Source organism: Diplotaxodon limnothrissa, linkage group LG10, assembly GCF_057381915.1.
Source record: "Diplotaxodon limnothrissa isolate DT_005_m linkage group LG10, D_limnothrissa_male_GT1.1, whole genome shotgun sequence".
Taxonomy (NCBI): Eukaryota; Metazoa; Chordata; class Actinopteri; order Cichliformes; family Cichlidae; genus Diplotaxodon; species Diplotaxodon limnothrissa.
Window position 1 is genome coordinate 30,032,460 of NC_140605.1, and position 255,763 is coordinate 30,288,222.

Here is a 255,763-nt window from a genome sequence, read left to right on the forward strand (position 1 = left end):
ACCCACAAGGACCAATGCATGTCTTCATCATCTTCTATTGAATATGAGGCTCACAAACCCAGTGATTAATAAAGTGCTGGGCAGCTTTACCCCTCTCCAACAGACAAAGGCAAATTTTGCTTTGACAGGAATCTCCGTGATCCAGAGATGTTTTTAAATGCACAAAATATACTGAGGCTATGAGCTCAAAACATCTATATCTGACAGAAATCCCATTTTATCCCATTTAGCTTAAAAACCTTATCTGTAAGTACGTTTTAGGCCATACATATACATATACAACTTTGGTATAAGTGTTTGGAATTAAAATCATTTCATTTTAGCTTTGGTTTATCTGTCTAAGAGTTTGGTTTCTTTAACAGTGAGAATTAAAGTCTCATAAAAGGCCAGTGTAGCTGTAGATTCACACAAACATTTACTGGAAATTATATAAAGAATCTTTGGTCACTATGCGATTAAAAGAAGTGAATTTGCTGACTGACCACCTCTACACAGACCACAAGCCAGCTGACGTTTGTGTCTTGGACTTATAATTTACCTGACTTACTGCAACTTGCAATGACCTCATGAAAAACTTGCACAAGCATAATTTCAGCACAACAACAGTGGAGACAAAGTCTTAAAAGCAAGTTGTGCCACTGAGCTGAGTCTTGATAATGATCTGAGTAGCTATTTTCCAAGAAATCCTCAGTCATATCTGATTTAAACACTTAAAATGTTTGGCTACTGCCTAAAAACAGATTTGGAAAAGCTTTTTCTCCCCCACACACGCAGAGCTCAGTGCCCTCAGGGTCAACGTGTCTGACTCATCCCACCAGAGCACTGGGCAAATGCCATGCTAATTCATATTATGGATGCAGCATGAAATGGACCAGCTTTTATTGTTTAGCACTTTTCTAATCTTATTTGACCACTCAGAGTGCTCTTCACTATAAGCCACATTTACCTTTTTCACACATAATCATACATCACGGTACTGCACTTAAGCACTTTGCAGCCTCACCTACGGCAAAATTCCAATCATCAGTTAACCAAACATACATGTGTTTGGACAGTAGGAGGACGTCAAAGAACCCGGAGAGACCTCACACAGCCTGGAACATGCACACTCCACACAGGAAGGCTCCAGCCAACCAGGAGGTTTGATCTTGCTGTGAAGAAACAGTACTAACTGCTGCTCTAACCAATCTCCGAGGAAATATGCACATAGTCAAACTGTTGTGAACTTGAGATTTGCACTTGTTTGAGCGCTCATATATTTCAGATTTGTCTGTTGATAAGCCCATCTGGGCAGGGGCGTTACAGAAAAATCCCACCTACATTTCTATTTGTATTTTGATTCTTTTTGACTGCCTCGTTTCTGCATCATCATGTGCCTTGTTGAGGTAAATGGCATATAGAAGTGACAGATTATTAACAACTCAGTGTTCCTCATCAAATTTTGTTAAGAGGACACTTTTGAAAACCACTAGTCAGATCTGACCACATCTGCCTCTTGACATTCAGATCATCGCATTTAAACTGTTCTCAGATGGTAACAGATGTTAGAGACAAAAGTGTGCCCCAAAGATTTTACAACAAATGGAAAACGGTGCAGTAGGAAAAACAACACACACAACGCTCCTCTGATAATCACATTCTTTACACACCAGCTACTGAAAGCTCACACTTCATATTGGCTGAAAGGTGTGAATAATGACAAGAGAATAACAGAAAGGCTCTCAGAGGGAACAGCAGGATTTCCTCCTGGCATTAAATGAGCTGTCAACTGTCACTTTGACTTGCAGGGTGTTTTGCAGAGCGAGAACATTAGAATGATGTGCACTGAAGGCTTTTCTTGTGCCCGGGCTGGCAACACACCTAATCAATGACTTACTTCAGTCTTTGACATTGTTCCATCTAGATCAGCAGCACAGATTTACTGTGCTACTCCCGACTGTGGGGGTGATCTCTGAATATTCAGCCTTCATTACTCACATTCTGTGTGCCTGCAAGGAACTTCACAGGGAGCCTTTAAATGAGTTTATGCTGTCAACCACTGCACTGCAAATGTGTTTGTAAAAACTCAGGGCACATATTAATGGAATTACGCTGATATATGATCTGCATAAAGTCATACATCATTTTATTTAGGAGTTGGAGAGGAATTGAAAGAATGTACAGAATAAGAGTTTAAATAAGGAGAATATCTCCATATCTTTACATCACCAATGTTCATATTTAGGGCTGGTTATTGACCGAATCGATGTCAGTGGCACTAGAAGTCAGAATCAAACATCTAATCTGGATCTAAGGTTTGTTTAGTCTTTGACAAGATATTTCCTTTTTTCTTAACTTAAGACAGTGGCTTCACTTACATTACAGAGTATATATAAAAGGTGGATGCAGCTACAGAGATGTCAAACCAGACGTGTATTTCCTACACAATTAGTCTGTATTTGTGGTGAAAACTGACACACGGGACTGGGGTGCATGAAACAAGACATGCCGATAAATTTAATATTTTCCACTCTAATAATAATAATAATAATAATGAACTCTCTACATAATGGAGGAACTATCAGTTAGTGAGCTCAAACTTCAAGGTCTTGAAGTCCAGTGAGAGACAGCAGTCCTGTTCCGCAGCCTTGGTGAGCTCATCGTATTGACACATGAACCACTTCTCCATCTGCTGCAGGTTCTGGTTAGAATGACCCTCCAGCACTCGCAGCCATCGTCACACCAGAACAAACATGCAAGCTGGAGTCCAAGACTGTGGAGTTGGAGTCTGCCCAGGCACAAGATTAGGGTGTCTGGGGATTGACTCAACAGTGATCTGAATAGCCCACCCAGAGGAAACATGAGTCAGAACAGGCCAGAGATGGCTAATTAGCAGTGACTGAACTTTGAAAATCTGAACGAGGGGATTGTTTCATGTAAAAACAGATAGCTTCTGTGATGAAAATAAAAAAATACATGGCTTGGGTGGCTGGAAATATATCTGGGTGTCGGCGTGTATCTGGAATACAGTTCACTTTGTCTCAGTATCTTTTGAGGTGCTTACAAAGCACAATGAGGTCACCAATTTCATGCATTTTGTGGCTTAAATAGAGTGACACACTGGCCTTCCACATATTTGTAAGCTACTAAAAGCAACTTTGATGAAGATCTGTGCTGGGGGTGTGTATGCCCGAGTCCTTAAAATGCAGGGATCAAACATGCTTGTTCACGGTATGAATCGCCCAGTGTTAAGCCACCCTATGTGTGAGAAACACTGGACTCTGCAAAAGGTAAGTCCGCCCTCCTTTATCATCCCAATTTGGCTATCTCCATCCAATCTGAACCAGGGCCATAATATACAGCATAAGCATCATGGTGTATTCGGTAAGAGTGGGAAGTAGTTATTGAGACCATAAACTCATCAGGAAAGAGTTTACTGAGGTCATGAATCAAGGGAAAGTGTTGTCTTCTAGTAGACTTCTATACAGGTGGAGTTCTTTCTGCAATCGATCTGCTGACCAGAAGAAAGAATGAATAATTAATGCACTTCTGCCTTGGTTCTACTCTTCCATCTTTTATATACAGTCTGTGGTTTATAGATATTTTAAAAATTTTATTGAACTCCTACCAATTGAAGACTTCAGGTGAAACATTTGCCAGGGATGGGAACGGTGTGATAAGCATTCGTCCTTTTCACCAGCTATTTTTTTTTTTTATTATGTTTGTTTAGCTCAGTGTTTGCAATCATTATATTCCTCTTCATTCAAAGGCAGGCTGTCAAATTTAGAAAGAGAAGCCGCCAATATCCCTACACATTTACATTCAGCTGGAACGCGAGCCCAGAAAGAATTATTTAACATGGTAAAATTATTCTTCCGGCTGCTTCATGAAGGGGTTGCATCTCCTTGTACCATCTCCTTATTCTGTCAGTGTCGTCTGATTGGAGTGTTCATAAGAAGCATTTTTAATCCTGCCTAAAACTAGAAAGACAGTATTGGCTCCATATAAACACAGAGACACTATATCCAAAGACATGGCAGTCTATGAATCCTGCATAGAAATCTGTTGTAGAATAATGAAATGCTAAAGATGACAGCTGCCTTCCTCCTGCCTTTAAGAGCCAATCAACAGCTGAACCAAGAAACATATTAAGCGATCAAGTTGAGTACACAGTAATGGTTCACAACTGTCTCACCTGTGTGGTGGCAGGTGTTTCACTCTGCTTGTTACCCTAGCAGCTTAAGAAAATGTACTTTTTTTGTCCTACTGTATCCTTTACATGACTCTGTGTTTGTTCTTGTGGGATGAGCAGTTGATTGTGTTGGCACTCACTACATTGATTTTAAACTGTGTGCACGCAAGAACGACTATAACTTGATACTATTTTGGCATATGCCAATATTCTTCCAGTGATACGCGGAAGAATACTTTCATATGATTACATCTGAAGATACTTTGCATTTCATTCTACTTACTTCGTCTCAAATATAGAAGCATCAAATTTCACTCTAAAGGAGAACCACAGGGCATTTCCATCAGCTGGCTCCACTGAGAGGTATGTTATGTAATCACCACATGCTGGCATCGAGTTTCTTTCTTAGGACTGCTAGGAGCATGCTTGAACGTTTCCAGGACTGCTAGTTTTTCCAGCTTCGGTCAAGTCATAAAATTTGATTAATTTCTAAATAGAGTCAATTTTGTAAATGTGAGCAAAAATAGACAAGGCGAAGAAGATGCGATGGTCTATGAAAAAACTACAGGAAAAGATTGGATTAAAACTTTTTAGTTCTCAAATCTGGAAATCATTTACGCATGCATGCATATTATGTTCAGTGGAAGAAGGAGGCACAGCAGAGAACTATGATAGGGATGAAAGAACACTGTTGTAGGGGCTTATCAAAGGGGAGGCACGAAGGGGTGCCGAGGTTGCTGCTTCAACAACATTAGGTGGAGGATGGGAGAGTACAGAGAGGATTCATGGGGAAAGCAAAAGAAACAACTACAAAAAGAAACAAATTGCAAAACCAGTGTCCTCTAACGGACACTCGTGTCCTACAGTCAAACAATGAATTTATGTAATCATTAATAGATGGCAACCACATAAACCTCCAGCTTGAAACACAGTGCATGACTTAGGGATGTGCACAAATCACCAAGTACTGTGTACAAGTAAGGCTGAAAAGAGTAAAAATCCTTTAAGCTATGATTACTCAATCAAATAAAATGAAACTTTAATATGTTCCTCTGTTTCTCTGCCTTCCAGCAGCATTCATGTAGGTTTCCCTCATACACTGGGGAGGAAGTACAGCATCTGGGGGCCTTTGTGAAGGAGATTTTGAGCACCCAGTGCATTTTCTTTTCTGCATTAACTTAAAGTTAAAAATGTCTTTATTTAAATATGGGGGAAAAAACCCGAAGACAACAGAAAAATCCAGCACCCTACTGGAAAAACATGTATTATGTGTCAAATTCAAACAAGTATAGTCAGCTTTTCTTACTCAAAAATTTCACCGCTATGTCAACACACATACAAGCACAGTTTGAGCTTGTTGTTGTATGTGAGTGTGAGTCCTCAGTCACATGGGCTTCGAGACTGGTTGTTGACCACTTGGCAATGCATGTGTTCTAAATATTAGTTTGTAAGTACTCCCTGCATCGTCTCTGAAATCTACACCCATGTTTGCAAGAGCAGATCTGTAATCTGAACTCATGCTTGTAATCACAATCCTTAACTGGCTCTCCAACAGGAGGCGGTGGCGGGGGGGATTTCACAACAGACAAGTGCAAAACGCCAAGTTAAAACTGAATGGAAAAAAACAAACAAAACAAAGTTAAGTGAAGCTTCTTTCTTTGCACCCAAACCAGCCGTTTCTGCTGTACCACCAGAGAAAATGGACGAAGTGCATTATCACACCCACAGGCAGCACGCACACAGGAAATGCATGTAACACTCTGCACTTGTGAATACAGTGAGAGAACAGCTCTTTTACATATATCCATTTAGGTGGCTGGAAAATTTGATGAAAATGGAAGTGGACTAGCATTGCTTTTCTTTTTTTCTACTCTTACTGACCTCTCAAAGTCAAAGACATTCATGCAGCACTTCACACTATGATTTTAACTACCTCACATCCACGGCCAATTCAGAATCACATGCGTGCCTTTGGATTGTGGGAAAAAGCCTGAGATAACCATGCAGGCAACCTCCAACCAGAAAGCTGACTAGGAGATCAAAACCTAGGACTTTGTTGCTGCAAGGAGACAGTCCCAACCACTGCACCACAGTGCACCATTAACTGGACTGGGCCGAATGAGAATGTCTGATGAGCTTGTCTTACTTCAGATTCTGATTTGGAGCTTGTATAACTTGTGTAGCTCTTTTTAAAATGTGATTATTTTTGTCCCTTTCTAAATCAAATCAAAGTAAAATGAGATAAGTGACAATAAAGTGCAAAATCACATGGATAATAACTCCTCTGGCTGTTGCTTTAACTGAAAATATCAAGACAACCTGACAAACAACAGTTAGTTTAAAGAAAACAAACAAAAAGACAAAACCACAGGTGTCATGTTTCCTGACACTGACACATAAGTTCTGCATTTCCTATTTTACCACACCAGTGTGTGGTGGAAACAATGATTACTAAACTAAAAGCTCAAAACTATGACACTGCACTTGAAACAGCTGATTTTTAAGGTAACTAACACTCAAACTGGGGCTTTTGGGGAGCGTCACATGGCTGTAATCATAATCAGTCCACACACAGTAAAGGCAGCGAGTCTCTGTTAGTTTATTTGGTAGGAATCTAGGCATTTCTGACCACATGACTAAGTAAAATCTGTGTCCAAAATCCTATAGGGAGTTTTGTTTGTACAATTCTAACACTTTAAAGTCAACTTTTGCTATGACCACCTTTATTTTTCTACACAGACTGAACTCTCTTAGATAAGTTTTCTTGTCATTTCTTTAGGTAGTCTTCAGGAATAGTTGTCCAAGTTTCCTGAAAGACAATCAAAGCTCTTCTTTCGATGTTGGCTGTCTTTATACCCATTTTTCTGTAAAGATGATCTCACACTGCTTTAGTAATGTTGAGATCTGGGCTCTGGGCAGGCTAATCCATGACTGATAGTGTCCATATGTATTTTTCTATGTGTTTACTGCTCTGACAATGTGTTTGGGATCATTGTCATGCTGAAAAATGAAGCCGTTGCCAATCGGACACTTTTCAGAAGGTATTACATGTTGGATCAAAATCCGATGTTATTTTTCTTCGTTCACAATTTTATCAGCTTTGAGAAAATCTCCAACACCACTGGCTGAAATACAGCCTCAAACCATGACTCCACCATGTCTTAAAAATGGCCTTTGGCACTCACTGTTGTCTCTCTCTGCTGACCTGCATACATATTAATGAAGATTTAAACCAGCATTTTCAAATTTGGTTTGAAAATGGTCACTCCATGAGACCTCCTATGTCAGGTCTTTGCAACTTGTTTTTCATATTTCTTAAGGACCTGACCTTCAGATCATCATCATCAGTTCCTCTGCTATAGATGAACAACGCCGATGTCCAAAGAAAAACTTTGAAAGACCTTTCAGAAAGCCTGCAGAACTACTGCACTGGACCACTTAAAAAAATATAAGGAAGTCTGGCTTTATGGAAGCAAAACATAAAGAAAGGGGTGGCCGAGACTTTTGCACAGTACTGTACGTAGATGTAATCAAAAATGAGACAAGTCCAACAGAGAGGGGCAGCTGGTGATGACATTATGTTATTGAGTCAAAGAGTTGTAGCTATTTGACTGAACTGAGTGGTTGATTAGATTAAGCCACTCTTTGACGCAAGTGTTCCAGCAAAAGTAGCAAACATTTTACAGTCTCAGCTTCCAAAAACACGAGGATTCAATTCCCCCTGTGTTTTACATGTGAATGTAGTATTTGCTGAATTTTGGCTGATGGTTGGTGCATTCCTCCCTGTTCGTACAGACCAATCAACTATTAGATTAAACAAAAGCCTAATCTGCTGATAATGAGAACAACAGCCGCTGCCATGCTCCTTGAGCTAATCTTAATTACATCAGGTAATAATCAGTAATCTGACTGTTATTTTTGTTGTTGTTTTTAATCAGTAACTTCTCAGTAAATAGGGAGACATGATTGCCAGCTCACTGCCACACTAGGTCTGTCTTTCCCTCTTGTAAAATAGCCAGGAAGAAAACACACACACACACACACACACACACACACACACACACACACACACACGAGTGTGAACTAATTTGCTTAGGCTTATTTTAACAGAGTGATAAAAACTGCACAACAGAGCTATGGTAAGTGTACAGGCCTGCTATCCTGTCACTGCCAGGGCTATTTAAATGAAAGTTTCGCCAGGCTGACTGGCTGTTAACATCCACTCAGCTGGACAGGATTCAGCATATATAGAGTGTAAATGTCCTCTGCTGCTTGTTTAAGTTTTCCCTGATGTTGTTATAATAGTCCTGACAGAGGTAAAACACCCCCCCCCACACACACACACACACACACAAACACACACTTCTGCTGGCTACAACCCAGCTACAGATGGCACGGAGCTACAAAATGACACTACAGAACAAGGATAGGCCTGGAAACTGGAAGCAGAGACTATTAAACATACAGCCGCATTTGTGAAGGACCTGGCTGGAGCACCAGCGAATACCGCTACCTTCTGTAACACAAGCATACAAGTCCATGCAGCCCCGGGCATTACTTTGCTCTAATGTTAACAGTAAACAGCACTTAGGACAATGGAAAAACATTCAAAGGTTGTGTTTTTACGTGGACGTCACGAATGGGAAGTTACCTACCTTGTTTTGGAGGCCAGGAAGGCGAGTTTTATTAATCCGTGAGTGCAAATCTGGATCCCTTCTTTCTCTATACTCGCCACTTTCAAGCTGTGCTCTAAAATATGAAGCTCCATCTTTTACGTCTTCTCATTTGAGGAAGGACTAAAATGTAAAAAAGAAAAAAAAAGCTAAATATTTTCAAATTAGATGCATGAATAAATAAATACACTCAGAGGGCAGGCCGAGACGTATTTAACAGAGAAAGAAGCAGGGCGACAGGGTGGAATAAAGAAAGCAAAGAGGTAAAAACGGACCTGCTGTCAAACCTCCAACGGAAACGTTGACACTTCCTGTCTGGTGTTTTTCAAAATAAAAGCGCCCGGCAGCTGTTTTTTGTTTGTTTGTTTTTTTGCCAGGGAGAGGAGGCTCCCAAATGTTTTATCTGCCTTAAAAAATATCCATTCCAAGTCTCTGCTAAGTCTTATATTATCTGCTGTTTATATCTGCTGTCTTAAACTATTATTATTGTTGTTATTATTATTATTAGTAGTAGTATAAACATTTGCATAAGTTTCCCATTAGAAATAACTACTACCTAGTTTGTGTCTCTTAGATTTGAGGATTATTATTTTTAATAATCTTGGGAATTGGCTCCAAGGTTTATTACCTCAGTATTCCCAAATATATCGACTCTACCACCTTGAAGGCTCATTGATTTGAATGGGTAAAGGCAGTTTTAATGTGGTTTTCTTTTCTATGCCCTTACTTTGAAGAAAAATGTTTAAACGGAAGTTGCTTTCTAGCCAGCTTCCCTCAGCTTGTCGGCCTTCTTAAATGGACCGCTGCTCCCCGTGTTTGCTCTCCGACTGGAATAGTTAGCAGCTGGTTGGAGTGAAACAAACAACTTGCCATTCAAACGCAGGGGGCGGGGCTGCAGTGTAGCGCGGCAGTATGGGATTTGTAGTTTTTGTCCGCAAGGTACAATAAAGGGTGCCGCTACAAAGCAGAATAAACTACAATGATTAGTGGGGGATTTTTTTTGTCCGTGTGAGACTGACCAGGAGAACCACCGCTGCCACCAGTATGTGCTTCCAGCAGCAAAGCCTCCAAATGCAAAATAACTTCTGTATGTTCTAATGCAAAGATATGTTGTATATTTTATATGTATGTAATATAGGAGCATATATAATAAAAATACCTTTGTTTTGGAATTTTCCCATAGATTGTTTGATTGCCATGTTGCTCTTGTAATGGCTTTCTGTGCACACATTAAGTCAGTACTAATGCATGGAATTAAACAGCACCAACATAATAAAATCTGAATAGAAATAGTCCTTTAAATATGTACAACTAAGAAGCTGCATTTTCAAAATGTGTTCAAATAACTGTGGAAAAAGTACTGATTAAGAAAATTCATGATATCAGAGTTTTATAATCTGCTTATATCCTGTTCATCAGAGTTCACGTTATGAGTTAAATGCTTGGAACAAAGTAAGGAAGCTTAAATCTCAGCAGATTATAAATACACAGCCCAGAATAACACACTAGAAAGTGTTAATGCAATCAACTGTAACTTCTTTATATTTTTAAATATACCAGATGTACATGCACAGAGACTAAAAGAACTCTGTTTCTCTGTGTTTGAAAATATTTGGGGAGGAGTCGGCACGACCAAAACCTATTTCTGCTTGGACTAAATGACATAAATATAAAAAGGAATCAGTACTTTTTAAATGTCAAAAAGCTCATAGAAAAATAAGACAAATAAGTTAATGCGACCTTTGGGTTTTGGACCCTGAGTTTTGAGTTTTTGCGAGTTGACATTTTTGGATTGTGAGAATGTTTTATGATTAGGTGTTTTCCTTGTCTATTTGAAATATGGGGTTGTCAGCTTTTTTGTTATTTATTATTACCTTTCTTGTAGCCTATTTAAATTTTGCTTATTTATTAAAATCCTGCATTTTAGGTTTTCCTTGGGGTCGAGGTTTCTGTTCTTTGGTTAGCCAGTATTTCGTTTCCAGGCTTTCTTTCTATGTTCCTTTGTATAGTACTTCTGTCCTCCCTTGTGTCAAGTTAGCCCCTCGTTCCCTGTTCAGTTGCGTCTTCCTATTTTATTTTGATAACTATTGTTCTATGGCAATTGTGTGGTGTTTACGTCTATCCTTTATATCTGTTGTTTCCAGCTGTGCGTCCCACCTGTTGTCTCCCCTCTTGTATACATTGTCTCTGACTCGCTCTGTTCATGGTTGCGTCATCCCTCTTTGGTCATGCCTGTGTAAACCTCAGCTCTGCAGCTCTCATCTCTGATTTCTATAGTGTGTTTGAATCTCCTGGTGGGTTTGTATTCCCTGGTGATGTGTAGTGTTTTGAGTCACGTGATTCCTTCCCTGATTGAAGTGAACAATCACCTTTAAATGCTTGCTCTAAGTTAGTCCACCCTCCTGTGTTCTAGACTTGGACTGTCAACAAATATCTCACACAGCCATACTTGACGTAATCACGGCCTCATTCACTTGTTCTGACATCTCTTTCGAGCTCCTATTAAGAATTCCAGTGAAAGTCTGCAAAATCCAAATCCAATCCATCCCAGAGGTTTAAATGATTCGATCCTATAATGTCATTAAAAAGTGTTCCTTTCATTTATTTATTTTTGGGCAGTGTACTAAGGTGTGTTTTTCCGCATTTTCAAAACAATAATCTAACCTCTTTATTCTTGAGGTGTATCAGAGGCAGTTTTGTTTGCATGGAGCATTTTATGTCTTACATTTATTGCTCCAGTTAATTCATTCAGTTTTATTTTCCCATGTAAAATGTAAGGTGAACACATTGCTATTTGTTGCCATGTATTTCTTTGTCTTAAGTAACCTTTCTCAGCTTCCTCATTTCGTAACACTAGGTATCTTTTGAGTAGCAGTAAGGGGCACTCAGAAGCTTCCCGTTAGTTAGATTCACAGTAATTGTTGAATTTCCAGCGCTTGAGTTCATAAGCGTGAATGGTTACCCCTTCCTGGGAGGCTGCAGTGGAAACTTGTATTCACAGCTATGCAGGGTGCAATTAAATTGGACTGCACTGCGCTTTTTGAGGAAAAACAACTTTTGATGTCGCATCGCCTGCTTCAACAAGTTTTTTACATATATGGGTCATCCACATACAGCCTGGTTTTTGTTCACTGTCGGCGTGCAGGATTGTGTATTTCAGCAGATGCTATTATACCTGTATCACACTGATTCACTCCGATTTATCAGCTTGATACATGCCTGCTTTGCTGCCACTGATTCTTCTTTGATCCACACCAACCCTTTGGATTACCTACTAGATAAAAGCAGCCGATTGCTCTGGACCCCTTGTGGCCTTTGAAACCCCACGTTCGTGTTGTCTCATTAGGTTTTCGAGGCTTTAATTAACAGCGCATTTGGGTGTTTGCAGTACTAAAATACAATAATCTGGGTCCCACATTGTGAGCTCTGTGTCTACACTAATCTTAATTATTTTAGTATGATCATGACAAAAACTTTGAGTCATGGAATTTATGTTGATGTTCAACATCTTCATCCTACGATGTGAAACAAGCCCAGATGTCGACAGACGCGGCTCCTCCCTCAGCATGGTTTTGTTGGAGGTTTCTTCCTATAAAAAGTGAGTTTTTTCTTCCCACTGTCGCAAAGTTCTTACTCATAGCGGGTCATCTGATCATTGAGGGTTTCCTCTGTAATATTGTAGGGTCTTTACCTTACAATGTAAAGTGTGTTGAGGTGACTATTGTTATTCAGCACTATATATATATATATATATATATATAAAAACAATTGTATTAAAAAAAACTAAATAATGTGTTACATTTTAAGACACGTGCCTCATTGGGTCAGGGATAACACATCTTGTATCAGTTTTGTTATTACATAACACACTTGGATTCGCTTTTACTCACAGGGCATTTTTGTTTATGAAAATTTGTTTAAACATAGGAAAAGATTTGGGGTGTTTTAGGTTAATCCTGCATGTTAAAAAAAGAGAACCCAGTGCCTTTAAATGTGATGCCAAAGGGTCCTTTATGAGCCTCATGCAAGAGAGAGACCCTCCTCTATTTTGCCCAAACACGGGAGGACTATGGTAGATGGCCAAGGAACCTTCTGTGTGAATTTAAGATGTTGGTAACTGGATAAAATTGCAGTATTTCCGTGGGAATGAAAACTCACCTGGATTACTTGTTGCAGTCTCACCATGGCCAGCAGCCCAAGACGATAACCGAGCCTCAAAAGCCCCAGATCCCCATCCAGCAGAGCAGGAGTTCAGCTCAGCTTGTAACAGGATTTTTTTTTGCCTCAGAGCAAAATAGTTTAATTTGACAATACCGGTAATCAAGTCCAAGGTCTTTTGTGCATGAAAGTCAATGAATCAAATGAAACTAATTATGCTCACTCCCAATACTTTTATTCTTAGATTCTATTGCAGTAGCTTTTCATGACTCAGAGTTCAAATAATCCTTATTTATCATACTCTGGTGTTTCTCCAGAGTCTGAAATAAGGTATCTCCCCCCTCTTGTACACTAACCATTTTCTGATTGGCTACCCTTTGTAAACAAAAGATTTGAACCACAGGTGGGTGGTGCTTCTGTGCTCACAGTCTTTAACAATCTCTTATCTCTTGTGACTGAAGAGAGGAATCTGATCTCTGAGTGTTTGGCTCTCAAACTCACACTCAAGTCATTATTTGAAACGTTGACTTTATTTAAAATGAACAACCACGATTGTAACAGTATGAGATAAAATGCAGCATGATAGGTCCAGACATTCTTCTGCAGAGCAGGGGTCTGTTAGCATCACAGTGAAGGTGTTCTACAAGTGTTGCTGGAGATTCATGCATTCCCAATCCAAAACTGTGGGACTATCTAAAATTGTTATAATCATTAAAATTCAGGTTAAGGACTTGAACAAGTGTCTTCCTGTCGATCATATTTTGAGTATTTTTCCCAGGGGAAGAACCTGTGTGCTAACTTTAAATCCCTGCTTCTAAATCTCAAGCCTCAAGCAAGCAATCTTGAAGAGCTTTTTAATCCTAATTTGAATTTTGACTGTGACATCCCCCCAAAATCCCCCAGATTCCTTAGCATTTGGAAATACCCCAGCATATTCTCACTGATATACCCTTTAAATGTAGTTTTTCTTGGTTTTTTTATTACATAAATAAGTACAAGGACCTATCTTCTAGCACTGTATCCATCCCTTTGCCTCAAAAGCAGCACGTTCTGATTTTAATTGGAAGTTTTAGAACCACTTCCCTGACGACAATTCTTGTCTGATAAATCTTGGAAGCGCTCTGGTGTTAATTGCCTTTAGCTGAGGGCCTCTGACGCTACAGTATTTCCAGCCAAGGCTCTAATTGTAACAACAATGAGCTGTAACATCCCACAACAAAGTATTAATTAAGCAAACAAGGACAGGAGCTCTGTTGCTACAGCAGAGAGATAACAGACACTACAGTGTCAACATATTTGAACTGGGAATAAAAAGTATCCCCTCTGGGACAAGGAGCTATTGTACAGCTAATCCTCTTTGAAAGCAAACACGTGTCCATACAAATAAATGCACAATTATGTGGTCAACTGAAAGGCTAGATACTCAGGTCTTTGGATTTTTTCCTATTCAGATCATGTTTATCTAAATAGAAAATAATTTCGGTTTTTTAGGAACGCCAAAAAGTGTCTCTTGTCCTCCAGTTTCCTCGGGTCTTTTAAGGACACACAGTGTTGAGATATACCAGCTTTTTGGTTAGATGGACTGAACGGGGTTCTCGACTGGCATCTATGGATAGCCCGCAGCAAAAAAAATTTCTGGCACAATCTATGGATAGCCCCTCTACCTGCAGAGACTGTCTATTATCAGATAAAGGTACAGTCCACAGTGTGTGGAACAGCCGGTCTGAGAACTACTCTTAGTTTTCCTCTATGACTGAACCAGGATCTTTCACTGATAGGTAAATGTGTAAAGCATAGAGCCACTAAGAAACTGGGTAAAAATGATTGAAAAAGCAGCCAATGTCCGAAAAACAAAAACAAATTATTGCTCAAGACCACTTTAAGACATTAAAGTCTAGCTCTTTGGAAGTAAAAGACAAATAGACATCTGTTGGCAGCCATGGCACAGGTGGTAGAGCTGTTACTTCACTAATTGTTCATGATCTGCTGCCACTGGTGTGTATAAATAGATACATTATATCATTTATCAGAACCCTTAAGGTTTAAAAGGCTCTTTTATTCATTTACCAGATTACATCACAAGATTTATGCAACTGAAGTCTGTTTATTTTGCATTTTCATACTTTTATCATATACACTTTATTACATAGTTTGAAGTGGGCTACAGATGGCTCTTCTCTGTCAGTCTGCTTCTTGATAGACTCAAGAGCACATCAACTGTTTACCATCACCCGATGGTAAACGTCGAGAGTGGAAGAGTGGAAAGAAGAGATCCACATTTTTGCTAAACATTTTTGCTAAAGGCAAAAATGTTATTACCTGTTCAATGACTGCATTGAGTGTTGTGGTGAAATGCCTGCCGTGACACACAAGGAGGGGGCTCTGAGGAGAGCTGGGTGTGCAGAACAGCCAGAATTTCCCCCTACAGCTACTCAGCTTCACCTACCCTTTCACTTCCTATCATTTAGGCTCCTGCAATCTCATCGTAAAGTTTGTCCCATTATATTTTGGCTTCCTCCTGGCTGCACCCCAGTGCCTCTCCAGGAACCCAGTGATTCTTGTGGTCGTAAAGTGATGAATCATGTAAATGGCTCCAGGCATAACGGCAGACTTTACACTTTTGTACAGCCATAAAGTAAGGAAAGGTACAGTCTGAGCACTCTTTCTACAGTAAGACTATAATTTGGAAGATTTCACCCAAAGTAATAACCAGCAATACTTAATCGTTAATTTCACACATCACCCAACAGATGTGCATGTGTGATACATTCTGTGTCAGACATTAACCCGGCATCTCCCTACTGTCATCAGGTTTTGCCAGTCTGCAAATTTTCAGTGCATTCACTGCATGCGCGCTGCTTCCTGCACGCTCTATTCAGTAAGCTAACTCACCTAAATCACAATATTCCCAGTAATGTAAGGTGGTCCATTTTCTGCTGTTTCCTACATCCGAGAAAGAAAAACTGTTGAAAATGTCCTGACCTCATTCTCCTGAAATTGTGTGAAAAGCTCATGGTGATTATATTTCAGTATATGTTGTTTTAACTCCTACCATTAGCTATGATAGACCATTTGCTAAGCTATGGTCTATCATAGCTTAGCAAATGTGCATGTAGGTATTGGCCCTGGTGGAGTGGTAGTACTGCAGAAAGGGAGAACCTTGTATAACATATATATAATATATGTCATGTGTTTTGGGTGTTTGGCCCAGAGCTTGTGTTTGGAATCTAAATTCTGATTGATCTTTATTATCCTCTGTTTTTGTTATAATCTGAGCTTTGATGATTTTGTTTAAAGCTTCTGGTCTTCTTCTTTTCTTAGTCTGCCTTTGAGCTTCGTTTTTGTTCTTACACTTTTGTATTCTAGGTTGTAGTGATTGCTTATCTTGATTCCCGGAGTTTCAGTTCCCCGTGTCTCCTGTTAAGTCTCTGTGTCTGTGTTTGTTTACCTTTCTGTGTCTGTCTGGTCTCTCTGTGTCCTGTCTCTGTGGAAGACATTGCAGTCTAATATGGTAACACTGTTTCAGCAAGAAAACCATGCAGCAAAGCATACCCTGCTTTTTGCATCTGTTGGATGACTGGAAAGTACTGATTGAGACCATAACCTACGTGATTTATATTTAGGTCAGTGAGCAGTAAAGTAATTTTCTAATATGCTTCTAAAGGATTGAGATTTGTGTCCATGTGGAAAAGCTCAGGTTTAAGTCGGGTGAATTGCATGTGTCCCGTGTCCTGCACCCTCCATCCAGGACACGGGACACATGACAGATAGCATCCTGACCTAAACTAGGCAGTGTTTCCAGAAGCGAGAACGTGTCTGAAACTGACCAGCTCTTCTTGTGCGTTACATGTGAGGGAGGGTAACTTCAGACAATGCCCTTGCCTGATTCTCAGACATGGCTTGGAGATGATGTGTGAACACAGATGACACCAGTTCGGTTCTGTGAATGTTACCCCTAAGGGTCAGGCGGGCTGTGAAAGTGACTTGATATTGTATCTAACTGTCAAGACACGCAGACACAACAAAAGAATCATTGAAGGGAGGGTGAAGAAAAATCCAGCTTGTTTACTTCTCAGCTGAGCTTGCATCATATGAGATGTGACAGTCAAGTAGAAAAGGCCTCAAGACTCAGAATTTTATGCATCAAATCTGAGCAGCTCTGCAGTCTCCAAAGGACAGATGTGTGATGTCAAACACAGAGACTGTCTGAAAGAGAGTCAAAGGGAGAACTCGGGAAGAAATTCCTCCACAAGGTCAAGATATCAACCCGGCATTGTCAATCATCTGCTGTTTATGTTTCCAAGATAAAACACACACAGCATCCACGAGTTCACCGAGGAAATAACAGACAAGCAGCAACTCATTGGAGCCCTTTGCATTATCTAGCTGTGCCAATTGAAGATGTAGACAGAACCCCCACCCAAATGATTAACACACAGAAGAATATGAATTTCTCTGGATTAATGTACTGACATACTTTAAAAGATGAATAAAGTCCTACACAAGTATGAGAGCGAGCAATGTGCATTGATATATGCATCCTCATGCAAATGCATGATTCATATCTAAAGTTTCATTCAGATTTGGTTAATCAGATGTAGGTAAACTGAATTAGCATAATGCATTACTTAGGTACCCAATAGCTTGTAGCTTACAGTAATACTCCTGTATCTTTTGCCTGATGGAAAAAGTGAGGTGCAGGGTGGGACTGGTCTTTAGTGATGCTTCTAGCCTTCCTGGTGAGTCTGGTGGTGGTGACATAATGTGAAGCTATGAAAGTCAGTCTGCAACCAGCGATCCTGGAAGCTGTATGTTTAAGCTGTTGTTTGTCCTGATTGGTTAGGTTATCGTACCAAGACAGGTTTAATGAAGTTGTACGTCTCTATAACAGCGGTACTGAAAATGGATCACACCTTCTCAACTGAGCCCACATTTCGTAGCTGCCAGAGAAAGTAGTCTCTGGTGGTTTTTGCCAGTGATTGGACTGGTGTAAATAAGACTGGTTTATAGCTGTGGCAAGGAAAAGGAGGGAGGAGACCCTCTTAACCCAATCAGCTCTTTAGTTTTAGATGTGTTGAGGCTCAGATAGTTGCCTTTACATCAACTCAACCGCTATTTCACCTCACTCCGGTATGCAGAATTGTTGCTGTCAGACAAAAGACCTACCACAGCGATATCATCAGCAAAGTTTTGCAGTTTAACTGAAGTTTGACACTTATTTGTGTAGCACACAACCTTGTGGAGCTCCAACATTAAAACTCTGGGCACCGAGACATGATTGTGAATTCTAACAACTTGTTTCCTACAATTCAATTCAATTGTATTCATTTAGTGCCAAATCACAGCAACAGTTGCCCCAAGGTGCTTTATATTGTAAGGTAAAGACCCTACAGTAATATGATGACTCAATTTGTACCTTGCTTCCCACGGGCCTCCTTTGCATTCACAGAACAATAGCCTAAGACTATGCATAGTAAGGAAAGAAAACATATGGTCTCCTTATTCAATTCAATTTGAACAGAAAGTTCAAGCTCCATCCCATCTGTCACAGACTAAGTCGAGATAGCATCAGTGTAGGCTTCCTTTGAACATGGAGGGGACACAGTAAGCAATAGATTTGGAGGTTGGACCCTTAATTTCCTGCATTCTGTTGACCCTTTTATGCCCTTATGCGTGTTCTTAAGGTTAAGGTTAGGGTAGATTCAATCAGCAGTAGATAAGTCATCCATCCTCACATGCACAATTTAAAAAAACAAACCCAGACAGCAGATAGATAACACAAAACGAATTTACAAAGCGTCGTGTTTATCTCAGTGACGGCTGCTGTAACAAAGCTGTTTTGAAACTGTGTTGTTCGGCATTTTGGGATCAGAAGGAATAAACTGAAACTCACTATGCAACGTGTGCGACTTGTCAAATCCAATCAAACCGCTGTAAATGTCTGGTGTGAGGGGACCCTGGGTTCACCCTGTTAGACCATTTAGCAAGAGCGAGTGTACGTTCTCTACAGATAAATATCCAAACCATGACACCAAGAAAAGGACAAAACAGGCTCGGTATAAGCGCACAGGCTTTACAGTCAGGAATCGTTCCAACATATTCAGACTGAACACATTCCGCCTATAATGGACGGGACCTCATGGGTATTACATTTTTAAAAATCAGTGACCATATCTTCTGATATGTTTAACTGCAGATAGGACTCATCACACCATTTAACCAGACCATCACTGTGACATCTAGCACAAAATATGTGAATCAATCTGCTACAGTGAAAAAATGGAGCAGCTATCTGGTTACTATACCTGCTGAGTCAACACGACCAGGTATGATTTACTCTTACTCTTTACATCTCTTTTCTCTGTTAGAGGAACCTGCATAAACATGCACGTGTGCACCGATCACGCCACTTATGTAATCAGTGTTCAAAACATGTTCAAAACATGTCACACACACATCGGATGATTTTAAAGAATCCGAAACATCTCAGTTATGTTTTTGAACCACGATGGAAACCAGAAGGTTAAGGTTAAGGTTAGTCAGCAAACTAGTTACAATACTTCTATTGTAAACTCAAAGGAAAAACAAAACATGGCTTGTGACTCAGTTTTTGAAAAAAAACTTGATGCTTGTGGTTGTTTTACTTTTATAACTATAAACCTGGCTTTGTGTGCACAGCATCAGAAGTTGATTTATATAGGGGTTTTCACAGACGTAAGTCACAAAGCACTGCACAACTATCAAAACACAATATTAATAGAGAAACATGTTAAAAGACGATAAAAATAAAAGCATAAATAACAAAGAAATGCCAGCAGAATGCCAGATTCAACAGAAAAGTTATTAACTGTTTTCAAAGAGTCCCCAGCGTCAGCTAAACGGTGCTCGAGGGGCAAACTGATCCAGAGCCAGACTGACGGGCTCGGTGCCCTCTAGTCTTCAGTCTTTTACAACTACTTGGAGAACTAATAGATTTAACAATGAGTTGAGATAAATAAGTTGTGTATATATTATGTGTGTGTGAGGGGTTCTCCTGGAAAACATTTAGTGCTTCTATGAACTCACCATTCACATTCTGAGCGTAAACACAACCCCCACTGCTGAAGAACAAAGACCCGTCTCCTCACCGTTTTTTTGGTCTAATGAATACATGTATGTAGCTCATGTGAATGTTCCCTTAAATAAACAGACATTTCAGGTATTGTGGCTGTTTGCTGCTTTTCCTGATCTGAACTTGTTTACAGAGTTGATAAAGCATAGATACAGTTAAGCAGCTGAACATAGTTACATGAGTCGTCTGACATTTTCCAGAAATATTTGCTGCTTTAGAGACTTGACCTTTGTTCAAGGATTTGGAGCCATGCCTTTAAGTCACGGACTGAATGGAATGAATATGTGGGTGTTTTGTTTGCACCGCTCTTTCTCTACTGACGATCGCTGTCATTTAAGAAACAGAGCTTCAAACAGATGGGGTAAGCCTGGGGTAAGTTTTAATCTCTTCCCCGTGACCCACATGAAATCCTGAGAACAGCCAGGTTTTTGGCAGAGTTCAGCTCACCTCCGTCCACGAGTGCGCACAGCTGATCTGTGCAAACACCATTCTCCATGGATGAATGGACTTTGTGCACCTTTAAGATCTTGAAATACCAAAGCCTCTTACCTAAACCGACAGATTATGTAAGTTTCAAGTATTAAGAAGTGATAAGAAGATTCACAGTGTAGTCAGCTGCTCACAGCTAGCAAACACACTGCTGTTGTCTAAAATGGGAAATACAAGTATGTATTAGTAGTACTTAAAGCACTATAGATTGAAACATTTACATGTGGGGGATTAAAATATGGGGGATTGATTACAATCCTTCAGATTCTCTCATGGATTAAGTCTGTTAACTTATACATTCAGCATTTTTTGCTGGTTTTCTTTCAAGGCTCAAATAAAAGGGTTTTTCCTGTCACACACTCACACTCTGCTGATTTATCTTCAGCAGCTGTGTTACTTTCAGTCTGTATTGTGTGTTTAACCTCTTTGCAGTTTTCCCATATTATAATTAATTTCATCTTCCTTTGTGAAATCAGTTGCTGTGATGCCAGAACACTTGTCCATAATTGTGATTGGTTAGATGCTGATGATTGGGGTAAGTGAATCGAGATGACTGGGTGTGTTGGACTCGCTTCATAGTACAAAGCTCGGGTCTCTTAGAAACCTGTTAGGATCGTAACTCAGAAAAACCCTGAAATTTGACCTTTAAAACAAACAAAGAAAGAAAGAAAGAAAGAAAAGAACTCGTGGCTTTGTGTGTTGTTAAATCATTTGTTATTTTATGAAGGTTGTTGCCTGTCTGTATCTTTATGATAATCACTAAAGACAAATAACTCTAAGTGTCAAATCTTGCCGACTCTGTAAAATGCAGAGATGAGAGGACCCAAATCAGACTGAACAAACACAAGCCGGCCATTTATTGGGGCTGGTGCAGAGTCCAAAATACAAAGTCTATAAACTGAGTAACAAAAAGCTGAAGCTGCACCACAGACCATGAAGGGAAAAGTACAGGGATAGTTACAGACACTGCAACAAAAGGACAAAGGGAACCTGAGGCCATTCGCACTGATACACTCATTACTGATGGGTACCAGGAGGGAGAGGGACACAGGTGAGCAAACCTTCAAAGTAAAACAGGAAACAGCCAAAGAGGACTGATACTGAATATTAACATCTGGCAAGATGAACAGAACAAGAAAACACAAAGGGACCAAGACATAAACACTGAATGAGACAGAGGCAGGACGATGAACCAACTGATAGTAGATATGAACCACCAAGTCCTGTATTTCCACTGTACCTAAAGCATGCTCAATTCGCCTCTATATGATCTTGAGCATATATAAGGAGAATGTATTGTGTTATAATTAAATAAACAGCACAGGTAACACTGAAACACAAAGTCCTTATAATCAAAAATAGTTCAGCAGGGCATCAAGCTACACTCACATTTGACTTCATTCATATTAAGGAATTATTGAGTTCTCTGTTTAAGCTCATTTAAGCTTTCTTAATGCTGCTCCTAACAGTGCTTTATAATGTCTTCTTTTCTCACTGCTTGTTTTTGAGTGGCTGATATTTTAGTGTCTCCTGTCAGTGTAAACTCTTTAAAAACTCTATATTTTTAATCTTGGACTCTACTCCGGGGGCTTTGCATAATTAAAAATGAAATCCTTATTTATCTTATTTTGAGCCATGATGCAGAACATGAGTCCACCTGTAAGCCAAAAGCTTTGGCTTCAATCTGCTCTTTTCATACATCGTTTTCCCCCCTACTTTTGTCTCACATCTTAGCACCTTGGGTCTGGCTGTGAGCACAGATGCTCCAGTCACCTGCTGCTCAAATCTTCTGTTTCATGGGGAACTAAAGGAAGGTCTTCCATCCAATTTCTTGACCACAACTCAGGGTCCAGTTGAGGAAAAGGCAGGATACCTTGGACAGGCCTTAGACAGTTAGGCCTTTTATCCTGTCTTCCTTCTCTCACCCCAACCATTCGCGGCAGATCCAGTCCAACTTTTTTTATAAAGAGCTTTAAAATAGCCAGCACAAGACCAAAGTGTGTACAGTAAATAAGTTAAGAGCAATAGATCAAACAAAACAGCAACAAAATAAATAATAAAACACATAATACATAAAATTAAAACAGTCCTACATTAAAAACAACAACATACAATCGACTAAAAAACAACTGAAATGAAAATGAATTAAAAACCAACATCTCACTAAAATCAACATCATCATCTCACTACAATCACCTAAAAAAATAAATAAATAAATAACATCTAGCAGGGTGTGAAATGCCAGGGTGAAGACGTGGGTTTCCAGAAGTGATGTAAAAACAGGCAGAGAAGAGGCCTGTCTGGAGCTGCTACAGCAAAAGCACGGTTTCCTCTAAGTTTACACTCAGTCCTGGGTACATTCAGGAACAGCTGATCAGATGGCACCGCCCCTCCCTGAGCCTGGTTCTGCCAGAGGTTTCTTCCTGTTAAAAGGGAGTTTTTCCTTCCCACTGTCGCCAAAGTGCTTGCTCATAGGGGGTCATATGATTGTTGGGTTTTTGTCTGTATGTATTATTGTAGGGTCTACCTTACAATATAAAGCACCTTGAGGTGACTGATGCTGTGATTTGACGCTGTATAAATAAAACCGAATTGAAGCTGAATATCACATTTATGGCAAATATCAGAGTCATGCCTTTTGACTGTGGAAGAAAATTGGACGATGCATAGGAAAGCCATACAGGCAGGGAAGCTGCAGGACTGTTCTGCTTCTCCACCGAGGCCCAGTATAAGATAAATGCTAATTATTTTGAATTTTGAAGCATGCAGCAGAGTTCATGAATAACAAATATGGAGCTGGCAATGAGAATACCAGTTTCTCTTTAATGGGAAGCCCTGACACTATGGAGAGTACCTGTGCTCAGTTTCCGTGTGGACACCTTCCAGCTGACTTAAAAATGAATTTCATGGCCTGATTGCTCCGAGCGTGCGATGTCTGTGGTTGCCATGGTCACGCTTGGCTCCGTGAAATGAGCAGATCAGGTGGAAATACTGTCATTTACTAACACTCAGAAACAATGCTGATATTTATCATCAAATCGGGAAATTGCACTTAGAACCTGAAAGGGTACTGTCAGGAAAATGAGTTTGTTGACCTCGGTTTCACATTTCATTTGGACTGCCTTGTTTATGCTGTTGTGTCTCTGTTGGCTGTAATGTTCTCTTTTTCCTCATTACCTGCAGAGGCGGAGTCCTCAGAGTTCAGCTGCAAGACTCAACGAGCCACCAGAGCCACTCATTCATCATTTCATGTTTTTTTTCCTCCATTTGTTAGATAGATGGCTGAAAGCTCAAATTTCCTCATTTTCTGTTGTGCTCAAAGACATAAATCACAAATTCAGAATGTCCTAAAAACGTGGTTCTTGACAGCAAAGTAAATGGTTATCCTCCAAGGTTGTGTATATCTGCCTAAAAAAATATACCTCTAATGTAGGCTGTCAGACAAAATGCCACTTCCTGTCTCCTCACAGCATACGGAAGAATTATTATGCCGCTACTTTTTTTGTTTAACAGATGTGTTGTCACGCAGTAATTGCAGAGATGTTGTTAACAGGTAGAAATATGCACTTTGTAAAAGGATGGGCTTTGAACATGTGCTAGGCAATCAGATAAATGAGGCAGCGTGCAATGAGCCTTCTTTCTGCGTAAAGATAAAAAGTGAGAAAAAGAACAAAAATAGAAAACCTTCCTGTCTGTAACTTTTTGTCCATTGTCCTACGTGAAGCCTATCTATTATTAGACATATTACTTGTGTGGTACTACATAGGTGTTAAGCTGTTCATTATTTACTGATGTGCCAGACACTCTGGGGAAGAAATTCATTGCACAATATTATATAAAACTTTTTTGGAGTCCTTTTTTGCCTCTACTTTCATCCTCACCAACTCATGAGAACATACACCGATCAGGCATAATATTATGACCTATTATGAAGTGTTTAACACTGATCATTTCTTCATCATGGCACATGTTAGTGGGTGGAATATACAGTATTGTATTTTTCAGACCATAAGGTGCATTAGGCGAAACAAAATCAGATCAAACTTTACTCAACTTATTCTTCTTGCTACCTCCATTTCCGTACCATTGATTCATTAATGTTGAATTCTCTCGCAGCTGCTCCTTTCCCATGTTGTTGCAGTATATTAACGACTAACCTCATATTATGGATGGATTATCTCAGTTCTTCTCCTGACTGAAGTTCGGTCCGTTTACACCATCGGGAACCCTCACGTTAACTTTTATCGAGTGGAAAAAGTTGGCGTTCATCCTCCAGCTTCACTGTGTTTATGTTATGCTAACATAGCTGTGTCGCTAGCAATCGCATAGCACATCATTATGTACCAGCTAGCCCAACTTCAGTAACCCTACAAAACTCCGTGCTGTTTAGTTTTCTGTCTTCATTTATGTTGGAAGTGATAGCAGAGCTGTGCGCTTTAATTTTTTCAGAAATCTCTCAGTCAGAACATGCTATATCATGTTTAGGTGGAAACTAGCGAGCTAACTTACTGCTAACTCCATTAAATTTAATACATTCTGTTTTCATGAATGCCTGGATGTTAAACTTAATTGTTACACCTGGTAAGGCAGCAACACTGATCATTACGCTGATCACTATCTCAGATTGCTGAAAAATCTAATGCTGGTTTTGATAGAAAGGTGTCAGAGTGCACAGTGCATCACACTTTGTTGGGTATGTAACTACATAGCTGTAGACCACTCAATGTCCAACAATGGGCATCTGAGAATAAGAGCTTTGGGTCCTGTCATCCATGTGGATGTTACTTTGCCACGTACCACCTACCCAAGCATTGTTGCAGACCATCTACACCCTTTAACGGTATACCCTGATAGCTGTGGACTCTTTCAACAGATTAATGCTCCCTGGCAAAAAGTAGAAATGGTTTGAGGGGCACAACAATGAGTTTAAAGGTATTGAATTGGCCTCCAAATTTACAGGGTCTCAATCAAATCAAGCATTTGTGGCATGTGCTGGACAAACAAGTCTGATCCATGGAGGCCCCATCTCCCAACTTAGCAACAAAGGATCTGTTGCTAGCGTCTTGGTGCCAGATACCACAGCACACATTCAGGGGTCCAATAGCTGAATTGGTCAGGACTGTTTTGGCAGCAAAAGGGGAACCAACACAATATTAACTGGTGTAAATTTCAATTTCATTTCTCTAGCAAGGGCGCAACCTCAAGAGGTAAAAAATGAAGTCAGCACCAAAATTTCAGAACCTGGAGGTCCTGTATTGCCCTTTAAACCAAGTGAATCCAATAGATAGCATAAAAAGTGAATTCTTTTCTTTGTTAGTTTGAGTCACTGAACTGGATCCTCTCAACCTAATAACCATGTTTGTGGTGTTGTTGTCCTATGCCAAAATTTCAATAAAGCTGAGTGGACTCAGAGTTCAAAAGGTTTCTTGCGTAATGACAAATACTGAAGGAGATATCAGTCAGAGGAATTCCTGGGGATGGTTTACAGAGAGAGGGGTAGGTAGGTTAGCCCAGGTTAAACCACAGAGCTGTCCCAGAGAGTTTTGCTCAGATTGTGTGAGATGGCTTACTTGGTTGGTCCCGGGAGGATACTTGGAGGGGGGACACTGGTCTGTTTTGTGCCAGGAAACAGAGTTCTTTTTTTTCTAGATGATTTCTAGATAAAGTTGGCATGAAGGTGGAATTCAGTCAATGGATGTCAGCATCTATTTACTCTGCCCATGAAACCACAGTCACCGTCACACATCGTTCTTAAATCCATCACAGTACAGCAAACAAACCTGTTTATCCTGCACTAACCTGCAGAGGATTAACCTGCAACATTTAAATAACACAGTTAGTCCATCTCAGTTTGATTTGCAGATGTATCACAATATGAAAAAAGCCTAATGCCACATGTAGTGACCTGATATTTAATTTAAAAACATGAAGACTTCCATTTAAGCTTAAGATGTCCAGTTTATCAGATACAATTGAGCAGTCCTTACCCTTAAATCTAATCTCTCTTCTTCCTTTCCTGTCTCGTCTTTCTTATCTTTCTTTCTCCATCTCTTAGTGAAGTTAGCTCGCTTTCTTTTCTCTGCCTGTGAAATACAGCAGCACGGCCTATAGCTAGCAACACACTGTGCAACAAAAGGGGTAGTGACATCGTGGCTATGCACATCTTTTAACTCCAGTCCACAATCTGTTACTTCTAAATGTGATGTTATTTTTGTAGTTGCTAACGTTGCTAACTGCTTGATAGCCAGAGATAGAGGCTGCACTGGATTAGAAAATTAAAGTCCATTTTCTAAATCTTGGTCATAATCTGATTCAGAAAGGAGGATTACTCTCAGTATGTTCATTGCCTCATGACTTGTGATTGATCAGTGACAATGAGCGGATAATTTCACAGTCAAACTTGCCCTCGCTCACCACATCCAGTTTCAGAACACTAAGAAAGAGTTGGCAAAACACTCATCTTGAGATTTTAAGACAGGACTTCAAAAACCAATAGACAAATTCATAATAGCTACTTCTACATGTTAAAGTTCAAAGCAACTTCTCAACACTTTCCCCAGAACCTGTAAGCAAATAAACTGGGTTACTGGGTTTCTGCAGAGCATACCCTTGTGCATGCTGTTGCACAAAGCTGAATTTTGAGCACTAGTTAAGCCCCTGTGTGTGTACTGTCCATACTATTGAAGAAACTGGCTTTCTCTAACACATTCACCAGACATATAATCATCTGTTCATGCAGCAAAAATATACATTAATTAAACTAGTTCATCTAATTATAGCACTCGAGGTTCTTCCTCTTGATAAACACAATGGTAATCTGAGGTGGTTACATAAAAACAGTTGCAGAGAACTTTTGTTATCCATCCAGCAGTATCACTGAGCATCTGGGACACCATATTTACACCTGAATGAAGGTGGCAGACAGTTCAGACTCCTTCACTGTTGCCTATAATGGGTTGTATTAGAGGAAGAAAGGACACAGAAATAGGCAGTCACACAGCTAATTGATTTTTCTTTGTTCCCAGCTTCTGAATCTGTGCAGCCATATGGTTTTCTGCAAGACCAACGCAGCTAAAGGCACGAAAGAAAAGATCTGTATCTTTCTGAATTGTCTTATAATGTCTCAGAGGAAAACTGCTTGAAAAATTGCCTCGTCTTTTCTATAGCCATATACAATGCAGCTGTGCTCTGAATAAAAACAGCTCCCACTGCAAGATAGATCACCTACAACATTAAAGCCACGGCACAGTGGAGTGAATAATACGAATCATCTCGTTACAAATGAGTGTTCTGCTTATGTGCTGACTTATGTGTGCGCTATTTTGACATGTAGCACCCACCTAAGCATTGCAGACCCATCAGTGTAACAACACGCCCTGCTGCATTGCAAGAAAACACTCAGCAACAGTTTGATGAACACTACACGGTGAAAACTCTTCAAATCCCAATTCAATTAAGCATTTGAAGGGTATTCATGTCAAACTTTGGCCACAAAGAAAACCTACAAGACCCAAAAGACACTACAGGGTACTTCCAGAAGTCCAACATTCATTTTCTCCAACACACCCTGAACTTTCTTAGGCAAGTAGCCTTCAGGAATAGTTCTAAGGCTTCCTGATGGATATTCAAAGATCTTCTTTGGATGTTTGCTGCCTTTCGTTCAAGATAATCCCACACTGCCTCAATAATTGTTGACATCTAGGCTCTGGGGAGGCCAATCCATGATTGGTAGTGTTTCATTGTGTGTTTTTTCTATCCATGTTTGCTTGTTCTTTATTGACAGTGTGTTTGGGATTATTTACCGTTTTGGTTGCGCACCACACGGCAGCTTTCAGTCTCATGATAGCAGATAGAATTCCAAAGGAGTGACCTCCGTGCAACACACTTTTGGTGAAGAGCTGATAAATATTTTCCCCTCTGGCATCTATATTCTTTAAATTATATTCCTTTATTACATGTTTTAATGGCGGGTAGTGGAAAGCTTTGTCTGCAATATCTATCTGTGCAGGCAACAGCATCTAAGTTACAAGTTTTCACAAACCATTCGGTGACACGTGGGGAGTAGAAACCACCAGCATATGTTTGACAATTCTAGGATAAAGATTAGTCTGAACAAATTCATAATAATTGCAAATGGGAAGTGCATTGAACCTGGATTCTTTTTAACGACCACCAGGGGGCGATAGCTGCAGTTGCAAAAAAGGCTCATTCACATATTTTTTTTTACCAAGCTGAATAAAATATAAAGTCCATTTACTAAAGTTTGGCCATTTTGACTTGCAGAAAGGAGGATATCCAGAATATCAACTAACAACTTGTGACTGAGTGACATCAAAATGGCTACATCTATCATTTATACAGTCTTTGAAGGTGCAAAGTGGACTTCTGCTTTTTTATAGAGGTGCTGGATTCCGTGAGACAAAAAGCCTCAAGGGTTTATTTTTTCTTTAATTTGTCACCTGCCTTTATGCAGTTTGCAGACAAAACCTTGCGTGATCATACTGGCCTTTAATTAGCAGGAAGTATCGCTGTAACGGAGTTCCTGTTGCTTTCCCGTCAAAATACAGAACACTAGTGTCGGTGATCTGGCAGGAAGCGCCTGCTGCTGCTGCTGCTTGGAAGCATCATTTGCATGGACTCTGACCGGAGCTAAATAAATTATGCCACATTTCAGACTTTCACCTGCACCTTGCAATGAGTGAAATGACCCATGTTATTAGAAATAAGGCACAACAACCTTTCCATTTGGCATAGGACTAAAATATAATTTGAGACAAGCATTTATAGTCATACATTCAACAAATTCAGAAAAATGAAAACAAGTGCCTGAGTGTTCAAAAGGAAACGAAAAACAACAAAGGAGAGAATTTAATTCACATCAAATCACGCTTCCAGATAGTCAATACAGCAGCCAAACAGGCAATGCGATAGTGTTCAAAGGTACAAAATGTAGTCTAGAAGAAAGACTGACTTGTAGCATAATCTTAGAGCATCCACAGTCATATTTTTTTTCATACAGAAAACAGTATCAAACATTAGGCAAAGTCATCTCATGACAAAACCAAGAACATATGCATGCATTTATGTTTTTTTTTATATAATATTGAGCTTGCATACAAAGGCAGACAGATTACAAAATCGAAATCACATGTCAGTTTTATTCATTACATATTAATCGGGGAGGGGGGGAGGAGAGGGACCACTGCTGTGTTAAGGAGTATATTGAGATGCCAGCAAAGTTTCACAGCCGCCTTGTGTCTCCCGTATCGATGGGGCTGAAGAGACTGTTAACACTTAAAGGAAACGGAGACGTGAGGCCAGCTGAAATGCGTTAAAGATTTCATTCCCCAGCTTTGAAGGTGCGATATCACTTATCAAAATCAAATTTTTCCTCAAAATGAACGGAAGCAAGCGCGAAAAGGAATCTAATTATTCAAACAGCACTGTGTCAGTAATGAAACTGGGTGAAGAAGGTCAAATAGTATAACAAATGGACATTAGAGCTGTTCTTCACAATCCAACAGCTGCAACTAGTGAGTTAAAATGATACGACTGCAAAAGCAGCCAGCCACACCGACAGAGTCGACATGCTCCTGAAAGAAAAAGCCCAAACATGCCTGCTCGATCGCTTACAGTGACGTGAGGTAATGACAAAAAGCTGTTAGCTAAATTGCAAGCCTGACAGGAATCCCGATCGCTACGTGAGGAGTATTTGTGCGCTGCTTCTGGGTCACCAGCCTGTGCACGGTGGATGAAAGCCGGGTGTGGTGGAGGACATGCATAAAAAGGGTCGTACTGGGGAATCGAACTATATATGGCATGCATCCCAACCTGGTGATCTGAGGTTTGAGTCCTGGGATTCAGGACTGCACAGGGACTCGGGGTAAACTTTAAAGTGGACCTGCTATGCTCATTTCCAGCTCAGTATTTTTATTTCTGGACTAGAGAAGCTCTGAATGAATCATGGTTCAAATCAATGCTTTTTTATAGGTCGCACGTTGAATACTGATTGGTTTAAAAGTGGGCCTGAATAGGAACGGGAGTGAAAGTGGTGTTCATCACAAATGCGAAAAAACCACATCAAAGATTTAAAAATGTTGCAAGATAGTGCCTGTAGAGGCCAGTTTTAACTGTTTTTAACATTTCAGCCCCTCTTTGTGTATCCAGTGGTGAAAGTCTGTTGCAGCCTTAGGCATGAAATACAAAGGCGCCCCTTTAGCTGTAATATGCTCTAAAGAATCTGACACCACCAACGACAGTGTGGTCACGTGGATGGGCTCTCCATCTGTCATTACAGTCTTTAAACATCGGCACTGCTGTAGTTTAAAGTTTGTCTGCTCTCGCGGGGCAAGCATTGTCCTGCCTTGCCAGGTAAAACACCTCTGGTTATATCGCAACAACAACACAAGCAAGACCAGCCCACAGACTGTGCTGTGTCACTTATTTCTGACACTGCCCCCTAATGGCAGTGCACAACTACAACATGCCATCAGTAATCGTAAAAGCGGTGCGTAGGCTCCGTATGGCAGCGGTCCCCAACCTTTTTTGCGCCCCGGACCGGTTTATGTCCGACAATATTTTCAGGAACCGGCCATTAAGGTGTTGCGGATAAATGCAACAAAACAAAACCAGTACCGGTAACAAAGAAAACAAGATTTATTCATAACACACGGAAAAAGACCCAGGGAAACCGAGTTAACAAAAAAAAGATCAAAAAATAACGCTTAAAAAACCGATAAAAACCCTGAAAACCATAAATTTCACGGTCCGAGTCCCGGGGGTTGCTGTATGGGACCCAGGCACAAACATACCAGTCTGTTGAGCCAGTGGTTCTCAAAATGAGGGGCAGGGCTCACTTGTAGGGCACAGAGCCACTGACCACAAGACGAAATGACGTGCATCTAACTTGAATGAAAATTTGCAGGTCAACCAAATAAGCAAGACTTAGCTAACATACTAACACTTAAAATATAACTTAGATCTGTTTTTATTTATAATGACTGATTAAAAAAAAAAGTGAGAACATAGTTCTCCTGGAGTTTGGAATATCAGAATCCAGCTCACGTAGGATTAGCTTCCCCTTCAATCAAACAACCAGAGCAGCTCCCAGTGACCAAATTCAGGACTTACTCTCTTTATCCTGAAATAGCCCAGAATGATGTCACATCATACTTTCCTGAAAAACAGGAATGAAATTGGCTCACAGGAATTACCTGCACGCATGCTGGGCTCAGTATTTGAACCTTTGACCGTAATTAATACGAGCAGAGATCATTGGAACAGTATGTATGTGACAGAAAGCAAGGATAAGCATAGTAGGTCCACTTCGACAAAATATATTAAAATTAAAACAATCATAAGTCATTCAAAGTAAAATGTTAACTCACTTAGAATTTTTTGAGCGAGATAAGCCCTGGTAGTCCGCTGCAGGGGAGTGAGTTCAACCATCTCTATTCCCAGATACGTGTGCTCAAATACAGAGCTTCAGATCCGACGTATGAACAATATGAACACTACAGAGCACTAAGGTGCAGGACTTACTGTGGAATAGAAGGGGTTAAACATGTACATTCTGTTTGATACATTTCTAGTGGAGGTGCTCACATAAAAAAACAACAATATAGTAACAATACACATACACTGCTAGTATATTAAAAATGCTGCCCTTCTCATCCGTCTTAGCGAAGGTCGCATTGCACGACTGAACGACCGCAGTGACTTCAGCCAAAGAGGGCGCGTTTGCCCGTTTAGCAGCAAACTTGAACTTCAGCAGGAATAGGCTGTTGTAAACAATACATGCTTTTTGTGTTTTAATTTCTATTTTTTCTCTTTTTAAACATTTGATGTAAACTTCCTGTTTTTGAAATTCGGCCCTTTTGACAAACAGCAGGTACATTTTCATCCAGCTGAAAATGCCATCAGCGAAACTAATTTTCAGTAGTGTAAACAATAAGCTGCACACACACACACACACACACACGCGCACACACACAATAGAGCTTCCCAATCAGGTGGCATTGTGGCTCAACAAGTGATTTTCACCAGACGGGTCACCCACTGAACTTCATTCTGTTGTTGATTACAGCTGCACTCAGCTTTCCAACACTGGAGCACGCTGTGTGGCGTGACGACTGCACATAGCGACTATGGATGTTTCTTATTTTCTGCATGAAATATGACCACAGAGCATCAGAACAATGAGATTTTTCTGCCTATATTCATATCCATGCAGCTCCTGGATAATCACAAAACCCCACAGTATCGTTACTATTCTGTGTTTTTTGCACTTGTCTAAGTGACCATCTGCCTCAGATTGACTCAGGGGCACTTTGCTGTTTGCAGTTCGAAAGAAATGTAATCATGCCCTTGACGTTTGAACCCATTTTCTTTCACTCTTAAGAAGTCTCAAACTTAAGAAGTTATTTTTGACCACAAAGAAAATCCAGCTGATTGAAAACAGCGCTGCGGCCTTGTACCCATGATTCACCTCTCAATTATATTATAACGCTCACTGGTTTCAGTTTTTCTGATTTTTTTGAAGTCTGGATGGGATGACTGAATGGAGCAAACACTTGCAGAGCCTCGATCCTCGACCACAAAAGTCAGCAGATGACGGGTGGAACTTAATCGGTGGTTGGTTCACATAGTTGGTGACATTTTGTCATGTCTCATACAGAAACATGCAGGGATGCCATGAATAACTGCTGTAAAGAAGCCTTAAGAAGGAATTTACGTTCAACGTTAGCGTATTAGTTCTTTAACCTCTTGTTTTAACCTTAAAGGAGAGCATCAGTTTTTACATGGATTTCAAGCCAGACTTTGTTACCTTAGTAACCCAGAGTGCCTTAGATTTCAGGGACGGGTTAGGGTGGTTGCTCCAGTTGTGATACTGCCTATCAAGGCCTCAACATGCTTCAAACAACGATCCCATCTTTATATAATTATATGTAGCAGCCATATTAACCTTGTTGTTTACACGTGTGTCTTCAACACCGTAGCTAAAAAGTCTAAAGAGCTTTAAAAAAAAAAAAGAGGTAACTGGACTTCTTCAATTCTAAAAACAAAAGGTCATGTGATTTATCACGAGTCACAAGAGGGTCGGTACCATCATACTTTGGCCCAACCCATCATGTGACCATCATGTGACCTATTGAAGTCAAACATCTTCACAAATTTAAAGAAGTCTAGTTGTCTCTTTTCTCAGGCTTTCTACACTAACGTGACCTGGATGACTAAGAAGCTACAGAGACACATTGTGCATGCCTGGTTTAAACACATCTGTGCCCTCTAAGTTTGTCTCCTTTTGAATCCCTGCACTGCTTCCAGGACTTTTTGTAGACACTGTATTTGATATGCTCCACTCCCTCAAAATGACGACCATTGCCTTGAATTTCACTATAGTGAATTTGGAAAGAAGTACGATTCTGTTGTTGTGGCTAAAAAACATTAGCGTGTGAAGAAAAACACTAGAGGTGAGGCTGTGTCTGCTAAATGTTCTTCTTCAGACTCTTTGGGAGGTAAAGGTAACTCTGTTTTAACTGAATTTTACAGTGCAAAACCCTATGAATGTGAAAAAAGCTCAAAATAGATGGTGGAGGCTGTGAAAGTATACTTTTTTGTTGTAATTTAGACATATTGAAATCAAATGTAACTATATTCTTTAAACTGGCCACAGATGGATTAAATATGATGCCAGCAGGTTGATATTGTTTGCAATATCTTTCTTAACAAGTAAAACCCACAATTAAAAAAAAGGTTTTCTGCTTTAGAACTGCAAAAAGCAAAAATTATTTTATTAACTTATGGTTTAAAATAACTGAAACTATCTTTACAGAATAAAGTTAGTGAGTATTGGAGGGCATTGTAACTCCTTTCTACTTAAGACTCACTCTCGATGTGTTTGCAGACCACTTTGCATTTACTCATTAATCTCTGGTTTCTTCCTGTTTAAAGGGAGTTCTTCCTTCCCACTCTCGCTAGTGTCACTCTACTTGCACATTGGGGGCCTTCTAATTGTTAGAGGTTGCTGTTTATTATTGTAGATTATTTGGCTTACAATATAAAGTAGCTTTAGGCAACTCTTGCCACAACCCAGCTCTCTTTCTCTGTGGAGTTTTTGCCTTTACACAAGCTTCACTATTAACTCTATCAAACAAACAAAACAGCAGTTTTTTAGTTAGAGTTATGGTTCAGACATGGTTTGAAGCATAATGAGACCTCAACCTTTAAAGACTGTTCTCCATAAACTACACGAAGTCTCTATGGCATTGCTCTCATCTTCCCAAATGGAAAATACATGCTCCAAATCTAGAACTTGTATTAGTAATACGAAATATTTGCTACATCCTTTGTTAGTGTATCCACTACTTTAAATCCTAAGACTGCTCATAGCCATGAAATTGAAATCATGAGGTTTTTCCTGTGCAGCTTTATGGATTAGTGGAAATTCTTTAACTGCTGTAAAAGATCTCATCAAATAGATTTTGCTTCTTTTATCTTCCACCGTTCATACAAGAATCCTTTAAAGTCAACACTACAATCCCTGTCAGTCATCTTGTGGATTGAATTTCTCTTAAAAACATGAAATGAGCAGCGGTGCAACCTCCTTTCTGTATGTGTGAAAGTGTTGTTGAACACAAACATGAGATGTGTATGTTTTAAACTCAGCCCTGTGGAGAGGAAATACTGTGTATTCCCAAAGAGAGGCGTCTCAGGTCGATGCGGGCAACACGAGGGCGACCCAGAGAAGACGACCTGGGTGGAGAGGACGGGGAGGATGCGGGAGTCCTGGTGCAGCCGGCGAACAGGTTGGACGAAGGATTGTGTGTGTTCAGTCATTTAATGAACCAGGTAATTCATTGGTCAACGTGTGCCAGCGTTCAATTTTTTTGTCCTTGTTTTTGAGGCAGTCAAACCAGTGCTTGAGCCTTTCTCCATTTGCATTGATACCCAGAGATACACCACCTAAAAGGAGGCACAAACACAGAATGAGTTCTTATTAGAAAGACAGGAGACTTATAATGCATCACATTATAATATCAGTTTATATTCTTAGCATCATAAAACAGCTGAAAAACAATATTAAAGATGAAAAACCTTTTACAAATTATTTATAAGTTGGTTTACTAAAGAGAATCAGTTATGTTCATTTCCAGCTCTGTGTGTTGCATCACTGGACTTTGCACGGCTCACATTAAAATAAAAATCCTTATATGTTCATCCTATATTAAAAGTTACAGCACCCTCCAGAAATTTATGCCAAATGTAGTGCTGTCCATTATGGTTGAACATTTAGTCTCATATGGCCAAAGAACGTTGTTACAATAGTCTTTTGGTTTATTCGGATGCAACTTTGCAAACCTGAGCTGTGCTGCCCTACTTGTTCAGTCTTTTTCTAATGCTATAGTCATGCACTTCAGCAGTGAACATGTTAACTGAGGCATGTTGAGTCTGAGATTTTTTGCAGCTTCTCTGTGCGCTGCACAATCCGACCTTGGGGTGAATTTGCTGGGACGTCCTCTCTTTGGAAGATTGTGCCATTGTGTTAACATACATCTGAATGCTCCAGACCAGCAAAATTGCCAAAGCTTTAACCGTGGTGCTCACACAAACTGATGATCGGTTGATTTAGTGCATTTGATTAGCACTTAGCTGCTATTTACACTTTATATTCCTCTGGAAGCAGTGAGGACGTACTTAGCTTTTCACATGGCTGCACAGAGTGCTGTGAAAACTTTGTCACAGTACTGCAGATACATCTGAGGTCTTGTGTTTCCCCTGAGCTCCAAAGATCTGATTGGCTTTTTATACAGACAAACAGGAAACAGAAGATTCCAGCTGTGATTTGAAAGCACAGGACATGGCACATTTTTCAAAATGTGATCATATATATTGTGATAATGTGTAAGTTCATTATGATTTATCATATTATGTGTTGACTTGTTATATTACATTGTTTTGGGGGGGGTTATTCATAATGTTATTATATTAACCTCAGTTGTGACATCTTTTTGAGTTGGACCTCGTTTAATAGCTACTTCTTTAGATTTCTTTACCCTTTTTTGGAATTTATGGATAATGTTACAATTATTCTTAAGACTGTGAAATATCCACGCCACACAATCACAGCTTTTCCATCGCCCTTAAAAGTCTCATTACACAACAAACACACAATCCCACCTGTGTTGATCTCCATCTTTTTGTTGTAGCAGCAGTTAGTTTGTGTTTGCATTCCTTTTCATGTTGGAAATGCAAACCGAAACAAGTCCTTAAAAACATGCAGACCCCAGTAACCCTCAGGGAGTCTCAAAGTGTCAGCACAGTGAAGCCCAGCACTGCTTACCTATGAAGTCATTCGACTTTCCAATGTCGTAGTCCCATACGGTCACCTCCAAGGTCTTTTTGGTGAGGTCTGCATATTTTATGTCATAACAGAACTCCTGCAGAAAATAAAAGAGGGCAAAATAAGAGCTCCACAATTTTCTCTCTCAAAACACATGATTAATAATACCTCATCTTTACAGATCACCACGTTGGGGCTTTAAGAGTTTATTTATTCTGATGGACCATCGTCACACACACACACAAAAACACTCTAATGTGCAGTTTTTCGGTTTGCATAATTATCAAAACAATTCTGAAAGCTTTTGTTTCATTTCCTGCTGAAATTCATTCAGAACGCCTCATTAGGTTTTAATATTTTGTTAGTGCCTTAAACAAGACGCTGTTTAATCTAGCTCTTCTCGCTCTAATGTTTTTTTCAGTCACTACATAACCAGACTCATTTTCGTTAGTTAAGGAAACTCACAGCACAGCAAAGGTGTCAACGTATCTTAAACTTGGAGCGGAGGAAATTAAATGCGGAATACACACACGGCTTCTGTAACAGCATGACAGTGTAATCGATACAGTCCACTGTCCACTAAATGAAACAAGCATTTTCTTCTGAAATCAATTTGCAGTTTGCGAAGCAACAATCTGCGGTTCAATCACCTTAATGAAACCAGAGCCTCGATATGGAGGAGGACCTCATTGCTTGTCTCCAACGGAAAGGCCAGGAGGTGATGGAAGAGTATGGGTGCAAAAAAATGTCAGAGGAAATGTCAAGTCGCTGGCCTGTGTGAGCGTTCGGCTGGGGTACGTCCACTCGTATACAAGCAGAAACGTCCGAGCCGAGCTGCCCCGTGGCCCGTTCAGCCTCAAAAACATGTTTGGCATTCTTGTTCAAAACGTGGCCGAAGCAGCACCTGTCTGATTTCAATACAATTTAAAATCAGCCATGAAGGGAGGTGTTTGGCTGTGAGACTGAGGAGCTCCGGCTCAGCTAAGAAGAACATAAAGGTTGATTACTTAAATTGCTTCCTTCACGGTCAAAGCAGCGGTATACAGCATGGTAAAGGTCTGGAGGCAATGCAATAGCGTTCAAAATTATATTAAGCTCCCTGTTTTAACAAACATTATTTACATTTTTGGACAACTGGGCCAGAAATACTGACTTGCTTTTATAAACTAAAACGCATTGTCCTCTTAACTCTGGCTTTTCAGCTGCTAAATGTTTGCAAAGTACTCACAGTTGCAAACTACAGTTAAAAGTTAAAGTTAATTGTACTTTGCAACTGTCAGTACAGTGCCAGTTTTTACATACATATTATAATCTTACAGCCATCGTTTATGATGTTTATGTCCATCATAAACGATGGATATGAGTACCAATAACAGACAAACTAGGCAAAACCCTGGCAACTGCTGTCACTAGGTGAGACTAGTTGAAAGAGGGTGATGCATAAAAACCTTCTTGGACACTAGAAGATTGCTGTGGTTGTCTGCAGTTTGCATGGAAGACGGTGACGTGTCTGGAAACACTGATCAGCTACTTGCTGAGTGGCAGTGAAACTTGAACTTTCAGAGTAAAGGTTGTGCCTTAACATTTGTAAAGGTGCAACTTTTACTGTCGCTTGGTGAGTAGTTGGCAAGTGTTTGCAGACAGCTTGGTGTGTTCCATACAAATTAAATGTGACAATACTGATCTGCAAGTGACCACAAACACCACAGGGAGGCTTTTGGTGCAGTACCATACTGTATGTCTCTTTGGAACCAGTTTCACCTATCAGCTACCAGCAGGTAGCTGACTGGTCTCTAGACCTGTGGGATTAAAGCACACGGTGTCTCATGATGAAACCGCCATCGCCATCTTGATGTTTTGAAGCCTCACATTTTCTGATACACTTCTATATAACTTGAAGCCTTTTTACAACCCCATGGGGGTTAAAACAATGTAGATGTAATGTAACAGTAATGTAACAACAATGTAACAATGTAAAACAGACCCCTTCATGTTGGTTTTACTTTTTAGGTTAACCAAGCTTGTTAGTGTTAGCTGTCAGCTTAGCGCTCTCACATCAAAATATGCCCACTTATAGATTCAATAAACCAAAGGAGTGTTTATAGTTCTAAAACCAAGCCGACAAATGACTGGGTTATATCATTGTTTAATGTTTTTACCATTAAATGTATCAGGTTAGAAACTATATTTCTTATATGTAATATTTGCAATAAAATATCAGAATCCTGAAGGCATACACTATGAAAAGGGAAAAGGAGAAGACAAACTACAGGTTTTATAAAATCTGAAGGTTTGCCACTATAAAGAAAACTTTTACATTAAATATGAATTTTTCTCTCTTATTATTACCACTGCAAAAAGTATTTATTGGTGCAGATAGAGCCATTAAAACTTTATTTTCAAAGCTTCAGAGCTTCAGGCATTGATAGGACTAAACAGTCACTTAATAAGTTAACCAGTCAGTAACTTGGCTCATCGGTTTTATAAGAGAAGATCAATAGAAGTTCAGTCCTGATAAAATACACCTGAGTTTTAGCCCGTCTTCAGTGGTAAACACTTGGCTAAACAGGACTTTAATTATTTAAGTTATTTTTTGGTTCTGCAGCTTTTTTAAAAAGCCATCTTGTTATGAATTAAGAAAAATTCCAACAGTGTTGCCCTGTCAAAGTGGCTTTTGTTGGTCCCAGGGTTATGAAGGTCGCTCAGCACATAAAGCACCAGATAAAGCTCAGGCAACAATAAACAGGAATAAAATAGAAAGAAATGCTGCAAGGTTTAGCTGTGGTTTATACCTCATTGAACTCAGGATTGAGCGTCTTCTTTTTCACAGCAGTCTTGTGCTTTGACTTTTTGTTCTCGTCTGGCTTCAGATACCTGCAGGACAGAGAGGGGAGGAAAGAAAAGAAGATTTAATACAATTTTCTGATGCTTATATTTATGAGTGAAACAGCAAAAATGAAAATATTACATATCCCTGCAGAGCACACGGTGCTCATGTGTTATTTGAAACCACCATCAGTAATGTGAAGCCTCACACAGTGGTCAGACAGCACACTGTACATTTCTCAGCTGTTATATTGTTCTGTCCTCCAGGGGGTGCTGTGGGACTGCCCTACATTCAACCACACAGCTGCATTACATTACACTACACACACACTAAATCACTACATCATCTGATTTTTAGAAACTCCAGATTTTATTAAGGCTTTTCTTTTCTCAGCTTGCAATCCAAAGACCTTGTGGTGCTTTCCCCTGCAGCTGCAGTCCCACTCTATCAAGACTGATGTCCCACACGTGGTTAGTTAAACAATAACATTTCACTCTAGTGTCTGCTTGATGAGATTACCGTGGAGAAGACATCTCACCTCATAACAAAAAGACATTTCCAAAATCAGTCGATACTCCTACGCATTACTGCAGAGAAGGTCTCCAGTCTCTAGTTTATTTAAACCCTTCATCTCAGATTCTCTGTGTGAGGTTTCTGGATGTTGGTCATTTGTTCCTATTATTGGCTTTCCAACCTTTTTTTGTGGAGCTTCTGGGAGTCATACCACACTTCACTTTGCTAGACCTTAGACAAAACTAATTCATGTTTATTTCTTTAGGTTTTTAGCGAGATTAACATTTTAGAGCCTGTGATATGTACTGCTGTTACTGTGACTCAGGCATGCAGCAGTAACCTATAAACTATTCTCTGCTGACTGCCAAAATCTGGGGGCTTCCAGTGTAGCCGGTGGATATGGCGGGGTAAAGCTTACTATGCTGTGTGCCGGTGACACATTTTGAAAAGTTAATAAACTCCTTTTTTGGCAAATGCAGTGCTTCATTTGGCCATCACAGGGACTGTTTACCTGCAAGCATCCAAAGCCAGCTCAAATGTGATTTGTCAATAAAGCTTGAGGACTGCAGAGGGTAAAACTAATTTTCCAGTTTCAAAAACTCTCTCGTTTTATAGCTGATAAACACAGTATAAATGGCCAGTAACACTTTATAATGTGGCCTCAACTCAGGAGTAATTCCCCTGTAATGTAATGGAATATCAAGGTATTTTATTTAAATTACAATGTAATATATTGACCCACAAATATACTAAGCCAGGTTTTTGCAGGACAAAAAAAGAATTATTTTGAAGTGTTACCAAATTAACTTTTTTATTTAAAAATATAATTTTCATACACATTATTCTGCCGATGAAGGGAGGGAGCATGCAATCGTTCTGTTTGTTTGTGTGTCTCTTTTTTAGCACTCCAGGGTCCACAGTTTCAACATATCATGTTCAGATTTAACTTTACAAAAATAAGCTTTCAAGAGGGGCAGAGATGTAATCTGATTACCTTTTTCAAGTAACGAGTAATTAAAGGGATTACTATTGCAAAAAAAGTAATTAGATTACTGTTACATTCACCGTAAGCATGCTGCGTTACTAAACCGTGGTTTTGTTTGTGAGAGTGTCTCATGACAATGACGTACAAGCGTGCGACGTGCGTGGCAGCAACAGACGTGTGTAGATCAACAATGGATAATATGGAGTGCGGGAGAGAGTACTAGCATACAGCATTTAAAGCTCGGAAGTACTGACATTACTTTTAGCATATATAATTATTCTTTTAATATACTGAAATATGCAGAAAATAGGTTTAAATGTTAAACAAATTTCTTCCAATCAAAGACAGTTGCATATAATTTAATTTCTGCTTGATGCAATGTGCATAAAGTAACATAAAACATAAAATCAGTAACATAATGCATTACTTTTTTGGAGAAGTAATCAGTAATTAGTAACCAGTGTTGGGTAAGTTACTTTAAAATAGTAACTTAGTTACATTACTAGTTACTTCTCTCAAAAGTAACTCAGTTACTTCAAGTTACTCGTTACTTTCAAAGTAACTAGTTACTAGGGAAAGTAACTTTGGTTTTACTCAGAATTCTCTTGTTAATGTGTTTCTTCCATAACTTTGCCAGTCTTCTAGCTTGCTTACTTGCCACAAGTGCACTGTGCCACCTACCAATAGAAAGGAAAAGATAATGTGCATATTTCCACGAGAGAAATCCCACGCCTGGACCGTCGTTGACTGCTGCCATGATTCTAGCCTACGTCACAGCGTCATGTGCGCCTTTTACATCCAACACAAAAACTGCAGTCGTGGTGCTTTCGATTGTACTCAGAACTCGGAAATTCTGCCTTCTGAATAGGAAGATGTAGGTAACACCAGACTGCAGATGAGCTGCATACAGGGCTGGACTGGGACAGAAAATTGGCCCGGACATTTTGACTAGAGACCGGCCCACCATTATAGGAAAAATCATAAAGCCTTTGAATGAAAATAAACACTATTGTGACAGTGATGTACACTGTTTTGATGGTATATATGCATCAATCTATCAATCGTTTGTTGTAAGATTCAGATAATTATTTTTTTAAAAGCTAGACATTTTAAATGAGAATAAGAAAGAAAAGTATTTCTTTGTGCCCCCCTTTCCCTGTTAATGCCCTACATGGACCCCTGGCAACACTTTGCTAGATCTGCACCTGCACAGTTACCAGCTGTCAGCTACTTAGAAAAGGATCCTGGGGTTATTTGTCTCTCAGAAACAGTTCAGAACTTCCCTTCAACTCATTCATGTCACCTAAAAGGTAAACCTGTTTCTCCATCACCTGTTCAGCTCTGATGATTCAGTAAGGACATCTCCTGGTTTCATCTTCATGTTTCCCTCTCACCACATATCCAAACCGACATCCTGACCAGCAGCTTTTTTACAGCTGTGGCTCCAGCAAACATCAGCTGATACTAGAAATTAATATTAAATAAATTCTAACAATAGCTGATCAAGCTTAAACATGCTGCTGTTGTTTAGCGCGACATCCGCTGGTTTCCTCTTTCGGCGCAAAGTGGGGAATAAACAAATAAGAGAGCCGATCAGCTGATCATTGATCAGTTTTCATGATTGAAGTAGAAACAGGAGAGGGAGGGGAGAGAATGAGAGAAGAAGAGGCAGCTGTGCAGCAAAGACACAGAATAACTCCAGCTTTGTGCCTTTTTCATTGTAGCTGAATTACGGGACAAACTGTTCCTTTTCACCTCAATACGAAACGCGTAATATTTTCTCTGAATACCAGACGGGATGGTTGGCAACTCTAATAACTTATGAACAAAATAAAGTTCAACATCATTAACTTCATAGCACCACCCAGCTGTATAGAAACTCCGTCATGCTAGCTAGCACGCAGTACGGAAAAAGTTAGAATAACGAAAATAAACTGCACTTAAACTTGGTTCATATCTGACCCAGAGAGACTGCAGGTCATAACTTCTTACCTGAAGTTCAGTTCACACTTGGACCGGCGGCCGCCTCGCGTCTCTTTTCCTTCTGCGTCCCTTTTCCTTCATCCACCCGCTGGCCTCCACCACTTGCTAATGTTACTGAATCTGTGGAAACTCCGCGATAGCCACCACACGAAGTAACGAGTAACGACCCTATCTAAATCCCAGTAACGAGTAACGCGTTCCTGATTTTGGCATAATAACTAGTTACCGTGCTCGTTACCACAATAATAACGTAGTTACTGTAACGCGTTACTTAATAACGCGTTAGTCCCAACACTGTTAGTAACTAATTACCATTTTCAAGTAACTTGACCAACACTGCTTGGGGGACATGAGCATCTTGGCTGGCTAAGCGTTCGACCTTGACCTTAATTGTTATGGCCAAAGGTCATTATGAGTAATATATCATAAGAAGTGTCATGGAGAGAGCTGCACAACACCCTATGATGTTACAATGAAGCCATGACAGGCTGATGTCATCAAACTGTAATAAAATTATAATAAAGGATCAAAGTTTTGACTCTCGCCCTTCAGTGATACTGCTCTTGTTTACACTATGTGTTCTTTGTTTTCAGTATTCCAATGACATTTACCTGATTGGTATACATTCAGTTCATACCAAGCACAAAATGTTTAATAACTGGAATAAATAAACTCATTGTTGATTTGTGTTTATTGAGGGTTAAGAATCATTTTTGAGTGTAGATTTTAAGGAATAGTATCATAAAAGAGTGTGTAATGTGGCAATTGGATACGTGGATAACAAGATAAAGAGCAGCTATATAAGATAAAAATGTAACTGCTCTGATACTTTGTTTCTTTTAAGTAAATTAAAAACAATTTAATACATTGTGTTTAGTTTCAGTTGATAGTTTTGAGTTATATACAAATGCCAATCCATCTCCAAATGTATCAGTGTACAATAATAATAAAGTTAATATGTGCACAATTTTGCACCTTTTTTCTCTCCACCCTTTAAAAAGGTAGATTTTTGTAACTTTTAGATTAAAGAGCAAAACTGGCAACTAAGACTGGTTTTGAAAATGAAGGCTACAAATATCAATATCAATTACAAGAGCTCCTGTCAGGGGTGAAAAGGCTGTATCTTAGAGGGAAGTGCTCCAGTAACAAGCTTTTTCACCCTAAAAGTTACAGTCAGGCAGTATTTTCTTAGATGTCTTGTTTTCTTAGTATATGAAATGGGTGAACGCATTATTTAAAGACTCTCAGCATAATGCATAACAGTTTAACAACTAGCTCTAAAACTGCTCAGAACATCATCATAAACGAACATGTTATGTTATTTTAGACTCCATTATCCTTGTTGAAGTGTATGTACCACACAGAAAATTGAGAGTATGTTGTGGAATATGCAAACGAAATTAAACTTCATATTTACTTAAATTAGCCGAGGCGTTCCTGGTGTGCTCACAAAATGTAACAATGTGCTTATCATTTTCAGTTTGCATTCGCTGCAGTTTGTGAGTCAGAGGAGAAAACAGGGCCTTAGTGCTGCTGTTTCTCTGGAAGAAGGCGTGTGTGTGTGTGTGTGTGTGTGTGTGTGTGTGTGTGTGTGTGTGTGTGCGCGCGCGAGTGAAGGTTAGACCTTTGCTTCTGTTCTGTTTTCATAAATGATGCACAAGGCAACTTGTACTTATCTCAAAACCAGCATAGTGCATGTTGTTTAGCACCTCTGTGCTTTTGGCCAAGAACAGTTTTTGGGTGGTATTGCTCATTCTGATGTGGTATATTTCATTGCAATTACAGTACCTCATCACATCCCTCTCTTCTGTTATGTGCCCATTGGACCCTCACAGACTTCAATTTCCCAAGGTAACAAAGAGACTTAAAGGGAGGCTAAGTGGGTTATTCCTCACAAGTGTACCCCAGAGGGAGTGGAAGCTGAAATTGTTGATGAGGACACTGCGGCGAACCTAATCGTTATCACGTAATGGGATTACTGACCCCCTGGCAAAAAAAAAAATCTAAGGGTGAAAGTTATGATGCAAACAAAGCAATTCTGCAATATGATGACTTTAAATATTTCCCTGTGTGCGTATGCCATGATTGTAGAGTACAACTATGCCTATGAGTTTTAAAATATACTACTCTTTACTTCAAAGCCGATGAAATGTACTTGTCATTGACTGAATGGCCATTAAAGAGTGTAAAGTACTCCACTACCTTGTTGACTAATGCGTGTCTGAATTCTACTTTCGCGCAATTTCCGAATATCCCCGACATTACCAGCACATTAGAGCAAATGGCTTAACGTTCATTGACAGCTGTGACTTGATCCTTCAGATAGACACTTAGAAGAAATCAGGTAGCGACAGAGAAATCCTGTGGCGCCGTTTATGTGTCAGATTATACATTTTCTTTATTCTCCTTCACGTGAATCAGTCAGTAAATCTATTATCAGCCTCGGTGTCCTTCAAGCTTGGGGAAGATTTTTATCCGTCCTCTGACGGTTGGAAAATTGTTGCCGGTCCCTCTCCACTGAAAGGAGTCGCGCTTTTGTTCTCGAGGTGTGCACAGCAGAGTCGGAAATTAATTGCACTTTCATTGCTCAGCCAGATGAAAGACTTGGGAAATGTTTGTGTGATAAACAGGATTGTCCTTCGAATTGTAGCCTGTGGATGGCACAGGTAGTGTAACATCAGCACTGCCAGCCAGCTAATCCATTTCAGCACCTTTAAAATGTGCCACATAACAATGGAGAACAGCATTAATGTGAGCATCAGGAGTTTGAAAGAGAACTGCTCGCTCCTGAGGTTGCCATTGTTTGGAATTTTGGCCATGCTTAATATGAGCATCCACCATTGCAACATCATATACACTCACCAGCTAATGCATTAGTCAGTAAACCTATTACTGGCTATTGTTCAACTGCTCATTAGTGCAAATAATAATGAGCCAATCACATGGCATCAACTCAGTGCATTTAGGCGTGTAGGCATGTACAAGAGAACCTGCTGGAGTTTGAACTGAATGGGGAAGGAAGATGATTTAAGTGGCTCTGAACATGTGTAGGGTTCACAAAAAGTGCTCAGAAACAGAAAATAGCCAGTTTGTAGCAGTTTTCTGGAGATAAATGCCTTGATGATGTCATAGGAGAGTGAACAGACTGATACAGATCGGACTACAGAGTAGGGCTGGGCTATATCATACTGTTCACGGTAAACCGGTGTAATGTTGGGCAATGATAAGAAAATGAAATATTGCGATAGAATATGGGTAAAACGCGCATGCGCAGTGCCTTTGTTTACATACGCACATGGCTGCGACGCAGAATGAGAAGAGCGAAAGTGGATCGTTGAATGAAACGGATGAACCAGAACTGGTTTGTAAAAATGCTGCAACTTCACTGGTGTGGAACTGGTTTGGCTTTCGTCCGTCAGATACACAACAAAGCACTATTTTTGGTAGAGCATGCTAGCGGGCCGTCGTTATTACCGTGTTTTTTGGAAAATATGGCACACTTCGACAGTGCCCCTTATAATCCTGTGTGCCTTATGTATGAATTCTGGTTGTGTTTACTGACCTTGAAACGATTTTATGTCGTATACGGCGCTGGAAAATCTGTCAAATGTTTCAGTATGACTTTGCTAAGCTACGAAGCCGCACCGCTTGATGGATTGTCGGAGCTTTACGGCTATTGTAGGCAGGAGCCTCGCGGAGTGATACGTACTGCACTTCAACATAATATTACCGTATTGTGTGTGTGTATAACCTCTTTTTAGGTTTTGTGGATATTATACATGGTTATGCTGATGATATGTCGGCCAATTTCCACTGGAAATGCCTTTTGGTTAAACTGTCAGCAAGGAATTGCATTTGCACTGCAAATTTTTTATATAACTTTAATGCACTTAAAAAGCTGCTTGTGTAAGTGCAAAATACATTGATGTTTTTGGGTTTTTTTGCACTAATAAAGTTGAGGAGTTGTAAAGTATTTTGTCTAGTGTCAATTATATCGTCAGTTATATCGTTATCGCAAATTTTCTAATGTATATCGTGATAGATATTTTTGGTCATATCGCCCTGCTCTACTACAGAATACCAGGTTCCATTCCTATGAGCAAAGAACAGGAAACTGAGGCTACAATTCACACGAGCTCAGGAAACAGAAGATTGGACAAACACTGCCTGGCCTGATGAAACTTCAGACGGTGGGTCAGGCAGTTCAGGCTGCTGGTGGTGGTGTAATTGTTTTCTTGGCACACTTTGTGTGCCAAGAAAACACTTTGTTTTCTTGGCTTTGTGTGCCTACCTGAATATTGTTGCTTACTATGTCCATCCCCTTATAACTCATGGTATCTAGTTTACATTATAAAAGCCAACTGCAGCGACTAAAGTCATTTTGTACCATATAAATAAAATAAAATTGAATTGAATAGAAAACGAGTTCGGTGCACTCAAAAGGACTTAACAGTAACTACACCTCAATCCAATAGAGCAACATTGGGATGTGGTGGAATGGGAGATTCACATCATGGATGTGCAGTCGACAAATATGCAGCAACTGCTCGATGATGTAATGTCAACATGCTGCTGAATCTGTGCCATAAATAATTAATGCAGTTCTGAAAGCAAAGAGGGTCCAACCTGTTACTAGTAAGGTGTAACTTTAAAAATGTGGCAGAGTGAGTGTATATGGAAAAAAATTAATTATAGTATTTTTGGCGCCTACATCATATTTTGTCTTATTTTAAGGCCTTTAAGAGTGACACAGATCGGTCGATGTAATTTAAAGTGTAAACATCGTGATTGTCAGTGAATGGTTTAATTTTCTCTTTCCTGCAATTTCATGTGCAGACGCATGATTCAAAATTCAATTACTCAATAACAGATTGTAGAATAAATTACTGCATGAGTCAATGAAGGCACAATACATTACTATGAAATTGTGAGGTAATTCAGGAAAATGGTTCAAATGTGACTCATAGTTGTTCCTGCTTTAACAATAAAATAGTTGCATGGGTTATTATTGTGCCATTCCAGCAGTGTTTATTTTCCTATGTTAGCTTAAATTTTTTCATAAAAATGACTTTGCCCAAACATTTAATGAATCCACTTTTATAACAAAGCCTGGGTGTTTGATTTCCTGTTGCACTGGCCTAAATCGAGGAGGAGATAAATGGCGTGAGTGGGTTCCCTGCTGGGTTTTTGTTACGAAAGCGGTACAAAATAAGCAAATCACTGTGAACATGGCATTTCAACCTGCAACAGCAAGAGCAGTCTGCTAATGTAACAAGAAAAAGGATGGAAATATATTTTCTGATAAGAAACAGAAGTGCTTTGATGACCATTTATAACACGAGGATTACATTTACAAAAACACAGAAATGTCCTGAGGTGAAGTTTAAAGCGTTTGGTCAGCTATGGAGACAAAATAAAACCTTCTTCAGTTGATTTATCGGAACTATAGTTATGATTTGGATTGATTGGCATTGTGTGATTTTTCACTTACTATTTCTACTTTTACTACTATTACTACTAATAATATTTTATTTTTAATAGGCAATTTGTGTCTCCCTACAGAATATATGTGATTTGTGATCACATACAGTAATGTTCAGGTTAGATCTCTATTTATCACACAAAAGCATTGATATTATGGACGCTCATCATCAAGAGTCAGGTGCATAAACTTCATAAACAAGAAAGCGTGGAAGTTATGGTTTGATGACCCAAAAGCCTGAAAGTCAAAATCATGAAATCAGTTCATATAAATTATACATAAAGGCAAAACTTTTACGATAAGGCATTTCCACTAATGCAGAATTGGTTCTGTTCTGGTTCAAAATCTAAATTTGAACTCTTCCACTTACGTAATAATTAAGGATTTAAGGAAGAGATTCATTTGCGAGCTTTAAGGATTCTAGCCAATCAACTTTTGTTTACCCCATTGGCAGATGTTGTTCTCAAAACAAGAACGTTTTGTCAGTTTTCAGAGTATCTGGCTTATTTCAAGTAGAGCCCTTTTGCAGTGTACCCTGTAACTGGTAAATAAAGCTCAAGATGAGCTGAAATATCTTATTATGAAAAAGTTATTTTCCTAGAATGAGCTTAATTTTCTTGTTAAGAATATGTTTTGTTTTTAGACAAAAAAGAGAAAACACGTCCATAAACAAGGTTTTTTTAACTTTCTTGAAAATCATTTTTGCAGTGTAGGGTTAATGACACTCTTCTTCATGCTGAATGAATTCAAATTATATCGTCATATATTTAGATTTTTAAAAAATGACACTAATAATGGGGGAAATGCTAAAATTCATCCTCGCTTAAGCTAACTTTGTTTTGCTGTGATTGCTCACCTTTGTATTTTCTGTGTGATAACCTTCAAAATCATCTATTAGCACTTATTTCTGCATTATAACATCATTACTGATATCATATTTACATATTTTCAACCTGTTATTAACAAGTAATCATATTGTTACTAAACTATTACAATTCTCTTTTGCCTTTGTCTGCATTTTTAATGTTTTTACTTTATATGTACTTTGTTGTGGGCATTTGAATTATCTGACTATAAGCTCCAGCAGTAAAGTTTGATAATTACATGGTACTGCTTTTCCTACTGCCACATTATTAGCAAGCAGTAATATAAAGTGCTAGTAAAAGAAGTTTGCAGCCAAAAGGTTGGTTCATGCTGGAAACCACTTTGTCTTTGATGTAAATATGTAATTGTGTATGTTTCTGTTCTGTGTCTTGTGTACTGTTTGTTGTATATGTGTCTTTCTTGCTGCTGTTACACCCAGATTTCCCCTTGTGGGACAATTAAAGGATTATTCTCACTAAATCACAGGTCCTCAGCCACGATGACTTACTCGATCTGTTGTGCTTAACTGGGAGAAAAACATGGAAAAGTCGTGTCTCACCTGGTTATTATATATGTCTGCACCACAACCATATCCTACTGATGTTTCTGTGCTGTACTACAAAAAATGCTTTCAATCTGTTGCTAAAACCTTGCAGAGAAGCAATAGAAGGTCACCCATTGTGCCTGTTTTCTGACTCAGTCCTACAAAACTTTTCTTGAAAGACAACATAGAGCCACCAAAAATCCACATAGAAATGTTATCAAGTCATCTAAGATGCTCATGCTCCCAAAAATTAAAGGAATATTTTGAGAACACAATCTGATCTTAATGGGAAAATAAATCATGCTGGATTATCTATACTAATATGGACTGGATAATAGTATCCATTCCTTCTTCCTCCAGCAACTGCGTGCAAAATCTTGGACATGAGGGATATTGTTGTCCTCTAAGAGGAACCCAGGAACCACTGCACTAGCATGATGTCTGAGAATACGCCTAAAGAGGTCATACTGAACAACATTACAGCATAACCTTCTCCAGACCGCTTCACATCTGTCACACGTGCTCATGGTGACCCTCCTCTTATCTGTTAAAAGCACAGGGTACCAGTGATGGACCTGCCAGTTCTAGCGTTCTATGCCAATCAGGCCGGGGGTGAGCAGAGGGCTCACTACAGGACGCTGGGCCCTCATACCACTCTCATGAAGTCTGTTTCTGATTGTCTGGTCGGAGACATTCACATCACTGGCCTGCTGGAGGTTATTTGGTAGGACTCCAACAGCACTCATCCTGCTCCTCATAACCCAGTCCTCCTGATGGGATAAGGGCCTTCTACAGCCCTGAACATCTATCCCAGAGTAACTGCCTGTTTCCTGGTATCTCCTCCATGCTTGTGTTCTTCAGTCAGAAAGAATCAGGAGGATAAAAATGTCAGCGGCCCCCACCTGTAAAGCCATTCCTGTTTTAGGGGTTGTCTCATTGTTGCCCCTCCAGTGCACCTGTTGTTTATTTCATTAACATCAAAGCAGCCGAAACTGATTAACAACCTCCTCTGCTACTTTGACCAGATCAATATCCCACAGGTTTAATTGACTTGATTGATGCTATACTCTGACTAAAAAGTGAGAGTAGTGTATGTTCTTTTCTATTTCCTCTGCTCTGATTAAACTGATTATCAAGCTTAGACAGTTTTACTTCCTCAAACTTCTGTACATGACTGTATAAATTCTTGTTCCTCACAACAGTGCCCACTGCAGTCACCAGAGATACACTGAAATCTGGCAAGTCGAGAAACAGAAGATCATCTGACAGGTTGTAGCAAACACTTCTGTCCTTGTTATCTAAGCACGGAGAGGTAGACCTGAAAGTGAGTGCTTTCAAAGGTGTGTAAACATGGCTGTGTATGAAGTTATATTAAGTACAGTACAACAAACTGCAGCATCACGCTCGTGGTAAAAACACGTTTGCTTTTCTTCCCTTTTCCAAATAAGTTAATCTGGAGCACCTGTCTGGTTCTATGATTGCTCCCTCGTCAGAGGTTGGTGCAGATCTCAGGGGTGAATAAAATGAAAATAAAATTACTACTGATAGATAATGACTGCCAAAACTATCAAAGTAAATCCCTTATTATCCTTTTTGCTTAATTGGGGTTTTTAACCTTATTAAATCTGCTCCCTGGAGATGGTAAAACAGCCCCAGTTTCTTTTTGGATGTGCCTGCCAGTGTTTGCATACTGACGTTTTGACGTAGGGGTCGGAGAAGCCGTTGGCATCCATGGCGGCAAGGTGAGCACAGCGTATGATGCCCACTACCAGGCAAGATTTCTGGGTGTTGTACTTCAGAGAAATCATGATTCGTCCACGTTCCTCCAGAGACTTGTCTTCCGTCTTGACCTGCAGGGTGGAAATGAGAAGATTTAGGATTCAAAACCAGCTGAGCTTTCAAAAGACTGACAGTTATGCCAACAAGCGCCTTGGCCAAAAATCAAACGCAATTATTGAAGAAAGTCAAGCGACTCACAACAAAAGGATGATGGCGGTGTGACCACAAACATCTTTAACATAGAGTCTTTTATTTTTATCAGGCTTGGATGAACTTTTTCTGTCACCTCTAGGTCAGAAGTTTAACTACACATGTAATCTCTGCAATATCATAATGTAGAAAAAGTGCAGTTTCAACAATATGTCTCACTTTTTCTACATTAAAAGAGATGCAGCGATAGCAAATGAAAGAAACCTCTTGGGTTTAAATAGTAAGAAATGAATGAATTAAAGTTCTAGTAGCTGATTGTTTAGACCAGCGGTCCCCAATTCCCGGGCCACGGGCCGGTACCAGTCCGTGAGTCGTTTATGGTTTATGTTTCAGGGGTTTTATCATTATTTGTTTAGCGTTGTTATCATTAACTCGTTTTCCCTGGGTCTTTTTTTGTGTGTTATGAGTAAATCTTCTTTTTTTTGGTACCGGTACTGGTTTTATTTTGTTGTATTTATCCACGACAACTTAAAGGCCTGTCCATGAAAATATTGTAATCAGTCCATGGCACAAAAAAGGTCGAGGACCGCTGGTTTAGACTGTCCTGTAGTTATAAAACTGAGAGTTTTTGATAATTTGTACAAAACTTTTTCCTGTTTGGATCCACTGTGTAAAAGCTACATTTCTATAGTCGTTTCTGTCATTTATTTGTTTATCTATTACTTATTAGGTGTGGTATGAATGGTAGTGGGCGATGTCTTTATCAGTAGGAAAAGCAGTAAAACTTATGAAAATACAGTTAGAAGTCTAAAATTTATGCCCTCATTTACATTTTCCAAAGCCATCCAGTGAGCTGGATTTAAGTCTTTGCTAGACGGATTCCCGGATCTAAACAATATAACTTAATCCTTAAAATTCTCCTTACTCCATGACTTAAATCAAACTGGGAATGCAGTTTGATATAAGTTGATTTAAGGTCTTCTGCTGGAAAAAAGGGAACTCACAGGCTAACCATCTCTCTTCTTGTGTCCGCCTCCGCTTTCTAAAATTGAAACATTTTCACTTACATAAGCCGAAATGCAGTGAAAGATGTGATTAAACCCCATCTCATCTGACCCATACCTTTTGCTTAAGCTAGAAACTTCCAGGATTTTGGAGGAACATCTTTGTAACCATGCCATGTCCTTGGCACAGAGACTGCATATTGCTCGTTTGTTATTTTGAAGGGTCCCTGAATTACCCAGAATTTATTAAAAAGAAATTAGATGTCTTGGCCTTTGCCTCTCTCATTGCCACTACAATCATCCACCTACACTCAAGTCTTCAAAATCTGTCCGAGTCCTACTAAGAAATGTCACATGGGTGTCTTTCCTTTTATGTCTTGGTAAAATACTTGCAGCCCCCCATTGATTACACACGTACTGCTTTCCCATGTTATGTACTTGAATTCTCAGGGATGTTGAACCTTTGCTGCACAGCTGCTTATATAAAAGCAGTAAAACATTACCTCATCAGGATCCAGTGAAGGAGTGGGAGGACAGGTCTTTCTTTTTTTTACCTTCTTTTAATTTTACCTTAGTCTATTCTTGGTTTGCTCTGGCTCTTTGTAGCTCGGCTTCTGTCTTTGCCAGGACATTTCTGTTCATATGTAACCTGTAAAGTTTCCAGCACCTACAGTCGTAGCTGTCTAGACAAGTACGTGCATTAAAAATCAGCCAAACACTGATTGGCTGACTGATCCCATCTCCGTTGTAGATGATGAGTTAATGGCCTCATCAAAATTAATTTACCATGTTCCTTGAGACAAGAAAAACATCGGAACTGACACATGATGTTAAAAGTGTGTCTCCAAACGCGGCACCTCACTCCCCCCCTACCACAGATTTCTATATAAAAATATTCTCTTTTTAAACAGGAAGTCTCATTCTTAGGCTGCTGGATAGCATCAGTCATACTGACACCATTGCAACTGCATCAATCATAATCATGCACAGTACACAACTTGATAGCTTGTTAAATGATCATAAGGTGCAGTCAAAATGTGATGACATGCCTCAGGAACAGTAGCAAAATAGGACATAGAAACTAAAGAGACCACATCCTAGCCACTGAAACGTTCTCACCGCGTGGCTGGCTACCAAGTGAAGGCAGGAGGCTCACGATGGGTTCTGCAAGCTGCTGATACACAGCTCCACTTTCTCATTGTGTAAATCAAGTATTTTGAAATAGGAAACAAGCTTCTCCACAATTTCTTCCCACTGTGCTTAAAAGTCCAGGAATTTTCCAATTCTCCCTCCATCCTGGGAGAAAGCAACACAATATGTAGCTTTCTTGGCACAAAAATAACATTACAGCATTAAAAAAAACAGGCTTCTTGAATGGTTTTGGATGGATTTGTGTATGTGTGTATATACATTTGTTTTAAATAAAACATTTTTTTATAAACAAAAGAAAAAAAATGTTGTCTGAATAACCTTATCTCTATACTTCTAATTTTCTAGATCTACCCACATTGTTAGCACATTGTGCACAAAATTAAACACATATTTTTTAACATTCATTTATTCATTTACTCCCTTAGAGGTCAAACGGAAAGAAAACGCCAGCGAATTAAAAAAATGTTGCAAAAGCACACAAAACACCACATAAGTTGAATAAACCACAACGTAAATCAAAACAAAAGTGTTTCTGGGGACACAATAAGGTGACGGACCAGCATCAGTGAGCAAATGTTCTTATGTTCTATTTCTATTGTATTTTATTCAACTTCAGTTGTATTTTCGGTGCTTTTTGCAGCATTTTTCTTTTTTCCTGTGTTTTTTTAAGTTTCAGTGTGATCCAATAATCCAATGAAAATAACTTCACAAATTTTCCTAGAAGGGAGATTGGATTTATTATACTCTTTGCTAGTTCCATATTGTATTCTTGGACTCCTGCAGTAGCTTTGCATGCTTCACTGTTCAAAAATAATCCTTATTTACAGAAACAGCCCCTCACTTCATCCTCTGACTGAAACACTTGATTTTAGCTTTTTTTAAGCCAGTTTTCTTCTGATTGGTTGCCCCTCATAAATACAAGATTTGAACCAAAGACCTGTTAAAATCTATCCCCTGTGACATCATACAGATCCAATGACAGAAAACATTCCATGAAACTGATCATGTAGAGTGGTATGAAACGGCTCAGAGTGAAACTCTAGGCCAATATAATATGAGCATCCTACAGCAGTACATTTGTCTACAAGTCTCATCTAGGAGCTCGGTTTCAAGAGATTCTTGATCTCCCTGGTTTTACGTGATCAAATAAATCAGTAGGGAACACAAGTTCACTTTAACAACAAAAGGGAAGCCTTACAGATACCAAAATGTCATCACAAATCCTCGTCTTATAAAACATCCTTGCCGTTTCGTGTTCTTTTTGCACAACTTCAGTCCAACTGAGTTTTATTTATATAACACAAAATCACAACTGCAGTTGCTTCAAGGTGCTTACAGTTGCTCTGCCATTTAGAGGCCTCAATGGCAGCCTGAAAGCGGGTTAATCGTAAAGAACCACACTCCTCGATTGAGGAGGGAATGAAACAAACAAATAAACAAAAAAACTCTGTTGAAGTATAAACTTTGGAATATCAGTGATCATATCAGCTGTAATGATCTGTTTTGTCCTTGATAAAATATTCTCATAATGATTTTTTTTTTAAATATTTAAAAAAAATATCTGCAGCTTCTGAAGATTAAAGATAATTTCTGCATGATTAAAATATGGCCTTAACATTATGCTTGCAACAATGCAAATAGATAAACTTATGCAATGCATATTTTCCATATAATGTAAACATTGCTCTCATACAATGTTTACTTTTACCTGCAATCTTTTAAACAAACTCCACCAACCTCTACTTCTTACTGACCTCAAAGATTACATCCTGATTTCGGTAAATTCCACACTGAATTAATCTACTTGCCTATCTCCCCATGATTGCAGTTTCTTTCACTCAGTTCTTCATCCTTAGATGGATGCTGAGAATACAGTACTTTGATGTGGTGCTTTGTTGCAAAAGACAAAACAAAACAAAGAGCAGCTATGTGTTGTCTGTTTTTAAAAAGCAGCAATTTTGAGTTGATTGTATTTAACATTAACTTGGTTTAAATGGGACTGAACAACTTCAAAGGTAGGAATGTAAAGGTATCTACAATTAAAAGGGAACTAATTTGGAACCCTGTGGAACTCCATGGAATATGGGGAGTAAAAGAGGAAAAAGACCCAGCAAAGTAGACACACTTTGTCCTGAGACTACAATGGAAAAGAAAAAAAAAAAACAGCCTGATTTACTACAGTATGAGTCAACCTATTACATCAGTGCTTGTTAGTTAAGTTATTGGTAAAACAGACCTGTACAACTACCAGTTATTCACGACAATCTTATGAATGTACTTTTCTTCTACTATACAAGTTTGTGTTGGCCCACAGAGCACTTCTTGTTATCTAGAAAGAAAAAAATACTTGAGTGTATGAAAATGACAGAAAGGCAGTTCAGAAGCCGAAAGAGCTTTTTTTCCATGTCCAGTGACTTAGAAATGCAATTTACCAGCAACTCCTCCACAGCTGCTGATTATGTGAGTAATTCATCATTTTTTCCCCTTTACCTCAGCACTTATTTTTAACCACACACACAGGATAAAGCCACTCATATCAACATAGCAAAAGCAAATGAGTCTAAAGAACTTTAAGCTAATCGAGAGCTACTTGAAAGTGCCTGGACCACTGAAAACTGTTTGTGCCATTTCAAATTAATATTCATTAGATTTTCTGTCTCATTTCCTTCTCTCATCTCTGACAGACTGGATGCTACAGCTAAACTGTGAAGTCAAACTGAAAAACCTTGATTTTACTGCAATAACATAGTACAGTACATTGACTCATTTACTTTTCAGGTGCTAAGTTTTATATGTTGTAGAAAATAACTGATATAGCTGTGTGGTTTGATTGTGTCTGGATCTGCCGTCACTGCCTTGGAGCGCCAGTGGGGGAACGATTTACTGTGAGCAAGGAAGGAAGTCCCACTGAGATCAAATCTCTTACACAAGGGCAACAAACTCAAAACATCTCAGAAATGCAACAAATACAAGGTAAAACGCAAGCTATACAATAAACAAATAGTAAAAAAAACACACCCATCAAAACATCCACATCTCAGTTTACGTTAGACGGGGAGGAAAGTTGCCGGAATTTGGATTGTGTGTCGACCACCCCCAGCAGGAGATAAAAAGCATCAGCTTTTAGATGTAAGCTAGTTCATGTGGTTTTCTCTTCCCCTCACTGTAACAGCCGACTTAAATCAGTGATTCTCTTGTTGAAGTCACAGTGAATTTCATAATTAATCACTTGTGGGCCTGACTTGGTCAGTACATAATTTAAATCACAGACATTTTAAGATGATTTGGAAAAGACATTATCTCCCCTAAATCACTTCAGCTGTGTTATGTGAGCTATATTTATTTTATATTTTGTGAGCTTTTGGGAGATTTTTCCAACTTCTGTTGGTTTTCAGCAATTTGTTTTAATTTTTTTGTGTGTGACCTTAATTTGCAGTGCGTTTGACCTCTCAGGGCCACCGTATAAAACCCATAATATTTAAGAACCAGGCAAACCACTTTAATGTATGTGCAGTAGCAAAATGTCCTTTAATTTTGGTCATAGCATTTTTTGGACTAGTTTTTATGCTCATTTAAATTCTTGTTTGCTCTGTACCTGTTGCTTTCCTATGTATCAGTGACAGCTACCTGCTTGCATACTTAGTACTTGCTTTGGTCCCATTTCTATTATCCTCCTCCTATTCTCTATCTTACTTGTTAAGCACCTTGGCATACCCTTGGTTTATAAGTGTGCTTTATAAATAAAGTTTATTATTATTATTAGTTATTTCTCACATACTTGTAAATGGAGTAATAGAGACAGAGTGTACATGGTACATAGATATATTATGAAAACTATGTACAAGACAACAACTACAGTCCCTGTTACTTTGACTGAAAGTTGCTGTCAATATGTCAAAAGAAAACTTTTTTTTCTTTCTAACTCGATTTGCCAAATAATTAAAAAAAAGTTTGCATATGTTCTGAAAATTTTCACAACTTTTAAATATTACTGGTTTCAGTTGAATGGACATTTTTCTGCATTTTTCAGATACATCAACAAGCAGGTGAATAAAATGCATGTTTATCAGATAACCAGCCATAAATGTCCTTCAGGAGTTCACAGGTGGCCAGAACCATGACTGTAAATGAATGACAATGAGCTCTGAAGCAGCTGGATGTATAAATAAGCACCTGTTTGCCAACAAGTCAAGATATCAGCTTAAAATATGATCACATGTCCCTATTGTGTGCATTTTCAATGCTGCTGGTGTCTCACAGAAAAGGACATGGTATAATTTGGCACCAGTGCCTGGATGCATCACGTTTAAGCAGCAGTGAGCCAGGTCTGTCACTCCCAACAAACAAACAAAGCAAAAGACAAAGCTCCAAACGGGATGCAGTCCACTTTCTTGTGGCTAATAAACAACCCACCCATCCGTCACCTAGCCAACTCACTAATGGAGATTTTGTAGCTCGGGGCTGTGATCTCTCAGCGCCCAGCGTTGCTGCAGCTGGTGCATCAAAGAACCCTTGCACACCATAGTGAGTTGCAAGCACTATCTGGCAGAACAGCATTATTTGATGCCACAGGGTAGAAATGCATTATCACAACTTCTTTTTTCTGCCTCCAAGTGGCAAGAACCCCCCCCAAAAAATCTTAGAGACAATGACCAGTACCACTGGCAAGTTGTTGATGTAAAAACACAAAAATATACCTAAAAACATTGCAACATTGTCAACATTGACAGTAACAAGCTCTGAACACAAGATGAATAAAAGCTGGGGTCTACCACACCAGGCAAAATCCTAAGAGCTAAAATCCCGTGGGACTTCTAGACAGACAGACAAACTGGTCAAGGCTAACCAACCGACATAGTAGTGGTGGACAAGCAGAAGGAGACAGGTGCAGTGATATACCAAGTGATAGCAACATGAGAAAGAAGAGATGAAAAGCTGGAGAAATACCAAGGGCTGAGAGAAGAGCTCGAGAAGATGTGGAAGGTGAAGGAAACAGGAAACAGTGGCTTCTGCACATCCCAGGAACATGATCCAAGATCTGTGTCCAGAAGAGAGAAGTCCAAGGAACAGCAAAGACACTGCAGAGGACCCTCAAGCTCCCAGGCCTTGGGTAGAGGACTTGAGCCTGAAGGATACATGTATATAGATACGTATCCACATAGCTGCCCACTTGGAGACAGCAGCCCAGATTTGAGTCTGACACGTGGCACTCTTTTGTTTCTCACCACTTTCCTGTCTATTTTCACTGTTTCACCATCAAATAATGGCAGAAATGCCCAAAAAATAATCCAAAAGAAAGTGCCCTCACAAGCTGTGCAATCTATGATCTTTGCTGCCAACACCCCCAAAACTCCCACAATAATCAGAAAACAATATTTAAATGAAGAGCAAAACTGGCATAAAGAAACAGCTCTGCAGACGCAGACTGCTGCCTCCACCACACACTCTTGTACTGTGTGTAGGAGACAGGGCTCAACAATCTGTCTAGCAGTATCCACAGCAGGATACTAATCAGATATCTCCAAGGAGCTGACTCTCCCCACATGAATCACACATGACTTTTACAAGACGTCTCACTGGACTGGTGACGACATTCAACTCATCTAGCGTGCCAACATGTTTCAGTTGCCACTTCAGCTTACTCTCAAATCCATTTTGTCCAGTTGTGATTTTGTAGTTTCCGTCTGCCTGTATCCTTTAACAGAGCGCACTTTAGGAATCCACGACAAACCAAGAGCGTTGAGACACATACAGTAGCGAGGGAGGAAGCAAAAACCTCTGCCTGGATAGTAACAAGCCCAGCATGCCTGACAAGCACTGACATTTTTACAGCACTCACTGTCTTCTTTTCAGTTTCACACTCACAGATCATTCATTTAGCCTGAACACCAGCCCTTTGCTAACAGCTCTTTTTTATGCCAGCATATAAATAATCCATACCAAGAAAGTAGCAAGTAAACTGCATTCACTGCGAGAGTGACCACAATGGATAAAATGACAGTATTTTTCGGTCCATAAGGTGCACCAGATTATAAGGCATATTAAGTGAAACCAAACAGTCAGATAAACAAACTTTACTCAACTCATTCTTGCGTCCTCCACTTCCTATTCCCATGTTGTTGCAGTATATTAATGACCAGTGTTGGTCAAGTTACTTGAAAGTAACTATCAGTAACTAATTACTGATTACTTCACCAAAAAAGTAATCCCGTTACTTTACTAATTAGTTATTTTCAAAAGTTATTAATTACCTAGTTACTTTTTAAAGACACGATTTACAACCTGAAGAGGTGATAAAGCGATAGATCTTTCAGCCCAATTCTACTTTTTCTACATAATCCATCATACAAAATTTAATCAAATGGAAAAGTCTGTTTTTAAAACTTGTTTTATCAGTTTTAATCTTTTAACTTTATGCATCAAGCAAAAACTTAATTATATGCAACATTCTCTGACTGGAAGAAATTTGTTTAACATTTAAACCTATTTTCTGCACATTCCAGCACATAAAATAATTTTTTTTTGTGTGTTTACACTCAATCTTTCAAATAAATGCAAGTAAAACACAGCAGAAAATAAATAAAGTCAAAGACTCAGTGGTCCTGTTGCTCTATTTTCACCTGTATCCGGTTGTTCAGTCTGACGTCACTAGCCGTGTCTGGGTCTAAACTCCGCTGCAGGTCCATATATCAAACGATCACTATGGCATTACTGAGAGTTGAAAAACTGTCTAAAGTCTTTCATCTTTAATAAAATAATCAGCGTTCTGCTCTACCAGGTGTAACAATTGAGTTTAACATCCAGGCATCCATGAAAACGGAATTTATGACATTTAACGGAGTTAGAAGTTAGCAGGGAGTTAGCTCGCTAGCTTCTATCTAAATACAATATAGCATGTCCTGACTGCGGGGTTTTGGAAACAAATTAAAACGTACAGCTCTGTTATCACTTCCAGCATAAATGAAGACAGAAAACTAAACAGCAGTGACGTTTGTAGGGTTACTGAAGTTGGGCTAGCTAGTATATAATGATGTGCTACGTGACCGCTAGCGACACAGGTATGTTAGCATAATATAAACAAGCTAACTTTTTTTCCACTCGATAAAAGTTAACGTGAGTGTTCTCGGTGGTCAGAAACAAATGTAATCGCATGGCAGGATGCTGTAAAAGGAGAACAACTGAGATAATCCATCCACAATACGAGGTTAGTCATTCATATACTGCTGCATGGGCTGGGCTGTAGTTACATCCTAAGGTTTTAAAAACTGAGCTTAAATAAATGATTAGCGGTAATAAAAGCCGAGGGAGGTCAACAGTGATCACTGACTGTTTTAGGAGCTTTTTGAGATCAAATAGAAGAAAATACATAACATTAAACATGTTAACAACACAAAAGCCATATTAAACGCAGACTACTTTAGACCCGGAAGTAGGATTCGTCGCGTCATCACTGAACAACCGGATTGCAGGCGGAGGTTTGCCCATCTCTGTTAATGACTAACCTCGTATTGTGGATGGATTATCTCAGTTGTTCTCTCGACTGAAGTTTGGTCCGTTTGCAGCATCCTACCGTGCCATTGCATTTGTCCGTAACCATCGGGAACCCTCACATTAACTTTTATTAAGTGGAAAAAAGTTAGCGTTCATCCTCCAGCTTCACTGTGTTTATGTTATCCTAACATAGCTGTGTCACTAGCGATCACGTAGAACATCGTTATATACCAGCTAGTCCAACTTCAGTAACCCTACAAACGTCACTGCTGTTTAGTTTTCTGTCTTCATTTATGTTGGAAGTGATAGCAGAGCTGTACGTTTAATTTTTCAGAAATCTCTCAGTCAGAACATGCTATATCATGTTTAGGTAGAAACTAGCGAGCTAACTTCCTGCTAACTTCTAACTCCTTAGCTGTAATGCTCCGACAATCCACCAAGCTGTGCAGCTTCATAGCTTACCAAAGTTGTACTAAAACATTTTGACAGATTTTTGAGCGCCGTGTACAATCGGTTCAAGGTCAATAAGCACAACCAGAATTCATACATAAGGCGCACTGTCTATTTTATTTTAAGTGTGCCTTATAGTCTGAAAAATACGGTAGATAAGAGTGTTTCAGAGGGACCGCTTAGGTAAGACTGCAATAGTTTGTACATGTGCACAGGAGGGATAGTGGATACATTGGACAAAGGATGTTGTAGATGGGTCTTCCAGGCAGGAAGAAAAGAGAAATCCCACAGGGAATATTCATAGATGTAGTGAGGAGGATTTGCAGAGGGTTGGTGCGACAGAGGAGGATGCTGGCACTATTTTCTTTCCTTTTCATCTCACACACCCCAAAAATCACTATATGATGAATAAATCTGTTACTTAATTTTCAAAATGTCAAACAATCCCTTAAACAGGACTTTACAAGCCAACTGATGGCATCACAATGACAATATCCATCTTTTATATACCATCTTTGTATGAAATACTAGAGAAGAAAAACAATGGCAAAATGGTTTGAGTATCTTTGCTTGGATCAACCATGGGGTGAAAATTCTTTCTGATAGTAACACGCATGTGTAAGGTGCTCATGCAGGTGTGAAACAGATTAGAAGCAAATAAGGGAACAGCAGCAGGAAAGGAGCACCCACAGGAGAAGAAGGAAATCACAAAGGATGTGCAAATCCTAACTGCAACATTTTGGCTCAATTTTCATTTTTCAAACTAAAAGCAGCATATGGTTTAGTGGTTTTAGGGTTCCTAATACACTGGAGTGGTTTGAATGCAAAGCCTAAATGTAGTAAAAGCTTTTCAAACTAAAATTTATGGATGTCTCCTAAGATGTGACTCCTCGTGCAGCTTTTATGAATCCCCGTTTCCTTTTTCTATTAATCTGTTCAAACATAAAATCAATTAACATAACCAAACACACCGCCGTGCAGTGGTGTTTACTTTACATTTTCCAGCTACATGTACCATTGCCTCAGGGAAAACTCAATTATGATTGGCTAGAGGATGTCCATTAATTGAATTTAATGCACAGCATTACCGGATACCTCCGATGAGACCATCTCCACATCACTCTGAATGAAAGCAGGCACGGTGCTAAATAATACAGTGAAATATGTCTCACTCTGTGCTCGCTTCATTATTTTCTCCAAAGACTGACAACAAAGCAGCGCATACAGTAGGTAGCAACCCAGCACAATAATATTCCAAGTGTATTGACTGGGTCCCAGGTATTACACAGCCCCTCAGGGGTTACCAGGGAAACAGAGGTATTACCAAGAAAAATGTCTGATCATATGCCAGGATAAAGGGGAGGGTGTCTTTGACTGGTTCACACTATTCTCCCAGTAATCAATTCAAAAATTTAGCCATGCACTTTAAAGTGAAACCCCTTTCCACAAGCCTCCATCTTTTCGTATTATTTATGGTAACAATACAACAAAGAAATTCTGACATGCTAAGAGGAACACCAGTGTTAGTCTGTGACACAGGTCACGTCTGAATCTCTTTGAGAGAATGCGTGGGTAGTAGGGCTGGGCGATATGACCCAAAATTCATATCTCGATATTTTTTAGCTGGATGGCGATATAAGATATATATCTCGATTTTTTTTTTTAAGCCATAAGTTAAGAACAAAAAGAGAGTTCTTAGTCACACTGTGTCCCAGATGTCACACGGGCACTTTTATTTACATACAGCGTAGATGTACATGAAGAAATTACTCAAAAATAAATTATCAGCATTTATTAAATAATCATGGTCCATAAATAAAAGAAAACAATGTTGTTTTTGTGCATAACAAAAAGCTCACAATTGTGCAGTCAAAATGTAAACTAATAGACGCTGAGCGTAATAACAAAGAGACAGATTTCACAGCTGCACCACGTCTCTAAACAGGTGCCATTTGTGGTCCTTATACACACACAGTACGTATCACTCCGCGAGGCTCCTCCCCGGTAGCCGTAATCCTCCGACATCAAGCCGTGCAGCTCCGTAGCTTAGCAAAGTCATATTAAAACATTTTTTGACAGATTGCTGAGCGCTGTGTACCACATAAAATCGGTTCGCGGTCAGTAAGCACAACCAGAATTCATACATAAGGCGCACTGTCGAGTTTTGAGAAAATGAAAGGATTTTAGGCCGTGCAGCCCCTCCGGGCTGCATGTCGTTAGCGCGGTTAGCTCGCTAACACGTTGACGCCGTCCAGCCCCACGCACGGGGCCATCCGCGGTAACTCGCTAACGGAGATTTTCCGCTTTCATCTTGTCATTGCCTGCAGGTGAAGCTATGGGGGAGGCGAGGCCGAGTAACGTTGCGTAGAGACAAAAGTGGACGAAAGAGAGGCAAACCTGCGGCTCCACAAGTATAATTATAACGTAACATAGGCTATATCGATATAAACGATATTGCCACATCTTATATCTCGTATGAAAATATATCGATATTTTTAAAAAACTCGATATATCGCCCAGCCCTAGTGGGTAGTTCAGGATTTGAGGCTTTAAATGTGTGCAACAGGAAGCTGGGTTGAAATACATCTCCTGCCAATGTCCTGGTAGGATCTCTTAGATCAACACCTCTCTGAAAACAGTGGGGCGCTAACTATTGTGCTGATGCAAGAGAAGCGGCTGAGGCATACAGAGCACTGGCATTCACACACATATTCCACGCAGAGAGGATAAATAAAGCTGTGCCCGTAACAGCAGAGGTAAAAACAGGTGAGAGAAATTGTTGCTCAGAGGCTTAAGAGGAATATTTAGGCTTCTCAGTCTCTGGTTCTCTCGCCTTTAAGGAAAAAAAACACAAAGCGCCTCGTTTGTACTTGTACTAATGTGATTATCTCCTCATTCAAACTTCAGTTCCCACGTCTGGCTGGAAATGCTGAAAAATGTCCATGTCTGCAGTAGATTTCAATGAGGTAAAAGCAGCAGCCTCGAACAAATGAAGCCAAAGCTCAAGGGAGAAAAAATGCAGCTCTCTGAACCGTCACAAGAGGCTGCCCCCAAAAACAAGACAATGCCACAGACATCAGATCAAAACAGTGAAGCCAGCATAGGAGCATCTTAAACCTGTTTTTCTTGAAATGGCCACCGGGGGCAGACTGCTGAGGTTGCAAAAAGACTTATTATTGTACAAGTATATGGGAAGAGGCTCCTCCCTTCCCTTGGTTTAGGTTTCACTTTTTCCAAACTCGACTAATATCTAGCAAGTGTTTGCGGACAAGTCAGACTCCATCTTCTATGCAAACTATCTCGACTGGTTTTCTTGTTCAGCATCCAGTTTGCAAATGATTTCATCCAATGACAGCCAACAGTTTTCAGGAACTACTCAGAAATTGGTGAATACACGTATTTTCCTGCGGTTGCCAGATAGTTGGAGCCTTGTGTAAGTGAATGATTAGCTGTTTGGAGTTTTTAAATATTAAACAGCTAACATTGTGGTTCATGCATTTTAACAACAAACTGGCAAGCTAGCCTCTGACTTATCATTCCAAAAAAATTGAAGATAACAAATTGATAAAATTCACTGAAGTTTCCAACCAACTGTAAAGATGTCTCCTTGAATGTAAAACTATATAGTTTGCGTAAAATATAGCATTAAGAACACTAACATATCGGTGTGGAAGTGAAGTGTTAGAACCCCTGGATGTCAGAAATGTGAGAAAACCTTGTCAGAGAGAACGGAAAGATAAAGGTCTGTAAGGTATTTCATGTTCTAAGTTGTACAGGCCATCACATCCATCATTATTAACACTGTCACCCTTTAGCCACATGTGCCATACTCTTTTGTGGCTGAATGCTTTCAGCAAGCATTTGGCGTGATGCCGTAGTAACTGTTTCCAGGAAAGACAGATCAACGGCTTTTAAACACGGGCTTACATAATGAAACAAAATACAATTTGAAATTACATAAAATGTGGCAACAGGGTGAGCTACAAATTTGAGGCCTTCTATTACAGCTAAGCCTTTCATTGTCCAACTGAGTTGAGGGAATACAGAAATGTATTGTACAGAGACACTGATCCAAGATTCATTGCCAGATTAGGCTGCTGGCTTCTACTGTTCAGGGCCTCTTGCCGTCTCCTGGTGCCAGTCCTCATTGCAGATCCAGAGTCCAGGCTTGGAGACTCATCCATTAAATTGAAAATGGGCAATTGGTCAAACTCACAATGTTGGCAGGCACAGCAGTCCAGCCTCATTGAAATTACCAAAACATACAAAGTGTTCCTCAGTCTTTATGTCAGCATGTACAAAATATTCATTGGTTCTATATTCTAATAGATGAAGTGCTGCCTTGAATATAGCGTTGTAAGAGCTTTTAAATTAAGAATTCTTCATGTTTTCATGTCTGAGTGTCATTTGTAAATGTGTATACAAATGGTTTGCAAACCTCCAGCAAACACTCACTAAACTGATTGGGGGAAAAACTTATATATTCTTTGTGACTAAGGTCACCCACTGATCTCTAACACTGTGCAATTAAGTTCTAAGGGGAAGATGTCTGAAATTTAAAAACACTACAAAATCATAGTATTTACAAAGATTTTAGTAGTTTTCTGTTGAAGAAGGTAAAACAGTAACAACTTTATTTAGCCACTGTTAGCTGCTGTTAGCCGCTGTTAGTGAAACTATATTTGTAGTAAGGGTGTAAGATTTCTCCAAGCGTTTATTCACGCTTGGTGAATAAACTCTCATATGTTGTCAGACTGTAACTGACTACACGAGACTTGAGGAGGAGGAAGTCGACACATTTTATTAAGATCATGATCGCGTTGTCTCTTTCCTTTGCATTTTAATTTCTTTGTTGTCCCTCCACTGCACTCGAATGTCTACACCTTTTTTTTTTCTTCTCTTTTCTGCCTTTGGTGTACTACATTATATATTTGGCCAGTCTCTAGCCAGACACGTAAAACGTTACTAGTCAGAAGGGAGGTATCCTTTCCGACCACTGTATTCAAATATGGTGAAGTAACATGGCTGCTTACATGAACCACAAATCTCCTCCTATGTATTTTTAATAGATTCATTTTAAGTTTATGAGAATGCATCAGTTTGTTGGAAGATGAAATTACACACTAATCTATGTATATTCATGAATACAATATACATTTTCATAAGATAAGATAAGATAAGATAGAACTTTATTAATCCCTCGGGTGGGTTCCTCTGGGAAATTCGACTTCCAAAAAGCACAGCAACGACCAAAGTTACAGTTACAGAATTGTTATATATATATATATATATATATATATATATATATACATACAGTGGGGCAAAAAAGTATTTAGTCAGCCACCGATTGTGCAAGTTCCCCCACTTAAAATGATGACAGAGGTCAGTAATTTGCACCAGAGGTACACTTCAACTGTGAGAGACAGAATGTGAAAAAAAAATCCATGAATTCACATGGTAGGATTTGTAAAGAATTTATTCGTAAATTAGGGTGGAAAATAAGTATTTGGTCAATAACAAAAATACAACTCAATACTTTGTAACATAACCTTTGTTGGCAATAACAGAGGTCAAACGTTTACTATAGGTCTTTACCAGGTTTGCACACACAGTAGCTGGTAATTTGGCCCATTCCTCCATGCAGATCTTCTCGAGAGCAGTGATGTTTTGGGGCTGTCGCCGAGCAACACGGACTTTCAACTCCCGCCACAGATTTTCTATGGGGTTGAGGTCTAGAGACTGGCTAGGCCACTCCAGGACTTTCAAATGCTTCTTACGGAGCCACTCCTTTGTTGCCCGGGCGGTGTGTTTTGGATCATTGTCATGTTGGAAGACCCAGCCTCGTTTCATCTTCAAAGTTCTCACTGATGGAAGGAGGTTTTGGCTCAAAATCTCACGATACATGGCCCCATTCATTCTGTCCTTAACACGGATCAGTCGTCCTGTCCCCTTGGCAGAAAAACAGCCCCATAGCATGATGTTTCCACCCCCATGCTTCACAGTAGGTATGGTGTTCTTGGGATGCAACTCAGTATTCTTCTTCCTCCAAACACGACGAGTTGAGTTTATACCAAAAAGTTCTACTTTGGTTTCATCTGACCACATGACATTCTCCCAATCCTCTGCTGTATCATCCATGTGCTCTCTGGCAAACTTCAGACGGGCCTGGACATGCACTGGCTTCAGCAGCGGAACACGTCTGGCACTGCAGGATTTGATTCCCTGCCGTTGTAGTGTGTTACTGATGGTGACCTTTGTTACTTTGGTCCCAGCTCTCTGCAGGTCATTCACCAGGTCCCCCCGTGTGGTTCTGGGATCTTTGCTCACCGTTCTCATGATCATTTTGACCCCACGGGATGAGATCTTGCGTGGAGCCCCAGAGCGAGGTTGATTATCAGTGGTCTTGTATGTCTTCCATTTTCTGATGATTGCTCCCACAGTTGATTTTTTCACACCAAGCTGCTTGCCTATTGTAGATTCACTCTTCCCAGTCTGGTGCAGGTCTACAATACTTTTCCTGGTGTCCTTCGAAAGCTCTTTGGTCTTGGCCATGGCGGAGTTTGGAGTCTGACTGTTTGAGGCTGTGGACAGGTGTCTTTTATACAGATGATGAGTTTAAACAGGTGCCATTCATACAGGTAACGAGTGGGGGACAGAAAAGCTTCTTACAGAAGACGTTACAGGTCTGTGAGAGCCAGAGATTTTCCTTGTTTGAGGTGACCAAATACTTATTTTCCACCCTAATTTACGAATAAATTCTTTACAAATCCTACCATGTGAATTCATGGATTTTTTTTTTCACATTCTGTCTCTCACAGTTGAAGTGTACCTCTGGTGCAAATTACTGACCTCTGTCATCATTTTAAGTGGGGGAACTTGCACAAGCGGTGGCTGACTAAATACTTTTTTGCCCCACTGTGTGTGTGTATATATATATATATATATACATATATATATATATATACATATATATATACATATATATATATATATACATATATATATATATATACATATATATATATATATATACATACACACACACACACACACACACACACACACACATATATAAATACAGAGACAAATATAAATAAAATATACAAAGGGGATAAATAGAATAAATAGGAATAAAAAATAAAAATACAAGTGAATTGCACATTTCAAGTATTGAGGTCTATTGCACTGTTGACTATTTACAAAAAGTATTGCACAAGGTATTGTACAGTGAGGTGAAGAGGCACTACAGCTTAGTTGTTCCCCCCTCCTTTGTCCTCCTGTTTCCCCTCCCTCTCCCCTCCAGAGAGGAGTTAAACAGTCTGATGGCGTGTGGGACAAAGGAGTTTTTAAGTCTGTTAGTTCTTGTCTTGGGGAGAAGCAACCTGTCACTGAACAGACTCTTCTGATTGTTTATGGCCGTGTGCAGAGGATGCCCAGCATTGTTCATAATGTCCAGCAGTTTCTTTAATGTCCTTTTCTCTGCCACTGTCACCAGAGTGTCCAGCTTCATGCCGACCACAGAGCTAGCCCTCCTGATCAGTTTCTCCAGCCTGGATGAGTCCCTCTTTGCTGTGCTGCTCCCCCAGCACACCACAGCATAGAAAAGTACTCCAGCAACCACCGACTGGTAAAACATCCTCAGGAGCTTCCTGCAGATGTTAAAAGACCTCAGCCTCCTGAGGAAGTACAGTCGGCTTTGGGCTTTTTTATACAGGTGCTCTGTGTTGCATGACCAGTCCAGTTTATTGTCCACCCACAGCCCGAGGTACTTGTACTTGTTGACCACCTCCACCTCCTCCCCCTCTATCTGAACCGGCAGTGGACCTTCTCTGGACCTCCCGAAGTCCACAACCAGTTCCTTAGTCTTTGAGGTGTTGAGTTGCAGGTGGTTTGTGTGACTCCATGCGACAAAGTTCCTCACCAGACTTCTGTACTCCTCTTCCTGATCATCCCAGATACACCCCATGATGGCCGTGTCATCTGCAAACTTCTGAATATGGCATAATTCAGAGTTGTAGCAGAAGTCAGAGGTGTACAGGGTGAAGAGAAGAGGGGACAGCACAGTTCCCTGTGGTGCTCCTGTGCTGCTGACCACAGTGTCAGACGTGATGTCCTTCAGCCTGACGTACTGTGGTCTGTCGGTGAGGTAGTCGGAGATCCAGGCCACCAGGCAGGGGTCCACCTCCATCCTGTTCAGTTTTTCCTGAAGCATACAGGGCCGGATGGTATTAAAGGCACTGGAAAAGTCAAGAAACAGTATCCTGACCGTGCCTTTTCCCTCATCCAGGTGTGAGTGGGCTCTGTGTAGGAGGTACAGGATGGCATCCTCCACTCCGACACCCGCCTTGTATGCAAACTGTAGTGGGTCCTGGGCATGTTGTACCTGTGGTCGGAGGAAGTTGAGGAAGAGCCGCTCTAGAGTCTTCATAAGATGTGACGTCAGTGCCACCGGTCGGAAGTCATTCAGCTCATTGGGCCGGTTCCTTTTAGGGACCGGGACGATGCAGGATGTCTTCCATAGGGCGGGCACTCTCCCCAGTCGCAGACTGAGGTTGAAGACTCGTTGTAGCGGCTCCCCAAGTTCAGCAGTACACGCCTTAAGCATCCTAGGACACACCTTGTCTGGGCCTGCTGCCTTTCTGGGGCGAAGCTTCCTCAGTTACCTCCTGACCTGATCCACTGTGACACTGGGAGATGTTTGGGAGGAGGGGAGGGGGGGAGATGTCTTGCTGCTGAGAGAGGGATTGGAGGAGGGGGGTGTCATGGTGTCAGGAAGGGGGGGAAGCGAGGGAGGCAGGAGAGTGGGGAGAGAACTCTGTAGTGAAGGTGAGGGTGAGGGTGGGGGGGTTGTGGGCTGGTCAAACCTGTTGAAGAAGTTGTTGAGTTCGTTTGCCTTCTCCACAGTCCCCCCCACTGTGCTTTTCTTGGTGTTGTGGCCTGTGATGGTTTTCACACCATTCCAGACCTCCCTCATATTGTTCCTCTCCAACTTCTGCTCCACCTTCCTCCTGTAGGTGTCCTTTGCTTCCCTCAGGCAGCGTTTGACCCAGAATGACCCTGAAAAATGACCTTTAAGACTTTAAGGTTACATCAACGCTTTTCTGTGTTTTCTACCCAATCTACTGACTTTTATATAAGCCGAAGAAGCCAGTTAAAAGGCTCCACTGTCAAGACCATCAATAAGACAGGCAGTGTGAGCTGCTGGATGAGATGATTAAATGGTTGCTCTATTCTCCCCGGCACACAAAACAACTTCCTGTTTTCAGACAGAGCTCCTCATCCAAGCGCAAACAGAGCAGAAAGCTACCTGCCAGAACACCCTTTTCTCTTTTTAACCAGCAACAGTCATAGCTTCACTTCACTTTGCCTTGAAGCAATCTGTGTGAAAAAGGCCTATGAGGCCCTGTTACATGACATACGACAGGGTGGTCCAAAATAGCATGAATCTTATCTGAAGAAGAAATGAAACATTTGTCACCTTTGACGCAAATATCTGCTCTGCTTAAAAACCTATACAGCGATGATCTGAGCTACCCATCTTCTAAAATCAACTCTAGTTTTACTAAACGAATAGTAACGTAAATGAAAGAGCATGTCTGCTGTGCGTGGATAGGTATTCTTTGCTGTAGATAGCTGTTGTAAAGCTGCAGGCAGCAGTGTCATGCAGATATACCTGTGAGTCACGTTGTTTCATGTCAGCACTGACAGTATCTACTGATCACACTTTGCAATCCCTCATCTGGTTGTTATCTCTTAGACATGCAGATTTTTGCCACAAACATTTAGATGCAACGTTGCAAATTGTAAACTTACCCGCTTTACCTACTAACCTACTACTAAACTACTAACTAAACACAAATAATAGCATTTTTAACACTAATACTGCTTTCTGCTCCCGAAAATGCTCAAATCTTTGAATGGCAAATGACTACAAAACACTTTAAATGTGGTCATTTTTGGAAGCACTTACATAAACAAACCTCGGTACAAAATCAAAGCTCAGATTGTTCAATGAATAGTAGCTGTTTGGTCCCAGTTTATGCACAAGCATATTTTTCTATTTTTGGATGCTATTTCTCACTCCCACATAGACAACAAAGCATATGAGTGAAGCAACAGGAAGTTGTCTCTCCAAACACAAGACTGTGCTCCACACTCCAAATATGGATGGTCCAGAATTACACTGCATCCACTTTTTTTTTTAAAACCATAAACTGTGTAGGCATTTTCAAAAGGATATTCAATCACAGTTCAATGATACTTCACTCCACTCCCATGCTCTCATAACGCATAATCCACTCCCGCACCCCACTTATGGGCTCAAAACCCAAGGCTCTAATCTGTCATGTGCTTTAAGCTAAATCCTCGCGGGTCCTGTTGTTTCTTGCAATTACCAACATCTATTATATGGAGCACCATGCCATGCCCTGTTGGGAGCTTTTGTTATACTATTATAATGCACCACTTATTATCTGGATTTAGTATTACCAGATATTTAAATTTGTTCACACACACATTCTGTCCCAGTGAAACTAATTAGAGTTACATGTTATCAATAAAACAGACCGCATGCCTTCCTTAATTACTCTCCGTGCAGAACTGTAGCTCAGGCTTTGACATGCAGCTGTGTATCTGAACAGAAACAGTGAAATGATTGCTAAACATCAGAAAATATCTGCTAAGTCTTCAGCTTTTGCTTCTTTACACTGCCTATTGTGGATTTTAAGGTTTGTTTTGGATGAATAAGCCAGATTGCAGGACTGATTTTATCCTGAGTTTAAGAGTTGGAAAACTCTGTTTATTTTTAAATGAAATCTGCACCCCCCCCCCCCAAAATGTCTGCTAGTGATCCAAGAGTTTGGTTCAACTGATCAGCATTTAAAGATGTGTTTGCTCATTTGTTCTGGCTCTGAACTTTGACATGAGCAAATAATCGTATGCTTCTATGATGAGTTTTCCTAGGGTGCCAAATTGCGGCAGGTGTTAATTAGGGATGGGTACCGGTATCTGGTGCCTTTATGGCACCGGTTCTGACATAAACGGTAGTAACCAGACCGAAAAGCAGCGCACATTTCGGTGCTTTATTTCCTGAGATGTCATACACTTTGGATTCTAGCCAATCATTTTACCTTTCCGAGGATAGTAGGCGGGGCCAGGTACGTACGTTCTTTTAGAGCAGAGCTACAGATTAAAAATGCCCAAGGCGAAGCGGTCAAAAGTCTGGCTGTACTCCACAGCAAAATATGCAAACTCAGCAGCCTGCAACAAGTGCTTTAAGCTGATACTGTGCAAAGGAGGTAACTCCTCGAATCTGATGAAACACCTGGTGACGCATAGCGTTTTTTAAAAGCCGAGAAATGCACCGTATTTGATAGCTTGCTGCAAGACCTCACACCGTGCACATCTACTGCGGGTGGGTTGCCTGTTATCGGACCCGGAGTTAGCAACATCCCCCAAGAACCCGAAGAGGAGAGTCCTGGCCCCTAGCCCTGCCAGTGTAGCAGAAATGATGATGGATGATGATGGCAGCAGCAGCCGTTCTTCTCTGAGTGAGTAGCTTAATATTGTTCGTGTGTAATTTACGTTGAGTAGGCTAACCACGTTATTAAACTAATGCATGTAAGGTGAACTAGCAAACACCGTCGTAGTTACATGCGGCTGTCTTCTTGTTTGATGGCAGATACTCCCTTCACTCTGGCCAAAAAGGCTAAAATGACCAAAGAAAAAGTGGAAAACAGCTAAACATGAGAGGTTTTTGGACAAAGTTTGTGTTTTTTTCCCATTGTTTAAGCACTGCTTCCAGCCAAGAGTGATACCATATATGACCTATAGCTGCAGAAAAGACTAACATTGTTATCTTTTTACATAAAAAGAGATAAGAGATAAGATAAGATACCTTTATTAGTCCCACGAGTGGGAAATTTTCAAAACAGCTAAACATGAGAGGTTTTTGGACCAATTTTGTGTTCTCCATTCTTTAAGCACCAGTTCGAGCACCGTTTAAGCACCGGCACCCTTTCAAAAGTACCGGTTTGGCACCGGTATCGGATAAAACCTAAACGATACCCATCCCTAGTGTTAATGAACGGTAGGACAGTGCACCACTATTTTGATAAATCTTCCTGAAAGACTTTTACATTCAAAACAAGGGTTTATGACCCTCTCTGAAATGGTTTTAGTGGTTCAGACTTTACCTTCAGGTGCATTGTTCCTGTCAACTGCTGTTTCTTAGTTGACATTACAAACTGATGAAACAGATACCTGAAAACACTTTACTAGCTGCTTCGTCTGGTTAGTGGGTATCAATTATTTCAGTTTTGAGAGTGCTAGGCCAGAAGAGCCAAGGTTTGAAGAGTCAGTGTGCTTATAAAGCTTTGAAAGTTACATAACCTGAACTTTATTGTGAACAAACCAAAGTCTTAACAAGCTCATTAAGGTCTGAGACCTCCGATCTCTTGGGGATACCTAAACAGTTTCTTTCCCTTTTTAAAAACCCCCCACCAAAATTAAACAACATAATGCACTAACTGTGATTAAAATGTGGATAATAACGGGTCACCTTTTACTTAATGCAAACTAAAGTTTGGTGCAGTTTAAAATTGCACAGGTTCTCCCACTTTTCCTAGGCATCAATGTCAAACGTAGGTGAAGGATAAAGATGTTTTGAAAGTTCACCGGCACGGACTGTGAAACCTGGGAGGTAAAAGCAGAGATCAAATCGGCACAGCATTATGAAATCAATTATTCATGCATGTTGAAGAGAGACGTCGTCAAAGTTACACCGCCTTGACGGCCCATCACTCCCGGTCAGATGGTCATACAGTGCAACAGATGTGGAAAATCAAGCTGTTCCCGTGCTGGTCTTTGTGAACATGAGCAAGCTTGCCAAGTCTAACCCACACTTGAGTCACTTAATACACTGAAAATGATGGACTGCTGCTGATGATTATGGTCTCGGCCTACACGTAAGATATTGCACTGAGCAGAGTATAATGTTGAGTATTACATGCTATGCAGTTACACAGTTACACACAAATAAATAATGAAAAAACACAATGACTTCAAGCTTACTGTTTCTCAAGGCAGTTTTATTTAATTAAGCAGGTCATGTCAGCTCTGCTCTGCTGACATGAGCTGTTTATCAGAAGTGTTACGGTGTGTTCACACCGAACGCGATGGACGCGAATAAAACGCCCCAAACGCCCCTAATTTGACGCGTGTACATTCGCGTCTCAACGCGTGTCCAAGAAAAATCCATCGCGCGTCAAAATATGATATTTTGACGCGCGTGAACCGGAAATGTGGGAGGAATGTGGGAGGGAGTTGTGCCAGACCTGGTTTTGCAAGATGGCAGCTATCGAGCTAGCGCTTGAAGAGAGAGTCTCCCTTCTCTATGTACTGTGGAGAGCAGAGCAGCAGCGTAAAAGACGTCCTCGCCGTACCTGGGTCCATCAGGTCCTCCAGAGGCATGAGCAGTTTGGTGAGTTTCACCACTTGCTCCAGGAGCTGCGCCTGGATGACGGCCGATTCCAGCGCTATCACCGTCGGCCAGTTTGAGGACCTGCTTTCCCTCGTCGGTCCCAGCATTGCCCGCCTAGACACCAACTACAGACGCTCAATCCCACCTGCAGAGCGCCTGTCCGTCTGCCTGAGGTTAGTAAAACTATTTAATACGGTAGTCCTTTATTGATATCTGTGCTAATATGCTAATCCATCCAGTTATACACTGCTAACATGGATGTGCTATGCTAACAGTGAATGCTGTCGGTGTTTACTGAAAGCAAACTGTGGTACAGAGACGACTCTTTATAATATTTCTAGTGATACTCAGAAGCTCTCATCAAGTCCCGATTTAATTCGATTTATGCTGTTATCAGTGTTTGCATGATAGCATGGCTGTGGTGTCACATCAATGTATGCGCTCGGTGTTTGCTGATATCAAACTGTAGCATTAGGACCACTGAGTTAACCTTTGTAGTGATACTCACTCCTTTTTATTTAGACCTGGTTTAATTCTGGGATAGTTGAATATTTGTATATAATCCCTGCAGCTGTCAGACTCTATAGCAGGGGTCACAGCCTTTATTAAAACAGAGTTAGATAAAACTGTGAACAGTTTGGTTCATCTCTAGTTACATGGTTCTATCTTGATAAGCTGTCTTATCACAGATTAATTTTTCAAAAATATTAATGATTTAAGCAAGGAAAGGGCTACATGTCAACATACAACTCTTTATTTCTATTAATGTTTTACTTCATTCCTACCTGATTGACATGTTTAGGAATTATGAGTGATTGGCTCACTGTAGTTGTGAAAGTTGCTACCAATCAAATTATGATATGTTAAAGTTAAAACAAAACACAACTGTTTTAGATATTATCTAATATACATTTTGTAATTATCCTTATAATTTCAAAATGTTTTATGTAAGATTTAAGTTTTGTGATTTATATCTGACATCACAAAAGTATTTTGGAATTTGAATAATGTATTTTGTAACTGCAGCACACATAATACTAATTTTGAACAATTTTGTCCAGGTTCCTTGTCACCGGGGACTCCTTCAGGACCATCGCGTTCAGTTTCAGAGTCGGTGTGTCCACGGTGAGCCAGATCACCCCCCCAGGCAGCGACGTCCATCTGGGACTGTCTAGTGGACGACTTCATGGCTGTGCCTTCACCTGGAGACTGGCGGTCCATCACAGAGGGATTCCAAGAGCGCTGGAACTTTCCTCTGTGCTGTGCAGCTCTGGATGGGAAGCACATCCAGACAAAGGCACCCCATATATCATATAGGAGACACACACATTGATATACACTAAATATTCATTTCATTTCTTTTTTGTGGTGCCCAAATTGATGCACCTGCTTGATTTTGTTTAAACAATTATTGCACACTTTCTGTAAATCCAGTAAACTTCTTTTCACTTCTCAAATATCACTGTGTGTGTCTCCTGTATGATATTTAACTGACATTTTTTATTGTAACAACCAACGATTTATACAGGAAAATAATGTCTATTAACAAGGTTGCCCAAACTTCTGCATCCCACTGTATCAGTATATTTTGTCATTAGTATAATATGAAATAAAGTCTACATGTGTCAAGTTGTGTGCCAACATTTGCTGTGTAGTAGAACTGAGACATTAGTCATTATAAACATTTATTTAAAATAATATTAAAAGTCTCAAACAGAAAAACATTAAACATAAATATATAAAATATAAGAATTTACAGAGAGACAGGAATAAAAAGGACCAGCTGCTCTCCAGAGCAGGAACAAGGCTGAGGAGGAAATGCTCCATTGGAGACTGGTGTGGCCTCTTCAGGGACTCCAGGATGGCCAGCTCCACCGCCGATGGACCGTCCTGGGACCCGTCCCTCATCTGCCTCGGAGCCGTCCTCCTCTGTGGGCCTGTAAAACAGCACAAAACACAAAGAAATGAGAAGGCTGCTACTAGATTTTAATTTCAACATTGAAAAAAAAAAAAACAATAACAGGATATAATCAGATTGGTTGTAGATATTTAGTAAAGGTGATCACAAGGGAATCCCACCGACTAAAAAGGTATCAGTGCTTGCTGTACATATCTGTGGGTGCAGCAGCAGGAGCTCAGGGACTGGGGATGCTCTGCTGCAGAATCAGTTGGTTCTATCAATACAGTATTAAATGTTAACAGGTTGGATATAATAATCGTAGAGTAGACAGTGGTCCCTCATTTATTGCAGGGGTTCTCAGAATAACTAGCCCCTGGTCACAGTTCTCACAATTGATTCTCAAAGTGCAAACCTTTGTAGATTGCAAAACGTAAAAGTATTATTATGCCGCGGTTTGTCTTCATCTGCCCGCCACTTTCGTGCGCCTTTTTCCCTCACGGTGCAGGTGTCTATTTCCGAATGAGGCTCATAGTTATGGGTGTTTTTGTGCTGTTTTTTCTATTGGACGCGATGGTTATCAAAACCAAACGTGATAAATTTGGCAAGCGCAGGAGATTTGTCAATCAGGCTGCAGAATGCAATGCTGTACTGTGCAATAAAAAATCAGCGAAAAAGCAAAGCAGTGACGGATGAACAGCGGGACCACTGTGTGCTGTTTATTAATAAACAATAAAATATATTCCTAAATGATAACATGCATAAAAGCAGAACGGTATTTGTACGTCAGTGGGAAAATAGCGGTGGCTTGCTAGCTTTTGTGCGGCTTCCCCGGGTCAGTGAAAACTTTCAAAAGAGAAATGAATGAACTTACCAGGTTGCCCGATCTCTTCACATATCTTCCTCCAAGCTCGGTCCTTTTTATTCCTGTCTCGGTACTGAAAGCAGCTGGTGTTGTACAGCTCCGAGTTGTTTGCTACCGCATTGATTAGCCTTCCCCTCCATTGAAGTATGAAAGGCTTTGGCTGGATCTGCCCCTTTGACCTAGGTAACAGCCACGTCACCAGGCTCCTGATTGGTTGTCGCGGCGCGATTTGACGCTGGAGTTCAGATTTTTCCAACTCGAGCGGTAGACGCGAAACGCGCGTATGCACAAAGTGCAACACAAAAACTCACGCGCGTGGTTTTATTCGCGCGTCAAACGCGCCAGACGCGCTACACTGACGCGCGTTTCACGCGTTTTGGCGTTTTCGCGACGCAAATCTGCTTCCGAATTTTCGCGGGACCCGCAATCGCGCGTCATCGCGCCTTTCCATTGACTTTACATGTAAACCTGACGCTCTATTCGCGTCCATCGCGTTCGGTGTGAACACACCGTTAGCTTCTTTCTTATGATCAATTTATTTATTCACAGATTTGTATTTGAAGTGTTTTTCTTAGCAGAATAAAGTGACTCCACTGGAAATATACTGGAACAACCTTATGCTTTGTAATGATGACTAAATTACTCTTTAATCTTAAGCTAGGCAGATGTATACTGGACACAGTAATTACAATTTGGTCTAAGGATCCAAGAAGTAAGAAGTAATATGAAAGTAGGGTGAAACAGCAGTCTGGTCAAAACTGAGATACGTTGGCAAAAACTGCACCTGGGACAGAAATATGTTGCTTCTATGTGCAAAAAGAGGAAAAGTGAGCTTTACAAAGCAAGAAATATCTATCAGATTATTGCAGTAAAGATGTGAAATGTATGTTGTTGTTTTTCAAATCGAATTAGGTTAAACTGCCCACTAATTTGATAACTAAAGGGCTGTCACACCTATATTTGCATCTAAATTCAGTGTCACTTGTTGCATGGTGATTTGCACATTTGGAAAAACAAACATGGATTAGAATGTCATCAATGTAATGCAAATCATGTGTTTGGTTTTCTCTTCATCAGGAAGATTTTGTTTATTTATTTTTGTTATAATCGATAAAATGATACGATATGATATTCATATTCATACAGAACTTCTTGTTTGGTGGAAATTTTGACTTAAACTTCCACATGGCATTTAATAACATGTCTATCAGACAGCAAAGCCATGTCTGTAATATTGGCACAATCTTTAGGATCTAAAATGTTGTTGTGAGTACAGCCCCTCAAGAAACAACAACACGATCACGTTTAAACAACATAAAAATGCAGCTGTGTGTGTGGGATGGAGTGAACTTACAGGTAACTGTTTCTCCAGGCAGTTGTTGAAATTCTTGGTTTGATTGGGCTTCAGCTTCTTGAGAGGGATTCGCGTTTCCCCGATGAACTCGTTGTGGCGGAATTTGTCCTCATCACACACTGAAATCCTGAGATGACAAGAACAGAGAAGTGTAGGAGGACATGAGTAGAGCGAGGTTTAGGTTAGGCTTTGTTGCTGAGAGGAGGCTTAAAGCCATAAAACCAGTCATTTTCCACCATCCACCTTCACAGGGCTTCAATTTGTACTTTGTAGTCACAGCTGCTAAATCTGTAGGACCACAGCACTCAGAGCACTGAAGCTACAACCAAGTAGTTCTGCAGGGATCATTGTCAGACTCTATCAGCATGACAGGAAATGATGAGATAATTATACACGAGGACGCGTTCAACCGTGCACGGATCAAAAGATTCAAACATACTAAGATGGAAGGGGAAACTCTACGTGAGAAGACGTTGAGAAAAATTTGACATCATGTCAAAGTCATTTAAGACCCAGTCACGAATTCATCTTGAACACATCTCCATTTGCTCGTCTTATTTACTCAATTAGTGCAGCACGAATTGAACTGTGCTGTGGCGCATTGTCCTTTCCGCCTGTTTACTGATTTCTATTATGTGCCCACTTTGCATTTGTTTCCACTGAACACACAAACAAAACAAATCCTCTTTTCAGTGCAAGACGGCGTCCTTTCTTAACAACAATAAAGACGTGGATTTATAATATAACACAGTAGGCTACAGTCACAAAAGCTAATGATTGATGGGGAACCGAAAGGTCTCTTGCAGTCAAAAGGTGCACGGGGCCACAAAATGAGCTTTGTGTTTTACTGGAGATCTATATTCTTCGCCAGCATTTCATTAAGTTTATAATGAAAGCCAATTATTGGTGCTCCCTGCAGACCTATGCTTTCAATAAATGCAGAGAGCGCCCACCGCCCTAACATGACATGATTCACACTCACGGCTCCAGCATGCCTGTGTTGGGGAATACTGTTTGTTTCAAGTGCTTTTCCGCTGCATAATCAGCTGCAATACTGAGGAAAACATGCAGCCTTTAGGAACCGCACAGCGTTAGGATGTTGTATGTACGTTAATATGCATCACTAATACAGTAGACTGTATGGGACGTGATGCAATCAGACTCTCAGTGAAAATAACTGGACAGGTGCTGAATTCAAATTTCAGTTTCCAAGAAGAAATAGGTTGCGCTGTTTTGGAAGCATGGATGCTTTTCTCACAGTCTATTGTTTCTGGAAAATGGTTAATAAAGGTGTTTTCTGTGTGTGAATAGATCTTTTGGCTTGTGTGCACAGTGTCTGTCACATCTCATCTCTGCTACATTTGCTTCAGGCCTTCATTGTTGTTGTGGCATTCAGTCCAGTAACAATACAGTATTTTTTTTCTGCTCCGCAACACAAAATAATCAGCAAAATACAGTCACATATTTGCAGCGTGTCGATAAGGTTGACAGTCGGTCACTGCAGTCCAGCAATTACTCCAGCTGTCCCAGAAGTACAGCGAGCGCTTTGCAGCTTATATTGTGTAGTAGGAAAGCATGTTTTCACAAAATACATTTAAGCTATTAGAAGTAATGCAATAAAACTTTTGCAAACATTCTGTGATGATTTGGTAGTCACTTGTGTAAACTTATGGAGGTGATAAAAAATGTTTTGTGTCCCTTGTTTCTGTCTTGTTTGCTGGACAAATGGAGGACAAAGTGACAGGCCTAAAAAAACAGTATCTGAAAGTCACGTCCTGAGGAAATGCGAAAAAAATACAGCAAACACCTGACATAGAACCAGCGAGATGCATCGGGCTCTTCAGCTGATCCACCTACTGTTTGTTTATGCCTCATCAGAAATGGCCTCAGTGGAAGGGGAGCAGTGAAGAAGCCATTCTTGAGGAAGGGAAACAGGAAGAAAAGAGGTGAAGTTTGCCAAATTAAACAAGAACCAGACTGATCATCAGGTCTTACAGAGGAGGTCCAGAGAAGGTCAGGAGAGCGATATGACTGTGAGGGTCTAGAGCCACCTGAAAAACATGGCGTCTGTCGTGGTTTGGGGCTGATTTCAGCCATTGGTGCAAAATTCAATAGAATTATAAACGCAAAAAGGAACCATCTGATTTTAATCCATCACACAATACCATCATGAAAGACTAAAAAACTACTTGGATAGAAGAAGACACAGAGGAACACTATCAGTCACAGACTGGTCTCCTCAGAGCCCAGATTTCAACGATACTGAAGCAGTGTGGGATCGTGACAGACAACAGAAGAACAACCAGCTAAAATTCAAAGAAGAGCTTTGAATGTCCTTTAAGAAGGCTGGAGACCCAGTCCTGAAGACTACTTAAAGAAATTGTAAGAAAGTTCGACTGTGTTGAAGAACAAAGGTCATCATACCAAATACTGAAAAGCTCATTAGAACTGTAGCTTATACTGTAGCTTCATGCATGCTTGCATGTTTCAATAAATCATTGCACCCATTTCTAATCTTCCTAGATAAATATGAAGAAGTTTTTGCACAGTACTGTATCTAGATAAACATTGTATTTAATGGCAAAATGTTAGCAGCATAAAACATTCCCATTAGTGTTAACTGATTGTAAGAAGAGAGACTTTCAGAGAAACCTCACTTCTTAGCACGGGCTTGCTTCTTAGTAAGCGCTTGCTTCTCAGAATGGGCTGGAACTCTTTGAAGACATTTTGAACACCGCTTTGTCGTTTGGCATCTGTGCCCTGACATATTGGGTTATGGCATTTGTGAGATCTGTCTGTCACCACCAGTTTCTCATGTTTTAAATAAGATTACAGCTGTGAAGAGGAGTATTTTACCCCAAACAACAGTCGAGGTTTTAGTGAAATTAGAAAAAGCAGGCAAAAAAAAAAAAAAGAAGTTACAGTTTAACTAAGTTCAACAACCTCAACAATTACAATATCTCCCTATGAGGAGCACTTGGCAACTGTGGAGAGGGCGAACTCCCTTTTGACAGGAAGAGACCTCCAGCAGAGCCCAAAAGGACATAAATAGGGATCTTTAATAAATTAAGTCCCAAAGGTAACTTGAGGTGTGAATACCAGACCTTCAAAGAGAAAACAGTTAAGTGGAGATTATGTGATTATGTGCAAAATATCCACTTCCACATGGAAACACAAAAGATGATTTCAGCACTGTCAAGGGCAAGAAAACCCTATTACTCTAAAAAAATATAGAAATGATGGCCAATCAGAAGTCTGGAGATAATGGTTATTATTATCAAAGTTGAACAAAGAGCGAGAAGTCTTACGTTTGGAGAAAATCGTCTCATGCAAACAGTAACATGGTGCAAGTCTGTTGTCGAAAAACAAGATAAACATGCACATGCACAGTAAACAGTATTTACATGTGGACAATGCTCTAAAAATTGGGCGCCCTTTCAATGAGTGCATGTCAAATGTCGGCTCAAGGGGTCAGTTTAGATTCGTGGGTGGACCTCGGCATGCTGCTAACGGAAAAACAACTTTTGCAATGCTTTATTTTACAAGGGTGTATTTTAATATAAAACATGTAAAACATCCCTAACCACCCAGACTAGTGGGGACTTTTTCCAGCTTTTTGAAGTAGAAACACACCTGTGTGTTATTTCAGGAACAACACTTTTTTTCAGAGAGGAGGAACAAGCAAACCAAAAGGATCATTAAGCTGAGGACTTGTTCCACCCACATTTATCTTGAGGAAGTGAACTGGAGGACAAATCGATGGAGCCGGTAAATGAAATGCTGTGAAAGTCCCTGAAATGTTTTCACGGCATTCCAGCACATAACATTAACTCTAGAAACACATTTGCGACTGGGGTGCTTGGGGGTAAGTGAAGACAAAAGCAAACTGAAATCCTCCACTGCATACGGCCCACCTGGGATGTACGAAATGATTATGCATATGATTGCATAACCTACCTCCGCCACTTGATTGTACAGTGTTAACACTTTGGTAAAAATACAGGAGCAAAGAATGGTGAAGTAATAAAAACAAAGTGCTTTCATTGCATAAGGGCACCGCATTTATCTCAGGAAGATGGAGTTTTAGTGTGTTCTCAGGTGTTGTAGTGAAACACAAATAACCAAACAAACAGGAAGTCCTCTCACCCAAACAGAAGTGCTATTTGGAAATCTGACAAATAAAGGATTTCCCAACTGTTATTACGATCTGAAGCTATTCCAGACTCGGCATGCAAACTCGCAGTGAAAAGGAAGAAAGAGGAAAAGCAACATCATCATTCACTTCTGCTTGAGAGGCTGTGGTTAAACACAGGCTGTAATGTAGTTAGTCTAAAACAGAAACCAAGAAGAAGAGAAACTGTCAAACATCACTGCTCCCTGAAAATGATCTTCTGAAGCCTTTAAAAACAGATCCACAGCAGCTAAGCACACCAAAACAACAAAAGACAGATTTATTCTATCCCTCTCTGCCTTTCAACTCTCCCTTCTATTTTTCTTCTTGTTCACTACACACACCCTTTCCCCCTTATATCCATCCTTATAAGATGTGTTTGTTATTTTCTTACTTTGTCTTCTATTTCCCCTTCACTTCCTTTCGTTCTTTGGTTAAGTTTTATTTTCTTCCATTTTCTTCCTCTTGCCTATTATTCCTCTATTTTCATTTTTCTCTTCCTTCCTTGTATCTCTTGCTACTTCCTTTCTTCCTTGTTCCATTCCTTGCTTACTCTGTTCCTTCCTTCCTTTGGCTCCTTCCCTTTAAACCTTCTTCCACCCTTCCCCATTTTTTCCTGCCTCTTCCTTTCTTCCTTTCTTCCTTTCTTCCTTCTCTTCTTCCTTGCCTCCTTGGTTCCTTTCTTGCTTTCCCTGCTGCTTCTTTCCTTACATTGCTTTTTCCATCCATCCATCCCTCTATTCATCTTTCCTACCTGTATTCCTTCCTTACTTACCTCACTATGTAATGCTCCCTTATTTTCTTGCTTCCTTACTCGTTTACCCTTCTCCTTCTTTTTTGGGGTTTCTTCCTTACTTCCCTTTAACTTCTTTCATCCCACACCCCCCTTCCTTCCTTCCTTCCTTCCTTCCTTCCTCCAACGCCCCCTTTCTTCCTTCTTTCCTCCCTCCCACACCCAGTTCCTTCCTTCCTTCCTCCCTTCCTTCCTTCCTTCCTCCCTTCCTTTCTTCCTCCCAAGCCTCCTTCCTTCTTTCCTTCCTTCCTCCCACACCCCCTTCCTTCCTTCCTTCATTCCTTCCTCCCACGCCCCCTTCCTTCCTCCAACACCCCCTTCCTTCCTTCCTCCCACACGTCCTTCCTTCTTTCTTTCCTTCCTTCCTCCCACACGTCCTTCCTTCCTTCCTACCCCCATGCCTCCTTCCTTCTTTCCTTCCTTCCTCCCACGCCCCCTTCCTTCCTTCCTCCCACACCCTCTTCCTTCCTTCCTTCCCTCCTCCCACACGTCCTTCCTTCCTTCCTCCCATGCCTCCTTCATTCCTACCCCCATGCCTCCTTCCTTCCTTCCTCCCACGCCCCCTTCCTTCCTTCCTCCCACACCCCCTTCCTTCCTTCCTCCCACACCCCCTTCCTTCCTTCCTTCCTCCCACACGTCCTTCCTTCCTTCTTTCCTTCCTTCCTTCCTTCCCTCCTCCTACACGTCCTTCCTTCCTTCTTTCCTTCCTTCCTTCCTCCCATGCCTCCTTCCTTCCTACCCCCACGCCTCCTTCCTTCCTTCCTCCCACACCCCCTTCCTTCCTTCCTTCCCTCCTCCCACACGTCCTTCCTTCCTTCCTTCCTTCCCTCCTCCCATACGTCCTTCCTTCCTTCTTTCCTTCCTTCCTCCCTCCCATGCCTCCTTCCTTCGTTTTATTTCTTCATTTGTATCCATATGTCCAACCACTCCTTTCTTCTTTTTTCCACATCTTTCATCCCTTTCTTCTCTTTCCATTCATTAAGTGGACACACGTGAGTAGCACTGACAGTACCTGAGTGTTTTGCGGACCATATCCTCATCAGTGATGCCGTAGTAGGTCAGGGTCTCATTCCAGACTGGGTTGAGTGTATTGTGCAGGGTCTTGGTTCTGAGTTTATTGGCCTGAAAGACAAACAAGGAAGACTGTGATTAAAAAGAGCTGAACATCATTCATGAGTGAAAAACACTGAGCTCCTCCTACAGCTCAGGAGAGCTCATCCCTCAGGTGTCATTGTCATTGAAGAACTGACAGAATTATATAAACATCCTTGAAAACGTACAAAGCCTCTCTGCCAGGGTGAAAATTTGTCAACGCGTTGACGTCTGGTGCCATGCATGCAAACACGAGCTCGGTGCTGCTGCATACTGAACGCTGTCAGGAATGAAATATCAGCAGCAGACTGCATTTACATGAAGTGACAGGCATAATCAAAGCATGGCAGGAAGTGGGTAAAAACACTGAGAACAATGTGATGAATGCTCTGAAGTTAAAAGATAGACACCATGGTTGTTCTGGCTCAGTGTGATTCTGTTTCTGTCAACAGCACATTTTTGAGAAAACAATTTTCCAGTCACTGACCTTTCACTGGGATTAAATCTTTATACTTAAAAAACAGTCTGAAACAAAAACAAATGCACCACCTAACCAGCTAATACCATACACAACTTTAAATTAATATTTTCATAACTGATGCCTGCTGTGAGTGTATGGCACTGAAGTCAGGAGGTGAAGAGCTAAGATTAGGTCAGTACAAAGACACGGTGGTCGAAAACATACACTGTATATAAAAGATGGATCCAGGCACAGTGACAACTCCTACTACTGTTTTGAATCCTGGACTTAAACATATTTGCCATATTTTTTCAAACCAGATATCACAATTGACATGACAGGGCTTGTTAGTCACAAAGAACCCACAATACAAACAGCACATACTGCTTTCTTGTCCTTTTTGACTGCAATGGTGAGCATAATCTACAAAATATGTTTTAACTGACATCTGAAACCTCAAACACAAGTTCATAATCACATCAAGTGTTTTTGAACTTGTGTTCAATTCACATTTTCAGTTTACAGATTTAAAGTCATGAAAGAGAAGCCCCTTCACATTTATAGCTCAGGTGCTTGGACCGGTTCTTCTATAGCGCCTTTTTTGACATTCAAAGAGCTTTGCACAGCTCGCCTCATTCACACAGGCACTGCTTTCTATCTAACATTAACACTGCATCAGAGAGCAACTTGACGTTAGTATTTTGCCCGAGGATATTTGGCATGCAGACTGGAGCAGACAGGGATCAAACCACCAACCTTCCAATTAGTAGATGACCTGCTCTACCACCTGAGCTACAGCCACCCCATCAAAGATTCTTTGCTGCAAGCTGAAATTGATGAAGCACTAACACATATTATGCTACTCCTGATAGTCTTTTAGTGAGGTGGCCTGAGTGCTTCCTTTGTTGGGAAGCTTTCCACACATGTTTAACCTGTAAGCCTCGCCTGAGTGGGCCAGAGGCAACAAGATTAGCCTTCACCTGCAGAAGGGTTACAGCATATTCATCTTGAATCATACTTGGTATTAATGTCTGTCTCTCTTCCACAGCATGTCTTTTATCCTTCAGTCTTCCTTCTCGCTCCCCAACCGGTCGCAGCAGATGGCCCCGCCCCTCCCTGAGCCTGGTTCTGTCGGAGGTTTCTTCCTGTTAAAAGGGAGTTTTTCCTTCCCACTGTCACCAATGTGCTTGCTCATAAGGGGTCATATGATTGTTGGGTTTTTTCTCTGTATGTGTTATTGTAGGGTCTGCCTTACAATATAAAGCACCTTGAGGCGACTGTTGTTGTAATTTGGCGCTATATAAATAAAACTGAATTGAATTGAGCTGATCTTGGCTGCAGTGTCCCCCAATGGCTCTCTTCAATTCTTTGGGCTCTAAGCTGATCTTGTTTTTTGTACACTTGGATAAAAGAATCGTGTCTGGATAAGTGTAGTTACTAACACCTCTTCTAGGAGAAAGCTCGGTGCAACGGTCAGGTCAGGTTCTTGGCAGTTGTTCTTGCCTTTGGAGCCTCGTCTACTTCCAAATTTCTAAAATCTAAAAACTTTGAGTGGCTGCACCCGGTGTGTATTAGCTTTGACCATCTTAAAAACTGTTTATAGCACCGGCTTTACATACAGGTCTCGACAAGCAAAACTTTCAAAGTTATTTTTAAAGCTTTGAATAAAAGCATTTTCTGCTCTTTCACAGAGTCTGACAAGTAGCTTCAGCTGAAGACATTAAAGCAGAATATATTTTTGAGTTTGATGAATAGATCTGAATGCTTTCTTTAAAACTTTTCATCTGAGTTTGACAAAAGCACATTTTCTGGCACACAACTTGGCCCTTTTAGTTTTCTTTCACTGCTCTCGTAACAATGTTTTTGGCTCCAATTCAGTGAAAAAGCCTTAAAAATATACTGCACTCTACCTGCTTAATGCCAAGCGGCAGACAGACGCGGTCAGACATTTCCCTCAGGAGGTGGTGAGGAACAAAACAGAGCTAAAATAAGTGTGTACAGACATGTGCTGCTAAAGGTGACACATTAAAAGATGTAAATCTGTGATCAAAGTACTTCAAGTACAAATCAGCCGTTGCTCCTTCCACTGGGTGTATGAGACATGAGTCCAAACGTCAGACAGTGGCTTGTTTAGTAAGATCTGCATCGCTGTTTATTGGAGCAGCCATCAGACGTACACTTTGTCACTTCATCGATTGCAAATTAGCAAGGTGATGAAAATCGCTGTGACAAGTGACGCGGCTTTATCAGCGGAATATTGTTTGGGGAAATCCTGGGAGCACGCTGCTGACATGATGAGGATGGAGACCCTGTGCCATGCGTGAGGACATGTGAGTTTGTTGAATTTAATCAATTAGCTGCTGTGATTATTTGCAAGTCTGATGGCAGGGTTCCACATAACAAGGCTCTCGCTGATTGTTTCTCCCTCAATCAGCGGTTGTTTCCCCCGAGGAAGGCTGTTGAATAGGCACACACACACTATGTGTATATACACACACACACACACACACACACACACACACACACAGTGACTGTTCAAAATTATTTTTTTAAGGCTGATAGCAACATGTTTTATAAAAAATCATTTTAATAAACTCGTTTAATTTAATTTGAAAGCTTTCATGGTTTTCATTAATTATTCATGTATTTCCTCCCTTCTTTCTGTTGTTCCAGATTTTTGATCTTATTGAATAAAATGTCTCTGAAGCATTAGAGTAGTGCACCGGATGCCGAACAAATGAATGGAATCAGACAGATTGTGGGAACGTGGGTACTGATGGTTAAAAATATACTGCGTAATTCAAAAGTCTTCAAATCAAATTCAGCAAAGGTTATTTGTTCTGTCCTCATAATTTTCCACTACTGTTGCACGGCAACAAAAATGCTAACTGATTACCAGTACAGCACACAGACTGTATACCAAAGATGGCTGTAGTCACTGTGACATCACCTTTCACTATCTTGGTATTTTGGATTTGGACATGATGACAAAATGCTGAATCTGAGTGAGAATAGAGGGACACCACACTCATAGGGTAACACGCTGTCATGGTCCGGGTTAGTGCGGCTCCGCCCCACGTGCTGGTGATTCCACCTCGGGGCGGAGCCGCCGCGCCTCCTTGTCATCACCTCAACTGCGAGTAATCAGGTTGCGGGCTTTTTATGACCAGCGTTCTCATGCACTCCCCGCCAGAACATCTACTAAATCACTATCTCCTGGACGGCAGTGCTTTCTACTGTCACAGCTGCTGTTTATCCGCTGGTCAGCTCGCAGCTTCTCCATAACTCTTTACCTGCCTGCCCCCCCGCTTGGCCTCGGAAATTAACGGAGCTTCTTCCTGGACTCACCTGTTCTCGCACCCGGACCACTACCCCCCCTTCCACGCTTTGTTTTCGCCTGCATCCAATGACTGTAAGATCTCTTTTCCCTGCCTTCATCTCACGGTTCCTGCTCCGGATGTTACCCGGTGTCAGGTTCCCCCCTCCGGTCCACGACAGCCCCAAGACTCCCTCACGGACCCCACTCCCCTGGTAACCCAGTGATAACTCAGCATTCCACTTTTAGTTTGGATAGTTCAGTCCGTCAGTTTGTGGTGTCTCTCTATGTGTGACTTTAAAGCGCCTGAATTCTGCTCGTAGATTAACAGCATATTTCTGTTCTTAGTATCTTCGTGAAAGAAGAAGTAGTATTGCGTTCATAGTATTGCGTTCATAGTATTGCGTTCATAGTATTGCGGCTGAGTGCCCGCTCACAGTATTTATCCCCTCAAGGAGTTAAGTTGTTTTTGTTTCAGCGAGGCAATGCTAATTCTGCCTCCCGTAACGTATTAAATATTCTGTCTTGCCTTTCTTAGATGTGTTTAGATGTGTTCAGCATCCTTGTGCATTTAGTCTTGCTCTTTGAATTCTGTAATAAAGTTAACTTTGCTCACAGTTCCTGCGTAACTGAGTAGTGTCCGCATCCGAGTCCATTTCCTTGTGTTTGGCTGCTTGGCCGTGACACACGCTTGTTAATCACATATTCAGCTTAATTTATTGTTCTGAGTTAAATCCAATGAGGGCTGTCAAATAAATGCTCTTTATGCTGCAAAGAGAACTTATCAGTTGCAGTCTATCATGAATACTAATGAGATGTTAACAGGCCTTGGCCTTGGCAAGTTGAATGGCATTATAGAACCTTCAGCACCACTCATTAAAAGACTGAAGTGAGTATATGTATATATTTGAGGGCATATGTACGTTTTTGACCGAGTGTGGATTAGAGAAACTCCAATCTAATTTTCATGCCCGTGTGTGCAAACTTCTTACCACAACTGTATATAAAGACTCTACATGCCACCGCAACCCAGGGACACACAGAGGTGTTTACCAGCACAGTATTTGCATATAAGGTGTGCAGATACTGTGCATACCTTACAATGGTAAATTTCAAAACTATTTTCCAGTATAGGAGCAGAAAACGTACATGAAATATAAATAAATATGGGAATGAGTGATAACAGCTCCTCCTGCATTATGTGAAAGTCAAGGTGTTGTTGTTTTTGGTGGGGCACCTTGACTTTTCTACAAGCTTCTCATGGGAGTTACTAAGTGGATTGTTGACAGGATGTGAAGAGCAGAGGAAATGGTCAGCTGAATTTCAATGCAGTCATATACACTGACTTGTGAGCAGGCATGTTGTTAAAACACAGTGAAGCAGCTAGATCTGAGGGTGTGATTTAATTAAAGGTTTGACTGGTTCAGATCCCTGAAATAAAGAAAAAAAAAACTTGGAGTTAGAGTGCTGCTGCTGGCTTTATCCACAGCCATGAAAGAAAGCAGTGAATTAAATAGATAATGAGTCCATTTGCAGAGGAGCTGTAGCTTTCTATTCCACACGTGTGATCAGCGTGCATTAATGGGGAAATAATTCACCGCCACCACCTGCTCATAGATGGAGGGCGGTGCTACAAATCAGCAACTGGTGTCACAAACATTTCCACTGTAGAGGCTAAAAAGGCTTTGCTCCATAGCTGATTATTCCAGCGTTTTTGCATGGATGTATAGATTGATAAGCTATACTTTAACTAGTTTTGTTTAAAAAGCCTGCACACCTGAATGAGGCAGAGAGAGAAGTAACAAGGCAAACGCAGAGGCCTGTCGAGCTGCAGATGTGCGCTGCAGTTTTATCACAGTTCAGTAATCGGCGCCCAAAAATTGCTCGTTTAAAACTCTGACATCTGTTATTTTTCTATAAAACTATTCAAGCTGAGAAAAATCTCACTGACATCGTCTTATTTATACCGCTTTATGCCCAACAGTGAATATGCTAATACTCAGTGGAACCAAACAACTAAACACAATAATGGCATAATGATGCACATTTTCTACACCATTAAACTTAAAGAGGAATTCCACTTATTTAGAAAAGGATGGTCTAAAATCAAAGAAGAAGAGACAGAAGTGGCTTTGCTTTCATTTGTTCCTTTTTGTTCCTTGTCATTCAGGGTGATCGTGGCTCAAGAGTTGGGAGTTCGCCTTGTAGTCGGAAGGTTGCCGGTTCGAGCCCCGGCTTGGACAGTCTCGGTCGTTGTGTCCTTGGGCAAGACATTTCACCCATTGCCTACTGGTGGTGGTCAGAGGGCCCGGTGGCGCCAGTGTCCGGCAGCCTCACCTCTGTCAGTGCGCCCCAGGGTGGCTGTGGCTTCAATGTAGCTGCCATCACCAGTGTGTGAATCTGTGGATGACTGTAAAGCGCTTTGGGGTCCTTAGGGACTAGTAAAGCACTATACAAATACAGGCCATTTACCATTTTTTGGGACAAGGTCTTATAACATGATGTTACACTTACCTATAGATCTTTTTCTGTTGAAAGTAAAATGTAATTGTTAAAGGGACATAGTTATGCTGGGGGTGTTATGGGAGGACTGATATTTTTGATTTTATTTTTTCTCGCTGTAAAAATAACTAAAGGACTTTGCAGTCCTGTGAAAAACTAAGTGCATCCTTCCTGCTTCTTTAGGAATGAAGACAGTAAGTAGCAGCCATGTGCTTCTAGTCAAGTGCACTTGATTGACTGATTGTCAGCACCTCTTTAAATGCTGCAGTTTGGGTAGTTTGGTGATCTGGTCAACACAATGTTCCCAGGACTGAACATCCCAGCATACTTATCTCAGAGAAGCTGCAAAAAAACCCCAAGAGCTACAGCACATCCCAAACTCTACAGAGCTTAGTTAGCATGATGCTAAACTTCACAACAACTAGAAAAAGACTGACTGAAGAAATACAGTTTATCTGGAAAGGTTTCAAGGAGAAAGCTTCTCTCTAAAAAGAATATGGCAGCAAGATTTATTCAACAATGTCCTTTGGACAGATGAGATCAAAGCGGAGATGCTTGGACATAATGCACCATGACAAAGCTCCATGTTTGGAGAAAACCTAACACAGCATCAACTCAGCTAATTTTAATTGTCAGCACAGAGATGATGATTTAAGCCTGTTTTGCAGTCACATGACCTGTGCACCTTGCAGTCACTGAGTCGAACGTGAACTCCTCTGTATACCAAAGTACTCTAGGGTCAAATGTCAGGCTAGCTATCCTCTAAAACTTACATAAAATCATGGTACAGGGAAATAATCCTAAGCACAGTAGCCGATCTACAACTACATGGCTGAAAAAGAAGAATCAAGATGCTGCGAAAGCCGAGTCAAAGTCAAAAAGTGAATGATCAGGGACTTTAAGAGAGCTGTGAATAAATGATTGCCTGCAAACTTCAAAGAATCGAAGCAATGCCAAGACGAGTGAGCACAGTTTCCCCAAAAAGTAATAAAAATGATTACTCCAATTTACTTCTACTGCTACCTAAAGTGAAATCGACTCATGGGATTTAGTTATTTTTTCACAAGACTGCATATAATTCTAGAAACATTTTTCCACGAGTCTAAACCAAAACTATAATCTTTTCTTAACCCTAACTGAGCACCTTCCCTCATCTAAAACTAAGCAGGTTTTAGAGTGAACAAGTGAATGTGAACCTGTAACGCAAATGAAAATAGAATGAAATGGATAAAGCAAACATTACAGTTATGTGCTGGTCAATATTGCCATGGCTGGTGCATGTAATGTGACATCCATTATAAGAACACATTGGCTCTTTATAGCTAGCTACAACAAATTTGTGCTAGATAAAAAGCTTATTTTTTCCTTTCTTCACTTTCTAAACGAGTGAAGATAATCCGGGGTAAACGGTGAAGGACAGATGGTTCATGCACCTGCACCTGCCAGATATTTATATTTTCATTTTAAATTTCTGTACAACGTTTTAACAGTTTCCAAGGATGGTTTTCTGTAACAAAACCATCTGAGACATCAGGTTGGAATCGGTTCCTACGAGGAAATTAAAATGCCAGGGAGGTTATGTTTTTGGTAGCCTGTGTGTGTGTGTGTGTGTGTGTGTGTGTGTGTGTGTGTGTGTGTGTGTGTGTGTGTGTCATTCTGTCTGTAAACACAATACAGTAGCTCAAAAACGCAGACAATCATTCAAAACACGAAATGTTTTCAATAAATGATGATAAAACTTTGCAGGGGTGTAGAATGGGGTCGTGTAAACAGTCCATTAAAATTTGGCTTATATCCACCAAGGTCTTCAAGGTCAGCAAATCAACAAAAAGCCTTTGTCATCATATAGAAAGTACTGTATAGAGATTTAAAACCTCTGACCAATTACTGAATATCTTTAAAAAACAAAATGAACATATAAGAAATACAAATCTTTCTCTTTAAAAGTTTGCGGTGTGCTTGTTGTTTTTAACCCTAACCCTTCCATCATCATCATCATAATTAAAATAATCCAATCATCAAATTTTATTATTATTATCATTATTATTATTATTATTATTATTATTATTATTATTATTATTATTATTATTATTATTATTATCATTATTATTATTATTATTATTATTATCATCATCATCATCATCATCATCATCAGCCGCACTACTTCATTTTTAACACTGCGGGCTGTCAAAACGTCACCAACGCCAGTTTACACCATTCAGTCCGTCTCTGGACTTGACAGGTTTAATTTGGAACAATTACGGCATTTTATTGTGTCTGATTACGGTCATAATAACCTCCGTGAGTCTCATCGGAGGTGATCTGGCTTTATAGCAGAGCATGAAACTTCTGATTAGAGCGCAAGCAGACTTGACCTCTTTGTGTGGGTCCTAATGAGGGTCTTAGAATGAGCCTAATGATTATTTTGAGAATGATTGCAGTGAATCTTTGAGGAGGGAGAAGGTGACAGCATCTTGCTTTACTGGCACAAAAATGCAGAGGGATCTGTGATGCTGCCTGATGAGACAGGAGACAAATCCACGAGGCAGCATGCCCTCATGGAGAGTTTTTGACGTTGCAGTCAAATAATCCATGACATATTCATATAAATGTATGCGATTAACATGAAAGGAGTTGGATAGTTGGCATTAGCGCTGATGCCCTCGGCAGAACATATAAACAATGGAAAACCCCTTACATAAACTCCAAGTGGAAAATGATACAAGACAGTATGACACTATGAGAGCAGATCCTTTGTCAGACCCTAAAGATATTTGCCTAGTCTTCAGAAAGCACATTTAAAGGCTAAAAACTCCATGAATTCACAGAAAATGGAGCACACCGCTTCATCAGCAGGGCCAGAGTTGATAGACAGTAGGAGCAGCAGATGGCATGCAGAGTGATCCAAAGCCAGTGTTTTCAGTGTTTTACATAATAAGTAGTAACCATCTTGACCTCTGTCAGCATCTGAAGAAATAGCCAGTGAGGGGTAGAAACAGTTTGGCAGGCGGGGCAAAAACAGTCCAGTCTCCCCAGAAATAGCCCTCTGATTGGATGATTCTTACAGTGCCAATATTCAGTACTTGAGCAGGAAGTAGTGAACCCTTAATGTAGCGGTTGTAAAAGTAAAGAAGTGAAGGCTGAAGTGGTGCACAAGTGGGTAGTGTGTTACGAAATAAAATTCCATTTTATTTCAACTCATGTTAACTTTGCGCTCTCCAGTCTGAATAAATGTAACAGAGCAGAAAACACCCGGTTTCACAGAAATACATGAAATAAACATAACCTCCTAACACTGTGATACATGGAGGTGGCATAAATTTGTTCAAAGTATGTGGCAGCAAGACAAAAGCAACAAAAAAATTCGATTTGAAGTTATTCAAACCAATTCCCAGTTACATTTTCTGAATCAGCAGTACAAAGATAGACAAAGTCTGCTTTAAAAGGAGGAAAAACTCAAGGACATTTGAGTATCTGATTTTTTTAAACATAGTTTAAAAAGTTTGATAAGAGTAGCATGACAGATGTTTGCTTTGATTACACAAACTTGTAGGAGTAGGCAATGGATAATCGGTATTGATTTATAAATAACTGGGCACAAATAACTTCAGCTTATTATAATAGTCCACAGTTTATTTCTAACTAACTAAGCAGCTCATTATCTTTCTCTTTAATAGTTTCTTTAAAGATATGAAGCATTTTGGTGTCAACTTGAAAGATCAGAGCTTCAGTGTTGTGCTGAGACAGTCTGGGCCCTTCAGGAGATCCATGGAGTTCAGGGCTGTCTGACCTTCCTCTCCATGTAACCCTTTTCCACTGGGATCTGTCACCCAAATGCAGGACTCGTGGAGACAAAATGGCAAACTCAAAAACCTCAGCTTTATTGCTGGTATGAAACAGAAACTAAACCGTGAAAGCTATAACTGCAACACACAGGCAAATCTGAGGGTACGACGCAACACTGACACAGAGAAACACGGGGCTTAAATACACTGAGGCGTAATCAGGGAATGGGAAACAGGAGGGAGACCCAAGCAAAACAGAATACACTCACATGAGACATGGACCTTCACAATACAACAAGAAACGAAGACGCAGACTTGACACCAGAGATGGGCAGTAACGTGTTACAAGTAACGCGTTACTGTAATCCGATTACTTTTTTCAAGTAACGAGTAAAGTAAGGGATTACTATTGCAAAAACGGTAATTAGATTACCGTTACTTTCCCGAAGGAACGCTGCGTTACTGCGTTACTAAAACCGTGATTTTTTGCGAGAATGTCTCATGACAGTGATGTAAGCAAGTGCGACGTTCTTGACAACAGCTGTCTGCAGATCAACAGTGGATAACATTCGAGTGCGGGAGAGAGTATGAGCGTGCACTGACCTTACTTTAAGTTTGATTCCATAAAAAGTGACAAAAACATTAGCATCCGTTGTGCAGTGGGCAGCCACCAATGCAGCGCCCGGGGAGCATGCATGCATGCATGCATGCATATATATATATATATATATATATATATATATATATATATATATATACATAGCACATATCTGAGGTAGGCTTGGGCTGCATGGGGGTTCTAACCTGGGGTGCACGGTACTTTTACCCTGTAAAGCCTGAACCATTGCAAAGTTGCCAGAAACTTCAAATCACTTTTTAAAGTTGAGTGTTTGCTGAATCTTTAAATAATAATAATAATCATCATCATCATCATCATCATCATCATCATCACTTTACATTTATAATTTGTATCATACTTGCTTTGAATTTTTTCATGCTCTGCTATTTTTGCTGTGAAGCGCTTTGTGATGTTTATTTTGAAATGTAATGAGAAAGGTTTTCTCCTGTCAGTGAGAGAGAGTAGATTGGTATTAGCAGCTGGTTCCATCCGAAGTTTAAAAATGTCTCTAGTCAACATTAAATTATGTTATTTATTTATTGTTGTACAATGCTTTGTATTTTGGCCAGTGGATTATCCTTGAGTATGCAGCAGGTTACCTGATATAATTGGTCATTTGCTTTATCCTTGTACCACTGAATCAAATTTGCTAACTGTATTATAATTATAATGATCCAAGACCTCGTTAAGAAGGACCTACAATATAAAAATTCAGTATTTTTACATTTCAGGCTAGGCTTGGATACACGTCTGTTAATGAGTACTGAGGCCTTCTACCTGTACTTAACGATGCCAATACATATATTTTTAATGCAGCCACTTGGAATACTGAAAGTGATTACTCATACCTGACATTAGCATATGTTGTTTTCTTCTGCAGGAGCAATTCTAAACCACAGTTTGCGTACATGATATTTCTAAACTCTTGTTTATCTCTGCAGAACGAAGAGCACACAAGCGGCTGCTGAGACCAAACAGAAGCATTTCTGTAAAAAACACACTGAATTTGCTTCAAAGCTTCAAATCACTTGAATCGACTCCAGGGTGCGATGAATATACACGGCAATCTGGTCACTAGTTGTTGAGAGATCTTTCTCTGGATGAAATCTGCTGGATGGATATGATCACAGATGACATCCACAGTTGGCACAGTTCTTCTTTAACTCAAACGATTAAAGGGGAGGAACTTTCCAATTCAAACAAGCAGCAGGCAGACTGTTGATTTGTTTTATGCAAGTCTTCCATGTGTTGTGTGACGATTACTACGCTACTGTTTCACTGCAGTCTTCAAGCCCTGGGTTCTCTCTCACTCGACTGGCATATTTGAGATTCTCATCACAAGAATTAAAGCATTAATTAATTCAGTTCAACACCATCGCCTCGCTATCCTCACACAGGAGCAGTCAGTTATTGATTCGGGTTTGTTATGAAGAGATGGAAAACACTATGTTTGTGCAGACTGCACGCTATCTGAGCACACAGTGGACAAAGTGTCGTAGCTGAGATGGCATTCACATGCATGGCTGATATGATAGCAGACTCATTTTAGTTGGAGTGTTTTATTAAGAGTTTAAATTCAGAATATCCCAACAGAATGGCTCTTGGTGTTCAGGCGGTGTGTTAAATCATAGTGTGAAGGCAACAGGGTTGCAGGTACTGGCTCTCCAGACCGGTCCTTAGATCTCGGGACATCTGTCCTTCCAACACTTTGGTCTTTGGTTAAATATCTAAATCACAAAATTATGTGGTAGCCAACGAATTAATCCTGGTGACAATTTTAAACCTTCAATTTTCTAATGCTTGTAGGTCTACTATGGGTATTTAGCATTAAAATTATTAGATTCATGGGCAAATCATAAGCAATTTAATTAATTAATTAAATCAATCAAATTAGTTTTCTCAATTAGTAGCCTTTGTGCAGCCTTAAGGCAATATTATCAACTAAAATAACAGCCTACTGTACACTTATGGTTACTGTATGGTGAATATGAATATGAAAAACTGCTATTACTTAATCCCAATGTGCAACATTGTCACACTGATGAAGCTTTTCATTGTAAAATGTAATTAGGAGGGAGACATGTAATTTTATTTTCTTGCTATTGTCTCAGTATGTAGTTATTATTTTATTACACTCAAATTATTACAGTCAGATTTGGTAACTACCTTTTTTCCATCTTGAAAAAAGTATAATAGGAATTTTTATAATGAAAACGTGATTTTTGTTTTCATATTTTGGGATAACTACTGGAAGAAATTGATTATTTTTGTATTTATTTATTTTTATTTACATTGTGTCAGATCTCTGAATGGTAATAGTCCATTTTACAAGTCACTTAGTCTTATCACTTAAGCAGGCATTATACATGCTTGTATAATACGCATATTTTGTAATCCTCACTGAACAATTTAAAAGGTATTCGTTTTTTTTCAAAGTGTATAATATAGTTAGTATTATTTTAAAATGTGTCTGTATCGAAAACCTTATCTATTACTGAAGAAGTCTCTGATCTGTTGGGCCCGTCTTTGCTTTAAACGAGTTGGACCAATCTGAATGCAGCGACAATGCAATTTCTGACCGTGTTAGATCATGATTGAACTACATTCTCAGGTGTTTATCAGTAATGGCTACTCCTTGATGTGACACTTTCAACTTAAATCAGTTGCTGTTCACGACAAGTTGCCATCTGTGCATGTTGGCATGGGGGTATAGAAAATACTCTATAGCATAGCTTTAACGATCCTCTCCATTTTTCCCTTTTTTTAGCCAGAAAAAACAGACACAATCTTTTTAGTGTGCTAGATTTAGCGCTGAATTTTTGCAATCTCTATTAATGTGAATACAAATAATAACAAGAAACACAAAGTAGCTGCTGTTGCCTCTGTGAAGCGTGAGGAGAGAAAGGCTAATTACTTCTGAAATAATAGTACTACCATTATTGCTCCTATAGAGAGAGCAGTTTACTAATGCACCCTCCTGTGTAAAATGCAGCACACCTTTGTTTTGAATGTTGTGGTTCGTACATTAGTTAACTATTTTATTTTCGGTTTCACAAAAGGTTGAGAAGGAAAACCAAGCTTGGCAAAAACAGAATTAGTAAATTAGTGATGAATCACCCTCATGCATGAGTCATACACTGATAACAACCTAATTGTATTCATTATCAATACAAAAGGAAGATGCAGAAAAGTAGTGCATGGACAAAAGACAGCGCATTGTCAGTAATTTAGAGACTCCTCCAAAATTTCACAAATCCAGTTTCAGAGGCGCTGACACCCCTGTAGGCATGACTCTCCTGAGCTCTGACAAACAAGAAAAAATAGTCCTTTACACTTTCATAATGAAAACATTTCATAAGCAAATAGAAAAGCAGAGCTGTTCTCTCCTCTGTGTACAGTAGCCTTCAGTGGAAATTCAGACATGTTTAGCATACATGTTACATTAAGCTAACAGCAGACATTTGCATTTTAGGATGCTGAAAGCATTTCGTGCTTCTCCACTATTGATATGATATGCTGAAACAATCCTGTGCTGATGGAGATGATTAATGACCACAGTGTAGCTCACTGCCTCATATCATTTATTGTTCATTTACTCACGTAAAATATATGTTTGCTCATAAATAATAACTATAAGTGCAATCTTTTCTTTTTTCAGCAATGCAATTCTGACTCATGTCTAATAATAGAAAATAATACAAGCCGAGTTAAAAAAAATGTCAAACCTGACAATGCACGCGTCATGTACACTATAAAACAGGGATGGGTAATTAATTTTCCCTAAGAGGCTGCATGGAAAACTGGGACTGTTGTGGAGGACCCTGTGCATGTGCATGGCCTTCCACAACAGTCCCTGTTATAAAACATGGACTTAGTTATTATGATGTCATTGGTTAGTGAAGTACCGTAATAAAGCTTCATTGAGGTTTTGAAACAGGAGACATTGAGTAAAGGGTGTATCTGGGACACTGCACGTTGATTGGCTAACAACTTGTCAATCACAAGTCATTAGCCAATGAGCACACCCTCCTTTCTGACACTAAATGACCAAAGCTTTATTCAAAATGACTGGAAAAGAGTCACTGAACTGGCAACCACTGAAGAGAATAATTAGTAACTGCTGCTTTGGCTTTACTTCTCAGATTTCCAAATGTGCTTATCACTGGTCTATACAGTGATTATCCCAGATAGTTTGTAAGATGTAGACTAATATAAAAGTTGATGCAGCATTTAGGTGAGATCTTGCTATAAGTAGCTATAAGTAATCTTTTCATTGCAACATTGCAAGAGGTATGAATCAACATTTAGAAACAAAAAGTTCTTTCTTATCTTCTGGTAAAATGCCTACAACATGTCTGTAACAGAATTTAAATTATCTGTCAGTGTGGTCCTTTCCAAAGAAAACCTCTGAACAGGAGTGACTGTCAGTGACTGTAATTAACTCTCATTAAGGTACAAACTTCTTCGACGGTCTGCAGACTGCAGGAGGCCATATGATGCGACACTAAAGTAGCTCCTGCACACTTCAATAAATCGTGCTGTGTAACACAAAGTGGAAAGCACAAAGTTTGAACTATCAATCAACTTTAGAAATCAACTCAAAGCACAGCAGAGCTCAACTAATGCTGAAGCTGACAAAACAAATCTTACACTGATGAAAACTGAGCCCGAAAAGCTCCCAAGACAAGTTCAAAAGTAACTCGTCAAAAATGTCCACCGACAGCCGGATATAGGAGTTCACAACATGCCCTTACCCTGGTGCCACTGAATCTTATGTGTTGAAGCCCTAAGATGCTTTTTCATGTGTTTAGATTTTGATTATTTTTTGACCATTATAGGAGGAAGATGAGAAGTCGTTCATCGTTTACAGTTTCTCATTGTTACTGAGCAAACTCAATACAGTTGTGTGTCAGCTCTGTGTTTTCGTCTTTCATGGTACTTTAAATATCAGAAAGTACAGAATTTTCCCAGGAAATCAACACCTGATGGAAACAATAGTTAAGTAGTGTTCCTCTAACTACTGGTGGTACAATAGCTACATGGCTATTTATGACTTTTTTCATATAACTCCATCCATAAACCATCCATCTAGTCATCCATCCCTGCTTGTCTAAAGTATGATCACGTTAGCACCATGCTAACCAGATATTTTATGTTGTCCAGTTCTTCCTGGCAGATCCCAATGGGCCAGAAACCTCTGGGCTCACTTTGGGGTCTCCCCCCAGTGGGGCCGACCCAGAAAACCTCCAAGAGGAAGTGCCCATGATCCAGATCAAAAGCATAAACCTCCTCAGCTTACTCCTTTTGATGACTGTGAGCACCTCACTATATGTCCAAAGTGGTGCTTATACTTGCAGATACAGACAGCTGTACACAGCATGGATGTATGTACTATTGTAGGGTCTACCTTACAATATAAAGCACCTTGAGGTGATTGATGTTGTGATTTGGCGCTGTATAAATAAATTGAATTGAATTGAATGAGTATTTATTTGCTTTGCAGCTCTTTGAAATCTGCTTGAACTCCACCTGAAGGGTGCATGCGTTATTGGCGAAGTGTAAGCTAATATCTCATTGTCAAATCCACATGGTCACAAAAACTTGGGATGTATCTATGGGCATTATCTGCCTCACTGTGATACTAAAACTTACGTCATTTGCACCCAAGTGGACCTTGAGATGCCTCAAAGGCTGAAACCAGCAGCTCTACAAAGGAAACTCATTTCAGCTTCTACATCCATCATCCAGAAACCTCCCACCCAACACAGAGCAAGCATCCACTGCTCTCCTGCAGTGGACCATAGCCCCAGAGTTGGAGGTGCTGACTCTCACCCCAAAGTGGAAACTAACTGGAGTTCCTGCATATCACAAACAGGATTGGGGACAAGCGGCAACAGTGACAGATTCCAGTACCCACAAAATGGACTGCACCTTTATTTTCTACTCTACTGGAGCCCTCACAGTTATTTTTTTACAACTTCCCCATTCCTAAGCACTTTTCTATTTAACATTCCCACTGTTCACCTATCACATATCCAAGGATACTTTGGCATGCAGACTGGAGCAGCCAGAGATCAAGTGACAAACCTTATGATTAGTAGATGACCTGCTCTACCTCCTGAGCAGAAGCCAGAAGCAAAATAGTTTTTGACATTGTGTCAAGGACTGAGACACAGATCTGATGGCCCTAAACTTCTGCAGAATCCCCCAAAGGACCAGGTCATGAGCTTCATCCAAGTTCACATTGTTCCTTCTTTCACACAGACATAACTACAAACGTAACAGCAGAGTGAAATCAAAGCTGAAGTTACGCAGCAAGAGCAGAGCCAATTACAAAGGTCATTTCAACAGAGATGAGTTTGAAAAGGTATTGTAAGAAAGGAAGATGTGAGTCAGATAGCTGGATAATCACAGCTTTGGCTTTCATTAAGCTGCTTTTGTAGAATGTACGTATTCACAGGATCTATATAAGATTTGATAGTTTTAATGAAAGGATTACGTCACCCTCAAGGACGACTGTGAGGTGCAAGAGAGTTAAAGAAGTCACCAGTTCTCACAAACAACCGGTGAGTCATTTCATGTGTTGAAACATTTCAGTCTTTAATTTATATGTATGGGTTTGAGATCATTTTGTCTGCAAACTGTGAGAGCTCCAACAGCTTTTCTGCAACAGTTTAAAACTTAAATCTTACGCCTGTACGAGTGCTTCCGCGACTCTGAGCAGATCAGCAAGAGCTTTAAAAGCAGAGCACGTCACTGGTAAGCGGGTACGTTAGGTCAGTCAGTTAATGTTTACACTGATGAAGCCTTGCGCTGACATATCCACACTGCGGTGCTCCATGAATCATGAAATAGATTATTAGACCTCGTCTCCTTTTATTGCGGGTCTGAGAAAACCACAAGAATGCCTCAGGACAGACTGTATGTGCAGTAGGGAACACTGCTGACCCATCAAAGCTCGTGTAAAAGCGTGATCGGCTTAGAGTGTAAAAAAAATCTGTTTCTGTAATTCTTGAAATGCAGAGAGTGGTCATTGTTAATCTCTTTTTATTCTTTCTCATCACAACTTCTTCTGCTTGCTCGTGTTATCTCTTCCTTTGTGTGTTTGCAAACGTTAAATTGTGACCTAGAGGGATTTGCATTTTGAGAAGTATTCATATATAGTATTGCAGTGCGACTATGTTATAGAGGCAACATTTTACATCCCTTTGCTAATTACTTGTGACTTTTTTATAGGGAGTATATTTTTGTTCCTTTATGTGTTATTAAGTTTTATGCTCTAATGCCACTTTATCCTGAATGCTTGAATGAACAGTTTCATAAAAACAAAGATCTCTCGATAAACGTCTGTAAAACAAACATTTTATGCAGAAAAAGAACGATTTGTTAAATTTCTTTGAGATCTTAACTCACATTCCCTTTCAAAGATTTAGAGAAATCCTGTACCATACCAACTCTATTTACACAGTGCTTTAAAAGCAAAGTGCTGTAAATAAAAACGAATAAATCCATTTCAACGATGAAGAATAAAAACAACAATAATAAAATAAAAGCAGAAACAAACCACAATAAAACAACAGAAACAAGTAAGACCATTGTCACATGCTGGGTCAAAAGTCAGAGAGTGCAAGTGTGTTTTAAGACTAGTTTTTAAAAAAGGAGAATGTAGGTGACTGTCTAATGTGCAAAGACAATTGATTCCATAACCTAGGCGCACCAATAAAGAATGCTCAGTCCCACCTGAGCTTCAACTTAGATTGCTGTATATGTAGTAGCAACTGGTCACATGACCTGAGAGTGCAGGGGTAAGGCGGCTCCAAGCCCTGAAAACGACAGGCCCAAAGCTAACGGGTGATGTCAGGGTACTCTATACTTGTGACGAATGTTTTTTTCTTTTCTTTGTGTACAGAATTAACAAATGAGATATTATGATTACAGATGCAGTATGTGTAGGCGAGCTAGTGTTTGCATGCAAACCTGAAAAAGGAAGTCCAGTGAAGAACAAGCAAACTCAATACTGACCAGGCTGTGTGGTGACAAATGTGCAAGCCTGTTGTTTTAAAGGAAACAGACAAAAAACAAAAAAACACACCTTGCTGGCGCCTGGCAGTAGGTGCAACTTGACGTAGGGATCTGACAGCCCATTGTGGTCCATTGGCTTGAGCCCCTGTGAAAGAAAAGAAGAATCATGGTAATAAAAATGACATTTAGCACTTCCTTGTTTTGGACACTACTCCTGTTTTTGACAGTCAAATTTCCACCGGTGAAGATTTCCCAAAAATTAGGGATCTTTAAAGGAGCTCAGGGCATTGCAGCATTAAATTATATTAAACTGGAATTATTTTACACCTCTTTTTGGAGGGGATACTTTTTGAAAATTCTGAAATTTTTGGGATGTTTCCTGCAGCAACATTATAAATTTGAATTATCGGAACCCTGCCGCATTTTAATTATATCACAGTCAGTACCACATTAAATCCATTTGCTTACTTTATGTCTACTGATGAGTGAAAGCAGGAACAGAGCTAGGATCCCTTTTACCAAGCAGTAAATCAGCAACAGAATGACTCAAATCTTATTCATACTACACTGTTTTGCAGTCTTACTGTCCCCTGAGTCATATGGTGTCATTTTGCCTATTCTTCTGCATTACCGCCACATACTGTGCCGGAGTAGATCAATGTGTCAAAAAGACCAATGAAGTGTAAATAGGCTGCACTGAAAATTCATACAACCGTTTGTCTGAAGGAACATTTTAAATAGTTTCAGTCTAATAGTCTCAGAAAAGTTTGAAGAGCTCTTTTGATGGAAAGTGTAAAATTCACCATACTCAGTGAGACAACAAGCTACAATCCAGCAACTAATGCAGTTACTTCAATTGTTTTTATTTAGGTGCTCAAAGTTGCTCATTCATGCTGTCAAAGCTGTTGGAACATTACTGCAGTGTAAATGAAACACGGGGGGAAAGAGCCAACTAAGGGGCCGTCTGTGAATACTCTGAAAGGTGCTTTTTATGGAGGTGATCCAAAAGATTATGATTTGCTCTCTGGAAGAAAAATGATATCCAATAATCCAGTAAAAGGGAAATCTCTGAATATGTTGCTAAACTAGCATGTAAATATGCAAAATCACAAAAATGTAAAAGCTGCATGCTCTGAGGATGAGAATAGACCATGAAGACCATTAACATGTCTTACTGAAACCTGGAAATCTGCAAAAAATCTTCTGCATGCTGCTTCTTACACTTTTAATCATTGCATAAAATCTGTAGTGCCTGAGAGATCCAGCGCAGTGCCACATCAGCTGGAAGGTTGCTGAGCAATGCTGAAGGGAACTTACTAAAAAAAGAAATGTTTTATTTCTTTGAAGAGCAAATCAATGAGGCTTAGAGAGAGCAGGAGATGTAAAGGCCACTCATTCAATGACCAAAGCAGGACAACACCGCACCATGTGGGTGCCCGCTTCATGAAGTGAAAGGACCTAAAGTGTTTCCTGAATCAAATGCGGTACGAACACAAAGAAGTTAAAACCTCAAGCAAGTCGTCTTTGACCTCCTCTGGAGACGGAACTGTTCACACTGCCGACTCCTCCTGAGATAAAAGTTTAAACTGAAGTCCTTGAAGTAGCTGAGCAGCAGTTTGGATATTTTATTTTAACATCAGCATAAATCGTATTCACGTTATTAGGTTTCATTAAAATCTGACCAGTACACTCAGAGAAATAGCAATTCTTGTGAGAAGAAGGGTGGATTCAGCCTAAATAATGCTGGATTCCATATTATTTTCATTTTTTCAGGTTCCTCTTCTCGAGCAAACTCTCACTATTTGCAGTTTTCAATTCTAATTTTCCACAAACTTTGGTGGACAGATCAGTGGGTTGATCTATGGGCCTTTTGAAAACATGCACACAATAAGCCTGCACGAATCCTGCACGACACAATCCACGAGATGATTAAAGTTTGGTTGCTGCGTTGTTTTGAGGCCTGAGGAAGTACCCCCAAGGATATTATACATCAGATTTTCAGTCTGAGTGACTATCCTCATGACTAAACTGACCTTTATGTGTAAAAGGAATGGAAATCCCTTTAAAATTGAACTCTGGATTTAGTTCATAAAGTTGAGATTTAGAACTGATCAAAATCGAAGCAGTGGAGAAGATGTCCTGGTAACATTTTTAAAAAAAGATGTATTCTTTTGCCTTAAGCTAAAAAAAAAACACATCACAATTTTAATCCATAACAGAAAAACAAGAAAATATCAGGACTGAACTTTGATTAAATAAATATCAGCAAAATGTGCTTGTTTTCCACTCATTAAGCTTTAAGTTTTACTTTATTTTTTCCAAGACAAAATGGATTAAAGCAGCAAACATCACACTTAGTGCCTGAAAGCAATCCCCCTCTACGGGACAAGTACAGTCTAATAATGATTGCTACTTTGACATTACAGTTTGAATCTGCAAGGCTATTATCTCTTACTGAAAAATAAGAAAATAGGAAGTCCAAGGTAATTTTTTTTAGTTTTTTGAGGTGCTCTTTCTTCTACATTTTAATGAGTAGCTCATAGGAAGGCGTATAAGCTTGATATCAGCAGTTCTGTCTGCGGTTTTCATCAGTAACTAAACTCTTTTGCCGTAAATTGTCCTTCCTGTAGTCGTTTAGTAATCATGCAGGAAGAAAATAAGGAGGAGTCTCTTACAAAAGTTAATCGTCTGAAATTTCTACTCATGTGAAATTATCTGTGACTCTTCAAAGAAACAATTTCACCTGTGTGATTGCCGAACACCGGTTTATTTTAAAAAGTGTAATATTCAGTATATTACAGCTTGTTCCTGAACCATCTGAAAATGTGCTTTTTATTCCCCAGTTCTTCTGAATATCAGCTGCTTATAATGACTTCAAAGTATACATTTCACACAAAAAAGTCTCTATATTAATGAAGTCATTAATATACAAGAATTATTGTTTAACGTGTTGTTTCTGTCGTAACCAATATGGTGAAGGGTTTGCACCAAAAATAAGATTAATGACAGATTAGAGGATGCATATGTACATGTCAAAGACTGCTGAAAAGCCAGTGGAGGAAACGGAGAGGTCCGCAGCATCACTTCCTTTTCACTCGACCAGATGAGTCATGAGCTCGCATCTTCATTTGGAGAGAAAAGTATCCGACATGCAACAACAGCTCACTGGATTTATAACCAATGATGCTAATTACCAAGACCCATGGCTTTATTCATATTAAAAATAGGAGGCCTGGCTCTAGTGAAGGCAGTCCATGACTGTTAGTGTTCAAATGTGTTTCTTCTTTTTGTATCCAGGCATGCTGTTACTGCATTGACGGTGTGTTTGGAATCATTGTCATGCTGAAAAATAAAGCTGCTGCTAATCAGATGCTTTCCAGATGGATCAAAATCTGATGTTACTTTTCCGAGTTCATAATTTCATGAGTGTTAAGAAGATCCACAACACCACAGATTGATAACTAGCCCCAAACTATGACAGTGCCTCCACCGTGTTTTACAGATGGATTCAGACACCCACTGTAGCCTCTTTCTCCTGATCTCCTCTGTACATACTGATGACTTACATCAAAACATTCAAAGTTGATTAATCTCTGCATCAGACCTGTTTACACTGATTTTTCAGTCCAGTTCTTGTGAAGTTTGGCATAACTGTTACTTGTACACAGCATCAAACACGCTAATTTCATAGCACTGACTCACTTTTCAAGCTAGCCCCAAGTGGCTGCTAAAGGAATTGCAGTTGCTTAATTTTAAAGCCTGTGGAGATTGCTGCTTGGTTTGATATAATGCCACATTCAAAGGCTGGTTACTCAAGTTTTTATTTAATGTTGCTCTTGGTGCATAAATGATAGAAAATAATTAAATGTAAGGTCATAAATAAATGTGTATTTTTCGGACCATAAGGAGCACCGGATTATAAGGCACACTAAGCAAAACAAAACACAATCAGTTAAGTCAAATTTTACAAATTTGAATGACTAACCTCGTATTGTGGATGGATTACCTCAGTTGTTCTCCTGACTGAAGTTTGGTCCATTTACAGCATCCTGCCATGCGATTGCATTGGTCCCTAACCATCGGGAACCCTCACGTTAACTTTTATCGAGTAGAAAAAAGTTAGCGTTCATCCTCCAGCTTCACTGTGTTTATGTTATGCTAATATAGCTGTGTCGCTAGCGGTCACGTAGCCCATCATTATGTACCCGCTAGCCCAACTTCAGTAACCCTACAAACGTCATTGCTGTTTAGTTTTCTGTCTTCATTTATGTTGGAAGTGATAGCAGAGCTGTACGTTTGAATTTTTTCAGAAATCTCTCAGTCAGAACATGCTATATCAAGTTAGCGGAAACTAGCGAGCTAACTTCCTGCTAACTTAACTCAGTTAAATTTAAGGCATTCTGTTTTCATCGATGCCTAGATGATAAACTTAATTGTTACACCTGGTAAAGCAGCAATACTGATCGTTTTATTAAAGATTATAGAATTTAGGCTTTTTTGAACAGTGATGCTGCAGTGTTCGTTTGACTTTGGGACCTGAAGAAGACGGAGTTTTGGACCCAGATTACTCCGCGAGGCTCCTGACTACGGTAGCCATTTTTGAGCACTGTTTACCACATAAATCGGTTCGAGGTCAGTGAGCACAACCAGAATTCATACATAAGGCGCACTGTCGATTTTTGAGAAAATTAAAGGATTTTAAGTGCGCCTTATAGTGCGGAAAACAGAGAACATGTGAAGTGAAACAGATAATAATGATCTCCAGTTTGTCTTTGCCCTGGACGTGCTTCTGAATCCCACACAAACACTCACAGTAAAGAAAGCCAGCCCAAATAATAAACCATCTTGAGTAATAAAGGACAATAAGGCTTAAAAACCCCACGGCCTAAGGATCACGCAATACAAAGTTTTTATTTCTCATCTGAGTAACAATAAAGATCCCCTATCACAGAGAACAGCCATCACGCAAAGGAAAGAATACTTTATTATGAGCCTAGCACCATTATTTTAATCGCTTCCCGTCTGTGTTTTTTCTTTAATGGACCAAAAATGGAAAAATAAAACAAATACGATGTCTATTCTCCCACAATTATCAGGCTTAATAGAGGCACTCGGCACCAAGCCCAGCACTCAGCAGGAATTACTGGCAGCAAAATGACACACTCAACTGTGTCTCTAATAAGGCAACACTGCTGCTTTAGATCCTGCCTGTCACAGAATAGAACCATAGTGACACTAATTTCTTTAGCTGACTCTCATAAACATGTCCACATTTTGATGTTCCGGACACACTTAGTTCTCTGACATCTGAAGAACGGACGCTGAACGCCCAGACGGAATAGATTTCATTGTCTGCTGTTATAATGTAATCAGTTTAAGGGGAAAGACGAAGGAGACGAGTGCTGCTTCCTTCAGGTCTTTCTCCTTTCATTACACAGACATAGATACGTCTACATAACAATTCAACATTTAATTTGTTTACGCTCCGATTGGATAAGACTTCTCTGCCTTTTGAGGATTTTGTCGTCGCTCTCGTGGTTTATTTGCTGTGACCATACTACAAAAACCGAAATGTCGCTGACAAGGTTGCTCACGTAATATGGTATTAAACTCCACTTTGTGTGGACTAGATAAATATAACTAATCCAATGTGTCAGGTTTTTACTATTATTTTTATCCTTCACTTACATTAGGAGTATTTTTATGATGGCGAAGCTCTGTATGCATAAAGGTGTCTTTAAGTGGTTGATGAGACTATAAAATTTGTTATTTAAATGCAGTTTATTTACCATTTACGTCTCACACACTGTATGCCTGACAATATGAGTAACAGGCATAGAGACATTTCTTTAAAAAGCAAATCATCAAAAACACAGTGACAGCACAGAAAACACTAACGGATCAGTCACACTGACTAAAAATAGGCCCGTTACTACAAAAAAATTAGCGGTTGCTCGGTGACTGTGATTGGCTAGTTGTTTGCTCTGCCTCTTGGAGCAAAGGTCAATTTTATGAGGCTATCACTGTATCTAGTGGATATTCAACCCAAGATTTCTGCTTCCATACACTCAATTACACTAGAGTAAAAATAGGACAGCAAAAAAAAAAAAGCCCTGTTGCCTGGCGACTGCATTTAATTAATCAAGGTGACCAACAGGTCACCCAGAAGTTGAACGTGCAACATCCTCAACATCTGGGTGACAGCTTTTGATCTCAAAAGATTTCACAGGTTGTTTGGTGGAAGGAAAACTGTGTCCAAACAGTTGTGGGACAACTCGGGCTGACTGCAAACATTCTCAGACAGACTGCAGAAGGTCTGCAAATAATCGCCTAATTTATAAGCCCTGAAATGCCAACAATCAGTCTCAGTCAGCCTGTGTAGTCTGCGTTTCTTTGCAGTGGGGGACTCTACTCAACTGGTTGCCAACTAAGAAAATAAATAAATAAATAAAAGCATAGTTGTCGAGCACTTATGTCGTTTTGAAATTAAATTGCTGTCGCTGTTTGAGGAGAAATTCACGAGTTTCTGTTCTGGATGGGTCTGATTTTTGTGTACCTGGATGGCAATAGAGTTGTAAGCGTTAATCATCATATTGTCACAGACAGATTGCATGTAAGTGCCAACTTAAACCCCCAAAAAGACTAAGAGCAGACTGATTGCCGTCTTTAAAGCAACCACTGCAAAGGAAATGAGAATCATTGCATATAGTTGCAATAACTGCGATGTCCCAATCTCCAATCGCTATTTTCCATAGTGTGACTATAATGTAAGGTCACAAAGATGATACAAGAACAAGACAGAGGCTAGGCAATGACCTGACAGAGAGTATTTCTCCTCATGAAAACACTCTGGTAGATGCTAAATTTAATCGACATTGCTTTAAAATGAGCCTCCACAGCAAGAGGGTCTCATTTTGTTGAATCCCTTTTGCCTCATCTTGTCCCCTTCATATCGCGTCCTCTCCTCCTTCAATTACATCTTAGGGTGGAAGGACTAAAATGCAAGGAGAGGAGAGAGGAGTTGAGGAGAGGAATCCAGTATGTGCAGTTTGAGAAGGGGCAAAGAGTGAAGGAGAAAGTGCAGAGTAAATGCACAGCAGGGGGAGGGATATAAAAGCACAGGTGAACTCAGTCAACACAATAATGAGGCTGGGAAAGGATCAAGGAGGTAAGTGAAGAACACAGAAATCCACACGAGGAACTAATCTTCAAAATGAAGCTGGAAGTATAATGAAAGAAGAACCATAACTCAGTGTTTTCACACATGTGATGTTTAGTCGGTTTAAATCCAGCTCAAGGTTTGGTTTCCTTTGTGCAGATGTGAATGCGATAATCTGAGATCCCTTTGGAGGTGGTGGCCTCAGTGTGGTTCCAAACAAACTCCTGAGTGGTTCATTTGTGGCGAGAATGGGATTCAAACTCAATCGGAGACAACTAACATGTGTACGGTGATGAGGCAGAGTGCCGAACGCACACCTTCTTCCTGCTTTCACTCCTGTTAATCTTTCATCAGTCACAGCTGCCCTGTAAGCAGACTGAACACTCATGTGATCTGAAGTGATGTCTGTGTGAAAATAAACCAAAACTGCTGGGAAAACTCATCTGATTTGGACCAGAAAGAACTATAGAAAGGAAAATACTCTAATTTTGACCAAATGTTACTTTCTGCATTTATGTGCAGTTATGTCTTGATGCATTCTCAATCATCCAGGAAAGTAAATCTCCAAAAAATTGATTCTGTTCATCTGGACGTAGCGTTTTGTGGGAGAAACGTTTCGTCACTCATCCGAGTGACTTCTTCAGTCTCAGCTGACTGCAGGTTCCCCCAATCTTATAAATGACTAATGCATAATGACTGAAACCAGCCCACTGAAGGGACAATCGGCTGGGAGGTCAGTTCCTTAATCTTTAATTATGCAAATTCTCATGACCATTGATCAACAACCACTGACCAAAACCCACTGATCAGTGGCCATGAGTACCATTCACAGAGAGTTGGGGAATGGCTGCAATCACAGCATTGTAAGATGGCGAAAGATGTACCCTTAGCCCCCTCCTCGATTCAGAGATGGTCTTTCCCTTTTTACGTAAATGGCCTTCTTAACTCCGCGCTCAAACCAGCGTTCCTCCCTGTCCAGGATGTGTACATCCTCATCATTTAAAGAGTGTCCACTGGCCTGTAGGTGTAAATAGACTGCAGAGTCCTGGCCTGACGAGGTAGCTCTTCTGTGTTGTGCCATCTGCTTCGCCAGAGGTTGTTTGGTTTCCCCGATGTATAAATCCTGCCAATCCTCCTGGCACTTAACAGCGTACACTATGTTACTCTGTTTGTGTCGGGGGACCCGATCCTTGGTGAGGCCCAATTTTTGGCGCAGCGTGTTTTGGGCTTTAAAAGCCACAGAGACCCGGTGTTTAGAAAAAATGCATCTCAACTGCTCCGATACTCCTGACACATACGGGATCACTACAGGTTTTCGCTTGGGCAGCAGTATGTGCAGTTATATCAGTTTGCTGCATTAACGCAATTGCAGTGTAAATCCAGATTTTTTGTGACAACATGTAAAAGTCCCATTCAGATCACCTGAAATATACCAGAATACTTATTATACAGTGGGGTGTCGCCATACACCTTGTTAGGGAACCTTTTATTTACCCTAAGAAGTAAAAAAACAATAAAGGAGCTTCTTGGATAGCTATTTTTTTCTTTTTCCTTTCACTCATGGTTTCTCAAAAGCAGATTCAAATACTGCCAAAGGCTTTTATTTGTTTTCTGAGAGAGTGCAGTGGTAAAACGATGACTTCCCACACAAATATAAAATAAATATAACCCATGTCTATTGAAATTTGGTTTGATAGCCAAGTCGTGAGCTGCCAGAGGGGTGAACTGAGCTGCTAGGAATTCATTATTTATTTTTAAAGTTTTTAAATGGTACCATTTAATGCATCATAGTATAAATAAGGCTACTGATACAAGAAACATGCATCACATAAATATATAAATATATCAGTATTTCTTTGTTATATACTTTGTTATATAAATTGTTATATGCTACAAAGAGACGTGCATTTAGATAGCAGAGATAATGCTCCATGCAAATGCAAGGAAAAGCTGAGATGTACAGAAAAAATGCTGCCTACAGAAAAAGGCAACACGAAACAACCACAAGTCTCTGCTGTGACCGAGCCGTGATCCCCTCTCCTCAATCTTCCTTTTTATTTTCTCTTCCTTCAGCCAAAGAGGCCTGAGTGAACTACGCGTGTAAAATAGTCAGCACTGAAGAAAAAAGCTTGATTTGAAATAAAAACACTGTAAAGTTTTTCTTTTATGTATGTGCAAAAAGTAGAAACAGAAACCAGCTTAAAGCTTAACGGCCTCTAAAATTGTAACCTCCCCTGAAACTTCCACTTCACTGCTTTTCATTTTCTATCATTATATGCGTCACTGGATGTTGGAATCTCTTGCTGATATTTAGCCCCACTTTTAAACCGTGTTTCCTGCAAAAACAAGTTATTAAGATGGCACAGCGAAAGCTGATTGGAGAGGCTGACGTGCCATCCTCATCTGCTTCTATTGTTGTCTTCAACACCTGAACCGTCAGTGAGCTCAGGCATGTTTTGTGGGGTTGGACCGGGATAAACAGACAGCTGCATCATGCTGCTGATTGCGCGAGCACGCTGTGAATACTCGGTTGATCATAATTACTGAGGGGTTGGAGAAAAATGACCACTGCAAAAGGCAGATGGGAGTGTATCCACACACCTCCCATCTCACACTCATTCATAACAGCCCTCCTGAACAACAGCCTTAAATGATTTTAAATGAAGTCGAGTTCCTTTGGGTGAGATCATTAGAATCTGTGTTCAGAAGAAGTCGTGCTTGGCATTTGTGAAAAACATCTGAATGAAAAGAAAAGAGTGTGGACTTTAAATAAGATGTGTGTACATAGCTGCACCTTCCTGTCGTGTTCAGGTTAAAACCGACCGATTTACAACTTTAAAAACTCATAAATATTGTGTTTTACATCCAATTGCCTCGAGACCTTATGACATCCTCAACACTACACACTTGAACATATAAAAGTGGTGAGCACCTCTTTTGTTAAATTTTGAGTGTTTTAATCAACTTTGTTACATCTGTGGTGTTCCCAGTCAAAAGTGACCGCCATAGAAAATGAATGGGAATCCACCCCCACCCACCGTCTGCCATCTATAATCCAGTTTTGAGATCCCTTCCCAGACGCCTTAACGCCCACTCAGGAAATCACATGATATGGTGGGGCTAGGTTGCACGAGCTCACCCGAAACCTTGGCTGATTGTGACCTACACCCGTTTTCACACCTTGGCTCATGTGATTAGGTAGAGGATCATTAAGGGGTCCTTTTGTCCCTCTTGGGGGAAACTTCCACAGGGTTTAAATCTGGGACTCTCCACCATTTGACCTTAGAACTGAAGAAGCTTCTCGGATGAGAGGTGAAACGTCTTCAAGCAACTTAGAGAAGTCCAGACGCTTTTCTTTCCAAGCTCCTTAGACTTTAGATCTACTGTAAATTTACACCAACGAGTCTGAGTTACTTTTATATTCAAACAGCAACATACATGCCTGGCAAATGATGTCAGCACAGAAGTGCAATTCTAGCAAAATATAAGAGCTAATACAAGACTTCTGCACAGTACTGTATGTGTTAAATTTGAGCGCAAACACTAGCTAGAGATGTAATCATTTCACTTTCTTTAGCTTTAGCGTTTTTGTTATTACATGACAGTGAAACCAAAACTTAGTGCCAAACTACCTAAACAAAAAGAAAGCATTAAAACTTGAGTCTTATTTGTGTTGTCTTGGTGTGAAAGGTTATTGCTGATGTGTGGGAAGATATAAATAAGTCGAAGAAGTCAAAAATAAAAAACAGTTGGAGAATCATTGTGAGTTTAATGCAGGTTTTTTTTGTCTTTGCAGACATCACTGACATTTTAAGCACATTCGCTAAAACTGATTTTGATAAGACTGGTAAGTAGCTAATAAAATAACAATCCCCTGTCACTGATGTTGTGATCCAACAAGTCAGTTTCATCTTTTTTGTATGACGCCTAAGAACTAAGAACATACGTCTATTTTGAGTGTGTGTTCTCCAAGCTGTATGTCCCACATGGCTGCTTGTTTTTCTGCAGTGCTATCAGCCTCTTCATCACTGGGGCATATGTCTTCATTACCATATCTGACTGGCCCGCTAACACGCAGGTGGAGGAAGCATCAATCACCAGGAGCAGCAGATAACAGAATGGATGGAAGAGAAGCATTGATTGAATCCTTGGGGGGCTAAACCAAAGTCATGTTAAAGAAGGGGGTTAATGCTTCAAGGGCCACTTGAGGTGGTTGCACTCTGGTTACATTCCTATATAAAATCAAGCTTGTCTAGCTCCTGTGACATCAAGCAGTTTAATCTGATTCCTGCAGCATCTGTTTCACTATTTGTGGAGGATTTTCTAGATTTCAATTTTAAATCTACAAGTTTCTGGCCAGACTCTACTTTTAAGTGACTAATGTGAATTTCCGAGTATGCAGTTGCTAACAGAGTTGCAATTGTTGACAGTTTATCAGTTAATTGCCACATTATCACAAACAGATTCCATATAATTGCCAACTTGATCCTATTCAATCACAAACTGATACCAGACTCTGTCTTATTACCATTTTATTGCAGTTTTGATGCACTAAAGTTACTTTGAAGACAACAATGAGTTGCAAGTGGTCACAGCCACTGTTTTCCTGAGTGTGAAGCATCATTGTTTGTTTTTTTGTTTTTTTTAAAGTGAATATAAATATAAATAATCGTTAGATCACAACCAATCCAATGCATTTCAAATAAATCTAACTTCCCTTTTGGGTTGCAACCAGGTTGCGCATTTTTCCTATGCACAATCTGATTGTAGAGATTATTACAGATGTGCAAAGCCAGCTACTTAATTGACTATTACTGATAAGCTTTTTAAGAAAAGTAGTAGAACTTCAGTTGAGAAAAGGTAGATTAAAAAAAACTAACTCAGATACAATTATGTGAATAACACTGATTCTGTTATGGACTGGTTATATTATATGTATTTTTGGTGTTGCTGCCCCTCTTCTCCATGTTTGTAGATATGAGTGTGTGTGTGGGTGGGTGCAGGTGTGTCTGAACTCTTGTTTACAGGCGCCTTCAGGCCTGGTGGGTGTGGCCCTGCTAGAGGACTGGCCACACCCGAAGCCACACACCTGCTGCTGATCAGGGCTTGTCGGGAGAGCTACTTAGGAGAGTCTTGGCGCTCCCACCGACGCAGGATCATTACGTTAGACTCCCAAGTCCGTGTGTGTGTTTAGGAAGTGCAGATCGTGTGTGTGCCCGCGGGGGTCAGTGTTTAACGGCTGCCTCTATTTTGTTCCTACAGGAGGAACGTGGAGAGGAAGGGCAGCATGCACAGGGTGTACAGAGTCACGACAGCGGGGAGCACGAACACGGACGCCACTGGAAGACACACGCGGGAGCCTTGGGGAGCACGGGGATTAATTGTGCATCTATATTTACCACACTTTAAATAAACGCACTGTCTACACACAGAGCTCCGCGCCTGGGTCCTCCTTTCCCACATCTCCACAGTCTGCCAGCCAGACCGTGACAGATTCATGATATGTAACAGCATCCTGCATTTAAAGATGGAATTTACTTTCAGTCAGTAAACTGGTTGACCTTTGACTATAGTGTAGTCATTCACCACATTGGTTTACATGCTTCTGTCTTTGTTTTCTAGGCGTTCACCTTTAACTAGTTGACTTGATTCTTTAAGCACCAGTGTGCATCTACAGAAGAACAGGCCAAATACAGACAAAGCATTCAACATTCACTCAGGATTAGATTTGTTGTTCCAAAGAAACGGAATCAGAGGGAGCTCAGAGGATGTGAGCCAGGGTTGGTGATCGTTTCAGTCGGGGATCACTGGGATTGGACGCAGGAAGGATAAAGTAGGCATTGATTAGCAGGGACTGGTTGGGATCTGGGCTCATTTCATTGGCTTACCTTTTTGTATCTGGGGACAGGAAGCTGTTTTGTTCCAGAAAACATAAAGCACCAAGACACAGAGTCGATGACAGCATGCAAAAGAGTAAGGTGGAGAAGAAAAAAAAGAAAACATTGATCATATGAAATTAAAGTTATAGGTGACAAAAAAACAAAAACGTGCAAACAACAGAGGAGAAAAACAAAAACAAAGCAGTCTGCAGTGTTTCAGAAAGATTTTTTGGTTTACACAGCTCAGAGCGCTGCTGAAATGCCAAATGTGGAAACAGTCTGAGTGGAAAATAAATGATTAAAGCAATAGTGGCTTTGAATGGCCTGTTGATACAGTGAATATAATTGAAAATCCATTAATTTATTTGTTTATATTTGGCTATGTTAATTGGATTTGAGACAATAGTTAGTGACAGTTTGAGACAAGTCTGAGTTACGCAAACAGCTCTGTGTTGTTGTGCTGCTGGAGACTTTAACACAACAGCTCACACAGTATCCAGATCATAGTAGAGAAAAATAGGATTTCAACACATGCAACATGAAAACACGTCCATATGGTGAGAGGGACACCTTCAGTGGCACTCATGGCTGTTTCTCACAGTCAGGAGTTAAAGTGGGCTGGAACTATTTAAGACTATGTTATTAATAAGTAAATAAGTCTGAGCGGTTGATTCATGCTCTGTAATTTAAGTGAGTTTATTTTTCAGCTCATTTCTTTTCTGGCGTGGCTCTTTTGTGAGCGGGTTACTCATTTCATAACCCCTCATTAATGCCGCTGTTGTGACAAGGTCTGTTTGATCGTTTGCTAACCTAACCAGCAAGACTTTTGTGCCTCAACAAAAAAACCAAGGAAGGATTTCACAACACCCTGGATGAAAATGTGCTGCACTTTCTATCTGCTACCGCTGGACATGCCTTCCAGTCAATACTATGGGCACACTCAACCCATAATCCTCCTAAAAGACATGCATTCTCACATTTTGATTCTCATCCCTGTCATGCATTCATATGTGCAGGTCGATGAAGTGGGATCACTAAAACAAAAGATTAGGATATCTTTGTTTTGCTAGCTACTGACACAGAGCTATATTCCTAGTTAGAGAGAACACGTTCAATATGAACAGGTGATCGCTTCATTGTCAGACATGACAAAAAGAAAGTTTGTTTAGTTACAAATTTGTTAATTTAGTTTAGTTAAGTCAAAGTTAAAAGATCACCCTGAAAAGGTATCTTGTTAATTCATGTTGTTAAATGTACTTGACATTAAAGAATGTGTTAGTTAAAAGCTGTGTGAGAATCCTGGACACTGCAATTAGAGCAGGCTGCAGAACCAAGCTGCTTACAGTATTTTGGTGACTCTTGTAGTAATAACATGGCACTTTGATGGGGTAAGACATATTCACTGTTTGTTTAAGAGTAGCAGTTACCAGCTTGAATTCAAACTTGCATTGAAAAGCATGGCATGAAATAGGAGTATGATTAATCTGATAACAATCTTAATATTGCTCCACAGAGAACAAATAAATCTATCCAAGCTCACAGTAAGTAAAAGTTGCTTCTTTGTTTGCTTGTTTGTTTCTTTGGCCAGAGCTGGGATCTGGTTAGCTAAGGTATGTATGGACACCTACCCTGGGTATTCCTAAGCTGTTTACCACAGGACATTTTTAAGCTTAAAAGGAGCAGAAATGTAAAAGCAACATATTATGCTCTAACTTGTGTTTTGACTCTGGGTATCTTTGTACGATGAGCCCTCGTTCCTGTATAAAGACACCATATCAAATCTGCATATCCACCAGCTGCATTGAACAGTCTTTTCTTTTGAGGTTTTGCAGATTCTGTGTCCACTAACTAGGTTTCATTGACTTGTCAGCATGATGACAATATTGGATCAGTCGGTGAACCCTTGGCAGCCACCTGTAGCTCTGCAAAATGTGTACTCCCCAACCAGTTGGCAAAACCCTCTTTGTGATGGGTTTGACATATTGCATATTGCTACGGCAGCAGTGTGAATGGATGTGATGGACTTGTCTACAAACACGGTCCAGCTACTCTGTTAGCTGTTGTGAAATGTGAAAGGTGCCACACACACCGAAAATAGAGGAGGTTCAGTTTCAAAGTAAAAGCTGCACCTTTTAAACATGTTAACATGTTCACTGGAGCGCTGAGGCACAGCTTTTACTTTGAAAGTTAACATTTTCAATTCTGGTTTGCACTTTTTCAAGTTGCAATGTCGCTCATAGTTAGTATGTATTTGCAGACAATCAATAAGCATTAGTCTCTCCCTTCAGAGGCAGATTGTAGTTTACTTTTTAAATATTAGTGCATATTTCATGATTTTGATTATGGATGCATTGAGTAAGGATATAATTCTGAACATCAAGAAGGCATGCTGCAACCTCCTGTTTTCAGTCATTACGTTAAGCTAAGGTATTTATCTCCTGGCTCCTAATTTATACTTAACAGAAAGAAGACTGATATTAATCTTTGGGGGGTTATTCTAAGTTATTCTAAGGATGATGACGCACAAACAATAAATGACCTTAAAAGCCTTCATTGACAAATAACATTTATAATTTATCATTTAGCTAGCAGACACTTGCGGTCTAAGGCTTTACAGCACCAGATATGAATAACAATTGATTTTGCTGCAGCCATGATATAGCAGCTTCTTACTCCATCCTTTCTGAATAGTCTTGTGGGAATGTCTGCCGGACACTTTATCAATATTTACAGCTGAAATATGACAAGTTGAAAAGTACGAAATGAATAATTTCTCTAATGTTTCTGATGTTCCTCCGTTTACTGTGATGTGGAGAATAAAAATGAAGACAAGTTGTTTCATAAACCCTTATTATGTAAAAGCTGTGACATGAAAACAGTTGCAATTATTGATAATGAATTTTTGAAAAAGACCAAAAATATCTCTAAGAAACCAAGTGTGTGTGTGCTCTCACATGAGTGTGTGTACTAGGAAATAAAAGGAGTCTCTGCAGCAGAAAGAAGAGACTGGAAGATTATGTGGAGTGTTAATGTAGGTTTTAGTGTAGGTCGTGGTAAATTAGCAGGTCTGGGTTTTGCAACTGCATTGTAAGACAATGTGAGGCTCACTGATAAGTGCAAAAAACTCCAGAAAAATCACCAACTGTGTTTCTTCCTCACAGTGATGTGAAAATGATTCAGCAGCTTGTAAAACCACCTTGAGCAGCAGTAACCCGAAGTCATCATTTTCTTTATGACTTTATCAGTTTCTCACATTGTTGCTGAATGACTGGAAGGTACCCAGGCTGCAAATCAAGCCCTCCACCACTGTGCTGTGTTTTCACCAAAAATGCCACTGTCCACATTTAGCTGACATGTGGAGTCTTTATAAGGAGATTGGAGGGGTTGTGTTGGCGTAATTTGCAGCTAGCATGCCATGGTGCACATCCCATTTGGACCTTTAAAACACACTGCACACACAGCGGTAACCCTGATCACTGACAAGTGATGACCTAGGAGTGACCGATCAGTTTCCCTGAGAGTGATTGGCCACTCAGTGCATCACGGCACACTCCAGAAAGGACACCTTGTTTGCAACTGAACCATGCGAGTGTCATGTCTGAGTGGAGTAGGCAGGAATGGTGGACCCAAAGTGCAGACTCACAGAGGCAAAAAGGTGAACTCAAATGCAGCTTTATTGCTGGATAGCAAAAAAACAAACAACTGGCTAAACTGAGAATACAGACAACTAAACAGGCAGGCTGATGGAACACACAGTATGGGATGAGGGAGATCACAACATACACAGCAAATTCAAAAGTGTTAAATGTTTTGGTGTTAGTAGTCTTCTTGCAAAAGTAGAGTTAATTTTACTCTAAGCAGAGTCACATTCTTTTAATGTAACTCTGAGGTGTAAAATGATAGTAGTTAAAACCGAGTGTTAAAAATGAGTGTTTCTATGTCAAATCTGGAGGTGTTACAATGGAAACATTAACTCTTGACCTCTTAACTCTGAACTCCTACAGGGGCTATGACACCAATAGAGTAAATTCACAGACTCCGCCCCCAGCACCATAGGCTCCAATCGAAGCTGAAGTGAAGCAGTTTCAGAACATTTTGCTCTACATATTTGAGTTGTTTGCCATGCTTGGTAAGTCATTTTTTCAAAGATTGTTTCAATTATTATTATTATTAGCAAAACTGAAGAACTAGAAATCACAGAGCAAAGAGCTAGAGCAAGAAATACAAAACTAAATAATAGACACACTAAGTCACCGTCTGTAGACAAACAGGTTTGTTCCCTAACACCGAGTGCCTTTGACATAGTGGTTTAAATTGGCATCCCAATAATGAGAACAGGCTACATCTGTCCAGTTAATTATTCTCTATTTTTACTCCTTTTTATTGTAATTTTAGCGTATTTACATTTTAAAATGGTTCACAGAAACACCAGGATAACATTATGTGTAAGCTGAGATAATAGTTGTATCTCTAAAAAAGAAACAAAACACATAAATTTGTATTGCACAGGAGGAGGTCGGCTTAGACCTGGGAAAACAGTTGGGGAAACCCCGAATGACGATGCTTTCAGTATTTATTTATTCTCCACCACTGTTTCGAAACACACTTCAGTAACAAATTCCTTAATTTCCTAGATTTTTGTGGGGTTTTTTTTGCAAGTGCAGGATTTGAAACAGGATTTAAATCTACGCTTTGACTACACTTCCTTGCTGAGTGAATTGGAGTGTTGTGAAATTTGTGATCCTCTGACTTTTCATCTAACTATGGATTTTGTTCGATGATGCGCTCAGACTCACTGTGTGTCTTTCTCATGCCTGGGAAAAGATGATCTCAAAAGATGATCCACACACACACACACACACACACACACACACACACACACACACACACACACACACACACACACACACACACACCCCATATCCAAATACAGGCTAACTAAAAGAGTGGGCCCCAACACTGAAATTCAATCATACAAGAGATATGCCATCATTCCCCACTTTAATGTGTTAAAGTTGTCCACCTGATGCTCTGATTCCAAGGCGGCCGCTGTGTCTCCCTCCCTTTCATCTAGCCTGTTCGACCCTGCTCTGTGCAGGCTGAGACTTGTCTCTCCACTCTTCCTTCACACTTTACCTCTTTTCCCTTTATCTCTGACTTTTGGCTAACTGACTGTTTTCTAGTGTGAGAGAAACTGACTAGATGTAGATTGCTGACAAAGTAAACCATTCTCTGCAAATATTAAAGGGGGAATATACTACTGTTTCAAAACAAGAAAAATGAGGAAGTCTTACAGAAGTGCAAGCATGACTAGCGGTTCTTTAATATACAACAAAAGCAGGAGAAATATATTTTCTTTAAACCCTCTGTGCTTTCTAAACAATATGCATTTGCAATAACTTGCAATACCGCTCTGAGTGACTCGAGGAATATGATGTACCGTGAAAATAACACTGATGGCAAAGATTTGATAAAGCAGTACAGCAACCCAGAGATGAAGCCAGCAGTGAAGAAAGCAAACAGCCCCTTTTGGCTATAGTAACCTTTCCATGAAAGCAGGTTTTCAAGAACTCTGGAAATCCAGTTCCTGCAGGAACCTACACATGCACTTTGCTTGGTTAAAAGGATGGGGACAAAATATTGCACTGAAGTTTGATTTGGTATGTGCAACATTCTTTCAGATGGCAAATTGGATGCTGCTATCTATATGAAGTCGAGAAGAATCTGCAGCAAATCTGAGGACAATCTGACCGGCATTTCCTACCATGTGCCAAATCTTCGGACAGATGGATAGACAAGCTGATAGACCGCCTGGTATGACGTGCTACTACAAGGACAAAAAGGAACAAAGGCGTTGATTCATTTTTAAACTCTGAACATGTGTGGCTCGTGTTGTGCTTTGCCCATGGGCCTGCAGATCATTCTAGCAGGCAACGAGGTGCAAGAACCTTTTAGATCTGAAAGAAATAACCCAGATCAACTGTGACTGTTACCTGCTAAGATAATAAATTGGAAGAGTCAGGTGTGAGTGGAAGCACTAAGAAGCAGTGATTGTGGATTCCAGCAGCCGTCCGGCCTGCTGTGTCTGAAGTCGGGGAGATCAAAAGCTGAAACAGCACTCAGTTTTCAGGTGCTAATAGATTGTTTCTCATATTCAGCGAAGTATAATCAAAAAGTATAATCATCTCTTCTAAAAAAATAAAGGCTATGAGAGACTTTTGAACAAACAAGCAATTCGTTTTTACAAGTATTGTAAGGACATAAAAGTTGAGGGGCCAGCTAAGGGGGCAGGGCTATATAGGAGGTGGGCAGTTGCCCCCCCCCCCCCCTGCCCCCCTGTAGAGCCACCCCTGATTTGATTACACAACTAATGCATTGTCACATACTTTTATTTAGCTTCTGTGCTTTTCCAGTACACAAAATAATGTTGTAAAATGTGATATGTTATAGAATAATTAAAGTTTCAGTTCAATTCAGTTTTATAGTGCCAATCTACAATAGCAGTTGCCTTAAGGTGGTTTATATAGTAAAGTAAAGACCTTACAAAAATATAGAGAAACAGAGAAAACCCCAACAATCATATGACCCCTATGGGCAAGCACTTTAGCAAGAGTGGGAAGGAAACACTCATGAAACTGTGAAAGACAAATTATTTGTCTATTATTATGTTATAATATTATAAGTGCTCTCTTACACGAGGGCAGTAAGAACTTAAAAAGATGTTTAAAATGGCACTTTTATAACATTACCGCATCTTATTTTAGGCAAAGTAGATGTACTAAAATGTTAATATAAATAAAAACGCCTGTTCTGAATTCTAAGTGTAACATTACCCAGTCTGCCTCTGCTGGAACTAGTCAAACAATAGTGGTCAGATGTAGTCAGCATTAGAGAAAACACGATACCAAAAACTTAGTAGTAGGTACCCATATGAGTAGACGATTCTTAATAATATGTTTATCTCAAGTATTTAAACAAAAACTGCTTTATCAGAAAGTTATATTAAATTACTGACATCTTCATGGGTCATTTATTTAAAATGTTAGAATTATATTTTGTTGATAGGACACAGTGATTTTATTAGTCAGAGTTAAAGCGGCGCTATCTCGGCAGCTGAACTAACTGCCATCTTCCATATGTAGTTTCTACAGCACCATTTGTAGTTTTTTTTCATGGGCTTGCAGGCTTCCTTCTGTTTTTGTTCAGCATGTAAGGACCAGAACATTTGTAGGCGTATATTGGCCCCTTCAGTTCTGGTAGAATAGCTGCTTCAGTACTTATACTGCCTATGATGGTATGGTACCACAGAAAAACAATTCTTGTTGTGTTTTCAGAATATCGAATGGAACTGTGAGTATCAGTTCTGGTGACATCCTGTAGTCAGTGTTGTAGTATGATATATTTTAACCCAAATCAGTCTGTTTTACCAGAACTTACCATTCAACTGGATGCTTAAATGTAACCAAGCAGTGTCTGAAAATGAAAGTAGTAATAAAAACATCTCGACATCTGAAAACAGATTTGTTCTGTATACATCCTCACTACAGGAGGTAGAGTTTCAAATATGGATGGAAACAGTCACATATTTTGGGTGGGCACTGACATTCTACCTCTTCTACTGTTTAGGCTGTCGACGTGTTGGTATGAACTTCTTCTTCTGAGGAAATTTACAATCTCAAATACCAAAGTAAGACACAAAAATTGCACATTTCCTTTGTGGCTTTAAAAGTAGTGACCTTACTGAGCTTTATCAGTATCAACTAGCTGTAAAACAAAGAGCATCTCTATTGATGGCCAAGGTCTCGGAGATGAAAACTGAGTCATTCTGTGCCATTTGCTAAAGTCTCACCAGGGGTGATGGAAATGAAACACTCCAAAGAAAGAGATTTAGAGAACTTATTTGTCAGTACTTGAGTCATCATGATGCCACACATTCTGACTGCTTCAGCCAACAACCATGTAGAGGAAGAGCTCCCAGCTCTGAGCTATTTTTGTCTTTCTGGCCATCTACATGTATGCACTCTCTTATAATGCATTAAAGCCCAAGGAGGCTAAATTAATTTATTTCTCTCAAGTGAGATAATGGATGTGTTCTGATGCACTTGGCTTAGTAAGCTTCCTGGGATGCTGGTTCTGCTGAGGGAAGGAAAGGAGAGAAGTTAACGATGTAAGACCTAAAACTTAATAGCTTCTTTCACAAATGTTAAAGCCTGATCCTGTGATGTTGTAGCCCACCACTGCACTGATAATGTACAGTAATGGTGAACTCCCGTCAGATCAGGCGATAACCTTTTTAGTGAATCTCCCACGAGTCACGTTTTTTAATTACCTGTGCATCTGCAAGCTGCTTTGCAACCCATCACAACCCCAGTTCCTTCATTTTGTGTTGTGTACTCGCTGATTCGTGTACTGGCTGTTGTCACTGACACGTGCTAGTGTAGCATTTAGCTTGCTTCAGTACGCTTCTCATGCTGTTTACACACATATCTTCCCCTGTTTCCGCAAACTCAAGTATATTGCTTCCACCTTGTACCAAGTTGGACTTCTCATGAGCCATATAAGGAATCCACTATGTATTGTTTTTACCTCAAAAACAGGATTTGCAGCACTTACAATGCAAAACTTCTTGAGGATGGGACAAAAGGTTAAGTTATTGTGTTGTCACATTATAAAAAACATGAAAAATGAGCAAAACATTTTAATAAAGCCTACTAACACCCCTGATAAATATACAGTTATGGAATGGCTATCATATACTTACATAAACCTTAATGAGGAACTGATCAATATAACATTACACAATCCAGTCCCATAAAATAATTATTTCCCCGCCCTTTAGCTCCTGGCTGTTGACATTTATGTCTGCAAAAATGACCCAAAATAAATCTTCAACAGTTCCACAACTCAAAGGCCAAACTGGTGTATGAATATGTTTTCTACAACGGCTGTGTCTTATTCGAGAGACTATGGTCGTCACCCTGCACTGCGCAAACCTAAATCCAAAATTTCACTGTAGCAAGCATGTTAGTTTTTCCACCCCTTCTCCCAAAGACCCAATCACCAGCTTAACCTGCAGTAATACAAGCCAATCATGCTGTCTCAGCCATTAAAGAAGCTTTAATGTTAGCTGTGTCCCAAAACCTAGGCCGCATCCATCCAAGGACCCTGCCCTCGCAGTCTATGTGGGCGGGGTCCTTCGAAGACCAAGAAGGGTGGAAGTGAGCGGCTGTAAAATTGGACAGTCTAGCCTTCAGATTTGCGTCACCAGGTGTCTCGGTGGAGTTTAATAAACTCAGCCGTCTGCTCCTTGCTATCTAAAATATAACAGGACACCGGCGTAAAGTCTCGAACATCTCGCACTTCTGTTTAATCGGTTTTCTGTTCAACATTTATTCAGCTGTGTGAAAACTATAACTTTAATCTCAGCCAAACCGATTTACTGAGGAACAAATAAAACACTGAAAAAAGCCAAACAATAACATTTGTAATTATCTAAGTGACTTATATATCATGTTTAACCTGAGTAGAAAAAGACTGCGGGGGGTCTGAAAATGACGTCCCGGGAGTCCCGTGTTCTCGGCGGCTATAGTGAGCCTTGACCATCCAGACGTCTCTGAAAACGTCGGAGCGCTATTGCAATTATGTGATCTCTTGATAAATGGAGCAGATAAAACTAAGTAGCTGCCGCCATTATTGGAAACTGGAATTGGCTGGGCCACGCTATGCATTCTGGGATAGGTTGGGCCAAGAAGGATACACCCGGCCCATCCTTCAAATCCGGGGAAATGAAGGACGCATTTGTCGGCCGCATTTGGAGCAGCCTTCGAATTTGGACAGCCTTCGTCGCCTGGCTGTGATGTAATCGGCCTTTAATAGTGGCCTACCAACGATGCGGCCTAGGAATTGGGACACAGCTGTTGTGTAGCTTTGCTCATGCGTAGGAAAGGTTAAACCTGCAGTGGGTTAGAGGTTTGATGCTTTGCTGATGACGTGAAAGTTACCTTGTGAAAACCTTGTAAAACTTCCAGTTCAGTGTAAGAAATTTGACAAATATATCCATAACTGATGGACAAGTACAAAGAAGTCTAACATATGGTTGACAGTAGATGAATTTCCCTCGTTTAGAAGGGCTACAGGTCTTTATAAAATCAATAACCAACCAATAACAGCCCAGAGAGTCATCATTGCTTCTTGCTATAACATCTGTATCTATACCTGGAACTTAATGGAAATACTATTTGAAGTCAGCACATTTCTGGTTTGAGTAAGTGCTAGTTTCCCTCCCCTTTTGCTTAGTGACATGCCTGCCATATGGAAATTAAGTTCACTTCAACATGATAGAAATCAGAAAGGTGAACTCACACATGGTTTTATTAACAGTCTGAAGATTCAAGGCGTAATGCCAAAAGATCAGTGGGTTTTTTTTCTTCAATGGTATAAAAAAAAAAAGAGAGAAAAAGGTTTTTAATCACAGTAATTTTGCCTTGTAAAAGTAGCTTTCATAAAGGTAATCCTATCAAATAGGTCTGGCTCTCTTCTTGTTGACATGTCACGGCAAGAATTTAATTAAATGTTAATAAGAGAGAGTCTGTGGGCTTTTGTGTCCTATTACCTTCATACTTATTGCTTGGTTCAGAGCCTTTCAGTTCCACTTACAAATTAAAAGTAGATTACTATGTGTAGCGGCCAAGAAACCCACAGACCTCTTATATTATGTGTACAGTTTAACTGAAAACAACTCTGCAGCAGCCTCTATAAGCATTAATGAGTGAATTAATTAGTAGAAAAAGGAACTTCACACTGCGTGGTAACTTGTTTCTGTGCAGTGGAGGTACAGTGGATAACTCATTCATCCCAGAAAACAAGTGACTGAAGATGATAGATTATTTGCTTTGTGATAGGAGCGTGAGGAGATAGAAAAAAATGCCATGGTAATGATTAGTGACTTAATGGATGGGAAATTATGCAGATAGCGTTTTGTTGCTTTTGTGCTGGGTAAGTGAATAATATCTTAAAATACTGTGGGAAGGTTTCCGTCTGCTGATTGAGCTGCAGGGCGAGGCCTCTCTAATCAAAAAAGCTATGAGGAGCTATGAAGACAGCACAGACAGTGCAGGTTTCAAATCCACCAGCCTGCCGGGGCTTTTCCGTGCAGAGCTTCCTTGTTCTCCCTGTGCCTGCATGGGTAACACAGCTTCCTCTCACAGTCAAAGACATGCATGCTAGATTAACTGGTATTTCTAAATTGACTGAAGGTGTGAGTGTGTGACACTATGACAGCTGGGATGAGCTCTAGCCCTTCCCCTGCTACTCTGAGTTGGATAGAATTACAACAATTTCAGAGAACAAATTTCTGGAATAAGGCCTGCTTTGAAACTGTGGCTGCTTTGGCTGCAAAAGACTTCTGGTCCTGTCAAAGTCTAAAGGAAAACGGCTCTTGAACTTGACTTTGACTTCCATAAGCACTTTCATGATGAGTTCATGGACTCAGTCACTCGGTTTGGATTGCACTGAATAAAATCCAGCCAATTTTGTAAATTGTGCTTAATTCTGTGTTTGGGAAAGGAGGGTTATCAAGTTTATCTCCACTGGTTAATGACCATAGATAATATAAAATATGGATGCAGCTACTGTGAGCTCACCCATTGGTTTCTGATGTCTCATTCTTAAGCCTCGGGCGACAAAGAAGGGATGGTCTGACTGTGAAACCACATGCTCATTGGCTAACAGCTTGTAGTTTGCCAATTAAATTAAATTAAATTTGAGGATATAATTTGAAGCTGATAAAAACCCAGAGAATGTACCACTCTCTTTAAAACTAAGTGAGAATCCTTTAGAAATGCCTCTGTAGTGCACACAGGATGAAATTGTAAACAGTTTCACAGTTTTACAGTTCGACTCTACAGTACTGATCTTTTATTTGCATCAGGTTCTTTGGCTCTACTTCAGCCTCCTTTGTTTTCCTCTCTTGAGAGGTTCAATGTGATTAAGAGTAGTTGAGCAGGTAGAGTTGAGCCCTTCTGAATTTTCTACATTTGACCTGTTCCTCTATAAAAGCCTTTTTATACCAGTTAAATTCAGATCTTTTGCTATGTTAGAATAATTATCTGATCAGCAGCCTTTTCCACTTTCTTCAACCTGTTTTGTTTGTTTATGTCATGTTGTCAGGTGACCTTTTGTCAGCTTCGGCAATGGATGGCATTTATTTTTCTGACCAAATGCCAGCTCGTCTGTGATAATAGGCACTGTCACGTGCGCTGTCACGGCTGCACAGAAAAAAAAAAAACCCTGTGCCTGCTGCACTCTGCCTCTTTAGCCGCCAACATCAATCCACAGAAGTTTAAGAAAGTTTCCCAGTGTTGATTTTGTATGAATCTCCTAATCTTCATTAAGCCACAATCCATAACATCTCATTAGAAAAATCCTCAATTGAGGCTGAAGCTGAAGTTGCTATTGAAGCTTGAAGCTTGAAGCTTTGGCAGAAAACCCAACAAAACAATCTGTGGTTAGAAGGATCAGTAAGGGGTTTAGAAAACAAATTAAATCATGGAAATTGCTATATACACACTATTCAAGGGAGAAAAATCGTTTCCTCTGCTTGGCTGGTTGGCAGCTGAAGCCTAGGAGCCGAGCGGTATAGAAAATAAACACCATAAATCAAGATGGCCTGATGCCCACTCTGCTGTCCAACACTCCCGCCAAGACAGGCTCCTCTGATGCCCACTTTCCTCCATACCAGCTATTCACACAGACAGATAGGAAGAGTTATAGCTGCTGACGGCAGCCATGGCTGTCAAAACCATCACTTCATCACAACAACCACAAGCAAGGGATCGAGCGAGGACAACACCTCTTCGCTCAACCTTTATACATCAGATAAAAATGGTGCTTTTATTAAAAATGAGATATGGTTTATCTCAGTTTGCTATGTTTGGTAATTATGTAGTTATCGAAAAATTTATCAATGCCACTGCGGCAGTCCCTGCAAGCATTTTCACAGTATTCTCACAGCTACAACATTAATATACAAGGAAATACAAGGCTATAGAGATACACGATATAAAGATTTTTTAGGGATGTGTAAAATATAATCAAAAATTTTGTAATTAAGAACAAAAATAGGAAAAGCTGCGTTTTTTTTTTTTATCGGTCATTTGGAAAATCTGCAGGAAGAGTTGAGCTGAATTGACAGAAGCTCAATGGAAAGACACAGGAGTTAATTAGTGAGAAAAGCAGTATTTAAGAAACTTCCAACAATTGAGAGACAAGTATGGTGAACTCCTGAAGGTATGCCCTGAATTTACCAGGAAAACAGCTGGATGTGGAAGGTAAAACCTGCATTCCCAGCAAACAGCAAGAAAATGAGATGAGAAAAACGGGAGCACCTCAGAAAACAAAGGATTTACAGTGCAGTATATTAAAATTTACCCAGGAATAGGAGGAAATAAAAAGTAAAGGTCTGCTCTAATATTAGCATTTTTTAATATGTTGGGGTTTTTTAACACTAAAGGCCACCAAGGGCGAAAATACTACTTCGTGCCCTCGAAATACTTATTTGTGGCCACGAAATACTATTTCGAGGGCACGAAATAAGTATAACGTGCGCACGAAATGCTAATTTGTGTGCACGAATTGTGTATAACGTGGCAACGAGTTACGCATTTGTGGCAACGAAATACATAACGTGTGCACACCATATTGATACAATTCCTGGACAGCTGCGTAGAGACATAAGCATAAGAGACGGTATGATTGAGTTTTATTTTAGACGTAAGTACGACCTGGATGCCGGGATAGATTTTATTGTCAACCAACTGCAAGGGCCTGGGAAGGATCACGGTTATCGGTCAAGTGTTTCGTGCCCACAAATTAGCATTTCGTGCGCACGTTATACCTATTTCGTGCTCTCGAAATAGTATTTTGTGGGCACAAATAAGTATTTCGTGGGCACATTATACCCATTTCGTGCCCATGAAGTAGTATTTTGTGGCCACAATTTATTTATTTTTTGGACCATGTCATCAGAGGGGCTCCGTAGGTTTGATCTCCACCAATAACAAACATATCGGACTCTTTAGCTGCCTAAATCCCCATTAATCAACTGAATAGTAGCAAATTACTTCAGAAAAAAAAAGAAGAAGACATTTATTGGCGTGGTACCATTTATGATCTGGTTTTTAGCAATATGCTTTAGAAATACTTCTGGGATAAAAATAGTTGTAAGTATCTCTTTCACTTTTTTTAACAGTGGGATGTGTTAAGTTGCTATTCCACAGCCTTTTTGCCAGTATGTGTAGGTTGACACGAGAGGCGGCTTCTTCAAAAATATTTAACTCGACAGTTATCTTACCGAACCTGAGAAAATACTGAAAACACGTCAGCTGGTTTGTATCGATCTGCCCTTTATAACCTCGTTAGAAAGTAGTGACAGATGGCTGCGCAGTGAATCATCTGTTCATCTAAATATAAACCAAATGCAAGGCAAACACCAACAAAGCAGAGACGCTCGACTGCGAGTGTGCATGCAAAGACTGCAAAATCTTGTAATAGTCATCATCATCAGCATCGTCTTGGTAGCTCACCTTGGCTTTGTTAATGGTGCAGTGCAGTGCATTGTTCTCCTGGTCATACAGCAAACTGAATTCCAAGGTTCCCAGTGTAGCTGTAAAGACAGAGAAAGAAGCAGGAAATTAGTCTTAATGGCACATAAACAGAGTTGCCGGGGGAGAGAAGACATTCAGCTTTGCTTTGATTTGATCATTATGAAGAAAAGAACGCATTTCAGCCACTAATTTCTTCTTCAACATGTAACTGTAAGAAGCAACACAGAAGTAAACATAAAAGAAAGCAGCATGAATCTGAGGGGGATCCAGTTATGTACTCAGGGCCACGCCTTAATCCTGTTAACAAAAATATTTTAGATTTCATAATCCCAATTTAGTTTGATTGGAGAACTGAGGATAAACCCTGGGCTAGCATCGTTTTACTTTGCAATTCCCATCCAATGTGGTCCAACCTGTTGCTCTTAATAGAGCAAAAACTCATATCCTGCTGACCCGTGAGTGTACTCTTCACAAGTTGACCACATTGTAAGAAAGTGAAGAGGAAGGGTGAGAAAATATGTGTTTAATTAGAGAAAGTGGAGCAGAAAGCTGCCAAGTGCAGAAAGCTAAAAAACAACATCTCTTCTTTGCAGGTGGGCAGCTCAAGTGTAAAGAAACAAAAATGCGAAAATCAGCGTGCGTATTTCAGTTGACGTCTCGGATAAAATGGGCTTTCTGGGTGAAGCAGATTTGAGGCGTGTGTGGGTTTCAAGAGACCTCACACACTCTAAATGATTGAGCAGTTCGTAAGGAATAAATTCAGTCACACTTTGATATTTATGAGCAGGGAACATTAGTTTCATGGTTTTGCAATTGTACTTTTAAGTATTACCACCTCCCCCACACTTTACCTCCTCTTACAAACTCGTGCTATGTGGGAAGAAACACAAGCCGGCTTTTCTAGAATGATTTTATATCCACGGATGGACGCACTGAACCGCAATATCGCAACTGCAGTGAGAGGGATAAGGAGTTTTGTATCGGCATTGTTGGGCTCAGCCAATAACATCTTGATTAAAGAACTGTAATGTCCTTATCACAACCACCGCCAGTCAGCGGCGGGACATTGGAAAAACAGCATTCTGGGATTTTAGACAGAAAAATTTAACTTTTGTTTAACCATTTGTGTTCACTGTTGATTTTTTTTTCACTACATCATAAACTGTGGATGAATTTTTATTTACCCAAAACTGTATGATTATGTTTACACAATAATATCAGATAAATGAAAATTAAAAAAATCCACATTGTGTCTGAATGTGGATACTTTCAGCACACTTCCATGTGGTACAGTATCCACTCCATTGCATGGTTTGTGAGCTTGACAGGGTAGTGCTGTCAAACCGAACACACCAGAAATGACAACAGCAACACCTGATTCTCAGCTACCACATGGAAACACACTTATTTATCCAAATATTTAACCAGAGTTTAAGAATGAAAACATAAAAGTGAGAAAAGTTGTGTAAAACAACTCAAATAAAACTATACAGAACTCTGCTGAAGAATAAAAGCGGCTAATGCTGGAGACGTCCACATGTGAAAGGGCACTTTGTTCCACCGTCTCGGAGCAGCAACTGCAAACGCCCGATCTCCTCTGGGCCTCGGGACAGCTAGGAGCATTCGCTCAACAGACCTCAGGGATATAGAGGAAGTGTGCAAACTTAAATGATCAGAGAGTTTAAAAAGGTGCCAACCCATGCCATGCATATGTAATTTCACTTGCATGTGCCTTTTAATAACCGTGCTGAAGTGTTTTTGGACCAGCTGCAGTCGGCTAAACAGAGACAAACCGACACCTGAAGCAAACTATTGCAATAATCAACTCGAGATGACATAAAAACATCATGTGCTCTCTCAAAGTCTCTGAAACAGAGGAATAGCTTCCCTTTTGTGAGATAAAAGCAGCTAGTTTTAACGACAGCATTAATGTGTTTGTCAAAACTTATTTTGTTCCTCATCCTTAATCCTGGTCCAGTATATTTAGGTAAGGTTCACTGGTGTATTTGGTAGAATTATATGAGTTCTAGTTAAATATAAGGGTAGGCTAGACCTTCAAGCCTGAAAAAACATAAAGAAATTATACTTCGGTAATTGGCTTGACGGGTATTTCAAGCTTCACTATTCACCCACAGAGACATACCTCCAGTTAGTTACAGTATTTATCAGCAGTTCATAACATTTTTTATGTGGTTGCAATAGTGCAACAGCTATTTACTGTAAAAGATATGAGAAGAAATGAAAATTAATGGCAACTATTATGGTTCTCTTAGCTTTCTGTCGCATGTATATAATGGTAAATGGCCTGTATAGCGCTTTACTAGTCCCTAAGGTCCCCAAAGCGCTTTACACAATCATCCACCCATTCACACACTGGTGATGGCAGCTACATTGTAGCCACAGCCACCCTGGGGCGCACTGACAGAGGCGAGGCTGCCGAACACTGGCGCCACTGGGCCCTCTGACCACCACCAGTAGGCAACGGGTGAAGTGTCTTGCCCAAGGACACAACGACCGAGACTGTCCAAGCCGGGGCTCGAACCGGCAACCTTCCGATTACAAGGCGACCTCCCAACTCTTGAGCCACGATCGCAATTGCGATGTTGCGTGCTAACGTTAAACGTAACCAGCATGCCAAATAATGAAATTAGTGTAATCCACGCTGCAGAGTGCTCTAAATTCTCAAGTTCATTTTTTTTTCCGAAAAAGTATCAGCAATATATGATGTCAGAGAGCAGATATCACTAATATGGTCAATACTAGCTGTGAGGGGCAGCCAATCAGAGGAAAGCTGGTTTAAAGAAAGAGAAGCTAAAATGGCTTGATTCAAAGGCCGACTGTAGGATAAATAAAGACTACTATTAATTCTGAATTATGTAAAACTATTCCTGTAGAAGCCAAGAATAAAATGAAAGAGTTGGAAATGAGCCCTTTATTTTAAACCTGTTTACAGAATTTCATTTCTTCATATTTCTCAAATGAAGCTCGACTAAGCTGATAAGATGCAGGATGCTTTTCATTTTTTTAAACCAGCGGACAACATGGCTAGGATTGCTATCAACATTATTACCCCTTAAGAGATTTTGCTATCAATAGCTGGTTAGTTTCCAAAGCATTAAATACAACGAGTTAGGAATTAAGTTCCAGTTTGTGATAAGAGCACTCTCCTAAAGGGCAGAGAATCAATGCTGCTCCAGAGAAAGCTGAGCTCATCAGCAGTGACTGAGCCTCTTTACCGCCTCCCACCCCAACACACACAAAGATGAAGGCATTTAGCTTCCTTTTAGTTTACCGACATGATTAATGGGGATTGTTCTACAATCACTGTGTACAGTCATTGTTGCTTTGCGATGCCAAACTGCAAAACTGCCCACTGAAGCTTCGACTTGTGTCCACGACATCCTGGAAAATATCAGCCGATGTGCAAACATTAGAGGATTCACCAAATTAATGTTGCAGAGCTGAGCTAAATACGCAGTCAGTTTGTGCTTTCCTTTTACCTTAACTGTCAAACAGTCAACGTTTGTCATGTACTTTGAAGAAAATTTAAGTGATGCCATTTTGTAGCTTGAAAACGATGCAGCTGCAGTGATCTTAAACTAAATATTTTTTCATGCGCATACATTTTCTCAATTGAGTCAGGCTGTAACCTCCCTGTTTTTATCAATCCAAGCACTGATTTGTCAGATTGTTTCATTACATGGAGAAACATTCAGACACTGAAGGGACATCTGATGTACTTTTAATGCTGAAAAAGTCCTGGACACAATGTGTTTTTTTTTTATCTAAGAAGATTAAAAGTTATGGTTCTTCCCAAATATTAGTGTCACAATAAACACTCATCATACAACATATTACTTATTTGCACCATGGTTTGGTTTGAATATTTCAGAAACTGCTGATCTTCTGGAATTTTCCTAAACAACCACTGCAAAAGAGAAAGCACCCAGTGATCCACCTTTCTGGGTGACAGTGTCTTGGTGATGTCAGAGATGAGCTACAGCAGCAGACGAACACACTGGGTACCACTCCAGTCAATTAAGAAGAGGAAATTGCAGCTACCATTCATCAAAACTGGAAAACAGACTAGAAAACCATCGCCTGGTCTGACGAGACTCAGTTTCTGCTGTAACATTTGAATGGACACATCAGGAATCGGCTTAAACAACATGAAAGCGTCTAATGTCTCATGTTGTCGGACATATTTTCTTAGCACATTTTGGACATCTTTATACCAGCTGAGCATTTTTCCAATGCCACAGCCTCTCTGAGAATTGGCGATGACTGTGTCCATCCCTTGATCTGATTGCTGCTTCCAGCAGGTTAACACTGCATGTCAGCAAAGCTCAAATCATCTTAAACGGCTTTCTTTATGACACCGAGCTACACAGTATTATGAATTACGTCTTCAGTATCAATGAACTCGTCGTCAGTCACCAGATTTCAAATCAGCAGCAACTGTGTGATGCTGTCATGACCGATGAATGGTTCCAGAACATTTCTGAATCTATGCCAGAAAGAATTAAAGCTGATCTGAACGGAAAAACGGGCCCAACCTGGTATTAGCATGGCCGGTAAGTGCGCATCGCAATATTATTGACAATAAAAACAACATTTCAAAAACTGAAATATTGCAAGTTAAAATAAATAACCAAGTCCCAGTTTTATTTAATTATTCATTTATATCCTGGTTCGATCCCAGCAGGAGACACGAATCCCTTTGGGGTTGTGTCAGGAAGGGCATCTGATGTAAAATGTGCCAACTCAAACACGCTGAGCTACCCACTGTGACGACCCTTTGTGAATAAGCAAGCACCCAAAAGTAGCTTCATTTATTTAAAAAAAAAAAAAAAAAAAAAAAAAAGCCACACACAGAAAAAAATGTTTCAAAAAAAAAAGAACACCAGCATGCATTTTTGGACATTTTTTCTAGATATCGCAATATCAACATCATCGTGAAATCTTCTACGAGTAGTGAAAATCGAGTAGTGTTACGGCCTTGTTTCCAAACATTTGTGTCATGAGTTATAATGAACACTTTAACAAGACTTAACACTTTGAAAATTCCTTCATTTAGTTATTGTAAAGTGCAATAATAGATAGATTTGACAAAAAGTACATGAAGGCACTTTCTGATGTGTTCAAATTAAGTCTGTTCAGGCCTTTGTCATGGTGTTGCAACAGCCATGAAGACCAACAAATTCTTGCAGCTCAAATCACACACAGATCTCACTGTTTTTAGAGTAAGTCAAGTAGTTTTTACCAGAGTTACAAAATTTTTGTATGTTCTAGTTTTGTTTTGTTTTGGTTGGTTGGCTGGCTGGTTGGCTGGTTGGTTGTTTTTTGGGGGTCGGTTTAGTTTCCAGCATGGATTTTCTTGTTTAAGTTTAGTTTTTATTGTTTTAAAATGCTCAGTTTTAGTGAAGTTTTTTTTATTAGTGTTAGTTTTAGTCTCTTTTAATTATTATTGCATGGAGGGTATATGTCAGAGGTGAGATTTAGGAAAATCAGTGTTAATACACACGTCCATCAAAGCCACATCAGGGAACTTGTAATAAAATTTTATTTTTTTATTTCTTGTATTTTAATTTAATTGTAGCTTCTTTTTAAAGTTCACAAAAATCATTATAGTTACTTTATTTTTCCCCATTTTTGTTTTCGTTAAGGTTTTTTAAACATCTAGTTTTAGCTTTGAGATTAGTTTCAGTTAACTATAATAACCTTAGTTTTTACTATTATTTGGGGTTTGGTCAGATTTAGGCAGCAAAACTACTTAGCTGCTTTTTGGAAAAGATCATGTTTGCAGCTGTGTGATGTGAAATCTGTAGAAGATTATATTACATTATGCCTCACCACCCTGGAATGACACTGTGATATAATATTTTTATGACAGCAGGCTACACAGTATTATAAATTAGGTCTTCAGTGGCGACACAGTTGTGATCCTCCTTTAAAAGGGTCTCTTCCGTTTCTTAATGGATAGTTAAACAGATTTAATGAGTCAACGAGTTTCACTGTGACATGAAGACAAACAGAGGTGTACTTTACAGGAGGATCTTTACGGAGCCGAAAGAACAACACACGGTTTGTCCTCCCATGACCTCCGTCAGGACATTAATGTTTAATTTACTGTGACATTGCCTGCGTTTGTCTCTAAATTCAGGCTAACAGTAGGATTCTATTAGCCACTTTGTAAAGGTGGTGCTTGTAACACTACTTTGCACCCCAGATGCATGAGCCATCTGGCTAGCTGTGGGGTACAGCCCACTAAGATGCAACAGTGCTGTGAACTCAACAGGAGTATAATAAAGTGGAGTCATTTTTTTCGTGCGGCAGAATCATGTTCCAGTCTTGCTGCGTGCCCTAATTTCTGTGGCTCTCAGGAAAAAAGGTGATAGGTCTAATTCAATTTCAAGTAGCTACTTAGCAGCACTGAAAGCGATCATTACGCAATTATCTGAAAAGATTAATTAATTACATAATTGCCAGTAAAGAAAAGAATTAATGAATGTAACAGTTATTGATAGCGCAGTCTTTTATTAGAAGCCGAAACACTTTCTTTAGTTTCCTGATTTCTGAGCACAGAAAGAAATATTGTCTGTGCGATGCCAGTAAATATGCTGAATCAATGAGATGCTGAAATACTGAAAACATTAACCAGCCGAGGAGTCTGCTGTTGAAAACAGAGGCTGAATCAGGTGATGTGATTGTTTCCAAGCGAGTGAATGATGACAAGTGCTGAAAGGCTGTTAAAATGTTTACAGCGTCATCATTTCCTCTACCAAGTATGTTGTTCCTGCTGTGTCTAATGATTTATGTACAGAGCGATCACACTGCCTGTTATCAAAGATAGCGCTCGAAGCAATGTTTTGAAGAAGACGCATCTACCTTTGCTCCTTTCTTTCTTTTTATTTTCTAAAACAATGGATTAAGGCTTTGAAGTGACATGGGCATTTATAGAGGGAACATTTGCTAGTCAGGCCATCGATTAAAAGTCAAGCGCAAAACCACATCACACTTTATGTGTCAGCACCACTTTATCACTTTCAAACATTAAAGTTTAATCACATTCCTTGTGTGGACATAAACTGTGTTATGAAAAAAAGAAAATCAGAAAACAAAGATAATCTATTAGATATGCCTCTTCAAATGCTTGCTAATACAGATCAATACATTTAGACATGTAGACACACGGTCAACATGACCTGGTTTAAACCTGAGCTTCAATGTGGAGAAGAAAACAGATATAAGGGACTTTGAATGTGGCATAGTTGTTGGTAACAGATGGACTGGTGTGAGTATTTCAGAAACTGCTGATCTTCTGGGATTTTCCCACACGACCATCTGTAAGGTTTACAGAGAATGGTCCAAAAACAGAGAAATTATCCCGAGTGCGTCAGTTCTCTTGGACAAAATGTTTAGTTGATACCAGAGGTCAGAGGGGAACTGTCAGACTGCTTTGAGCTGAGAAGAAGGCAACAGTAACTCAGATAACCACTTATCGTAACTACGGTATGCAGAAGACCACACTAGGTTCCACTCCTGTCAGCTAAGAACAGGAAACAGAGGCTACAATTTGTACACTTTCACCAGAATTTGGTAAAACTGTTGCTGTTGATGGTGTGATGAGTCTCGATTTCTACTGCAACATGCAGATGGTAGAAAATTGAATCTCTTCAAACTGGTTTCTTGAACATGACAAGGACTTCTCTGTACTCGAATGGCCTCCACAGTCACCAGATTTTAATCCAATAGGGAATCTTTGGGATGTGGTGGAATGGGAGATTCTGATCATAGACGTTCAGCCAACAAATCTATAGAAACTGTGACGCTGTCATGTGACTCTGGACCAGAATCTCAGAGGAAAGCTCCCAGCACTGTGCTGAATCTGAAGAATTAAACCAAGTCTGAAGGCAAAAGAGGGTCCAGCCCAGTACTAGCAAGGTGTACTTTAAAAAAGTGTAGTAAGTGTATATTTTGTAACATTTTAATAGTTATGAGCCTTTAAGTGTTGCCAGAAGCAGCACTGCTCATTAACCTATGAATATGCACTAAATTATAGCATCTATTTCACATTCCATTTACGTGGGCTCATCTGAGAAGACACTTTAACCTGAGAAAATTGGCGAAGTGTGGCAAAAACCGGACATCAAACAATACAAAGGTAGATAGCCCTGAGTCACACATGGCTCCACACAACTAGCGAATGGAGTGACATTTTGCAAATCTGATTTCAAAAGAGATCTGAGAGAGCCATACAAAGATGGGTACAACTATGAAACAGCCTCTGGCCTCGAGCACAGGGTTACGCGGGGGGAGGATAGCTTTTACACATTCATACATCTGTGCCTGACATGACAACATGGCCAAGCAGCGTGATGAACACATCAGAGTGCTTTTTATATTAATGATCTGGCTGGCGATTATAGTGTTAATGGAGCTGCTGAAGGAGAAACAGCCGACAGGGACGGGAGGATATCTGAGCAATGACTGTTATCAAAGTGGCAACCACAATGCTCAGTTAAGGGGAGCACCACACTAGCTCGATTATATGCCTGCAGGCAAAAAAGCAGAGGCAATTCCCACTGAGTGACGCTGGCCGAGCAGTCACCTCCCAGCTGAGAGCCACGTTCATGATACGCTGCGATTCTGTGCACATTGCGCACTTAAATGCACACACTAATATCATCTGTGCACAATCATAAAAATTCAAAGCTATTATTTGGATGGCATCTGAAAAAAATCTTAATTTGAACATTGCTCAAGCAGCAACTGAAATAAAGCCACTATGAGCGCATGCAGGAAATAATCAGTACACCCTGTGAACATTAGCACCAGCGATGTTTTGGACACAGTGAAGTGGAATAAAGACGCACTTAGAGAGACATTAGTAATAAATTGCTCAAAGTCAAGTTGAATAAATTGAGTGCAAAGTAATGCATTTTGCAAAACTAGGTCAAACACCTTCTGATTTCCTCACATCACTCAGCTGGAAAGGAATCGAAATTAATAAACACACATTTTTTCCCTTTACCTATAATAAAGTTTGACGGACTGTTTTTTTATCTACAGATTACCCAAGATTAAAATGCCTCAATGAAAAAGCCAGAATCTTTGAAGGGCTCAAGTTATGCACTTGTAGCTGAACAACAATTTGTCCAGATAAATCAGCATCTTATGAGGAACTACTGGCAAAATAATGTTCCAGTTGCAGCTACTGTCATGTAGATAAATAGTTCATCCTGTTGCCTGCAGAGTTTTTACTGAAAGCGACTGCTTACAAGTGCCTTTATGTAGCTTTACCCTACAATCTAAACCATCTTGAGGCAACTGTTGTTGTGATTCTGTGCTATATAAATAAACTAAAACTGAATTAAAATCAGGCTGATTTCACCATGTCAGGCAAGGAATCCATCAGCTAGTGTTCTGACTAAGCCTCTGGGCTCAGCAGGTCCATCTCTAGGATTTATAGAGAATGATCCAGTGAGCATGCCTTGTAGATGTCAGAGATCCAATTGGAAAGACTATAATATGGGAAAGCAACAGTAACTCAAATAACCAATCACTGCAACCAAGGTATGCAGAAGAGCATCTCTGAATCCAGAAGACCACAGTAGGTGCCACTCCTGTCAGCTAAGAACAGGAAACAGACGCAGCAATTCACTTTTGTGGTGATGAGTCTCTGTTTCTGCTGTGACATTTGGATCGTAGGGTCAGAATTTGGCATAAATGTAATGAAAGCATGGATTCATCCAGCCTCATATCAACGGTGCAGGCTGCCGCTGGTGGTGTAATGGAGTGAGTAATATCCTTGGCACCCTTTAGTACCAACTGAGCATTCTTTAAGCTCCACAGCTTACTTGAGTATTGTATACGGGAATGTCTACAGCACTGTTTTGACTCTATGACACAAAAAATGTAAACAGTTGTGAAGGCAAAAGAAAGCCAACCTTTTACTAGAGAGCTGTAACCAATAAAGTGTCCAGTAAGTGTGCATCAAAACAATGACTGGTATTTGAAGTACAAAGTTAGGTAGTGCTCCTCAGAGTGATGTTTGTTGTTCCTCTGTGGCGCTTTAAATGTCCAGTTGTGTGTTGATCTGGTTGGTTAAAGTTAGCCTACACTACACAGTGCTAAACAGATGGTTCATCCAATAACCTGCCAAGTATTTCTCAGAGTACCTGAACTTTTCCAAGCAGCCTCCAAGGATGACTTCCCAGATGGTTCTGAGTAACAAACCATCTGGACTGAAATTGACCAGCAGATTGTAATTCAACTAGTATTTCCTCAGTTCAAATTAGAGTTGAATTTTTTTTACTCGCTCATGTTTGGTACAAGAGTTCTTTTATGTTATTCTCACTTTATCACCACTAAACACTTCAAAGTCACATTTTTGAACTACTCCTAAGAGGAATACGTATATTTCTCTTCCATCTAATATTCTTTGAATTCAAGGTTGTGATATGAAAAATACCCACAGACAAAGGCTGGAAAATATCAGATTTCCAAATGAAATTATTCAAAAATGAAGTACTTTTTGTTTTAACAGAAGAATAATTTATTGTGGGACAATAAAGAAATTGAATTGAATTGAATTGAATAACTGAGTAGATGTGTCTTGTGCACAAGAGTTTGATGCATGAACCCCTATCAGCAGTTAGCTTATACCGCTAAATTCTGAACTTTAGAGACACTAGTTGTGCTGAGCTACGGCAGAAGAATTATTTCAATCTTCTCATCTGATTCTTTGTAAAGATAAAACAAGCAAATTCCTGTAAAAGGAAATAATTAAGCAAGTGTCCAACTCCTGCACTCCACTACTGCAGCTTTACATGATTCATTTTTCAAAACCTTACTTATCTTATCCCGGGTAGGGGGGCATCTCCTCAGTTCAGCCCACTTTCTGATAAAAAAAAAAAAAACACCCCTCATTTTAAAGGCTTGAATTAGAAATATATGCTTTCATTGAAACGATACAAAACCGAAAGTAGAAAAATGTCTGAAATTGTGTTTAGAGCAGTCTGCAGCCTGTGCTTTTGGTCCACATTTGTTACATTTGTAACAGTTTAGATATGACAGAAAATAAAGAAAAGAATATTAGCTCCGCTTTAAAGATCACTTAATCTTCACAAATATAATATAGTACAGAGCAAGTCTGAATATCTGAATGCGCGTTTGAATTGATGAACAAAAGAACTGAAAGTTCATGTAGCGTGCACGGTTTCTAATCCCCTCAAAATCTGACCATGAATCAGAGAGAGCTGAGCAGCGTTTGAAAGGATGGGAGTGGAGGGGGAGTGGGGGGGTCCCACTTTGCACATTATGTTACTGTAGTCTAAGGGACAAATTGCCCAAGTGTTAATTTGTCTGCTTATGCAGTGCTTGAATGAACAATTAGACTGCACGCTTTGCTTCAGCATCCCATTGTGTGCCTCTCATTAGAGTGGAAAACTCTCATGGGGGATGACGGGTTCAGTAAAGATTTGTCTTATGAAAGGAAAAGAAGGATTTTGACCCGACATGTAATGTGAACACGGCGACGCTGCTCGGATCTGCACACTTTAGTAATCTGTTTTTAACATCAGGGGTTATTTGCTGAAACATGATAGAAACTTCCAACCTTATCAAGGTAGCTTTAGCAGAAAGAGGAAATTATTAGATTTTGGAGCTCATGACTGCGCACATTTGCATGTTAATGAAAAGACCAACTCATGTGTTGTGTGAAGTATTGTGACAATGAGAACATTTACTTAACTGTAATGTAACGAGAGCACCGACTCAACTGGTTGTGTTTAACATATGACAATTATGAGAGCACATCGAGTAAAGCTCATTAACTATTATAACAGTGTGGTTAGTAGTTTTACATCAGTGTAATGATTCTAATACATTATTCTAATTATAATTTCTTGCCTAGAAGGTAAATAGATTTCTTTTCACATTTTCTGATATTTTATCATCAGCTAAATTATTTTTTAACAAATTCTAAATTGCTGGAAACAAAATGATCCAGATCTAGCAAAACACTCCCCTATCACGTTGGCTGAGAACAGCCCAAAGTCAGAATACTGGCTGATAGAAGAAGCAAGCTGATATCAGTGCTCTGTACTCTATTTCACTATCAGTATGCTGCCACACTGTGTGGAACTGATGCAATCATTCCTCTATATGTGAGGCAGCATGGGGCCCTAAAATAATGTCTTAACTGTAAACAGAGAATGTTATACAGCATCCTTTTAAAGAATACTTTTCTTTAATATTTTGGTGTTTTTTTCAGAGTTCTATATATATTTTTCAGTTAAATGACTGACAGAAAAGATGTTACAACACTCCGGTCAACGCTGGACACTCCACTGCACTGCGGCACAGGCCTATCAATTTTCCATCAGATTCAAGCCATGAAAATATTTACACAACCTCTCAAAAGAAGAGTGAAACAAAGCAAACTGCTTCTGAGGCATTTAAAGCACTCGTTGCAGTGCATGAATCACTAAAACCTGAATTTCCAAGCTCTGCTTTACGGGTGTTTACACATATCTTGCAAAGAATCACTACAAATGAATAATAAGCCTTCTGCATCTGGTTGAGTCAATAATGCTGCTGTTTGGGAGGTAAAGGACAACAACATTATTCACTGTCAAAGCAAAAGTGAGTGCTAATTAGCTAATGTTAACAAACAAAAGGATTTATCTGATTGGTCTTGCACACTCGTAGGGCAGAGTTAGTGTTTTTGCAGGTAGTGCAATTAAAAATGCTCTGATAGCAGCTGTGACCAAACTGAGTGGCTAGATGTGCAGCGAGCCTCTAGCTTTCCGGTATTTTGGCTTAAAGAACCTGGTAAAAGCAAGTGGAAACAACCAGGGCCGAAAAATGAAGCCAACACATAAGCAGCAAACACTTCAGTTCCTTGAGTGGCCATCTGAGCCTGGCTGCAAGAGGCAACTCAAGGATTTGGTTCGTTTCCTGTTTACATGGAGCATTACTATGGCTTGTTTATGGCTGATTTCTGGGAAACAGGAAAGGGCTGTCTTTGAAACTCCCAGATCCTCCATAAAGACACAGGACATGTAATCGTTCCAAGTGGCATGTGCGCCAGATTAAAAATGTCCAGCTTCATACAAGGAAAAAAAAACATTTTAAAAGCATGATACAAAAAAACAGCTATGGACGACACTTTTATTAGGTATTTGTGTACACTTGAACTTTTTATGAATACTATCAAGACTTAAGGTGTGAGACGAGCCTGCTTTGAACTACAGACAGATGAAAGTGTATCCCATCTTTATCTTTAGGCCCTGCCTCAGCTAATTTGAATCACACTGGATCTTTCAACTATGTTTGTGGTGTTAATACCTGTTGGAGCATTTGAATTATCTGACAAATAATATGGCAAACGTGCACACTGCTCAACAACATCAGGGCATGCTCCTAATGAGATAACGGATGGCGTCACGGGCATGTCCTCCCTGATCTGGACCAAGGCATCACAGAGCTCCTGAAAAGTCTGAAATGCAACCTGGCGACCAAAACATGATGTCCCAGACGTGCTCTATTGGATTTATATCTGGCAAGGGTGGGGTTCCTTTATCCTCTTGGAACTGCCTGCATACTCTTGCCACATGAGGCTGGGAATGGTGGTGCACCAGGACCCACTGCACCAGGATTGCCCAGCCTTCAGAGTTACATGCATCCCTCCATCGATATGGCTCCTCACATCATCACTGATCCACCACTATCCTGGTCATGCTGAACGATGGTACAGGCAGCAGACCCTTTCACCTCTGTCACATGTGCTCAGAGGGAACCTTCTTTCATGTGGGAAAAGCACAGGGTGCCGTCGGAGGAACCGGCCAATTCTGGTATTCTTTGGCAAATTTGTTGGGCTTTGCAGTGCTCATCCTGTTCCTCCCTGCACAAACGAGCAGATACCAGTTCTACTGATGGGTTAAGGAGTTTCTACAGCCGTGTGCAGCTCTGCTATAGTAACTACTATGTCCCGGAATCTCTGCCATGCTCTTGAGACTGTGCTGGGAGACACAGCAAACATTCTGGCATTGGCATGTATTGATGTGTCACCCTGGTAGAGTTGGACTACCTGTGCAACCTTTATAGGGTCCCGGTATCACCTCACACTACACAACTGACCAGATCAATATCACAGACGTTTAACTGATTTGATGCTCTACTTAAAAAAGCATTCCTTTATTGTTTTAGGCAGTATTTATATAAAACCTCACCCTCTGGAGGGTCTATATGATATGTGTGTTCCTCAAGCTCAGGTCCTCTACCAGAGGCCTGAGAATTTGATAGTTCTGTACTGTATCTTAGATGTTGCTAGAACAGATGCTCCCTCTGGACAGGGAGCTCTGATGCCTACAGTTTGCCGGAGTCAGTCTTCCACTTTTGGGATTAGGCCTCCTAATCCTCCTATTACCACCGGGACCACTTTGGACTTTATCTCCCAAGATGTGAAAAGTATACCTTGCAGTATTTTTTCACTATGACAGACACAAACAGTGTCACCGATTGTTCCAATCTTCACAAAAATAATGCTTTGTCCTTTTTTTGTATCAAGTATTTTCCTGGGTATTGGTTTGAAATTCTAGTACAATGATACTCCTTACTCCATAGGCAATCCTGTAAGGATGTATTGTACTAAAGCTATTAATTACGAAGCAGACTATTGCTTCATAATTCATAAAACCATCTTCTCACTATTGCTTGTAGAGCATTTCCAGAAAATCTAAACCAGTGGATGTTTATTGCCGAAATGCCACACTGAGAGTTATAGCTAGTTTTTAATTATGCTTTTACATCTATATTTCTAAAGACAGTTGCTCATAGCCATGAGCAAGAGATAATTGCGATGGTGTGTGGAAAATTAAGATTAAACCTTAACTTCCAGAACTCTGATGCATCCAGTATGGGTCTGTGCAGATACTGCTTTTCCTTGATAGCCTTATTTTTCTTCTCACCGCTAAAATCAATGAGGAGACTCACAGCAGCATAGCATGTTTAAAAACAGGAAATGTTAAATGAGCAATGTTGTGGTGAAGTTGTTAATCATTAAACTTGGAAGTTTCCCAGGCGGATTCTGTCACTACATCTTTTTCAAAACAGAGGAAGGAAACCATTTGTTGAATGCATAGTCTTACTGTATCTGCTCCGAATACTGAATGTGCTGCAGATGGAGGAGGCGTTTTGAAATACACGCAGGAAAAACAACTCCCTCAAAACTGTATGTATCCTGTCACCACTTCACATTCAGAGCCAAATCTCCAGACATCAGCTCTTATTCTTACACTCTGTCACTGTGTACAAATCACAGATTCACACAAGCAACATCTTAAACCCCAAAGTCGACTGTCATTTTTGCAAGCTGTATTTAGAGTCTTATTCCAAAAATAGGAAAAGCCAATCTGCATTAATGCCAATAAATCAAAACCATTAAATAATAACTTGAAGTCTTCTGTCACACACACAACTGAAACATGAGCAATGTCACATTTCTTAAGACTACAATGACATTTTAAAAGGATATATATATATCTATTAACCTGTGTGGCAGCTCCACAGATTAGTGGAGCGGAGAGAAGCAGAGGTCACACTCCTTTTAATTACTACTGCCAGTGAAGTGTGACACATTTTGTCTTTGTCGCTCATTTTCCTAATTAGATACACATCATTAAAATATGTACTCATGCTCAAAAGAACGTTCATCATAACCTGGATGCAGCAGTGCGTCTTGTGGTGCACATTATGCCACTGTATTGCACATTTCAGGTAAAGATCAAGGATTTTTGACAACACGGAAGTCTCTGCCACTGCATTGTTTGACTGCTGGGTCACTGAACCGTGTTGTCTGAGTACGACTGTAACAGTGATGCTGCAGCAGTAGCCTGCATGTGGAACCTGGACAGAGATTTTTGGGGACTAGCTATAAAAACTATCATTTGTCACATGGTCAAAGATGCAAAGTCAAATACTGTAATTTCGACAAGTGGTCATATAAAACACAAAAGCTGTCTCAGAAGCAAAGTCAGAAATCCTGTTTGCTTTTACCAAGCTGGAAGCTTCTGCAGGGAAGAGGTTGAAGTGGGTGGAAAGTAGGTGAGTCTGAGAACTGATGTGTTTTTTACTGGTAATGGTTCAAAAAATCAATCACAGTTCAAGGTCTAGTTAATATCGTAGATTTTCCTTGCATTGCATCCCTGTTAGCACATGGATATGGGCCACTTTAGGAAATGATTCAGTAATATTGTCTGGCCAATATATTTTGATTCATCCTTGGTTTACATGCAGCATTGCTAAAGCTTGTTTGCGGCTCAGATCTGACTTTTTTACGCACACACAAATCTCTTTTTACACACACACAAATCTTTTTTACGCACACACAAATCTTTTTTACACATACAAATCTTTTTTACGCACACACAAATTCTTTTTACACATACAAATCTTTTTTACAAGTACAAAATATTTATGACCACATTTTGAGCCCATATACTTGTCTCTAAAGTTGGTTGTCAAGTCTACATTTCCAGAGGTGTGGACTCGAGTCACATGACTTGGACTCGAGTCAGACTCGAGTCATTAATTTTATGTCCCACCTCTGTACATTTCTTCCAGTGTTAAAAGTCTTGGAGTTATCTTTGGCAACACGCTCTTCTTTATCGGCCATATAATAATCATTTCTTGCGTTCATCCTAGTTCCAAGTAAGTAACATTTCTGGACTCTTTCTTGGTACCTTTATTTGTTCTCAACACACGTTCTGGTTCATGCCCTGGACACGTCTCCTTTGGAAATATTGGTAATGCCATTCTCTCTGGTCTCGCCCCCCAAAACTCCTTAATCAGCTTCATATGGTACATAATTGTGCACCAACAATCATCCACAAAAGTCCACGGATCATTTAGATTCACTGGTGACCCATTACCCAATGGGTCCAAATGAAGATTCTGCTTTTCACGCTCAAACCCCTTCCTGTGCTCTGCACTCATCTTCAGCTTCTCTCCTGACTGCCCCTCATTTCGGACTTCACACCATGGGTGCCAGAGCTGTGCCTCATTTTTGAAACTCACTACAACTAGACACTTTAAAATCACAGCTCCGAACTGATATGCTGTGGGTATAATTATATATAGTTTGTGTTCGGACCACAATGGTAACCTTACAATCCAAACATTGCTCATTATGTTTAGTAAATATAATGCTTCCTTTATGGCTAAAATACATTTTTATACTAAATCATGACAATGTATATTTTAGATGTTATCAATACAGGTCACTGAATACTTGAAAATCAGTCACCAAGGATCATGAAACATTAATTTGTATAAAATTTTACATTAATTCAGGTGTGGCCAAAGTGACTAGCTAATATTTCTAAAATGCATTTTTAACCGGCAAGACGTATTCATTATGTTTAGACACAAAAACACAACTGGCACTAGTGAAGATTTTCTCCAGACAGTTCCTGGGGCTGTCTGGAGTGCCTCCCTCTAAATCCCAGCGTGTTGTATTCAATATGACAAATAACTCAGGGGAGAGGCTTACAAGTATAAGAGTGCTGAAAGAGTGTTTGATTACATGTGTAAATTCTACTTCTCAATTTATATCATGCCACAGGGCTACAAACAGTCCCTGACAACTTCAGATCATTTTCACTGACTTTTTTTCTCAGAGTTTTTTGGTTGTTTTGACAATGCTCCAACCTGGCCCCATCAATACTTGCCACAGATTGGTTAGAGTAAAGGGCAACTGATTATGTATGTGGATGGAGACCGATTCTGATTAGGAGAAGACCTCTATCCTGAAAATCCCATCATAATGAATCAGGCAAATGCTAAATAATCTCACTTTGATTGGAAGCAGAATCTATATTCAGACTGGATCCCTCATTTCAATAAATCTGCTGATTAGATTAAACACAATTGAGACTAAAGATTGGAATGCAGATAAAACTCTAAGTTTAATTGTTTCATCATTATGAAGTAATGGTTGTATTTAGATTTTTCTAGAGGTGCCTTCTTTAGTTTACAGAAAATTATCACTTCCATTGTGGCAGCTCTGTCCTTCCAGTGACCTTGGCTGCTAGGATGTTTAATTACCCATTTCAGACAGAGGCTTTCACATGGACATATTACAGCTCTCTTTATTTACAATAATAACAAATGTCTTGCTGTAGCCTGCCCCCTGGCCCTGCAAATGAACTAAGCAAGCGTCCAAATCTCTGTGTGGGAGGAGCGGACTGCTGTGAGTGTATGAGTGAGATCAGTGCAGTGCCAGAGGGCGCACGAAGATAGTGCAAATTCCTTCACTAACTAAAAGCTCAAATGAGCTAAATAGAGAATTATTGAAAGATTTGCCAGAAGTCTAACACCAGTTATTACTTAATGGACAGCAGCGAGTGTCAAGTCACTCAAATGTGCATATATGAAGGCAAAGTCTGCCACAGCTCAAAGTGCAAATCCCTCCAACACAATCATCACTGACTTCCATGAACATGCTTCATTATTTACATGCTTCATTATTTTACTTCTGGTATTTATTCGTCATCTACCAGCATTGTTATTGATCATCTACTTAAAAAGAGCATGATCTATATATAGACTGAACAGAATGGCAACTTGTTGGACAAATTAATCCATCGTCCGTAGCTTATTAGTCCATAAGAGAAGCAGTCTAAGGAGAGATGACTAGACTTCCCTCTTTTTGGCCACTACCTCCTGCTGTCCCAGAGAGGGAGCACCAAGGTATTCCTAAACCAGCCAAGAAATTTAATCTCACCAGGTTGTCCTGGGTTTGTCCTACAGCCTCTTCCTGGTAGGACATGCCTTAAACTGGAGGTGACTACAAGGCATCCTTGGAAGATACCCGAACTACCTCAGCTGGCTCCTTTTGATTTGGAGGAGAGTAGCATCTCTAATCTGAGCTCCTCACCCTGTCTCTATGGGAGATCAACTCCTGATGGTCCAACAGCCACAGGAAGTGGATGAGACTTTCTACTGATAATGCCAACCAAGCTGTTGTACTGAAGGATCAATAACAATGGTCCATAGACCTCAATTTTCTGAAGCATCCCAGGTGACCAGTATATCATATCTTTTTTTTTTCAGGTATTGGTCGTGTTTTTACCATGGGCGCTTGAAATGACCATAACTCCATTTCTGTTTGTGGTAGAGACAAAAGAAAGAAGAGAAGACGAACTCTGTAGAGATATTTGGTGTATCACTGAAGCACAAACTGGCACTGCTGTTTGAACACAGATAGAAAAATCAGCTCCACCTAGATTTCTGTTTCATATTACTTTAAGTCTTCGACCGTTTTGGACTGGAGGGAAAATTTAAATGGTTGGTGAAAAGATGAGAATTATTTTGTAGTTTTACAGCCAGAATTACAAAATAAATCCAGCCTGTATGATCATTGGGTGATAAAGGGTTGATCAGTTAAAAACAAAAGGTGCAAAAATTCCCAATCATGGAGTGGTTATTATAACTTCACACTTCTCACTGTACTCTGTTGACAGTCATGCCAGTGGTGTTTGGTGCAGTGGTTCACCCTATAATCGCAACCTTGTGGGTTTTGTTTTTGGTACTGATCTAATGTTTCAGTATGCAATTTTAAGATGAATATTAGTTATGTCCTTTTGCTGTTCATGTTTACCATAACAGTCAATTGTTTAACATCTATAATGTCTCTAGAACAGAAAAAATAAAACAATTCCTCAGTTCAGCTTCAGTTAAATGCAACATCTATTGATTTTAATCTTGCTACTGCAAGAACAGTCTATAGTGTACTCATTAACACTTCACACACAGTTCTTTGATTTATCAGTCCACTCTCTGTTATCCAGGGAGTCACAATTCTTAAGATTGTTATTCCTCTTAATGTTTGGTTTGCTCAGTGAAACATGAACCTGGTCCAGCTTGTTTCACTGAGTTAACAATATGAGACAAGCCTATATTTCCTACATGCAAATGCAAATTTAATTATTTGTCACAACAAATCAGAAGTCATGCAAGTACTGAGATAATGCATTCTACATTTATACAATATTGGCTGCAATTATTGTGATTTATTAAGAACTGTTATCGGATAATTTGTCCATATTTTTATATGATATGATATTTTAATTAGATTTTCCTTCATACATTATGCAACGTGTCTGCTCTTTTTCCAAAAAATATTATATAATTATCATGCCGTAAGGCTGCTTAATTAGCTTTTCAGAGGAAGATGGCAAATTTTACCCCATCCCTGTGCTTACATGACAATTCTGTTGTGTAATTTCAATCTTTAATCTCGTCTTTTTTTTTTTTTTTTAAAGCATTTGCTTTTTACTTTGAGGTGCTGCTCTTGTTACTGGAAACTGTTGAGTTACCGTTATTCCTGTAACACCAAGGGTATTATATTGTTTTTAACACCTCAAATTCAATAGTGATTTTTGTTCCTGAAAAATCTAAATAAATTGCTCAAAAATGCCAGATGTAAGCTGAATTTTTCAGGTGAGGCTATAGCAAATTGTAGCTATATTGGTGCAACAAACAGATAAATATCTGCTAATTGATGTACTTAATAAGCCCAAGTAACATACTAACATAGTAAAATAAATCCAAATTAAATACTCCAAAAGGCAACAAAACCACAAACATTAACAGAAACAAGGACTAGAACGCAGCTGTTTGCTACACCTGTCAATCAGATTACCTAGTTTTTGGACCATAAGGCGCACTGTCGATGAACGGGTCTGTTTGTGTTTGTTTGTATTGTGGATGGATTAGCTCAGTTGTTCTCCCGACTGAAATTTGGTCCGTTTACAGCATCCTACCATGCCATTGCATTTGTCCCTAACCATCGGGAACCCTCACGTTAACTTTTATCGAGTGGAAAAAAGTTAGCATTCCTCCTCCAGCTTCACTGTTTATGTTATGCTAAAATAGCTCTGTCGCTAGCGACCACGTAGCACATCATTATATACCAGCTAGTCCAACTTCAGTAACCCTGCAAAACTCACTGCTGTTTAGTTTTCTGTCTTCATTCATGCTGGAAGTGAGAAGTGCACTGTCGATTTTTTTAGCCAATTAAAGGATTATTAAGTGCCCCTTATAGTCCGAAAAATTAATACTAGTAAAAAACTAGTATTCAGATAAACGATCTTCATCATGCCTGTTGCCCAAGTCTGTGTGATACAAGGTTATCTAACTAAAACTAAACTAAAAATACGGGCGATTTTGAGGAAAGTTGATCTCTGACTTTGACCATGAGATGGAGATCACTGAGATACAAAACTATAATAACTGTTGTGGTGTAATCGGTGCCATGCGAGAATATTGCAGTTAATAGATGCTCAGCCTCCTGCCAAACTGCCAAAGTGAGCAGGTATTTGTTACAAAGAACAGCTTCCAGCTATTTTCTCAGTTTTTAAAATCATTTAATCAATAGACAGAACAGTTGTGGCACAACGCGCCTAAGTTATGACACCAGAGTTAAAAAAAATTTGTTTTGCTTTTGTTTTCACTGGTTAACTAATTAAATTTAGGCACACTTGGTTAATATTAGGAAAAGACAACCTAATAGTTTGGGGTAAAATGCACTCTTTTACAATGAACACACTAGTCTGAATTTTAGATGCGTTTTCTGCATTTTCTGCCTTCTGTGATTGCTTAGTTTTACTACATAACTGTGATTTATAAGAACACAAACAACCAGCCTTAAAATTGACCTCTAAGTTCACAATGGTTGCGCTTTCTGTCTTAACCTACTCACGGGCAAATAGTGAAATAATAAGTGCTCAAACAAAGCACGTCCACAAACTGTGGGTTATTGCAAAAGCTTGCACAGGATTTTCACTCTTTAATTCAGTAAGATGTAACTTCATCCGTTCCTTTAGTGGGATTAAGCTGTCAGGTTGTCTACTGACTTACAGGAACAAAAAGGTGACTTTGAAGACACTGGCCTGTGTAACACCTCCATGATACTGTTGTCACACTGTGTTAATCCACTTAAGTGGGCATATAGAAAATCCATCATCCCTTTGGAGTTAACAGTCAAACCTTCATTCTAGGCTGTAGAAGATAAAACGCCGTTCAGCTACTGGGAAAACTTTGACAGCAGTTTTTTTTCCCCCCACAAATTTGAGACAGGAACAAAGATGGAGGGAGGTTGTGATCAAGAGTTTTGCTTGGCAACCTCCCCTAAGAGAACTTATCTTTTCCACCCTGCTGTACATTCACTGTTGGAGCCCAGTGGATCAAACCGGAAGGAGGAGGGCTTTTTTACTTTTTCTTATCTTTCTCCCTGCAATATGAAATTCTGTCGACACAAGTGACAACAGAATGAAGGCTAGAAAAGACTTCTTGATAAGAACACACACACAGCTGCCACCTTTTGTAGTCAGGATATAATATTTACTGGAGTCTATCTCCACATTACAGTGTTTTTATTAGGCTAATGTTACTTCAAAATAAAGGACAAGATGTTATAGTCCATACTGATAAAGCACAGCAGAGCAGATATTTATACATCAGGTGATAAAAAATGCCACGATAGGAACATTATTATGAGATGCTGAGCATCTGCTGTTGCCATCATCTATTAAAGAATGCAATCACAACCCAGCAAGCATCTGCCAGACAGCAATATGCAACATAATAAGTCAAAGATTCCCCCAACTGGGTACAAAATCTGAACAATATGATACAGCAGAGTGACGAGACTCTGCAAAATGACTTTGGACACTGGTGAACTAATTTCAGAGTGATATTTAGTTCCTGAAGTCTGAGGGAGTCTGCAGCAGGTAGATGATGTATGACTTACAGGCCCTGTCTCCACTTTCAGTTGGCTGTGATATATTTTAGTGTAAGCTGCGGGCTATTTTATGAATATCTATTATATATCAAAATGTTTAATGAGAAAAGTAGGAGGAACTTAACATGAAAGAACAAGCCAAAGGGCACAGAGACATATTTTTGTTGTTAAAAATGATGTGCCGAATTGGCTTGTAGTAAGAAAAATACCTCCTATAACCATCATATTAAAAAAAAAAAAAAAAACAACAACATACAAACATCTGAAGGGGACATTAAAAGTAGTAGGTTTTGCAACAACTGGTACTCTTAATATCTGTCCGTTGTTTATATTTTACTGTACCATGAAACAATAGAAACAAAAGAAAAACACACAGCTAGCTACCACGCAGCAGACCAACAAAGCATACGAAGCGCTGTGAGATTTAATGATTTTGTACAAACATCGAATGCAAAACCTGGCACATAAAGCTAGCATGTCAAAACTGTATACAGACATTTGAGAGCAGTTTGAAGTACCATCTTTAAAAAACTGTTAGACAGTAAAAATCGAATTGTGTGAGAAGTATTTGAAAGTAGTAGAAATTGATTTAGTTAAAGATTTAAACTTCCATGTCAATGACATTTTCTTAAGACAGTCTTCAATAAAACTGGCTTTCTTCTGGCTAGCTTCTGTTCGCTTACCTGTTAACGCAGCAGAATTGTTAGCTGCTACCAGGCACAGTGCGAAAATATGCCTACGTTCTGCCACCGCTATCACTTAGAGAAATTATATTTAATACAATGTTGGCATTCTCTGTGTCTCAGCATTGTCTTGAAATTATTGAAAATTGCAGGACCATTCACATCTATAATGCTAGGTGTAAATCAGAAAAAATATACATTATTTTTCTTAATGCATAATTAAGCTAATCTATTATCACCTTAAATATATTTTTTTCTTCTTTTCTTTTTGTTCTTTTTTCCACAAAAATATTACACTTTTTGTTTAAAATATGTGTTGCATGACTTTCATATAGACTTAATTTCCAGTGGCAATAAATGACAGCTAGCTGGCAAAGTTAGCCAAGCTTGTTTCCTTGCTAATGCTGTCTGTTATTCTTTACATGGATCTAACAATCTGTTTACACACTGGAACTAAATAAAAATGGGATGGGACATTTAATCTGTGCTGCTAGTAGCTGTAAAATACACCTGAGAATTTAACAAACTGAAATCCAGATACTCCAACTAGAGTATGCTAACATATAGCATATAGCTCATTAGCCACATAAGACCTTTCAATATCATGGCCCTTTTACGTCACTAAAACTTCTTTAAATGATGCACACTAGCCTTTAGAGTAACTTTTTCACACCAGAATCCTACCAATTCACTCTTTAAAGCTACATAGATAGTACTACTAACAATAATAATAATCACAAATCAATAAAAATTAATTAAATCAAACAAATTAAAGTTTTCTAACGATAATGGTAGTATTTGTACACTTAAACAATAAAATTATCTTTAAAAGAAAATGAAAGCAAAGACAAATCAAACCATAATCTCCATTCTCATACCATCTCACCTTTCCGTTGACACACGGTTTAAATGATTAGTGTCAGTCACAAATTTAATGTAACTGCCCAAATAATGTTTATAGATTCCGTAACAACCAGTTAACCACATTTAAATAACTACTATAATGTTAACACAATGGTTTACAAACCAGCTATTATTTTTAACTATTTGTTCCCATATGGAAAAGATATATATAAATCTTATAAAGTTTGTATCTGTCTTGTGTGAAACTTGTATGAAAAGCATATAAGTGTGAAAACAGATATAAGATCCCTTGAAAAATTATATAATGAAACTTGTATGTTTTGGATACTTACTAAAACAATGTATGAAAGTAATGCGAAAGTGGCCACTTTCATGAGTAAATCATGTAAGCCTTATATGATTTACTCATGAAAGTGGCCACTTTCATGAGTAATCACATATAAGTTTTTACTATTTCTTTTCCGTATGGGTTACCACTATGAAAACTACTGTAGTAACTGACGCTTAACTAACTTTTAATTTACCATTTATGATCAATGTTTATTATAAACAGTTATGTTTACGTGCAACATATTAGGCATCACTTGTGTGATTTTTGAGAATGCAATAAAAATGTATGTATATGCATTTTAACATTTCACTTTAACTCTAGTTTTCAGACAGCTGTGAGATGGGAAGATACTTTTGATAAACGGTGTTTGCTTATTTCCTCATTACAGATTGAGCTAATGAAATGTCTTGCCCTCTTAGATAAATTACTTTATGCACTGAATTGCAAGGGGAGCCTAAAGAGAGCAGTACAGAATAAGGTTTGTACACTCAGTGTAATTGGTGACAGTGTTTGTTACTTCCTCTGCTTCGGCAGTTCAACAAGTAGCCCTCAGCAACTACAAATAAATCTCTAATCAAATCATTAACTCCACTGCTCCACTTTTTTTTTTTTTTTTATCTAACCATGCCTTAATAATAAATCACCTGCCAACTTCAGCAAAATTCTTAATGCACTGCTCGTTTTTTTTGTCTCATCAAGTCAAAGAAAATCGAGTCTCACCACATTATGGAGAGATCTGCAGATAATAAAGTAATGCCGGAATGTGTTCCATTAACAAGATGTATGTCGAATAAAAATGCATGCAACAGACTGAGATGTACCACAGAGAAGACAGTGTGTGTCTGTGTGATGGAGCACTGCCTGATTGATGCAGTGCTTAATCTTTGCCTGATCAGTGCCGGGCATCAACTGTGAAGCACCTTCACCAGAGCTGAGAGTTCCTACAGACACAAAGTAGAACAAAGAGCAAACCTCAAGAGTCAGCATAGGGCTTATCGTTGTCATGCTGAATAACATGTATTGATGAGTTTTGCTTTCTTTATCTATGGCAGAAAAACACAAAGGGCCACACATTGGACAACTGGAGCAAAACATTAGATAGTGCAGAATTATGCTAAACTGAGTTTGCTGGATGTATCATTGCTTTTTCCACCTTCAGCTGCATGTGCTAGTTTGGTGTGCTCTAACTTTTTAACTTTGAGTTAAAACTCAAAGGAGTGAGGCTGCTCTACCAATTGCAAAGCCAGCAAACCTTGTGGGTTTCTTCAGAAAACCCAGTCGTATCAATGCTTTGTGAGATATGAAACAAGTGCAATTTCAGCAAGTTGAAATATGAAGGTGCCGAGTTCACTTTTGCAGGTAATGTAGATGACGAGGTAGGTGACACCCAGTAGGAATCTTCTTCTTTTCTCATTTCAGTTGCTCCCATTCTCCGTTGCCACAAAGGATCATCTGCTGCCATCTCATCCTATCCCTCCTGTCATTTCCAGGGATCGTGGATATACTGGAACTCCTTTGTCCGATGCCACAGTCTCCAACCCATACATCACAGCAGGCCTCACAACCTCCTTGCAAACCTTCCCTCTCACTCTTGCTGCTTGTCACGGTCCTTTGTCATTTTGACACAGCGTTTTGAGTTTTCTCGTGTTTTCTGTCATTTTGTATTATGTTTAAGTCACTTTGTTATTCTAAAGGTTTATTCTGTTGTGCCTGGGTTATTCTGCTTTGTTTGGGTTATTAGACTTCCCCTTGTGTCTTCGCCCTCGGTGTCTCCATCGTGTTCCCTCACTCGCTTCCTTTCCTCTCCTCCACTCCTGTATCTAACTCTTGTGTCAGTCTTGCGTTCATTCATTTCCTGTTTTATTGTGAAGGTCTTATGTTCCATGTCAGTGTGCTTTGTGTAGCTTCCTAGGTCTCGTCATGTCTAATTCTGTCCCCATGTGTTTCTGCTCCCTCATCATTGTACTATGTATTTAAGCCTTTGTCTCCCTTCGTGCAGTGTTGCGTTCTCCCTCATAGTTGTGTGCGTTTCCCATGCTCTTCCCCGTGTGCTAGTTCCTAGAGTTTCCCAGCCTAGTTTAGTTTTGTACCTTTTCTCTAGTGTCAGCAATAAAGCCATTTTTGAGTTTATGTTTTCGCCTCTGTGAAGTCTGCATTTGGGTCCTCTCCTCCTGCCTGCACACAGCTGCTCATGACAGCTGTTATCCTTCTGTCGCAAATCAACCCTGACACTCGTCTTCACCCACTCCACCCTGTCTGTGCTTTCTTCTTCACCTCTCTTCTGCACTGCCCATTGCTTTGGATGGTTTACCCTAGGTTAACCATACCATTCTATCAACTTTCATTCCTCTTCTCTCGAGTGCATACCTCCACCTCTCCAGGCCCCCTTTTCTCCTGCTTCCTACTCTCATTACAGATCACAACATTGTCTACAAACATTTTAGTCCATGAAGGCTCCCGTCTGCGCTCATCTGTCAGCCTGTTCATCATCACTGTAGAAGAAGTGGCTCCAAGTCAATCTCTGATGTAATCCCACCTCCACTTGAAAACCATCTGTCACTACCAATCCAATATGGAATTCTTGTTCTCAGGCTTGGGTCCGGCACTAGACGTACACTGGCATGTGGGAACGTAGGAGTGTTTCTGGAATTTTCTTGTGAGTCTGCTGAAATATCGGATGCTCTCAATTCTTTTCATTTAAATTTTTAGCTCACAGTGTTTTCTTTACTGTCAGAAGGAAAATGAGTACTGTGAAAGTGTAAGGAAGTGAACTTAAATGAAAGTTAACTTCTGATGTTATTGTGGTTTGCACTGTAGATTGTTTATAAGTTGTAACTCAACTTCACAAAATGACACTGTATGTTGTTTACCTAATGAGGAAATATTAAAGACGTTTTAAAACTATTAAAGCCAGGCCTGGTGTTGAATATGCAGCACAGCAGACAACATTATTGTATAAACTCTGGAAATTGCTGCAGTCCATCATAGAAAAAGTTTATTTGCACACATTAAGGAGACTGCCCTCCATGGGATTGAGTGAAATAGCAGACTCTGCAGTCATTCATCTCAAGTGTCATCAACCTAAGGGTGCTTTTTATTGATTTTTAGCATGTCGTTTCATGTCCTTTTTCAGGATGCTGCAGGCTGGATTGAGATGGCCCACAGGTTGCTTCCAGCCCTATTCTATCCATTTCTATTCTGCCTTTTTATTAAGTGTCCTTTATAAAACACATATACCTGTTGCTTGTTTCAAAAAGCAAAGTCCCTGCTAATAAGTGTTTAGAAGCAGAGTACCTAAACATCATGCCAAATTTCAGAACATTATAGCTTTCTACAAGTATAATGCTGTTGAATACATATATCACTCACGTATGATTTTACTTCGTATCAGCCTAACTGAGAGCAGTACCATCTACCTATCGTCATGTTTCTATTTCTCTGCCTTTTTGTCTTATCTCCATGTTATTATGCTGTTTTTTCCTACAGCTACCAGGTTTAGATCAGTTTCTTCAGGCCTGGGCCCTAATGTTTCTCTGCCTGCTCCACTGAACGATGTGCTCCTTGATGTGGTCTCTGGGTTGGACGATAGCGTTGTCGATCAAACCAACGCCTGAACGGCCACTAGGCGAGGTGGTGATTTCAAGTTCATTTACTTTTATAGCTGTTTATCACAAACATGCCCTAAAGGATGCTTCTCCGGTATCCTACATTCAGCTAATCAAACATCACCCACAGAAGAAAACGGGGACAGCCTGCAACAAGTTTGCTAGACTTTTGTCTTTTTTAATTATCTTCTTGTGATATTTTGGTTGTGTGTGTGTGTGTGTGTGGGGGGGGGGGGGGGGGGGGTCGATGCAGTCTGTGTGTGTGTGTGTGTGTGTGCAGGCATATACAATATGGGTTTATCTGGTGTGCTTGCATGCATGCATGCATTAAATCAGTATAATGAGATTATCGTATCTGCCTGTGCTACGGGTCTTTCCAAACCACTGAGAAACAGAGAGTCTAATCTTGTTGGTTGCTAGGAACTGGGCAAGCTGGGGAATGGATGAGACAGACATCCATCGTATCCCCATCAAATAGCTTCTCACATTGAACTGGACTTGATCTAATATCAAGGGAGGGATAAATGGGTGGCAGTGGAAGGAGGATATGCATTTGGGTGGGAACAATCATATTAGAAAATGCACTGTGGCTGCATGTGGTCACTGTGTGGCTGAATGATTGAAAGCTAATGGTGGTCAGAGATGCATGGAGATGAACGCAGGCTTTCAGGGTGACAATGACACTTAAGCTTTGCCAGTAACACTGATACTTTTTGCATTTGTTCATATGTTCAATTTCCATAAATATCGGTGGATAAATGGTTGAAATACACAGTGAGCTCCACAGTTAGTTGGACAAAGACACATTTTGCTTCTGCACAGCACCACAGAGGATTTTAAATCGAACAGGACGTGAATGAAGTGCCTTTCGGCTTTAAATTTATAAGGATTTTAGCAGAAGTATCGCATTAACATTTTAGACAATACAAGCAATTTTATGCAGCTCCCCACTTTCAGATACTCAAAAGTAATTGGATCGACGAACAAACAATTTCAAGACCAGTTGACCTCGATTCAATTATTATTTTTAACACATTAAGCAGACAGAAGATCTGGAGCATTGAAACTGTTTTTTTTTTTTAGTTAATGCAGAGATGTTGGTACAAATGAGGGAGGCCATCATAAGGCTGGAAAACCAAAAACAGCCCATCAGAGAGACAGCAAAAACTTTAGGAATGTGTACATTTTTCTCTCTTTCTTCAAATATTTTTATCGTGAAGCACAAGTAATGATTACAAATTACCCCATGGGCTGACATTGCTTTAATTTTATATTTTTATCACTACTTTCATGTGTGCCTTTCATGAGAGGGCCGGACATTTTTAAACTGCTACAAATTGTGGGTTTTCTGAAACAAACCAACTGGGCTGTCACTCTCTTGTTGAGGACAGAGGAGAGTTGAATGAAGAAAAAAAAATGAGGGGAAGGGTTTCCACTCTTTGCTATAACAAACATGTAGAGACAAAATATGGTAGAGTTACTAACAAGCAAAGGGTTTTATGGGTAGCTACAAATGAACCAACACCCACGCCTTCCAATCTGCATCATGTACCCTCGTGCAACAAGAAGACTGTGATTTAATTAGCTGTCAGGATTTGGATGCAAAAACAAAATAATTAAGATAGTGCTGAAAAATGTTACACGTGATGGAGAAACTAAGGTTTATCTCTTTTTTAACGTCTCTGGTTTTCTGTCTTCTTTCCTGGGCAAAGACTTCCAAGGTGTTCCTCCCACCTGTTGGAGGGGGTTTGATTGAAACCCTCTTGTTCATCACTTCAATACTCAGTCATGTCTCAGATATCCCCTCACTATGAAAATACTTCTTTTATGTGTCTCTCCTTCCATTTACACTAAATTCAGCGGCACAGCATAGTACAACTCCTACATGGCTGATCCCGAGAGGATTTCCTCCCACAAACTACTAATTAAGAAAATGAGCTTTATTTCCCTTTTTTAAAACTTTGAAACACTCTGTTCCAACACTCTGTGTCCTGGTTGTTTATATTTTACACCTTTACAGCGTATCCGATCTACAATCACAGAGCTGACAGCCTAAGCAGACAGGCGGAGATCTGAAAACAGTCCTTTAGTGAGCAGTGGAGCATGTTTCCTGATCGTGTCTGAGTTTTGGATGCTTTGTTAATCATTAAGACACCGGATTATTTCCCCTTAAATGGTGCGACATTAGTAAGGAAAATGCATTTGTGGGTTGAGCAGCAGACCTGAGCATGTGGGTTGTACTTATGAAAAACTTTCCAAATCTTCTCTGTCAATGCCAAACAGCTTATTCTGCTACTGTTTGGTGTAGTTTACTTGATTTCACAATTAAATTCTGAAAAAAAAAAAAAAAAAAAAACACAACATCTTTAACAAAACTGTTAAAAATGAGTTCAATTTAAAACATTTAACAATTTTTCATGTGACAAACCATGGAAGAACCAGAGCCACAAAAGCCTGGCACCTTCTCCTCGTGCTGGTCACCAGCGTGATCACACACTGCTGTGGGATGACATCCCATTCATCAACACAAATGTCACAATTACTTTTCTAAACAGGTTTATTAATGCTTACAGATCTGTAACACTGCAGAATTTGAATCGAGGAATGAAGTTGCGTCTAAGAATCTATATTTAGTACAGATACTCATCAGGGAAATCCATGCTCAAAGGTACGAAGAATCTTCCATGAATGTAACACTGTTTTCCAGAAAACCAGCCTCTTTAGTAGTACATGATAACCTCTAATCTTGGACATTGCCTTCAGGGTTAGGTCTGAACCATGTGTGAAGGTTCTCAGTCATGCAGGTCATTGTAGTGTCAGGAGCTTGGAGAGAAAAGTGTCTGGACTAAAAATCCTCCAAGTTTAATATGTAGCCCACTGAAATGTGTTGTTGTTTTTATTATTATTATTATTATTATTATTATTATTATTATTATTATTATTAGGAACTGAAAAGACATATCTCAGACATGCACTATGAAAACTGTCTGAACCTTTTGTGTTGACTGTCACATGTATTTTATCTGTAGCTTATAGCACACTTAAAGAACAGACCCAGTTGTCATTTAAAGACAGGCACCTTTAAATTACACATTTCTTAAAAACACAAATCATTCATTTAACGGTCACTCAAATACAAATTGACGATGATTCACGACACACTCTCCAACATAAGCTGCCTTTGTAAGTTCAAAGTATCGGTATTGGTGTCAGCAATACTAGCTCTGAATTTACTCGATATTGGATCCATAACAGAATATGCGTCATCGCACAGCCCTAGCGATACATAGTAGAAGTGAACTGGCTTCCTAGTACAGGTGTTAAGTTACCTGAATATGATTAAATCCTGCTTTGAAACGCAAACCCCGCTTCACACTTTTTTTTTTTTTTTTTTTTTTTCTGGAAAACTTTGGTGCGTCCCTTTTGAACTTTCAGTCCACTAAAAGCTTCTTTTTCAAACTGTCTGAATCTGCATTTTAATCCTCTTAACAGATCATGGTTTTGTTTCTTCAGAAATGGACTGTTCCTGAGCAGTCCTCCTATTAAACACTTTGCTGTACACACTGCTCGTTAACAGCTTAGCTAAATGGAAATCACATAAGTCTAGCAAGTAAGGAAAACATTCTTTATATAGCCCATTTCATGCTTGGTGGAAGCACAGCATGCTGCACAAAACATAAGCTACCACAGAGTTACATAGATGATGTAAAACTAAATCAGAAGATGCATATAAAGGTAAATCTGTTAAACAAATAACCAACCAATCATCATAAAAATGATTGGTTGTTAAAAAAAGACAACAGCAGGATGGAAAAGACATTAATTACAAGAAAAAATGAGTACAAGATACAATAATTAGGACTAATTGTCCAGTAAAATCAATAAAAAAAACAAAATAATAAAGAAAAAATAAAACAAAAAGTAAGAACTGGACCACCAAAAGTCTCGGCAGCAACGGGAATGTTTTTACTTTGTGTTGAAACTTCGTTGCACACTTAATATCCCATTTTGTTCAGCATTGGGGAGCAGAAAAGGTCAAATCAGCTTCGCCAGTATCTGTGGAGACCTGAGTATTAACCAGGTGGTTCAGAGCTTAAAACCATGCCAGAGAGCGCCTGGGCATGCAGGTTCTTAAAGAGGAGCATTAAAAATTTAAAATCAATTATAAAACTAGCTGGAAATCAATGTAATGACCTCAGAACACGTGTTAGACGGTCACATTTAGTTTCTTTTCTGCTCTTTTAACTAAAACTCTGGCAGCTGCACTCTGGAGTAGCTGCAGCCGGTTAATAATTAAGTGACAATGTGACTCACTACCAGTAACATTCTGCAACACAACTATACAACCTTTATAGCCATCCTCCTTCTTATAATGTGTGGTCTATCTCACCACAGCACAGAGACATCTATGTTGTTGATGCACATTTTAAGACAGCAGAGAAAGGCTGACTTACAGGTCTGCAACCACATCAGCTAGATAATTGTTTCACATTTTAAATAAGGATTGGTTGCCAAAAAGCCAAAGCTGGCCCACTGTGGCGCCTTGTGTTTTCCTTTGAGATGACTATCTTCAGAAAAGAGTGAAAAGCCTCTGTTTCACTCAAAATAGATGATGTAATTTTCTGCCATTATGCCAGCGTGAAGACCACCCGCAGGCTAGTTACTGCATCATTGTGTTTTAACAGCTAGCAGCTACCAGGCCTAAAATAAAACAAAAACACTGCTGTTGTAATTAGTAAATCTGTCCTAACCAGCTGTGAGCGTCAGACGTGCCTTCTTTCACCAACAAGTGTGAAATATTTTAGACCATAGCCATTCCTGCTCTGAAAAAAGTACAATTAAAACGGTTTGTATGCTCTAGGATTTGCAAAGATTGCATTTTGATCTCATTCCCAGGGTGCCAGATATTTCCGTTCTGTCACGAATAGGGATGGGTACCGGTGTCCGGTGCCATTATGGCACCAGTTCTGACATAAACGAGACCGAAAAGCCACATTTCGGTGCTTTTATTTCATGAGATGTCATACACTTTGGATTCTAGCCGATCATTTTACCTTTACAAGGATAGTAGGCGGGCCCAGGTACGTACGTTCTTTTAGAGCAGAGCTACAGATTAAAAATGCCCAAGGCGAAGTGGTCAAAAGTCTGGCTGTACTCCACGGCAAAGGATGCAAACTCAGCAGCCTGGAACAAGTGCTTTAAGCCCCATGCCCCCCGGGAGCAAAAAGGAGGAGATCACGTTTAATCGGTTATAACAGGGGGTGAGAAATATAAGTCCAGACATGTGTGGTATCCACAGAAACCTCTGACTCTCAGCTAAAATCTCATATGAACCATTTCTACAACCACCAAACTCAACGAAAACAAGCCGTGATTAAACAAGCAGTTATGGTAAATGCGCACAAATCCGCTAAACAAACAAGGCGAACCAGAAATTCTCCAGACTTCATGTAACCGGTGTTCACACCAGCTAAAGACAGGCTGGTTATCTTCCAGAGCTACCACTGACTCCAATCACCAAGTTTCACTACACTCTGACCAAAATTCACTGAATGAGCCGCAAAAGAAGACCACAAAAACACACAGCGGCGCAAATGCGCTAAGACAGAAATTGGCTTACCATCCAGATTTCCTCGTTATTTTCGCAGGTAGCCAGTAGCCACGTGATTATCAGCAGTTACCACGCCTACCTAGTCGCATCAGAGCCGTTTTCCGTCAACAACCTTCATTTTAGACCCACCTATAGACACATGACTGGACACACGTCACATGTAGTAAATTTGGGCCCTCGTGGGTTTTGGCCTTGGAAGTATCATTGGTTGAAGTAACGTGGACATGGCATCGTTACTGTGATTCTATTGGCTCAAACAATTAAAAAAAGGTGTCAATCATGCAAATTGACCAAAGGAAACCAAAGTTACAGCCCCACAGAGTTTAAAGGGCCAGAGGCCAATTAAGCGCTCCATGCGCATGGCAGAAAAGGCCCATTACCATGTAAATGTGTGGTTAATTCTTCAAAAATGTATTTTTTAAAAAGCATGTTTAGGCATGTTAATAAAATTAATTAATTTCTGCTCTTAAATACCTAAAAAATTCAACTGGCATGGTGTCCAATTGTGTGCCAAAATTCGACATTTTTGTACAACGTCTGGATATTCATGTATTGACAGGGCTGTAATTTTTCACTGTTTCACTTTAAAAACATAAATCTTTGCACAGATGATGTTTATATGTTTGTTACTGAATTTCTGTAATGAAATGTGAACTGAGGCATATTTTTAAAAGGGTTATATGCTAAAATTCTTTAAGCACCGGTTCGAGCACTGTTTAAGCACCGACATCGTTTCAAAAGTACCGATTTAGCACTGGTATCGGATAAAACCTAAATGATACCCATCCCTAGTCACGAGTTGTCTTTTCAGGATGTAAAGGCTTTATTTGATGGGTGATGTATTTTAACCAAAAACTACTATCTTTTCCAAATATCCAAATATTTGTGGATGTCCAAACATAACCAGCCAGTGAAAAGAAAGGGAAAACAAAGCAAACCACATGATGGTAGCTTTTTTTAATGTTCAGACGATTCAAATTTAGATGCTGTCACTTCTTTGCTGAGCAGTATTTGAACTTGTGGAGGTTGTTTGCACATTTTCCAGTCCAATGGACAGTCAGTGAATGCAAAAACCCACATCATCTATTTAAAAAGCTTCAAGTAAAAATAGTTTCAAAGCAAATCGAAATCACGTGACTGTCACGGTCAGAAGGTCCACAGGACAAAAAAAAAAAATCTGATGTCTGGAAACTGCCCACAAAATGTATGATGTGGGAGTGTAGATTCAGGAAGCAGAGCGTTGTTTGTGTGCGTGTCTTTGTGTACAGCTCTGTTGCATATTCCAGCAATTGAATTTGAAGAGGAGCAAAGATTCATGAACGAATGAAGCTCCAAAGTGTATCAGCCCTGCAGCGGTAACGACAAAATGCCAAACATCGCTTTCACATCTCGACTGTGTTCTACCCTGAGCCAGCCATCCAGCGGATTAGAGATTTGCAGGCTGATAGGAGTAGGTCACACGGTGTATTAGGTGGGTGTTAGTTTCTCCTGATGGGGGAATAAAATTGCCTCCAGATCGATAACCTGCTGTCAGACATGACTTGAGTGATTTTGCGCTTATCCGCAGGTTGAATAGCAAAACATGTCATGGTACACTGAGCAGGCCGCTGGATGCATTCTTTTAATTGGGAGGCAAATTAAGGGAGGAGGACGATAAAACGTATGCTCAGAGGACAAGCTTATCTTTGTGTGACCTTGTCGTTCTCTGCAACGTGATCGCAAGATCAATGTGTTGGAACATGAGTGAATGTGTTTTTGATGTTAAAACGGGCATTTGTGTGTGATGACAGAAGATACTCAAAATGTGACAAAAACTCAAAAGTTCATTTGAAATGGCCGTTTTGTTGTGTCAGAGTAGCTTTCAGTGATTTAACATTAGCGAATCCATCAAGGTGTCATTACTGCCTTGCAATTCTTGCATTTACAGGCCAGTTGCATTTTACATGCACATCTAATTTAATTGTAAGCTACCAAACTGAGTTAAGTCCAGAAACACTGCACAGTTCATCCTTGAAATATGAAAAACTCCAAGATAGAACTCCTTAGGCCATCACTATGACTGGCAAGAAGGTATAAAACCATGATGACTTAAAAATGACTTAGCAGTTAAAAGTCCAGATATATTCAGAGACAGAAATTATTGCTCCAGTCCATTTAGTTATCATGTGGGACAAACTTTGTATCATCATATTTATACAGTGGAACGAAATCAGTAATGGACAGAATAGAAGACCATTTAAATGCGTGGGAAACCCCAGTTTTCCCAGTATATAGATGACAAAATTAAACCTATCTCATTTTTGCCAAAAAACATATTCTTGTCTGGAATCTTTTTGTCCCTAAACTTAACCAGTGATAGAAAGTGAAAAAAAGAGCAAAGGATACAAACTAACAAGTGAAAATGAAGCTCATCTCAGAGGGCTTTGCCTCACTTTAAAAGATGACTGGTATCTCTCAGTGTCCAACACTGTCAAAAGTGACAGGTCAAGACCAAAAGAGTTTTTGTGTATCTGCAGCCACAGAAGTATGTGACAGTGTTTGATGTCCTGGATTGAGAAAGCGACACTGAAATGATCAAAGTGAAGTCAGCACTGTAACATAACTCAGTTTGTCATCATACAGCATGGCTGTATTCCTGGCCTTTGGGATTATCATTAACTTGACTTCAAAGACTTTAGGAAGAAGAAGACAAAGTATGAGTGGACTGGAGGGTGAGCAACTACTTAGAGTTGTAACAACTTAGAACAAAAGAGCTGGACCACCTCCATATCAGACCTCTGGGAGCTGCTCGGGCATTGTAACCCATGCTATGAAGCTCCTGGAGCTGATATTAATACCAGAGGAGGTTTGGATCGAAAGGAGCCAGGTGAGATGGTTCGGGCATCTGACAAGGATGCGCCTCCTGGGTGAGGGGTTCCGGGCATGTCCCACCGGGAGGAGGCCCCCGGGGCAGGCCCAGGACACGCTGGAGAGATTATATCTCTCGGCTGGCCTGGGAATGCCTTGGTGTTTCCCCGGATAAGCTAGAGGAGGTGGCTGGGGAGAGGGAGGTCTGGGCTTCTCTGCTTAGGCTTCTGCCCCCGCGACCCGGCCCCGGATAAAGCGGAAGAAGATGGATGGATGGTTTGGACCTCTGCAGTTATTGAGTTGCTGTGGTTCCTCAACACTTCTTGATAATACCAGTTCCACATCACAAACTGTCACCTCAAGGCACTCAAGGTATATTAAAGACCCTACAATATTACAGGCTGAGAGAAAACCTCAACAATCACCTGTGAGTAACCAGTTTGTGACAGTAGGAAGGAAAAACTCCCTTTCAACATGAAGAAATCTCCAGTAGAACCGCGCACAGAGAGGGGAAGCCATCTGCTGTGACCAGTTAGGGGTGAGGGGAATGAGAAGAGAGTAGAAACAGACAGGACAAAAGACACATGGGAGAGAGCCGGAGCTTTAAATTAATTATTAATGATTAAATGGTGTATAAACAGAGAGTGAATAAGAGGTGCATCAGCTTCTAATAATAATAATAATAATGGATACTTTATTGATCCCCATGGGGAAATTACTTGTTTTTCTCTGCATTTGACCCATTCACTCTGTGAAGCAGTGGGCAGCCCACTAAGCAGGCGCCCGGGGAGCAGTGTGTAGGGACGGTACCTTGCTCAGGGGTACCTCAGGGTAGCCGTTAAGTGGATTCGAACCGCCGACCTTCCGATCATGGGGCGACCACTTTACCTACTGAGCTATCCCTGCCCTTCTAGCAGCCTAGGTCTATTACAGTGTGACTAAAGGATGGTTCAGGGTCACCTGATCCGCCCATAACTATGTTTCGGGCTCTTTAGGACGATCCACTCTTTCCAAATGCATACTGCACGGCTAGGTGCTTGATTTTATACACCTGTGGCCATGGGACAGAAAACAGCTCAATTCAAAGACTAACAGGTGTGCCCCTGTATTTACTTAACTCTGGTGCTGTATTTATTCATCCTGAAACTCACTCATATTTTTCACCGTGTTATAGCCATTTACATTTTCTGTAAGAAATAACACGGAGAGAATGCACAGGGCGAAGCATCAAAATGTAGTGGAAAATGCAGCCAGAAGCGCATCAACAACATCCACCGTTGCATAATAAGCATCCCGGTGTAAGTGCAGCCAGATTGCACTGACACCATGTTTGTCTTTTCTTACATAATTATTGTTTTTCCTTTCCATGACCTCATAGTGTGTTCCACTGTGGTCAATGAAAAGTGTTTAGGAAAAATACAGAGGAGGTCATTTCTTTGACTGTTCAACCATATAGGCAGAATACATATCACGAGCGAGCGCACACAGCCACACTCAGCATGCACAGCAACAGGACCTTGTAATTAGTTAACCTAAATGGAGTGCATGCAGCCATTATCTGTGTTATTAGTTACACCTGTGGTTTTCCTGCGATGACATGTCAAAATGTCTTCTAGCACATGGGCTTATTAGCACCTGTGCTGCTAACTGGAACTTACAAGCCAAGGGACGATGTGCCACTGCTAATGGATGTTAGGAGTGCTCTTTCCCCTGGTGGATATGCCTTTTGAGGCTCATTCATTCAGCCAAAATGCAACATAAATCTCCTGTCTGTGCTCAAACGGAGTCATCAGCCTATAAAGCTACTATAATGTCACCTGGGGCTCAAAGTCTGTGGATCTTTTTATGTTGACTGGCCGCTTTTCATTCTTTTTGTCACAACAGTTTAAAGTAGTTTCAGTTTGCTCTACATAACAGCATTTATACATTTTTACTGTGAGATGATTTAGTCTTTGTGTAGTGCCTCTATGTGTTGCTTTGGAGGAAAAAAATAATTTAGAAATAAAAGAAACTGAGTAAATATGCCAGCTTGTGTGATCGGCCTTATTAGTTAAAACCATCTCTTCCTTTTAGTCTGGTTATAGCTGTGTAGGTGTTTTTAAAGGCCTGCAATAGTCTGTAATAATCAGTATAATGGAAATTCTGATTACATTGTAATATTAACTAAAAATGGAGGCTCTGCATTGTTGATACTGTCTAATCTGAAGCTGTTAAAAACACTGAGACAGCCTCACAGACTGTATCCACTGATTTGTTTTAAATAGTTCCAGCAAAGTAGTTGGAATAGAAGTAGGCAGATAAGAAGACAATAAAGACAAAACACCTGTTGTGTTTCTACCATGAAAGCACAGGTGGATAAAGACATATTCAGCAGAGATTTTACAGATGTAGGTTTAATAAAATTCTGACCCTGAGCATTTTGAGTTTTGCCAATCTTACACCAGTTTTCTTCATTTTCTTGGTGTTTACATAATCCTTTAGCGATATATTAAAATAACAGATGGCACATCGGGCTTTGATGTATACAGACAGACAGCGGATGAGAGTGGCCTCTCTGTGGTTCATGATCAGGTCTGTATGTTACACAGATGACAATTCGGTGAAGTCGGATGTAATACGGAAACACTGGGCTTGTCTAAAAATGACTTTGTCTTCACTGATGAGGCAGGTAATTGCACCAGATGTTCTCATAGCAATTGTCGCTTTCGCATTCTTTCAATCAGATTTATGAAGCCGTGAATACACACAGTTGCATTTTATGAATCTCTGCCTTTGTTGGTGTGGGTGCAAATTCACTGGCCCGATATCAATTTGCATATTGATAATTATGTCTGCTTCACTGCTCATTAGACCTGTCAGTGAAAGGAATGGCAAGGAAGTCCCAGAGCTTCATTTATAAAATGGACTGACAATAAAATTTGATTGCAGCTATGACTTAATCAGAAAACCAAATAAGACTTTATTTAGAGAACTGTGAATCTGGCTCTGGCCTAACCTTCAGATGAGACCATCACCATAATCTGTGCCAAGATTCAAAATCAGTTACTGATGCAGCATTTATTATTGTGATACTTATGACACTATAAAGGGTGACAACAGTGTGAAAGAATTCATTATAGTTGTGAAAAATAAATAACATCTTTCAGCATGTCAGTATAGGATGGGTGGCAAGTGGTTATCAATCAAGCATCACTAAAACTGACTTTCCAAGTAACTGAGCTATGGCCCAAGTGGACCACCCCTAGCAACCACTGGTCGCTAGGGAAAACTCCAAGTCTGTTGGAGAATGGCTGCTTGAGCTTGAAGGCAGTCACTAGTTCAAACTGGTTGCAATGAGGTATGTGATGCTGCAAGGAAAGCCTCTTCGCGTTGGTTTCTAGCAGGTTGGCAGCGGTCACCTATTGTTTGCATCGGAGACTGCTAGCCGAGCGGCAGCAACGCTGTGAAAGGTGAAAAGCAAACTGAGACCACTTGGTTTCAAAGTAAAAGTTGAGCCTCATCGCTGAGACCAACACATTTCAAAAGGCGAAACTTTTATCCCCTTAAGTGGAGAACATATTTCCCAGGGGGATGACTCACCAGCCTCTAGGCCTGCATGACTGAGACTTTCAATCAATTATGCAGACAGACCACTTGCCTAAGAGGTGAGGAATACACACTTTTCCCTTGCATCTAGGTACGCTAGGGATCACTGATTGACCTCTAGGCCTGTGAGATCTAGTTAGCTGCTCTTTTAGGCCATGTCCACACTAATGCGTTTTCAAACGAAAACGCATCTTTTTCTCTCCGTTTTGGCCGTCCGTCCACACTGAGACGGCATTTTCGTTCAAGGAAAACGCAGCATTTTGAAAACGCTCTCCAAAGCGGATACATTTGAAAATGCAGTTTTCGCGTCGCAGTGTGGTCAGCGAACCCGGAGCCTTTTCGAAAACAATGACACATTTTAGTCATGTGATGCAGTCATGTGACTAACTAAACTAAGATAGCGGAGGGCATTACACAGCAGTTGTTTTGTTTGCTCGCAATTTTGACAGCCCTATTAAAGATTAATATCAGGTTCTACATGCTCCAGATAGCTATTCCTCAAATTCCTTTCCTCAAACTTTTTACGTTTGTGATACTCGCAGCAACAACTCCGCCTCATTGTTTGCAGCAATGTTTCAAAGAGCAGGAAAGTAAATAAACGGCAGACAGAAATGAGGCAGGTCGAATCGTCTTGCGTTTCACACATGCGCAGTACTGGAACGTAAGCGTTTTCAGCCGTTTCAATGTGGACGCACAACTCTGTGAAAATGACTGAAAACGATAGTGTGGACGTGGAGCGTTTTCAGACGAAAGCGCCGTTTTCAGGTTTATCCAGGGTTGTGTGGACGTAGGCTTACTAACTAACTTTAAATGTTTTTATTAGATTATAGTGGTGAAAATACACCCATGTCATGTCCAAGTTAAGTGCTGTATGTGTGCTTTTATGTGGAATGCAGTCATTTACATGTATTGCCTTGTCTAAACATTAACATTATTAATGTTCAGAGCAGAATCATGCTAACAGGGCAAGGAGCGTAAATATCAAGGCGCGTAAGAAACAGATCAAATACTAATAGTGAGGATTACATAAAAATGAAACAAGAGCTTTTGGAAGCAACAATTGTGTATATGTGTAGCACAAATGACTATAGTCAGAAACCTAGAAGCACGTCACCTCTCATCAGCCATCCTGACACACCTGCAGATGCTTATGTGAGAAGCAATATCCAAATTCACTGCATGTGCAGGCTCTCCAATCAGCTCTGATAAAACTGCTCAACATGTTTGCTCACTTTTCCCCCAAATAAGGTTTCAACGGTCCCCCCCCCCCCCGAAGAACAGCAGAGATTCCACCATCCCTGCTGTTGTAAATTTCTCCCACAGCTTACAATTCAAGTTTCTCTGCGTGCCATGTCTGTCACTTGTAATGTGTCTGCCAACATTAGCAAGCATACTACTGTTAACTGACATGACTGACAGCTTCTAGTATCACTTTCACTTGTCTCTGAAGAATGGACAGCATGTGCTGAGCATGTTCCCCAGACACCTTCTCATCTAGACTTCTTCAGCTTTATTTTCTCCAGTGTTGCAGCAACGTCTTGCACCACAAACTCCTTCTGCTTTCCCATAAGATAACTTGAGGTGGCGCGTTGCTCCCTCTGCTACAATAATCTCAATCTGCACTGTGTGTTATGCTGTTATTTCCTAATCTTGTAGAGCAGTATGGATATATGAGGGGTGAGAAGAAAACCTCTTTTTCTTTTAGCTGTTCCTCCAGTTGAAACTCTGAGATTACTTTGACAAATTCTAGGCTTGCCTGAGTCATTTTCCCACTAAATATGTGACGCATATGTATCCAAGCCTGTGGTGAAATTTGCAGGTGTGTCTTTCTGTCCCACCTCATTTAGTGCTGCTGTAACTCACTCCTCAGGTGCATGCTTGCCGTTCTTTGTCATCCCACCAACTAGTTCACCAAAAAGGAAATTACAAGGAAGGCACCTTAAAAAAGATAACAGGTCCTCTTTAATAATGTTAGCTACAATGCAACAATAAGGTTTATACAGTAAACAAGGCTTTTAGCGACACTTTGCACATTGCTGTGTAGGCCGCAGAGACAAGTGATTCATGTCACTGATTGCTGGCTTTTCAAAAACATGTTTACACCTGGTCTGAGTGCAGCCTCCTGCTTCCATGGATGTTACAACCAAAAGCAGTGACGTCTTGGTCCTCGTGAACACACAGATTATTCAAACAGTTATCAGACTTGTTTGTACAAGGACGTGAAAAGCTTTTCCGCTGCTGTTTTCGACTTACCTGGACAACTGCTTAAAAGCAGGGACCTGAAGACAGGTAGTCCTGACAAACACTGTACTGCAATTTCGCTGCATTTCCTGACTGTCTGACACTGCGATTACTACAGCTCTTTTCTGTTTGAAATGGGTTATTTTTTCCCCTAAATCAGGGTTTGTACAGTTGTGCTTATCAAACGCCAGCTCTTTGCCCTTTTTGCACAAAATCTTCCTTTTGACTTTTTTTGTACTTATTTTTGTCCTCCATGCAAAGCTCTGAGCATTATAGTTGTTTTTCCATCTTAAGCATATATACGCACAGAATAGTTTTCTATATGAGATCGCTGCAAAAAGTGCAGCCTTACCTAATGTCCACCCTACTGTTACTCATTTTATATTAAGATTTATAAATCTAGTTGGTATTGGTATGGTGAGTATCCTTCAGTAATACTAATAAATCACACAGCAATAGTACATTCATGTAGTTGTAAAAAGCATGACAGTGTTTTAAGTAATCCAAAGTATTCACTGAGTAACGTGAATTAAAGTAACCTTCCCAACACTGGTTCATAACTACACATTGATAGTGGATGGCTTTGGCACCTGTGATTCACGTGTAAAGGCCTCTGTGAATGCAAACGCACACAACCCCATCTTGTTAATGGGCAACTGGATTTGGAGACCAGGGTAATGACTTGGTCTCTTACTGGGTTCCTCAACCACTCATCAGTTACTGAACTCCCATTCTGAGTGCTTTGTATTGTGCAGAATTTAAAAGTGGAGCTTTCAAGCAAGCAATGGATCTGACTGACAAAACAGGGTGCACTGCATGCTCCCACAGTAGCTACTTGTCAGTCATAAGTTCAACTCTGTTTTTGACTCTACTAAGGACCAAAAAATGAACACCATGTTGTTTCCAGTAAGTCTTGAAACTACTGATTGAGACCACTAGCTTGTCAGGAAAGTGTTTACTGTGGTCATAGATCAGGCCTACTCTACCTCCTAAGCCACTGTTCACTTACCATCTGTGGTTTAAATGTTGTGGCTTAATAGTCCAACGGTACTCTCCACTGATGGGAGTATGGACGGTAAAATGTCAGGATCTAAATATATAATTTGACTGACTGAAACAATGCAAACAAACATTACCAGAAGTGCTATACTGACAGACCAGCCACATCTCTCCATCACTCCCCAAAGAACCCATCAAACAGGATGACTCCGTCTCTCAGAGCCCCTTCAGAGAGGCTCTCATGTTGAAAAAGCAATAGCCCTCAGGTGAGATCCTCAGGCAAAATTAATGTGGACAAGGGTTCTTCACACTGATTATTTGATTGGCCCTTGCCCTTCTAAGTTTGGCTGCAGATAATTGGACGTATCTTCTGCAATGCTGCTACACTGGGTCTTGGAAGCAAATGGAAATGGAATGACGCACATGCAGCACTAAAATGTCAAGGATAGAAAGTCATTGATGAGTTTATTGAAAATATAATTACAGTAGTAATTATATTTTGTGAATAAGGGCTGGCTAATCCAAAATTTATAGATAGATAGACAGATAGATATGAAGACACTCATGATTACCTGCCATCATTGTCACGGTAAGTAAGTTTATCTTGTTGGTCAGTGCACGATTTTTTTTCTAAGACTGCATCAATTACTGAGATAAAGCCAGATAAAAAAGCTGATTTTCTTTTGAAAATTAGTGTTTCATTTTCTCGCTGACCTGCTCCCCCGCTATTTTAACAAAAGCAGGACCTGCGTAAATGACTTCTAACTGAACAATGAGATGAACCCAGTCAATAGCAACGCTAAACATCTTGATTTTTTTTCCTCCAACCTCATAAACACTCTGCAAAGCACATACCTCCAAACAACAGGCTGTTTTCTCCTCAAGGACCCTTTTGAATAAAACGTGAAAGGGGAGTCTTTTCATCTGTCGTGCTTTCCTGTTTTAAAAAAAAAAAACGTATAGCAGCGAGAGATTCTGGACAAATGAAACCATAGAAACACCCTTTCCTGCGATCGTTTGATTGGCCCTTGACCTCCTGTTTTTACTGTCAATCATTGAACCTCAATTTGTACATACTGCCACAATCTGAAAAAGGGAATCTGGTTTCTGTTCCCAAGCTCACGCAAGCTATTCCCTGAAGAAATGCTGTTCTCTTAGCCCTCCAATCATCCAAACCAACACTGCCTCAGTACCAACCTACACTGCTTTCATCTGCTCACGAAACTGAAATCACAAGCGACAACGAGCAAAGAAAAAATGTGAAAAAAGAAATCAAAGCACTTCAACTCATTGAAACGGATAGTTCCTAAATTAATTAACTCTTAAGTGTGCAAATGAAACACCTAATAAGTGGTCACCTTTTATGTTTTTTCCACAGTAGCTACAGTGATTGCAGGTAATCTGCAAATTCTAAAGCCTTGAAGCTGCAGATGAAAAAAAAAATCAACAAAATAAATGAGAGGATTTAAATTCAGTGTCCCGTTGACACTGTGTGTAATATGAATGACAAAACATATTACACACAGCAAAAACACCACAAAAATGTCTAGTGCAGTGACTCTAATTAGTGAAGGTGAGGCCTAGCAGACACTAATCAGCCACATTTTCCGTGTGTGGACACTTGTCAGTTAACGAGGCCACACCGACAACCCCAGTCGTCAGGATGATGAGATAAATAAAGCTTCAGCTCCACTAGAGTTGTTATAAATGGGGAAATTATCCATAGGGGCTGAAAATGATTGTTATGCCCGGCTGTAAACATGATTTTGAATCAAATGACTCGCATTTTGAGTCAGCCTCCAGTGTTCGCTAGCAAAGCTAACATGCTAGCATTTCCTTACTAGCTTACTAGCTTCAGCTTTCAGCTCTGGAGGTTGTCGCTTGGGCTAACATAGTTATCCATTTAGCAGACCAGTGCTAGAGCATGTAGAGACAACCAGTGGCTGCTCTCTGCATGCTACATGCACTGCTGCGACAGTTCTAATAGCATGCACTTTCCAAACAGTCGCTAATTTAGCTGTAAAGTGTCTAGCTAGGGATTTCCTGTGTGCGCTTATGTATAATAAAGAACCTATTTCTAGTTTTGTCTAATTTAACCCTGTAATGCCACGTATATCTTAGTTGACATCAGTTTTTGAGACATTTATAACATGAGTGTGACTTTTTTTTAATCCTAACTCCCTTATATGTTTTTATGTAAGATAAACTGCGAGCAATCTTTTTGCACAAACTCCAGATGTATTAAATTTATATTTAATTTCTTTTAATTTTTTAATTTGTTAGTAGGTTCAATAAAAAAAAATTGAATTTTCTAGCTATAAATTTATGGTTCAGGCCTTAAAGGGTTAATACAAAGTATAAGTCGGTACCTTTATTAGTGTGCCATAAAGTGACCAAAAACTATACACTGTGATGATACAGCTCTATAGGCCACTAAAACCTCTCACTGTGTCTGGTAAGAGGCATTTCAGGGCAAACCAATAATATTTCCTTAAATTTCTTTTAGACACCAGGCACTTTATATCTTCTTGAAAGTTGGCTCTTTAAATTATGTTACATCCATACATGACTCATTTAAAAGTTCTCTCTGTGCTCCTCATTTATCTAGAAACATGCACAACTGAGGCAGCATCTCAATAAATGTAGAAATCCCAGCTTGAGCATGTCCACCACCATGCACCTGTTGGTCTTTAAACAAGGTTGGCGTGTTTGATTGGTGGTCCTGAGCATGCTCAGGTGATGCATTACCTCTGTGATGAAATGCAGCGTATACTTATGCTAGTATAGAATAAAGGATTGGACTCCATGATAATACTTTACTTTGTGTTAGAGCTTTTGTTCTGTTCACAGGCCTATTTCATCACACACCTCGCAGCACACGTGCAGCATGTGTCACTCTGTAAGAGTTACAGAGTGACACATAACATATAGCATGATAAACTGATGAGATTGATGTTAGTATACAGTAAGGTTTAAAAGGCCTCATCGCTGTCTATGGTAACGATCAGTGTAGAACTGACAGCACAGCAGTACTGAATCCTCTGGCTAGCAATGAACTACTGCTCAGCTCACAGTTTGAGACGCTTGATTGTACCAGAATTTGAGGGTGCTCAGATGCGCCAATATATCATCACTGATAGCTTGAAACTGCTTCCTTTGGAGACATCAGAGAGTTAATTAATCATCTCAATTTCTAACCCAGAGAGATGGCTGTTCTCTGTACCTTTAACATTTCAGTCAGGAAGCAAAGATGCATGGCACATAGCACAATAAAGATTTATTGAGATAAAAGGATGATTAATAAAAGTCTGTTTCATAATTACAGGGTTTTGGCCCTGTCAAAGGGGCTTTAGGTTTGGTAACACTGTAAGGTTTGTTGGTCTTTAGACCAGTCCACTGGTTCAAACTGGATTAGCTGGATTGATCATCATGACTTAGACCGTTCCTTTAGTGCAGGGGTCGGCAACTCCAGGCCTCGAGAGCCGGTGTCCTGCAGGTTTTAGATGTGTCCTTGATCCAACACAGCTGATTTAAATGGATAAATTAGCTCCTCAGCATGTCTTGAAGTTCTCCAGAGGCCTGGTAATGAACTAATCATTTGATTCAGGTGTGGTGACCCAGGGTGACATCTAAAACCTGCAGGACACCATCTCTCTCTTTCTCTCTCTCTCTACGTTCCCTAACCCTGCTTTAGTGCCATGGATTGGTTGACGACTTTGATATTTTGTAAAACATCAAATAAAGTGGGTTCTGAACACATGCAGTTAGTGGGGTTAGGTTAACTGGTGATTCTACATTGACTGTAGGTGTGAATGGTTGTCTATCACTGTGTGTTAGCCTGCGACAGACTGGTGACCTTTCGAGGGTGTACCCAGAGGTGTGCCTCTGTGACAGCTGGGATATGACCCTGAATTGGATACATGGAAAGATGGATCAAATAACATCTGGATGACTTGTTGTGAAAACTCACATTCATGCTCCCCTTGGGATGCACTGCAACCACACTGATTATTCCTTTAATCAAGCAGCATCACTAACTCAAAGTCTTATTTCAGCTGGGTCCACTTTAGTCAAAGGAAAATTGTTATTTCTGTCTGCAGCAATTTATGTTTCATGGTATGGGTCTGCACCTACAGGGAACAGTGTGCCGAAGCAGACTGTATGAATTGTGAATAGCAGATCAAATGCAGACACAAAAGAATGTGGAACAAGACTTGATATTAACAAAAGGCGAGCCAAAACTAAACATTAACCTAAAGTGGAAGAACTTAAAAAAACAACATGAAGAACTCTGACACGAAACTTGGAACCACAGCAAGAAACACACAGACTAAATACACACAGAAGGTGATCAGGGGAAGTGGAAACACATGGGGAAACAGCTGAGGCTAATCTGACTCAACGAGAAAAGGAAGCAAAGCCGACTATACTGACATAGGACACAGACTTTCAAAATAAAACAGGAAACAGCACAGGCATGATAACACAACCATGATAACATGAACAAGAAGACAAGAAACATGACAAACTAACACAGAAGACCTAAGTGAAACACAACTAGACCAAATGTAAGGGAACCAAATTATAATCCTATTACTCAACATATTTCAAGGAATAACTTGTGAACTCAAAACGTAAACTGAAAACGCTGGGTCAGAGAGCCAGGATCGTGACATCCACAGGCAAGAAGTGCAGCAGCAAGACCTAAAGTGCATAAAAAGCAAGCATTGAAGATAACAGATATGCCTATTATTAAATCAGACACTCTATAAAAATGAGGTGCTGGAAGGCAAACGATTTTGCCATCAGCCTAATGGATAGGATACAATGTATAGAGCTAATTAGTATTAGCATCCTGCCATGCTAAACTAAACACAAAATATAGAGTCAGGGCACTTACAGGACACAGACTTGAAATCTGTAGCCTTCTCATTCAGTAAAGATGATGGCAGGAGTATAATTTTAAGTGTGTTGTTATCTGTACGCTAGCATTCAGTATAGCTGCATAGATAGCAAAGGTTATCGCTATGAGCCACATGACACATTGGTGGGGCTTTTTTTTAACAAAAAGCTGTATTGAATCAACACAAAGTACATTCACAGTGACAAAGTAATAGTTTAGTGAATATTGCCAATAAGAAACAGAAACAGGAGTGAAGGTTTTGTTCCCTTACAAGGGTTTAAGTACAACGGTATTAGAAGAACCAATTAAAGACTCATTTTAGCTCATTTGGTCCAAAATGTACATAAAACTTAAAGTAACGAGTACGGCATGTTAAATATTGATGCACTGTGATGTTCGTTTTTTCAATATGGAATGTAAGAAAACATAAATGTGCAGCAATGAAAGGTCAGGGCAAATTTCAAAAAATTAAAGGAGGTGGTGTTGGTGGGGGTTGTATACATGCTGTTTTTGTTGTTGTTGTTTGTTTTTTATCCTGGTGACAACTGAAATTAAAGCTTTTCAAGAAGGCTTTAAAGTGGCATGACATGTTTCAATATGAGGGAAGTCTTTTAAGATCCGTGAACACAGTTATGATAAATTAACATCATAATTGTAAATTCCCAAAACTGTGCTTCTAAGATAAACAAAGATTCCCATTATGTCAGAATGTAGCCCATGGCTGATTTATTTATTTATTTATTTGATTGAAACTAACTTTTTAAATGATTTTAAGGTTGTTTTCTCTGCTTTTATGGTTTTTGTTTTTTTACATTTATTTGATTAAAGTGGAGCCCATTTTGCAACACGGCATTTGGTTCATGTGGGGGAACAACTTTGGAGCAGCATCCACCTTTCAGGAAACAAACCCACCTCTGTCCAGATGTGTCCCTCAAAGATTCAGTTGCCTTTGCTGTCTGAGGATCAGCGAGATGCCTGCCATCATTTTCCTCAGAGAACACAGCACCTGTTGATGATGTGACTTAAAAAAAAAAAAAAAAAAACTCATCTGGTACCAAAGATGGCTAAGAACAGAATTTATTTTAAACACCTTGTCATCCTGTTGCTATACCAACCACCAGATTAGATTTTATACTGGGAACCATCCACTGTGATCCTTAACCAGAGGTTTAAGGAAGAGAAGCAGGTGTGTGAGCGTGCATACCGTGTGCGCAGAGATGTGAAAAATAAAGGGAGGCTGTTGTTTTCGTTGTTTTCTGATTAAATAGAGGGGGACAAAGAGGTTTGAGTGTGCGGCGAGGAGGAGACAGACGGATTACATTATGTTAGCCAGCAGGAGTCTGTGGTCAGACACTGTGTTGTATGAGCCAGCAGGAAAATGCCTGCTGAGTGTTTCTGCAGGGCTGTACTAGATTTTCTCCATAGATACACCTACTGAATTCTATTTTCTTCTTCACGTGTGTTGTCTGTAATAAAAATGTCTTCCATATGGAATCGAATTGCTTGCTTTTAGGTTTATTTTTAATGCACAGTATACCTGTGGCTGCAGGGTTCTTCCAAAGAAATATGAATGGATTTCACAGGTTCTACCCATTTTTTGCAGAAGTAAAGGGTGGTAGGGGTGCTGTCTGGTTTTCTATCTTAATTTCACATCTTCTCAGAAGACTATTTTAGTCAGTCAGGTAATCTCCTGAGCTCACATTGGATGTTAGCCCTAAAAACCTGGTGGTTGGTGACCGCACAGTGACAGCAGAGCTGTTGGGGTGAAAAGATGGGGACATGACTCATGATTACTAATGCTTCTTCACTTCACTTGTAATAAATTAAGACACGGGAGGCCTTTTTTTATTGGCAGTGAGCAGGATAGGCTGCAAGTGGGAAGGGTGGGAGAAAAGCAAATAAATAATAGATTTTCTTAGTCTTAAATCTGGGTGTGGAAGCCAATTACAGTGAGCCTCAGGATTAATTGAAAATAACCGGTCGGGCTTAATGTAAGGAAGAAAAAAAAAGCGCTTTAGCCCATGAAAAATTAGCATGAGCAACAAAATATATGCAGGGGCTCATTAGAATTTTCAGCACTTCAATTCCAATTATTAGCACAATTCATCTTCCAGAAAGTGAGAAATCAGGAGGGGATTGCACAAAGAAAAGATTATTCTTTCACTCTGAACAAGAGAGCAAATGAGAGACAGCCAAGAAGAGAGAAAAAATAACCTCTAATTGCTTTTATCCTCCGGATCCATTTTGTACATTTGTGAGAGCAGGCGAGCAGTGTGCTGTTTGACTCGTGGTGCCTCTCACCGAGTCTACAGAGTGAAGATGAAGCCGTCACTGCCACACCTTATTGAATCTCCACTAAACAGATGCCGTCAGCCGCAAGATACGATCTCTGACAGCACGTATAGCAGAGGGCAACGGTGGATACAATGTCCTCGCTTCCTGAAGTGAAGCTGCATTTGTGCGATTTAATTTACAGGGTTTCAGTGACATGCTTACACAGATTTCACTGTATTTCGAGTATCTAGCATTAGCACTGGAAAATCAAGTCAAAGATTATTTCTAGATCACGTTTGAAGCAATATCACCTCAGCAAAGTGCTGCACAGGATATATCTGAAATTAACAATAAATGTGCACTAAAACACACAATAAAAACATAAACCTTGATTTAACAAAATCAAATGAAACAATGGTAGAAGTAAATGAGCTCTGTTTTCACAATAAAAGCCAGGATATCCTGCTGCATCAACACTGAAAGCTGGCAAGCATGAGTTGTTGTTGTTTTTTTAAACAAGGATTTAAAATGATTGAGTGAGTGACTGCGAAGCTCTCACATGAAAGGGTGAGGTTGTTCCAAATTTTAGGGGACGCCACCAAAAAGGCTCTGTTGCCTCGGCTTTTGTGCAATATCTCTAAAATGAGAAACATCCCATCTCAGTGTAAAGCTGAAAAACTAGTTCATGCATTTATTACTTCTAGACTCAACTATTATAATTCATTATTATTGGGTTGTCCTAAAAGCCTCTATCTGATCCAGCCAGAGTACTGACAGGGACTAGAAAGAGAGAGCCTTTCTGTCCCATATTGGCTTCCCTTCATCGGCTCCCTGTTAAATGTAGACTCAAATTTAAAATCCTCCTCCTGACATACAAGGTCTTGAATAATCAGGCCCCATCTTATCTTGAAGACTTCACTGCACTGTATCACCCCAATAGAGCACGTTGCTCTCAGACTGCGGGCTTACTTGTGGGTCCTTTAAAAGTAGAATGGGAGGCAGAGCCTTCAGCTTTCAGGCCCCTCTTCTGTGGAACCAGCTCCCAGTTTGGCTTCAAGAGACAGACACCCTCTGTATTTTTAAGATGAGCCTTCGAACTTAGTTTTTTTTTTGACAAAGCGTATACTTAGGGGTGGATCAGGCGACCCTAAATCCTTCTTTAGTCACGCTGTAATAGGCCGAGGCTGCCTGGGGGGTCCCATTATGCACTGTTTCTTCTTCACTCACCTTTTTTGCTGAGTATGTGTTTATACAACACTCTGCGGTTATTATTAATCTCTGTCTCTCCTGAAAGTGTATCTTTTGTCCCGTCTTCCTCCCCTCTGATAGGCTGATAGGCGCCCCTCCCTGAGCCTGGTTCTGACAAAGGTTACTTCCTGTTAAATGAAATGGACTACAAGCCGGTGTAGAGAGGTGAGTACAGGTGTGATGTGAACATGCGATTTCTTTCCTGTCAAAAGTTGCATTTTGTACAACCTGCAGGAGACAAAGTAACAACTGATCCAGGCCAAACATTCAGTCATGTGGAGGGAGGCAGGCTTTCACTTTACTGAGGAGCTCGTCGAGATGAGCCTTCAAGAGCTAATCTGTTTAAAAGTGACAAAATAAAGTGTACTTCAGAATGGGATGCTATTTCTCCAAATCTTAAATCAATATGTCTTCTCATTGATCTGTTCAGAGACTTACTGGTCACTTTAATTGCTTTTCTTTTCAGTCATTACAATTGCCAACTTTACACAAGTTACACAAATAAAGTGGGTATCTCTAAAAGTTGCAGGACAGTTTACTTTCTAGTGACACACACACACAAAAAAGATGTTTTTCAACTGATCAGGGCCAAACATTGTGCAGCCCCCCTCATGCTGTCAAAAGACTTCTGACTCACTGAGGCAGGAATAATAGACCTCTGGCAATTTTTTGTGGCACCGGTGTCTGGCACTAACACGCTGGCAGCCTATCCATTCAGTTCTGAGGCTTGTAGTCTCAAGAGATCCATCTGGCTTTGGTGCAGTCTGTAGCCCCTCGATGAGATTGTGTTCTGGGGAGTTCGTATATCGGGTGCACACCTTTGGCTCATTGCTGTCTTTCTCAAACCTTTGCTGAGCAATCTTTATGGCGTGGCAGGGCTTGGGGAAGTGGCTACGAATGGGTTGGTGAATGATAATCAGAAGATGTATCTTGACATTTACATTTCGAGGTCTGAGTGAATTCCCTTAATCTTAGTCTTGAGAGCTTAAAAATAGAAAGCAGCTGAACTTTGGAATTGCCAACTTAGAGAAGACTAGTTTTTCAAGCTCTAAACACATGGACTGCTATACATGCCAATTCAATTGTTATTGTATGCTACATTACATTACAGATGTCATATTCTATCTCATAACACAATTTTTAACGTCATTCATGTCAAGCTGCAGAGCTTGTAAACTGATGTGATATACTTGGGGTGTTGCTTTCTATTGCTTTGAAAGAACTGATATGTGCCACTCAACAATGAGCATTGATTCATATGTTTAGTTGCAGTGGCACACGCACGACTGTCTGAATTGTATCACAGAAGCCGTATCTACTTGTTACTGTAGGATGAAGATGTAGGTAAGTGTGCTTATTGTTTTTCTTGTCTGACTGTAACATGAATTAGCGTGAAATTTGTTCTGGACGTTGTTCACGCACTCTTAATTAGAACATTAAAGAAAATATTATGTTCCACATGCACAGTAATTATCACATTTTGGGGCCAAGCCATAACATTAAGTGTTTTTTTGATAAGATTTGACTTGTTGGTGATTCTTTACATGTAATTCCAGTGACCATCAAAGATGAAGTGATTATTCACTCATATTTAGGTAGGAGCTTCAAAATAGCCGCACAAATAACTACCCTGAGGCATTTTCCATCATGGCTGTCTGGCGGCAAGACTTTCTTCTGGAAGAGGAATCTCAACAGGGGGCCCGGGGACCACTTGAGCCCCACGTCACTCCTACTTGCGGCCCGTATATTGACGTGAAGAAATATAATACAATATGAACAAAATTATAGCAGAAGAGCTGCCACGTGTCACATGGTGAATCGTTGTTCAAACTCAGTGAACTTTATTTAAAACCTTGTGATGTCTGGTGGGTAGTGTGCATGAAATGATGTGCACTACTGCAAACGCTGTATATGGGGCGGAGATTCAAAGCTCAAGAAGTGATTGAATTTGTGAGTTTTTTTTTTATTTTGGCAGTCACATTCAATTCTTTGTAGCTTCACTCTCATCCTCGTACTCTTCCTTGTGACGGCTCTCTGATAATGGCTTCTCCTATTTGCTGGGATCACAGGAAAGCAAATTTGTGTCTGTGCATGTGTCTGCTTTTGAAGTGTTCTCGCTATAATCTAAAGTATAGGCTTCTGAGCGGTAGAGGTTCTCTGAGCTGCAAGGATTTCACGTGAAAGCAGTGATTTGTAATTTGCTGGTTTGGCAGCTACTAAGCTTGTGCCTCAGGGCGAGCGCTGAATGCAACAAGGGAAGGAACGGACTCTGCTCATTGCCTTTTTATTAAATCTCCTGAAGTCCTTCACCAGCCAAGAACAAATATCCACTGAGATCCCGTTTAAACAGTGTGAGCTCCTACATAAATTCAGCTGTTGATTAAATCATTAACGACTGTCCACTCATTCATAAGAACATTTTGGTCTGTCAGTCTGAGTGTGTTCACCGAGACTCTGGCGACAATATTATGTGATATCAACATTATTGCCAATACCTTTAAGCTTTTTAACCCTCTTAGGTCGAGTGCCTCAGTTACACTCCATTGCAGATGCGGACACGGAAGGCTGGAGACCTGCCGAGTAATACCTTCAGTTATACATTTTTAGTGTGCCACCTGTTCTGCATATTTGGCTGGCAATGTGTCTTTCCTGCAAGTCCAAGTCCATGTGGTTACAAAAACAAATAAACAACAAACAAACAAAAGTCTATCAGAAAATGCCATTTTTGTATTTATTAAATTGTTCTTGGAAATCAGGGAACAAAGAAACATTTAATCTAAGAGTAAACTTTCATTTTTCCCCAAAGTATTAGCATGGGGTTGGTTTTGGGTTATCGCCTGTTAAGGCTCAGCTCACAGATTTACAAGGTGTGACACTGACACAGAGACTGAGACACAGATCCGGTACAAACTATAAAATCAGTATTTCTATATCCAAGCGCAAGATGTCAAAAAAGATTGACACACTCAGTAAAACTGGCACAAATTACAACAGTATAAATTTATTTCTTTGGCATTTTTGTGGTTATTTCCGATTATATGTGGAAAATACTTTCTTGCCAAGAGGCAAAGAGAGACAGAGGCTGCATGTGCACATCTCTCTTTTTTTGTTCTCATCCACCAAGAACGCTGTGGCAGGAACATCATTCTGATTCTGACAGATCTGCCAACTCACTTGTGTTTGACATAATATCACCCGTCAAAGTTCCCACTGGGAAACGTCCCAGTGCTCCCAATACGCCGTGCCTCTCTTGTTGTGTGAATTTACTTGAATTTTCTTTTGAAACCTCTGACAGGTGGAGTGAATGATCATCTTGCTACGATGTCATATTCTTCTTGAAAACTGTAGGCCCTGCTGTTCAGGTAGGGCGACCAGGTGTCAAAATTTACTTGTAACTGCACAGCATTTTATACCCTTCTTCCTCACGCCCCACATATTGAGGCACTGTCCTGCATTTCTGATTGTTTCTCACGTTTACTGAAGCCAACACACACACATGGATCAAAAAGAGATGCAGATCTATGGATGAATCATTTCTAAAACCCAAAGCTGGGCGGAAATAACAGAAATAAGATGAAAACAATAAAAACAAACTTTAGCTCAAATTTATATGTACTATATTTGTACATATAAAGCTCCCTTCAGCCCCCTCTTCTGTGGAACCAGCTTCCAGTTTGCATTCGGGAGACAGACACTCTCTTTCCTTTTTGCTAAAGCATATAATTAGGGCTAGATCAGGTGACCCTGAATCCTTCCTTAGTTATGCTGCAATAGATGTAGGCTGCCGGGGAATTCCCATGATGCATTGAGTTTTTCCCTTTCCAGTCACCTTTCTCAGTCACTATGTGTTAACAGACCTCTCTGCATTGAATCGTACCTGCTATTAATCTCTGTCTCTCTTCCACAGCATGTCTTTATCCTGTCTTCCTTCTCTCACCCCAACCGGTCGCAGCAGATGGCCCCGCCCCTCCCTGAGCCTGGTTCTGTCGGAGGTTTCTTCCTGTTAAAAGGGAGTTTTTCCTTCCCACTGTCGCCAATGTGCTTGCTCATAGGGGGTCATATGATTGTTGGGTTTTTCTCTGTATGTATTATTGTAGGGTCTACCTTACAATATAAAGCACCTTGAGGCGACTGTTGTTGTGATTTGGTGCTGTTTAAATAAAACTGAATTGAATATTTACTCAGTGGGAAAATGAGTTCATTCATAGCACATGTGTCCTTTATCATGCCAGCCGTGTAATCTGAATAGAGACCGGACCATCCCTCATCCTAGTGGCTCTTCTCTGCATGTATTGCTTACCCAAACTTTTTCTTAACCCAAGCTCAATAGCAAATGGCACTCCCCAGTGGCAACAGTCTCCTCCAGCAGTAATGCACCCTGCCACGCTGCAAGAACAGCTCAGAAAGAAGCACAGCCCTAACCTTACAGCTGTGCAGATCCAAAACTAAATGAGCCCGTGCGTAACCACCACGATCCATCAGAGCTGCACACAGTATAAGGCAGATAGCTTTAATGTTGTGGGGGACGAATGTATAATTGTGCATTAATCTGTCAGCAGTTTGTGACACATTCTGCTTGATCAATGAAAACTTGTGTTGCTTGAGGGAAATCCTGAATACACAGGATTTATTCCTAGAAAAAACAAATGCAAGTGTGTGCCAATCCCTCCAGTAGTGGTGGAACAAACCAAGTCTCACATCTACATAATCTAAATGTGAAACGTAGAGAATATGTGCTTTATAAAGCACTGGTCATTATTCATGCAGTGCTTCTTTGAGGGTCAAACATAGCTTCAGGCTATGTGATGTCAGAACTCTGGGACATTATCTGACCCTTGAAATGATCTGTGGTCAGACTTCTAGAGGGAAGTACAGGTCGTGTTTTTAAACTCCGAGTGCATCCTGATGCCTGAGGGGATGTAAACGCAACATACCGAGCCTGTTCAGGCATCAACCACACCGCATGGCCTCCTCCTCCTCCTCCCTGTGCTCTTCTGTCTCCCTTTCATAATGTTCACTGTCTTCCTACCTTGAGATCAATCCCAAAAAAAAAGCTAAAATGCCAGAGGCCCACCCAAGAGCAGATTGGCTATAGTTTTAGAATGTGTAGTTTCTGCTTGAAAAATCAAACCACCCAGAGCATATCAGCCATAAACTGTGCACTAGTAATGACAGAAAACACGGGCTGGGAGATTCATTGATAAAAAACCATGAAATAAACACAGCAAACGCAGCAATAAAAGCAAGACAATGCCACAGCCTGAGACATTCACACACACACGAACCCTGCAAAAGCATTTAGAGGCTGGGCTCCATCATGGAGTGCATTCAAGCAAGACGAGTCAGCTGCACAATGTGAAACGCCACTTGGGTTTTTTTTCATGTTCCTGATTGAAGAGAGACTGCCTCGATGCTAGAAGATATTTGTTTTCAGAGTTACACCCCATCCCCTGCCTCCCTCCGTACATCTTCTGTCATGTCGGTGCCACTTTATAGTGCAGTTTTTGCATCGTAAGCTTTACTCTTTTTAAAGAAATCATTTACTACTTGCTGGATGCAAACAGGAAACATTTTCCAGGCTGTCGGTAAAGTTTTACTTCCAGAAAACTCTGCTATTATGAATCTAAAAGGTTAAATTGATGGTAAGGTTTTAAAAGAATTAGCAAATAAAAAAGGCCATTTCAAAAAAAAAAATTTATTTTAAATGGCCTTTTTTAAGCAAGTTACTAAGATTACAACTTAAGGTTGGAAGGGGCATCTCTTTGGACTGTGACAGGAAACCAGCATGCCTGGAGGAAAATAGTTATTCAATAATTATTCTTTATTGGAAAAGTAAATGAGTTAAATGTACACTAAGAGCAAAAGAAGGAGAAATGGTAGAGCTGCCTCCTCAAAGTTGGGAGCATTAGTCTTAAAATCCAGATCTGACCTCCCAAAACTCCTTTTAAAGTTCAGAATTTGCCCACTCACAGGAATTTTGTAATGACAATGTGTGTGTTTGTGTGTGATGGTTGCAGATGCCAAGTTAATGTAATTACCCAAAACAATGTGTAGCTGTGCCCAGGTCTCAGTGTAACAGTAATCTAAATGTTATGTACATTGCCGATGCAGTGTAACAGCAGTATCCCCCTTCTGCTTTCCCTCCTGGCGCTGTAGTTAACAGTATAACGGCTACTGAGCTAATAAGCCCAACTAGAGTAAAACCACAACAGCAGTTTAGAGACCCATAAAGTCGCATTCAAAGTCTTTGGAAAAAAAACTGCAGTTAACATGCTAAAGTACTTGAAATGGGTAAGATGAAAGGGGTCACTTATTATTATTATTCTGCTGCCAATATTCTGGTGTAAACCTATAACTTTATGTTAGACTTTCGTGGATGCAAAGCTGGATTGAAACACACACACACATTCTCGTTTTGCTATCTTAGTGAGGACATTGAATTGACATATTACTTTCCCAAGCAACTTACCCTGACCCTAACCATCAAAAATAAATGCCTAACCCTAACCTTTAGCCTAAACCTAACCCTGACACTAAAACCACATTTTGAGTCGCAGTAATGCCTTCAAACTTGTGAGCACGGGCACTTTTGTCCTAATAAGTAATTGTTGGTCCCCACAAGTATAGGAACATTCCAATTTTTTGATCCCACCAAGACGTCTAAACAGGTACACACACACACACACACACACACACACACACGTTCTGAATGCAGATAAAAGTGCAGATACAGTAAAACTATGCTGACTTGACAGTATTTGTGCCTGAGGGGTTGTTATCAGGATGCCAAAGATGATTGTTACAACTTTAGCTCCAAAAAAATATATATATTTTTTTTTACAAAAGACCATCCAGCTCTGTGTGATGTGATTGTTGTGTTCCATTTCTTTCACGTCAGATTCTAATTGTAGCTGAGAAAGATTTGAAAGCATCCGTGAGTTTGGTTCATTGCGATAAAGGTAAATTAAATTTCAAATTTACTATTTGGATGATGAGCCACGGTTTTCTTTTTCTTTTTTAACTGAATTTTTTTGCCTGGTGATGAGGACACGTCTCTTATACTTAGTGACTAACATTTTCCAGTTTTTTCAAAGTGCTCAATTTGGATAAATTATGTTTTTTTTCTTTCCAGTCAGAAAAATCCATAAATAACTTTTCATAAATAAAATTTCCCAAAGGAAAAAAAAGCAGCAACCCTGCAGTTCAGATATATTTTATCAATATGGATACTGGAACACACCAAAGAACCAGTCTTTAGCAACTGATTTAGCAATGAATTAAGACAATAGCAACTGCCAGCAAACACTCACCAACCAGTCAGAGAATACACTTTTGTCCCTAGCGACTGGTGGGCACCAGCTGGTTGCCAGCCGATCTCTGGCCTATGTGAACAACATCGTCTTGGATGACACGACATCAGTATGTCAGTGTGACATGTTTACACCAGTAGTGTCGAAAGTAATTATTAACAGTGTCACGGTTTGCCGGGGCAAGCCGTGTGACTAATAATGGATCCAAACTGCAGGCTGCTGAAGTGGAGGGTGAGTTTATTGGCAACTAAAAGGTACAACAGACAGGGTGGCGAGGAACAGAACGGTGAAAACTCTAAACTGGGAAAACGAAATAAAACACTAACCGGAATACGAACGTGACATGCAGGGAGAATGACCAGAGAATCAACACAGAAGGGTGGAAGGGAAATAACACAGACGAACCAGCAACTACCATGACAGAAGACACAACTTAAATACACCCAGAGAACACAGGGAGATTACACGCAGGTGGGGAACACAGCTGGGAGTGATTATCGTGACGAGACTAGGGAGGCAAACTGAAACACTCACATAAGACGCAGACCTTCACAATAAAACAGGAAACACATACACGCAATGACATAACACACCAACTAAACACAGACTGGGGGACACAGAACATAGGAACATGAACAGAAGAATACAAACACCCAAGGTAACCAAAACCACAGAATACTAATAGACTAAACATAAACACGGAGTCGCAGACTCCGGACCATGACAGGACCCCCCCCTCAAAGGCTGGCCCCAGACAGCCCAACAAAAAAACAGCCAGAAAAAACAGAAAACAACCCGACCAGGGCGGGCGGCGGGGGTCCAGGACGGAGGGCTCGGGGCAAAACAAAACAGGAGCACCAGAAGGTCAAAAGACAAAAAGAAAAACAAAAACACGAGTCCAAAACCAAAAGAAAAGCACACCAGAGCACAGGAAAACAGAGTCCAAAACAGAAGAGGTCAGGGGGCCGGCCAGCACAGGAGTCCAAAACAGAAGAGTTCAGGGGGCCGGCCAGGAGGCCGACAGCACAGGAGTCCAAGACAAAAAGAGTTCAGGGGGCCGACCGTGCGGATGGCAACGGCGGCGACGTGGATACAGTTCGGGAGGCCGGCCGTGCGGACGGCAACGGCGGCCACGTGGATACAGTTCGGGAGGCCGGCCGTGTGGACGGCAACGGCGGCGACGACAGCGCTGGTCCGGGGGCCGGCCGTGCGGAAGGCAACGGCGGCCACTCAGGCGATGGCGGTCCGGGGGCCGGCCGTGCGGAAGGCAACGGCGGCCACTCAGGCGATGGTGATCCGGACCAGGCGAGGCTGCAGAGGCTGGACCAGGCGAGGATGAAGACTCGGATGAAGCTGGACCAGGCGAGGATGAAGACTCGGATGAAGCTGGACCAGACGAGGCTGAAGGCTCCGAGGCTGGACCAGACGAGGCTGATGATGATGCTGCAGCCGGTGAGGATGATGATGATGCTGCAGCAGGCGAGGATGATGATGATGCTGCAGCAGGCGAGGATGATGATGATGATGATGCTGCAGCCGGCGAGGATGATGATGAAGCTGCAGCAGGTGGCTGAACGGGCCCCTCGGGCCCTCCAGCCGACGAGGCATGAGGCTGGACGGGCTCCTCGGGCCCTCCAGCTGACGTGGCATGAGGCTGGACGGGCTCCTCGGGCCCTCCAGCTGAGACAGGTGGCTGAACGGGCTCCTCGGGCCCCCCAGCGGAGACTGGAGACAAAGGCCGGAGCGGTCCCTTGGACCCTCCAGCGGAAACAGGAAACAAAGGCCGGAGCGGTCCCTCGGACCCTCCAGCGGAAACAGGAAACAAAGGCCGGAGCGGTCCCTCGGACCCTCCAGCGGAGACAGGAAACAAAGGCCGGACGGGCCCCTCGGACCCTCCAGCGGAGACACGAGACGAAGGCTGGACGGGCCCCTTGGACCCTCCAGCAGAAGCCATCACAAAGCCAGCAGGCATGGAGTCCTCTGGCAGACATGAAGGCAATGGGTGCTGTGCTGAGCACTGGCCCTGCTCAGACAGCACTGACACGGAGTTGTTCTCTGAGGGCTGCTTAATCTTCAGGGGTCCAGAATCAGCTGGGGACTGAGACCTAGCCTCTGGGGAAGCCCTGGAGTGCAGAACGGTGCCTGAAGCAGCTAAAGCGCGAGAAACTCCCTGACTGGACCTTAAATTTTCTCCCTGCATGGAGTGAATGAGTGGAACCGGTACTGCTGGAGCCAGAGCTACGGGTAGCGGGGGCACCGGAGCCACTGGGGCCTGCGCCACAGGCGGCACTGGAGCCACTGGGGCCCGCGGCACTGGAGCTACTGGGGCCCGCGGCACTGGAGCTACTGGGGCCCGCGCTACAGGCGGCACTGGAGCTACTGGGGCCTGCGCTACAGGCGGCACTGGAGACTGAACTGAGGGTGACACTGGAGACTGAACTGAGGGGGACACTGGAGACTGAACTGAGGGGGACACTGGAGACTGAACTGAGGGGGACACTGGAGACTGAGCTGAAGGAGGCACAGGAGACTGAGCTGAAGGAGGCACAGGAGACTGAGCTGAAGGAGGCACAGGAGACTGAGCTGAAGGAGGCACAGGAGACTGAGCTGAAAGTGACACTGGAGACTGAGCTGAGAATGGCTGCGGGGGAGCTAACTGAGCTGAGAGAGGCTGGACAGGCGATAAGCAGCTCATGTTGACATCCGCCACACAAAACACAGCCCCTGAATGAACAGTCACAAAGTCTGGAACAGACACAGAGTCCTCACTCACCACAGCCGGCGAATTAGAAGTCCGAACGTCCGGCTGTGGGGTGGCGCGCCCGCGGCGCGATCGGCGTCTCCTCCCCGCAGAGGGCTCCGACGGGCCTGGAAAAACCGCATCCGATAGGTGAGGCAGACGCGGCTGCTCCGGGGTGGCTGTAGTTTGTTGCTGCAGGACCCAGTCCGACAGTTCCCGAGCTTGCGCCGCCTCCCGGGCTTCATACAAGTTGGCCAATAAGTCCAAACATCCTCTGACCTGGCGGAGATAGGGATTTCTGTTGAGGATCGCCTCGATACCATTTATCCCAACGATCCTTGCTCTCGTATTCGAGGTGTGGGTTATCCAGTCGACCAGGCGTTGGACTTGCATCAGATCCCTCTCCCCGGGCAAGTCTGCTGGATCCATGTTGTGGCTGGTTCGTACTGTCACGGTTTGCCGGGGCAAGCCGTGTGAATAATAATGGATCCAAACTGCAGGCTGCTGAAGTGGAGGGTGAGTTTATTGGCAACTAAAAGGTACAACAGACAGGGTGGCGAGGAACAGAACGGTGAAAACTCTAAACTGGGAAAACGAAATAAAACACTAACCGGAATACGAACGTGACATGCAGGGAGAATGACCAGAGAATCAACACAGAAGGGTGGAAGGGAAATAACACAGACGAACCAGCAACTACCATGACAGAAGACACAACTTAAATACACCCAGAGAACACAGGGAGATTACACGCAGGTGGGGAACACAGCTGGGAGTGATTATCGTGACGAGACTAGGGAGGCAAACTGAAACACTCACATAAGACGCAGACCTTCACAATAAAACAGGAAACACATACACGCAATGACATAACACACCAACTAAACACAGACTGGGGGACACAGAACATAGGAACATGAACAGAAGAATACAAACACCCAAGGTAACCAAAACCACAGAATACTAATAGACTAAACATAAACACGGAGTCGCAGACTCCGGACCATGACAAACAGTAAATTTGTTACAAATTTACAAAAGATTCTGTTTCATCTTAAATGGTCATAAATCACATCTACAGTTTTAGAATATCTAAACAATCAGTGTCAGCGTGGCCCTTTGTTGAATATGCATTACAATGGAATAAAATGACTTACTTTACCAAGCAATCAATCTAACGTTCTAACAATCCAACAAAGAGCCCTGGTTTGCTGCTGCCAAGTGAGTTTGCTTTGATTCTAAATGTCATACAGCCTGTAGGAGGTTTTACTCAGCCCGTACCAGCAAGCCTTCCAAAGTGAGACAACTATATTATGAGGTTTGGTTTTACATTTGAATAAGCGGGCTTGCTAGAATACCACAGGATTTAATGTAGGCCCTTTACCCAATACTTCAATTCCTGAGTCAAAGCAAACATAAAGGTCATTGAGGCGTTTTAGAGAACACAGAGTATAAACAATCCATCTTCAGAGAGACTGAGGAAATCTTTTCGTGTCTCTATCCCGGCCTTTAACGGGATCCCTCTTAAAATGCAGAAAGCAGCCAAAATCAGTTTTTAATGCCATCTAAACCTTGTTATTTATTTATTTATTTTTTGATAGCTGGTTTTGTTTGCAAGCGTAGCATTCAGCATTTTTGTTTACCAATGCAAAAAAGCTGCACATGCCTGCTGCGGCGAGAGGTGAATAAAAGTGAGACTGAAACCTACAAAATAACCTGAAACCCCTGTCAAACAGCAGCATGGCACCATCACGCTACTTTTGGACCTTATTTGGTATTGTGTGTAAATGCATCTCTCAAGGGCTCAAGGGCCAGCTTACTGAGGTCTTGCCGACTCATTAGAGCCAGCAGGATCCGATCAAACTGCACTCAGATCTATACAAATGGAGCTTTTTCAGAGAAACCACAATCTCTACAGGCACAGTGAAGAGAGAGGTGGGGGTCTAGTGGAGGGGAGAGTGGGGGCAGTTGACTTTGATGAAAGCTGATAAAATGATGTTTGACAACAGAGCTATACAGCAAAGCAGCTTGAATCTTTGAACAGACTGCAAGACTTCGGTTTTCTATCAGCTTGTTGATAGAAAAAGTCGCCTTTATAATGAAATGCATGTAACCACATTTCACAGCCTCTTTTCATCACAGCTCCCTGCTCTTTGTGTTTGACAGGTTTCCATGCAGTTTCATTTACTCGTATGACCTTTAAAACTACTAGTTAATGACATCAGCAGTAACCGGCTTTTCTCCAAAAAAAGAAAAAGAAAAAGTTACTCTATGCAGCTAATATCAGCGAGGCTGAAGGCAAGTGCTTCTCAATATCTTCAAAGAAAGTATTAGAGAATATGATTATTATTGCATGTGACAGTTCCCTCAAAGTTGGGTTGATGATTTTATGATATGATATCCATCAAGTGGATTTAGGCTGGTTAAAGCCAATGAGCAGGTATAAAAGATGGATGTGCAGCGCTCAACAAATTTATTAGACCACTAACTAAAACATGTGTTATTTATTAGGCAAATAAACTGAATTCTTTTTTTTATATATACCCAAATCTGGGCCGACTTTACTGAGAAGTTAGAAATTAATCAAGCACAACATTCGTCCAGTGAAATTAGTTTTTCTGTTCAGGAATGGAAGTAAATAACTAAATTAGCATCTTAATCAAAAAATAATAATGGAGGGTTTTTTGTAAAACATTAAATTTGACAATTATTGGATAACAACAATAATTATATTTTAGACTTATAAACTTAATTCAAGAGCTTGCTCATGGATTAGATTAACCATTACATTAACAAAGAAAAAAAAATACTGTCAGCATTACATTGTGTGGTAGACTGAAGAAACCCCGAGGTTATGGAATACTTGAATTTGGCATTTTAATCTTCACTATTCCAGTTTTTAAACCCAGACATTACAGATGTGATTCTGTGCATGATGCAAATGAAAAATGACCCAAAGCTACAAAAGCAACACAAGAGTTTCTCGAGGCAAGGAAATAGGATATTCTTCAACAGCCAAGTCAGTCACCTGATCTGAGCCCAATAGAGCATGCTTTTCAGTTACAGAAGACAGCACTGAGTTGCAGAGAGATCCACAAACAAGCAGCAGCTGAAGGTGGCTGCAGCAACGCGCAGGCAGAGAATCTCAAGGGAAGAAACTTTGTTCGGTGCTGTGCATAAAAATGGCCATTTCTTAAATTGAAGCTAAGTCTTCACTTCAATCACATCTTGATTGTTTAATTTAAAAAATCCCTATGCTGTGTACATTTATAGTATTTAGACACAACAAATGTACTTACAATCTTCATTAGTCAGACTTATCTCAGTACTCCTTCGCTTATGATTACATAAATATGTGGAGTCCATACACCTGATGAAGGTTTTGTAATTGAACAAATATACATGGGTATGTTAGAGAGTTTCATTTAATTATGTGACCAAAATGAATAATGTTGTGACTACTTTAGTGACTGAGACCATGAATTAACTGGGGAAATATTTATTAAGGCACAAATCAAGTGAGAAATAATAGTTTTCCCACAGATTATTATACAATCAAACAGAGATTATACCCATTCTTAATAAACAGTTGTTGGTTAATGGCTACGGTAATTCATCTATGAGGCAACCAGAATTCATAGAAACACAGTTACTGAACTTCGTTATTTTTTATATGCCCAAACATATATCAGCATATTTTTCTAAACCACAACTGGAAACACTCCCTGCTGTGTGTTGTTGCTGCAATCCTATACTGAAGTCAGGGACAGACGGCTTTCTGATTGGTAGTTCAGGCGAGAAATCAGTGACATAACAAAAGGAACAAAGCAGGAAAACTGCTAAAGCCAGACTCATTTTCACACAGGCTCTGTGGCATGTTTTTCTATGGGAAAAGATTTCCTTATTCACAAAATGCTGTTGCTGTCAGCAGACCATCTGCTGCTAGTTTTCTTCCTCGGGACATTTGTGGGGAACTTGGGACACGAACTGGAAGTAAACATAGTGCAACAGTCAAAGAAGGAAGTAACTCCAGGAATATTAAGCATAAAGCAGCAGAGTAGCTGTCAGTTTACGAAGCACATTTGGTCAGTGAAGAGTCGATTCGGTACTTTTACCCTGCTGAGTGAGGATTCATGTATGATTCACCCAAGCAGCGCACTTTATTTATCACACCTCGTATTCTAACAATCGACCGCTTCTCTCTCATCGGAGCACAGTAGATAAAACCAGTCTGATTTGCTTTGAATATCAGCTGGTTGATATGGGCTACGTGCCCAAGTTATATCTTGAAGCCCACTGCATCACCAAGTGGTCTTCATCTGCATTGAGAGTCTCTCTGTGATAAGCGTCTGACTTTGAGAGAGCAGGGTGGGTAAATTAGAAGATGAAAGAACTTAATTTCTCTACTAATTCATGTGCTGCCAGCTTTGAGGTCTATGTGTAACGCTGTACCATGCACTTGACATGAATATTAATTTTTTTGTACGTGTAGATTTTATTGTTTTTATCGACAGAGCTTCTGAGAGCTGGACTACCTTGGTAAGTAAAAGAAATCCCTCGGTTACGTCAATCTAAAACATACGCCATATTACACAATTCTCTAATCCCACTCTATTAAATGAAGAGGTTTACATAAGCGATAATGGGAATTTGCAGAGCAACATTTGTGCAGCAATCAGACTCGCTAAGATGCTTCCAAAGCTGCGGCCAAGTGTCCTTAATTTTGCTTCATTTTGTATACATATACTGGATATATTTTTAGGTCTTAGTTTACCCGACTACAGGATGGGGCAATATTCCCAATCCCTCTTTGGCGTACATTTGATGAGATATTTTTTTAAAAAGTAGTGTGTGAAGACAAATTTCTTAGCCTAAAAATTATTTCACTTTAGATAGAAGTCCAGGAGCAACCCACTCTCCCTGAAAAAACTAAATAAATAATAAACAGGCAGAATACAGAGTTTGAAAGCTCTGATCGGCGATCACTATAAAGGACTTTTTGCAGACAGATTTAGGTTGTGGGTGAGTAATATAAACTGCAGATTTAAAACTAAAACAATTAAAAAGACACTTGCAGAGACAACATGAGTCAGAACACACACAGAAAGATAAGAACCTGCAGGGAGGCAAACCTTTGAAAATCACTGCATCGGTTCTTGGAAATGGTGCGATGATGTAGCTCCCCGATATATTCTTTGGAGCCCTGTGTGGGATTTTTGTTCTGCTGCTCTGCTCAGTAACACTCAGATTTCTACCTGGTGGGATGAGAACAAATGCTAATCGAGTTGAGATGAGCAAAGTGCTGCAGGCGTGTCCCCCTCCTTATGTTCAAGTTTACTTTTGAGAAGTGGTGGCAAGTATATTTACTCAGTTAGCCTACAGTTGCAAAATACACCTCCAATCTTATAAAATGCAGTAGAAACTAACATTACCCACTGCTTCCTAAACTGTTTGTCACATGAACCGTTTTGGTAAAAACTGACCCACTCATTCACCCTGAAAATTGTAAGACACATATACGCACACCCCCACACACCAAACATCCACAGATGTTGTTTTCCAGGCTAAATTTGTTCATCCACTCACAGCCTTTAAAAAGACATCCTTTTAGTCTAAATTTAGATGAAAGGTTAAACAGTTGCCTTTTCAAGCTACAAAAGACTTTAATTCAACCTAATTTCAGCCATTCACCAATATCCCATTGAGCAATTTTCTCTTGATTAGAGGCCTGAAATATATCTAACTGGCAAACAGCCAAAGGCTAAAATCCAGTTAAATTTTCACTTGTTGAGTCCGCACCTAGCTGTTTAGGAAATGGAAATGCATCTTTGATATGGAGGAAAACCACTTGCTGCCAGGATTACATTCACAGGCAACATATTTTCCATCCATGGATCATCAGAAAGAGAATCTTTACTGCACAGATGCCAGAGGTCAGGGTTTATGTTTCTCTGAAAACCCTTACCGCTTGCTCTGACAAGCTTTTTTTCTTCAGCCGCATTCTTGTTAAACTATGACTCATTCTGTATTGACAGATTTACCCGCTCACTTGGATGGAGAACAATAGTTTTAGGCAGAACCATCCATTCTTTATCACAGCCACCACAACCAGGTATGAAGAAAAGAGAGCTTTGTGCAACAGCACCTGGCTTCATCTGAGGAAGGGATTCCCTGTGGTCGTCTTTAACAGCAAAAAGCATTGAAGTTTAGCTTCAAATGATGCCTCAAAACTGTCATGAATGCTGTACAGGATATTTTAGGGTTTGGTGGTCTTCCCAAGGCAGCACTGAGGATGTGAGCCTGATGAGCACCTTCATCAGGCTTCATCATAAATAAAACTGGAGCAAGACTGTCAATATTTATTAAAGCAAAGAACAGGGTTAATAACCAAGAAACTGAAGTATCTCAGAGGCCTGTAGAAGTAGTTTAAAGAGTCCCTCACACTGCAGCACCAACAAATCTGAGAACTCATTTGCTAGCTTGTAATGCAAATGAGGCAGCTAAGGCACTAATGATGAGCACAGCCTCGTCTGACTGCCTATACTTTCCACCGCCATCTTTTGGATTCTCATGAAAATGAAGAAAAGAACAAGATAGTCAAATTTAGATAAAGAAATGTGTGAAAATTAGTTCAAATTAATTGCGTGATACTAATGAATACAATTTTTAATGGAGCAACACAATGCTGACAGACACACAAAACACAAAGAAATAAATAACAATACAACTAGAAGGTTTCATGGTGCAGATTGAAACTGAATGCACATCCTAACGCATTAGAAAGTAGTACACCAGCTCACAATACTGGTGTTGAAACATCACATACAGAAATGCAACACTGCTGCAGACACTTCGGAGTTACAGAATGAGCAGTAAGCGGCAGTGCGGGGCTGCTTGTTATGGACCTCTATCCATATTCAAGCTGATAAAGTTCACACCAGAATACAAATCAAGCAAACAGAACAACTGAAAGTAACAGAGTTCCATAGTCAAATATTTAATCCCTGTGAGCTGAGATGAATACACTTAACAGGAACAGAAAGCAGTAGTATACTCTCAAGAGGATGAACCTATTGATTATGAACTTCACAACACTGTTTTGCAACCTGTAGGGCTGAAGTGGATGTGCAAAAAAAATTGTGAGTGGCTACTCGAGGCTAGTCTCACAAAGCAAGTCAGACTCCCATGTGAAAATGACCAACAACAAACATATTTTCTACAAAGTTATATAATTTGGTCGACCTCAGTGGATTTCAGCCAAAGTGGTTACCGGCACTAGCTGTCTGCCAAATGCTACCTCAGCGAATTTGAGTCTCTGTCGTCTTTGTTCCATTTAGAAGATTTTAATGCAGTTATGTGTTGTGCATTTAGCAACAGACCATCTGAGAAGTTGATTTTTTTCTTTGAGTGAATTCTAAGATTATTAAATGCAGACTCGTTCAGACGAAAGAGAGAGTCCGCGGTGAAAATGTAAACTAAATTCTCTTTATTCAATAAACAGACACTGAGACAGAGCGAGAGGGGCACTGTTTACGCACAAAAGGGTAATCAGGGAAGTGGACACGGGAGGGTAACAAAACATAGGTAATTGTAATCAGCGACATTAACATGGTGGTGGTGTCGGTCTGTGAGGGGACGGGGGGTGGGGGTCACTTGAATGAACTTAGGAAAATAGACAGGAAAGAATGAGGGAATAAATTAACTCTAATACTAACGGTGACTAAGAATCCAAAGCTTAGGATACATGAAAATCTAGGAAGAAACAAACTATGACCCAAACAGAGAACAAGGGATCAAAAAAGAAGTATTTGTGTCTGTCATCCAAACAATCTATCTTTCAAACTAAGGTAACTCTGCCTGATAACTAAGATGATTACCCTCGTCCAAGTATAATCACATAAGCTTCAAAGTAATGATCCATAAATCAGTGCCTACCTTTTACATACAGCCTGTGTTTCTCAGCTGACTGATCCAAAATACCTACAAAAAGCTAGAAATATTTATGGTCACATGCAAACATTGTGAATATAGTTCTGGAAAGTTTTCTTATCATGGGGTAATGTTCTTTCAAATTCAGTAAATCATTAGAACTGATGCCCAAACTCCTCAGATTCATTCAAAACATAAATTATCTCGTGAAAGGCAAATCATGGGACTTCAAAATCAGAAGTCGATATCAGCAATATTTTCTAAGAACCGGCATTTTCCCAAATAAATAAACCTTTCTTGTTTGATGACTCTGTGACATTAGCAAATCACTTTACGTTTTCTTCCTATTCAAAATCAAAATGTATTGCATGTATTAGAAAATGTAAATTCCTTGTAACTATAATACAGTATGATCAGAGATTACATACATAATCTTTAAGATTACAGTTTTCTGGAAACCACTTGGCAAGACTGACATCGCCCACTCCAAGGAAATCAAATCCACTTTAGCTGACAATGAAGCAATCACACAATACAGATACAAAAGGAAATCCTCCTGCCTCGCTGGTATTAGTCCAGGTGAGCTCAGCAAGCGTACTCTGTCCAGCACTCCTCTCTAAGGCCTGACATTGTGGTCTGTCTAAGCAGAGCTGTATTGTACAACTCATTGAGTTCTCCCCTACGGGACAAGAGAGCACAAGAGTGAAATACTGAAAGATGCCGCTTCCAGGAGTCAAAAGCAGCAGGGCAGAGACCTTTTATTGATCTTTCTGAGGTGGGATGCAGAAACCTGGTTGAAAAACACGAGTTCAGCATCTTCTCAGAGAGTAACTAGAAGAAGTCAGAGGACAGAAGTGAAGCCTCTTTAGCCAAGTAAGAGGGTTGAAAGTGTTTGGCTCTGCAAGCTTCAGTCCACTGAGGAAACAAAAACACGTTGTGGGGTTTTGTGTGTGTGTGTGTGTAGTAGAGAAATAATACAGCAGTAGATGTTACAGTAGAGGTCAAGTGTTGGAACAACTGGAAAAAGAACCTTAAGATCAGATGACCAATTAACTACAAGTATTTAGGGCATTGAAAACCATGTTATCCAGGGACATGTGCAGTTCCTTATCACTGTTATGGAATCTGGAGTCGTCCCAGTAAACACACTGAAAGTGTGAGGATTTTTCATTTGATTTGATTTTTCAGCTATTTAAAACTAAAGCATATGGTAGGAATAAGCGGAGGTTAGGTAGGACTTCCTAGACATCTGGTAGGGTCATTAGCACTTATGTAATGTACACTATGTGTCATTTCAAACTCCCTAACAGATAGGGACATGTTTGGTATTTATCAGTCTGTTTTTACTGCACTGAGTGTGTCTTCATATGCGTAGTGATAAATCACAGTTACACAGACATGAAAAGTATAATTTCAGCATCAGTCAAGCGGCAGCAACTACATTTAAAAGCCATCGATTTGTGTCTGTACTGCAGTTCTTGTAGTAGCCCCTACAGGTGAAAGTAAACTATATTGTCAAAAATACATATAATGTCCAAATATTTATGCAGATACAACATTAAAAGAACATTAAAACTGTACTTTGCGCTGACTACACTTGGCCACTAGAGGAAGAAGAACTTTAAAGCAGCTAAACACTGTGATGGCCTAGGGCACTAGTTTTCTCTATTTTGGTTTTGTGTTGTGGTTTTTGCTATGCTTTGATATGCATGGGAAGTAATTTGCTGTTTGAGCTACACCTAGGCCCAGTGAGTCTGGTTATAAAGCTCTCTTCTTTCTTTAGCTAGCTGTTCTCTTACTGAATTGGATCAACTTAGCTTAGCTTAGCTTAGCATGTGTTCCAAAGTTTTGCTTTCTGCACACACTGCCACAGATCCATGCACGCTGAGAAACACATTATCATTATCTATTATGTTGCATAGAGTTAATTATACTTTACTACTCGTTGAATCTCCCTCTGTTTTGTTGCAGTTTATGAGCCGGGTTGTGACAAATCACGTGCAATTACTGTATCTCAGTTTAGATACCTCAGTTCATTCACTCTCATGCAGTACCCTGTGTAAACTGTAACATGTAAATCTACAGCTTGTCAACACTCTGACTACACTTCTGATGTTGATGATGTGCCATGCTTGTCGCTGCCCAATGCAATGCAAAGTGGAATGCTTGTTGTTTTTCACCTGCTAGCTGCTAACTTTTTACACCCTTTGCTAGCTCTTGGCGGTCTCACCACAGCTTATTCAACAGGAACAGACATGGCTGTAGCTACAGGAAGTGAAACCAGCTGGAGTTCAATAATATAGCCAATAAAATCAGCTTAAAAATCAGCAGCTAATTGTATTCAGTCTTATTTTTAACATAGGGGATGTAATTCCAAAGCCAAGCTACTCTTCAGCACTTACAATGGAAACTCTTTTTTTTTCATCTAAATATGGGCAAGATGGAATAAGGCAGGCATGTAAATATAATCAACAAGTGCACTGTGTAACTTCACCCTTAATTTCGCGTGGCAGTCAGAAGTAACAAGTTGAAAGCTTTGAACTTTCATCTCCAGTTATCCCTTATGTTGCCTCATTAAACTGCACACACCAAAGGATCCTAAAGAGATGGAAGGCTATCGGTGAACTGAGCTTACCGAGTGCCCACTCAATAAAGTTGTGGTTAAGTTAGTTATGTTTTGATTCATCACATTGTGTGGGCAGGGAAGTGATCAGACACCAGGATTTAATTTCGGCAAATGGAGTGGGTCTTTGGCTTCTCAGTGGAGGAGGATGAAGTACTACTCTTAGCCCCTCTCTGTGGGGTTTAAACACAGGTGGATTCAGCTTTTTAAAAACGCTGAAGCTTTTAAAAAGCCCGTGCATCACCAGCAATGAGCACACACATCCTCAATACGTGCATATGAAGTGCGACAAACTAAAGCCAAACAGCATTTCTCCCTATTGATGACAGCCCCAGAAGCCAAATGTATCTGTGTAATAGCGGCATTATCATTACATAATGTGCTTACTGGGATGAAGGGAGGGCAGAGCAGAATTTATATCTGATGAAGCGGGGCTGCTGCTAACTTAAAACACTCAGTGGCTCCTGTTGAGAGACAGCACCAGTAATAATAACCCATAATGTGACCAGGCTGACAATCTGGCCTGCTTTGTTAGTGCTGGGTTAGTCACAGGAAAACATGGAACACTACAGTGAGTCATTACTACTGCATGACAGCTTGCAGATAGACGCTTGTACAACGCATCCACTTAACACACTGTTTGCTGCTACAACTACACATGTTTCTTTTCCAACTATTTATTTATAAGTGACTTATGTATGTATGTATGTATATATATGTATATATTGTACTATTCTTAGTTAGCGCATTGTCTGTCTTGTCTTAATGTTGGTTTAAAATGGAGCACTGTAACAAAAAATAATTTCCCCCAGGGATCAATAAAGTATTCTGATTCTGATTCTGATTAATAGGATTCTGGTGTGCAGGGCATGGCAGTGCTGAACTCACTCTTTACATTGAACTGAGCATTATGAGGCTCGGGGGATGTTTTCAAGTGGATTGCGGCAGCCCTGTGTTTATCAAAGGTTTGGAAATGGCTTTTGGTCTAAGAGAGGCAACAGATGGCTCAAGGCCTCCCCTGCACTCGTCCTTAAAGTACCACGCAGAGTTTTTAGGTGATTATCTCTCTGGCTAAATACCAGAAGCATTTAAACATTGCTGTTGAACTGCCCGCCAAATAGTAGCAACTTTGGAAAATTGTTACTCGGTGTGTTTAAAAATGGTTGTTTATTGAATTTGGTAGAATCCTCGTTAGCTTACGTGTCACTCTACAATATGCCGCATTGCCAGTAAATCTCCTTAACTTATTCTCTGACTGAGCTTGCAAACTTTTGCACTTATACTACTCATAAAAGACAACAAATATTTGAGTAATCCTCATCATCTGAATGCAAATTGGAATGGTGCATAGGGAAATAACTTCATCTCAACTCTCCTACCTGATAACTGTGCTGCCATTTATTTTTCTGGCTTTAGCAGAGTTGTGTGTGCTCTCACTGGGCCCCTGAGAAGGTTCTGTAGGCTTTAAAAAGAAAATTACCTCAGTTTTAGCCTCGTTATTCAGTCCCCCAGTTTGTTTTAGAATCGGTCTTAAAATTGTTTTAATTAACTACAAGGCACGACGTGGCAGAGCCCCAGAGTACTGCTGAACTTTAAAAAGGAAAGTCATGTTAAATTCTGCATGAAAGGCACTGCTGAGTTAATAGTATAATTTTAATTTGTTTAACACTGATAAGTTTTGACACAGACCTTGATGTAAACGTTTGACCACACGCAGATGTTATATTACACTGAAACCAGACTGCATGTAAAAGATGGACACGGCAAGTTTAAAAAGTCTAAAGCTTGTATTAAAGCTTGTAAGGGGGCAACTCTAATTACAAAATACAAAATAAATTCAAACAAAAAAATGAGACTATATAAAAGTCCATGAGTTAAAAAGCTGTCTTTCTTATTTAATTGGTGATCATAGTACACTTTTTCTGGATGATTTTATGGTCTTAGCTTCTCTTTTTTGGCAACACGATGCTAATTTTGCAAATTAGGGTTCCTTTAATACAGTCAAAGACAGGAAATAGGTGTGCAAACATTCACAGTCATCTTCACACCGACTTTTATGAGTCAAGATAACAACGAAATGGCAATAAGACAGAGTCAGACTGTGGTCTACTAGGGTCAAGCTGGCAATAACACGGTAACTCTTTAAGATAAAATGCTGATCAACTGTGATAAATCAACAAAAATTGCAGATCTGTTGCTAAACATACACACAAAGGTTTACATTCAAAGTCAAGACCAGGACATAATAGGAAAGAGTTGTTGAAGGATGGTGATTTACTCGCACAGTAACCCTGGTAACCTTGCTTTTATAGAATACAGCCAGTTGGCAACCGGTTGAGTCGAGTCCCAGATTGCAAAGAGATGCTTCACAGATAAGTTGCACTCATCAGCAAAGAATGACTCCTTTAATAAATAAAAATCCACAGTTATTTACACACCTTTGCCAATCTGTCTGAGGGTGACTGCAGTCAGCCAGAGTCAGACCACGATTATTAGGAGACAGGTTGAGGTGGTTGAGTTACAATTAAGAGATCAAATTCAACAAAGCAGAGAAGTGCCTTGTGCAAGTCAGTGGACCACCACAGTCCTCAAGCTCGATCCTCGGCACCTTTGATATCAGTAGCTCCAACAGCTGAACTGCTGCAATCTCAGGAAACACACAGTTTGTGCTAATTCTGTCACATACATAAATAAAAAAGAAATTAATTCCACATTCACTGCAACAAAACATAAACTACACTTAGAGATTTGCTTCTTCTGGTGCGTTACTGTCCTGTTTTAGACTCTTCTCTTCTGCTCCGACACCGTCTCTTCACCGTCTGACAACTACAAGCAAATGCTGTAGCTCAAAACTTGTGCTGAGGAGACAACAGCAGACAGCACTGCACTGCCAGAGCAAGACATCTCGGGGGAGACCTGTGTGTGCAGACACTGTGGACCCGACCCCGCCCAGCGCCCCCGGCCACCCCGTGTTAGTTTCGTCAACACATAGCAAGGCTTGGAAGCTTATCTCTCAGAAACACAAGCTCTCCAATGTGGGTCACTTCTTTGGGCTCTGACAGGGACATGGCTCTCACTACGAACAATCATTAATTAATGTGGCAAGGATCCGGATGTTCAAATGCTTTTGATTACCCCCTCCCCCCCTTTTGCAGGGGACCCTTGGTGGGTGATGCACTTTTCCGTTTCAATTAAAATCAAGGTTGAGTCACAGCGAATCAGAAAATGTTGCCGTTATGCAGATTAGCCAGCAGGTTCTTAGCAAGGATTGAGAGGTCCCTGTGTGATTTGGTTCATAAGGGAGAACACTGCCACGCTGCTCCACCCACCCCCAAGAGGAACCATGCAGATACTGGATCAAGTCCCGCAGGACAATGAAGAGCCAATTTGGGGCAGCGCTGGCTCTTTTAAATTACAAACAGCAAAGAGAAAGAGAGGCTTGAATTTTGTGCAGCAGCAGAGCAAAAGTTCCAACTGCTAGACGAACAAACTCAAAGTAAAGCAGCGTTTTCATTTGGATCACAGCGGTGCTCGCTTCACTGCCAGGAGGGAGAAATTACTTTACCTCAGTGCGCGCTTCATATGTATGAGTCCAAGCGTTATCAGATCAGCCTCGCAACAGGTGCGATAAAATGTCAGCCACCACCCAAGATGGAATAAGGCAGGAAACACACATAAGCAAAGCAGACAACACAGGAGAAAGTAGATTTTAATTAGTTTTATTCCTATATGCTAGTAGAAGCTGTTAGGTCTGCAAAAATAATATGTTCTCTGCTTTTATAGATAGCTTTTATTATATAGCCTGGGTAAAGCTGTCCTTCAGTAAGTCTTTCAACACAAACAAATGAGGGTAGCAGGGTAGCTTAAAGCAAAAATCCATCCACAGCGATGCACATCAATCCATGATGTTTGTACGGTGTTCAAGGGCTTATTTGTCATTGTACGTTGATTAACATTTTCGAGATTCACATTCGCTTTTATGAATGTCCTTTCATTTTCTTTGCACACAAGGCCTTGACTGGACTAGAAAATTAATATCCAGCAAAATGCTTTCCTATAGCATAATGCCACAAGTTCGTGAAGAGCATTTACAGTAGCTTTTGCTGCCAGACACGGGAAAAAAAAAGTCAGTTTTTCATCTTAATCCAAAACACACGCGGCTGCAGTAAACTATAATTTGTCTTGTGGCTGTGACTGACAACACCGAAACGGCGATTCTGAGATTGACACCAAAACCTGCTGAGTTATTTCCAATATGAATCATCACTGGAGCTGCTGCAGGCATCCCAGTATGGGGTCATCGTTTTCCATGTTTGAAAATGTCACCTCGGAATTAACTTTCATACGCAACAGTAGATCGGAGCCAGACAGCACATGCATTCATCACCTGTACTGTTGCAGTGTTTTGGTGTGTCTTTTTCTATACACTATACAGAACCCATGACGCATTTTCTAAAAGCAGATTGTGAGCCGCTGCAGCAGTATTATGCTTCTTTATCTCCTTTGAAACTCCCATGGCAGCAGCAGAAGAAGCAGCTTGGGATTATTTAAGACATTGCATCAGACCCAAACAGCTACTTGTTATTCATTTCTTAATTATATATTTTAGTGCCTACGTTCATTAGAGAGTAGTTGAGGCTGGTGACAAGCATACAGATGACTCATACTTTGGATAACGCATTCAACATACTTTATACTTTTCATACTCCTTCCTTGTTTGGCCTTTCTCTTTTTTCTTTTTCTTTTTTCAAAGTGGAGCTGACATTGTAATTATCGTGCATCACTGATGACTCTTCAGGTGATTGCAAAATCATTAAGACTATACACCGGCAGATGTTTGGGTCTAATTGCCCTATTAGGAGGGAGGGTGGAGGGAAGCTGGGGTTTGATGTTTGAATAAACCTGCAGTGTGACCAATCCTCAGCTGACATGATTAGAACCGTGCACCCAGTCCTCTTTGATAAACTTGCAGTAACACGCATGCCGCAACACGCCACCTGTTGCACAGAGCAAACACACCGCAGCTTTTTCATGCATCTCGGACAGATTGGATAGCAACTGCTCTGGAGGAAAAAATTTATGCAAATATCACCGAGAAGCATTAGAGATTAAAACTAACACACATTCAGTCCAGATGTTGTAAGGGTTGCATCTGTTTTTCAGAGTCGCATAGATAATCTGTGAGACTCCGGTAAGTCTTAGACGTATCGCTTTTTATTCATCGACTTCCAAAATGAATTCATTCTGAATGGTCTTACTTCAAAGGCATTACATATGGAGAGTTCAGTAGTCTTATGAGTTGATGCTAGGTCATAATAACAGCTGGAAAACACATCGGAGAAGCCAGGCTTCTGTTGACACATCACAACTACATTTTCTTGCAATTTGGACTCTTATTTCATTTTACCCCCGTATATTGTGCTTTTTGTTGGTTTTTCAGTGGCACAGGTTTTCCACTGACTGTAGGGCTGAACGATTATGGAAAATAATCTAATTGCGATTTTTTGCCCCAATATTGCGATTGCGATGCGATATGCGATTATTTTTTAAGGTCTTTGTCTTCTGTATTATTAAACAAAGACAAGCAATACATCATATAGTATGGCCAATACTATATTACATTAATTTTAAACTGTTCTTTCCTGGAAGACAGACCTCTGTTATGATGACATGAGGTGATGCATGAATTGATGACTGACATTTTTATTTAACTTCTTCAATCACAACAGTATATTTGAACATACACAATAGTTTATTTTTAGCTTACAAACATCTGAGCATAAAGTGCTGACAAGGAACCCTGGTGTAAACATTAAAATGAAAGTCAGTACAATGTGCAGATTGCAGAAATATACATAAACAAAATCAGTGGCTTTACCACACTCAGTTTTTCGACATCTGTGAACTACTAGACAGTCATTCAATTAAAAAATAATATTAAATAAATAAAACTAATAAATAAAAAATACACACATCTTACTGATCTCTGCAGTCAGTAACATTACACATAAAGTGCAAACATAATAGCAATTGTATAAACACACACACAAACACGCCTTTAAAGTTTAAAGGCGTGAAACTGGACGGTCTAGTTCTGATTAGCGTCACCGCTGTCTCGGTGGAGTTTAATAAACTCGGCCGTCTGCTTCTTGCTATCTAAAATATAACCAGACACTGGTGTAAATTCTCGACTGTCTCATACTTCTGTTTAATAAGTTTTCTGTTTGACGTTTAGTCAGCTGTGTGAAAACCAAGGAGGAACCCACCCGGGGGATTAATAAAGTTTTATTTTATCTAATCTAATAACTTTAATCTCAGCCAAACCGATTTACTCACGAACAAACAAAACACTGAAAAAAGCCCAACAATAACATTTTTAGGTTGTCTGAGTGACTTATATATTACGTTTAACCCGAGCAGCGAAACTCCGCGGTGATCTGAAAATGATGTGCCGGGAGTTGTGCCGTTCTCGGCCGCATCAGTAACCCTCGAGCTCCCGGCTAGCTGTCGAGCTGGTGGGTAGCAGACGCCTCTGAAAACGTCGAAGCACTTTTGCAAATATGGGATATCTTGATAAACCGAGCAGATATTCGATGTTTACACAACTACTTTCTCGCCTGAAAATATTTTAAAAGTTTATTTTGTGACCCAGAAAGATTAGTATGAGTAACTTTAAAACTTAGTAGCGGCCGCCATTGTTGGAAACTGGAGTTTGGCTGGGCCGCGCTATGAATTCTGGGATATGGTAGTAATTTGGACAGCCTTCGGCGCGTCGCTGTGACGTAATCGGTCTACAAATGCGGCCTCAGGAGGATGCAGCCCATGAATTTGGACATGTCCAGAGTATAATCGCAGCCTTTGCGGTTAGAAAATTGCACTTGATCATGTCGCGATATTATCGCAAATGCGATATATCGTTCAGCCCTAACTGACTGTATATCAAAGATGGATGTAACCTGATAAACTTCACTCACTGGATTCAAAGTCTTGTTCTGAAGCCTTGAGCAGAACATCTTTGGATATGAGGATTAGAGCGGGTCCGAGCGGGTGGATCTTTCGTTTAGGTGGTAAAGGTAATCATGACCAGTTTGTACACATACTTCCATATTTTGCAGATTCACTATTTTAAGTATATGCATCCTATCAAGTATCAGTTACATGGAGTGATCTACAAATACTCTTAACAGTTCAAAAGTTAAGTGTGCAACACTGTACACCGCCTATGATTGCTTTCATGAAGGGATCGCTGCACAATCTGCAGGCAGTAAAAGCAGCAGTTATTATCAGTATTAATGAATCAGTACATTGACTTTTTTAAGGACTGCAGGTGAAGCCACATATTACATACTTGATTTATAAAGTTGTGTTTTGAAGTCTTGAAAGAAGCATTTTTGAGATCCCCATCTTGGTGTTTTGACACTGAGTGGGGTGAGCGATGAGTGGACCTTAGTGAGAAACCAATGGACGCTGTATGTTAATATCATAGCAAACCACTAAAGCATACGCTTCTTTATCTTCTGTTTAACCCATTATGCACTCTTAGTTCATACAATGAGCATTTTCTTGCTTTAAACAAGACGAGAAACTAGTGGAAGAGACCAAAAAGTCACCGCAGGGTCATTTTCTCATAGATTTATTTTAAAAATCTGATTTCTTCTGACCACCAGAAGACTCATTCACTGCTGGAAAAATGCAAGTTTAAAGCACTTCGGCACTGGCTTCACTTTTCTGACCTTATATAACTTTATATAGACTTTATATATTTCTGATCTTACATAAAGACTCAATGATCTTCAAGTCATTTCATGCTGCATTGTTAATGGTTGCTTAACAGGTCATAGCTGTAACAACACTGTGCGAAGGCCCTCCTAAATTTAACACTGTTAGAATATTGTTCCAGGCTGTCTTACATCACAAGACCGTTGGAACGGCTAACTTTTAAGCTCTCTCACGGTGTAACGCGGGACCGCAGTGTTAGAGCCACGAGCAAAGACATTGTCACAGTTGGTCATCTTTCTCTGGGACTGCCCAGGATCACACAGCGTTTGCTTAAGGAGTGAAAAGCTCGGTGACATATCTGCTCGCCCTGCATTCTGCTGATTCTCTAATCTCTTTCCACACTAACTTTATCAAGTCTTTCAAGTTTCTGGATGATGAGCCGTAAAGTCGGATATAATGGTGCACACTTTCAAACAGTCACACAAGGAATTCTTTGTGTTGCATTTTTACACTAGAAGCAATTACAAGCACCTTATAGAGACGTTGAAACGCTGCCTACTCTTACACACCTCCGCAGTCCAGTCCCTGTGCAAATGCAAAGCAGGTACAATCCTCATACTGCCTCTTTCACAAAATGACTGAAATTGGCCGATACAGCCCCACCTTGTGGACTCCACAGACAGAAAAGTGTCTTCAGATGCTTTCAGTCAACCAAGTAAGTCCTCTAAGGTTTGCCTATTGAGCTATTCGCTCCTTCAAATCCCTACAACGTCAGTTTCCTGGTAAAGTATTCACTTAAAATAGCAGTAAGTGCTAAATTAGCTACACTATAACAATCAGAAGGCAGTTTCCCGTGGTTGCGGTCATATAATTATGCTGCACTTCTGCTTCTGCTGCTAACTTATTGGACTGAGCAAGCACAAAATTGAGGTAGAATTTGTAGCAATGTGCAAAGACAAAGTATTTTATTATGTGTATAAGGAGCCACAATCAGTTTTCAATATCTAAAAACAAAAGCAGTTTGAAAAGCTTCATAAACAGCAGTTTTCATAAGCATGTAATGATAAGAGTCACTTTGCAGTTTATAGTATGAATTCCCACACAAAACATCTTAAAACTCTAGGTGGTGATGGCTGAAGAAAGGAAAACATGGCAGGAGTCATTTCTTTTTCTAATGAAGCCGTCCTTCATAGATTTGAAGAATGTCTTCCTCCATCTATTTTTGCACACTGAGTGAAATTCTGGTTGCCTGGCAGAGTTCATTGACCAACATCTGCCTACCCTGCTCTCTACCAACCCCCTCTCTTACACCACTCTCCTACTCCTGTCCAGTTCTGGATTAGAGCTGGCCTAAGCCCCCCCTTGCATGCTGCTCTGCATGGATTAACTCTCACAGAAGCTACACTGCTGTCACACATTAACCTGCAATCAGAAGTCTCTTGTGCAAAGGACACAAACCTCCGTGTGTTGTTAGAGTCTGACAAAAACCAACCGGGAAGCATTTGTTCTGTTTTTGTGCGCTGCGAGAGCAACATGTAATTCAGAGTGATGCGAGGCAGGACAAGTTCACTACCAATAACAGAAAAAAGGAAGAAAGCTACCATTGCTGTCTCACTGATTAATCAGGCGGATCCAGAGGTTCCTTTAAAAAAAGAAGAAGGTAGCAACAGCTTTTATTTTGGCAGTACATTTACTCGAGTTGTGAAGACTGTCACGTTATCTTCTCATCAAGATCTATGCTGTGAGTGAAAATGGTTTTTGCAGGATGCTGGAATCTTGCTCTGTCTCTGTCACTTGCAATAGCAGTGCTGCATATTAATTCCTATTATTATTCGGCCACTCAAAGCTGTTAGATTAAAAGAAATGACATTCGGCAAAAAGCTTTCTCAAAAGGAGCCTCCCCTCTGTGATGGAGAGAGATATGCAAACACACACACACATACATGCACGCACAGACACGCACATATCTTCATGCTTTAGAAACTAACACAAAACAAGCCAACGAATGGACAATACAGTCACATGAAAGGAACTTTGTGGCCGTCTTGCCACTAGTCAGTATAAAATGTGGATGGGCTTTACAGATGCAGCCCACTGAGCTCAAAACTGCGACTAATTTGAGGCTTCATCAAGGAGCCGAGAAAACGCAGTCTGGTGAGACTGATCGACAGTATAGATCAGGCACCCTGTAGACGCTGGGAAGAGGAAAATGCACACACAACGACTGCAATCATTCACTTCAATAACATCACACATCCTTTCAGTTGGAGGAGAGCTGAAGAGGTGGAGAAGGAGGGGGAGCGGTATTCTTTGCAGCAGCAACAGTTGGCTGTCTGTCGACTGAGAGGCAAAGAGTTAGCATGCGCACATACGCCAGGCGACTGGAGATAGAAAGAGATGGACGGGGGAGCTGAGAGAAGAGAAAGGTGACAGATAAAGCCACAAAGCCACAAGGCTGGAGGGATGCCTGGCAACCGGTGGCAAAAATGGAGATGCAGTAATAAGAGAAAGGCAGAGAGAAAGAGCTGAAAGGGATATACACACACACACACACACGTAGAAATGTTAGGAAACACCGTGGTAAACAGTGGCATGGAGACAAGTGGGGAAATCATCACTCACTGGAGTCATCTGAGTCGTATCCCTCCACATCAGGCTCCTCGTCCTTTTTGGTGGCCTGTAAGGAGGCGGAGGCTCCGGCAAGAGCCCGGTCTGGGTTATCCTCATTGGGGCGGTCACTCTCAGCAGCAGCAGTCGTGGAGGCAGAAGCTGAGGAGGTGGAGAGGGCAGAGCGGAGGGGCCCAACGTGGGGCAGAGTAGGGGGAAGGCCCCGTGGGTACCGGGGAAAGTAGTCAGAGATCTGCTTGATGGGCTGGATGGGGCCAGGGCACACGTCAATGGCCATGTGCTCCTGGATGCTGATGGTGGGTTTCTCGCCTTTGCGTTGTGTCATGCATGCGGTCCAGCCAGGAGCCAACTCCAAAAACCAAAAAACTGAGAAAATAATAAAAGAAAAAGAATATAAACAGACCCACCTCCCTGGTCCTACTCCGCTTACTTCTCTAGAAGAGGCAGGTGTTGTCTTGGGTGGGTGCTGATGAGTGGACAGGTCCAGGTGATCTGTGGATGGCACCACTCTGGTCTACATGGAGTTCAGTAGGCGGCTGTTTTGTCTTCCAGTGCTGTCCTCAGACCCAGACCATGCTGTCTGACAGCCTCACACACACTACTACCTACCCTCCCGCTCTCTCCTCTTCCTATACCCCCACACTCTGCCCACGTCTGCGCTGCCTATCAGAGAGAGAGAGCATAAGAGTGGTGTGTGTGTGAAAGAGAGAGAGGGACTGTGAGGGAGAGGGAAGGGATTAGAGAGGAAGGAGGGAGGGATCAGCTGATGTCACTGCCTAGCAACCAAGCAGTAAACAGGAACCGTCGGCCGAGGTGCTTAATTATGATATTAACCCCATCCATCTGTCAGTGGGAGGGACGATCCACAGCCATGCCAGACGCATGTGAATTTGTGTCTCCTTGAGCGCGTGGGCGTGCGTGCGCGTGTGTCTGTGCGTGTCACGTGCTGTGATAACCTGGACAATGAGGCATGAATTGACGCTTTGTGAATCCCTTCCAGGATGTTTTAGTGCTGAAAATCAGTCTCACTCGATTAATTCTCAACTGCAAACACCCAAATGAGAAAACTGATTTCACCTGTTTTCTAAAATTTCAGCGTACCACCAGACACTGATTTGGTTTTTCAGAGTGAGAAAACAATAAGAGTAGAGGGGCCGACCAAGGCGAGTTCTCCCCTCAGGCCCCAAAATATCTAAATGTGCTCCTGCTACTGCCATTGCATTCAGATTTTAATTCGTTGTTTAATTTGTTTCCATTACACTAATCAACACATATATCTTAATACCCTGCAATATTATACAAATATTGCAAGGCTGGTAAGATGGTAATGTTGTTACCTTACAATATAAAGCCCCTCAGGTGACTATCGCCGTGAACTGGTGCTATATGAACAGCCAAAGCAGTGAATTGGATTTGTTTTCACCAGCTTATTACAAACTTTAGATTATTGGCTGGGCTATAATAATAATAATAATAATAATGAACAACTAGCTATAAGCTATATAAGGTACCTCATTTTTCGTTAACCATTTTTACACATAAACAGTACTAAAAACTATGAAGGACTGTTTTTTAAGTAACAAAGCACTACAAGTATCAGAGGTTAAAGTGGACAGATGGAGCTACGTGAACTGAGTGCACCACATAACCACTGTGCCTCAGCTGCGGCAGCTGCAACAGTTATCCTGGTGGAAACCTGATCGTGTGTCATATTGCTTTATTTTAACTGCTACACATCATTCAGCTGCCCTCAGTTATGTCCTTCCTGTTAATTTCCATTACATGTGGAGTGCCCCAGGGTTCGATTTAAGGCCTGATCTTATTTTCATAAGCATGTTGTTGGGGCGGATGCGGCTCAGGTGATAGACTGAAACATTGTTGACTACAGTGTTCGACGGTTTGATCTCCAGATCCTTTAAGTGTTGACGCTGAATCCCAAGTTTCTCCAGATGCCACACAAACACCTTGTGTAATTGTTTGTGTCTCTATGAGAAACATTAGAATTCGCTTTAGTTAAACGCAGCTATCCAAGTGCAGACTATTTCCCATTTATTGTTTCATTTGTGCAGGCCCACCTGTTTAAATGTGCATATACACCCATCCCCGAGTACAAATTATACACCCTGATGTTTTCACATGTTATTTAATTCCTTACCACCTGTTACACAATTATAGGTGGCGGTGGAAATATGTACACTCTCAGATCGCTTATATCATTACTGTGTATGGATCTGGCTGACACCGTGACCCGGTGATGTTGATGCCAGACTAGGTGAGACCCTTCCTGTCATAGCACATCAGTGTTTACAGAGAGCCACACATAGAGAAAGCATTAGCTACAGGATTTATGTGTAAGTAAGTCCAAGCAGTTGTGATGTTAAAAAAAAATCCCTTACGTGTATGTGAATCTCTATATCCAGGAGTGCAGTTCACAACATGTCAAAGCTGACTTTCACCCTCAGACACCCCAAGCATGAGCTCAATGCTTTGTCACATTACATAACAGAAAATCATTCTGGCTGCAGATTTACTCCAGCCTCTGCAGCTCAGCCTTCACCCATTCACAAACAAAACAAACATTCCTGCAGTGAACAGATGATGTAGCACCCTCTTGTGTCAGTCGTGAGTAACTAAATGTAGCTTTGGGGTTCAGAGGCCGGTCCTTTGCATTCGTTAACTGTATTAATTTCACATGATTATTTGACACAGGTGCTGCACATCAATTATTTGTTCAGTTCTACAGGAAAATGCCTCCTTTATGTGTCATCAACGATGCTCGACAACAATGCCTTCAAAGAGATTTCATTCCTCACCTCATTTTGCGCCGTCTGAACAGGTGTCCTCGATTATGTCCTTCCTCTAATAAAAAAGCAGAGTATCCCCGCAGGATATGTGCCAAAGATCTCCTCACTATCAGAACCAAAGCAGTTCAGATAAACAGTGATTATCAGCTCAAGAGGATTATCTTAGTTTAATTCAGCAAACAAGAATGTAAGATTTAAATAAAAGTCTAGGCTTTGGTCATAATTTGGTCATTTCCCACAACAGATTTGCTATTTTCACTATTTTATCATCGTTACAAACAGATTGCATGTACCGTAATTGTCGGGCTATAAGCCGCTACTTTTTGCACAAGCTTTGAACCCTGCGGCTTTTAGTCAGGTGCGGCTTTTCTATAGATTGTCCATGATTTTTGTGATATCATAAGACGATTTGTTTTGTTTGTTCCGCTGTTGTACGGCACTACGTTGCCTGGCGGAAGGATCGGGGTTCAAGAGTGGTATGTTGGTCACATGTCCATCCGCCAGGCAACATAGTGCCGTACAAGTAGCGCGAAAAACAAACTTCAAAGTAGCGCTACGCATTCAGCGGGAGGCGTGGATGATGAGCGGCGATAAACTTGCGAAAAGCAAGTTGTGCTCAACTCTACCGGTGGATTCTGACAGCGTGGAAAAGTGTGCAAACATCCACGATCACCAACGGATTTCGAAGGGCTGGACTGCTGCATGATGAAGAGGAGGACACCGCCACGGCCCTTCAGAGGGTGTTCGACTCCGACACTGACAATGTATGGAACTCCAAAGTGTTCAAAATTAAATAAATAAATAGGTCAAGATGAAATAAATAACTATGTGAATAAATAAGACACAGATATGTAATGTGAGAATGATATTGTGAAATAATGGAACACATTTTGAAAACAATGCTCATTATTGTGAAATATATTGCATTCTGCTATATAAATTTACTTATTATTGTGAAATATTATTTCATGGTCATTATTTTTCACAATAACAGAGATTATTCCTGAGGCATTTTATTTATTTCCAGCCGTTTTTAGTCCAAAATGACCTTTTTTCAAAGTCAGTCTTTATTTCAAAATCCCGTTTTTCCCGATGGTCTATTTATTTCATAATGCGACTTTTCAGCAGAATGACTTTGTCTGTCAATCAATGTAAGTGGGCTGGACCTTTGCACCTATTGGCTTATCGTTTACCATCGACTAGTTTTCCTGGATACCGGCTCCGCGGACGGCTGCTGCAGCTAGCAACAGCGTGCTAGGTCAAAAGTCACGGAGGATGGCGGACTGGTGTGAACTTCAGCCAGTTCTGCTCATTTAAGCAAATCAGATAGAGAGGGATCATTTACCTGTAGATACTGTTTTGAGTCGTTTAGATGTTTCTGAAATGCTTGGGATGATAATTGCTCTTCAAGATGTTCGCATCGATGACAGCATTGTCAAAGGTTTAAGATCAATTCAGCACCGTGTTCGTTTGGAATACGCCGAGGAAGAACAGTCTTCAAATGTTGGCTGTCCACGTCTAGAAATCCCGGTGCAGCACTCAGGACTTTAGTGCTGTCCGGGATAACCATCGGGGTAATTGCCGATACATTTTCTGTGTCTCCGAGCACAATTAGGAGGAAAATGACGGAGGAAGGTCTAAGGTAAGTTTATGCTGTAATTGAGCACCTGTGATTCTGTACACAGCATTGTTTAGGTGTTGACCTTAATTATGACGTTTGACAATGAATTATTATCGCTTACTTTTTTTTGTTACTGTCTAAACTAAGTGGGGCAGCTACGGCTAAAGCTATCGGCGCCATCTCGGCGTTGAGACACGTTTAGCAGTGTTAGCTGTTAGTGTGTTAACTCGGAGACTGGGGGCAGTGGAGCCTGTAGGAACCTTTAAGGCTACGTTCACACTGCAGGTCTTAATGCTCAATTCCGATTTTTTGATCAAATCCGATTTTTTTGTCTGCTCGTTCACACTACAAATAAAATGCGACAGCAAACGCTCTCTAGTGTGAACGCTCAAAGCGGCCAGCATGCGCAAAAGAAGATGTCACACACAACGCGCTCTGTTTAGACCCAGAGCAACAGTATTGTTTGACTGATGGCCCTTAATATAAAGACTTCGGTCTTCACGTTTCCCAATTTTTGCTTTAAGTTATTTTGTTATTTACATAATAATGTAGATAACCTAATAATGATCCTTATTGCCGTTTAAGAGAGGAGCGGTGCTTCAAAGGATAGCTGTAGATTTCTGTCAGAATCTGCAGATTATACAGTACAAATAAAATGTTTACGTTGTCTTCCCAACAGTTTCACTGACATCTACACTGGATGGCCAGGAAGCGTTCGCGATGTCTTCTCGGGCGCTTCTCTGGCGCTGATAATTGGCTTCAGTCTTGTGTCGGTGACGTAAAAGGCGGATTTAATGCGACTTGACCGTTCAAACAGCAGTCGCTTTCTAAAACATCGGATATGTATCGGATTCAGTACCACATACGAAAGTGACCCAGATCGGATTTGAAAATATCGGATTTGCGCCGTTCACACTGTCATAGCATGATCGGATATGGGTCGCATAGGGTCAAAAAATCGGATTTGATGCGCTTTCGCCTGCAGTGTGAACGTAGCCTTACACAGAGAGTAGACCCACCAGCTTTCCACAGTCTACTTACTTATCACATCTTGTTAGACAGCAGGGTCATTAGTGCTTTAAATAGTACATAGTTGAATGTTTCATTGCTGTTTGCAGTTGATTGTTCTCTGATAACGCATAACAAGGTTGATGTTAAATAGCGAGTTTATTGAAATGGTTTTGTCTATTTCAGCAGCATTATAGATATACTTTCTCTGGTGTCTTCGGTAAAGCTAAAACAAGAATACATTTACATCCTTGGTTCTTTCAGCATTAATTGGAAAACTTGAGATTTGCTGTGCGCCTCCCAAGCCATTCTCTTTTATCCCACCTGTCAGGTATAGATGGCAATACTTTAAACAAAGTTAAATTTGTTATACCTGAAGAGAACCAATCCTGACCTAGAATGGGTGAATGAATAATTAGTTGGTAGCCAATGCCTAAGCAACTCACATAGGCCCTGGCATATGGAAGAAATATAGTATCATCAGAATTCAAGTATTTTTAGACACTGAATTTATGACACTGAATTTTTATCCTCCAAATTTCCCTGCAAAAATATTCACCTGCAAAAAATTCACCTGCAAAAAATTCACCTGCAAAAATTCAACTGCAAAAGTGATGAACTTTAATGACCCAAGCCAGAGCAATCAGCACCAGATCGAGTCGAGTGGCTCTCGGCCAATTAAATCACGCTGTTTGATCACATGACACCGTTAGCCAGCAGTTTGTCTCCTAAAAGAGAGCTGTTTAGAGGTGAGTGATTAAGTTTTTCTCCTAAATAGAGATCATTACAGAACGCCTAGTCCTACTTAAAATCCCATTTATTTTTATTTTATCATCTACTCGAACTAAGGAAAACGTTTGACTAACTCAAAGACAATTTCCACGCCTCCCCTGCCTGACGCAGAGGCAGTTTTGAATTTAGGAGCAGCAAGATGGAAGCAGCAAACCCTGGCGATTCTCCGGTAAGTATATTGTTTTTTATCTTCAAGTTTGTCTTTTGAAACCTTAATTTTATTTAAATCCGTTGCTCACGTATAAAGTACACAGACGGGGTCTTTGCTCAACTCGTCTGAGGCGTGTCTCACTAAGCGCTACATGCTAGCATCCTGCTAACCGAGCTACCCTTTACATGCTGTGCTTTAGAAAATAGGATACTCGTTAAAAAATACTCCGCAGATATTGATAGATAGACGAACACTGCAAATATAATGTTGTAAACGAAAACGGCCTTTGGTGAAGTGGTAAAATACACCATGAATAAAGCCATAGATTGAATGGCTGCCATGGTTGCAGAACGGCCTGATTTAATGACAAGAATGGGGAAGAGTGAGGCGAAGTGAACCAAAGCCACAAAACACGGTCAGACAAGGCGGCAAAAGGGCAGTGATCTGTCCTTCAGTATGAAGTTGGTGTGTGCTTTGGTGAACAAAAACTCGAGACCGGTAGCAGGAAGGTGGGAGACTCGTGTTTCACTGGAATAGTGGTGAATTAAAACATCCTTTGTTGGGGACATTTAGGTGTAAATGCATCCATAAAGGTGAGACAGAGGCAGACCAGACAGTGAAGAAAACAAGGCAAACATTAGAAATATTAAAACGGAAATATAGGATTAATATAACATACAATTGGGGAAAATGTAAGGAACACAATGTAAATGATATTGTAAAGTCATTAAAACAGCATACTCTGATTAAAAGAAACAGATAATTGGGTAGGAGGATGATGATGATGATAATAATAATAATAATAATAATAATAATAATAATAATAATAAAATAAAAAAAATGTACAAGATGGGTATGTATACTTGTAGCCAGAACTTAACAACTATAAAGTTGTAGCATGTCAGTACCTTACCCCATCCATTATATCCACACTTTCAGAAAAGGATATGGTCAATATCTTTACAAATACTATCTAAACTTAAACTGGATATCCCCTCTGCTTCTTCTGCTTCTCGTATACACCCTCAGGGTTTGTGATCAGCCAGCGGCTGATATGATCATTAATCCTGTAAAATAATATTCTTTCGGTTTATGAATCTGTTTGCATGGATTTCTTAATCTGTTTCCACTGTTAGCAGAAGTTGTGCATGCAGTTTTGGTGTGCTGCTCTCCAAGACTACAAGCTGCGTTAAAGTTGGAAGTAACTGGCCGATGTTCCACTGTTGAAGATAGCTGTGCCCATTTGTTGCACATTGTGGGTATGGAGAAGTTGAGGCCCTTGCAGGCTACCCACAATTTCCCCAAACTGAGCGATTATACATCTTCCTTCCATATTTGTATCTTGTGTCACTAAAAATAATTTTATTTAATTTTATACATTGATTAATGACCTGCAGAATCTCCTTATCATATTAAGTGATTCATAATTGTCACTTTATGCTTTCTCCATCTTGAAAGTGATGACATCCTTGCATTACATCCTTTAGGTTCATTTTCTGCAGGCAGGTTTCTGACAGAGAACAGGCAGATTTACACTATAACATGCAGCGTTCTATAGATGGACACATAAAGAAATGAAAAATTACATGTATGTGCTAACTTTCTAAACACTGTTACATTAATGATTAAGTAGATAAAACATTTATGTCAGCCTTGGCTCATAGTTCATTTAAAGACAAGAACTTTGTGTGTGTTTCAGGTCCTGCACTCTCAAAGACTGAATGAACCAGCATTGCAGCCATGGGTCACTGTGAGCATCACAGGGAAGGTTGAAGCCGCCCACTGCAGCTGTAAGGCCGGAGTCACGGAGACCTGCACCCACGTCACTGCTCTTCTGTTTAATGTAGAAGCAACAGTGATCTGTGGCACAAGGACTGTTACAGATGAACCTGCATACTGGGTTTTGCTGGGTAATATGACCAAGATACAGCCAGAGGTTGGCCATAAGATAGACTTCTCCTCTTCAGCTGCCCAAAAAAAGGCTCTTGATCAGAACAAACAGACCATCTGTAGTGACAGGTAAAAGGAGCCGTCCTCAAAAAAAAAAATCCCACCTGCTACTGTGGAGGAGTTGTCACTGCTATAATGCCATCATGTTTTATCTAGGGGTCTAGATTTATGCCTATAGTGCACTGCCGTGTAAATAATTTGCATTTACTGAATGAGTATCACTGTTCAAAAATTGAATAAAGAAACAAACTAATTTTTGCCTTTTTTTTTTATTATAACCACTTTATAGAACATCACATCAGTAACAATGTAGAATCCATGTCACTGGAGAATTTTGATTCAATAAACAGTAAAAAGGTGAGCTGTGAAGACCAAGGACAAGTGCAGCTCACAGGTTTTCTATCCAAGGAATCCCAGAAGATTGCATGGTGTCATTGCCCAGCAGTTGTTCGCAGGATATATGGACTCAACCTCAACAATCCCTCACACTGAGCAGCATGAAGTGACAGTGCAGAGGAAAAACTCCCCTTTAACAAGAAGAAACCTCCAGCAGAACCCGGTTCAGTACCAGCAGCCATCTGGGTTTGGAGGAGAGAGAGAGACACAGAACTACCAAAAGTATTTTTTTTTTTTTTTATGTGATTGACTGTTGTTGTAATTCAAGCCCTGAGTGTAGAGCAGGTAAGATATAAAGTTGCATCCTAAATTCCATGCTCATGCAGAGTGTTTAGTTTATGACTTTTTCACCTGGTCATTGAACAGATGGTCTTTTAGGGTTGACCAAGCTGGTACCTTGACTCTGTTCTCTGCAAGATGTTGCAAAAAACAATCATATGGAGACAATATTGGACACAAAATATATAACAATTTAGTTAAATGTAGCATTAACTCATAGGTCTTGCTAAAGTAAACCTTGTATTCTGATTCATCACAGCAGCAGTTCAGTTGGATGATGTCAGTAACTGCAGCAAGTGTCTTGCTGACTGAATAATTACATCTTGCATAATCTGAAACAAACACATAAAGACAGAAACAATTTATAAATTAACGTTTGATAAAATCTAAGAATTAATCATTTATTAGATACCAATATGAATATGTCTACCATAAAACTTGTGTGGAGCGAAGTTACATTCAATCAAGATGGTCTGGCATGCTACAACTTTGTAGTTAAGTTCTGGCTACAAGTATACATACCCATCTTGTACATGTTCTTTAACATTATTATTATTATTATTATTATCATCATCCTACCCAATTATCTGTTTCTTTTAATCAGAGTATGCTGTTTTAATGACTTTACAATATCATTTACATTGTGTTCCTTACATTTTCCCCAATTGTATGTTATATTAATCCTATATTTCCGTTTTAATATTTCTAATGTTTGCCTTGTTTTCTTCACTGTCTGGTCTGCCTCTGTCTCACCTTTATGGATGCATTTACACCTAAATGTCCCCAACAAAGGATGTTTTAATTCACCACTATTCCAGTGAAACACGAGTCTCCCACCTTCCTGCTACCGGTCTCGAGTTTTTGTTCACCAAAGCACACACCAACTTCATACTGAAGGACAGATCACTGCCCTTTTGCCGCCTTGTCTGACCGTGTTTTGTGGCTTTGGTTCACTTCGCCTCACTCTTCCCCATTCTTGTCATTAAATCAGGCCGTTCTGCAACCATGGCAGCCATTCAATCTATGGCTTTATTCATGGTGTATTTTACCACTTCACCAAAGGCCGTTTTCGTTTACAACATTATATTTGCAGTGTTCGTCTATCTATCAATATCTGCGGAGTATTTTTTAACGAGTATCCTATTTTCTAAAGCACAGCATGTAAAGGGTAGCTCGGTTAGCAGGATGCTAGCATGTAGCGCTTAGTGAGACACGCCTCAGACGAGTTGAGCAAAGACCCCGTCTGTGTACTTTATACGTGAGCAACGGATTTAAATAAAATTAAGGTTTCAAAAGACAAACTTGAAGATAAAAAACAATATACTTACCGGAGAATCGCCAGGGTTTGCCGCTTCCATCTTGCTGCTCCTAAATTCAAAACTGCCTCTGCAGTCAGGCAGGGGAGGCGTGGAAATTGTCTTTGAGTTAGTCAAACGTTTTCCTTAGTTCGAGTAGATGATAAAATAAAAATAAATGGGATTTTAAGTAGGACTAGGCGTTCTGTAATGATCTCTATTTAGGAGAAAAACTTAATCACTCACCTCTAAACAGCTCTCTTTTAGGAGACAAACTGCTGGCTAACGGTGTCATGTGATCAAACAGCGTAATTTAATTGGCCGAGAGCCACTCGACTCGATCTGGTGCTGATTGCTCTGGCTTGGGTCATTAAAGTTCATCACTTTTGCAGGTGAATTTTTTGCAGGTGAATTTTTTGCAGGGAAATTTGGAGGATAAAAATTCAGTGTCATAAATTCAATGTCTAAAAATACTTGGAATTCTGATGATACTATATTTCTTCCATACTGGCAGACTCAATAAGTCCATCTAGGAACAGCTGCAGGAAACACCTCTTCAGTTTAGATTTAAAACATGTGCATGCTCTTTCAGGTTGATGAGGATTATGGTGTGGACTGGACAGGACAACATAATCGCTGCCCATCAAATGAGATCACCATTCCTGAGATTCAGCTCCCAGATGCACTGAATGAACAAGACCCTGCTGTGCTACCAATACTTCAAAATCACTTGTAGAAAGACATTATTACATTTAATCAGTTTCTATGTCAGGAGGATTTTTTTTTTAAAATTTCTACAGCTTTGTAGCTAATACTGACTCAAAACAGCATAACCAATTTCATTTTCAACAAAACAGTGAGTGGCTATAAAACAGGATTTGTTTTATACAGCTGTCACTTTAATGATATTCATTTCTTGGTTGGATATACAGTACATGTCAACTCTGAGCAGATTTAATACAATGAACACAGTAGAGTAGTGTAACATCTTAATTCAAATAATTTTTTCTAGAATTTTTTTTGTATCAGTAGCGAGTATAAACAAAACATATTGTGTAATTTATAATGTACAGTGAACAACTGATTTTGATATCTGAACTCTTCATCAGTTTATATTAAAAAAGCCATAAATGCACACCTGTACTCTGTATTTTTCACTGTCAAGTGTATTAAAAAGAACTAGAACTCACTAGATTGTCCGTTTCTTTGAACACCGAGTACAGTAATGTGATGCAAGAAAGAAGAAATGGTCTAATTTTACCATGTGGTTATGGAATCAATCGTAAACCAGACCAAAGTAGAGTTGAGACACACCTGAATGTCCATTAGAAATGACTCATAGGTACAGTACAGACCTGGAGCTGGCAGAGGAGCTGAATATCTTCTTTGCCCGCTTTGAGACCAGGGTACCGGAGGTATTGGAGCCACAGCAGCAACACGCCACCCATAGCAGCACCACCCTCACCCTGGAAGAGCACGAGGTGAGGCGCATGCTGCAGGCTGTTAACCCGAGGAAGGCGGCGGGTCCTGATGGTGTGCCAGGTCGAATATTGAGGGATTGTGCAGGACAGCTGGCTGGGATCTTCACCAGGATTTTCAACAAATCCCTCGCACAGGCGACTGTCCCACTCTGCCTGAAGTCCTCCACCATAGTCCCCTTGCCTAAGAAGCCCCACATCACCGGCCTGAATGACTACAGACCGGTGGCACTCACCCCAGTGGTAATGAAATGCTTTGAGAAGCTGGTCCGCAGACACATCACAGCAGCCCTGCCCCGCAGCCTGGATCCACACCAGTTTGCCTACAGAGCAAACCGATCCACGGAAGACGCTGTAGCCACAGCACTCCATGCTGCATTAACTCACCTGGAAGAGCATGGTAGCTATGTGCGGATGCTCTTCGTGGATTACTGCTCAGCTTTTAACACCATCCTTCCACACAAACTGGTGGCCAAGCTACAAGACCTGGGGCTTCCATACAGCACCTGCATGTGGATCAATAGCTTCCTCTCGGGCCGTAGACAGAGAGTCAGAGTTGGCCATCACACATCCTCAGCCCTGAGTCTCAGCACTGGCTCACCCCAGGGCTGTGTGCTCAGTCCACTGCTCTACTCTCTCTACACACACGACTGCACTCCTCGCCACCACAGCAACATCTTTGTGAAATTTGCAGATGACACCACAGTGGTGGGGCTCATTTCCAAGGGAGACGAGTCTATGTACAGAGACGAGGTGGAGCAGCTGACGTCATGGTGTAAGGCCAATAACCTCCTCCTCAACACTTCAAAAACCAAAGAACTCATAATAGACTTCAGAAGGAAAAAGGCAGAGATCCAACCACTATTCATAAATGGGGACTGTGTAGAAAGGGTGGCAAGCTTCCGCTTCCTGGGAGTCAATATAGAGGAGAACCTTTCCTGGAGTGTGAACACCTCCGAGCTGCTGAAAAAGGCCCAACAGAGACTGTACTTCCTGAGAATTCTCAGGAGGAATAACATCACACAGAGACTGCTGGTGTCCTTCTACAGAGCCACCATTGAGAGTGTTCTAACTTACTGCATATGCATCTGGTACACTAGCTGCACAGGGGCTCAGAGGAAAGCACTCCAAGGGATCATTAACACCGCCCAAAAGATCACTGGCTGCCCTCTCCCCACACTGGAAGTTCTACACAACGCCCACTGTTTTAAAAAGGCCCAAAACATCATAAAAGACACCTCACATCCTGGCCACTCCCTGTTCGAACTGTTGCCCTCAGGCAGACGGTACAGGGCAATCAGAGCAAGGACTAATAGACTCAAACACAGCTGTTATCCAACTGCAATAACACATCTGAATACTACAAAAAAAATGTCCATCACGCCACTCTTGTGTTAATCTATGCACGGTCTGAAGCATGTGTGTGGGAATGTATGTGAATGTTTTACTGTTATATCTTATTAGTATTTTAAGTATTCTATCTATTTTATTTATTGAATTTTATTGTTTTATTTATATTTTGATATTGCTAGGGATGATGCAATGATCGGGGACCATTCTTAATTTCGTTGTTCTCATGACAATGACAATAAAGTTTCTGATGATGATTCTCTAGTGTGCAGGAAGACGTAGTACTTCAAAACCGGTGGAAGACTTTGGAAGATTGCTGTTGACCACTTCCACAGTCATTTCTCGGCAAGACTTCCCATCCTGTCCAAAACTTGATGAGGGCTTTTTGTTGTGCACAAGATGCTGCAACAGAAGATTGTTTTAAACTATAATGACATCCTATATTCATTATTTTGAATCTTTTATGGAGAAATACCATAAAGATGACCACTTACATACAGGGCACCAGACATTTTTGCCCCACTCAAATTGCTGTTGTAGCTTTTATAGATATTTTTATGTTAACAAAGCTAAAAGTAGTCTACATACAATTCTAGTGCAACTGATAATGCCACCACTCTTATGTATTGCATGGAGCAAATAACAAAACAAAATTATACTATAGCGTAGAGCTGGGCGATAGAACGATAACGATATGTATTGCGAAATAACTTTTTCTCAATAGAAAAATTAAACTATTGCGATAGACCTCACCGCTCTTGTCCTTTTTATAAAAATAAAAATAAAAATAAATATCGTGATATGAAAAAATCTCATATCGCCCAGCTCTACTATAGTGTACTTTGTTAATGACCCAAGATCACTGGACTGTATGTAATTTTCCAAAGTATAATCAGAGAAAACCAATGGCAAAATACCTATCGCAGCAGACTTACCATTTTCAATGAAGGACCGAAGGTAACCTGCCACTCTGCATTTATCCTCGAGAGCATTCCTCTTCTTCCTCATCTTCATCTTCTGTGGCAGGCCACAGTCATTTTATAGCTTTACTTATCTTGTAGTCTTAAGAGCATCAGCAACATTAGGTGTATTTTTATTAAATGTAACCCAGCTGTTCAACTAACCCACGCATACAAAACAGTATATTGGTGTTTTGTGTCAACAATTAATGTTCATCCTTCATAAATTAACCAAATAGCTTTACTATTCAGATGTTAAAAGATGTGACCTGACCTTACCTCACAACAGGGAGCAGTCTCTGATTCCCTTGGTAAGAAAGGAGGAATGATGTCTGATCTTTCTGTCAGAAGCGGCCATACCATGGTTTCCTTAAGCCCTTTCCTCAGCTGCTTGACTTGACGACTTGTTTGTGTTATGACCTACAACGGTGAGACCAAACCAAAACTGAAGTTGGAGTCTGTAAAGTGACACACACTTTAAATGTTAAATATTTAAAGAACATCCACTGTACTAGTAAAAGCATTTTCAAATTATACCCACTTACAAAATCACTACGTTGAACTAAAATTGCTTTCTTTTCTTTCACATAGATTACTTGTCTTCCATATTAGCACAGAAGATAAGCCACTTTAAAACAGTCATGAATAACTATTACCTACAACAATGTAAATAGTAATACAGACATTAACCCAGAAGACAATTATTTTCTCTTACCTAATTTATAGAATTCTTTGCTATGATAAAAAACAGTATTAAAAAAAATCTGTGACTAAACTGATTAAAAAGCTCATTTTTGCCAGACAGACAGACTAACCAAGCAATAATAACATATCGTTACTTACCCTGAACAGCGTTTCGTGGAGTGGAGCTAGCTGTGATAGCGTTAGCATTTGCTAACGTTAACACTGTGCGGTTGTGATGAGAACTTGGACCAGGGACCACTTCATCTCCAGTACACTGCTGCAATACGCAGACTGAGGTGAAGACGTTCAATCTAAGCGGTTAGCAAGTTCTCTGAGTAACTCAGAAACGGACTTGTTTCCTGCAGCCATGCCCTTCACAAGAATTGATACACCTGTAACGTTATTCGCGCCCAGTGTTTTGCATTTGTCGGTGCCTTAAGTTTATTTTGAGCTGCATACTGCCGCCAGCTGCATAGGAGACGCATTGCACCATTAAACCTAAATCGACAATTCATGTGCTATTACTTATGTCTGAGTAAAGGAGCAACCAATCACACAACCGGCTCCGCCCTGTCTTTCTTGATTGACAGACAAAGTCATTCTGCTGAAAAGTCGCATTATGAAATAAATAGACCATCGGGAAAAACGGGATTTTGAAATAAAGACTGACTTTGAAAAAAGGTCATTTTGGAATATAAACGGCTGGAAATAAATAAAATGCCTCAGGAATAATCTCTGTTATTGTGAAAAATAATGACCATGAAATAATATTTCACAATAATAAGAAAATTTATATAGCAGAATGTAATATGTTTCACAATAATGAGCATTGTTTTCAAAATGTGTTCCATTATTTCACAATATCATTCTCACATTACATATCTGTGTCTTATTTATTCACATAGTTATTTATTTCATCTTGACCTATTTATTTATTTAATTTTGAACACTTTGGAGTTCCATAACAATGAGGATTATCTTTGGTTTTGAAAGTGACAACGAAGGAAAGAAGCTGAGAGTGGATGACGAAGCCATCCTGAGCCTGTTCGTATCCGACACTGGAGAAGAGGACTTTGGTGGTTTTAGTGCGCAGGAAGATGGTGGTGAATGACTGACTTTTCTTCTTGTTAAAGCCGTGTCACTGCACCTGAGCCTAAAAGGTAGTCTGAATCTATTTTTCTGGTGTGCTGTAGGTTACTGTTATGTACTACATTTGTTACTCATTTATGAAGCACAGCACATGTGCAAATATGTACCCATAACTTGATTTTCAAAATATTAATAAAAGGGGTGTGTCTCCAAACAGCCATCTCTTTCCTGACAATTCGCTTTGTGCATATTCTCTTACATATGATAAGTCAATATTGAAACACCTGCGGCTTTTGGTCAGGTGCGGCTAATGTATGTACAAAACAGGATTTTCCCCTGATTTTAGCTTGTGCGGCTAATATTCAGGTGCGCTTTGTAGTCCGGGAAATACGGTAATTGCCAACTTTAACATATTCGACTGTAAACTGACAGCGAACTGATTCAGTCTTATTGCTGTTCTTGATTCACCAAAGTCACACAAGTGGTTGCAGACTCGGTCCCCTCTTCGAGCCGACCAAACGTAAGGAGATTTTAAGTACGCTAGTAATTGCTAGTAATTTTTGGTTATGCCACAGGCTCCAACCACTGTTTTCCCCTGCAGCATCACCTTGATACCCTTTAAGCAGTCATTTAAACCTTACTCAGTGTTTTACATTTCATTATGAAGTCCCGTGGTGCTTTGAAATAACCGTTTGCTCAGCTCCTGATATTGAATAGCACGAAGCATTAATGAGTGGCAGCATCCAAGGAGAGCTTTAGAATTTAAATTGAAGGCACTCGCTGGCATCCAGCAGACACCGTAAATATCACTAAATTATGAAGCAGTTCATTGATACTCTGAGAGATTGGCTGGTGTACACAGTGGAGACAGGCATTTCTCTCAGGAGACAAAAACCAACCTGAAGCAGAGTCAGTATTGGATTTCCATTCATTAGGTTGCCAGAAACACAACTCCAATAAAGGATAATGTTTTTCTAAAAGTTGCTTATATCTAATGAATTCAACACAGTTATTTAGAAAGTGATATGTCACAAGTTATTTCTGCTGCCTCCAAATTTCCACCTTAAAGAGCAGACAAGTGAATTATTATTATTATTATTATATCATTTACTTTTCTACAACTTGTTTAAAAGCACCATTTAAATATGAAAGACGTTTTTCTAGCATCAATCAATGCCGGCACTCACAGCCACTCCAGCATGCGGGGTCGATAACTCAAAAGAGGTCCGCTAGAGCATTCGGAGTAAAGGAATGTAATTTAACTTGGTGGCTCTCTTGAGACAAGTAGAAAAGGCAGCTAGGAGCATCACAGTCGGGCGCTGCTGAATGGGTTAACCGAGAGTTCACTGATTAGCGACTGGCTCCTGTGGGAAAGACAGAAAATGTGAGTGGGACGCATGAAGATGAAGTCAAAATATTTTGGAAAAGAGCATCCACTAGAGCTGACACCACTTTCACCCAGAATCTGAGCACATGATCAAAGCGGAGATGCATGGCGCTAACAGCTGATGTGGACAGTCTCTGGTACCTGTCCTGGAATAGCGTCAGTGCCTGCAGCTTTATGAGGGCCTCGTTTAACGAACTATCACTGAGCAGTAGGTCATCTGGTGTTAGAGTAAGTCTGATGCAGGGGAGGTGTTTGAGTCCTCAAAGAGCATCAGGAAGAAATCAGGTCCCTTTAAGTGATGACGTGATGAATCCTGCTTCCGGGCCCAAACTACCCTGCATTTAATAAGGCTTTTGTGTTTTTAACATGTTTTAATGCTTTGTATCTTGTTCTATTTAATCTCAAAGAGCCCCTAAAAACAGTCAGTGATCACTGTCGGCCTCTCTCAGTTTTAATTACCGCTATTCATTTTAAAGCTCAGTTTTTAAAACCTTACATGTAACTACAGCCCAGCTCATGCAGCAGTATATGAATGACTAACCTCGTATTGTGGATGGATTATCTCAGTTGTTCTCCTGACTGAAGTTTGGTCTGTTTACAGCATCCTGCCATGCGATTATATTTGTCCCTAACCATCAGGAACCCTCACATTAAATTTTATCGAGTGGAAAAATCCTCCATCCTCCAGCTTCACTGTGTTTATGTTATGCTAACATAGCTGTGTCGCTAGCGATCACGTAACGCATCATTATATACCAGCTAGCCCAACTTCAGTAACCCTACAAACGTCACTGCTGTTTAGTTTCCTGTCTTCATTTATGTTGGAAGTGACAGCAGAGCTGTACGTCTTCATTTGTTTCAGAAATCTCTCAGTCAGAACATGCTATATTATATTTAGATGGAAGCTAGCAAGCTAACGCCATGCTAACTTCAAACTCTGTTAAATTTAATAAGTTCTGTTTTCATGGATGCCTGGATGTTAAACTTAATTTTTACACCTGGAAGATAAAAACTGTCTAAATTCTTTCAACTCTCAGTGATGCTGCAGTGAATGTTTGACTTTGGGACCTGTGCCTTTCCATAAATCCCTTTAGTTGTTGTGGGAGAAGTGTCTCTTAATCTTCTGGGTCTTTGTGGCTTTTGCCCATCTCAAGCCTGCTCGTAGCATCAGTGGACCTAGATGCAGCATCCCTGTCTGTCAGCGAACCTCTGCATTCAGCCAGGGTTTCTGGTTCAACAGATACAGTCTCAGTGGTGGTCTGCTGTTCCCTTTAGATAATCTGCCTCCATCTCACCCTTCTACTAGCATCCACCTCCTTCCCACCACTCTGCATTTCCTCCTTCACAAAATCCATGAATCTTCTCTGTGGTCGTCCTCTTTTCCTCCGGCCTGGAAGTTCCACCTTCATGTCCATCATATCCTGCTCCTTTTTGAACATGGACGTTATTTGGAGTTGTGGTTGCTCGTTTTCCTTTTGTTTGCTTTGTTCATTTGTCTCTTTTAATTCTATTTTTTTTTTATACTTTTTCAACATGTTCAAAATAAAGATTCAATCAATCAATCAATCAATATCCACCATCCCTCCTCTGCACATATCCAAACCCTCTCAGCCTTGCTTCTCTAACTTTGTCTCCAAAATGCTCAACCTGAGCTGTCCCACTGATGTGCTTATGTCTAATACCGTCCATCCTGGTCACTCCCAATGAAAAACTTAACATCTTCAACTCTGCCACCTCCAACTTGGCTTCATTGCTTTTTATCAGTGCTATCATCTCCAACCCAAACATCATAGCAGGTCACTACCATCTTGCAAACCTTCCCTTTCACTCTTGCTGCTCTCTTTCTTCACCTCTTGCTTTCCCAGTCTGTTGCTTGGGATAACAATGATAGCTACTCTAAACATAATACAAGCCTTATTGTATAAATAGCATCCTTTTTAGTGTGTGGATAGTATTCTTTCCCCGTCTTCTGAGTAAAAATCAGTACATTATATTTTACAAGCAACTGAGTTATAAAAGCGCTATACAAATACAGGCCATTTACCATTTACCATCTGAGTTCATTACAAAGTTGAAGCCATGGACGTATTACTTTATATTTCATTCAGTTCTCCGTGATTCATGCTGTTTGCTTTGTTACAAATGCCAGAAACATATTTATGATTTTAAATTATTGTTTGAAATAAATAGAAGCCATTATAATTCGATTACAAGAGATATTAAAAATGTAACACTACTACTCTAATATTTGTGACATCAACCTCTAAAGACAGTAAAATGTCATCATCTAAAACAAGCTGGCTGTCCAATCCTGTCAAAGTCTGAAACGACAGCTGCAAAACCCTGGATGTCTCTTCTTTGCTGTCGGTCTCTGTCTTCTAACATTTTCTTCTGGGAAACTTAACATGAACTAAGTTACTGTAAATCTCTGCATATCTCTGTATGTGCTCGTTAGCTTTGTGTCACATTGCAGCCGAGAAAAACCGTTAACCCTCAGGCTGATGATTTAAGTGTTGTAGGACACATAAACACACAGTTGGCTTCATTTCAGTACCTTTACCATCTGAGTGAAAGATCCAACAATGTAAACATGACTATTTGGATATATAATCTACAACTTCTTAGTAAACAAACATAGTCCAATTTACACAACAGATGAAATCCAGAGATGGGCAGTAACGCGTTACTGTAATCCGATTACTTTTTTCAAGTAACGAGTAAAGTAAGGGATTACTATTGCAAAAACGGTAATTAGATTACCGTTACTTTCCCGTAGGAACGCTGCGTTACTAAAACCGTGATTTTCTTGCGAGAGTGTCTCATGACAGTGACGTAAGCGAGTGTGACGTTTGTGACAACAGCTGTGTGCAGATCAACAGTGGATCACATATCGAGTACGGGAGAGAGTATGAGCGTGCAGCGTTTAAAGCGTGGAAGTACTGACCTTACTTTGAGTTTGATTCCATAAAAAGTGACAAAAACATTAGCGTCTGTTGTGCGTGGGAAGAAAACTTCTTTTTACAGCGAAAAAACCCCCCTAAACTTCCAAGCAAGCACCGAGTGCGCTACGACGTAATGGGAAATTCACAGAGAAACTCGCGGATTCTTCCACTGACCGCTGCGGCACACCTGCACCAGGGTAAACCTCCGCCTACCCCACTCCTGCTTTACAGGTGAAAATAGAGCAAAAGGACCGCTAGTCTTTGACTTTATTTATTTTCTGCTGTGTTTTACTTGCATCTATTTGAAAGACTGAGTGTAAACACACAAAAAAAATATTTTATGTGCTGGAATGTGCAGAAAATAGGTTTAAATATTAAACAAATTTCTTCCAGCCAGAAAATGTTGCATATAATTAAATTTTTGCTTGATGCATAAAGTTAAAAGATTAAAACTAATAAAACAAGTTTTAAAAAGGGACTTTTCCATTTGATTACATTTTGTATGATGGATTATGTAGAAAAAGTAGAATTGGGCTGAAAGATCTATTTCTTTATCACCTATTCAGGTTGTAAATCGTGTTTTTAAAAAGTAACTAAGTAATTAATTACTTTTGAAAATAAGTAATCAGTAAAGTAACAGGATTACTTTTTGGGGGAAGTAATCAGTAATTAGTTACTGATTACTTTTTTCAAGTAACTTGACCAACACTGATGAAATCAGATGACAAGCAAGAACTAAAAAGCGATGCTTACCTACAATGTAAAAAATGTGTTTTCCTTCCCGTTAGTGCATACGAGGTGAAAATCAGGTGAGCAATGTTTTCCTACATTTTTCAACTGGACGACGGCCATATGAAAAATGCAGTGCACACAATGGATGGCCTGCCATTGGTGCCATTTCCATTTAAATATTTTGGTTACTTGTTACTGAGACTAATGGCAGCTCAAAAAGGCAGAGCTGAGAGGGAGATAAAGCCTTCAGTCCTTTTTTACACACACACTGGACTTTCTGGACTTTGGTTTTGCACAACACTGGTCACTATATTCTTCATTTCCGGTTAATACTTGTACAGCTGCTGTTATTGTGTATATATTTATTTATATTTAGATTTCTTCATACATTCTTATATAGTTCTATATTGTGTATTGTGTATTTTGTTGTACAGTTATTTTATTTTCAACTTTAATTTATATATTTATCTTTATCTTATTCTTCCCAGTTAAATTTACCCTTCATTCTAATTTGTGTTGTACAGTTATTTCATTTTTAACCTTAATTTATATTTTATTCCTTCCTAGTTAAATTTACCCTTTTTAATTTTTCATATTTATTTCCTTTCTTATTCATAGCCTTTTCCTTTTTTGTTTTCTTTAGGTCACGAGCAGTTGTCCAAGCATTTCACTACATATCGTACTGTGTATGACTGTGTACGTGACAAATAAAAATTTGAATTTGAATTTGAATTTAAAATTAGGGGCGCTTTCTGCAGTGACTCACCTTTAAGGAAAACCCCCGCATCATAAATGTTCCTGAGGTCCAAACTGGACTTTTTCTCATGGCCTGAGGGTCAGAACAGCCATAACATAAAAACAAGGAATGAATCAACAGAATTCAGGCATCACACCCTCTCTCTCTATCAGCGCAGCAGCCAATGTCTGCCTGCCTCTCTAAACATAATAGATGCCTGACAAAATGGATTGTCACAAGGAAAGGTGGAGGAGAGAGGCAGAGAATAAGATGGAGCTAAGTGCTAAAAGATAAGTGCCAGTCAGGGAGCAGGTCAGTAAAAAGCACAAGGTAAAACATGCACATGCACACACACAAAGTTATTTCTTTAAGCTTTTGCCACAGATACAGAGCTGTCTTTACATGAGCTAATTCTGTTGTTCTTGTCTGGTCGGTGCATCTGTTTATGTAATGATTGGTGGATCCCATAGCTTAATAGGCTTAATATGTCTTAATTTGTCATCCAAATAACGTTCAAACTGTTGAAAAGTGTGGTCAAAATCAGAGTTAAAGATATTATGTTAATAACACTTATGCTGTATTTTTGGGACCATAAGGCGCACTGGATTATAAGGCACATTAAGCGAAACAAAGCAGTCAGATAAGTCAAACTTTACTCAACTCATTCTTCTTGCTTCCTCCACTTCCGTACCATTGATTCATTAATGCTGAATTCTCTGGCAGCTGCTCTATCCCCATGTTGTTGCAGTATATTAATGACTAACCTCGTATTGTGGATGGATTATCTCAGTTGTTCTCCTGACTGAAGTTTAGTCTGTTTACAGCATCCTGCCATGCGATTGCATTTGTCCCTAACCACCAGAAACCCTAGCGTTAACTTTTATTGAGTGGAAAAAAGTTAGCATTCATCCTCCAGCTTCACTGTGTTTATGTTATGCTAACATAGCTGTGTTGCTAGCGACATAGCGCATCATTATATACCAGCTGTCCAACTTCAGTAACCCTACAAACGTCACTGCTGTTTAGTTTTCTGTTTTCATTTATGTTTGAAGTGATAGCAGAGCTGTACGTTTTAATTTTTTCAGAAATCTCTCAGTCAGAACATGCTATATCATGTTTAGGCGGAAACTAGCGAGCTAACTTCCTGCTAACTTCTAACTCTGTTAAATTTAATAAATTCTGTTTTCATGGATGCCTGGATGTTAAACTTAATTGTTACACCTGGTAAACACTGATTATTTTATTAAAGATGAAAGTTTTTAACTCTCAGTGATGCTGCAGTGTTCGTTTGACTTTGGAACCTGAAGAGGACGGCGTTTTGGACCCAGATTACTCCAGGAGGATCCTGACTACGGTAGCCGTAATGTATGGCGTTATTTTTGTGCCACTATTCTGAGCGCACGTAAAAAAAAATTGAGCACACGTAAAAAAAAATTGCAGGTGCAAGTGTTGCATTTTGAGGAGAAATTTATTTTGAGCTTACAAAAGCTGAATTTGAGTGAACAAAATTCATTGCTGCGTGCAAAAAACGTATTTCAGTGTTTGCGCTTATCCATATACACACACAATAGCACCCCCTCTCGCTCAGTTTTTTCATTTGCGCTTGCTCGCAATGTGTTGCTTGCGCTCGCAATGTGTTGCTTGCGCTCACAACATTCTCTGCTTCGTACGCTCAACTCTCTGTACACCGTTATAAGTGTGCCACAAAACCAACCAATCACAGACTTGGTTTCAAAAATTCTGATTGGCTCTTACGGTCTCCAATCAGCTCGCTAGCTACTGCTGTCCGGACACCGGAAACACTGTCCACTCAGCCTCGCTTCTTGCAGATAGAGGGATTTTTGATTTACTCTGCAGCTAAAGAAGAGATGGCAGAATCAAACAATGGCTCCAATAATACTACACCACAGTATCAGGTGAGTTTAATTTTTTTTGTGTGAATTTAGTAATTTGCTGTCCTTTCTGTTTAATATGCTGTGAAATTGTAGTTACAGATGCAGCTGTAGAGTTTAAGCTAGCCTTATGGGTAATTACCAGCGTAGTTGTCTTACTGAGGCAGTGTATCCTAATCATGTTTTTTAGGGTAATGGTGCAGTTGAGTCAGCAGTAAGAAATCTGGTGTCTTTGCTGCTTAACAACATATCCACAAATCCTTCAGGGAGGCCAACAGAGAGTGGGCAGCCGGAGCCTAGAAATCTGACTATCCAGCAAGAGATGACAAGGTTTTTGCTTTTTTTGTGTGTTTTTTTTATTTTAACTTTTTGCAATCTTTTCTGTTAAAGTTATTTGGTTTGTGGATTTATCAACATTGATTTTTAAATTAAAATGTGCTATTAAGGACTGATGTCATATTTAATAACTTTATTAAACAATAACCCTTATGTTATGCAACACTGCATTTTTTAAACTCATGCATTTTCATCCCACAGATCATTTCCAGGATATTTCAAATCACACTTGAGCCGTGGTAAAAAGAGATGTTTAACATCTACTAAGCAGCTTGTTAAGGCAGGCAGTAAGACCACAGGCCTCAGTTTTTATTTGCTGTCAAAAAACACATCCTACACACCTTTGCCAGCTGAGGAGCTTGAACTCCTACAAGCTGGCATGGGGAGACAAACAGTGTCTCTTCCAGAAGATGGTGACCATGCAGAGGTAAGTTTGTGTAGTCAGTATTAAAATCAGTCATTGGCAGACGCATTTAGCCTGAATCATATGCCACAGTCCATTTAGTGTTCCATTCTGCTTAACTGTGTTTTTAACTAAGATTTCTAGACTTCTGGAAGAAACCTTTCCAAAAATGGAATATCTTTGTGGAGGATGGCTCTTACATAAGGCAACAGGTTTGTTGTTAATTCAGTTTTTATGTATTTTTTTGGCATTCTTGCGTGCTCATACTGCATTATGATTATGTAGTTGATACTTTTGCTGCTTGATTGTTTATGCTATTTTTCTGTCAATAAAGGTGGCAGTGGTCGACGAAAGCTCACTGTAATTCCACCTGAAACAGAAGGATATTCTGTCAAAACACTGAAAGCTGTGTCAGGAGGTGGCAAATCCACTTTTTACATAGTACCTCTTCAGGAAACATTAGACACATCTCCTCTACCTCCCGACTCACAGCACTTTTCAAAGATGCCAAAGAAGATATGTTACCAGTGTAATGAAGTTATGCCTCTGCAGATGCTTGCAGTACACATCAATACGTGCAAAGGAAAATTCTCTCCTGATGAGACTGATGATGAGGTGAGACAATTTTGATGAAATCAAAATGAGCAATTTTGATTAAATAATATAGTATCACAATTACTGTTTTTTGATTCAGCAGGAATCGGAGTTATGCATTGTGAAAAGCAAATGCAAGGTAAACCTAGCACATTACTAAAAACCATAGTAACTACAATGAATTTTGTATCGGTAATGATCTTTTTCCCACTATGCCTAACATGTACCCATTTTTGGAATTGTAGGTTATTTGTCCAATATGCACTAAGGATTTTCCTGAAGATGAGATCACAGTCCATGCGAGTCTGTGTGGGGATAGGTAATCTTTTTTCAGCCGTTTATGAAAAAATGTTAATCAGTAACAGTCCACGCAAACATATGTATTTTTATTTTATTTTTTTTTTAACTTTGTTTTGTCATCAGCTTTCAATGCATGGTGCCTGAAGAAAATGACCAAACTACAGGGACACCAGCTCAAACTTCAGTATGCACAACAGACAGGTACTTTTTGCTCTATTATAATTCATATACACACTATTATGCAGAACCATTTGTTAAAATTATGTGTAAGATCTTTTACACAATACCTGGGGTTTAATTTCATATAAAACATTTTATGATCACACTACTTTAAATTATTGTTAAAGGTTGTTGCACAGAACATGCTGCAATAATTTCTAATCACGTTTAATGTGGTAGCCTCTTTTAATCTAAAGATGATTATTTTTCTTTGAGAGCTTAGGATGTTTTCTACCCTGTTTTTGTTAAGCGTGGAAGATGTATTGCGTTGCCTTGAACAACAAGTCGACACCACAACAGAATTTAAGTTGTGTGTGGACAGAGAAGACCTTCCAGACAGAGGCATTCTCCAGTGGCAGAGAAAAAAAGCTGCATCTCCCACCAGTGTTCTTAGGGTGGTTTTCATTGGAGAGGCAGGCGTGGATACAGGAGCACTTAGGAAAGAGTTTTTGAGTGGTGAGTTGCCTATTACCTGTTTTGTCCTAGTGTCAATAAATAATGGATAACTTAAAAATGCGGATATTTTTTGTATGAAAGACATGATTTCAGGTATTGAAAGCAGATTCTTTGAAGGACTTGAGAACAAGGGCAAAAACCCCAAGTATTCTCTGACCGATCTTGATAATGAAAACTTCAGGTTGGTTACATACGAGCTTTGTGTATTACATTTAATACGCATCCGATATTTTTGTAAATGTTACCTGAAAATGAATTATAATCATTTGTCTACACAGAACTGTTGGTGAAATAATTGCAGTCAGCCTCGCCCAAGGAGGCCCATCTCCTGCCTTTTTCAAAGAATGGTGCTACAATTTCCTCTGCTCAGGAGAGGTTGATTTCAGCTGTCTGTCTAAGGAGGATGTTGCAGATGTGGAATCTTCCCTGCTCATCCGCAAAGTGAGCACCTGGTTTAGCTCTGGCACATGATATATTATGAGTATGGTGTTTTTAAACACTTTTAACCTTCTGTATTTCCTCTTTCACATTATACATTTCCAGGTTGAAGATGCAGCAGACATACAGTCTCTGATGATGTGGGCTGATGAAATTGTCAGCTGTGGATACACAAACCAGATAAAGATGGATAGTAAGGAAAGCATGATCCGGTAAGGGAGAAAAAATCAGAGAGATCATTAACCCCCCCCCCCAACTAGTTTTTCATTTTGTTTTTTTGTTTTTATTTTTAAGTGCTATTGTCTTACACTCTACAACAAGACTGATTCCAATGCTACAGCAGCTCCGAAAGGGCATGGAACTGTATGGTCTTGTGAACCTGATGGCTGTAAATCCTGAAGCTTGCCACAGTTTGTTTGTTCCTGGGAAAATCCTCAAAGTAAGTATTAACATAGCAGCTTCAGTCTGATCCAAACACAGTCCACTTATCTGTACTGTAGTTATCCTGTATTTATTTATTAGTTTTGAATGAACAATATATCTATAATATAATCTACTTTATTTCCTTATTTACAGCCAGACGCTGATTTCATTATGATGAGCTGCCAACCACATTTCAGTGAAAAAGGGACATCTAGGGAGAGAACTGAGAGGAAGATCATAAATTTTTTGCAAGATTTCTTGCAGGAGATTGAAGTATCAGGTACTATATAGTATTAGCTGTATATACCTATAGTATTGTATATATACCGTATGCATCTGTTAAATATTTTTGCTTTAACATGCAGGGCACTAGAAAGTATTCTTAGTTGTTAATTTAAAACATTGTAATCCAGATTGCTTTTTATTTAGAAAAGACTTCAGAAACATTTTCAAACATCACAGATGGAAACACAGGCGGTGCAGGTGGTGAAAAATCAGAGTCTCTTGCTGTCCACCATGTGCTCCAGTGGATGACCGGCCAGTCCCATGTTCCCATCCTTCCTGATGAAAAGAGACATTTCAAAATAACATGCAAGTTTGACCATGAATGTAAGGAGCGGCTGGGAGATCACTCCATTTGTTACCCAGTTGTGAGTGCATGCACTTGTACTGTGACTTTTCCAGTGCAGCATCTGGACACTTACACAGTGTTTAAAACCATAATGAGTGCAGCAGTTAAATATGGTGGTGGATTCCACAGAGTTTAACACATTGTTGTCTTGTAATTTGGAAACTAAATGAGTAAAAATGTTTGTAAACATTAGCTGTTAAGATGTTCGTAGCCGTTTCATGAAAATGACAAGACTTCAAAACTTTGTGTAGGGTCCTACGTTGATAGATAATAAGCAAGTGCTTTGTTTGCTTGTAATCTGAATGTTTTAGCAAAGAAATCCAGTATTTGAGAACTTAAAAGAACGTTGACTTTCACGTCCATGTTAAGTGTCACTGTTGGTTTGACACCTGTAGCAAGAATTGTATGTACAGGTCACGACCGTGTGACTCAGAATGTTCCAAGGGATTAATAGTTCTCTGAAGCCCCTCCAGGGTTTCCTCATCCAGTGGGCATTCAACTTCAGGAACCACAACTGTGCTGTTAGATTCTTCTTGCAGTACAGCACTCTCCCAGTCAATGCCTGGATCCCGAAGCTCCTTCAAATCCACAAACATATATAATGGTCATTATTCCAGAATAGGTACTTTTGGGAGGAATGTTATTTTGTGTAAGTGTTTTTTCCATTAAAATACAACAATTTAAAAAGAATGCCTTTGTTTTCATGTTCTTCTTACTGTAATTTAGATTAGTGGTAATTGATAAGCAAGAATGTATAAAATCACCAGAAGCATCTCCCAGATGTGCTGCAAGTGTTTTAATTTGTTAATTTCAGAAGAGCAGAGTTAACTGCTAACTAAAATTTTGAAATTCAACATTTAAAAAAAAAAAAAAAAAAAAAAAAAAAAATCAGATTATGAGCTGGTACCTCAAGTCTCTCGCCCTCGTCCAGCTCTTGTAGATGTCCCATACACCAGAGCTGTTCAGGAGTGAGACCACCTTCTGTCCTGAGGGGATGATTATTCCATCCTCCAACAAAGGTGACAAGATCTGCTCGGAGTCGAGGGACAAAGATGTAGTGGACACCAAAAAGATGAATGACATCTGAAATGTCAAGCAGGCCATCCTCCTCGAGTGAGTGAAGAATATCATGGTACTTGCTAGTGACTGCAATCCAGACATCACGCCAAAGTCGTTCTACTCTGTAAATACATTTGAATTTGGATTTCAGGTATTTCATGCTTCAAATCAATATCAGAACTGCTACAACAATCTACCCATGCAGTCAATAATAATATAAAAAACATCAAAAGACTAACCTCTGATTGTGGACACTCTTTCCAGATATGAAACTCGCTCTCCCTGTTCCTCTTGTGGCAAACATGAAATGTGCAATGTCCAGGTTTTCTACTCCTTGATCTGCCCTAACCCTATGATAAAAATACATTTTTAAGGAATTTTTAAAGTTTTCTTTAATGATACTTGTTGCTAGCATATAAATTAAATCAGGGCATAAAACCTTGATGGCAAGCCGTGAAGCTGGGCTGATCTCAGGAAAAATGAGAATGCAGTTTTTGCCCTGTTGTTAGTTGCTGCATCCAAGTACAGGACCTGCAGTAAAAACAAATGGAAAATTAAAGATCTGGTTTCAGATCATGTATAGTTTTTCAGTTAATAATGCAGTTTCATAATAAGTGTTCAAGGAATATTGTACGGTTCTATGTTCATAACCATAATTCAAAGCTTGAGTAGTCTATACATCAATATTGGTAGTACTTATCAAAAAATGAAAATGGCCTTTTAGTTTAACCTTTTTTGGTAAAGAACTGATTAGAAATTTAAAAAAAATAATAATTGCAAATCGTCCACTATGTTGGCTTGCTGAATAATTGATGTTCATAAAAAAACAACCTAATAAAGCTCTCATTTCAAAACTACCAAATATTCTACATAACAGTTACACTTTTACCTTCCTTGAGTAGCCATCCACTCCACCAAAGATCACAACATTGTACCTGTTTCAGAGGGAAAACAATCTCACTAAGGCTTGATTTGCAGAACATGTAAGACATTGAAAATAAATTTTTCAGTATGCACACTTGCCACTGACTTAAACTGGACACTTGTCAGGTGTGCTGAAAATAATACCAACATTTTTATATGTTTATAAGTTCAATGAGACTAAATATTTTAGTTCTCTTGTCATGATTTTTTTTAAGTTTTCTGGAGCACTTAACATATTATGTGTTGATAGGCTTGTTATCATGGAAAATATCGATATACAAAGTGTAAATAATTGCTCAAGAAAATTTACAATTAACAATATTGCTGGTTTTGTTACACATCCTGTATTCCTTTTACTTAATATTACTCTATCAAGTGCTTTTTAAAATATTATAAATACACTGAAAGACCTATCAGATAAGGTTGATTAAAGCAGATTTAAAGTATAACGTGCATCTTTCTGCCCAACTTGTGTTAGAGCTATATAAGTGGGTATTTTACCTTATTAGCTTGTGATTTGTGTCTATGTGGACCAGGGAGAGAGGGCCTCGCACCGAGTAGCTTCTTCGCACAACACAGCCTAGTTCTGTGATCCGTTTGAAGATCCCTACAGCATCAACTCGATGCATGGAGGCCATCATTCTCCACCACTGAACACGGAGACCCATAGAAACCAAATGTCCTTGAACCATTCGATAGCCAGCATTTGGCATCTGATTTTTGATAGCCGATATGATGTTGTCCAGCTCTTGGTCATTCATTGTGCTGTATGTTCCTCTCACAGACAAGTCAAATTCTTGCATCCTCCTGTAGATTGTTCTTCTTGAAACACCAAGACATTTAGCAATGCAGCTGAATGTCCAACAAATTCTTGAGTCTTTCTCTCTCTAGTACGATTTTGGGGTGGCCAGGTCCCAGACCAACTTCTGTTTCCAGTTCAATAATGGCCACAGAGCTGATGTTAATTTCACACTGAACCAGATGATGAACGTTTTGTAGAGCCTCTGTAATCTCTGACAGACCGCCTATTTGCTGAGAGAAAGATTCAAACAGAACAAGCTCATGACGAGTCAAGAACTCCAAATAATCCAGATTTAGTGGTTGTTGGTTTAAAGCAGCTTCCAGTTTAGAGAGGAGTCTATGCATCATTTGCTGTCTCAGTATGTCCTGTTAAAAGCAGCAAGGAACATGGACAAGTACAATGAAATGATGTATCTCAGACAAAAATAAACAACCCATAAAACAAACTACATGAGGTACATCATTTTTCAAGTTTGCATAGTTTGCAAATTAGCTAACGTCAGTTATCAAGCGAATAATAATTAACAAAATGATTTTATATTACTTACATGTGGCCGGGACATGCTCTTTTCGTGCTGCTATTCAGTATTCGACGACATAAAAGAGAGCTACTCAAGTATAATTTGGAAAAATTAGTCAGTTGGCATGGTTGTATGATGCAACTACATTCTACTACACCAACAATAGTCTTAAAAAATAATATATTTTAAAATAAAATGATTAAAGATATTATCCGCAAATTGGGGTTTAAGAGATTTTAGCTGGATTTAGCTACATTTCGGACAGTGTTTCCGGAAAGCAGTAGCTAGCCAGCTGATTGGAGACCGTAAGAGCCAATCAGAATTTTTGAAACCAAGTCTGTGATTGGTTGGTTTTGTGGCACACTTATAACGGTGTACAGAGAGTTGAGCGTACGAAGCAGAGAATGTTGTGAGCGCAAGCAACACATTGCGAGCAAGCGCAAATGAAAAAACTGAGCGAGAGGGGGTGCTATTGTGTGTGTATATGGATAAGCGCAAACACTGAAATACGTTTTTTGCACGCAGCAATGAATTTTGTTCACTCAAATTCAGCTTTTGTAAGCTCAAAATAAATTTCTCCTCAAAATGCAACACTTGCACCTGCAATTTTTTTTTACGTGCGCTCAATTTTTTTTTACGTCCGCTCAGAATAGTGGCACAAAAATAACGCCATAGTAATGCTCTGACAATCCATCAAGCAGTGCTGCTTCATAGCTTACCAAAGTCATACTAAAACATTTTTTGACAGATTGTGGTTGTGGTTGTGCTTACAGGTCAGTAAGTACAACCAGAATTTATACAAAAGGCGCACTGTCGATTTTTGAGAAAATTAAAGGATTTTAAGTGCCCCTTGTAGTCCGAAAAATACGGTAATATCTTAATAAAAGGTGTCATTTTCCCATATATAGCTATATATACAGATTTCCTTTCTAACTTAAGTTTAATTCATTTGTCAAAAAGAGAGATAACACACAGCTGAGTGTATCACTCAGCTGTGTGTTATCTCTCCGTGTTTATTCAAGCTTGTTTTCCAAAGTGAATTCTTTTTGGCCAGAAGACAAACTGAGCTGTGACGGTTTAAATAACACATCGGGTTAGTCGATTCGCATGAGGTGAGAGCACCGAGTGGCCACGGGTGGATTTAAACTCCCAGCTTGAATTATTGCTTCAGTGCACCCCTGGGTCCAAAGGTTGAATATAAAACGCAGTGCATAATAAATACTCCATTTACCTCCGAAATTTGACTTCATGTTGCTGAAATACAAACACCTTGGTGACCGTGTTTTCTGTGGGTAATGATGCATACTGGCAGTTTTACTCTGGATGCTGATAGCACACTGTCCCCTCAGTGGAGTTATAAATAATGTCTGAACCTTTTGTTACAGGTAATGAGTTTTCTACAGACTCAGATATGCCTCTGTAAAATGACTTCATTGTGTTTTTTTGTTTAATTGAAGCGACTGGCAGCTTTCTTTCAGGTTTTCCTTTGTATTCACCTGATTATTGAGCAAGAGAGCTTAGGTATGATTCATGCACAATAATGTTCAATGCAAAGATGTTCCAAAATCACGCCAGGCCTCTGATATCTCACATTTGTAACCCCCCTCCCAAAAAAAGAAAAGATGAAAAAGATGGGCACATCCAGTGTTCCACAGGATGGGTGCTGGATCAAAAAGACATCTAGCAGAATTTGAAAACAGATTGATCCTCACACCAAACAACTGCAGGGTGAGGAGTTTATTTGCTGAGCCGCAGAGGAAGAGCAAACCGTCAGTCGATGACTGACTCAAGTTTCACAAGAGCATCATTTTAAAACAACTCTTAAGCCAGATTCACTTCCTAATCTCTTTCTTTCTGCCTTCCGGTGAAGGCACCAATGACACTGGCCCACCATAAATCTGCTCACAACAAAGTTTTGCATCAGCAAAGTCATCACTTCTGAAAAGAGATATTACTGCTGCACTCCAAGGAGCTCCTGCAGCTTCATCTGTACAGCCGGTGTTTTGTCACCGTTTGACTTTGGGGTGAACTTTCCCTTTAAGTTACTAAAAATGCACCGAATGCCTGCAGCTGCTCTGAGAGATGATATGAGAGGGACACCAAAATTACACCACGACCCACAATTTGTATTCACTCTCCCTTCAAGTGTTGATTTTTAGCAATGACATGATGCACCATAAAATTACCAAATAGAGAAAATTCGACTTTTCCTCGTGAGAATTACCATGTTTCCAGATTTTTGTTAATGTGGCAGAGTGCATCCCTGTCATTCGAGTGGATGACGCCAGCATTTTTATTTGCATACATTATGAACATGATAATTATAGTAGCAGTGTTTAGAATACATGTATGTGTACATGTCGCAAATGGAAGAACAGAGCTTTTCCAGCTCTGTTAACTGTTAACAGCATCAGTTCAGTTCTTTTTGAATATTTGTACTTTGATTTCAAGATCATTTCCTATCATGAAAGAATATTTACCACCTGTTTCAGTCGACACAGTCTCTTGGGTTGGGCTCTGTACACCGCTCAAAAAAAGCTAAAGGAACACTTTGAAAACATATCAGTCTCAATGAGAAAATAAAATGTGCCATATCTATACTGATATGGACTGGGTAATGTGCTGGGAATGAAAGGATGCCAAGTTGTTTGATGGAAGTGAAAATTATCAACCTACACAGGGCTGAATTCAAAAACACCCCAGAAATCACAGTTAAAGACGCTTCAGCAAGCTGGTCCATTTACTGAATTTAATTGCAGCAACTCAAAATGTTACTTAGTAGTTTGTATGACCTCCAAGTTCTTGGATGCATGCCTGACAACATGATGTCATTAGGGCACCCTCCTAATGAGATGACGGATGGTGTCGTGAGGGATCCTGGACAGGTTCAACCTGGCAGTGTCGGATGGCCTGAAAAGTAATGCCATACAGGTGGTCCAAGCATGGGGGCCAGTCAGTGGTATCATTTCCTTCATCCTCAAGGAACTGCATCATACTCTCGCCACATGAGGCCATGCCATGTCGTGCATCCTGAACGAGCTGGACTACCTGTGCAACATTACCTTTGCCAGTAGTGACACTCAGATCATGGGTAGATAGTGCTAAATAACAGGTGATTATCAAAATACATTGATCAGATCATGCAGCCCAATTGCTGAAATGGTTTCGAACCACAGGCTGTTTACAAAAGACACTGTGATGTTAGTTATCAGCTAACAAGCTTGTTTACCAAGCATAAACTCTATGAGTGCATCAACACGATTCCTGCTAATTAGTGCTAAGCAACAGACTAATTAAATCTGAGAATTTTAGTCACGAAAACTGGAACACAGTCAAGGACATGGTTTATAACACACACCAAGCCACATTATGGTTTATTTGGCAGACGGTCGCATTAAAAATGCTTCGAAATGAACCCCACTGGAACTGAACGACCGTGAGTGAGGTGAAGTGTTCTGATCTGTTTAAAACCACCCATGACAAACACAATAATGATCTCATGGCTAAAGCATCGGTCCAACATACTCACGATACAATATTTTCTCTTTTGTGAACTGTCTGGCAGTTGATGTTTAACCGTGACACTGTAATGACAGACCAGACAAATGAGACCTACATTTCACTAAATCTGAATTATTCTTAAATTAACGGCTGGTAGAGCGTGCTTTGTTCATTTGGTTGGTAATTCTGCACCCATTTCACTCTCTGAGCTTAAGGAAAACAAGAAAAAGTTTTTTTTTTCTTAAAGTTAAAATGTTAAAAGTTAAAAAGTTTAGGCCAATTTAGGCCAAATTAAGTGAAAATCGACCCACAAGAGCAAAGTGGCTCCATCTAGCAATTTGTAGTTCTTTGTACAAGCTCATTAATTCTCATTGCAAGTTTCATTTGCATTATTATAAATATTTGAAACAAAAAAGGCTTTTTTTAACCAGCTGTGCCGTCGATCGTTAACTTCTGATTAAATTTATCTGGAGAGAGAAGGAAATGTGTGTTGGACTGTCTTGATTTCTCCATTAAGCAACAGTCAGAACTGAGCCCTTTGTTTACGCCGCCCTGATTCAGAGTAGGGGTGCAAATGACAAAAGGATAAACAATCTCAAATTGCATACCGAGCCTGGAGAAATCTGATTAATGGTCTCTTAACAAGCGTTGCAAGGAGACTCCAACTCTCCAGTCACCCAGAAACGCCGTGCAAATGAGGGAGTCAAGAGTAAGAGTGACCTTTACAAACGTTCTTGTTCATAATGGTTCGCGCTGACGCCTAAATTTCATCCCTACACTTTGGCTGAATATTAACCAACTCATCAGATTAAACCAGGAGGGCAAAGAGTCAGTGAAAAATGTCTGAATGCAAGCACTTGCATCCATTTCAGCACTACAGCTTTTATTGATTGGAGTGTCTCATTTTTATGTCTTTTTATATATGTTAGTGTTATTCTCCAGGATTTTAGTGCTATAAAACACTCAACACTCAGACCTTGAAGGACAGCGTCTGAAAGGCAAAGAAATTGGAGCTCAGGTTCTTTTGATCCAGTCTCTCAACTCTTTATCTGCTAACCCTGCCCTCTGGTGGTGTAAATTGAACTCTACTCTCCACAGAGATTGCTTTGCTTCCCCTGTGAAAGCATAATGTTGCAAGAAGCTCGTGTTTCATGTAATTCCCATAAGAGAGCAACGTATAAATCAAAGATTAGACTATAGAAGAGAGCAACATTAACTTCACAGTGCAGCGGCAAGCTACAGATGAAGAGAATTACCCCCTTTCAGAAAAATGACCTGGGCTTAACATTATATTTTTAGTAAATTGAGGTAGTAATGTTCAGTTACGACTGCCAAAGCTACTGATTTAACAATATTATTATGGTTGCAGAGGCTAAAGTGTGTTTTTCAGTATTTTACCTGCAAAGTTTACAGATATGAGAAAAGATGAATATCAGAAAAACGTTCGGTACAGCACAACTGTTATTTACTGAGGGAGCTTTTACAGCAGACCATTATAGGCTTTGTAAGACCAGAACACAGGCCTATTGTGCTTGCTTCCCTACTTGACTGTATACAAAAGATGGACGTAGCAGCTATGATGTTGCCACTCATTAAATATGAGGATCCCAGTTTTGCATCGTGTCCATCACAGTGTTGCTGTTGTGGATCACATTTGGACAAAACGTTATCTCCAGTAAGTTGTCTCTTGCTAGCTTGGTTATCAAGCTGCAACCACAGACTGTGTATGGTACAGACACAGATACCTTTTAGTTACGTACAATTAAATTGCTAGATTTTCTCTCATCGACTTAAATAAAGACTGGATAGCCTTTTAGTGCAACTACGAATAAGGCCAGCTGAGTCAGCACCTACCTGTAACTCAGAAAGGCCACGCCTCTAATAATGCAGACCTAAAGCTTTAACAGAGTTAAAAGTAGAGATGCACCAACTGTGATTTTCTTGACTGATTCCTGATTTGATTCTTTCTAATAACTATATAATCATAATTAAATACATTTTATTAAATTGCACTAAATTTTAAAAATCTTCTGTCACTGAAATAACTGACTAAAGTGCTCTGCTCTGAAATAATTAGCAGATATTGACTTGCTCCGCCTTTACTGGACATACTGTACTTTACCCACTGAACTAAAGCAGGTGCCACAGCTTTATTAAAGAAAACAAATATCTGTTCTGTTATTTTCTGGTATTTGGTTTATAACTTCCCCAAATAAGAAGACACCAACTCTTTTTTTCCTTTTTCTTGTTTTGTAACTGCTTTGATGCATTGCTAATACCGAGGCTGCTAGCATGTTTCTGGCTCCGAGCCTTTGTTAGATTCTTTATGTCTGTGTTCAGTTAGGTGAGAGTGACTTGAGTCTGCTAAGACTTCTTGCTGTTCAGTTCATTCACAAAAATATTCACAACTAGCAAACTTTATGTCTTTGCTGACTGGCCTGTTTCCATGTCGACCACGCTGTCCATGCCCAGTTGATTGCTATATCTCTAGTTAAAAATGGGTGACTTATAAATGTGGTGTACTGGGTTTTTTTTTTATTTATCATAACAAATTACTGGTAAATATCCTCATTTTTGCCACAGAATGAAACACCAGAATTAAATGTCGAGAGGCATGGTGGTTTATGATTTCTTTATTTTGTTTTTCGTGCAGCTGTCTCTCCGGATCTGATTATAATTACAATACCCGAGCTCTGTTTTTGTTACATTTTTATCGTCACTTGCTTCCTGTGTGGTTGTGAGCCCTCAGTCATCTGATATTTTATTATTATTTATCTATTTTGCACAGGTAAGAAAATAATGTCTCCTGTAGCATTTACTAAATATGCATTTGATTGGCAACTTTGATTGGCAACTTTAAGGCAGCAGAACAAGCTGAAAACATGACGGTGAAATTTATGACCTCATGCAGCTGCCTATTCATCCAGCAGACGTGGAGCTAAATCATTATGCATCTGGAGTTGTGTTTTTGGCAACTCTACTGCCTACCCGATATTCACTCACATTTGACCTCTGTTTTGCACGTCAGTAACTCCTGAGAAAAACAGTTTATCTCATTTCCTGCAAAACGGTTTCTTGCATGGTCTAGTTGTAGTGCACGACTCTTATCTGAGCTTTTCTGCTGAAAACAGCTGCTGCCTGCTGTTTTGTGAGCAAAGTTTCAGGACAGGAAACTAAAATAATGAGCTAAAAATGAAAAGACGAGTGGTACTAAGGAGGACGGCAATGATTTTCTGTTAGTTTTTCCCCAGAAATTTTCTTTCCTACAGGTGTGCAAATACATGCCAGATTTCTTTTGCTTAGAGCCAACCAGCTTCATTTGCTTCTTTGCTGTGCTCGTGAATGAGAGCAGAGTGGGAACACTTGGCATCAAAACTGACATGGTGCTTTAGACCTTCTGGCTCTATGCCTGGCAGTGTTTTGGAGTTTCAGGTTATGACTATTGATAATAGATGAAACACACTTTGGAGGGAGGTTTCGCCACATTACACCATATCATAGTAGTCATTCATTTGGCTCCTGTGCAGACATTTGGCTTTCCCTCTTAATTTTGTGGGAATTTATCAGAATAAGTAACAGGATGTGAATTTAAAACATTAATCACTCCTTGTTTACTGACTTTCATTCCCATTAAGGACCTCATGACAAGCACTGAGCTTCACAAACAGATGATGGATAATAACCGCCTCTTAATGTCTTTCTTGACTGTGTAGCTTTTCTCTGCCTCCTCCCACTCCATAAACAGCAGTAAACATACTGTTTTCTCAGCATTGCTAAGTGGTTGATTTATAGTCATCTGCCTTAGACTAAAATTACATGTTATTTCATCCAATTACACGTTTTTTATGTATCACATCTCTGTTGCTGGACAGTCTGTGCCTCCTCCTTGTTTGCACGGATTAGTTTCCGTGTTGTGGTTGATACTGCATGAATCATATTTGCCATTTTTTCATATAAATTGCATTCATCGACACGGGATGTGATGCCTTGCCTTCTTGAATTAAAAAATAAAGTGTTCATCCTTTCCTCTAAACACAAGTCTGGCATTTTTTTTCTTTTTCTTATTGTCTGAAAATCCCTGGATGACACCAAAGCCCACACAAACTGTGCTCTGTTGAGCATTTACGACAGCAGGATGGCGCATGAGGACTCAAAATAAACACAGTGGCGTTGTTTGTTTGTGAAGACAGAACATCACCCAGTGTAATAAAAAGACTCATTTATGCACTTTAAATAGTTTATGCACAACAAAATAAGAATAAGCTTTTGTCAGCACTGACGCATGTTGGGCTTATGCACTATGCGTTGTTCCTGCTGGTAGACTGTCCGGAGCTGGGTAAGCACGCTGTTGCTGTTTCTGATTATATTACTGACAGGAGGAAATCAATGGAGCCAAATGTTCTCCAATACTTATGAGCTTCTATCTGTCCAGGTTTTGAATGCAAGTTTGAATTTCTGCAAAAATAGGTGCAAATGAGGAAAAGAGGCGCATGGAAAGCTGCACAGGATGTAAGTGGTCCTGAAACACTGTGCCGGTCTCAGAGTTGGTTCTGATGGAAAAGTGACATGAATGCAGGTGGTGGGTACTTAAAGGGGAAAGAATCCTAAACCTAACCCTATGTTTTCCAATCACACTTTTTGTCAGTTAGAATTATTTTGTTTTTCTTTGTCCTTTGAATTAGGGTCAGGCTGAGCACCGATGATGAACACGCTGTAGATTTTACCATCGCACAGCTCCAAGCAGCTCTGTGATCTTAACAAAGACTAAATATACACTCACTGGCCACTTCTCGATAGCGCAAACATCCATTCTGCACTTCACACGGTAGCAGCTAAATGCATGTAGGCATGCAGAGAAGATCAAGTAGATCTGCTGAAGTTGAAAAAGAAACAAAATTGTGATTTAAGTGACTTTGTGGCATGGTTGGCGCCCGCTGGTCTGAGTATTTCAGAATCTGCTGATCTATTGCAATTTTCCCACACAAGCATCTCTAGGATTTACAGAGAATGGTGTGAAAAGAGAGAGAAAATATCCAATCATACTCTTTTGATGGCCAGTTCCAGTTTACATGGCCAACATATGACTGAGGAGTACACTGACAAAAGGTTAGTGTTTGTATTGTGTCTGTCCAATGGATGTTGGTTTATGGAAAAGGGTACAGAAATATTTCTGCAGCACTAAAGGAGCACGGTGACCTCCATCATGTGTAAATTGAAGTTGTTTGGAACCACCAGAACTCTTTTAGAGCTGGCCAACTGGCAAATCTGAGCAAACGGCATAGAAGGGAGGTGACTATGATCACTCTGACAGAGCTTCATAATTTCTCTGTGGAGAGAAGGACAACCATTTCTGCAGCACTCGACCAATTAGGCCTGTATGACAGAGTGGACAGATGGAAGCCACTCCTCAGTAAGAGGCACATGACAGCCGGCTTGGAGTTTGCCAAGAGGCACCAGGAGGGTTCTCAGACCATCCAAAAGATTGAACTCTTTGGCCTGAATGTCGAGCATCATGTTTGGGGAAAACCAGGCAGTGCCCATCGTTTGGTCGAAATCATTGTTACAGTGAAGCATGGTGGTCACAGTATCATGCTGTGGGGATGTTTTTCGGCAGCAGGAAATGAAAGATGAATGCACATAAACATCCTTGATAATAACCTGCTCCAGGCTTAACCTCAGACTGGGGATCACTACCTTGAATGGCTCAGTTAGAGCCCAGACTTGAATAAAACTGAACATTTTTAGAGAGATCTGGAAATGGCTGTGAATGCATGCACCCCATCCGACCTGATGGAGCTTGAAAGTTTCTGCAAAGAGGAACAAACTGCCCCAAAATAGGTGTTGCCAATTCTCTAGGACCATACGCAAAGAGACACAAAAAGGCTTTAACATCTGGGAAAGGTCCTTCAACAAAGTAGTGATCAGAGGCTATGAATGTGGTGGATGTTATATTTTGTTTTTTTATTTTAACATCTAGTCCTTTTAGAATCAGAATCAGAAAGGGTTTTATTGCCAAATGTTGAGCGGGTTTACAACATTAGGAAATTGCTGCGGTGCTTCAGTGCAAACATACTGTTATAAATACTGTTATAAATTAAGCTTAAATAGACATGAAAATAAAAATGAGAATAAGAATTAAAAGTGCTAAGTAGATAGATAGATATATACATGATATATACATGAGTGCAGGTGGTGATCAGTGCCAAACATGGAATGATGCAGTGAACACAGCGTAGGGTCATGTGTTAGTGGTGGGAACAGTCATATGGTTATTGTTCATGTGTCCAACAGCAGAGGGGAAGAAACTGTTCTTATGGCGAGAGGTTCTGGTGCAAATGGACCGGAGCCTCCTGCCTGAGGGGAGCAGGTCAAACAGACTGTGTCCAGGGTGAGAAGGGTCAACTGAGATCCGAGCTGCACGCCGCAATGTCCTGGAGGTGTACAGGTCCTGCAGAGATGGGAGTCTGCAGCCAATCACCTTCTCAGCAGAGCGCACA

At 40.1% G+C, this 255,763-nt stretch overlaps 4 protein-coding genes across 7 annotated transcripts in view; 1 reads left to right on the forward strand and 3 right to left on the reverse strand.

The window, feature by feature from the left end:
* castor2 (cytosolic arginine sensor for mTORC1 subunit 2) overlaps positions 1–9,162 on the reverse strand; it is a 22,328-nt gene extending 13,166 nt beyond the window's left edge. The window contains exons 1-2 of the mRNA XM_085364702.1: positions 9,120–9,162; positions 8,827–8,967 (exon numbers count right to left, since the gene is read on the reverse strand). Of these exons, the coding sequence (XP_085220828.1) occupies positions 8,827–8,939 (113 nt within the window). The 5' untranslated portion in view covers positions 8,940–8,967; positions 9,120–9,162. The remainder of the gene's footprint in view (positions 1–8,826; positions 8,968–9,119) is intronic.
* Positions 9,163–35,432: 26,270 nt separating this feature from the next.
* doc2b (double C2-like domains, beta) lies at positions 35,433–215,440 on the reverse strand. 4 transcript variants are annotated; one of them, XM_085364705.1, is made up of 11 exons: positions 215,110–215,440; positions 132,145–132,224; positions 117,572–117,595; positions 104,595–104,669; positions 85,741–85,850; positions 79,761–79,891; positions 70,786–70,790; positions 51,838–51,986; positions 39,737–39,818; positions 36,945–37,041; positions 35,433–35,566 (listed from the first exon to the last, which is right to left on the reverse strand). In XM_085364705.1, exons 1-11 carry the CDS (start codon positions 215,438–215,440, stop codon positions 35,433–35,435), a joined length of 1,218 nt encoding a protein of 405 aa, XP_085220831.1. The 4 variants fall into 4 exon arrangements, with proteins under 4 accessions (XP_085220831.1, XP_085220832.1, XP_085220829.1 ...); XM_085364706.1 differs by lacking the exon at positions 117,572–117,595; XM_085364703.1 differs by lacking the exon at positions 70,786–70,790 and having other exon boundaries at positions 51,838–51,992; positions 79,765–79,891.
* Positions 215,441–238,593: 23,153 nt separating this feature from the next.
* Positions 238,594–242,596, forward strand: LOC146624714 (uncharacterized). The gene is made up of 15 exons (XM_085364091.1): positions 238,594–238,684; positions 238,851–238,990; positions 239,198–239,423; positions 239,536–239,611; positions 239,734–240,014; positions 240,094–240,132; positions 240,239–240,312; positions 240,417–240,494; positions 240,763–240,968; positions 241,050–241,149; positions 241,247–241,409; positions 241,512–241,618; positions 241,701–241,845; positions 241,983–242,109; positions 242,259–242,596. Exons 1-15 carry the CDS (start codon positions 238,637–238,639, stop codon positions 242,594–242,596), a joined length of 2,148 nt encoding a protein of 715 aa, XP_085220217.1. The 5' UTR covers positions 238,594–238,636.
* A 183-nt stretch (positions 242,597–242,779) lies between these two features.
* LOC146624715 (uncharacterized) lies at positions 242,780–245,911 on the reverse strand. The gene is made up of 7 exons (XM_085364092.1): positions 245,793–245,911; positions 244,945–245,610; positions 244,409–244,454; positions 243,959–244,050; positions 243,759–243,869; positions 243,368–243,641; positions 242,780–243,038 (listed from the first exon to the last, which is right to left on the reverse strand). The coding sequence occupies exons 2-7, from the start codon at positions 245,244–245,246 to the stop codon at positions 242,832–242,834; spliced, it is 1,032 nt and encodes a 343-aa protein (XP_085220218.1). The 5' UTR covers positions 245,247–245,610; positions 245,793–245,911; the 3' UTR covers positions 242,780–242,831.
* Between the last annotated feature and the right edge of the window lie 9,852 nt (positions 245,912–255,763).

Bases quoted from the DNA above. Each gene is read 5' to 3' on its own strand.
- doc2b (XM_085364705.1), bottom strand. From the start codon at position 215,440: ATGACACAACGCAAAGGCGAGAAACCCACCATCAGCATCCAGGAGCAC. The intron at 132,225-215,109 runs GTGAGTGATGAT...CTGTCTTTACAG, and splicing joins ATACGACTCAGATGACTCCA to CTACACTGGGAACCTTGGAA. The intron at 39,819-51,837 runs GTCAGTATGCAA...TCTGTCCTGCAG, and splicing joins TCCGACCCCTACGTCAAAAC to GTATCTGAAGCCAGACGAGA.
- LOC146624714 (XM_085364091.1), top strand. From the start codon at position 238,637: ATGGCAGAATCAAACAATGGCTCCAATAATACTACACCACAGTATCAG. The intron at 240,495-240,762 runs GTACTTTTTGCT...GTTTTTGTTAAG, and splicing joins TCAGTATGCACAACAGACAG to CGTGGAAGATGTATTGCGTT. The intron at 241,619-241,700 runs GTAAGGGAGAAA...TTTATTTTTAAG, and splicing joins AGTAAGGAAAGCATGATCCG to TGCTATTGTCTTACACTCTA.
- LOC146624715 (XM_085364092.1), bottom strand. From the start codon at position 245,246: ATGCAAGAATTTGACTTGTCTGTGAGAGGAACATACAGCACAATGAAT. The intron at 244,455-244,944 runs GTAAAATACCCA...CCTCTGAAACAG, and splicing joins ACAAATCACAAGCTAATAAG to GTACAATGTTGTGATCTTTG. The intron at 244,051-244,408 runs GTAAAAGTGTAA...TTTTTACTGCAG, and splicing joins TGGATGGCTACTCAAGGAAG to GTCCTGTACTTGGATGCAGC.